Below are 234,264 nucleotides of genomic sequence, written 5' to 3'. Positions count from 1 at the left end.
TGTTACAGTTCTTGTTCATTTTCATCGTTTCAGAAAGGAAAATAGAAGAATCTATGAGGGGTAAAGATGAAACTGAGAAACAGAAATTAAAACTACAACAGGTGAAGATCGTTGAAAAACTAGTGCAATTACTGCCAGGTAAGATATAATATTTACCTTAACTTTCATTTTTATGTCTCTGTCATAGTTTTGTTTACAAATCTCAGGCAAGAGTTTTGAGAATGTAACGGTACACTAAATTTTACAGGAATAATGTTTTTGTTCCGATGAGGAAACAGAAAAAAGGAAATGGAAGGAGGAAAAAAAAAGAAATAATAGCCATTGCCGAGAGGGGACGTTGACAGTCAAGGTTATTTACAGATCAAGGTCGATCTTGAATCATTCAACATGTCAGTGTTTTCAGAAGTGTTCCCAATATTGATTCAATCTATAGTAAATAATAATAACTAAGTTATGACAGTATAAGCTAGATTCAATAACTTGGCCTTAATGGTCAAGGCCATTCAAAGGTCAAGGTCATAATTTTACAGTCATAATTTCCGATTTGTCATGAGAGTTCTTTTGTTACAGAATGAATCAAGTACATAATTATATAAAGTTATGGCCAATTGTAGCAAAATTCTATAATTTCACCTTTAGAGTCAAGGTCGAATGAAGTTCAATTTCAATGAAATCTTTGATGTCTAGCCCCAAGTATTTTATGAGACAGTCCATTTATTACTTATAAAGTTAAAGCCAATTATAGCAAAACAAACTGTGAATTACAATAATTTGACCTTTAAGTTCATGGTCATTTATGAGTTAAGGTCATATTTAGTTTGATCTTCTTTAAGACAATGTACTAAAAAAAGTTGTGTTTAAGTATGAAGACAGTTCAGAAATCACTTCCCTTTTATTATGTTCTTGCTAGAAAACTGATTTTATAACCAACAATTCAATCTTTGCTTGTAATACAAGTTGAAAATAAGACATTTGGGTTAACCCATAACCTTCTGTATAAATGTTACTTTGTGACCTTTTTTCAGGTTGAAAAGATTGCCCGAATCAGATAAAAATCAAATGTACGCATTCATTTTAATATTGGACTTCATCAGCGGAGTCTGGGAATGATATTATAAAGAAATTCTGTAAAGCTCGAACTCAGATCTCAGGTATTTGATTGGTCAGAAACTTGTATAGAATGTACACTGACCAATGAAAATCCTGAGATTTTAGTAAAATCTCAGAAAAAAATGTTTTAAAATTTCCAGGTCTGATGGTAAAAGTAAGGGGAAATTATATGCAAAGGACCTTATTTACAATAATCAATACCAAAGAGGTACTGTGGTGCTTTTATGGTGCATTTGGGTCAATTTGGATTCAGTTGAGGTGAAATTCGGAGGGAATGTTTAAACAAGGCTTCTTGTGGTGGGAGAAAGGGGGGAATTTTCCTTATTTTCCCTCTAAAATATCTTAATATTTTGTAATTACATTGCTGGTTTTTTGTTGCTTTTTTGTCTACAGATAATGCGGAGGTACAGATGAAGCTAGGTAGTCAATATGCTGACATTCGGGAGTATGAGAAGGCCAGACATCACACCAGACAAGCTATCAAACTAGATAAACATTTTGTTATTGCAGTTTTAAATCTAGCAGGCATGGAATTTAAGGTATTTAAGAACAAATTAACAAGTTTGCATGGCATTTATTGCATAATTCTTGCATATAGATAATACATGCTTTAAAAGATCTATTAATAAAGAAGAAACCATGGATTTACTGACATCTTAACTAAAGAAAGGTGCATTTTTGCTACATTGTAAATTAGAACTAATATTTTTAAGTTCTGTGTAATGAATGCTTGCTAAACCATTTTGATTCAAACAATTTTTAATTTAAATTTAAAAGTATTAGAATTTTGTAATAGAAATAAATAATATTGAACTGTGCTCAGAATGGAAGGAACTCCACTGAGGTTATAAAAGCTTGTAACAAATTTGAATATCATTTATAGAGCAACTTGGACATGCATATCTAAACGGATAACTACCAGTAATTACCAATTGCTCTGAAAGTGATCAGCTGCTATTTCTAAATATCAGCTACTATTTCCAAATATCAGCTACTATTTCCAAATATCAGCTACTATTTCCAAATATCAGCTACTATTTTCAAATATCAGCTGCTATTTCTAAATATCAGCTACTATTTCCAAATATCAGCTACTATTTCTAAATATCAGCTACTATTTCCAAATATCAGCTACTATTTCCAAATATCAGCTACTATTTTCAAATATCAGCAGCTATTTCTAAATATCAGCTACTATTTCCAAATATCAGCAGCTATTTCTAAATATCAGCTACTATTTCCAAATATCAGCTACTATTTTCAAATATCAGCTACTATTTCCAAATATCAGCTACTATTTCCAAATATCAGCTACTATTTCCAAATATCAGCTACTATTTCCAAATATCAGCTGCTATTTCCAAATTATTTCTGAATCAGTGATTATAGACAAAATTAATGACCATTTGACCAATGTTGGATATTAAATGTCATCAAGAAACTTTGCCCCCTGGCCCGAGGATCAAACCACTGACCCATGCTTTCCCTATTTGGCTAGGTGGACTGACTCAACCACACCAACAATTAAAAAAAAAAAAATGAAATAATGTAAAGAACAAAAGCAAGTTAATTTTTGTACCTCTGTCCATCTAAGAAATTTCATTTTTCTTCAAAATAAAGAGTTAACAATATTTAAAAAAATCTTCTGTTTACATATATAGATATTAATCATAATTATTAGATGCTGATGTAATTCTTAGTAATAAAGATTTTTTTAAATAACTGCACGCAAAGGAAACTGTTAATCAGGAGCTAATATTCTTGTTTTGATTGCATACTGTATGTTTTGTAAGTTGTGTAACACTGTTTTTGTCCTGTCGTTCTAGAAAAACCAGAAATTACTATTATATTAAGGCTCCCTTTTTCAATAGAAATACCAGCAAGGGGACACAAGCATTATGTTAATTGTTATAAAAATCTCTAATACAAAATTAATCTGTAATTGAGAAAAATAAGATTTTTTTGCAGAAACAAAACATAAAAAAGGGCTGCCTGGCAAGCATATGACTACTGACAGAACCAATCAGGTAGCTGTGGCTAGTTACTTTCGGGTGTGGCCACCGCTGTTGCCGTGATGGATCAGAGTGGGCCATTGGCAGCCCTTTTTTAAAAATTAATGTTTCAAACTTTGAATCATTGCCACTCTCTACAATTTTGAATAAAAAAATTAATTAAAACACCAAAAAAAAAGATTATTTTTATGCGCTTCATAATAAGAAAATTTGGGAGAGAGATGGAAACTTACTGAGTATCTATGTCACTAACAAATATTTATTTACTATGCATGGTTATTGGAATTTAGATAGGTAATTTGGAAGAAGCTGATCGGTTGTACAAGCATGCAAAAGAGATGAATCCGAACCTCTGGGATGTTTACGCTCAATATGGTGACTTCCTGGTCAATACAGGACGTGCACGAGATGCCGTACATATATACAGAAAGGTCTGTTTGCATGAATGTAATTTATTCTTGCCATCATTTTGTGTATAATGTTGTGCACTTGGTTGTCCATCTTTTATCAGTTTTCCTGTCTGAACCAGTGGAACTTGAAACTAGAACTTGAAAATACTTGGCAGAAATGTGAACCATTATGAGACAGATATATATTTGACATTTTTATCTCAATTTTATTATGTCGCAGTTATGCATGGTTTGTTTTTCTAACATTATGTAATTCTAATCTTGATAATGCTTGTTATATTTTTATCCCCTGCCAATGGAATCAGGAGGGGGATATAGTTTTGGCGTTGTCCGTCCGTCCTTCCGTCCATCCGTCCGTCCATCCGAATTTCGTAGTTCTCTGCAACTACTGGCTGGAATTCCATGAAACTTTATGGGAATCATCAATATCAAGAGGAGATGCGCATATCGTCGGCTAGTTCTGGTCCGACACTTTAACTCAGAGTTATGGCCCTTGATTAGTTATGCAGTATGCATATGGAGTAAAAATTGTTTCCGCGCTACTTCTCTGCAACTACTGGCTGGAATTCAACAAAACTTTATGGGAACTTTCAATATCAAGAGGGGATGCGCATATCTTTGGCTTGTTCCGGTCCAACTCTTTAACTCAGAGTTATGGCCCTTGATTAGTTATGCAGTTTGCATATAGAGTAAAAATCGTTTCTGCGCTACTTCTCTGCAACTACTGGCTGGAATTCAACGAAACTTTATGGGAACCTTCAATACCAAGAGGAGATGCGCATATCGTTGCCTTGTATGGGTCAGACACTTTAACTCAGAGTAATGGCCCTTGATTAGTTATGCAGTATGCATATAGAGCAAAAATCGTTTCCGCGCTACTTCTCTGCAACTACTGGTTGGAATTCAACAAACTTTATGGGAACCTTCAATACCAAGAGAAGATGCACATATCATTGCCTTGTTGGGGTCAGACATTTTATCTCAGAGTTATGGCCCTTGATTAGTTATGCAGTATGCATATAGAAAAATATTTGTTTCTGCGCTACTTCTCTGCAACTACTGGCTGGAATTCAATGAAACTTTATTGGAACCTTCAGTACCAAGAGGAGATGCGCATATCGTCGCCTTGTTCAGGTCAGACATTTTAACTTTGAGTTATGGCCCTTGATAACTTATGCAGTATACAACCAGAGCAATAATCGTTTCCGTGCTACTTCTCTGTAACTACTGGCTGAAATTCAATGATACTTTATGGGATACGAAGAGGAGATGTGCATATAGTCGCCTTTTTCCGGTCAGATTTTTATAACTCAGATTCATGGCCCTTGATTAGTTATGCAGTATGCATACATCTCATTGGCATTTCCAGATATTACTATTTAACACAGAGTTATGGCTCTGTTATTGCCCTAAATATTTATCAAGTTCAAAGAATATTACTGTTTATGCCATGATAAATGTATAAATAAAGCCTTATGTCTTCAGTTGTTGTGTTAGTAATAACCAGTACTCGGCAGGGGATATAAATTCAACGAATTCGCTTGTTGAAATTGAAATGTTATTTGTTACATTATTTCTTATCTTAAAATATATTGTTCATGATAATACTTATATCACTAATATTTGTGGTAGTATAGGCCTATTGATCTCAATAATTTATTATCTCACTAATATTTGTGGTATTATAGGCCTATTGATCTCAACAATTTTATTATCTCACTAATATTTGTGGTAGTAAAGGCCTATTGATCTCATCAATTTTATTATCTCACTATTATTTGTGGCAGTGCAGGCCTACTGATCTCAACAATTTTTTATATCACTAATATTTGTGGAAGTATAGGTCTACAAATCTCAATAATGTATTATCTCACTATTATTTGTGGTAAAACAGGTCTACTGATCTCAACAATTTTTTATATCACTAATATTTGTGGAAGTATAGGTCTACAAATCTCAACAATTTATTATCTCACTCTTATTTGTGGTAAAACAGGTCTACTGATCTCAACAATTTTTTATCTCACTAATATTTGTGGTAGTACAGGCCTACTTATCTCAACAATTTTTTATCTCACTAATATTTGTGGTAGTACAGGCCTACTGATCTCAAGAATTTTTTATCTCATTAATATTTGTGGTAGAACAGGTCTACTGATCTCAACAATTTATTATCTCATTAATATTTGTGGTATGCCTACTGATCTCAACAATTTTATTATTATGCCTATCTCTTTATGATGATCAATCTAATCAATTTATTATCTCACAAATATTTGTGGTATTATAGGCGTATTGATCTAAACAATCTATTATTATGCCCATCTCTTTATGATGTCTTGTGGTAGTATAGGGCTACTGATCTCAACAATTTTATTATCTCACTAATATTTGTGGTAGAATAGGCCTATTGATCTCATCAATTTTATTATCTCACTCTTATTTGTGGTAGTACAGAGCTACTGATCACAACAATTTATTATCTCACTAATATTTGTGGTAGTACAGGCCTACTGATCTGAACAATTTATTATCTCACTAATACTTGTGGTAGTACAGGCCTACTGATCTCAACAATTTTTTATCTCACTAATATTTGTGGTACTACAGGCCTACTGATCTCAAGAATTTTTTATCTCATTAATATTTCTGGTAGAACAGGTCTACTGATCTCAACAATTTATTATCTCATTAATATTTGTGGTATGCCTACTGATCTCAACAATTTTATTATTATGCCTATCTCTTTATGATGATCAATCTAATCAATTTATTATCTCACTAATATTTGTGGTATTATAGGCGTATTGATCTCAACAATCTATTATTATGCCCATCTCTTTATGATGTCTTGTGGTAGTATAGGGCTACTGATCTCAACAATTTTATTATCTCACTAATATTTGTGGTAGAATAGGCCTATTGATCTCATCAATTTTATTATCTCACTATTATTTGTGGTAGTACAGAGCTACTGATCACAACAATTTATTATCTCACTAATATTTGTGGTAGTACAGGCCTACTGATCTGAACAATTTATTATCTCACTAATACTTGTTGTAGTACAGGCCTACTGATCTCAACAATTTATTATCTCATTAATATTTGTGGTAGAACAGGTCTACTGATCTCAACAATTTATTGTCTCATTAATATTTGTGGTAGAACAGGTCTACTGATCTTAACAATTTATTGTCTCATTAATATTTGTGGTAGGCCTACTGATCTCAACAATTTATTATTATGCCTATCTCTTTATGATGATCAATATAATCAATTTATTAGTGGTAGTACAAGTCCACTGATCTCAACAATTTTATTATCTCACTAATACTTGTGGTAGTATAGGTCTACTGATCTCAACAGTTTATTATCTCATTAATATTTGTGGTAGGCCTACTGATCTCAACAATTTTATTATTATGCCTATCTCTTTATGATGATTTTTCAAACTTTATTCAAGTGAGATCCTGTATTCATTTTATGTCCATATTGTGTCAGCTTTTAGAAAAACATTGAGACTATGTAACAATTACTAAACTGATTTGTAATAGTGTGTTCAAAAGTATTTTAATATATTTCAGGGTACTGAATTAGAGCCAGACACTCTACCATTCTGGCAGCAGTTAAGGTATGCACAGCAGATGTCTGGTGATTCAGAGGGGGCCAAGGAAACTGGGAAAGTTATAGACAAAATGAGGAAAAAACCTAGATAGCTGAAGATACAAAAACATTAAACTACTTAGATTAAATGGTTATGACAGGTGCTTAAGTGTTCCAAGTTAGAAGACATTTATACATTGAAGCATTAAACAAATTTTAAACAAAAATAAAATGTTTTTTTTTTTGGACAGAGGTAGACAGATTGACAAGTTCAATGATATGTTAAATTTGGTGTAAAAGTATACAAACAGAAACCGAAAAATAAACAAACAGACAAATGTTTGATATGTGCTTAGGAAATTGACTGATTGTTGCAAAATGGTCTCATTGTAAATTGTCACAAAAGCATAATTGTGTATTCAAAGAAACAACTTTAGTAATGTTGATGTCATAAAGCGGTTCAGTCATTGCCTCAAATGATATAAATAAAATAGCTCCTGTCTATAAATATGCATTGAAATGTGATCTGCAAACTGAAATGTTAAAATTGAAAATTTTCATAAGATTTCCTAAAATAAGAAATCCAAATATAAATTTGTTATTCCGGTACAATATGTTAAAAATGTCTCATTTTTACTAGTAGCTCACCTGAGCACAAAGTTCTCAGAGGTGAACTTTTGTGATGACAGTGTGTCTGCAGTCCATCATTGGGCATATGTTTGTTATCCACAATTTCTTTAAACAACATCTTTACCTAAACAAGTAAACTACATGGTTGATTTTGACCAAACTTCATAGGAATGATCCTTAGGTGGCCTTCAGACACTATATAAATGGTTCCAGTTTGATGTATAAGTAGGTCAGAGGAGCTAAAAATAGACTTCTAAAACTTTGAAAATTGAAATCTTTAAAAAATCTTCTTCTCAGAAACTACAATGCCCAGAGCTTAAATGCTTAGATTGAAGAATCACCTGGTGGTCTTCTAAAAAAAAGGTTTCATAAATCATGTCTCAGGGGTCACAGTAAAACACATTGATCTCAGCTTGTGTTAGATTACATTACTGAGAGCATTTTATAGCTTACATCTACAAATATTGATATAAAAAATATGCAGATTATGTTAAAAAAAATGACATATCCTGTGGAACATCATTACTGAGAAATTACATTGTCAATATTTCTAGAAACTTGTCATGAAGAATTTCATAGCAGACATTAAATCTTACAAATATTTTAAGAATCATACAGACTGGATAAAAATTTGGCAATCCATAGATGTGACCTCATTTCTGTCTTTAACATTGAAAAATTTTCAAGCAATGTATCTCAGGTGAGCGATCAAGGGCCATCGTGGCACTCTTGTTATTTTTAGTTTCTAAATGTATGTACATGTAGTTGCAGGATTTTACATTCCAGTGTTTTATATTTGATGAATCTTTACATTCCTTTTTACTATTATCATTATTATTTCTTTCAATGTTTTAATATAGCTATGGTGCTTGTATCTTTATCATTGTCTCTGAAGTGTTGTTTGTCATGATTTTTCTATCTCAGAAACTATTCAAGGCACAAAATCTTTTTCAGACTTGACTAAGTCACTTATATGTATAATGATGTTTGGTATATTGTAAATTATCACAAAACAACAATGATTTATCTTGTAATTTTGCAGCTTCTGAACTAGCTCAAAAATGTCACGAGTTCTACATTGGTGTTTTGTTTTTTTTTTCAATATTTTTTGTCTTTAATTAGTTCAGACAGGTTCATGAGATTAAGGTTCACCAGTAGAGCTATAAAGCCCATATATGGATTCAGTTGTGCCCTCAAACTTGACTGTTTACAGAAAGATTTTTTTTAAACATTTTAAAACACATTGAAAATCAGATACCAAACTTTTGACAACAACAATGTTTTTTTAAATTGTTTGTTATTAAAAATTGTGTTTTGTAAACAGGTTTCTCGGAATGTGTTTTTGCATGTATCTTACTACCTCCCATACACAATAGTACTTAAATTAATAAGTACATTTTTCAAGTGACCCCATGCCATGTTATTTATTCTTTATGTGTGTATTCCTTTTGAATCACAGACTCATCCCTCTTTTATCTTTTCAAAAACATGTTTCCAGTCAGGATAATTGTAAAAAAAAAATGTTTTGGTCTTATTTAAGTTTATTGTAAAAAAGAAAATGTTTTGGTCTTATTTAAGTTTATTGTGAAAAAGAAAATGTTTTGGTCTTATTTAAGTTTATTGTGAAAAAGAAAATGTTTTGGTCTTATTTAAGTTTATTGTAAAAAAAATGTTTTGTTGTTGTTAAAGTTTATTGTAAAATGAAAAAAGTTCTGAATTTGTTTTTATGTTTTGAAATACTCAAGGTGAATATGAATGAAAAATTCTTGATTTTTCAACATGTTCTCTTTAATAGTTTGATGAGAATTTTAAGACAGGAATGATTATTACATGTACTATGTATTTGGTTTAATTTTGAGTTTATTATTGTAGATGAATGCACTGTTTGAGTTAAAATGTGTAGGATATATATTATGATGTAAAATGATGGTAAATTTGCAAAATGAAATTTTTAACCCATTACTTCATGAGCATTTTGTGAAAAATGGCTGTTTTCATTGAAAAGTCTCCCGTTACAAGTTCAAATTGCTATAAAACTATAAAAACTTCTTCAATACTAATCAAACTTGGCACAAATGTTAACTGGACCATTGCCTTAGTAACAACATGCCCAGGCTTATTTTTCCTGTTACCATGGCAACAAGGGGACATCTCAAAATTGCCAAAAATCACTATTTTGCCTTGATTTTTTCCATCAAAATTGATTTCAAAGTGCTGCAACTTCTAAATGGATTGAGATAGAGTCAAAGGCTTTTCAGCGTTGGTTACATGTTACCTTATGATCGACCTGGGGTCATTTTTAGCCTCTCACAAGTGAAAAATTTTCTTGGCAATGAGGGGGACTACCGCCCCCCTTCAAACCCCCCAAACAGAAGGGGGCACATCCCCTGATGTATCTTTTAGTTGGGGGGCCGCGCTGAAAAAGTGGTCACTTTTTTCAACAACATTTCTCGAACAAAAACAAGTGTTTGAGGCCTAAATAAGGCATTTTTTCACCATTTGAGACAACAAAAGCATCCGCGCAGTCTGATCAGGATCCATGCTGTTCGCTTACAAATCCTATAACAAGTAGAGAAACTGATGGCGAACAGCATGGATCCTGATCAGACTGAGCAGATGCGCAGGTTGGTCTGGATCCATGCTGGTTGCAAACACATTATGTTGGTTTTGTCGTGACATGGCTCATATATTGTGTAATAATGCACTTGATTGCCCTATCTGTTTGAGTGAAGAGTTGCATTGGCTGAGCAGTTAAAACAAGCAGTTAACAAATTCCATTTATCATTTCTTATGATTATTAATTAATTCTTGTATTTTTTTGGTGTCTTTAAAATATTTTTTAAGAATTTATATTTTGATCATTGCACACCTCTAGATTATGTTATCAATTGATCAGATATTTACATGTTAAAACAGCTTTTGCTTCAACCACCATGAACAGGGTTTGTTATAATTAATAAATAAAAAATTATTTTTGATTTTTTTTTTATGTCATCATGTTTATTTTGACATTTTTACAGTTTTATCAAATTCAATATAATTATATATATATATACATGTTTTTATATAATTGTTTGAAATGTCACTATTGAAATGATTGTTACCGTTGACACTTAACCTTTTAAGTTTGTATTACATATTTTCCCAGCATTGAATTTTACAGTGGCTTAAAACAGGACTTACAAAATCTTTTATTTTCTGCTTTATATGCCCACACTATAGCTATATTGTTGCCACACAATAGCCATTTTGTGTTTACGTGATTGGTGTTACATACACGTAATTTTATGTTACACGTGTGATAGCCATTTTATGTTACATGTGATTGCCATTTTATGTTTACCTGATAGGTTTTATGTACACAGTCATAAATCATATTGCAGCGCCCAATCTAGCTATCAAGTGTGAATGTGATGTGACCATGTAAAAGCCATCGATTGGACACACAGTAAAAAAAAAGATTTTCTATGGCGCTTTTATGCCCCCGTAGAATTTGGAATAGTACTGAGTTTATAGAATTTAAATATCAAAGTATAAAAGTTACATGTAAGCTACCATCAGTATTGGTCAGACTGCATGGAACCCTGGCTCTTTGTGTCCAGCTGACACGTCAATTTCAGTTTCAGCTAGTAAAGATTACAAACTTTATACCCATTTGTCTCATTTTGTTTCATAAAACTAGTATTTATGATAAATCTATGTTCTTTTATCACTATCCTTGTTATAATGGCATTGTTGCCATGACTACCATTTTGGTTTTATATGTTATTATTCCAACAGCATTTGTTTAGTCAGGATCTTAAAATAATAGATGGTTTTTAAGTGTTGTTAATACATACATTGCAGGAATTTATTTGCGTTTTATTTATTGATGGCTTATTATGAAATAAAAATCCATGAAATAACATAGTTATAGTTTTATTTTGGTTTGGTTTCTTTTTCTTTTATAAAATCTGGTACTTTATAATTATGTTTCTGAAACTAAAATTGAATAAGTGAAAATGTTTGCCTACCTGCTTGTTCTGAATCTGATAAAACAGTTTGTTTTTTTCAACAAGACAACATGGATTCATAGGGATCTATTGCCTTTGGCCTTCAAATCACCTGACTTTCAAAGTTAACAAGACCTACTGTTCTGTGAAAGAAATTCACACTAACGGTAAATGTATCAGAAATACAAGTTTTTCCTATATTAGTCCATGTCACATTGATGATCCCCAGGGAAGGGCAAATTTAACCTGTAAAATACAATTTGAACAACTTAGTAAAAGGTTTCTAAGTGATTCTACATTCCACATTTGGAAGGTGTGGGCCTGCGATTTGAACAGAAAGAGTTTATAAGTCTCCCCTATATAAATCTATGTTACAATGATAATGACAAAAAATGTCAAAATGATAATATTCCCCAAACCTTAAATGTGCATTAAGAATTAAGCAACAACAAGTTTAATTTTACAATAAAATCTTATTCCTTTTCTAGAAATGTTTGTTTATCAAGTTATATAATTTGAAAAATGGCATATCACTTGATGGTTATGTAAGCAGGAGTTAGGATTGGATTCCACAAACTTTTCATTATCACCTTCAATTCATCAGAAAAAAGAAAGAAAACCCAAAAAAATTTGGAAGCTCCTTGCAACACTTGTGACTAACAAATTATATATAGTTACCTACAGCCTACGTCAATAAGTTACATAAGCTATTGAAAGTTGAAGTAAACACAATGTAAAATTGATGACCCCCAGGGAAGGGCAAATTTTACATGAAAAATATAATTTAATCGACTTAGGTAAATGATCTCGAAGTGATGCTCTAGATCTCGGCCTGCGATTTAAAAAGACAAGTAGAGTTTATAAGTCTCCCCTATATCAGTCTATGTTAGAATAATGATGACAAAAAATTCAAAATGATACATACAATATTCCCCAAACCTTTAATGTGCATCAAGAATTAGCAATAATAAGTTTAATTCTAATAAAAATCTTATTCCTTATTCTAGTTAGTGACTGGAAACCAAGTTTCTATTTTCAGTAACTGACCTTGACCCTAGGATGCCCAAATTCAATCCCAATCAAGGTCTTCACATAAACTTGCTACACACAGTTTCTAGTCAGGTTTTAACATAAGCTTGTAACATTGAAATATCTCATTCCAAACCTTTAGTTATAATTGCTCAGAACCAAAGTTTTTTAACAGTGACCATGAACCTATATGGCCCTTAAGCAATCTCAAGCAAGGTCTTCATACACCAGGTTTCATTGAATTATCTCGTTCCAAACTTTTTTTACTGGAAACAAAATTTTCTATTTTTAGTTATAGCTACCATGACCTTCACAAGGCCCAAAAACAATCCAGTGGGGTTTTCTCATAAGCTTGCTATACATATAGTATATGCTTTCACTGAAATATCTCATCAAATACACTGTATAAGTTATTGACCAGAAACTGATTTTCTAGTTTAAGACACGGCCACCTAGAATAAAGGGAGCCAAAAAGCAATTCCAAGCAAGAATCGCTAGACACTACTGTATTATGGCAAAGTTCAGTTGTATAGAAACAAAATATGATATTCTATTGTTCCTACTATATAGTGTTGTATTAATGTGGTGGTGGTATAGCATTTTTTATAGCACTATCACTGTACTGTTCTTATGGTGACTTTTCAGCTTTAATGCTGAAGAACTTAGGTGCCCCTCCATGCATTATTTCACGCATGAGCGGGCATCTGAGTAGAACCAACAACATTCTGTTAGCTAGCTGGATAGCTTACTCATTATGAAATAATCCAAAGTCCCATGTGGGAATCGAACCTACACAGCCTGGTGGGTCAGGGGAGAGCGGTTTGAAGTCAACGACCATAACCACTCGGCCACAGACGCACCTGCAAGGAGGATAAAAAAGTAATAAAACAAACATATTGTAGAACATATGATTTTATTGAGATAGAAAAAGGATTGCAAAATCACACAAATACTAAGCTTTATGAAAATTTGTCAAACAACAAAAACAGTAAGGGAGAAGCTGTTATACAAAATAGTCATTTTATGTTGTTAGGGAGAAGCTGTTATACAAATAGTCATTTTTGTATATAACAGACCAATGTAATGGTGTGTATTAAAGAGGTGGGGTCTAGCAATTTATTGATGAATTTGGCACAATGAATGCATAAAATTTGGTCTGAGAGTGTATCTACAGAAATAATCAACAGTGGTATGTTTCTTTGATAGCCGATTTTTTTACACATTGGGATTTAAATGTACAATTATTCCGATTAACTTAATTGCCAAGGATTCAATTGCATTAAATTTTCTAATGGAGGATTCTTGGTAATTGTCAGAAAAACTTTTTTATATTTTAATAAAATTGGACATTTTAACACTAAGCCTGCTGGTGGCACATCTGTGCCGTCTTCTCAAGGTCTGCACTGCTCACTTTTCTGTCAAAACATATTTTGAATGAGACCTAGCCCCTGAGTTCTTAAAAATTTAAGGATCAAGATAAAAAATATTAAAAATAATTCATCATTGTTTATTCTAATAGAATTAATAATCAATATTGAATTAAAAGTGGAATTGGAATAGCAAGGTGTTAAGGGAAAAAAATCTTGTTTACTTGATAAGATTTGGGCATTTAAGAGGTCATCTCAATTCTGATTTTGATCTTATTCTGATCCAGATATAAGCCTAATTTGTATAGTTATTCCTTGATTTTATGCTGAAATAAGTTTATTTCTTTGCAAGTCACTTATTACATTTTGTATAATCACCATATTACCATATTGTTTCCAATTAACATCCCACACCACATTTTGTACAAAACAAATCTTACCTTAAAGATTAATAATACGTAATAAAAGAGCAATAAAAACAATAATTATTATTTTTATTTAAAAACTTACAATTGATGACACTCCAGTTATGTATAATCATTAAAAAAATTTATATATTAGATCATTATAATAAATAATGATTTTTATGATTGAATTGCATCCTCTAAAGCACATTTTTATAGTTCTAATTAGCGCCCCATTTTAAAAAAATGCATTCCCAAGAGCGTTAAATGGAGACAATATGGTATTTTAGCCCAGATAAGACCATCAATATAAGTTTCATAAAGCAATGAAAATGAAATAAGGATCTGACATTTAATTCTAATTGTTTCTTTGTGAACATGGGGTCAGGTTTTATTATGCTGGATCCATCATTTAAAACATTTTTGATACTGGAATACCTTTAACTATGAACTATGAAAGTTCAAAATTCACAACTGAGCATGTCATGTTCACAAAAATTCAGCAAAGTAAATAACATTCAAATCTTGTTTACCATCAGGTATTATCTAAATGTCAAGGAAAACAGTTTACATAAGAAAATGCGTTGTCTCTAGAAATATTTGTTTATCAACAGTTATATAATTTCAAATGGCATATTATCACTTGATGGTTTACGTAAGCAACAGTTAGGATTAGGTTCCACAAACTTTTCATTATTACCTACTTCAATTGATCGGAAAAAAAGAAAACCCCAAAAAATTTGGTAGCTCCTAGCAAAACTTGCGACAAACATTATATAAAGTTACCTACAGCCTACGTCAATCAGTTACGTAAGCTATTGAAAGTTGAAGTAAACACAAAAGAAGGATGGAATGTAACATCAAAAACTGACAAAAAACATGAAAACTATAATAACTCTTCAATTAATACATGACACACCTTATATACATGTAGAATATGTTGTTTTCTTGTGTTGTTTTAAAAAAAAAAAATCAGGTTCAAAATATATAATGTTTTCAAAATGAAACATCCGATTATAATAAATACAGTTTTTATCAAACAAATCAAATAAACATATTTTGTGATTTAATTCCTGTAACTCAAAGATCATTTATTCTCCTTACAAAACCCCCCCCCTAAAACAAAAGAACAATTAACACTCGGAACTCTGCCTTAAAGGCCCATTATGCCCCCTAATATACTTTTTATTACTCAATTTTTTTTTATTTTTGGTACCCTATCATAATTTCAAAAAACTTTCTCATTGCCCAGTTTCCTAGACAATCTTTTGCTTCTCTTGTTGATTTTTTTAGGCAACTTGCACAGTTACAGTGATTTTGTAAGGAAGTCAAAATACTACTTTGCTACTTTTATTGCAAATAATTTCACAATTAGCGCTACTTTTTTCATGTTATTAATAGCATCTTACATATCTAAAACCATAAATATATTATAAAGCTCATGTTTGCCTTTTCTTAAAAGAAATTTTAATAATTTCTGAGGCATAATGTGCCTTTAAAAATGCTGAAAATATATATGACTAATTTCAACAGGTTTACACTACAGCATTCTCTATTCTTGTTGTTAGACCAGGAAACTGGCACATAATCACATTGGTCATTATCCAAAAGAGGGAATCTAAAGTTATAAAAAAAAAATACCTTACAATATCAAACCAATCATTACTTCTATATTGAGGCTGTTTCATTTAAAAAGTATTCAAAGTAGTGTAGACCTATCCCTTTTCTTTAAAGGGACTCCACTGAGTTTGTTTTTTTGACAATGATAGGGCTGGAAATAATTTGTTGAGATTAGGTTTGCGTATCTTTTTTTTCAATTTGGACATACGCAAATGCATAGTAAAGAAAGTTTAGTGAAATGCAAATAAATACATAAGTTCTGCTTTCGCAAAAAGTTATGTTCAAACTTAAGTAACGATAAAGATGATTTGTTACTGAAACATTTCCCAGATCAGCATCATTCTCTTCAATAAAATATCTTGCCATAAATAACAGTATTTTTTTTCCATAACTTCAGAGATCAAATTTAAAAAAAGATGGAAGTTTTAAGAGATCTTTCACATTCAGTCCCCCCCCCCCCCTGTAACTATTCAGTTGTGCATAAACACCTTTGCAACTGTGTTTAATATTCAGTATTTATAACAGGTAGTCCATAGTTTATATTGGCAACATGTTCATGTATAAATTATGATTTACTTCAGAGTTTAGGGGATATTGTCAAATACAGCCAGTTATATTCTTGATTCTAGAAGTACGATACTCTTGTTCCCGCAGCTTTAATACAGAAAAAACCTTCAAACAAGACAAATACCCTTAAAAAAATCTGGCTTTAAAGAAAACAAAATTTTGTGCAAAGCATTGGTCACTCATACACAGAATTTTAGAACTGTAGGCTAAAGTCACATGTCGGACAAGAAGTGACATACAGAAAAACATTCCACCAAAATGGCACTTGTGTAGCTACCCCAATGGTTCTATAAGCCACATAAATCCTTTACTGAATGAATAGCATCAAAGAAAAATTACTTTTACCTATTGTTCTCATAGCTACCTAAGTACATATTTATAAGTATGAATATATGGAAAGACCCCATTACAGTATGCTCCCACTTTTTAAGTGGAGGCATAAAAAAACCCATCTAATAAATGCTACGTATTTTACATTTTTAGTAAAAAATAAAGAAACTTTCTAGATTTTTGGATAGTTTTTGAAAAATCATCCAACTTGAGTTTTAGCAAAAGTATTCTTAACTCTAAATGCATATTAATATGGTTATAACACAATACATGCATTGTTAAATACAAAATATATATACATACATCTTTTTTACCCAAAAACTCTTGCACATATATATTTACATATATATAAACACATCTATGTTATAACATTTCCAAACCTCATCAAATGTTAGGACATTTTATGCACTGTTCTACATAGTAACAAATTTCTTCAAAAATAGTACAAAATATGCAATACAAATTATATACAAATACAAAAATATATATAAATTCATAATTCTTCTGCAATGTCCACTATAATATATATGTCATACAAAATGAGCACTTGTTTATAGTTTATTATGTACATTTATTTATTTACATAAATCCTCTATATCACAGTGGTTATATAAACATGGATAGAAAAAAAATCTTTCAGAAGGCAAAGTTTATAAACAAAAGGCACGTAATTACATAAACAGCCAATTACATAAACAGCGTTATAAAACAAGTATAATATCATTTGTCATATTATTGTTTTGAAATAAAGAAATTGCCGTATTTTGATCTATACCTGGCACAATGCCCCTCTACCACACCCCAACCCCAAATACAAAGGGGCCTTGACCACTGCCAAATATAGATCTAAACAATTTTTTTTGTAATACTGTTCACTGGCAGTAATCAAACAAATTTTTTATTGTAAAAGAGGCATTTCTTGGCATTTATTTTTGCTATGAAACAGCCATTTTGAAATGGCAAGGGGCCTTTTTCAACTTGGGAAATTAAGGGCCCTTTATTAGTAAAATATTCTGTTTTGTTACACAGTGTATAGCGGCCATATATGAATGTTACCAAAATTATAACAAATTTAAAGTTATGAATTTAAGAACTGTACTTTTAACAAAGATCATCCTAAAAAATAATTTTACTTCCATTTACATAGTTCTCCAGTATAGTAAGGTGTTAACATTTTTGTTTTCTATGTTACTTAACATTTTTGTTTTTTATGTTAGTTAACATTTTTGTTTTCTATGTTAGTTAACATTTTTGCTTTATGTTACTTAACATTTTTGTTTTATGTTACTTAACATTTTTGTTTTCTATGATAGTTATATAAAGACAGACCTGCCTACATATCCAAGCAGTCTGTCCTGGTCCTATACTGATGGGTTTACTTTACTGTAGAACTATATAAATTAAAACCTGTTTAGATTATAAATTCAGAGTTCTGAGACCAAGGCAAAGCAGCAGAGAAATTCTTAATACAAACTTTCACAAAGTTTATATTAATTTCTTAATCAGAAAAAAAAACAAACAAGTAAATTTTTCTTGGATCACACCTTTTCACACTAGCATGAAAGTGAATGTTTATACCACAAGCTGTATAGACTACTGGTAAGGCATATTATTTTCACAGTTTAAAACATGAAGTCTATGTATATAATGTTTTTTACAAAAAGAATCTTGAATGCAATTTTCAAGATCAAGTTTATGAATCTTTCCCATTAAAATTTACAATTTTCATTTTACACATGAAATTTTCATGCACACACCTTTTGTTGTATTTGTGCAATAGAATTTCCTGCACAAGTTTTGTTCACCTTGACTCAGAATTTATATATCAGCAAAAGGATTTTTTCATCCTTTTGTTTGGTTCAATTTTTCACATATATTTATACAAGTATGATATTTTCATGCATATATCACTTTATTCATTTTCATACACAAGTTTTGGGCATGACAACGTGATTTGTTCATTTTCACACACATCGTTAGCATGACATTTTCATTCTTATATCATTTTATTCATTTTCACACACAAGTTTTTGTGTAAGATTTTCATGTATATAATATATTATATTTTTTTTGGTCATTTTCACACTTATTTCTGCATAAGATTTTCAGGTGCACACTTTGTTTCTTTTCATACACAAGTTCTGCATGATAATTCTGATGCACATACAATGTATATTTTATTCATCTTTATATACAAGATCTTGCATAAGATATTTATGCACATATACTTTGATCATTTTCACAAATATCCTAATGCACAATATTTTGATGCACATTTTTCTCGTTCGTTTTTGCATAAGATATTTATGCACACATAAGTTTGATTATTTTTTACAAATATCCCTGTGCACGAAATTTTCATGCTCACACATAGTATTTAGTGTTCATTTTGCAAAAAAATGTTTATGCACACGTAACTTTGTTCAGTTTTTCAAACAGTCTTGTGCACGAGATTTCTAGTCATCCTCCTCCATAATAGCGATCACTTGCTCCAGTTTCCGGTCAAGCTGCAGGTTACTGGCTTCTTTATTTGTTGCAAGATTGTCAATAATCTACAATATATAGATAACACAATAAGCATTTCAATTTTCTTTATATTATATATAGGATATTGAATAAGTGTAGATTAAATACTAAATTTATTGAAACCAGCCTCTGGTGAGCATAATATAATTTTATTCAACAAGTTCAACAAATTTCGTATTGAATCGACACTAATGTTATATTCTATTTATCACATATCCGAAATAAGAATGGCTTACAGTTTAAAAATGTAATTTTTCATTGAAGCATCTATAGTGTAAAGCTAACATAAGCACGCTTTTAAGCTATGTTTGTACGTATTATGCAAATGATGTCACATCAAAGTGTTATTACACTCATGAAATATCGTTTATAGTACATTACTAAATGGCTTTAAAGTTTATTACATTCCTGCCCCGCGGTGGATATGATATATATTTGTTCGGCTTTTAAGCTAATCTAAACATATTTCGGTCAAATCTTGGCAGACTTTATCCACCTTACCCGCTTTTCCGTAAAACTGACCGATAATTATCAATTTCTCTGCAAGTGACCCACTTATTATCCTATAGGATTTCTGAATCGATGAGAGACAATTAAGAGTTAGACAAAATGTCTGAGATAAATTGTCATGGAGAAATTTGCCTTGCCCAAGGATAAAGCAAGTGACACTTGGATTTCAAATCTGATTCTCTGAATGTTGAGATAGGCCTGCATTATAATTTTGATTATATAAAAAAAAACTTCATTATAAGTAGAAAGGTGCTCATAAAATCTACATTGTGTATGTTAAATTAAAGTGACTCCACTAAGGCTTTTTGAAATGATGGGACTGAAAATATATTTTCGAAAAAAAATGTTCCATTTGATGTAGGTCTAGACCATTAAATGTCTTTACAATTTCATATCACTCTTTTACTCAGTTTTTGTCAAAAAATTAATCAAAATGAATATTTTAATTCCAGAAAAAGACTCTTTCATAAAATTTGTCTGTTAAGGAGCTAATATTCTAGCCCCAATACCTAATCCAAATTTACTTGTATTTTTTAGGTTATCAGTCATTTGTTTTAGAAAACAACATATAATACTTACGTCTTCAAAATATGGTTTAAGTTGTTTATAAAATCTGTATAGTGCTGACACTTTGTTAAACTCTGTTGCTTGCTGCAGCTGTAAAAATAAATAAACAAACAGCATATAAATACTTGTAATACTCAAGAGATATAAGATGAAAATCAATGACACGACTCTGATGAATGCTGGCTACAATAAGGCCAACTTATGCCGCTTATATATATATTTTTTTTTCCGGTTGGGTTTATGTTGAACCAACATAATATAGTTCACATGCCTGTGACATGGCAACTTTTCAGCTTTACTGGTGGAGGAAGACCTCAGGTGCCCTTCCTTGCATTAATTCAGGCACCAAAGGGCACCTGAGAAGAACCACCGATTTTCTGTAAGCTAGCTTGACAGGCCAAAGCCACTTATACATAGATAGCTCACTCACCACATGGCCATAATAAGGCAGGTTATGGCACTTATACATTGGTATATCAACCACCAAATGGCCACATTAAGGCAAGCCTTTGCTATTCTTTCACAGTCAGATCTACTACCATGTGGCAACAATAAGGTAGGCCTATGCCACTAATACATAAACAGGTCAATTAGCACTTGGCCACAATGAGACAGGTCTAATTGCCACTTATTACAGGGTTAAACTGATCAGAACCATTCACATAAATGCAGGTATATGCCATTTTTAAAAGGTTAATTCTGACTGCAATAAGACTAAAAAGCCTATGTTTCTATTTCATATTTTAGACAATCTCAACAACCCAATATGCAGGCATCTGAGTACCTAATCATCAAATAAAATAAACCAAAGTTCATGCCAGGATTTAAAAGCACATCATACAGGTGCAACAAATGGTAAGCCAGAGACCTTAACCACTTAGCCACAAAGTCAGCACAGATATAATCAATAACTTACTCTGTTGACATCTGCCATGTATTGCCTGAATCCCTCTGCATCTTGCTGGTCAACTTTAACATTCTTGTAGAACTCCTTCACCCTATCCTTATAGTGATTCCTTTCGTGATGGAAAATTAACTTCTGAGGAGGGGTATCCTTAAATAAAATAAGTCAGTTTTTTTCAAAAATCTAATTTTTACAATTACAATGTATAATATAATACCATACAACTGAAAAAATGTTTTCTTGGTTTTTATATTAGCACTGTTAACTGTAAGCCTGCTGTTGGCTATATCTTGCATTCGACAGTGTAAGGGTTAACCAGTTTATTTGAAATATCATACATTTCACATTGTAAGGGTTGACTAGTCTATTTCAGATATCTGGCATTTAAAATTGTAAGGGTTAACCAGTCTATTTGAGATATCTTGCATTCGACATTGTAAGGGTTAACCAGTCTATTTGAGATATCTTGCATTCGACATTGTAAGGGTTAACCAGTTTATTTGAAATATCATACATTTCACATTGTAAGGGTTAACTAGTCTATCTGATATCTAATATCTAACATTGTAAGGGTTAACCAGTCTATTTGAGATATTTAACATTGTATGGGTTAACCAGTTTATTTGATATATCTAACATTTAACATTGTAATGTACGGGTTAACTAGTCATTCTTAGTCATTTAACATTTAATATTGTAGAGGTTAACCAGTCTATTTGAGAGATTTAACATTGTATGGGTTTACCAGTCTATCTGAGATATCTAACATTTAACATTGTAATGTAAGGGTTAACCAGTCTATCTGAGATATCTAACATTTAACATTGTAATGTAAGGGTTAACCAGTCTATCTGAGATATCTAACATTTAACATTGTAATGTAAGGGTTAACCAGTCTTTCTGAGATATCTAACATTTAATGTTGTAAGGGTTAACAAGTCTTTTTCTAATATCTAACATTGTAAGGGTTAACCAGTCTATTTCAGATATTTAACATTGTAAGGATTGAGCACAATTGAGGAATATTAAAACATTTATTTCTTGATATATCTTTTACTACTCATAGATTCATATTGCATAAGCAACCATGCAACAACATCTTGGCATTTTGTTTCTGAACAAACAAACAAAAATATGTTTCGTAATATTTCAATCACGCTCCAGGGAATGGCTTCTGCTATAACTGCCATATTTTTTCAACAGTTTTTACATTTCTCAAAAGCATATTAAACAATATGTCATAAACATTAATAATTTCAAAAGCATCGTGATTTCAAACTTTTCTCTTTAAATATAATGACTTCAATACAAACAAAGTGGGCACAGTTCCTGAGGAAGATGAAATAAATATTTTAGCAGTTTGTTATAACTTGGATCAGCACATTTTCAGATTGATGAGACAATATGTTATAAACATTTTAAAGTTATGAAGTAATGTTCATCAAACAGGTATGGCTCCTGTGAAAACATGCAGAAAAAAAATGTATCAGCAGTTTTTTCAAATTATGCTGAGCAAATATTTTGTAAGCACATATTCAATGTCACTTCTATGTCTAGTTTGGAGACATAAATATTCACAAACTTTCATTATCATGTAATGTGTATGGTTGCAGGAAAAAAAGAGAAAAAAAAGTTAAGTTTAAAAATATATTTAGTTTGAACAATTCTTTTGAGCACATAAAAGCTGAAACACGAGGTTCCCTAATTTTTTCGTCTTCTAGATTTCTGACATAATTATAAAACATAAAAGCATAAACATTAGTCGGATAATTAAGACTCTGAAAAATCTATTGTCTTGTTACTCAACAAAATGGCATTATTATTCAACAAACTGATGTTGTCTGTTACTCAACAAAGTGGTGCTGTTTTCTTAATAAACTTGTATTGTAACTCCACAAGCTGGTCTTGTTACTTAACAAACTGGTGTTGTAACTCAACAAAGTAGTGCTGTAACTCAACAAACTAGTGTTGTTACTTAACAAACTGGTGTTGTAACTCAACAAACTAGTGTTGTTCCTCAACAAACTGGAGTTGTTACTTAACAAACTGGTGCTGTCAGTAAATAGCTTATTAGCTTATGTTTCTTATAATTTGTAAACTGACTAAAAACAAAGCTTCTTGTATCTTGTGTTGATACTCAACAAAGTGGTCTTGTTATAGTCTTGTTACTCAACAAACTTGTGTTGTATAACTCTACCAAAACATAGGAAGTTTGATTTCGTCCTGAACTTGAAAAATTACGACAACATATCAACTGCTGTCAATAGTCCCTTCAAATAGAGAACTTTATATACCGTGGCACAGAGTAACACGTAGGCAGTGTATATGAATTTAATGATAACACAAAAATATGATACCTTTGTAAACTTCTGTGTACTGAGGGAGAAGCTTTCTATAAACACCTGGCTGATTATCTCCAGATTATCGTCCATGAACGAGGGTATCGACACATCAAACAGGAGATTGGGCATCTTCATAAGACTTGCCCATACTCTAATAGCATAACTGTAACACAAAATATGACATTTATAAGACTTGCCCACACTCAAATAGCATAACTGTAACATAAAATATGACATTCATAAGACTTGCCCACACTCAAATAGCATAAATGTAACATAAAATATGACATTCATAAGACTAGCCCACACTCGAATAGCATAAATGTAACATAAAATATGACATTCATAAGACTCGCCCACACTCAAATAGCATAACTGTAACACAAAATATGACATTTATAAGACTTGCCCACACTCGAATAGCATAACTGTAACATAAAATATGACATTCATAAAGACTCGCCCACACTCAAATAGCATAACTGTAACACAAAAATATGACATTTATAAGACTAGCCCACACTCGAATAGCATAACTGTAACACAAAATATGACATTCATAAAGCTTGCCCACACTCGAATAGCATAACTTTAACACAAAATACGACATTCATAAGACTCGCCCACAGTCGAATAGCATAACTGTAACACAAAATATGACATTCATAAAACTTGCCCACACTCGAATAGCATAACTGTAACATAAAATATGACATTTATAAGACTAGCCCACACTCAAATAGCATAACTGTAACACAAAATATGACATTTATAAGACTAGCCCACACTCGAATAGCATAACTGTAACACAAAATATGACATTCATAAAGCTTGCCCACACTCGAATAGCGTAACTTTAACACAAAATACGACATTCATAAGACTCGCCCACAGTCGAATAGCATAACTGTAACACAAAATATGACATTCATAAAACTTGCCCACACTCGAATAGCATAACTGTAACATAAAATATGACATTTATAAGACTAGCCCACACTCAAATAGCATAACTGTAACACAAAATATGACATTCATAAGACTAGCCCACACTCAAAATAGCATAACTGTAACACAAAATATGACATTCATAAGGCTCGCCCACACTCAAATAGCATAACTGTAACACAAAATATGACATTCATAAGACTAGCCCATACTTGAATAGCATAACTGTAACACAAAATATGACATTTATAAGACTAGCCCACACTCGAATAGCATAACTGTAACATAAAATATGACATTTATAAGACTAGCCCACACTCGAATAGCATAACTGTAACATAAAATATGACATTTATAAGACTTGCCCACACTCGAATAGCATAACTGTAACATAAAATATGACATTTATAAGACTAGCCCACACTCGAATAGCATAACTGTAACATAAACTTGAATAGCATAACTGTAACATAAACTTGAATAGCATAACTGTAACATAAAATATGACAAACAGTTCAAATGTCTCCTTCTTACACAAGATCCTGAAATAATCCCAGCAATTGTATGGTTTACTGATAATATAATCAGTTAATGATTTCAAATCTATTGAATTTTTATTCTTACAAATTTAACTTTAATTCTCCTTTGCAAATAAGAAAATGTCATTTTCTAATTTGGTAGTCAAATGTTCAGCTATAGAAAACACTTTTTGAATTTATCAAGATAAGGTAAAGTAGGAAGAAAATTACACGTCAACACCAGGGATGTTTATATTATTTAATTATCTACCGGTTTCGACCTACCGTGAGGTCTTCATCAGGATAAAAAATTAACAGAATTTTGGGTCTGAAGTATTGAAAATGAATAGGATGGTAAGTCACATGACTTACCAAAAATAGTATCAAAAATTTCTAAAAATAGAATGAGAGTTGGCTAAGTGCCAGAAAGTTGTTAATTGTGTATATATAGTATATAATAATCAAAATAATAAATATACCAAAGTTTTTCTGTGTTACATCTTTTCTTAATTTTGGAATGTTCCATAGATGGATGATACGGAAATAATTTGTTCATTAGTGTCACTAAACATTAATGTTTCATCCATGCATACTGTAGATGTTGAAGATGTACTGGCTACTGTGTCGGTGAACGTGTGTTTTACTGGTGTCGATGGTAGAGGTGAGATAGGCGCTGGAATGTTTGTAGTAATGTCATTAATGTTGATTGTTTCGCTGTCATTCGTATTTGTCTGTTTCTTAGATTTTTTTCGTAGTATGAGTTGTCCTGAGTTGTTTTGTACGAGGAAGTGTATGGTACGCGAATGTTTTTTCACTGAATTTTTAGTGGCGTACATCTTTTGACACCAGTCCCAAATGTACCTCGTAACTAAGTTGCTGTGTGTAGATTGCATATGGTATTTGTATCTCCTTTTGTTCTCAAACATCTTAGAGCACGGAACGCAAATTTCTGGTTTTTCAATGAAGTTATATTTAGTTAATTCTTCGGCTGTGTATTCGTTTAATTTTTTTGCTATGAAGAACTTGTTTAAATTAGATTCATTCCCTCTGGCATTTTTGTCCGTAATTTTCGAATCCATAATTCTTCCGTTCTGAGACGAGTATTTGTATTTCTTTCAGTTTGTGTAATGATAATAACGTTTAGGAAATAGATATCAATTCTGAGTGCATTGTTGTAAAATAATGCACGGTTTGAGTTCAAATGCGTAGTAATATAATCACGAAGGCCAATAGGCCTGAGTGATTAATTACAAAGCATTTGAACGAAAAACGTGCATTATTATACAATAATGCACAAAGAATTAATATCTATTTCCATTCTAACACGTCAAGAAAAAATATAATTATTATTATAAAGTTGGACTCTATGTTTGGTGGTCTAATTTGTTTTCGCCTCAGAGTTTCCCATAGAAATGTTCTTTAAAGGCTGTCCCAGTTGGTTGAAAAAAGCTGTCAATAAATCTACCGTGTGTAGAAACATTTTGAGAAAAACAAATTTTGAAAACGTTGGTAAAAACTTTGTTTGTTTATTTTATTTCACTCTATAATTTTTCAAGCGAAATACAAATTTTTAAAAGTGAAATAAATGTGAAACTTAACTTGTTTGCGACATTAAAATAGAGTACTTGATTTGATTGTTTTGCACGTGCTGTTTGGCGCTATATTGTGACATCACGTAAACGAAACTTTAAACGTCTGTACAGCGTTAACGACTGAATTAAAGATATTGGTGTTCGGATTCATTTTCTTAGTTAGACCATTTTCTTTCATTCTAGATAGCTTTCATAACAAAATTCGACAAAAAATGTTTTTATTTATCAGATTTTTTAAACAAAATGACGCCCTCAATGTGAAAATACATAGGGAGGTAATAAGAACGGAGAGTGCATTGTTGTAGAATAATGCACGCTTCGGGCCTTCTTTGTCTATATAGAAAAAAATCCGATAGTGTTAGAATTATATTTTTGACGTCATGATAGACGCCAAAGTGGCGGGAAATAGGCTTCACATCGTTTTTAGCGCGTATGTCTGCCATATGGCCATAGAAGCGTTCTCTAAAAGTATTGCTGGTTTGTCCGACGTATTGTAATTGGCAAAATTTGCAGGTGATAAGGTATATGACGCTAGGAGTAGTGCAAGTATAGTGGCCATTAATTTTGTAAGATTTCTTAGTATTAGTACTATTGAATTCACAAGAGTTCTGTATGTATTGGCACGTAATGCACTGTTGTCCACATTGATAACTACCAGCCAGTTTTGAAGTGTGATTAAGGTCCGATCGTACTAGCATATCTCTCATGTTTCTGCATCTTCTTGGGACTGCGAGAATTTTTGTAGTATTTATAAATTTATTAGAACAACTATTGACAAGTATTTTTAAATGACTATTTAAGATGTTTTGGACCTGTGGGATGTATGGGTTGTAAGTATAGACAAACGGTATTATTTGTTTCCTGTTGGTATCATTGATCGTTGATGTATGTGTTTTCATAAGACGGGCTTTTTGGATTGCTTCTCTTATTATGTTGACTGGGTAGGCTCTGTTGCGAAGGTTTCTAGCTAAAATTACAGCACATTCATCAAAAGACGAATCTGTGCTGCATATCCGGCGTATCCTTGTTGCCTGGCTAAAAGGAATGCTGTTTTTTTGGTGTTTAGGATGATATGACGTATTTATATATATTTTTGAATTTGATAGATAAATCTTACTTTTTATATATATAATTCATGGATAATCTAGATAATATTTATTTTTCACATAATTAAAACTTAAAAGGGACTCCACTGAGGTTTTTTGATGTGTCAGGACTGGAAATATTTTCCCAAGACTGGTAAACATATTGGTGAAGTGCTAGACTAATAACTTGTGTGCAAATTTTCAAGTCATTCCCTCATCCTGTTGTGCAATTTTTCAAGTCATTCCCTCATCCTGTTTTTCCAAAATGACCATAAAATGAGTCCGTACATGTATAATAATCACACAGAAAACCGATTTTCATTTCAATTCTGACCATATTTCTTTGTTTGTTATCCTTTGCAGAGTTTACCATTTCAAGTGTTTCTCTTAATATTTTTAAGATTTTCAAATTTTATATTTTTAGGCCTTTTGGACCTCAGTGGAGTTCCTTTAAGTCTTATGATTTTACCTGTGACTTTTCCATGCATGTACTGTCTCTACATCTACTTTGTACTTCTCTCCTAACTCGTCCAGATAATCATACAGGAATTTGGTGGGTGGGGGACATTTATCGTGGTCCAAAATGATATCAAATAGTGGTCTCATATATTCCATCAATGATTGCTGAAATTAAAGTGAAATTGTACATAACAGAAAGGTCTATAATAGCATAAATAATTATGTTGAAAGTTTTAAGTATTATACATGACAATAATTATGCATGAAAGAATTACACATGTATACTTAATTTTGTTCGATAGTATGTGTGAGATACATGATCCAACATTACATTTTATATCTGTATTTATTATATACTTATAAATGAAATACTGGGAAATATTGATAAAATATATTGAATATTTTCATTTTGTGTATATTCATATGTAAAAATTTATTTTTCACTGCAGTGAAACATATTTTTCATATTTTCACTGTGCCTTGTTCAAAATTCAGTAAATTAACAAAATAAAAGGTAAAGTCTTTTAAATTGCAAAAAGAAAGAGAGAAAAAATATATAATAAACAGAAAATTCATGTTTTTTTCTACTGGTTGGAGAGATAACTCCAACACTAAATCACATACTTTTTGTAATATCTTAATTATCTTCCTGTATATTTTAAATATTGAACCACCTAAATAAAGTTCAGTTCAAAGACTTTACATTACACTACAAAAATTATGTATGAAAATGAGAATTGGTACTTCTTTAAGGTCCTGAATGGTGTATACAAAACATGGTCATATTTCGCCTCAACAGTAGATAAAGTCGACACTTAAAAATGACAGGAAAATCAGCATCATTAATTTATTTTTACATCTTATATGTTTTATCTATTTTTTGTTGATGTAAAAAACAAGTTTTCAACAAGCAAATTCGTTGAATTTATATCCCCCGCCGAGTACTGGTTATTATTAACACAACAACTGAAGACATAAGGCTATGCAACAGACCGGAACCATTTGATCAACTTTGGCAGGGGACCACCCTAGGATCATTCCTGTAAAGTTTGGTTGCTGTGCAGTCATTTGTTTCTGAGGAGATGTTGTTTAAAGAAATTGCTGACGACGCATGACGACGGACGGTGGGGGATCACAATAGCTCACCTAGATGTAAAAACATCTTAATCTCCAGACTTCATTATTCGTAATTTAGTGATGTTGATCATTATTCCTGTAAAGTTGGTTGATTCTAACTCAAGCACTCAAGGATCAAATAACAACATAATGAAACAGTTTTTACTAAGTCAAGGGAAATAACTCTACAAAAACTGGATAAATCCACAAGCGAAACCCTAGGAACAAACTAAATATGCTGAGCAACTTTCCAATAAGGTTAATTGACTCTATGTCAAATCCTTTTTGAGTTACATGCGACACATGTTGAAAATTGCAAACATTTTCTAAGTCAAGGGCAATAACTCTAAAAATACTAAATAAATCCAGACGAAAATACCCAGGTGCACAACTACACATGCTGATCAACATTCCTGTAAAGTATCATGACTTTAGGTCAAATACTTTTTGAGTTACATGTGACACAAGTTGAAAATTGCAAAATTTTACTAAGTCAAGGGCAATAACTCTAAAAATAGTAAAAATATCCGGACGAAAATACCCAGGTGCACAACTACACATACTGATCAACATTCCTGTAAAGTTTCATGACTCTAGGTCAAACACTTTTTGAGTTACATGCGACACAAGTTGAAAATTACAAAATTTTACTAAGTCAAGGGCAATAACTCTAAAAATGCTAAAAATATCCAGAAGAAAATACCCAGGTGCACAACTTCACATGCTGATGAACATTCCCATAAAGTTTCGTTGAATTTCAGCCATTAGTTGCAGAGAACTACTCCGGAAACGAAATTCGGACGTTTTACTAAGTCAAGGGCAATAACTCTAAAAATACTAAAAATATCCAGACGAAAATACCCAGGTGCACAACTTCACATGCTGATCAACATTCCCATAAAGTTTCGTTGAATTCCAGCCATTAGTTGCAGAGAACTACTCCGGAAACGAAATTCGGACGGACGGATGGACGGACGGACGGACGGACGGAAGGACGGACGGACAACGCCAAAACTATATCCCCCTCCCGATTCCATCGGCGGGGGATAAAAATATTTCCCAAGTCAGTGGCCTGTGGTCAATACATTTCTAACTACCTCATTGTAATTAAGTAAAAAGAACGTTTTGAAGCAGTTTTGCCAACGAAAAGTTTCGGTTAATTGAAAAATATTAAAAAGTTTACCAACTTACAAAAAATCATCACATTCTGTCCTGCTCATATACTTCTAGGTGATCATATGCTTTTTTGTTGAAAAACAAAGTTATAAAAATTGTATTTATCAAGTGTCGGGGTTATCTATGCGTCAGAGTTATCTCTCCGAATGCATCGGAGTTATCTCTCCGACCAGTATAGATACAGGATTTATTTTCATCTTGTGATATGAAAATTATTATATTTCATACCACACAAAATAAATCCCATGTTCATAGAAAACTTTTCAACAAATATCCTCTACATAGCAGAAGGTAATAATTTGTTCTAGAACATTTTTCCAATTAAAATGTATATTAACATGTACATACCTTAGTTGTGAATAGTCTGTTGAGATACAGCTCTGGTAATAGCCCCCTTCCTTGCTTAGAACTCTCTTTCTCTTTTTTATCTGAAAAAAAATTTTTTTCCTGATAATAAATGTATTCAATGTACAAACAAAAAAACAAGAGGGCCATGATGGCCCTGAGGTCGCTCACCTGTATATAGGCCCCCCCAACCCCAACTTTGCAGGGCCAATTTAACCCAAGGGCTTTTATTTGCACAAACTTGGTAGACACCCATAAGAAGATGTTTCATGCTAAACATCTAAGCTCTAGCTCATTGGGCTTTTTAAAAGAAGATTTTTTTTAAGTTTTTACTATACACATATAGTTAAAAACAATGACACCCCTGGGGCCGGGCCAGTTTTGACACCAGGGCTTTTATTTGAACAAACTTAGTAGACACTTACTAGAAGATGTTTCATGCTTAATATCTTAACTCTAGCTATTTGGGTTTTTTCAAAGAAGATTTAAAGTTTTTGCTAAACACATATAAAGAAAATCAATGACCCCCGGGGCGGGGCCAATTTTGACCCCAGGTCTTTTATTTGAACAAACTTTGTAGACACTCACTAAAAGATGTTTCATGCTTAATATCTTAACTCTAGCTATTTGGGTTTTTTCAAAGAAGATTTTTTAAGTTTTTGCTATACACATATAAGGAAAATCAATGACCCCCCCCCCCCCCCCCCCCGGGCAGTGCCAATTTTGACCCCAGGGCTTTTATTTGAACAAACTTGGTAGACACCTATTAGAACATGTTTGATGCTCAATATCTTAGCCATAGCTCTTTGAGTTCTTTAAAAGAAGATTTTTTAAGTTTTTACTATATGCATATAGGAAAAATCAATGACCCCCCGGGGCGGGGCCAATTTTGACCCCAGGGCTTTTATTTGAACAAACTTAGTAGACACCCATTAGAACATGTTTCATGCTAAATATCTTAGCCATAGCTCTTTGGGTTCTTTAAAAGAAGATTTTTTAAGTTTTTACTATATGCATATAGGGAAAATCAATGACCCCCCCGGGGCGGGGCCAATTTCGACCCCAGGGCTTTTATTTGAACAAACTTGGTAGACACTCACTAGAAGATGTTTCATGCCAACTATCTAAGCACTAGCTCTTTGAGTTCTTTAAAAGAAGATTTTTTAAGTTTTTACTATATGCATATAGGGAAAATCAATGACCCCCCGGGGCGGGGCCAATTTTGACCCCAGGGCTTTTATTTGAACAAACTTGGTAGACACCCATTAGAACATGTTTCATGCTAAATATCTTAGCTCTAGCTCTTTGGGTTCTTTAAAAGAAGATTTTTTAAGTTTTTACTATATGCATATAGGGAAAATCAATGACCCCCCCGGGCGGGGCCAATTTTGACCCAAGGGCTTTTATTTGAAAGAACTTGGTAGACACTCACTAGAAGATGTTTCATGCCAAATATCTAAGCTCTAGCTCTTTGAGTTCTTTAAAAGAAGATTTTTTAAGTTTTACTTTATGCATATAGGGAAAATCAATGACCCCCCGGGGCGGGGCCAATTTTGACCCCAGGGCTTTTATTTGAACAAACTTGGTAGACACCCATTAGAACATGTTTCATGCTAAATATCTTAGCTCTAGCTCTTTGGGTTCTTTTAAAGAAGATTTTTTAAGTTTTTACTATATGCATATTGGGAAAATCAATGACCCCCCCGGGGCGGGGCCAATTTTGACCCCAGGGCTTTTATTTGAACAAACTTGGTAGACACTCACTAGAAGATGTTTCATGCCAAATATCTTAGCTCTAGCTCTTATGGTTTTTTAAAAGAAGATATTTAAAGTTTTTTCTTTTGGTTGCCATGGCAACCAGAGTTCTGCATGGAATTAAATTCTTTGAACAATTTTCAAAGGTGACCACCAAAGGAACATTCCTGTGAAGTTTGGATGAAATTGGCTTAGTGGTTTATGAGGAGATGTCATTTAAAGTAAAAGTTTACGGACGGACGGACGCCGGACGGACGGACGGACGCCGGACGAAAAGCGATCACAAAAGCTCACCCTGTCACTCTGTGACAGGTGAGCTAACAAGAGCCCCAACCTGAAAATAATAATTAATCCTTACCCACATCAACTTCCAAAAGGGACTTGTTTATCTTCCATTTCTGGAACAAGTTATAGGGGATAACAACATGAAAATTTAAAGTTTTGGTTGGGTTTTACATCACACCAAAACAATACAGGTCATATGGCAACTTTCCAGCTTTACTGGTAGAGGAAGACCTCAGGTGACCTTCTGTGCATTATTGCAAGCACAAACTGGCACTTGAGTAGAACCACTGACGTTCTGTAAGTTAGCTTCCTCACATGAAAGAATCTAAAGTCCCTGCCGGTATTTGAACTCACAGCCGTGAGAGGCAAGTGGTTTGAAGTAAAAGACCATAACCACCAAATATTTAAAGTAAGTCAGTAAACAGTTCAAATCCTGGTCAGAATGCACAAATGTGGAGGTTTGCCTTGCTCTACACTAGTGGCAAATACCAATCTTTTTTCAATTCCAGCAAGTTCATAACAAAGTTCAAGTGTTCCCTCAGCACAGTTCATAACAAAGTTCAAGTGTTTCTTAAGCATAATGCCCAGTCAAAACATATTTAAGTGCAATGTCTTAAATTTTGAAAATTTGACCTTGAAGGTCAACAACATATAGGGGTCAAATCTAGTCATATGAATAATGTTAAAACTTATCTCTGATCCAAAGGTACATTGCGTACATATGTGTAAAAACTATGACAGTAGGCTGATCTGAACATTTTGTGAAGTTTATAATTTACATTGTTATTTATTTTCATTAAATTAGGATATTATGTTTCATTGAACAGCCCAGATCTGGTCAGCTAGAAAGAAATGACTTACCAAGTGCCACTGTTCACATTCATGTGGATTTTCTGGATCATGTAAAGTGAGGGGCTGTGAAGAATCAATGCTCCCGTCACACACCCCATCCATATTGATATTGGCTAAATTCACTACAATTGACAAAGAAAATTGATCGTTTAAATAAATAATGTATAGATATACATAAAAGCAAAAGTTTCACAAGTTTTAGTATGATAGTAACTGCATCAAATTAAATTAACTTTTCCAATGCTTGCCTAAAAATTCATAATATACACAAATTTATAACTCCAATTATGAATTTTCTTGTTGTGTTATACTTGTCCCAACACTGTTAAAGTGATCAGACGGTAACTTTCTAGATTAACTGTTGGAGGAAGACCTCAGGAGCCCCTCCTTGTGTTCTTTTAGACATTATCATTAACAGGCACCCGTGTAGAACCAACAATATTATGTAAGGTACATGGATAGCTTTCTCGCAATTTAGAATTCAAAGTCCCTGGCATGATTCATACCCATAACAGTGAGGGTCAAATGGTTTGATTGTTTGTTTGTTTCATTTTCTCAACTGTATTTCAGTCATATAGGCGGGTAGTTTCCTAACCATCATTCCTGGAGAGTTACACCAGTACTAGACTACCTTCCTCCGTGCTAAACTACCAAAGCATCTCCAGGGGATCGAACCCACGCCAGAGAGGTAACTGGATTAAAAGTCAGCAACTCTAACCCCTCGACCACGGAGGTGGTTTCAAATGGTTTGAAGTCAATGGCCTTAACCATTAGGTCACAGACATACCAATGTATGATTTTAAACAATTTACCGTAGTCCTCTAGGTTGTTGTCAGCACTATGGGGATCTATCAGTGCCATGTTGCTCTCATCCTTCACGTTGTAATGTGCTAACGTGTTAAATCGTACCCATTTACCTTCACGTTTTGATGTGTTGTCTTCATCACGTAACTTTAATGTCCCTCCAAATCCCTCATGCCATTCTAAAAATACGCAAAAGGTCAAGGTCATTAAGAATAATTATTAAATATCTATGTACCATTTTCAAAATATTACTTCATTTCACTGTTAAAATATCTGAAATAAAGCTATGACAAAAGCTGTTTGAAATTTCTAATGTGTCCATAAGATACATATGATGTTGTCTTTGTAAAAAAACTTTCCCTATATAATCACTTTCAAAAACGCTATTGCATGCTTTTAAAAATTTTAACCATATAGATTGTAAGACTTATGTACAGGTAAGAAAAATGGCTTATGAAATTAGTTCAAAGAAAAGAAATTTATAAAAATCCTATGTGTGTATTTACTTTAATTACTATGATATTGCAGAAATGAAGAAAACTTACCCAATTCCAGATCATTGGCTCCAACAGGAAGTTTAGAGGCAGGAAAGTTCACATATATTTGATTCAGGCATTTGTTTTTCACCTGAGAAATTGTGTCACAGTCTAGAACTTTGCATTTGAAAATTTCATCACCATTGTCAACTACCACGTTCAGTGTCTGAAATAAACAGCCATACAGTATTTCTTTTTATTATGATTACCTATAATAAATGTGAAACTGGCATGTAAACAGTGAAATGTATTGCTCTTATCATTGCCAGATTATTGCAGCATATTGCCTTTATCATTTTACAAGAGTATTGCAGCATATTGCCATAATCATTTGACAGAGTATTGCAGCATATTATCTCAATCATTTGACAAGAGTATTGCAGCATATTGCCATAATCATTTGACAAAAGTATTGCAGCATATTGCCCTTATCATTTAACAAGAGTATTGCAACATATTGCCCTTCTCATTTAACAATAGAATTGCAGTCCTTATCACTTGACTGAGTATTTTTTGTATGGTATTGCCAAGTACTTAACCAAGTAATGCAAAAAACCTGAGGGTCATGGCAATAGCTCCACTTTCTTTCCAAACAAGAGCTGTCGGTAGGAGAGCAACGCTAGACTATTCTTAGTGCTTGATAGTAAAAGAGCCTTGATAATGTAAAATTTTCTGAGTTAACAAAAAGGGCAGAATTTTTCTTTAAATCCATGTTACAGTTATAGGTCTTGGAGATAGTCCTATTATGCTCTCATAGGAGAGTATAAAATTTCAACTTGTTTCAAATACAAATGTCAATAGAATATGAAAATATCTGAGTTGGTATGCAAACCTAAATGTAAATTTTAAGTTGAAATGGGGCATTATTCTGTCAAAATGTTTCATAGAGTTACCTCCTCCTGTCTACAGGTTGAGGTCATGATGGTATACAACTATGCAAAGTTTCAAAGCCATATGTCAATGGACTTTGAAAATATTATAGGTATTACAAAAACTTTAACATAAGTAGTTACCCCGACACAGACGCTCGGGTGACTACAATAGCTCTACTTATTCTTATTGAATATTCGAGCTAAAAATGAAGCTAAAAACATGCAGACTAAATTTTCTTAGAATGACTTGTAAATATTGAAGCTTACCAATGTTTTGGCCTCAAACTTAAGGTCTTGATCATTGTCCTCGTCCATGGAGGAGCTCCATTTCTTCAGCAGTTTTTCCTCAGACAATGTGTATTTGGCATCACCTGTCACAGCATCTATGGGGCCGGACTCCATTGTTTTCTGTGTAGCCATGTAGAGAAGGTACAGAGGGGAACCAGAATGGCTCTGAAAAAAGAGAATGAATGAAACTAAAATACATGGAACCATAAAAGCTGTGTAAAATTATTACAATTGGATCCAAATTGATTACTAGGAACCAAAATGTCTCTGAAAATTTAGGAACCAGAATGTCTCTGAAATACTTGGAACCAGAATGGCTCTGAAAACAGATAACAACGGGAACCAAAATAATGATATGGAACCAGAATCATACCATGGAACCACTTGGTTAAGACTCTGTAAATGGAAAACAATAGGACTTCTCTTATACCATATTTGCTTACTAATCTACATTTTTTCTTTACATTAAATAAGTATTTTTTTAGATGAGCTTATTCAATGTGATTTACTGTTAAATAATAGAAATCACATCTTTAATGGGGCAAGACAATTTAAATATCTATGTTGACAAGTCATGTAGTATTGATGCCAAAACAGTAACATGAAAGTTTAAAAGATTTACCTTGACATGTGGGTACAGGCACAGTGACAGCCAGTTACTTAACAGTTTTTCCGTTATACTCTCACACCTAAAAAATAAACATTATTGCATGTTACTACAAAACAGAAATAACAACAAAAATACTTGCAGCATAGAAAACAGGAATTACAATATGCTAGTGTGTATTTATATACATTTTTATGTCCCATTCATGACTATGTACAATTTTTTCTTTTATCGTCAAGGTTTTAAGTCACAGCAACAATTTTAAGGTCACATGGCATGTGTCTGCCTTTACATGTGGCTTATCTGCCTTTACTGGTGGCTCTACTGCCTTAACTGGTGGCTAACCTGCCTTTAATGGTGGCTTATCTGCTTCTACTGGTGGCTTATCTGCCTTAACTGGTGGCAAATCTGCTAACCTGCCTTTACTGGTGGCGAACCTGCCTTTACTGGTGGCTTTTCTGCCTTAACTGGTGGCGAACCTGCCTTTACTGGTGGCTAATCTGCTTTTACTGGTGGCGTATCTGCCTTAACTGGTGGCAAACCTCCTAACCTGCCTTTACTGGTGGCTAATCTGCCTTTACTGGTGGCTAATCTGTCTTTACTGGTGGCTAATCTGTCTTTACTGGTGGAAAATCTGTCTTTACTGGTGGCTTATCTGCCTTAACTGGTGGCTTAAATGCCTTTACTGGTGAGTTATCAGCCTTTACTGGCGGCTTATCTGCCTTTACTGATGGTTAATCTGCCTTTACTGGGGGCTAATCTGCCTTTACTTGTGGCAAATCTGCCTTCATTTGTGGCTTATCTGGCTTTACTGGTGGCTAATCTGCCTAAACTGGTGGCTAATCAGCGCAGCTACACCCTTGTGATATAATTCCTAGCATCTGAACTCCAAACAGTGATTTTTTTAGCAATAAAATCACTGTTCTGACTATATCATTTTGTAATTATCATTACAGTGGGTATAAACAAGTGCAGGTAGAGCCCATGTCTTGTGAAAAGACATCGCAAATTATCAATTAAACTGGTCATAGATTGGTCTTTGATAATGATATCACGACTTTCAGATTTGTTTTCGTAAAGTTGAAGGACACAGACATTTGAAATCGCACGTATGTAGTGAACGTTTCTTCACATTCAATAAGCCAGGTGCTAAAAACCATTTAGCAGTTTAGGTAAACAAAGGACTTAGAACTGCTTGTGCCTGGTTGATTGAGGTTGGACGTAAGTACTGTATTGATTTTAAAGCTGTTTTTGCCGTTTCATTCCAAGTCACGTCACCGCTGTTTACGTAAACAGGTTACACTCCTTTGGTAAGTCACAAAAACCGACCCTTAGCTGTGTCTTATTAATATTTTAGACACAAGTCTATGGAACGCCGTGACTGTCTTATGTAATCAATGTTTTTGTTATCTTGTGAAACGATGATATTATTTTGTCGTTCGAGCATGTTATCATGTGCAATTTACATCATGTCTTGTCAAATGAACATGCTGACTTGTACAAACAGCATGTTAACTTGTCAAACTATTATGATGACATGTGCAGACAACATGCTATCTTGTCAAGTATCGTGATGACTTGTGCAAACAAACATGTTAACTTGTCAAAGTAATAATGACTTGTGCAAATGACATGGTAACTTGTCAAAATGTAATGATGACTTGTGCAAACGTCAGTGTGAACTTGTCAAATTATTGTACTGACATGTGCAAACAGCATGTTAACTTGTCAAAATGTCATGATGACTTGTGCAAACGCCATGTTAACTTGTCAAAGTATAATGATGACTTGTGAATAGGACATGTTAACTTGTCAAACTATCGTGATGACATGTGCAAACAGCATGTTAACTTGTCAAAGTATAATGATGACTTGTGCAAACAGCATGTTAACATGTCAAGTAACCATGATGACTTGTGAAGACAACATGTGAACTTGTCAAAGAATCGTGATGACTTGTGCAAATGACATGTTATCTTGTATCATGCTGACATGTCAAAAAGCACTGTTAACTTGTCAAAGTATCATGCTGACTTGTGCAAATACCATGCTAACATGTCAAAATTCAATGATGACATGTGTAAACAGCATGTTAACTTGTCGAATTATCGTTATGACATGTGCATACAGCATGTTAACTTTGTCCAAGTTTCATGATGACTTGTGCAAACGACATGTTAACTTGTCCAAGTATAATGATGACTTGTGCAAATGCCATGCTAACTTGTCAAAATTTCATGATGACATGTGCAAACAGTATGTTAACTTGTCAGATCATCGTGATAACATTTGTGCAAACAACATGCTAACTTGTCCTAGTATCATGATGACTTGTGAAAGCAACATGTTAACTTGTCCAAATTTCATGATGACATGTGCAAACAGCATGTTAAACTTTGTCAAAGTATCGTGATGACTCGTGCAAACTACATTCTAACTTGTCAATGTATCATGATGACTTGTGCAAATGCCATGTTAACTTGTCAATGTATCATGATGACTTGTGCAGACAACATGTTAATTTGTTCAAAGAATCGTAATGACTTGTGCAAAACACATGTTAACTTGTTAAGTATTATGAGCATGTCATCACGATAATTCGACAAGTTAACATGCTGTTTGCCACATGTCATCATGAAATATTGACAAGTTAACATGTCGTTTTGCACAATCATTATGATATTTTGACAAGTTAACATGGTTGTTTCTGCACAAGTCATCATGATACTTTGACAGTTAACATGTTGTCTGCACATGTCATAATGATTATTTGACAGTTAACATGCTGTTTGAACAAGTTCAGCATTGTCTTTAGACAAGATATGATGTAAATTGCACATGTTTATATGCTTAAATGACAAAATAATATCATCATTTCAGAAGATAGCAAAAACATTGATAGCATAAGACAGTCACGGCGTTCCATACAAGTCAATATTTGAGTAGAACTATGCTGCCTTAGCTACAATATTCTTGAGACTGCATTCAAAAGGCAAAAAGAATCCCCATATTTTTTTGTTCAGTTACAAAGTTAAACTAATATAAAAACATATTTTTTATTAATTTTGAAAATATGTGGTTTCCTTAACCCTTGACCTGCTAAATTTTTGTAATGGATTTGCCTTTTTTTGAATTTGGAACAGTCCATTCAAAGTTTAAGGGATTTTGATATCAACGCTTTAAAATTAAGGTCCCAAACAGAAAAAGCCGTCAAGCCAAAAGGATTCGGGCGGCTTGGCCTATACTGGGAAAAGGCAAAAACACTTTCGGCCTTACGGGTTGAAAAACTTACATTTTGGGTTAATTTTAAAAAAATTGTACCTTTAGAATGTTTTTTAAAAAGGTTCGGGGTCATACACAAACTGTTATTAACAAAATAAATCATGTGCAAGGATTTTGTGCATGAAAAAATCTGCTTTTGGAAAAGATATAAAAATTTTCTTTTGTAAAAAATTGGGGAACAAATTCTTAATAAAAATTGAAAACCAGTTCGGGACGGGAACAGATTTACAAGAAAAAATGATTTTGTTTTTGGGTGTCCTTACATGTGATCATGTTTTCTTTTTTTTGAAAAAAAACTATTCATAAAAAAAACCGGTTTTGGAATATTTTCAGAACATAACAGATTACGGACAAGTCAAAAATTTTCCATGTAAGTTCACCAACAAATATTATAAAGTTATCAAACACACATTACGAAAATAGATTTACGTCTCTTTGGGGCACATAATACAGTGTTTTTGTTTTATTTTGGGATACCAATTGGAAAAGCAATTAATTAATATAGCTACTTTTAATCACCTTTTTTCACTATGAATACACTATGAATCATTGAATGAATCATTTATAAGCCCAGATTTTCTGCTCCAGAAAAATACGATGTTCAAGGTCCCTTTGATAAAGGACAAATTACTGACTGCCAACTGCGATTTAAATTCTCAAATCAATATAAACATTCATTAAAAGGTTACATATTTATATAATTAAGCATTGATAAAATGAAATTATAACTTTACTCATTGTGAAAAAAGATTAAAGTGTTCCATTATTGTGTCACTTAATTGACCTGTGACTGATTATAATGTACCCAAAGATTTTAAACAATAGCTAGTAAGCAGGCAGTAATTCCTTTTCTTTAAGCACAGTTTAGGTTCATAAAATCTGAAAACCTTACATAAAGCAACTTGGAGAATGCAAAACAGGAAAATTTGATAATAATGTATGAAGAAATAAATTCAAAAGCAATATTTAGTTTGACTCTTAGTCCAATCTGAGTTAAAAGAGTTTACCGGTAAATGCTTTTCAGGTTTTGGTCATTTTGCATGATTAAAATGATAATACTCTAAATACATAAGGAGCAAATGATCTGAAATTTTGCACATAAGTTATTGGTATAAAATGATCTTCCTTGAGTTGTGTAAAAAAATCTTGGGGAAAAAAATTTCCATTCCTATCTTGTCAAAAAACTTTGGTGGAGTCTATTTTATAATACTGAAAATATAATTGCTTGTCAAAATAGTCTGCATATATTTTGATATATTTACTATTCATCTTTAAAAAAAAATATGCCTTCACTACATACCTTCTGAAGAGTGCCTTGTGTTTTCTTGCTGGAGAATCTTGTACCAAATTATTCATCAACAATTTTAATATCCTGAAAATATATAAGAACCTTAAATTTACCAAACATCCAGGTTTTTTTTTTTACATTTGGGAAACATGTCTTGTCCCCCAAGAATTAGGAATTTCTGCGTCATTCATGAGTTTCATTATTAACAGATTGGAAATTCATAATTATTATCTGTTAAAATGTGGTTAAATTATGTGGGTTGTATTTTTCAGCTTGTAGATTTAAATATCCCCCTTGCCCGTGATCAAATCAGTTGCCTCAGAAAAATATAGGAACTCTGGTCATTTTAGACAGTATCAACAGTGTAGTTAGTTTTACCATGTATAACAAAATCTGAAAGATTTTCAAATATTTTTTTTTTTTTTTTTAGGGAGTGAACGGGGAGGGGGGGGGGGGGTGGTTGTTGGTAGGTTTGGTTGTTGTTGGATTTTTCGGCGCACTGATGTTCCGTCTAGCTTGATAGCTTCCGCACATGAAAGAACTCAAATAACAGAGGACTGAAGATATTGATAACTATGGATAAAAGACGTTTTGCTCAGGTGAGCTACAAAATATATAAACTTACTCATCAAGATAATCCATTCTACCCATTAACACTGCACACAGGTTTCCAGCCAAGTTTGATCTGAAAAGAATGATTAGATATGTAATTATGTTCATTTTTTTAGCTTTTCAGTGAAATTGGAACCTCTGCACAGTGTCCCTCTCTACAGCAATAACCTCTTTACAACAACATTGGGCCAACAAATTTTACCTCCCTAGAGCCACACCTCTCAGCAAGAACTAAAATCTCCTAAAGGGTGTTGCTCTATACAGGTTATACTGTATAGCAAAATAAGTTTGTTTGGTACAAACTTATCTGTAACTTTGCATCAGTACTTGTTACAGTGTCCATTGTTATCAGGGGAGTGGCATAATTTGTCCTTTTTTTAAAAAAACTATCATGAGTAGTAAATACAACCTCAATATGGCCATAAAATTGCTTAAAACAGTTAAAATCTTCATAAACTGTAGTGAAAAAGTTTTTTTGATTTTTTGTTTTTCCATGTGAAAAATGCAACTTGGGATACTTCAACTCTATGCCTACTTGCAACTACATAATCTAACAATTAATGTGGCCAGTACAGACAATCATAATTGTTCACTATACAGTCTTTATATAGTTTCCATAAAGATTATGATTTTGTTCACATTTATATAATGTGCCAAGAAATGATTAATAGTTATATGCTTTTTCTCACATATCCAAACACAATAGAAACACTGTATTAACTAACTGACTTCCTTTGATTATAGCTTTCCATACTTGAAATTTTTGGCATGTTAATATCAATAAGAAAAAAAAATTCGGAAGAAAATAACCAAACTGAACATAGAAACTTACTTCTCTCGTATGAAGAATCGTTTCTCGTTTTCCATCGTGGAAATTACGGAGACAAGGAAGAATTTGTTGTAGATTAACGATTCTAACGACTCCATTCCACGATTAGCTTTCAAACGCTCATCATCTGTCATCTAAAAACCACAAAATCAAATTTTCTTTAACAAAAGACGGGTCAATTAAACGACAATAAATGAATAATAAAAGAATATAACTTTAATTAATGACTGATATAAATGTACACAGATTTATAATTCATGCATAATGTAAAAACATGAACGCTGCGCGTGTTAATGTAATATACATAATCAAAATCTATAAATAAAATTCAACATTTATATATCGCATATTGATGATCATTTCTTTTTTATATACTAATACACATTCTATCTTCACAACTTACGAAATAACACTCCTAATTTTCATTTCTTTAACTTTATTTTCATACGCTATTTTTCCGATGCTGACTGTGCTTTGTATTTCACTGTGCTTTGTATTTCAATCAATTGGTTGTTTATACTTTCATTTAAAAAAAATAACTATCAACATTTTTTCAGCTAGATTCTATTATAAAATCTTAATTTACATACTTACTTTGACTTAATTAATCATATAATTTACACATGTGATTATATCAAGCAACATTGTAATCATTATTTAGAAACATTTAATTTGTAAGATCATATAATTATGTTAAGCACGATGCTTGCACCATACAGGAGAAAAGGATAGTCAAAGAAGAATTTTTAAATTACATCTTGTTCCCCTACTGTATTTGTAAAATGAACTTGTCCTGGTTTGAATTTGGAACAGTCCATTGTGAGTTTTAGGGGTTTCAATGTAAAAATAATAAAAATTAAGCAGATGACAGCTAGTATAGTCTGGTAGACTGAAATGAGGACCAGACTGGACGTAAAAACCAGTCTAGACTGTCTCTATACCAGTTGCATAGCCAAAATATTATTACTACATCCCAAGCACTAAAAAGGTTCAATTAATACAATGCATTTAAAGCAGAAAAATAAATAAATATAACAATATATGCCAAAATTCTTTCGGGCATATAATAAAAAGATTTTGAAAAATTATATGAAATTTTTACATCTACAAGTATATCATATTATACTATAATTATAATCCCTTACAGAACTTATATCTACATTTCACTTAATGCCACACTGACACACTGTTTCTATACACAGTAATATATTGCCATTAAAACATATTTGAATATGCTTAATAATTCACTGACTTAATACATTTGAACAAAAAATTATTTTGGACCGGACTTTTAAATTAACTGTAACATTATCTTCCCCTTTGTCTGGTTTTAATAAACATATGTGTCAAAGCTTACTGACTTTCTATCATACTATAGAATAAATTACCACTATATCACAAAAAATTCTAAATATATATGTGTGCAAGAAAATCTTATTAAGTAATTGATGTTATACATGTGCAAAAAATTCTTATCTAGGAATTGATTTTAACTCATGAAGAAGAAAACTTTTTCTCCCACTCTCCATTGCTGTTGGAAGGGAAGCAATACCTACTTAACTATAAAAGTAACATTTTGGAGTTACCTCCCCTAACATGATAAATTTCTTCTTTTAAAACAATGCTGCCAAATTCAACAGGTGTTTTCCATTTAAACATCTCTATAAAACAGCAATTAAAATGTTGAAAATTATTGATATGCTCAAGAATTTGAAATATCCTGATTATTTGTTTGCCTTGCAAGAGTCAAAATATATAGATATTATCATCTCTTGTTACCATAAATAGCACTGTCTAAAAATAGACTTATTCCGGAATAAAGAATATTTTAGTTTTTCCCAGCAAATAACATAGCTACAAACAAACTTTTACAGTAACAGCTTCGAAAATAAGAGAAACATGTTGACTAATCTATTGTGATGGGGGTAGTGCCCCATTAAGCTATCATAGTAAGAGTTAGTTTGTACCTACAGATTAGCTGGGAAAAACCCACTTTGCCGAATTCCGGGTAACGTCTATGGACTACAGATTGCACTAAACAATAAAATATCACATACATACTGCATTGAATTTATTTAAGTGTTTATAATCAAGCATTGTATTTATTTAGAATTTCATAATCAATTATGTCTTCTTAATTATTTGCTCTAATTTGAATTTATTTTCGTTGAATACTTTGTACGTATTTGACTTCATGACTGGTTCCACGAAACTCTGTTAAAGGTTTGTTCCAGATTGAACTTGTCACCCTTGTGTCAAATCAATCAACTATTTGCCAATAGCTTTAAAAGGTTTCTTTGATTATCAAAAGTGTTTGTTAAATGTGAAAAAACTACTGTGTTAACTTTGTGACAAAATTGTGAACAAAATTCATACAAAAAGTGAAAAGAACTTTTAAATAATCAATGACTGTTTTCATTAGATTTCTAGAATGCCAGATAAAAATGTTAATACAATTATAAAGGTAAACAAATTATAACTTTTAAAGAGAAAATAAAAACAATTTTTCAAAAACACTTAATGTGAATTGGTAAAAAAAACCCTCTTTTAATTCAGTGACTGTGGACTAACAAAAAACAACTTAATGAATGCCCTACATTTCTAATTCAACTGTGAAAAATAATGCCTTTGCATTAAAAATGCTTGATAACAGTAAGAAAGTGCAATTTTTGCAAACTATAATAATGATTTTATTTCAAAGCTACTAACAATGTTACATCTGAATAATATGTAAAAAGTACAAACTGTCTAATATTGTATGTTCAATGTTCAGTACATAAGCTTAAATAACTTGCCAATGCCACCATAATTTTACATAGTGTGTTAAAGAAACACCATAACCTCCTTTATTTCATTAGTAAAGTAAATATCTATAGTATATTGGAAAACATGTTGTCTCACAGCCAGCAAATGGTAGTTGCACGAACATAACTGTATACATGACATACAAAATAGTTTTGACATGCTCTTTCATAACTAACAAGAGCCATGTCAACATGGCCACCCCCCGCCGAATGTGTTTGCTCATTGGAAGAATGTATATGTAGTAGAACAGAATAATTCCATTTTAAGAGGTCTTTTGATAATGAAAACTGATGGCTATAGTGATTACATATTTGAAACCTATGTGAATACTGATGGCTGAAAATAACAAAGGGCAATAACTGAAAAATAATGCAGGGTAGGTTATCATTCTTGTGTGCTGCATCCTTCCTAAGTAAAATCTATCCACCTATGAAGTTTCAAGTTGATACCTCAAATACTTTTTGAGAAAAAAATTGAATTGAAAAATTAAGTATGAAAAATAACAAAGGGCAATAACTCAAAAATTATAAAAGGTAGAGTTATCATTCTTGTGCACTGCACACCTCCTGAATTAGATCTATGCACCTATGAAGTTTCATAATGATATCTCAAAGGCCTTTTGAGTTATGCTCTGGACAAAAATTAATTTTGAAAAATAAAAAAAGGGCAATAACTAAACAATTATGCAGGGTAGAGTTATCGTTCTTGTGCACTGCACTCCTCCTCAATGAGATCCATCCAGCTATGAAGTTTCAAGTTGATACCTCAAATACTTTTTGAGATAAACTCTGGACAAAATAGTATGAAAAAGAACAAAGGGCAATAACTCAAAAATTGTACAGGGAAGAGTTATCATTCTTGTGCATAGCATTCCTCCTCAATAAAATCTATCCACCTATGACATTTCATGTAGACATCTCAAACACTTTTGAGTTATGCTCCACTCGGGTTAAAAATTAGGTATGAAAAATAACAAAGGGCAATAACTCAAAAATTATGAAAGGTAGAGTTATCATTCTTGTGCACTGCACACCTCTTGAGTGAGATCTATGCATCTATGAAGTTTCATTTTGATATCTCAAAGGCTTTTTGAGTTATGCTCTGGACAAAAATTAATTTTGAAAAATAACAAAGGGCAATAACTCAAAAATTATGCAGGGTAGAGTTATCATTCTTGTGCACTGCACTCCTCCTCAATGAGATCCATCCACCTATGAAGTTTCAAGTTGATACCTCAAATACTTTTTGAGATAAGCTCTGGACAAAATAGCATGAAAAAGAACAAAGGGCAATAACTCAAAAATTGTATAGGGAAGAGTTATCATTCTTGCGCACAACATTCCTTCTCAATAAGATCTATCCACCTATGACATTTCATGTTGATATCTCAAACACTTTTTGAGTTATGCTTCACTTAGGTGAAAAATTAAGTAAGAAAAATAACAAAGGGCATAAACTCAAAAATTATGAAAGGTAGAGTTATCATTCTTGTGCACTGCACCCCTCCTGAGTGAGATCTATGCACCTATGAAGTTTCATGTTGATAACTCAAATACTTTTAGAGATATGCTCCGGACAAAAATGTCGGACGGAAGGACGGACGGAGACTATTTCTATATCCCCCGCCGCCTTTTCGGCGAGATAACAAAGGCATTAACTAACCAATTGAAAATCTACAGTAAAACCTCTTCAGAGTAGCCCTCTGTAGATCAATCTCCTCTTTACACCAACAGTAACAATTTTGCCCTGATTTCACACTTAATTTAACCTCTGTAGAGACCACCTCTCAGCAAAAACCAAGGATTCCCTAAGGGTGTTACTCTACAGGGGTTGTGCTGTATACCTCATTTATATGTTATTTTCGACTAAAAAGGTCTGTACATTTGCATTTACCCTTTAACTGCTAGGACCAACAGAGTTACCTTTGCCAGCAGTATAGCGCAAGGCCAGTCTGCACGTCCATGCCTGCATGTCCCAACATTGAAACAAGGCTTAGATTTATACTGCTGGTAACTTTAATGTATGTATTTTGTCATTGAAATCAATTGTAATTCAAAACGGACTTTCACAAAATCAAAACAGGGCAAAACCATCCACAAATTCTGCATGATATTCACAATTTCCCAGGATTTCCCCCCAAATTATTCCACAGGTTAAAAGTTGAAGCAATTTCTAAATTTCAGACATTAACTAATAAATGGTGGCAAACAATAGCATCCCATTTTTTTTTGTTGAAACCCAAAAAAGATATTTATGCATACATGTAAAAGCTATTAGCTTAAATAACTGCAGAAGAATATATTGATTTGTAGAGAAAAATCATTCTGCTAAGAGTGTCACAATTCACATTCATTTTTCAATCAGCCATTCATAATTACCAAAGAATCAGTGTTTAAAATTTAACATTTCTACAAAGACGCCCTGCGAAATGAAATAATTCAACTAGTTTTAGATAACAGAGTTTTCGTTTTTTGTTTTTGTATCCAAAAAATCTTTTACTTACAAAAGAAACCATTTGTTCTCTTTTTTTTCAATTTTAAGTTATTTTGTTCTAAAACCCAAACTGTTGTGGCCACTGACCGATCATTCATTGTTTTAAAATTACAGCAGAACCTTACAGTATGACTTAAAGGGACTCCACTGAGGTTTTTAGACATAACAAGACTTGAAATAATTTTACAAGATTTATATTTACATTTGATGTAGGTCAATGATTATAACTTGTGTGCAAAATTTCAGTTTATTCACTCTCTCTGCTTTTCTAGAATAATAACTTTTAATTGTGAAAAATGACCCAAAATTTGAAAACCGTTGCCATTTTTTTTTCCATTTAAATCTGACTAAGAATATCACAAAAAGTCTGGAATATTATTTATTTTCAAGTGAATTTCATAATTATCTTTTGAATAGATTTCTGTTTTTAGTCTCATTGGTGATCTTAAATAATGTAAGAAATTCAAATTTTATATTTTAGGCTTTTGGACCTCAGTGGAGTCCCTTTAATACTGTCTTAATAGCCAAGGAGGCCCCATGTGTATAAATGCTAATTTCAAACACTAAAGAATACATCCAGTTTTTTTAAAAGAACTGATCCATAATACAACATACATGTGACAAATATAATTATGTAACATAAACATTTAAACAACTAAAGGCATGCAGAAGAAAATGTTATATACTGATAAATATGGAAGAGCAACTGAAATTCTAAAACTGTATTTTAACATAACAATTGTTTTCCTCCTATTAAAAAACATAAAAGACAACAATTTAGTTATATATATCTATATACACTAGCATAATAAACTACATTTAAAAAGGTTTGCAGTTACTTAATTAATGATATGTCCATTAAACATATACAGTATTGATTGAAAAAATAATTTTGCTAGTTAAAGCTTATAATTTTTTATAGATTATATTTTCTTATGAATTTCATTGAATCAAAACATGACCAACTCAAATTCATTTTGAATCACATTAAAACTTAGATAACACTAACACCAAAAATGACCATCTCAAATTCAAAATCAGTCTCAGAATTTTTTTTTAATTAAAAACCTGTATAATATTTTTATAAATTTTAATTCTCTTCAGTATATTAGAATATGAGACTAGTGGATTATAGTTGTATATATTATCACCTTAGTGGATTGTAAATTGATATTTATTTTTACACATGACACGCAAATACTGACATATCAAATAATGACAATAACAATCTAATTGTCATGACAAAAAAAGAAATCCTTTCCTTTAAATGGCCTTGTTCTTAATCAAATATTGTTGATAAATATTACTTTTAATTGGAATGACAGCAAATAATTATCTCCCTTTATAACTTCTTTATGACAGTAGCTCTTCACAAAAAGAAGTGCAGAAATGTTAACAAGCATGCGTACCTTGCCGTTACTTACAACCGGTTCTGTCCAAAGATAATCTACAGAGAACATCACATTACACGCAAACTGTTGATAAGGGTGGTACGGGAAACCTTGCTCCACCAGGTTCTTGTTCACCGAAGACATGGTCGTGTGCATGTCCAAAAACTCTAGAAAAATAGAATAAAATAGCATTAACATTAGAAAACTCAACCATGTCCAAAAGAACCCTAATGAGCCCCTTAAACCAATTTTGGGGACATAATAAAGTAACTCCTTATTCAGACAATTATTCCTAACCTAAACTAGAACTATCGCTGAATGCGATTCATACCCCCACCAATGTCCTTGACAGAAGACAACTTGGAAAGGTGGTTAAGGGAATAACTTAAGTGACACAAATACATAAAAAGAAATTATCTCTGGTGAAAAAAAGACTAATTGTACAGGTAATAGTAAAAATATCTATTATCAAATCATGTTCGAAACAGTTACAAATAACCTTTCATTTTCCCAATATACTAAACTTTTTATAAGTCAATTTTTGACCTTCAAGTGTGGCCTTGACCTTCAGCTGGCACAAGGGTAAGATGGGTTCTGCACATCGCCCAATTGGAGTGAACATTTGAGTAAAGTTTGAAGAAAATCCTTCCATTAGTATAGAATTTATAGAGCGGACACAACATATTGTCTAGTATTGATTGTATGTAAATTTAAAGACTTAAAAAGGGGCATAACTTTGTCAAAATCCAATACAGAGTTATGAAACTTGACCTGCATATCGTAATTGTGACACCTCATATATCTTTTAAGTTTTAAGGAAATACCTATGCTAGTTTCCGAAATATTCAAGAACATGTTTTAATCTAAGAACATTTTCCAAGTCAATTTTTGACCTTCAAGTCTGACCTTGACCTTTAGCCTGCACAAAGGTGACATGGATTCTGCACATAACTTTGTTTAGGTGAACATTTGAGAAAAGTTTGAAGAAAATTCTTCCATTAGTATAGGATTTATAGAGCGGACACAACATATTGTCTAATATGTGATTGTATGTAAATTTGAAGATTAAAAAGGGGCATAACTTTGTTAAAATGCAATACAGAGTTATGAAACTTGACCAGCATATCTTAATTGTGACACTTCATTTATATTTTAAGTTTCAAGCAAATACCTTTCCTAGATTCAGAAATATTCAGATATATGTTAAAATTTAAGAACATTTTCTAAGTCAATTTTTGACCTTCAAGTGTGACCTTGACCTTAAGACATGGGTTCTGCACATAACCTTGTTGAGGTGAACATTTGAACCAAGTTTGAAGAAAATCTTTTAATAAGTGTAGGACTTACAGAGCGGACACGACATACTCTGTTATATTTGATTGTTCGATATTTGACCTTCAATTGTGACCTTGACCTTGAGCTGACACATGGGCAACATGGGTTCTGCACATCCCCTTGTTGAAATAAACATTTGAGCCAAGTTTGAAGAAAATCTTTCAATTAGTGTAGGACGTACAGAGCGGACACGACATATTGTGTAATATTTGATTGTTTGATATTTGACCTTCAATTGTGACCTTGACCTTAAAATGACACATGGGCAACATGAGTTCTGCACATTCCCTTGTTGAGGTGAACATTTTAGCCAAGTTTGAAGAAAATCTTTCAATTATTGTAGGACCTACAGAGCGGACACGACATACTGTCTAATATATGATTGTGTTTGATATTTGACCTTCAATTGTGACCTTGACCTTGAGCTGACACATGGGCAACATGGGTTCTGCACATCCCCTTGCTGAGGTGAACATTTGAGCCAAGTTTGAAGAAAATCCTTCAAGTGGTATAGGAGTTATAGAGCGGACACGAAAATGGAGACGGACGGACCGACCGACCGACCGACGCGACAAAGCGAATCCATTATAGCCCCCCCCACATTTTGTGGTGGGGGTATAATTAATGAGCTCAAACACTGACAGACATTCAGGTATGTGTAATAAACCTTAATATACGGAACCAATAGTTTAATAGTCATGTGACTTGCTGAGGTCACGAACCCTGAAAATTTTAATTATGTACAAACCCTGAAAATTTTAATTATGTGACATAACCTCCTATACAGATCATAAAATAATAAAACATTCATGCTGCAGTTACGTAATTTGCCAAAATCACTGTCTGTGTATTGGTAACTGTGTATAATATGAAACCATTTGCCAAAGTATAACTTCAAATGTACCCAACTTGCTAAAACACTGGGAAAAGTGGTTTCTACAGATATATAATTTGGCAGCATCATTGCTTTTGTATTGATAATTAAGATTATTTGTAAAGTGAAAATAAACGTGAATGAATGAATTGCCTTTGTAACAACATGCTCAGGCTTAAATTTCCTGTTACCGTGGCAATGAGGGGACGTCTCAAAATTGTAAAGAATCACTACAGTGAAATTTGAGAAAACCAACGTTGAGAAAATCAGAACTCTCTAAATACTGGACGAATTATTCAGTTCCAAATTTTCCCTTCTTTAAACTACTGCATCAAACATTGACAATACCTGAATCTGTAAAAACTGAATATCGGACAGTTGATAGGGGACTACAAAGTCAATTTTATAGACTTCTTCATATGACACCAGTACAGGTTGGTTCCAGGAAGCGGACTCGAAAGTGATTAATATAAGTTGCAAGAACTTGTTTCGCAATCCAGCTTAAATAAATATGTTTAAACCAATTATATAAACAATTACCCTAACAATAACTGACGACGAAGGTGTGAATAACCTTGTGTACTATTCAATTGATTGTGTCTTAAACGCTACCTAAGCGGTAAAGGAGCACTGATGGTCTAATTTGTTTATTATGCCTCTTTTCACAAAGGCATAGATTTTACTGTTTTATATAAATGCCAAAATGAACCATGAATTGGTTAGTTAAAATCAGTATGAATAAAGAATACAGTACTTTTATATTGCATTGCTTTTTGTATATTCATTTCCCAAAATGACAACGCAATGGAAACGAAATTTATCGGCGCAAAATTCTATTTCATGGCTGAAAAGATTTTGACGAGAATTGTCTATAAGTGATAAAGTTAAATAAATTAAAGACAGTGCAACTTTGCCGAAACCTACTTTAAAAATCTTTATCTGACAATATTTACAATGTGAGCATTATTATAAACAAATAAAGTAAACTATGTTTGTTAAGTCATTATCCATTACCCAAATGCATATACAAATGTCGTTATGAGATAACTGCTGTTGGTTTAAATCCAAAAATTTATTGTATTTATATGCAATAATAGGATGAAAATGCAAATATACAGTATCCTATGTAAGTCATTGCTCGGTACATAGGATCCTGAACAGCTAATGGGGACATTGAGAATACCAGACCACTGAGAAAACTGGACAAAACCCTCAGTCCGAAAGCCGTCTGGTTTCTCAACTTTAACTGTATTTTGTGTGGAATTTTTCCATCAAAATTGATTTCAAAGTGCTGCAACTTCTCAATGGATTGAGATAGAGTCAAATGCTTTTTAGCGTTGGTTACACGTTACCTTATGATCGATCTGGGGTCATTTTAAGCCTCTCACAAGTCCAAAATTTTCCTTGCGATGAGGGGGACTGCTGCCCCCCTTCAAACCCCCCAAACAGAAGGGGGCACATCCCCCTTCTGTCAACCTCCAGATGTATCTTTCGGTTCGGGGGCTGGTCACTTTTCTTAACAACATTTCTCAAACGAAAGCATGTGTTTGGGGCCCAAACAGGAATTTTTTTCACTATTTGAGGCCACAAAAAGGGGGAGGGGGTGGGTCGAAAGTGCGTTGTTTCCCGTATATATGAGGTAAAGGGTTAAGGTAGCTGACTACAAACCACATGCCCCTCACCATTGAAGGTTGGAATCTCACAAGCCAATCTGGTTTCTTTAATGTGAGGAAGCTATCAAACCAGTTAACATAAAGATTAGTGGTTCTACTCTGGTGCCTATTTGTGCTTGAAATAATGCACAGAGGAGCACCTGAGGACTACCTTCACTAGTCCCAATATATATATTGTCACTTAAGTGCAGTAACGTGTTAACTCCTCATATAATTTAATAGAATTTAACCCATTACTTCACTAAGGTGATGATATGACCTGCCACTTCAAATTCAACCCAACAAGCAATGAAATTACAGAAGTATGGATTGATGATTAAATAACCAAATGCAGGGGACATAAACAAGGGGGCCATGTTGGCCCTGAAATCGCTCACCTGTATATAGGCCCCTGGGCCAAGGCCAATTCTTAACCTGGGGCTTTTCTTTGAAAAAACTTGGTAGACACCCATTACAAGATGTTTCATGATAAATATCTAAGCACTACCTCTTTGGGGTTTTTATAAGAAGATTTCTTTAAGTTTTTACCATATGCATATAGGGAAAAATAATGGGGGGCAATACACCAGGCTTTTATTTGAATAAACTTGGCAGACACTCACTAGGAGATATTTCATGCTTAATATCTAAACTCTAGCTCTTTGGATTTTTTTATAAGAAGATTTTTTAAATTTTTACTATACACACATTAGGAAAATCAATGATCCCCGGGGCAGGGCCAATTTTAACCCAAGGGCCCTTATTTAAACAAACTTAGTAGACACCCACTAGAAGATGTTTCATGCTTAATATCTAAGCTCTAGCTATTTTGGTTTTTTAAAAGAGGATTTTTTAAGTTTTAACTATATACACATAAAGAAAATTAATGACCCCCTGGGGCGGGGCCAATTTTTACCCTAGGGCTTTTATTTGAACAAAGAAACATTCCTGTGAAGTTTGGATGAAATCGGCTCAGCGGTTTATGAGATGTCGCTTAAAGTAAATGTTTACGGACGGACAATGGACAGAAGGATGCCAGATGAAAAGCGATCACAAAAGTTCACCATGTCACTTTGTGACATTAGGTGAGCTAAAACAGCAATATGAAAACATTATTACCTTCCCTTGCTACTCGTTTAATCTCCATCTCCATGTCAGACAAGTTCTTTTCAATTGCCCTTGCCCTTTTCCCAACTTTCCTGTATTTGTAGCATCCAACAATAATGCCTAAAATTCATTCATATTTACATTATTTTGCATTCAAGCATTCATATTTACATTATTTTGCATTCAAGTGTGATGATAATTTATATTCATTTAATCACATATTAAGTCAATAAAATTATTCTGTTTCATCTTAATATTCTGTAACATAATACTTTGGCTTAATCTGACTAAAGTTCAGATCTACTTACTTCTTTTATGTAGATCTGATGAGGACGGTATCTTTATAATTGGGATTCCCGAGAAAGCGATGCAAACAAAACAGTTTTTATATAGGCATTAGAAGAAGTAACAAAATACCGTTATACATGTATACATGTGGAAGTTAAAAAAAAAATGCTGATTTTTGTTAGGAAAAAAAAATGTTGTAAGTAATTTTTAACAATTCCTTGAAAAAATGGAGTCAATTTTTAATGGGCAAGATTGTTTTGCCAGTTTACCTGTCGGCTATATGGACAACGCCATGTTTGTTCTCGAAATTGTGAATATTACCTACACTGAGTATTGGTTTTCCCAGGGTTAAAATTAGAAACCACATTGCTTTCAAAATTATGAAAACTCGCCGATGATTGGCTGTATGAATAGTCACCAGAAATAGTTTCATATATGGTCACGCTTAGATCTAAAAGCGAGTGTGATTTAGAGCTGATTTTAATCAAATTGCAAATTCACTGAAAACTAAATTTAGAGTAACAATAGCAATATAAACAAACAGAAAAGAACTAAGAACTCTTACCTATAATAGCTAAAGCAAAAACTCCACCAACTACAGCACCAAGTATTATAAATAGCATTTCTGTCTCCCTCACATACTCTAAGTAACCAACATTCTCAAAGTAATTTCCAATCGTCACCTAGGAAAACAATAAATAGTTTTAAGATCAGCATCTAAATGGAGCTCATATAGAGAAAAACCAACCTCAAAAAAAACAACAAGAGGGCCATGATGACCCTGAAATCGCTCACCTATATGTGGGCCCCCAGGGTGGGGCCAATTTTAACCCAAGGGCTTTTATTTGAACAAACTCTGTAGACACCCATAAGAAGATGTTTCCTGATAAATATCTAAGCTCTATCTCTTTGGGGTTTTTTTAAGTAGATTTCTTAAGTTTTTACTATTCACATATAGGGAAAAACAATGACCACCCCCCATGGGCGGGGCAAATTTTGACCCCAGGGCTTTTATTTGTTCAAACTTAGTAGACTCTCATTAGAAGAAATTTCATACTTAGTATCTGAACTCTAGCTCTTTGGGTTTTTTGAAAGAAGATTTTTTAAGTTTTTACAATACACATATAAGGAAAATCAATGAACCCCAGGGGCGGGGCCAATTTTAACCCAAGGGCCCTTATTTGAACAAACTTGGTAGACACCCATTAGAAGATATTTCATGCAATATATCTTAGCTCTAGCTCTTTGGGTTTTTAAAAGAAGATTTTTTAAGTTTTTACTAAATACATAAAGGGAAAAACAGTAACCCCTTGGGCGTGGCCAATTTTTACCCCAGGGCTTTTATTTGAACAAACTTTGTAGACACCCACTAGAAGACCTTTCATGCTATATATCTAAGCTCTAACTTTTTCAGTTTTTTTAAAAGAAGATTTTTTAAGTTTTTACTACACACAAATAAGGAAAATCAATGACCCCTGAGACGGAGCCAATTTTGACCCCAGGGCATTTATTTGAACAAACTTGGTAAACACTGACTAGACGATGTTTCATGCTAAATATTTAAGCTCTAGCTCTTTCTTTTTTCTACAAGAAGATTTTTTAAGTTTTACCAAAGGAACATTCCTGTGAAGTTTGGATGAAATTGGCTTAGCAGTTTATAAGGAGATGTCATTTAAAGTAAAAGTTTAGGGACAGACGCCGGATGAAAAGCGATCAAAATAGCTCACCATGTTACTTTGTGACATGTGAGCTAATAAGAAAGAATATCCTTTTATGCTCCTCTATGTTTTTTTTAGTTACCCAACAGCATGGACTAATTATGACAAAAAGAAGTAAAATCTATTTTTAGCATCAGTGGCCTTGACTAAACCACCCTTAAACTTTATCTTAGGTTAAAGGTCAATGACAGATACCAGTCCTCACTAAATAACAAAGAAACAAGTCAATAAATGAAGATATTAGGTATGTGTTCCTCTATGTTAGGCCTTGACTACTATCTGATTAATTCTCACATATTCAATTGCATCATACGTCTGAAGTGAAACATATAATATGAAGTAAGTAAATCATGAAAATACAAGTCATGTTTTATCAATCTTTATGATAACTATGGTAATCAGGGTATAGTGATCACCTATCTATAACAGCAATATTATCAGTCCCCAAGCCTACCACTATAGCAAGGTTAGACTGTTGATAATACTGCTTAACTAGATAGCATGAAATTAACATAATGTCATTTTAATATGTTACATAAGCTCAACTATTACTTACATTGACTTCGGGATGAGGGACGTTTTTTCTGCCTGAGGCAGGTTGATCTTTAGGTGCTAAACATGTGATAGAATCTGCCCGCAGTTCAAACACAGAGCAGCTTTCCAGTCCAATAGTAATATTAACATCTGACTCTTTTGCAACAAGATTTATATATGCTCCCTGCAAATAAAATATAAGAAACAAAATGTCTACATATCACATTGTAAACCTAGGAAGAGCCACCATAAGGCTCTTGACATTTTATAGTTTTTATAAAAGCAAACAAATAAAAGGTTAAAAAAAATCTTTAAAAAGAAAATTGAAGGAAAATTTTTTAATCGGTCTATCTAGTCACACTTCTTGTTTTGTCAAAGTATGAATCATTTCCATATATAAATGAAGTTAAGAAAATATAATCAAAATTCAAAAATCAGACCCTGAACGTCAAAGTCACTTAAATGTCAAGATCATATCTAAATTTTTCAATTTGTCTGTTTGGTCACAAATATTGTTTTGTGCACATATGAAGCAAATCTGTACATAACAAAATTATGACAAACCAAAATTCAATAATTTGACCTTGAAAGTCAAGCTTAAAAATCAATGTCAAGGTCAGATCAATCTTTTAGATGGTCTTGTTTAAAAGGTTGTTTTGTCCAATTATGAAGATAATCCATACAATAATTACAAAGTTACAGTCAATTATAGCAATGACCAGTGAAAATTCAATAATTTGACCTTCAAGGTCAATGTCATACATGAGTCAATGTAAATTTGATATACATAATGATTCTGACCTAAAAGATGTGTCTAACCATTCATTAATTACAAAGTTATAGCTAGTTTTCCAAAAAAAAAAAAAAAAACAAGAAAATTTCATTAATTTGACCTTGACGGTCTATAAAAACTTGTTACCTTTATAGTGAGCTTTTGTTGATCATTGTCAAAGAGATGCACATTATTTTTGTCCTCAAATTTATACAAGGATGGATCTCGATAATACGTAATATCAAAAGCTTTGCTATAGCCATCAAGGTAAACCTTCACGATGACCTTTATGCAAGCGCTACAATCCGATCTTTTCCGTCGTCTCGAGTTGATCATGTTAGTGATTGCCGATTTCACAGATTTTGGAGCTTCTGGAGCTTTACATAACATTTCTGTAGATGATGATATATTGCAGTATTCTACCTGAAAGGACAATTCATTACACTGTTTAAAAGAATTATTCTTCAATAGTATCAAAGTAAATATATACAATGGCTTAGAATGTTTATATGGCTATAACCAATATTGAAATTTTTTTCACCTTCATCTCTATGGTAATGTCTGAGTTATCCATTTACACATTACCTATCTAACAATTGCTTGATCAACTATAAGAAAATCATAACTATTTGTTATATTTTGAGAAGTGCAGGTAGAAATCATAAAACAATGTTTGGATTTACCTTAAATAACAACTAGAGAACAGTGAGTTTTTTTGTTTTGTTTTTTTTATTTTCAAAACAATGTGTGGCTTTAGGGGAAAATAAAGCACAATAAATCAGAAAAGGGGGAAAACCTGAAATCAAATTCCAACAACGGAGAAAGGAGTTTACCCACACACTGTAAATTTTTTTCAATTTCAATAAAATTAAGCATGCATGGTACATATCAGAGGCTATCTATAGAGAAAGCTTTCTGTCTTTTGATCAAATATTAGTCAGCTGCCTTTAATTTATGGTTCTAGTGAAAAATGTGCACAGGGGAAAATATAGTATTTATAGGGGAAAATATAATATTTTTAGGGGAAAATATAGCTATTTTGGGCTAGAGGACACAACCTTTATTCGGCTGTAAAATAAAGAATAAAAAATCACCGGTTTAGAACTGAGATTAATGATATACCTACTAATTACAGGTACTTAAAAAAATTTTGCTAGCATTTCCTTACCTTAGATTCACCCTTATACGTTGTTTCAATTCTACCAACATTTGCATTTGTCAAATTCTTTCCTCTAATGGTTATTCCTGTGCCACCACTAGAATAAAAACAAGAGGGTAATGATGGTCTTAGATCACTCACCTGAGACAAATGCTTAAAAAGCTCATTATTATAAAATTTATAAGAAGGTCATTGTGGCACATTTAGATGGGGTCAATATGAGAGACTAGTAACTTAAGAATTGCTGACAGTGTGGGATCTATAAGGATCAACATGTTGTATGAGCAAAAAACTTTACACTCATTGCTTAGTACAGTGGAACCTGTCTAATCCGAACTCGTCCGGACCAGAAGAAAAGTTCGGATTAGAAAGGTTTCCGGATTAGAAAGGTTTCGGAATTAGAAGGTTTTTTTACATGTTTTTTTTTCATGTTATTTGCAAAATAGTTTAAGGAAAGAAAACGAGAATGTATTTGAAATTGCAATTTAGATATTTTATTTTATTTTTCTTATCGTTCATTTTAATACATCTGAATTCAAAAATAAAGAAATAAAAATAAATAAATAAATAAGCAAAAATATTATGTCCTCTAGGATAAGTTAACCTACGATGTTAAACAGGAGGCAGACATGATTAGATATTCGTACCTGCATTTGTCAGTTGTTGTTTACTCTTATCCGATTCAGCGACTATCCGAATTTACTGACAGTTTACATTAATTTTCATTACTTAATCACGTATCATTGAATCCAATACAAAGGATTAAAAAATATTTCTATTGCATTATATCAAAATATTTATAGAAGCTGACGAAAAACAATCAATTAAGCAATTATAGAAGATATCAAGGCAAGCTAAGTGTAATTTTCACACCTTCGCAGATCATATGTTTCACCCATTAATCAAGACCATGATTTTGGTGTATGTTTACACCTGCAAGATGTGCGATTATTTGTTATTTTGAATGAAGGTGTGACATTTGGCAAAATCTGTTCGGATCCAAGAGGTAAATTTTAGAGTAAAATAAGAACAAAAATTGAAAAAATCGTCCGGAATTCGGAGTAGACAGGTTCCGGATCCGAAAGGTTTTTTACTATTAAAAATAAAACGGATAAAATCGGGACCGGACACTTCGTTCGGATTACAAAGGATTCCGGATTAGAAGGGTTCGGATTAGTAAGGCTCTACTGTACTAGTTGAGTAGATTCTAGAGTGGTTCAATATGGTTATAGCTTCTAACACAATCAAACGAAAATAAACAAGAATTTGTGTACCAACATCCCTCGCCTAAAGGAAGTTTCACATGAAGCAAAGAATTGTGCTATTCAAAAGATTGAGGCATGGATCTGGACTTTCAGTGCAATATCTTGATCAATGCTAGATTTGTATAACAATAAATTCATTGAATGGAATTACTCCTGTGTATGTGTAAATGGAAACACATTTGTATAGTTGACATCACTATTTCCAGATGTTGCACATGACACATTGTCCCATTATTGTAACATTTGAGACAAGAAATTTCAAAATTCTTTGAACAGAAAAAAATATATTAGACCATGTTAATCTTTTATCTTCAAGTGTGACCTTGACAGTAATGGTACTGGTGTTGCTCATAAAACTTCCTCCCATCGTTGTGAACATAATTATGTTCAAAGTAATTTCAAAATCCCTTCATGATTGGGAAAGTTATGGATCAAACACAAAATATACACGAAAAGCAGATAAAATGTCTTAACCTTAAAGCAGCATGCCTCTAGATTCATGCTAATTTACATGAAAATTTTGAAAATATATTTGAATGTATAGTATTGTGAAATAACCAAAAGGCAGCAATTTACACATTATCAATGGCACTTACAAGCCATGTAAATGACCAACAAGAGCCACTGACGGGCGGGGGCAATGCTCGACTTTACTTTTTCTAAACGCAAACATAGAAAGGTTTGAACATATCTTAACGTTTCCTTTTTATAAATTTAGTTGTTCTCTCTTGTCAAATTAGTTTTGTTTATATATTTTGTATATATATATGAATAGAAACATTACACAATTTCTAAAAAAAGCAACATTACGCAATTTCTAAAAATAGCAACAAGACGCAATTTCTAAAAATAGCAACAATGACGCATTTTCTATAAATAGAAACAATGACGCAATTTCTATAAATAGCAACAATGACGCAATTTCTATAAATAGAAACAATGACACAATTTCTATAAATAGCAACAATGACGCAATTTCTAAAAATAGAAACAATGACGCAATTTCTAAAAATAGAAACAATGACGCAATTTCTATAAATAGAAACAATGACGCAATTTCTATAAATAGCAACAATGACGCAATTTCTATAAATAGAAACAATGACGCAATTTCTAACAAGAGCTGTCACAGGAGACAGCGAAGCTCGACTAATAAAATACTGGACGCAGTAAGGAGGACAAAACTATGAAAGAAAAATCCATAATGTATAATTATGTATTAAGTTATAGAAAAAAAATAACATTTGTTAACATTAATTCCAAGATCAAGGGGAATAATTCTAGAAATAGACATGCTAGAGTTATGGACCTTGTCACACAACATTTGTGTAATGATAAGAAATATATATTTGAAGTTTGAAGTAGGTGACCTTAAAAAGTAAAGAAGTTATTATATTTCTTAAAGAAAATCCTAAGTTCAAAGACAGATAAATCTGTAAATATTGCTTCAAGAGTTATGAACATTGTCACATAAAATGTAATTGATGATAAGGAATAGGTATTTGAAGTTTGAGGTAGATACCTTTAAAAATAAAAAAGTTATAATAAAAAATAACATTTTTCTAGTAAAAAAATCTAAGTTTATGGAGAGATAATTCTTGCAATATTGGTGCTAGAGTTATGAACCTTGTCACATAAGATGTGGATGATGATAACGTAAATATATTTGAAGTATGAAGTTGATCCCTTTAGAAATAAATAAGTAACAGTAAAAAATAATATTTTTTATGGAAAATTCTAAGTTCAAAGGGAGATAAATCTAAAAATATTGGTGCTAGAGTTATGAACCTTGTCACATAAGATGGGGATGATGATAACGTAAATATATTTGAAGTATGAGGTTGATCCCTTAAGAAATAAAGAAGAAACAGAAAGAAATAGTATTTTTTTAGAAAAATTCTAAGTTCAAGGGGAGATAAATCTGAAAATATTGGTGCTAGAGTTATGAACCTTGTCACATAAAATGTGGTTGATGATAAGGAACATATATTTGAAGTTTGAAGTTGATACCTTAAGAAATGACAAAGTTATAGAGAAAAATATTTTACTGCACCAAAACTTTAATCTAAAATCTGGACGCGGACGCCGACGCCGGGGCGAGTAGGACAGCTCTCCATATACTTCGTATAGTCGAGCTAAAAATAGAAACAATGACGCAATGTCTATAAATAGAAACAATGACGCAATTTCTAAAAATAGAAACAATGACGCAATTTCTATAAATAGAAACAATGACGCAATTTCTAAAAATAGAAACAATGACGCAATTTCTAAAAATAGAAACAATGACGCAATTTCTAAAAATAGAAACAATGACGCAATTTCTAAAAATAACAACAATGACGCAATTTCTATAAATAGAAACAATGACGCAATTTCTAAAAATAGAAACAATGACGCAATTTCTAAAAATAGCAACAATGACGCAATTTCTACAAATAGAAACAATGATGCAATTTCTACAAATAGAAACAATGACGCAATTTCTAAAAATAGCAACAATGACACAATTTCTATAAATAGAAACAATGACGCAATTCTATAAAAAGAAACAATGACGCAATTCTATAAATAGAAACATTACGCAATTCTTGTTGTTGTTGTTGTAAATATATATATATACACACACACACACACGCACACACACACACACACTAATAAATATATAATTATGGTCATTTAATGCACAAATCTGAGAAAATTCAGTAATTTAACCTTCAAGATCAAGGTCATTAAAGAGCCCAAGCAAATTTGGGTTTGATAAACAACAAGGTCTGGTCCTTAAGAATGTTCTGTTATAATATGAAGTTGATCCATTCAATAATAGCAAAGTTACAGTCAGTTAAGTTCAAGTTTCAAGACAATCCATTCAAAAATAACAAAGTTACAGCCAATAATAGCCAAAAAAATGAATTTTTCACTAATTTGACCTTCAAAGTCAAGGTCATTTATGAGTGAAGGTCAAGGTCTGTCTAGTTATTTTTAAGGGATATCCCTGAAGATAATTATGTTCAAGTTTGAAGACAATCCATTCAAAAATAACAAAGTTACAGCCAATAATAGCCAAAAAAATGAAAATTTCAATAATTTGACCTTCAAAGTCAAGGTCATTTATGAGTGAAGGTCAAGGTCTGGCTGGTTATTTTTAAGGGATATCCTTGAAGATTATTATGTTCAAGTTTGAAGACAATCCATTCAAAAATAACAAAATTACAGCCAATAACAGCATGAACAAGCAAAAATTGGACTTTTAACCTTGAAGGTCAAGGTCATTTATGGATGAAGGTCAAGGTTAGTGTGGTCTACTGAAAGGTCTTGTCCCAAGGGTTGTTGTGGCCAAGTATGAAGACAATACACCAAGAAATAAAAAAGTTATGATCCAGGTACAAGTTTGCAGACGGGAACGGCAACGGCAACCTGACTATAACAATACCTCTACTTTTTTTTTTCAAAAAAAAAAAAGTCGAGCTAAAAAGTGGTCAAAATATGCATAATAAAATAGCCCTTACTGCGTTAGTAACGCAGTAGAAATATAGTTGTAAAAACAAAAAAATCAGTCATTAACCACACATTATAATATTATGTAAAATATTACTTGAATCTGGAATCATTTTACTTTTCCTAAAATCGTAGTACATATTTCTATTGAAATATATTGACTCATCTGGAGGCATGCAAATTTAAACAATCATCTGAACAATTATATAATTATACTGTCATAATTATGAAATATTGCAAATGTAAACAAGGGTATTTTTTTTTCATTTATGAGCATTGGGTTTTTCTATATTTGAACTGTTAAACATAGTTTTTAGGCACCCCCCCCCCCTCCCATGACCCATATTCAAACTTAAGCTAGAGATTATTTTAACAACCTTTCTTACCAATTACAAGGATATTTGGTCTGAAATAAGTCTCTAAAGAAATTTCTCTTTTTAGGCAATGTGACCTTGTTTTTCATCCAGGATTACCAATATTTGAACTTGTCTAAGTACCAAAACAAGCTATTATACCAAAAAGCAAACAAATTGGGAGCTTATTTCTGCAAAAGTGATTAGTAGTCTTACCAGCCTTTAAAAGTAAAGAAGTATATTCAAGTTTGTATTAAATGTTTAAAGTTTTCACAGATTTGAGAAATGACTTACCTCACAGTTCCTTTACGTGGTGAAAAATCTTCAATTGTTGGATTTGGCAGGAACGTAAAAGTTTTCTCCAAATAGAATACTTCCTTGTCTATTTTAATATCCATACGATTCAAATTAGTGTCTTTTACTTCCAGTTCAGTGGGTATTTCACACTGAATTGTGAAGTCCATACTGAAAAAACAAAAACAACAACAAATGATGCATTAGAAAAGCTATATAAAAGCTTAGCTAAGGTATGTTAAAAAATCTATATCTTTTTTATGAATTCTCTAGCACACTTACTCATCAGTTACATGCTCATAATTTATTATATTTACATGTATATGTCTTGGTAACAAAATACTTCAGACTCTTGTAAAATACTTATCAATCTAATAAATAAAGGCTGTATAGGCAAAAGTGTAAAAGTCTATTTTAAGCACTGGTGAACTTGACCCACTGATCCCTACCTCAATGAAAAGGAAGAATACCATGCAAATTATCTTCCTACCAAATATGAAATACATCTGTTAATAAACTAGAACTGCCACTGTCATGGTGTGAATACCCCCACATACCACTTTGTCAGAATTAACAGTGGCCATTTAAAGCTCAGGGAGGTTGTTGGGCATACAAATTTTTCAAGTCAAAGTCCCTGTGACCTTGACCTTTGATTCAGTGACCTCAAAATCAATAGGGGTCATCTACTAATCATGACTAACCTCCATGCCAAATATGAAGACTGTGGGTCTAAGGAATCTTTAGATATTGGACGGACAAGCTGTTTTTTAGTCAAGGCCTTTCTGCCATGGACCTTTGACCCAGTGACCTCAAAATCAATATGGGTCATCTACTAATCATGAAAAACCTCCATTCCAAATATGAACACTGTGGGTCAAAGGAATCTTAAGTTATTGGGCGGACAAGCTTTTTTAAGTCAAGGCTCCTGTGACCTTGACCTTTGACCTGGTGAACTCAAAATCAATAGAGATCATCTACCGATCATGACCAATCTCAATACCAAATATGAAGACTGTGGGTAAAAGGAATATTAAGTTATTGGGCGGACAAGCTTTTTTTTAGTCAAGACGCCTGTGACCTTGACCTTTTACCTCAAAATCAATAGGGTTTATCTACTAATCAAGACCAATCAATCTCAATACAAAGTATGAAGACTGTGGGTCAAAGGAATCTTAAGTTATTGAGCAAACAAGCTTTCTTAAGTCAAGTGACCTTGACCTTTAACCCTGTGACCTCAAAATCAAAAGAGGTCATCTACTAATCATGACTAACCTCCATGCCAACTGACCCCAAACTCCATCCAAAGGAGAAGACCTCAATTTTATGTTTCTACCAAATTACATGGGCAACATTGTCACAAAATACACCCGTCCCAAAACATTTTGAGACTTAAGCATTGTAGATATGCAGGAGATATGCTCTGGGCAATGTCCAGACAATATCTGGAAATTTTATTGACTCTAGAGACCTTGATCTTGCAATTATAACTCTGATCCCTATGTGTAACCTTGACCTTGGTCACAGGGACCTGATATAGCATATGACACTCTGTCTCACAATGGTGAATATTTGTGCCAAGTTATATTGAAATCCCTCTATGCATGTAGAAGTTTTGCTCCAAACAAGCATTTTTCAATGATCTCTTAGTGTGACTTTGACCTTTTACCTACAGACATAGTTCATGTGCATGACGATGCTTCTGAAAGCAGTTAACATTTCTATGAAGTTAAATTAGAATCCCTCCGTATGTGTAGGAGATATGCTCTTGACAAAATCTCTATATTTCATCATCTTTTGTGACCTTGACCTTGTATATATTAACTTAAATTTAATGTGTCATTTGTGTTACAATCAATCGATAAATGGTGACTAAATGGTCCCTGTACACAAACTTTGACCTCTCTGTGTGACCTTGACTTTGGTAGCAGAGACTTGGATTATGTGTGCAATACTTAGCTTCACAATGGTAGTCATGATAATGACCATTTGTGTTTCAATCTCTCAATAAATGACGACTAAATGGTCTGAATACACATTTTCACATTTATATCTGAACTCTAAGCCCTATGTGTGACCTTAACCTTGGTCACAGGGAATTAAATTTAGCACACGATACTCTGCTTTACAATAGTCATTGTGCCAAGTTATTTTGAAATCCATCTATGCATGTAGATGTTTTGCTCAAAACAAGCATTTTGCAATAACCTCCAAGTGTGACCTTGACCTTTGAACTACAGACCTGGTTTATGCACATGACACTGCTTCTCAAAGTGGTGAACATTTCTAAAGAGTTTCATTACAATTCCTCCATATGTGTAGGAGATATGTTCTGGACAAAATTTCTATGACACAATCTCTATATTTTATCACCTTTAGTGACCTTGACCTTGTATATATTAACCAAAACTAGAACTATCACTAAATGTGATTAATACCCCCACAAGTCTGCTTCGGAAATGAGGATGTTACTAGTAACAGAATACCTTGTAAAAGAATTGAAACATAGAGTTATGGTTATGGGCAATTAAAGATAATTGTGGTTCATGTATGTTGCATTTCCTTTCAATGTGGTTAGCCATTGATGAAGTTTAATTGAATTACTCTGTAACAAGTCCAGAAAGACAAAGAAAAAGAACAAAGGGCAATAACTCTATAAATACTGAAGAGAGAGTTATAGTTCTTGTGCACTGCACTTCCTCTTATTGTGCTTGACCATTGTATGAAGTTGTTTTGAATTCCAACCAGTACGTTTTAAGTTATGCTCTGGACAAGGAAAAGTATCAAAGGGCAGTAACTCTGTATTCTGTCAAAATGGAGTTATGGCTCTTGTGCACTGCACTTCCTTTGAATGTCCTTGACAACTGTATGAAGTTGTACTGAATTCCAAACAGTAGTTTTCAAGTTATGCTCTGGACAAGGAAAAGTAACAAAGAGCAAAAACTCTGTAATTAGTCAAGATGGAGTTATGGTTCTTGTGCACTGCACTTCCCCTTATTGTGCTTAACCATTGTATGAAGTTGTTTTGAATTCCAACCAGTAGTTTTCAAGTCATGCTCTGGACAAAGAAAAGTAACAAAGGGCAGTAACTCTGTAATTAGTCAAGATGGAGTTATGGTTTTTATGCACTGCACTTCCTCTCAATGTGCTTGACCATTGTATGAAGTTATAATGAATTCCAACAATAAGTCTTCAAGTTATGGTCCGGACAAAAGAAAGCAATGGAAAAGTAATAAAGGGCAATAACTCTGTAATTACTTTAGATAGAGTTATGGTTCTTATGCACTGCACTTCCTCTCAATGTGCTTGACCATTGTATGTAATTATATTGAATTCCAACCATTAGTTTTCAAGTTATGCTCCGGACAAAAAAAAGAAGGCAATTGAAAAGCAACAAAGGGCAATAACTCTGTAATTACTTTAGATAGAGTTATGGTTCTTGTGCACTGCACTTCCCCTTATTGTGTTTGACAATTGTATGAAGTTGTTTTGAATTCCAACCAGTAGTTTTCAAGTTATGCCACGGACAAGGAAAAGTAACAAAGGGCAATAACTCTGTAATTAGTCAAGATAGAGTTATGTTTCTTACGCACTGCACTTCCTCTCAATGTGCTTGACCATTGTATGTAGTTATTATTGAATTCCAACCATTAGTCTTCAAGTTATGCTCCGGACAAGGAAAATGCAACAGACAAAAAAAAAAAAAGCAATGGAAAAGCAACAAAAGGGCAATAAACTCTGTAATTACTTTAGATAGAGTTATGGTTCTTGTGCACTGCACTTCCCCTTATTGTGTTTGACAATTGTATGAAGTTGTTTTGAATTCCAACCAGTAGTTTTCAAGTTATGCCACGGACAAGGAAAAGTAACAAAGGGCAATAACTCTGTAATTAGTCAAGATAGAGCTATGGTTCTTGTGCACTGCACTTCCTCTCAATGTGCTTGACCATTGTATGTAGTTATATTGAATTCCAACCATTAGTCTTCAAGTTATGCTCCAGACAAGGAAAATGCAACAGACAAAAAAAAAGCAATGGAAAAGCAACAAAGGGCAATAACTCTGTAATTACTTTAGATAGAGTTATGGTTCTTGTGCACTGCACTTCCCCTTATTGTGTTTGACAATTGTATGAAGTTGTTTTGAATTCCAACCAGTAGTTTTCAAGTTATGCCACGGACAAGGAAAAGTAACAAAGGGCAATAACTCTGTAATTAGTCAAGATAGAGTTATGTTTCTTACGCACTGCACTTCCTCTCAATGTGCTTGACCATTGTATGTAGTTATATTGAATTCCAACCATTAGTCTTCAAGTTATGCTCCGGACAAGGAAAATGCAACAGACAAAAAAAAAAGCAATGGAAAAGCAACAAAGGGCAATAACTCTGTAATTACTTTAGATAGAGTTATGGTTCTTGTGCACTGCACTTCCCCTTATTGTGTTTGACAATTGTATGAAGTTGTTTTGAATTCCAACCAGTAGTTTTCAAGTTATGCCACGGACAAGGAAAAGTAACAAAGGGCAATAACTCTGTAATTAGTCAAGATAGAGTTATGGTTCTTGTGCACTGCACTTCCTCTCAATGTGCTTGACCATTGTATGTAGTTATATTGAATTCCAACCATTAGTCTTCAAGTTATGCTCCGGACAAGGAAAATGCAACAGACAAAAAAAAAAGCAATGGAAAAGCAACAAAGGGCAATAACTCTGTAATTACTTTAGATAGAGTTATGGTTCTTGTGCACTGCACTTCCCCTTATTGTGTTTGACAATTGTATGAAGTTGTTTTGAATTCCAACCAGTAGTTTTCAAGTTATGCCCCGGACAAGGAAAAGTAACAAAGGGCAATAACTCTGTAATTAGTCAAGATAGAGTTATGGTTCTTGTGCACTGCACTTCCTCTCAATGTGCTTGACCATTGTATGTAGTTATATTGAATTCCAACCATTAGTTTTCAAGTTATGCTCCGGACAAGGAAAATGCAACGGACGTCTGGACCGACCGACCGCCCAACCAACCGACCACTGGGTGACTCCTATATACTCCCCCAAACTTCGTTTTTGGGGGTATAATTACATGTTTTACACCCATAGTCATAATAATGACCATTTGTGTTTCAATCCCTCAATAAATGATGACTAAATGGTCCAAATACACATTTTCATATTTTTATCTATATCTGAACTCTGATTCCTATGTGTGACCTTGACCTTGGCTACAGTGACCTAAATTTTGCATACAACACTCTGTCTCACAATGGTGAACATTTGTGCTAAGTTATATTGAAATTCCTCTATGCATGTAGAAGTTTTGCTCCAAAATAAGCATATTTCAATTACCTCTAAGTGTGACCTTGACCTTTGACCTAGAGACCTGGTTCATGCACATGTCACTGCTTCTTAAAGTGGTGAACATTTCTATGAAGGTTCATCAGAATCCCTCCATATGTGTAGGAGATAATTATGCTCTGGACAAAATCTCTATACAATTGGCCACCATTATAAAAGCGCCACCTGCCTTAGTGCGCCATCTCTGGACATCCCCAATGTAAATTACTAAATATTTGTCTCTTATAAGACGGCCACCTGCTCAACGCCGCAAACGGACACCCATTTTCATCCCCAAATTGCCAAATTACTAGATGGAACAGCCAGTGCAAGAACGTTTGTCGCCATATTGGATCCAATATTTTTTCTGTACCATACAGTTTTCGTACCCTTTACATTAATTTTTTACCAGTAGTCGGTAAATTTGTTTGTAAGTTTGAAAAATAACTTGTTTAAAATGTGTTTCGTTTGAGTAAAATGTTTTTGATATACATGTATTTTCGAAAGTAAACGAAAGTAAAGTGAAATTGTTATTGTGCATAGAAATTTCTTTTAAATTAACCACATTAATGAAATCTAACTGCAAAGCAAAATTTAAGCTGTCCAATTTATTAAGTTGAATCTATACCTTTCAATGTCTAATAATCGCTAACTCGATTGTTTTGAAGACGTGTCAACATACATGTGTAATATGTACACGGTATCAATCTAATACATGCCGCGGTGCATGACCTTTCTTTGTTTGCATAATCATCGTCACATAAATCGTATAGTGGTAGCTATTTATTGTCGCAAATCAAAGCGTTACTCGGCAAATTTCTTCATTTGTATTGAGAACAACTTGTTTTTAATTTCCTTTTGTATGAATAAAACGTAATTGATATCTTTTCCTAAAGTTTACGGAGTTGAAAGAAATTAAATTGAATCAATAAACGAGAATTATAGTTAACTTTGTATGTCCAACGTTTTCAAACTTCAATTCTAGACTTTTTTAAACAAAAAAATTGTGCCAAATTACTGACTACCTGACTTTAATTTTAAAATGCACATTTTAACACTTTTTATCAATTACATGTATATGTTCTTCTTAACATTAGATTTTTAACATTACATATAAAATTCTATGTTTTAAATGTTTTATCTAAAAATAAAAACTGAAATCATTGCAAATCATTGTGTTTTACATCATATCTAAACAAGAGCTCGACTAATAAAATACTGGACGCAGTAAGGAGGACAAAACTATGAAAGAAAAATCAATTATGTGTAATTATGTATTAAGTTATAGTAAAAAAAAATCATTTGTTAACATAAATTCAAAGATCAAGGGGAATAATTCTAGAAATAGTCATGCTAGAGTTATGAACCTTGTAACAGAACATGTGTGTAATGATAAGAAATATATATTTGAAGTTTGAAGTAGATACCTTAAAAAGTAAAGAAGTTATAATATTTCTTAAAGAAAATCTTAAGTTCAAAGAGAGATAAATCTGTAAATATTGCTTCAAGAGTTATGAACATTGTCACATAAAATGAAATTGATGATAAGGAATAAGTACCTGTATTTGAAGTTTGAGTTAGATACCTTTAAAACTAAAGAAGTTATAGTAAAAAATAATATTTTTCTAGTATAAAAATCTAAGTTTATGGGGAGATAATTCTTGCCATATTGGTGCTAGAGTTATGAACCTTGTCACATAACATGTGGATGATGATAAGGTACATATATTTGAAGTATGAGGTTGATCCCTTTAAGAAATAAATAAGTAACAGTAAAAAATAATATTTTTAAGGAAAATTTTAAGTTGAAGGGGCGATAAATCTGAAAATATTGATGCTAGAGTTATGAACCTTGTCACATAAGATGGGGATGATGATAAGGTACATATATTTGAAGTATGAAGTTGATCCCTTAAGAAATAAAGAAGTTACAGTAAAAAATAGTATTTTTAAGGAAAATTCTATTTTCAAGGGGAGATAAATCTGAAAATATTGGTGCTAGAGTTATGAACCTTGTCACATAAGATGGGGATGATGATAAGGCATATATATTTGAAGTATGAGGTTGATCCCTTAAGAAGTAATAATAATAATAATAATAAAAATAATAATAACAAGAGCCGGTTGAACCGAGTGATGCTCCCTGAATAGGTTTTGAACACAGGAAGGTATACCTCTTGTAGTGTCAGAGTTATGTCACAGACAAAGTTCAAAGTGTAAAAATAACCCAAATGTTGTGCACGACACATTGTCTCAATATGGTGATCATTTTTGTGAAATAGTTGTAAACTCCAACTTCAAGGGCCGGACATGATTTTGCTGCAAGGACATGCTGTGACCTTGACCTTCAAGGTAGCAACCCAAATGTTGCATGCGACACGTGGATTTAATATGGTGATCATCTCTGTGAAATAGTTGTTAAATCCGACTTCAAGTAATGAAGTTATGGGCCAGACACGATTTTGCTGCACGGTCATGCCTTGACCTTGACCTTCAAGGTGGCAACCCAAATGTTGCGCGTGACACATTGTCTCATTTAATGGTGATCATTTCTGTGAAATAGTTGTAAAATCCGACTTCAAATAATGAAGTTATGTGCCGGACACGATTTTGCTGCAAGGCCATGCTGTGACCTAGAAGGTAGCAACCCAAATGTTGCGCACGACATGTCATCTCAATATGGTGATCATTTCTGTGAAATAGTTTTAAAATCTGACTTCAAATAACAAAGTTATGGACCGGATACGAATTTGCTGCAAGGGCATGCTGTGACCTTGACCATCAAGGTAGCGAGCCAAATGTTGCGCGCGACACGTCATCTCAATATGATGATCATTTCTGTGAAATATTTTTAAAATCGGACTTCAAATAACAAAGTTATGGGCCCGACACGTTTTTGCTGCAAGGTCATGCTGTGACCTTGACCTTCAAGGTAGCGACCCAAATGTTGCGCGCAACACGTCGTCTCAATATGGTGATCATTTCTGTGAAATATTTTTAAAATCCGACTTCAAATAACGAAGTTATGGACCGGACAAGATTTTGCTGCAAGGTCATGCTGTGACCTTGACCTTCAAGGTAGCGAGCCAAATGTTGCGCATGAACACGTCGTCTCAATATGGTGATCATTTCTGTGAAATATTTTTAAAATCCGACTTCAAATAACAAAGTTACAGACCGGACACAATTTTGCTGCAAGGTCATGCTGTGACCTTGACCTTTAAGGTAGCGAGCCAAATGTTGCGCGCGACACGTCGTCTCAATATGGTGATCATTTCTGTGAAAAAGTTTTAAAATCCGACTTCAAATAACAAAGTTATGGGCCGGACACGATTTTGCTGCAAGGTCATGCTGTGACCTTGACCTTCAAGGTAGCGACCCAAATGTTGCGCGCGACACGTCGTCTTAATATGGTGATCATTTCTGTGAAATATTTTTAAAATCCGACTTCAAATAACAAAGTTATGGGCCGGACACGAATTCGGGACGTACGGACTGACGAACGGACAGACTGACGGACGGACGGACAACCCGACGACTATATGCTCCCCCGAAATTTTTCGGGGAGCATTACAAGCAATTATCATAGTATTGCAAGCAATCCATAAGTCCCCTAATGGTTGGAACCACAGCAACATTCTGATGTGCCATTGGCCATTCAATTTTACCAGTGAATGAATGACATGAATGAACTTATATCTTTTGAGTTCTAAGTTTGTCTATATCACAGTAATGTGTTAAGTTTCCCTGCCTAGTAAGGAAATTATGTTTATACAACCTTGTCATATTATTACGATGTGGGATTTTAAAGTAAATCCTATAAGGAATGAAGACTTTGGAGTGAAAAATACCAATTTCTCAAAAAAAATCTAAGTTCAAGGGGGACATAATTCTGGAAATAGTCTTGCTAGAGTATTTAACCTTCTTAAAAATGTTGAGTGATAATAAGAAACATATATATGAAGTTTGAAGTAGATACATTAGGAAATAAAGAAGTTATTTAAAAAAGACATTTTTTTTTTTCATAAAAATTTTAAGTTCAAGGGAGGTAATACTGATAATTTCTGTGCTAGAGTTGTAAACCTTGTCACATATAATGTGGTTGATGACCAGAAACTTATATTTAAAGTTTGAAGTAAACACCTTAAGAAATAAAGAACTTATAGTGAAAAAGCTGAAAATTTAAATCAGAAATCTTGAAATTCAGGCTATTTGTTGCCATAGCAACCAGAATTTTCAACATAAGAAGAAAAGAAAAAGATGTGCATAATCTCCAGACTGCCATCTACCCATATTTTAAGTTTCATAAAAATATTTTCAGTACTTTTTGAGTTATCACTGGATCCAGTCTATGTGTTAAATTTGCCATATTTTCAGACTATTTGTTGCCATAGCAACCAGAAGTTTCAACCTAGGAAGAAAAGAAAAAGACGTGCATAATCTCCATACTGCCATCTATCCATATATCAAGTTTCATAAAAATATTTTCAGTACTTTTTGCGTTATCGCGGGAACCAGTTTTGTGGACGGACGGACTGACCGACTGACAGAACAGACGGACGGACAGACAGCCGGACGGAGGGTTAACCTAAAGTCCCCTCCAGTTAAACCGGTAGGGGACTAATAAAGACTTATTTAAAGAGGCAACATAGTTATGAAGTAAAGAAGTTACAGTAAAAAAATAGTATTTTTTAAGGAAAATTCTAAGTTCAAGGGGAGATAAATCTTAAAATATTGGTGCTAGAGTTATGAACCTAGTCACATAAGATGTGGTTGATGATAAGGAACATATATTTGAAGTTTGAAATTAATACCTTAAGAAATGACAAAGTTATAGTGAAAAATATTTTACTGCACCAAAACTTTAATCTGAAATCTGGACGCGGACGCCGGGGCAAGTAGGACAGCTCTCCATATACTTCGTATAGTTAGGCTAAAAATAGTTAATAATAGTCACTTTTGCTAGCCAGAGTTCAGCCCAGGATAAGAGAGCCACCTGTATAAGAGAGACACTTTTACAAATTCCCAATACTGTCTCTCTTATACAGGTTTGACAGTATTTTATCACCTTTAGTGACCTTGCATATATCAACCTAAATTACATGTTTCACACCCAAAGTCATAATAATGACCATTTGCGATTCAATCCCTCAATAGATGATGACTAAATTGTCAAAATACACATTTTCATATCTATATCTGAACTCTGATGTCAATGTTTGACCTTGACCTTGGCTGCAGGGACCTAATATTGCACATGACACTCCGCCTCACAATGGAGAACATTTGTGCCAAGTTATATTGAAATCCCTCTATGCATGTAGAAGTTTTGCTCCAAACGTGTTTTTCAATGACCGTTAAGTGTGACTTTGACCTTTGATCTAACAACCAAGTTCATGTGCTCGAAAAAGCTTCTCATATGTAGTTTCATTAAAAATTTTCTATGTGTGTAGGAGATATGCTCCGGACAAAATTGGATGCAGCAAAATCAATAGGGGTTGCCTAATGGTTATGATCAACCTCCATGCCAAATATGGAGACTGTGGATCAAAGGATTCTTAAGTTATTGGGCGGAATAATTTTTGAAGTCAAGGCCCCCTGTGACCTTGACCTTTGATCCAGTGACCTGAAAATCAATAGAGGTCATCTAAAGGTTATGACTAACCTCCATGCCACAAATAAAGACAGTGGGTCAAAGGATTCTTAAGTTATTGGGTTGACAAGCTTTTTTTAGTCAAGGCCCTATTGACCTTGACCTTTGGCCTAGTAACTTCAAAAATCAATAGGGGTCATCTACTTGTAATAACCAACCTCAATACCAAATATGAAGACTGTTGACCAAAGCATTCTTAAGCAATTGAGCGGACAAGCTTTTTGAACTTAAGACCCCTGTGACCTTTGGCCTCAAAATCAATAGGGGTCGTCTAACAATCATGACTAACCTCCATGCAAAACTTAAAGACTATGGGTCAAATAAAAGATTCATAAGTTATTGGGCTGACAAGCCTTTTTTATTCAAGGTCCTATGAGCTTTGACCTCAAAATCATCACCAATCTCAATACCAAATAACAAGACTGTGGGTCAAAGAAATCTTAAGTTATTGGGCGGACAAGCTTTTTAGTTAAGGCCCATGTGACCTTGACTTTTAACCCAGTGACCTCATAATCAATAGGGGTCATCTACTAATCATGACAAACCTCCATGCCAAATATGCAGACTGTGGGTCAAAGGATTTTCCAGTTATTGGGCAGACAAGCTTTTTTGAGTCAAGGCTATTCTGACCTTGACCTTTGACCCAGTGTCCTAAAACCAATAGGGGTCATCTACTAACCATGATCAATCTCAATAACAAATATTAAGACTGTGGGTCAAAGGAATCTAAAGTTATTGGGCGGACAAGCTTTTTTGAGTCAAGGTCCCTGTGACCTTGACCTTTGACCTCATGATCGGTCATTAAATAATCATGACTAACCTTAATGCCAAATATGAAGACTGGGTCAAAAGTTTCTTAAGTTATTGGGCGGACAATATTTTTTTAGTCAAGGCCCTTCTGCCATGGACCTTTGACCCAGTGACCTCAAAATCAATAGGGGTCATCTACTTATCATGACAAACCTCCATGCCAAATAAGCAGACTGTGGGTTAAAGGATTCTTAAGTTATTGGGTGGACAAGATTTTTTTAGTAAAGGCCCCTGTGACCTGACCCTTGACCCCATAATCAAAAGGGGTCATCTACTAATCATGACTAACTTTCATGCTAGGTATGAAGACTTTGGGTCAAAGGAATCTTAAGTTATTGGGCTGACAAGGAAAAACCACCGGATGGCCGGACAAGCTGTTTACAGTATACCCCACTTACAACTTATGCACAACAAACTTACAGTCTGGAAATGATTGTTACGTAAGTAGAGACGCATTGACAGACATGTAGCTTTAGCATTTGTGCCAAGTTATTTCAAAATCCTTCAATGCATGACAGTTACAGTATGGACATCTTCAAACTCTTCTTGAGAAAATGAGTACATTTAAAATGTAAGTGAGACCTTGACCTTGTAGGGAGGGACATGGGTCTTAAATGCTACATGTCGTCTTCGAATGTCAGACATAATACCCTTCGGACAAAATCTCCTTCCCATACCCGGACAAAATCCCCTTTATGGGTGGACATAACCCCCTTCGTGTTTTTGCAAGGCTGGACAAAATCCCCTTCACTACCCGGACAAAATCCCCTTGTATAATGTATTATTATGCTCCATAAAAATTGATTAATAATGTATTATTATGCTCCATAAAAATTGATGAATAATGAACTTTTGTTTTTTTATTTATAATTATGTATCAATAGTAAACCTTTATTTAGTTTAGAAGTTCAAATTATCAACTGCATAACACATATTTGATTAGGCAATTTATTTAATTGTTTTAAATTGATTAGTATGATAAACATTTTTATTAGCCAATAATTGTTTCATTGATTGTATAAGATGATACTTCTAATTGATACATATTATCCATTGTTAAAATTTCTATTGATGAAAGAGTGATAATATAATCAAACCAAGATCTGACACTGCACTGATTGATTGCTATGAATGCTTTAACAAAGCAATTTTAATGTGATCAAAATGTGCTAATTGAATGTGCTTTTCTGCTGAAATATTTTCTTTTTATTTATACATTAAGATATTTACCACACAGCATAATGCAGTATGGCGCTCTCATACCCACTTTATAAACCGAAAAAATTTCTCTGAGGGGGATTTTGTCCTAGGTAGCAATTTTATTGAGGGGATTTTGTCCACTTCAAAATTTCACACATGAAGGGGATTATGTCCAACCATGGAGGGGATTATGTCCAGATATACAAAAATACATGAAGGGGATTTAATGTCCGAAGGGGATTATGTCCGTACACCGTCGTCTTCATGTGGTAGACATTTATGCCAAGTTATTTTCAAATCCTTCAAATCATGCTGCTTAAAACTCAATTCATGGACATTTCTCACAACACTTACTTTATGGAAATTACTCACTGCACATCATACCCTTTGTTGAAATTTCTCAATGAAATACACCTACTTTGTGATCATTTAATTTTTATCACTAAAGATCACTCACTAATTAGTTCAAGCTTGACTGAGAATTTCTTCAAATGCAAGAATATCCCAAACAAGAAAGAAACAAGCAAGTCAAAAGTTTAAAATATGAGTACAGTAAAAACCCTCTTTACGACCACCCCGTTTTCAAGACCAACCCTCTAAAAGACAATTTTTAAAGACCCGATATTTTCATTCTTTATTTTAATGGTCGCTAACCCCGATTTTGAGACCACCCCGTTATTCCCTAATACGACCAGTAAATTAAGTCCCATTTCGTAAATTCTGTACATTTGGAAACCCATAAATAAGACAACTGGCACTTTCTCACCTTGATATTGACATGCATGTATATTACTGAAATCTTTTTGACATGTAGTGTAAACAACAGTTGTCCTAGTTTTACGACATTTAACGACATCCAATTTACGGCAGAGGTCAAGGTTACTTTGTATCAAACCCGGAAATGATCAATAATCTTGTCAAAAATTTCATAATTTCACACCTTTAATGTCATAACTGGAGGATTAAAACAACAAAATATTGAACAGAAAACTTTCAATAAGTTTTTTTTGGAGGTGTTGCTGCTATCATTATCATTTTAAACAAACATAAACATAGTACAATTAGGTTTTTGAAGTTGTTATTGGCGATGAACACTGTGAAAATAATTAAAGGTTAATTGTTCTGTGTGCTTTGTAGTAAAATGGTGATGTAATTGAGCAAGTCATGTCATTCTTTTAACAAGAATGTAATAATAATTTGTGTTTAAAGACATTCATAATACATTTTTTACCTCTAAATAAGTTTAAATATTTTATAATGTTTAAAAGTAAAAGAAAATAAATGAAAATAAAAAAATAATAGTGTATGCTTTATATCTTCTCATTTGAAATAGGTTAGCCCAGAATTAAACATGTGTACAGTACATGGTATCCCTAAATAAATTGCCTAGTTTTCTGTTTGACCAAACTCATTAATGAGACCAACCCGCTTTTAAGACCAGATTTGTAAAGTCCCTTTATTGGTCTCATTAGCGAGTTTTTACTGTATAAACTACTCAGGAACAGAGGACCTTACCTTTCTTACTATAAAACAAACCTTTTAAGTAACTGTAAAACATGAAAAGATGTTCAAAAACTTACTTGATAATCACATCAAAGCCTACATTTGGCAGCACCTTTATATTCATACAATTAACTGACTCTAAAGCTACAACATCTATATGTCTATTTCCAATTCCAAGATTTCTTCCATAAAATGTTACTTTTGTTCCACCAGCAATGGGTCCAGATAAAGGACTCATACCTGTCAACTTTGGAGTCTGTAAAAAAGAAATAATGCTGTTTCTTACACATTTAATTATTTCATTATTTGTTTTAAACCAGTATAGTAATGGCAAATAATCTTAAAAAACTTAAAAAGTTATGATCAAATTTAAAGTTTGCTTGGACGGCAACAGCAATGGGAACAATGACATGACTCGTTACAAAACCTTTTTTTTTCTTTCTTTTTTGCAAAGAAAAAAAAAGTTTCATTAGAACTGGTATTTTTTCAATAAAGAAAAATAAATATTTGAAATATAATCACTAAACAGCTTCTAATTATTCAAAATATTAAACTTATTTCAAAGAGAAACCTGAAATCAAAGTCCATTACTGATGATTCCATCAAGAATTCATTGCAGATTTAATTTCAATACAAAAGTAGCTTATATTTGATCTTCTTCTTGTTCATGGTATCAAGAATTTGCATTGTAAATGTAATTGATGATAAGGAAAAAGTATTTGAAGTTTGAAGTAGATATTTACTTTAAAACTTAAGTTATAGTAAAAAAATAACATTTTTAAGTAAAAAGATCTAAGTTTATGGGGAGATAATTTTTGCAATATTGGTGCTAGAGTTATGAACCTTAACACATAACATGTGGTTAATGATAAGGTACATATATTTGAAGTATGAAGTTGATCCCTTAAGAAACAAGAATTTGTAACAGAGTTACCAACGTCCCCTGCCTCAGGGAAGTTTTATATGAAGGATAACATTATGCTATATCAAAAGAATATGGTATAGATCTTAGGACTTTCAGTGCAGAATTATGATCAATGCTAGATCTGCAAATGCTACAATAAATTTATAAAAGAAATAAAATGAAACACAGAATTTAAAAATCTATCATATTTGACTTTGACCTCTAAGTGTGACCTTGACCTTGGAGGTAAGGGTGCAAGTGTTGTGCATGACATATTGTCTTGTTATTGTTACTATTTGTGCAAAGTATTTTCTAAATCCCTTAAACTATGAAGAAGTTATAGATCAGACACAAAATATACCCTATAACAGACTATGTTAATTTTTGACTTCTAAGAGAGACCTTGACCTTGGAGGTAGGGATGCAGGTGTTGTGCATGACACATTGTCTTATTATAGTGACTATTTGTGCCAAGTATTTTCAAAATCCTTTCATCTATGAAAAAGTTATGGACCGGACACAAAATATACCTTATAACAGACTATGTTACTCTTTGACCTCCAAGTGTGACCTTGACCTTGGAGGTAGGTGACCAGTTGTTGCGCATGACACATAGTTTGATTATTTTGAACAATTGTAGTAAGTACTTACAAAATGCCTTCAAAGATAAGAAAGTTATGGACCAGACATGACACATACCCTCAAATAGTCAATGTTGACATTGAATGAGCAAGTGTGACCTTGACCCTGGAGGTAGGGGTCTGGTTGTTGTGCATGACACATCTTCTTATTTTAACAAACATTAGTTCCAAGTTATTTCAAATTCCTTTGATAAATGACAAAGTTATGGACCAGACACGAAAGTGTGACGGACAGAGACAGACAGACGGACATACTCACAAAATGGTACTTATGTGACTTATCCTTTGATCTATTTGGCCAATTTTAGTCACACAAGGCTTAAAAAAAAAAACACAAGGAAAAACGATTGTTCTCCAATTCACACAAGTACCTCTGGGTTCGTACGAACATACGGACAGAGCCTATTTCTATCAATCCCCCTTTTTTCTTCGAAAAGGCCGGGACAATGAATAAGTAACAGTAAAAAAAATATTCAAGGGGAGATTAATCTGAAAATATTGGTGCTAGAGTTACGAACTTTGTCATATAAGATCTGGATGATGATAAGGTACATATATTTATAGAATGAAGTTGATTTCATAAGGAAATAGAGTAGAAACAGTAAAAAATAGTATTTTTCAAGTTCAAGGGGCAATGAATCTGAAAATATTGGTGCTAGAGTTATGAACCTTGTCACATAAGATGTGGTTGATGATAAGGAACACATATTTGAAGTATGAAGTTTATCCCTTATGAAATAAAGAAGTTACAGTAAAAAAAGTATTTTTTAAGGAAAATTCTAAGTTCAAGGGGTGATAAATCTGATAATATTGGTGCTAAAGTTATGAATCTTGTCTCATAAGATGTGTTTGATGATAAGGAACATATATTTGAAGTTTGAAGTCGATACCTTAAGAAATGACAAAGTTATAGTGAAAAATATTTTACTGCACCTAAACTTTCCTTAATTTGTATCCATTTGAGTTGAATTTGACAGTTGTTGGGGAAGGTATTGAATGGAAACTGAAAATTTCTTATTTTTTTCAAAGTTAAGGGGCATATCTTGAATCATGACCAAAATAGAACTTCACCTGCATATCCATATCTTAAATTTCAGTTGAATGTGCATAACTGTTTATGAACAGAAACAGAAAATTTCTAAATTTTTTTTTCAAAGTGAAAGGAGCGTTACTCTGCCAAAAATCATTGAACCATGACAAAATTCGAACTTGACCTTTGACTTTTCCATATGTCAGATTTGAGTTGAATGTGTACTACTGTTTGAGTGATATATGAATGGAAACTAAAATATTTCTCAATTTTCTCAAAGTGAAAGGGGCATAACTATGCCAAAAACCATCAGACCATGACCAAATTCAAACTTGTCCTGCACATTCCTTTGACGTATCCATATGTCAAATTTGAGTTAAATGTGTTATACTGTTTGGGAGATAATGAATGGAAATTGAAAATTTCATTAAGGGACATAACTCCATGCATAATGACCATGACCAAATTTGAACTTCACTTGCATATATCCATATGTCCTATTTAAGTTGAAAGTGTGAAACAGTTACCACGATAATGATCAGAAACTGATGATAATGGAAGGATGGAATGACTAAATGACTGAACAGGGTTACACTTCATGCCCAAGCCATATTATGGCGGGACATAATAAAAAAAGCTGTTTTTTCAACAACATAATAAAGATTACTGAAAAGAAATTAAATTCCATATTTACCAGGTTTAACAATGCTTCAATGCATGTTTTATATGTTTTATATGAAAAGAACCAAACCTGATTATGTACTTAAATATGTCAAACAAATGTATATAATAAAACAAACAAACTTATCAGACTATTCATTTATCAAGTTTGAAGAGAATCCCTCAAGTACTTTTGGAGCTACATATATGCTCTAGACAAATTTTTCTTTAAAGTAAATCTGGAAAGGGAAAGTGACTCTAAAATAGGCAATGTAGATTTAGTTTTCTAACTGCACTTCTTACCAATATACTATGACGTCAGTGTATTATTTTTGACGAAAATCCCTCAAACACTTTAGTAGTAGCTATGCTTCGAACAAGTTTTACAAGTAAATCTGATAAAGGGGAATAACTCTATAAGTAGGCAAGGTGGAGGTACTTGCACGATGCACATCTTACCAATGTGCTATGTTAGTGTACTAGTATTGTTTGAAGAAAATCGATCAGGTACTTTTTGGGTAATGCTTCTGACAAAATTGAGATGATCACACAGACTCCCCAAACAAACTTGCTGTTGAACAGACAAATTTGAGTAAGAAACAAGATATGTTTGTAAAACATGTATGCCCCCTATCAGCAGCCAATTAGTCATGTGATAAGGTTATTATACATGACTTCTGACCCAGTGATCAAACAATTAATAAGGGAAATAAAGTATCTACTGGTCATGACCTTGACCTTTGACCCCTTGACCCAAAACTCAATAGGGGTCATCTGCTGGTCACGACCAATCATCACACAAAGTTTGAAGTTCCTAGGCCTAGGCGTTTTTAGTAAATTGATCAGAAACCGTTTTTACCTACAATGTCAATGTGACCTTGACCTTTGACCCATTGACCCCAAAATCAATAGGGGTCATCTGCTGGTCGTCATGACCAATCACCATCCCAAAGTTGAAGTTCCTAGGCCTAAGGGTTCTCTTATTATTGATCGGAAACCGTTTTAACATACAAGGTCAATGTGACCTTGACCTTTGACCCCAAAATCAATAGGGGTCATCTGCTGGTCATGACCAATCACCATGGCAAGTTTGAAGTTCCTAGGCCGAAGCGTTCTTTAGTTATTGATCAGAAACCATTTTTACTTACAAGGTCAATGTGACCTTGACCTTTGACCCCTTGATCCCAAAATCAATAGGAGTAATCTGCTGGTCATGACAAATCACCATACCAAGTTGGAAGTTCCTAGGCCTAAGCAATCTTGAGTTTTTGATCAGAAACCGTTTTTACTTACAAGGTCAATGTGACCTTGACCTTTGACCCCTTCACCTAAAACTCAATAGGGGTCATCTGCTGGTCATGACCAACCATCACACAAAGTTTGAAGTTCCTAGGCCTAAGCGTTTTAAGTTAATTGATCGGAAACCGTTTTTACCTACAAGGTCAATGTGACCTTGACCTTTGACCCCAAAATCAATAGGTCATCTACTGATCATGACCAATCACCATCTCAAGTTTGAAGTCCCTAGGCCTAAGGGTTCTTTCATTATTGATCGGAAACCATTTTTACCTACAAGGTCAATGTGACCTTGACCTTTGACCCCTTAACGCCAAAATTAATAGGGGTCATCTGATTGGTCATAACCAATCACCATACCAAGTTTGAAGTTCCTAGGCCTTAGGGTTCTTTTGTTATTGATCAGAAACCGTTTTTACCTACAAGGTTAATGTGACCTTGACCTTTGACCCCTTGACCCCAAAATCAATAGGGTCATCTACTGATCATGACCAATCACCATACCAAGTTTTGAAGTTCCTAGGCCTTAAGGTTCTTTAGTTATTGATCGGAAACCGTTTTTACCTACAATGTCAATGTGACCTTGACCTTTGACCCCTTGACCCCAAAATCAATAGGGGTCATCAACTGGTCATGACCAATCACCATACCAAGTTTGAAGTTCCTAGGCCTTAAGGTTCTTTAGTTATTGATCGGAAACCGTTTTTGCTTTCAAGGTCAATGTGACCTTGATCTTTGAGCCCTTGACCCCAAAATCAATAGGGGTCATCTACTGGTCATGACAAATCGCCATACCAAGTTTGAAGTTCCTAGGCCTTAAGGTTCTTTAGTTATTGATCGGAAACCGTTTTTGCTTTCAAAGTCAATGTGACCTTGACCTTTGACCCCTTGACCCCAAAATCAATAGGGGTCATCTACTGATCATGACCAATCACCATACCAAGTTTGAAGTTCCTAGGCCTTAAGGTTCTTTAGTTATTGATCGGAAACGGTTTTTGCTTACAAGGTCAATGTGACCTTGACCTTTGACCCCTTGACCCCAAAATCAATAGGGGTCATCTACTGATCATGACCAATCACCATACCAAGTTTGAAGTTCCTAGGCCTTAAGGTTCTTTAGTTATTGATCGGAAACGGTTTTTGCTTACAAGGTCAATGTGACCTTGACCTTTGACCCCTTGACCCCAAAATCAATAGGGGTCATCAACTGGTCATGACCAATCACCATACCAAGTTTGAAGTTCCTAGGCCTTAAGGTTCTTTAGTTATTGATCGGAAACCGTTTTTGCTTTCAAGGTCAATGTGACCTTGACCTTTGACCCCAAAATCAATAGGGGTCATCTACTGGTCATGACCAATCACCATACCAAGTTTGAAGTTCCTAGGCCTTAAGGTTCTTTAGTTATTGATCGGAAACCGTTTTTGCTTTCAAGGTCAATGTGACCTTGACTTTGACCCCTTGACCCCAAAATCAATAGGGTCATCTACTGATCATGACCAATCACCATACCAAGTTTGAAGTTCCTAGGCCTTAAGGTTCTTTAGTTATTGATTGAAACGGTTTTTTGCTTACAAGGTCAATGTGACCTTGACCTTTGACCCCTTGACCCCAAAATCAATAGGGGTCATCTACTGATCATGACCAATCACCATACCAAGTTTGAAGTTCCTAGGCCTTAAGGTTCTTTAGTTATTGATCGGAAACGGTTTTTGCTTACAAGGTCAATGTGACCTTGACCTTTGACCCTTGACCCCAAAATCAATAGGGGTCATCTACTGATCATGACCAATCACCATAAACCAAGTTTGAAGTTCCTAGGCCTTAAGGTTCTTTAGTTATTGATCGGAAACGGTTTTTGCTTACAAGGTCAATGTGACCTTGACCTTTGACCCCTTGACCCCAAAATCAATAGGGGTCATCTACTGATCATGACCAATCACCATACCAAGTTTGAAGTTCCTAGGCCTTAAGGTTCTTTAGTTATTGATCGGAAACGGTTTTTGCTTACAAGGTCAATGTGACCTTGACCTTTGACCCCTTGACCCCAAAATTAATAGGGGTCATCTACTGGTCATGACCAATCACCATACCAAGTTTGAAGTTCCTAGGCCTTAAGGTTCTTTAGTTATTGATCGGAAACCGTTTTTGCTTTCAAGGTCAATGTGACCTTGACCTTTGACCCCTTGACCCCAAAATCAATAGGGGTCATCTACTGGTCATGACCAATCACCATACCAAGTTTGAAGTTCCTAGGCCTTAAGGTTCTTTAGTTATTGATCGGAAACCGTTTTTGCTTTCAAGGTCAATGTGACCTTGACCTTTGACCCCTTGACCCCAAAATCAATAGGGGTCATCTACTGGTCATGACCAATCACCATACCAAGTTTGAAGTTCCTAGGCCTAAGGGTTCTTTAGTTATCACTCGGAAACCATTTGGTCTACGGACCGACGGACCGACAAGTGCAAAGCAACATACCCCCTTTTCTTTGAAATGGGGGCATAATAAAAGAGATCAATTTTTTTTGTTGAAATTAAGGGCCATAACATTTGTTTTACTGCTAAGAAACTTATGAAGTTTATAATCTTTGGTTAGAAACCAAACATTTATGGTTAAATGACTTTACTTTCTTACTTTATAGCTGAATGAAACTGTTTCCGTTGAACTTTGACCATTCACAGTGACAATGACACTTCCATTTTTGTCTCCACCACTATTACCAGTAATGCAAACAATGCTATAAATAAAAATGAAATATCTTAACCAATATTGTTTTATCAATGTTTAGACTAAAATTATAATTTTTTATGCTTTTTATTTGACTTTTACACTCAACCGAAGCTGTATTATCTTATTTTTTTCTTGAACATACAAGCGACTGAATTAAATTAATAACATTTAAGAGACATTATACTTGTTTTTTCTTTGTCAAATTTAGCTGAATTGTATATATATATATATCAAAAGATTGACTGTTACAGCAGTGATTGTCATAACTTGAAATCTGAAAATGTTAAGAAAATTCTACCTATAATACAAAACACCATGCAATATATGTAGACTGTAAACCAGCATTTTTGGTGCAGGTCACTGTGACCTTTTCAGTTGCACTGACCTTCACCTCTGAATTAATAGAAATTAATTGTGGGTGTTTGGTCATTCCTCGAAAAACCTCCCAATAAATTTGAAGATTGAAGGCCTAGGAATCTAGTAACTGATCTATCATCTAACCAACAGACTAGATATTTGTTTTACATTCAATGAAATGTAACATTTACCTGCTGGGAACCTCATTTTTAAAGTATTGCCTGGTTTCATCATCAACAGTAATATTTATTTCTCCACATGTAACTCCAGCTATTTTAATGCCAGATATATCACTTAACTTTGTTCCTAATTCAAAACCTTCAATTATCAATGCTGTGCCACCTGCTTTGGGACCATCTCTAGGCTTAATCTGCAGGAAATAAAATACAATACAAAATATTTGCTTAACACCCTTTATTTTCAAATGTAAATAAACATCTTTTGAAACACAGAAAATATATGCAATGTTTTAAAAGCTACAAACTATTGGAAACAATCTATGAATATAAATTATGAATATGAAGTGTCCTTTAAAAAACCAGCAGATCTATTCAAGAAAAGATCAAATTAACATCACTAGTAATAGGGAATGCAGCTTCCCAAACATAACTTGTGTATTCTCATATTCAAATTAGACAAATTCAGTAAGAATTTCCTAGATGTCAATAAATTTCTGCAATAGTAACAAGAGGGCCATGATGGCCCTGAAGTCGTTCACCTGTATATAGGCCCCCGTAGCGGGGCCAGTTTAAACCCCAGGGCTTTTATTTGAACAAACTTGGTAGACACCCATTAGAAGATGTTTCATGCTTAACATCTAAGGTCCAGCTGGTCAAGTTTTTTCTTTAAACATATAGTTAAAAACAATGACACACCTGGGGCAGGGCCAGTTTGGACCCAAGGGCCTTTATTTGAACAATCTTTGTAGACACTTACTAGAAAGTGTTTCATGCTTAATATCTGAACTCTAGCTATTCAGATTTTTCGAAGAAAATTTGAAGTTTTTGCTATACACATATAAGGAAAATCAATGACCCCCGGGGTGGGGCCAATTTTGACCCCAGGGCTTTTATTTGAACAAACTTGGTAGACACTCACTAGAAGATGTTTCATGCTTAGTATCTAAACTCTAGCTATTTGGTTTTTTTCAAAGAAGATTTTTTAAGTTTTTGCTATACACATATAAGGAAAATCAATGACCCCCAAGCGGGGCCAATTTTGACCCCAGGGCTCTTATTTGAACAAACTTGGTAGACATCCATTAAAACATGTTTCATGCTAAATATCTTAGCTCTAGCTCTTTGGGTTCTTTAAAAGAAGATTTTTAAGTTTTTACTATATGCATATAGGGAAAATCAATGACCCCCTGGGGCGGGGCCAATTTTGACCCCAGGGCATTTATTTGAACAAACTTGGTAGACACTCACTAGAAGATGTTTCATGCCAAATATCTAAGCTCTAGCTCTCTGGGTTTTTCTAGAAGAAGATATTTAAAGTTTTTTTATTTGGTTGCCATGGCAACCAGAGTTCTGCATGGAATTAAATTCTTTGAACAATTTTCAAAGGTGACCACCAAAGGAACATTCCTGTGAAGTTTGGATGAAATTGGCTCAGTGGTTAATGAGGAGATGTCATTTAAAGTAAAAGTTTACGGACGACGGACGGACGACGGACGAAAAGTGATCACAAAAGTTCACCCTGTCACTATGTGACAGGTGAGCTAAAAAATTAGCATAGTATATCTTTAAATCACAACATAAAAAGAGAACTAGACAATTACTTTTTTTTTAATTTTTTGTTTTTTTGTTTTGTTTTTGTTTTGCTGGATTTAGGTAACACTGATACACAAGGTGACTTTCCAGCTTAAGTGATGAAGGAAGACTTCAAGTGCACCTCCATGCAGTATTTCAGAAATGAGCGTAAGAAGACTTCCACAAACTGTATAATCATTTAAAGGGACTCCACCGAGTTCTAAAACCATATAATCTGAATTTCTTACAATGATCTCCTGGGGCGTTTAAAACAGAAAAATTTGCAAAAGATGTTCAAGATATATACCCAGAAATATATTGAAAATAGTATTTTTGTGTTATTCTTATCCCTATTTGAGTGAAAAGCATTGCAGCACTTTTTAATTATGGGTAATTTTCACAAATACAACTATTATACTGGAAAAACAGAGTGAGTGAATGATCTGTATTTTGCACACAAGTTAATGATCTCGACCTACATCAAACTAAACATTAATCTGAAAAATTTATTTCCAGTCCTATCATGTCAAAAAACCTTAGTGGAGTCCCTTTAATGTCTTTTACCTGTAAAACGATACTATAGTACCCTTAAACATCCACAAATATAGAGAACAAAATAAAATCTTTTAATGAATGCTTCAAGAAGATAAAAACTGTCAAAGCTACAACCTTCTCAATTTTAGGTGCTGGACATGTCTCACCACTTCCGAACCCAAAGTCACAATTCGCATTGGACCATTTACACTTGTAGTGATCTTTGAGAGCTTTGCAATGACTGCAATCCTTGCCAAGTTTCTCACAGCTATAAACTGTAACTGTAAATAACATAATTCATGTTTGATTTAAATAAAAGGCTAAATAATCGGAACATTATTGACAAATAAAACATATCAGACTGGCATTTCCGTTAGTTTTATTCTCATGACAGAAATTTCATCTGGCATTGGGTTTGCCAGATGAGACGTGTGCTATACAATGGCATGCTTATGAATGAAGTTGCTTTTAACATAGTTACAGGTGTGCTGACATAAATTCCCATGGAAAATTGTAAAGGTAAAGAATTTGAAATATAATGGAATATGGTATTATAAGCAAGAAAAAACATCTGACATAATGATATGTTTGCCATTCAGAGTATCTGAAAAATATTCCGATCCAAACAACAGCATATGAGATATTATTATTCTTCCTGATCAGTAGAACTTTCTTTAGACAGTTTGAATTGGAATTTGATTCTTTGTATGGTCTAGAATTCTTCTCACAATATGACCTTTGATTTGAATTTTTGTAAAGTTGATTTCAAGTGGCAAATGTCCATTTGAGCCATGTCATGACAAAACCAACATAGTGCGTTTGCGACCAGCATGGATCCAGACCAGCCCGCGCATCCGGGCAGTCTGATCAGGATCCATGCTGTTCGCTATTAGTTTCTCTACTTGTAATAGAGTTGGTAAGCTAACAGCATGGATAATGATCAGACTGCGTGGATGCGCAGGACGGTCTGGATCCATGCTGGTCGCATACACACTATGTTGGTTTTGTCGTGACGCGGCTCATTTAACTATTAATGGGTAAGTGTACAGTTAAAAGCTTGTATAACTTGACACTTTTTCCATAATTGTTTTAAATTTTATCATCTCCTCCTTTTATGTGAATAATTTGACAACCCACAGTGACTCACAGAAATTTCAACACACTGTGGAAGTGGTTAATTTTGTGACGGGGAAATACCTGTGATTTTTGCGAAATGAAATTATTCACAAATATTTGATCATGCAAAAATCATTTCTTCTTAGGTAAACTTTCTTTTATCATTTGAAACACGTTTTCATACAGTATGTTACATAAATAAGTTTGATTTGTTCAGGTACTGAGAATAACTTTTCTCATTGCTTGTTTGTTTAAAGTTGTTCTTAACAAATTACAAATGTTTTAATGAAACAATATTAATGTTAATAACACAATAGGTTATTCACAAAACAAAAGAATGTTTCAAAATATGACAAAGAAATGTGTGGTCAGGTCCTTGATCAAAGTAACAATGTATATTTCAAACAATTATATATCATGTACAGTGTAACTTCCGAAAACCGAACACCCATGGGACTTGTCAAAAAGTTCGGATTTCAGAGGTTTCCGGAATTCAGAGGTTTATGAAAATGTGGACAAGACTAAGCCACTTAATATCACTAAATGTCAAGGAAGATGTGGCCATTACTGTAATATCATATATAATAGTCTTTTAATCAAGATAAAGATGTGAATGAAAAGAATACATTTTTATCTTACACCTGCAAATGCTTCTGAATTTCTATCAGTTTGTAGAAATGTTGTTAATTGCATAAACTTACATATCGTCCGATGCTAGTTCATTAATTATTACATCAAATGCAATAAAATCCCTAAAGACGTTTGATACATACATTGTCCCAACTAATTGTGATTTAATCCGCTAATAAACACTTCAAATTAACTGACCGCAGTAAATTACTTTGATTAACCGCATCACTTCAAACATACCATTTAACAGTTTGTGATTTTAACGCGTGTCAAATTACACGATCACCGCTAATTAGTAAACAATTGATAGGGAGATTAAATCTTCCTGCAGGGTAAACATTCTCGATTTACAATGTATTTCACACCTTTGGACATTTCCGGTTTTCGGAGGTAAAATTGCATTGATTTGACTCTAATTTTACAAAAATATCGTCCGGAATTCAGAATTTAGAAGTTCCGGAATTCAGAAGTAATATATTAATAGAAAATAGAAGAGAAAAAATCGGGACTAAAAAAATTGTTCGGTTTTTAGAAGTTTCCGGATTTCAGAAGTTCCGGAATTCGGAAGTTACACTGTACCTGCTTAATAAATAATATCACAAAAACAGTACTGTAAGTCCACTTTTTGATATTCGCATAATTTTTGTGACACACTTCAAATGCCTGTCAAATTCTTTCTTCCTTTTTTTTTTCCATGAAAAGTTTGTCAATTTTTTGCATGATGCAGTAAGTCATTGCTTTTATAAGGGTATCTTTATCAATCTATGTGAATCACATAAAATTCTGCATGCACACTCTGATCTAAAACATTAAGCAGCTGCTGATTAAGATACAATTGTATCTAATTGAGGAAATTATCAAATGGAATAGGCAATTCAAAATAGAATGAGCAAATTAATTTCCAAACAAGAGATTTAACCATATGTGGCTTCTCCAGCCCTCTCCTAAGAGAGGTGACAAAAGAAAACAATTGTAAAATTATTTAAACAAACCTTTGTTATCATAAACATCTTCAAATTCTGTAAGATCTGTTGAAAACTGTTCAGTATTTCCATATTTGATAAAGATTGGTACATCTAATCCTTTTGAAGCTTCTATTAAAGTTATCTGAAAAAAATATTTATATTGATTAATGCTTTCAACTCAAATTGGACCCAATATCACGCAAAAAAAATTAAATTAAATTCTGAGCATATTTTCTTCTAATTCTTTTGCATATCTTTTGCTCTAAGTGCCCCCCATTGATATAAGAAATAAATAAGTTTTTTTCTATGATTTTTGTATTTTCTGATCCTAAGATCAGTAAATACATAGCTAACATCCACGGTCTAACACAAAATTTCCTAACAGTCCTAACAACGCAAAGTAGTTCTCACTCAAAACTGCTTAAAAACCAGCAATTTAAAAGAAAGAATAATTTTTAATGTAGGCATTTAACGAATGACAGTGCATTAAAAGTTTAGATTAGTCAATAGAACTATGAGGTTACAATCACAAATTTCGCGGATGAATATCTTTTTTACCCAATGAACAAGAACCGGTTGAACCGGGTGATGCTCCCCGAGAAGGTTCTGGACACAGGAAAGTATAAAAAAATGAACAAAGGGCAATAACTCCAAAATTAGACCAGGCTTTGTTTAGGCTCTTGAAGCGTTGCAGTTCTATCCAATTATATCTAGCTACCTACAAAGTTTCATGTTGATATCTCTAATAGTTTTAAAGTAATGTCCAGGACAAAAGTCAAAAAGTAAAAATAAACAAAGGGCAATTACTTCAAAATAAGGCAAGGCAGAGTAATGATTCTTAAGCACTGCACTTCCACCCAATGAGACCTATCTATCTACAAAGTTTCATGTTGATATCTCTTATAATTTTAGAGTAATGTCCCAGACAAAGTTCAAAGTGTCAAAATGAACAAAGGGCAATAACTACAAAAGTAGGCAAGACAGTGTTACAGTTCTTGTGCACTGCAAACTTACTCAATGAGATCTATCTACCTACAAAGTTTCATGTTGATATCTCTTATACATTAAGAAATATGTCCCGGACAAAGTTCAAAATGTAAAAATAAACAAAGGGGGATAATTCAAAAATTAGGCAAGGCAGAGTTAAGGTTCTTGTTCACTGCACACCTACTCAATGAGATCTATCTACCTACAAAGTTTCATGTTGATACCTCTTATACTTTTAGAGTTATGTCCCGGACAAAGTTCAAAGTGTAAAATAAACAAAGGGGGATAATTCAAAATTTAGACAAGGCAGAGTTACGGTTCTTGTGCACTGCACACCTACTCAATGAGATCTATCTACCTACAAAGTTTCATGTTGATATCTCTTATACTTTTAGAGTTATCACCTGGACAAAGTTCAAAGTGTAAAATAAACAAAGGGGGATAATTCAAAATTAGGCAAGGCAGAGTTACGGTTCTTGTGCACTGCACTTCTACTCAATGAGATCTATCTACCTACAAAGTTTCATGTTGATACCTCTTATACTTTTAGAGTTATGTCCCGGACAAATTTCAAAGTGTAAAATAAACAAAGGGGGTATTTCAAAAAATTAGGCAAGGCAGAGTTACGGTTCTTGTGCACTGCACACCTACTCAATGAGATCTATCTACCTACAAAGTTTCATGTTGATACCTCTTATACTTTTAGAGTTATGTCCCGGACAAAGTTCAAAGTGTAAAATAAACAAAGGGGGATAATTCAAAAATTAGGCAAGGCAGAGTTAAGGTTCTTGTGCACTGCACTTCTACTCAATGAGATCTATCTACCTACAAAGTTTCATGTTGATACCTCTTATACTTTTAGAGTTATGTCCCGGACAAAGTTCAAAGTGTAAAATAAACAAAGGGGATAATTCAAAAATTAGGCAAGGCAGAGTTTTATGGTTCTTGTGCACTGCACTTCTACTCAATGAGATCTATCTACCTACAAAGTTTCATGTTGATACCTCTTATACTTTTAGAGTTATGTCCCGGACAAAGTTCAAAGTGTAAAAATAAACAAAGGGGAATAATTCAAAAATTAGGCAAGGCAGAGTTACGGTTCTTGTGCACTGCACTTCTACTCAATGAGATCTATCTACCTACAAAGTTTCATGTTGATACCTCTTGTTTTTTCAAAGTTTTGTCCCGGACAAGAAAAGGGGACGGACGGACGGACGGAAAGACGGACGGACGGATGGACGGACGGACGGACAAGGCGGCGACTATATGCTCCCCCGAAATTTTTTCGGGGAGCATAAAAATGTTCGGCTATTTCCGTAAAGCTTCGGTTTATCATGAATATCATTTTAATCAATGAAAATGCTATTTTTAGCTATGCCGATTACCGAATACTCCAGAGCGTAGTACACAAATAAATCTGACTGTCGATTAGTGTCCGACTTTATTTGTCATCCAATGAAAACGCTGTATTTCTGTGCGTTAATTTTCATAGAAGAACAAAAGTCGATACTATATCGAATTCCGTCCATAGTCGACTTCTATTTTTCATAGTACTTCACAGAACCGCATAGTGACGTAATAAAGCGAATGATAATGAGGCCAAATAAAGTTTGACACTAAATATATTAGTATTCATCCGTGCTATTCTACAGAAATTAGAAACATTTCCCTGTCGCTATCGCTCCCGTCGAAATTTCTAATTTCTGTAGAACAGCACGGATGAACACTAACATATACGTACTGGAATATATACATGTCGGACTATTTTGGCGAGAAGATTTTCGATAAATTATTTTCATCAGTGTTAAACAACACGTTTATCGTGAACAAAATACCTCGAAATTAATAAGGATTACAAACACGAAATGGAAATTCTCAATTTAGAACAAGATATGTTTGTAAAACATGTATGCCCCCTATCTGCAGCCTATTAGTCATGTGATAAGGTTATTATGCATGACTTCTGACCCAGTGATCAAACAATTAATAAGGGTTATCAAGTATCTACTGGTCATGACCTTAACCTTTGACCCCTTGACCCAAAACTCAATAGGGGTCATCTGCTGGTCACGACCAATCATCATACAAAGTTTGAAGTTCCTAGGCCTAAGCGTTTTTAGTTAATTGATCGGAAACCGTTTTTACCTACAAGGTCAATGTGACCTTGACCTTTGACCCCTTGACCCAAAATAAATAGGTCATCTGCTGGTCATGACCAATCACCATACCAAGTTTGAAGTTCCTAGGCCTAAGGGTTCTTTAGTTATTGATCGGAAACCGTTTTAACATACAAGGTCAATGTGACCTTGACCTTTGACAACAAAATCAATAGGGGTCATCTGCTGGTCATGACCAATCACCATGCCAAGTTTGAAGTTCCTAGGCCGAAGCGTTCTTTAGTTATTGATCAGAAACCGTTTTTTACTTACAATGTCAATGTGACCTTGACCTTTGACCCCTTGATCACAAAATCAATAGGGGTAATCTGCTGGTCATGACAAATCACCATACCAAGTTTTGAAGTTCCTAGGCCTAAGCATTCTTTAAGTTTTTGATCAGAAACCGTTTTTACTTACAAGGTCAATGTGACCTTGACCTTTTGACCCCTTGACCCAAAACTCAATAGGGGTCATCTGCTGGTCACAACCAATCATCATTACAAAGTTTTGAAGTTCCTAGGCCTAAGCGTTTTTAGTTAATTGATCGGAAACCATTTTTAACTACAAGGTCAATGTGACCTTGACCTTTGACCCCTTGACCCCAAAAATCAATAGGTCATCTGCTGGTCATGACCAATCACCATACCAAGTTTGAAGTTCCTAAGCCTAAGGGTTCTTAAGTTATTGATTGTAAAGCATTTTTACCTACAAGGTCAATGTAACCTTGCCCTTTGACCCCTTAACCCCAATATCAATAGGGGTCATCTGCTGGTCATGACCAATCACCATACCAAGTTTGAAGTTCCTAGGCCTAAGGGTTCTTTAGTTATTGATCGGAAACCGTTTTAACCTAAGAGGTCAATGTGACCTTGACCTTTGACCCCCTTGACCCCAAAATCAATAGGGGTCATCTACTGATCATGACCAATCACCATATCAAGTTTGAAGTTCCTAGGCCTAAGGGTTCTTTCGTTATTGATCGGAAACCGTTTTTACCTACAAGGTCAATGTGACCTTGACCTTTGACCCCTTAACCCAAAATCAATAGGGGTCATCTGCTGGTCATAACCAATCACCATACCAAGTTTGAAGTTCCTAGGCCTAAGGGTTCTTTTGTTATTGGTCAGAAACCGTTTTTACCCAAGAGGTCAATGTGACCTTGACCTTTGACCCCTTGACCCCAAAATCAATAGGGGTCATCTACTGATCATGACCAATCACCATACCAAGTTTGAAGTTCCTAGGCCTTAAGGTTCTTTAGTTATTGATCGGAAACGGTTTTTGCTTACAAGGTCAATGTGACCTTGACCTTTGACCCCTTGACCCCAAAATCAATAGGGGTCATCTACTGATCATAACCAATCACCATACCAAGTTTGAAGTTCCTAGGCCTTAAGGTTCTTTAGTTATTGATCGGAAACCCTTTTTGCTTACAAGGTCAATGTGACCTTGACCTTTGACCCCTTGACCCCAAAATCAATAGGGGTCATCTACTGGTCATGACCAATCACCATACCAAGTTTGAAGTTCCTAGGCCTAAGGGTTCTTTAGTTATCACTCGGAAACCATTTGGTCTACGGACCGACGGACCGACAGACAGACGGACCGACGGACCGACAAGTGCAAAGCAATATACCCCCTTTTCTTCGAAATGGGGGCATAATTACATAATGTATTCATTTTTATTCAAGGTTCATAATGTATAACTTCGCCGTGGTGCAGAGGTAAGCGGTCTTGTTGAGGGTGTGAGAGGCCTATCGTTCAAATCCTAGTCGAGGCAATTCTATTTTTTTTCATGCAAAATTCCATATGTAAATCTCAGACTGTTATAGAAGAAAATCAAAACGCTGTCGCTGCGTAAGATGAATTATAGTATATAAAAATAAACTTATACAGGAAAGTACATACAGATAGTCAGTATGATTTAGATTGCAAAGATCAGAAAATACCATAGAGCTGCAGCCCTTTGATTGGTTTTGGACCTCAGTGGTGCTCCTCTAACCATGAAATCAAACACAACACTAGAAATGTGTCCATAGGACATGGGTGCCCCCACACTCAAACTGTTTTGTCAATCTTATGACTCTAGGACAAATATTTTTTGGGCTACATGTGCCACAAGTTGAAAACTAAAAATCTTTTACTAAGTAAAGGGCAAATACTGAATAAATCAACAAGCGAACCACAAGGTGCATAAGTACACATGCTGACCAACATTTTTGTAAACTTTCAGGCCTACACTACAGGTCAAATACTTTTTGAGCAACGCATGAACAAGTTGAAAACTGCAAATTTATACTAAGTCAAGGGCAATAACTCTATAAAAACTGAAACAAGACTGCAATTGCTATGCCACTGGATGGTTCAAATTTCATTTTTTTTTTAAGTCAAAGGCAATATCTCTGAAAACAAGAATTTGTAAAAGAGTTACCAATGTCCCCTGCCTCAGGGAAGTTTTATATGAAGCATAAAATCAATGCTAGATCTGCAAATGCACCAATAAATTTATTAAAGAAATAAAATGAAACACTGAATTTAAAAATCTATCATGTTAATCTTTGACCTCTAAGTGTGATCTTGACATTGGAGGTAGGGACACTGGTGTTACGCAAGACATATCATCTTATCATTGTGACTATTTGTGCCAAGTATTTTTAAAATCCCTTGATCTATGAAGAAGTTATGGACGGGACACAAAATATACCATATAACAGACTCTGTTATTTTGACCTCTAAGTGTCACCTTGACCTTGGAGGTAGGGGTGCAGGTGTTGTACTTGACATATCGTCTTATTATTGTGACTATTTGTGCCAAGTTATTTCAAAATCTCTTGAAATATGAATCAGTTCTACATTGGACACAATATATACCCTTTAAAAGACTATGTTAACTTTTGACCTCAAAATGTGACCTTGACCTTGGAGGTAGGGATGCTGGTGTTGCGCATGACACATCGTCTTATTATAGTGACTATTTGTGCCAAATATTTTCAAAATCCTTTGATATAAGAAAAAGTTACGGACCAGACACAAAATATACCCTATACCAGACTATGTTAATCTTTGAACTCCAAGTGTGACCTTGACCTTTGAGGTTGGTGACCGATTGTTGCGCATAACACATCATCTCATTATTGTGAACAATTGTGGCAAATATTAACAAAATCCCTTCAAAGATAAAAAAGTTATAGACCGGACACGAGATATACCCTCAAATAGACAGTGTTGACCTTGATTGAGCAAGTGCGACCTTGACCCTAGAAGTAGGGGTCTGGTTGTTGCACATGACACATCGTCTTATTATAACAAACATTTGTGCCAAGTTATTTCAGATTCCTTAAATAAACAAGAATTTGTAACAGAGTTACCAACGTCCCACGCCCCGCGAGTTTTATATGAAGCATAAAATTGTGCTATATCAAAAGATTGAGGTATGGATCTCAGGACATTCAGTCCAAAATTATGATCAATGCTAGATCTGCAAATGTAAAAATAAATTTGTTAAAAAAATAAAATGAAATACGGAATTTAAAAATCTATCATGTTAAGCTTTGAGCTCTAAGTGTGACCTTGACCTTGGAGGTAGGAAAGCATGTGTTGTGCATGACATAACGTCTTATTATTGAGACTATTTTTGCCAAGTATTTTCAAAATCCCTTGAACTATGAAGAAGTTATAGATTTGACACAAAATATACCCTATAACAGACTATGTTAATTTTTGACCTCTAAGTGTGACCTTGAACTTGGAGGTAGGGATGCTGGTGTTGCGCATGACAAATCCTCTTATTAAAGTGACTATTTGTGCAAAGTATTTTCAAAATCCTTTGATCTATGAAAAAGTTATAGACCCGACACAAAATATAACCTGTAACAGACTATGTAAGTATTTGACCTCCAAGTGTGACCTTGACCTTGGAGGTAAGTGACCGGTTTTTGCGCATGACACATCATCTGATTATTGTGAACAATTATGTTAAGTATTTACAGAAGTCCTTCATAGATAAGAAAGTTATGGACCAGACACGACATATACCCTCAAATAGACAATGTTGACATTGAATGAGCAAGTACGACCTTGACCCTGAAGTTACGGGTCTGGTTGTTGCGCATGACACATCGTCTTATTATAACAAACATTTGTGCCAAGTTATCTCAAATTCCCTTGATAAATGACAAAGTTATGGACCGTACACGAAATATACCGTGTAACAGATTATGTTATTATTTGACCTCAAAGTGTGACCTTGAAGGTAGGTGACGGGTTTTTGCGCATGACACATCGTCTGATTATTGTGAACAATTATGGCAAGTATTTACAAAATCCCTTCATAGATAAGAAAGTTATGGACCGGACACGACATAAACCCTCAAATAGACAATGTTAACCTTGAATGAGCAAGTACGACCTTGACCCTGAAGGTAAGGGTCTGGTTGTTGCGCATGACACATCGTCTTATTATAACAAACATTTGTGCCAAATAATTTCAAATTCCTTTGATAAATGACAAAGTTATGGACCGGACACAAAATATACCGTGTAACAGACTATGTTAATATTTGACCTCCAAGTGTGACCTTGACCTTGAAGGTAGGTGACTGGTTTTTGCGCATGACACATCGTCTGATTATTGTGAACAATTATGGCAAGTATTTACAAAATCCCTTCATAGATAAGAAAGTTATGGACCGGACACGACATATACCCTCAAATAGGCAATGTTGACCTTGAATGAGCAAGTGTGACCTTGACCCTGGAGGTAGGGGTCTGGTTGTTGCGCATGACACATCGTCTTATTATAATTAACAATTGTGCCAAGTTATTTCAAATTCCTTTCATAAATGACAAAGTTATGGACCGGACACGAAAGTGTGACGGACGGACGGACGGACGTTCTAACAGGAGAGTAATTATGTGGCTACTCCATTGTTCTATCTATTGTTCTTTTTAGCCACACAAAAGAAAATAGCCACTTAAAAGCATTACGGGATGAATGACATCAAAGAGAAAGAACAGTTACCTATTGTCCCTCTAGCCACATAATTACTGTCCTGTGAGTGCGGACGGACAGACCTTTTTCTATATCCCCCTGTGACATTTGGCGCCCAACGTGGGGCCGTGACTGATATAGCTCAGAGTTTAATTTACATTGCTCTGTAACTCTGTGAAATTCGAGGACGAATTTCAATTTAGCAGGGGAGTATGTCACGGTTCAGAACTGTTCACTATTTAGGGGAGAAGATGTGTAAGCGGCCGGATAGCTCAGTCGGTAGAGTCCCGGTCAGGCTGCACATTTTTCTCACCCTGTGACATTTGAAAAAGGGGGGGGGGGGACAAAAACAAAATTAATCCACAAGCCAAACCCCAGGTGCACAACTTAACAAGCTGATCAACATTCTGTAAACTTCATGACTCTAGGTCAAATAATTTTTGTGCTACGTGCAACACAAAATGAGAACGGACAGATGGACTGACAAGGGTGAATCTAAATGCCTCCACGGGGGCACAATTATTACAAAAATGCCATTGATAGAATTTATTCAAAGAATTTTTAGCACCTATTTTAACTATCAAGTCAATTAAATACTTACATTCATTTTACATGTCAAAGTACTCAAGTTTGTATCAACAGTTGCAGGTTTGAAATCTTCCTTCTGAATACTATTATTTTTTGGAACATAACACCAAAATTTCTGAAGAACAAAACAGACCATGAAAAAGTATCTGAAAATGTGCCCAAGGTCATTGTTTCATAGTTGCAAAATCAAATGAAAATTGCATTTGTGAAAAAATATACCATGACACTGCATTTATACAACAGCAAATAGTAGGAAAAAAGTAGATCACTTTTATTCCTCTTTCTATACAAGTGAAATTTGCCATAGTGCAGTGGTGTCTAGTGATTTTGGGAGGTCAAGGTTAGATGCTTACAAAGGCCATAGTGTAATAATTGATTCAAAACAGGAGTATTCTTACTTGATAAAAATTTAGACATTTAAATAGCTGTATTAAACTTTAAAATTCAGTTACAGTTATTTTTCATACATTTTATCTTTCAATTAAGCATTACCTATTTCTGGAAACATGTTAAAAAAAACATTTACAATTTAGAACCATGACTAGACAATGTAAAATACTTAAACAAATCTATTATTCGAAACAGTGTATAATACTTTAACTAATCTATACTACCTTTCTCACAAGAGAAAAGGTTATACATTGTGTGAATTATAATGCTCAAATCATTTCATAAATATCTCTGAAAAACAAACATCTCTCTTGCTAGAGGTCATAACCTTTAAACTCCCAGCTGTTGAATCATTTTTTCATTTTAGAACAAGAGCGATCAGTGATCACATGTGTCGCCTCATGATGGCCAATTTCATGTTGGGACAAGTTTTGTGACAGACGGACAGACAGACAGACAGTGCACAACTAGACTTGGTACTGATCATTCCTGTAAAGTTTGGATGAAATTGCACCAGTAGTTTATGAGGAGTAGTCCGGACAAGTTTTGTGACGGACGGACAGACGGATGTTCCAACATCTTGGGTTTAGGGGCTATTTTCTTTGTTATTTTCTTTGTTTTCTTAAGGGCTACTACCCCATAAACCCTTTGATCACCGAATGAACCTATTGTTCTCTTTTGTTCTCTTTACTGTTATATAGCCCTTAAACCCAAAATGTTTGCTCGGACAGACAGATGGACAGACAGACAACGTAGAAGTGATCCCTATATGTCGCCACTACTCCATAGAGGTGACACAAAAATCAATGACCCCTGTGGCCCGGCCAATTTTGACCTAGGGCTTTTATTTGAACAACCTTAAATAGTAGACATCCAATAGAAGATGTTTCATGCCAAATAGCTAAGCTCTAGCTCTTCGGTTTCTTACAAGAACATTTTTTAAGTTTTTACTATATACATATAGGGAAAATCAATGACCCCCTTGGGCGGGGCTAATTTTGACCCTAGGGCTTTTTTTTAAACAAACTTGGTAAACATCCATTAGGAGATGTTTCTTGCCTAACAGCTTAGCTCTAGCTTTTTCGTTTTTTTTTACAAGAAAATTTTTTAAGATTTTTGTAAAAAAAACTTTTGGTTGCCATGGCAACCAGAGTTCTTTATGGAATTTAATATTATAGAGCTTCATGCAAGGAACATCCTTGCTTTAGAAGGAGAAGTTGTTTAAAGAAATTGTTGACACACGCACGGATGATTGACGACATGCAATTGGCCATCACAAAAGCTCACCTTGAAGACATTGTCCTCAGGTGAGCTAAAAAGTTTTATAAAACAAGCAATTATCATAGTATTGCAAACAATCTATAAGTCCCTTACTGGTACAAACCCCAGCAATATTTCGAAGGGCCATTGGCCATTCAATTATGCCATTGAATGAATGCATGAATGACATGATTGAACTTAAATCTTTTGATTTCTTAGTTTGTCTGTATCATAGTAATGTGTTAAGTTTCCCTGCCTGGTAAGGAAATTATGTTTATACAACAGATATACAAAAGGTCCAGTTTTCTCAGGATGAATATGTATAACTAATGTTTCAACTTTTCTCTGTTTTAAGTAAATTTGTTGGAAAAGTCCTTTAACAGTGATCTCAGGTAACAGTTTTTATGAACAGGCAGACAGAAGGACTGAAGGACCCCTGTAACCAAAATACATGGATAACATTTTTAAAAGCAAAATTCTTAAAGAGGAGATAGCTCTAGAAATAGAGATGCTAGACTTATGAACATTGTCATACATGATGTGAGTGTAACAAAGTACAATTATTTTTAGTTTAAAGAAACCATTTATAGTCACAAAGAAGAAAAGTGAAAAAAAATAACAATTTTCAAAAATACCATTAACATGTATATAGTAACAAAGATGAAAAAAATAAAATATATATATATGTATCATGTAGGTGTTGATAATGAATGTTTATTTGAATTTGAAGTCAATCCATGAAGAAATAAGAAAGTTAAAGAATGAATGAGAAAAATTCAAAGTTTAAGGAGGAGATAATGCTGGAAATATGGATTATAGATTTAAAAACCTTGTCATATTATTATGATGTGGGAGTTTGAAGTAAATTCTATAAGGAATGAATAAGTTGGAGTAAAAAATACCAATTTGACGAAAAAATCTTAAGTTCAAGGGGGACATCATTCTAGAAATAGTCTTGCTAGAGTATTGAACCTTCTCACAAATGATTTGAGTGATAATAAGAAACATTTATATGAAGTTTGAAGTAGATACATTAAGAAATAAAGAAGTCATTAAAAAAACATTTTTTTCATGAAAATTCTAAGTTCAAGGGAGGTAATTCTGATAATTTGTAAGCTAGAGTTGTAAACCTTGTCACATGATGTGGTTGATGACCAGAAACTTATATTTGAAGTTTAAAGTGAATACGTTAAGAAATAAAGAACAAATAGTGAAAAAGCGTAAAAAGTAGAATCAGAAATCTTGACGAGGTTCAGCCAACGTTTGGTAATTATGACAGCTCTCAATATACTCCCTATAGTCAAGATTAAAATGATGTATATAATTTCCATACTGCCATCTATCCATATTTTAAGTTTTATAAAAAAAATTCAGTTCTTTATGCCTTATCACAAAGCCATGATTTAAGTCTATTTATTGCCCTAGCAACCAATTTATTCAACACAGGAAGAAAAGAAAGACATGCATAATTTCCAGACTGCCATATCTACCCATATTTCTAGTTTCATAAAAATATTTTTAGTACTTTTTGCAGTTTCACTGGATCCAGTTTGTGTGTTAAAATTCCCATATTTTCAGTCTATTTGTTGCCAAAGCAACCAGAATTTTCAACATAGGAAGAAAAGAAAAAGACGTGCATAATCTCCATACTGCCATCTATCCATATATCAAATTTAATAAAAGTATTTTCAGTACTTTTGTAATATTGAGGGATCCAGTTTTGTACACGGACTGAGGGACCGACAGACAGACCGACAGAGGGTACACCTTAAGTCCCCCCTAGTTAAACTGGTAGGGGACTAAAAAACTATCAATCAACTAGAAATGTGTCCATAGGACACGGAAGCCCCCACACGCCACTGTTCTGTCAATCTTATGACTCTAGGTCAAATATTTTTTGGACTACATGTGCTACAAGTTGAAAACTAAAAATCAACAAAGGGCCATAATTCTGTTAAATTTGGTCGCAGCAAAAATTCCTTCCTTTACTACCATCTACACATCAAGGTTGTTAATCCCTGTAAGATTAAGCAAAATCTGCCATTCGGTTTAAGAGAAGTTGCATTCACAAAATTTCTACATAGTATATAGTGAAAAAATCAACAAAGGACCATAATTCTGTTAAATTTGGTTGCAGCAAAAATTCCTTCCTTTACTACCATCTACACATTAAGGTTGTTCATCCCAGGAAGTTTAAGCAAAATCTGCCATCCGGTTTAAGAGGAGTTGCGTTCACAAAATTTCTACATAGTATATAGTGAAAAAATCAACAAAGGGCCATTATTCTGTTAAATTTGGTCGCAGCAAAAATTCCTTCCTTTACTACCTTCTACACATTCAGGTTGTTCATCCCTGGAAGTTTAAGCAAAATCTGCCATCCGGTTTAAGAGAGTTGCGTTCACAAAATTTCTACATAGTATATAGTGTAAAAATCAACAAAGAGCCATAATTCTGTTAAAATCAGTCACAGCAAAAATTCCTTCCTTTACTACCATCTACACATTCAGGTTATTCATCTCTGGAAGTTTAAGCAAAATCTGCCATCCGGTTTAAGAGGAGTTGCCTTCACAAAATTTCTACATAGTATATAGTAAAAAAATCAACAAAGGGCCATAATTCTGTTAAATTTGGTCGCAGCGAAAATTCCTTCCTTTACTGCCATCTACACATTAAGGTTATTCATCCCTGTAAGTTTAAGCAAAATCTGCAATCCGGTTTAAGAGGAGTTGGGTTCACAAGATTTCGGGAAGTACGTACGGACTTACCAAAATTTGATGTTTATGAGGCAAATGAGCTCATAAACACCACCGGGACCAACGTCCAAGCAAAATAAGCTCATAAAAACAAAAAAATAGCTCTTAATTTGAATTTTATGAGTTTATGTTCTTTATTTAACTACGGAATGAAGCTCATAATAATCAAATGTTGGCTCGGACGGACGGACGGACAAGTGCAACGCTATATGCTCCCACATTGTGGGGGCATAAAAAGTATGGAGGAGGAAAAATGCATCAATAATGTTATATTAAACTAAAGATAAATATAGATGTTCTTACCAGAGACGACGGAATATTTGATGCCTCCAGTACAACTTCAATTTCTTTTGATGATGCTAAATATTTTTTTTTGTTTTCATTTAAACTAGGACATTTATCTACCTGAATAAAGAAATAAATGTTTTGAAATATGCTACAAAGGAAAATATAAACATTAAAATTATGTACTTCAATAATTGGTCATTAAAAAATTTGAAAATTTTTTAATTGCTCAGCAAAATGTTCATTGCGGGTAAAATCCAATCCAGTTTGTCAGTATAGACAATTTAAGTCAAACAAGCTAGACATATTATATATAAATTATCAGGCCCAACATATTCTTTAGGCACAACATATATATGTAGACCTAACATATTGTATGCATGCCAACATGTATGTTCACCCATCATATATTTGCAGACTGAATATCTATTTGGACACCCATTGCATGTTTGCAGGCCCAAATATATGTTAGCAGGGCCAATGTATGTTTGTAGTTATAGGCCCAACATATATCTAGAGGCATATATATGTAGGCCTGACATATGTAAACATTACTGACATAAAATTATGTATGTAGGCCTGACATATGTATATAGCCCTGACATAATATTATGTATGTAGGCCAGACATATGTATGAAGGAAGTCTGACATGATTAAACAAGTTATGTTCAATAAACCAAACAACTCAAAAACACCTTACGAGGGGTTATCCAAAAATTCGTGGACTTTCTTTGTTGGGTAAAATATATTTGAGATATTAATTTGAAATTCTTACACTGCTTAGAAGAATTAATAACAGATAAACACAGAAAAATTCATGTGAGTAGCTTTTTACATTTCATCAATATTTAATTTTACATAAACACATGTCGGCGACAGCGGCGCACTCCAAAAAATTATTGACGTCAACGTCATAATATTAACGTACAACTTGTGCTTCAACGTTACGCAGTCAATGACGGTTACTGCTTCTCAAAGGAATGTCCATCACTAAATTTCTTATGCGACTTTAACACTAATGATCTTTAATTTTCTTTTCTCTGTTTGTCTGCTGATTTTTATCAAATAGTTTTTTAGGTGTCATCCCCAAATTACAACAAAAATTCATTATCGTTATATGATCGCGCGATTTTCTAATTACCGCGTGTCCGTCATTTTCCCGTTGTAAACAATAAAGGCGTCTGGCGTTTCTAGCAATATCAACAAAAATAAACGGAAATGACGACCATTATTTTAAAGAATTACTTAAATGACATCATAGAAGAAACATTCGATGTTCAGCGGGTTTTCTACGATATATTTTAGTTTTTTTAGCAAGAAATATACGATGTTTTACTGCGTTTTCCTACCGTGCGCCGGGTGCCGTGTATGTGCTTATTTAAAAGCCATATAAAATCATTATTTATGGACACAATTGACTGTTCCTTTCAAAATGTGTTGATAATATTCTACAATGTATGCTGATAAAAGTTCATTACAATACACGTTGACGTTCAAGAGATATTTAAAAAGTCCACGAATTTTTGGATAACCCCTCGTATACAATGAATGATCTTATACTATTGAATGTGACATCTCTGAACTGGTAAACAACTTATTCTACAACTTATTCTAACATTATCGCAACAGTAAATTAATGTATGCAACACTTACTTCATTAACAATATTGCTTCCATCTGCTGTTGGAGCTTGGCAATTTGTATTTCCTAAGTCCCATGTGCAATTAGAATTGGCTGTATTGACACATTTACCACAACTACAAATATGCAAAATTGAGAAAATAATCATGAAGTCATGTCAGGACTCACATGTCATTTGAATATTACAGAGGTTCATAAGCCTAAAAACATAAAAATTGGACTTTCTTACGCGGAACAGCTTGGGCACTTAAAACAGAATATATGTAGAAGATAATTAAGAAATATACTTAGAAATAAATTGAAAAATGTATTTTTGAGCTATTCTTATCTTGATCTGAAAAAAAAGCATTTTCAGCACTTTTTTAGATCACTTTTCATGATTAAAATAATGATTCATTTATGAGAGAACAGAAATCAAAATGCCAAGTATTATACCAAATATATTGTTAAAAGCTTGTCTGTTTTAGTGATATTAGGGTTTTTCTCAAAAGTTTGAATATTTCGATGTTAAATGTATATAAATGTCTAAGAAAATTACAGAATTACTGTGTAAATGCAAATGTATATGTAGTATCTAGTATGAAATTTGCTTTATCTATCATAACATATTAAATTTTTAAATGCTGATACTCAACTATGTATATAAAGATTTATACTGTGTATTGTGAATTCATTTTGTAACTCTGAAAGAAGGTGGTTATAAGCATGTGAAATTGTATACACAATATTTGTAAAGGTTCTTCTGTACAGAAAATTATGTTTTGACATTCCTATGCATACAGACTTACCTTTTAAAATTCTCACACTTGTAGAAAAGGAATGGAGTTGATGCTAGTACAAAATCATTAACCATTAACTCAATGGTAGCATCTGTGTGCTCTAAAAAAATAAGAACAATTTTAAAAAGCTGACAATGCAAACTTTCAAGGAAAACTAACTTTCTGGGATGCTATCTAGAAATAAATCAAACATTTGAGTTCTAAGGACAGTCATCCCTTTTCGAGTAAAAACAATAAAAATTTCTTTCTGTAATGCTTATTTTCAGTAACAATAATGTTATTGACATTTTGCATGAGAAATAAGGATTCTGGAACTCAACTCACATATGCTAATTTGAAACAAACAAAAAACCTGCATACACTATAATTATGACAAATAATTTAAGAATACAATACCTTTAACCTCTGGTATGGCACATATAAATGTGTTGCCAGTTATCGTTATTTCCATTGGATTTCCCAAAGGAGTTTGACCTTCAGAAAACCTACATTTATACATGTATTTGTCTGCCCTCAAGACAAAATGTTTTGCTGTAACTGTTACCTTAAATAAAAATAAACTGATAAGAATTACAAACCATAAGCTAGCTATAGCTTAAACGATTTTTTTAAGCATTTGGGTTACAATGGTCGGTCCTCATTTGGTTGATACCTTTTAGAAATATTTGAATAATGGGCTACATTAAAGTGAATTGGTCTGTAATGAATGAAATAATTAAGGTCATTGAGAACAGACATAAGCCTCTGTACAAAAGCTTATTTTATTCTTTAAATTCTTAAAGTTAATTGTGACCTTCACCTTAAAGCTACAAGACTTGTATTTGCAGGAGACACATGTGACCTTGTCTTTTAAGCTTCAAGACTTGGATTTACAAGAGAAACATGTGACATTGCCTTTTAAGCTTCAAGACCTGTATTTACAGGAGACACATGTGATCTTGTCTTTTAAGCTACATGTGACCTTGTCTTAAGCTTTGCAGGAGACACATGTGACCTTGTCTTAAGCTTTGCAGGAGACACATGTGACCTTGTCTTTTAAGCTTCAAGACTTGGATTTGCAGAGACACATGTGACCTTGTATTTTAAGCTTCAAGACTTGGATTTGCAGAGACACATGTGACCTTGTATTTTAAGCTTCAAGACTTGGATTTGCAGAGACACATGTGACCTTGTCTTTAAGCTTCAAGACTTGTATTTGCAGGAGACACATGTGACCTTGTCTTTTAAGCTACAAGACTTGGATTTGCAGGAGACACATGTGACATTGACCTTTTAGCTTCAAGACTTGTATTTGCAGGAGACACACGTGACCTTGTCTTTTAAGCTTCAAGACTTGGATTTACAAGAGAAACATGTGACATTGTCTTTTAAGCTTCAAGACCTGTATTTACAGGAGACACATGTGATCTTGTCTTTTAAGCTACATGTGACCTTGTCTTAAGCTTTGCAGGAGACACATGTGACCTTGTCTTTTAAGCTTCAAGACTTGGATTTACAAGAGAAACATGTGACATTGCCTTTTAAGCTTCAAGACCTGTATTTACAGGAGACACATGTGGCCTTGTCTTTTAAGCTACAAGACTTGTATTTGCAGGAGACACATGTGACCTTGTCTTTTAAGCTTCAAGACTTGTATTTGCAGGAGATACATGTGACCTTGTCTTTTAAGCTACAAGACTTGGATTTACAAGAGAAACATGTGACATTGCCTTTTAAGCTTCAAGACTTGTATTTGCAGGAGACACATGTGACCTTGTCTTTTAAGCTTCAAGACTTGTATTTGCAGGAGACACATGTGACCTTGTCTTTTAAGCTACAAGACTTGTATTTGCAGGAGACACATGTGACCTTGTCTTTTAAGCTTCAAGACTTGTATTTACAGGAGATACATGTGACCTTCTCTTTTAAGCTTCAAGACTTGTATTTGCAGGAGACACATGTGACCTTGTCTTTAAAGCTTCAAGACTTAGATATGCAGGAGACAGATCAGCAAAATGAGACTACACTTAAGTAAGATTATCTTAATATCCATCAATGAATACCAAATGTATCACAGTTTTGCATATTCATATTATGACTTTGGAGATACAAAGGTTACCTTTACTCATTAGCTGGAGATATGACACAACATTATCATAATTTTTCCAACACATTAATGCCCAGTTATTTGACTGAATTGTTGACTGGACACAACTATAAAAGCACTTATATTAAATTATATCACAACTTTTGACAAACTGAGACCCTAACCTATAAGGTTATTGTCTGCAACAGGACGTCATTATGTCCAACACATTTACATTACATTATTTTAAATCTATCCATGAATGACAGATCTATTGACCAGAGAGGACCATCAATGCACTTGGTAAAAATCATTTCTCCAATTTTACTTTGGAGATAAAAGTGACTTTCTTATTCTTTGGTGCCATAAGTCATGAACAAATAAGTCCAACCAAATTATGCCAATCTATTAACACTACCATTAATATAAAAAAAATTGTGACCGTGACATTTGACCTTCCAACTTGAATCTTGCATGCAACATAATGCATCAATGTCCTGTAGATTTACACAAAATTATTACAAAATACATCCATGAATAATGAAGTGGTGGCCTGAACAAAAAGCAGCCAGATGGCCAGGCACATGACATTTACAAAAATTTATGCCCTCCATAAGGGGAATATAAATTAGAGATTCTTTTTATGATTCAAACTGTAGTGAGCCATATTCGTCTGATTCGAGCTCCCATGGCATCACACTCATGCCTAATAATACAACTAGTTCTTGTTAAAGTCAGGAAGCTGACTCAAGAAAGGTTCTAATCAGCTCTAAGTTGTCATCATGATCTGGCTAAAATATATAATGTTTAACCCTTACCTACTTAATATCTTAAATGGATTTGTCTGTCCTTAATTCTGGACAAAACCATTCATCATTATTATGGAAATTATAAAAAGTATGTACTGACTAATTAGGGAAAAATGCAGACCATGACTAGATGGCACGGATGTATACCAGCTGATCTTGGCCTGCACAGGTCACATGGGTAATATAAGTTGCCACCAGCAGGCCAAGGGTTAAACTACACTAAGTGAATTTTAATGCCAATAACAATATCTACCCTTAGCCTCTGGTTCTATTGAGTTAAAATATAGACAAACATACATTTTTGCCTGTAGTGCCAACTGCAATGCCACTGATGTCTGTCTCTAATTCAATGCAATCTTCATATGAATGTATCCACTCTTCAGGAGGACACGATTTTTCTGTTTGAGATCTGTAAAAATAGGAAATTGTTGAAAATATTACAAACATGACCTTGATTGCATATATGAAAAAATGCTATGCCACCACATAAATACAATACTAAATAGTAGGAATTGAAGTAAATTTCTTATTTGGTTTCTATACCATTGAACTTTGCCACAATGCAGTTGTGTGTAGTGAATTTTTGAGTCAAGGTCATATTTCAGAATTTCAGATGAAAAACAATGTACAGATATTTCTAATGATAAGATCAAAAGTCATAGCATAATAATTGATTAAAAATAGAAGTATTCTTACTTATTTACTGCATCACATGGCAGTATACAGTAACAGTTACTTTTCTTAAAGTTGCACTTTATAGATATATCAGAATATTTTAAAATTGGCCTAAAAACCAAGCATTCTGCAGTTTCATTAACCTTTATATAAATTTTTGTAAATCTCTTAAAATTATGTTCATAAATTATGATTTTAAAAGGAAAACCACACAGTAATAATAAAGTTCATATTGGAATTTTAACATGCAAAAGATTACTATACTGTATTCCTAGAAATTATTTTGCTCTTAAGTTAGCTCTTTTCGCAGAGTATGCATTTCCACAAATCTTTGTTTTTGCGAAAAAGTTGCAAGTTACAAATCATTTGTAGCTTAAACCACTTAAATTATCATTATGTCATTGTGAAGTACTATGATGTAGTATGCATAACTTTTACATATGCTTAACTTGATGTCCATTTCAAGGTAAATTTTCCCCTTTGCAAACACTCTTTCTGTTTGAAAATATCCATCATTTACATGTTAAATAAAATCATATAATACATCTTATTTACAGTTTGCATACTTTGAATAGAGGTAATTGTACTCGCTGAACAAGTGCAACATTGTCCCAAAATACGCCTGTCACAAAAGCTTTTGACAGAGATGTGGGCATTATAGATATGCATACAGGAGATAATATTAATTATACTCTAGGCATTATCTGGATAAAATATGGATATTTTATCATCTCTAGTGACCTTGACCTTACAAATATTAACCTAAATTACATGTGTCACACTTCTAGTCATCATTTGTGTTATAATACATTAGTAAATGATGACTAAATGGTCCACGTAAACAAACTTTGACTCTCTATGTGACCTTGACTTTGGTTGCAAGGACCTGGATTATGAGCGCAATACTTTAAGCTTCACACCCGTAGTCATGATAATGACCATTTGTGTTTCAATTCCTCAATAAATGATGACTAAATGGTCCGAATACACATTTGCATATTTTTATCTAAACTTTGACCCCTGTGTAAAACCTTGACCTTGGCGTCAGGGCCTAAATTTTGCACGCGGCACTCCACTTCAAGCAAAATCTGCCATTCGGTTTAAGAGGAGTTGCGTTCACAAAATTTCTACATAGTATATAGTGAAAAAATCAACAAAGGGCCATAATTCTGTTAAATTTGGTCGCAGCGAAAATTCTTTCCTTTACTACCATCTACACATTAAGGTTGTTCATCCCTGTAAGTTTAAAGAAAATCTGCCATCCGGTTTAAGAGGAGTTGCGTTCACAAGATTTCGGGACATACAGACGGACGGACTGACTGACGGACGGACAAGTGCAACACTATATGCTCCCACATTGTGGGGGCATAAAAACATATAAATTTCATTAATATGACATTGACAATCAAGGTCAATTTAAGGTCAAGGTCACATCTAAAATATTCAATATGTTTGTTTGGAAGCATTGAGTCTTGTTTTATCCAAGTTTAAATTAAATCTGTAATTAATAACAAAATTATGACGATTTAACACAAAATTCAATAATTTGACATTGACCGTCAAGGTCATTTAAAGGTCAAGGTCAGTTCAACCTTTCAGAAGGTCTTGTCCAAAATGTTGTTTGTCCAAGTATGGAGATAATCCATTTATTAATAACCAAGTTACAGTCAATTGAAGCAAAAATCAGTGAAAATTCAATAATTTTACCTTCAAGGTCAAGGTCATAAAAGGCCAAGGTCAATTTGAGAATGTTCTGTTAAAATATATAGTTTATCCATTTAATAATAACAAAGTTACAGCAAGTTACAGTAAAATAAATGAAAATTTAAATAATTTGACCTTCAATGCCAAGGTCATATATGAGTCAAGGCCTAGGTCTGTCTGGTTCACTTAAAAGGCTATCCTAAAAGATTTTTATGCTCAAGTTTGAAGACAATCCAATCAAAACTAACAAAGTTATAGCCACTAATAGCAAGAAACAAGCAAACTTTGGACGTTTGACCTTGAAGGTCAAGGTCATTTATGTATGAAGGTCAAGATTTGTCTAGTCTACTAAAAAATCTTGTCCCAAGGGTTGTTGTGGCCAAGTATGAAGACAATACACAAAGAACTTAAAAAGTTATGATCAAGGTACAAGTTTGTGGAAGGTAACAGCAACGGCAATGGCAAAGCCGCCAAGACTATAACAATACCTGTACCTTTTTTTTTCAAAAAGAAGAAAAAAACAAGAGGGCCATGATGGCCCTGAGGTCGCTCACCTGTATATAGGCCCCCACAGCGGGGCCAGTTTAAACCCCAGGGCTTTTATTTGAACAAACTTGGAACACCCATTAGAAGATGTTTCATGATGTTAAGTTTTTACTACACATATATAATGAAATACAATGACCTCCTTTTTCCACCCCCCGACAGAGCCAATTTTAACCCAAGGCTTTTTATTTGAACAAACTTGGTAGACACTCATAAGAAGATGTTTCATGCTAAACATCTAAGCTCTAGCTCATTGGGTTTTTTAAAAGAAGATTTTTTAAGTTTTTACTATACACATATAGTAAACAAGAGGGCCATGATGGCCCTGAGGTCCCTCACCTGTATATAGCCCCCCCGGGCCAATTTTTACCCAAGGGCTTTTATTTGAACAGACTTGGTAGACACCCATAAGATGTTTCATGCTAAACATCTAAGTTCTAGCTCATTGGGTTTTTTAAAAGAAGATTTTTTAAGTTTTTACTATACACATATAGTTAAAAAAACAATGACACCCCTGGGGCAGGGCCAGTTTTGAACCCCGGGCTTTTATTTGAACAAACTTTGTAGATATTTACTTAAAGATGTTTCATGTATAATATCTAAACTCAAGCTATTTGGAATTTTTCAAAGAAGATTTTTAAGTTTTTGCTATACACATATAAGGAAAATCAATGACCCCCCGGTGCGGGGCCAGTTTTGACCCCAGGGCTTTTATTTGAACATACTTGGTAGACACCCATTAGAACATGTTTCATGCTAAATATCTTAGCTCTAGCTCTTTGAGTTCTTTAAAAGAAGATTTTTTAAGTTTTTACTATATGCATATAGGGAAAATAAATAACCCCCTGGGGCGGGGCCAATTTTGACCCCAGGGCTTTTATTTGAACAAACTTGGTAGACACTCATTAGAAGATTGTTTCATGCTAAATATCTTAGCTTTAGCTCTTTGGGTTCTTTAAAAGGAAGGGATTTTTTTAAGTTTTTACTATATGCATATAGGGAAAATCTTGACCCCCTGGGACGGGCCAATTTTGACCCCAGGGCTTTTATTGAACATAACTTGGTAGACATTTCACTAGAAGATGTTCATGCCAAATATCTAAGCTCTAGCTCTTACGGTTCTTTAAAAGAAGATTTTTTTAAAGTTTTTACTATATGCATATAGGGAAAATCAATGACCCCCCGGGCGGGGCCAATTTTGACCCCAGGGCTTTAATTTGAACAAACTTGGTAGACACTCACTAGAAGATTTTCATGTCAAATATCTTAGGTCTAGCTCTTTGGTTCTTTAAAAGAAGATTTTTTTAAGTTTTTACTATATGCATATAGGAAAATCTATGACCCCCTGGGCAGGGCCAATTTTTGACCTCAGGGCTTTTTATTTGAACAAACTTGGTAGACACTCATTAAAAGGTTGTTTCATGCTAAATATCTTAGCTCTAGCTCTTTGGGTTCTTTAAAATGAAGATTTTTTAAGTTTTTACTATATGCATATAGGGAAAATCAATGACCCCCTGGGCGGGACCAATTTTGACCCCAGGGCTTTTATTTGAACAAACTTGGTAGACATTCACTAGAAGATATTTCATTTGCCAAATATCAAGCTCTAGCTTTTACAGTTCTTTAAAGGAAGATTTTTTAAGTTTTACTATATGCATATAGGGAAAATCAATGACCCCCCGGGGCGGGCCAATTTTGACCCAGGGCTTTTATTTGAACAAACTTGGTAGACACTCACTAGAAGATTTTTCATGCCAACTATCTTAGCTCTAGCTCTTTGGGTTCTTTAAAAGAAAGAATTTTTAATTTTTTACTATTATGCATATAGGAAAATCAAATGACCCCCCTGGGCGCGGGGCCAATTTTTGACCCCAGGGCTTTTATTTGAACAAACTTGGGGTAGACATCATTAGAAAGATGTTTCATGCCAAAATATCTAAGCTCTAGCTCTTACGGTTCTTTAAAAAAAGATATTTAAAATTTTTCTTTCGGTTGCCGATGGCAACCAGAGTTCTGATTGAAATGGAATTCTTTGAACAATCTTGATAGAGCTTCATACAAAGAGTATTCCTGCAAGTTTCATTAACATTTGCCTTGCGTATTCATAGAAAGATGTCCTTAGAATATTTAAAATGTGGGGACGACAGACGACTACGCCATTTGATTGGCCATATCCTAAAAGCTCACCTATTTGTGCAAGTGAGCCTAAAAACAAGAGGCCATGAGGGCCCTGAAGTCCTCACCTATATAGGCCCCAGCTTCTATTTTTAACCCAAGGCTTTATGTTGGACCCTCAACCTGCCTTTAATCTCCCCCCCCACCCCCCCCCCCGGCAGGTCTCCAATTCAATCCAAGCTTTATTTGAACAAACCTCGTATTACACCACATAAGAAGACGTATTCATTATCTACCTAAGCTTCTAGCCATTTTGTTTTTTGTTAAAAGAAGATGGTTTAGAGTCTTACTTATTAAACATAATGTTAAAACGGGCCCCCCCGGGGGGCCCTTTTTTTTAAACCCCGGGTTTTTTTTCTTTGTTTAAAATGTTTCTCTTTTCTTTGCTTTTGGTTTTTTTTTTAAGTTTTCCCTTTTTTTGGGGGGGGCTTTTCCCCCCCCCTTTTAGGTTTTTTTTAAAAATTTTAAAAAAATATTTGGTGTTTCATGCTAAATTTTTATTTTTTTTTTTAAAAAAATTTTTTTTAATTTTACTAAAAAGGGAAAAATTGGGCTTTTTTTTACCCCCTTTTTTTTAACTTTTTTAAATCATTGAATTTAAAATTTTGCCTTTTTTCTTTAAAAAAATTTTTTAAGTTTTTATATAGGGATTAAGGGGAAAACAAGACCCCCCCCGGGGGGAATTTTAAGGTTTATGAAAATTTTTAAAACCCCTTGAAACCCAAAACAAGCTCTCTTATGGGTTTTTTTAAAAAAAATATTTAAATTTTTAAAAAAAATTTTTAACCAATTCTTTAAATTTTTAAAATTTAAAGCCCAAAAAAAAAATTTTTTTTATAAAATTTTTTTGGTTTTTTAAATTCTTTAAAAAAATTTCTTAAACACGAAAAATTCACCTCCCCTGTCCCTTTTTCATAGTAAAAAAAAGTCACAAAAAAATAAATTTAAAAATTTAAAAAAAATTGGGTTTTTCAGGAGGGCTAAAAATTGAAAAAAAATTTTTTTAAAGTGAAAAGGGATGAAAATTAAATTTTTAGAACCAAATTTAAAAAAAAAATTTAAAACATTTTAAAAACTTTTTGGGAAAATTAAAATTTTTTTAAAATTTTACAATTTAATATTTAAAAAGCTTTAAATGGGGATTTATCACTTTTTTCACCTAAAGTAGCATCTGAATTTAAAACTCGTTCATAACCGGCAAAATGATGTCATTCTAAGAACACAATTCATTCATAAAAGGTACGCAGGAATGGCATCATTTAAATGGATTTCTACCATCCCTGTAAACAATATACAATATATCAGTAACATTACCAGAAATAGCTTATCAAACTTTGGATATACTGTAAACAGATATACATGTACCTGTTTTGATAAACACACCACCCACAATGTGGATTCTTCTTCTCCATGGTTTCCTGACAAGTTTTAAACTCAGAGCAATTGGTGCGGCTATATTTGATAATCTGAAAAATATACAGTTATGTAACACTATTTCACTTTCATGACAAAAAAATCTTAGAAACCTCAATGTGCATTAAATGTATTACTGTTCAGTGACCATGTCAAAAAAAATATTTGCAGCACTTCCTCAAAACTTAAAACAAATGACAAAAGGATTTCCATTGAACAATAAATCTTGCATCAAGGTCATATTTACCTTTGAGGTACTCATCACATACAAAGTTAAGTTTCCATCTTCTTGAATTCCCTTGATTTCTGACCCATCATCCACTATATGTTTATCAAACATTGTCATCACCAAATTACGCATCAAATTAAACTGTAAAATAACAATAATTTACAGGCAAAAATATAACAAGAGCACCGCTAGGCGGAGCATTATATGACCGAAAGTGATTTTTTTAGTAAAGATGAAGCAATAGTAACAATGGATTTGGTAAAATGTATGAGCATTTACGTAAAAGCATGCACATTTATACATAATATACAAATTTCTTCAGGCTATTATAATTAATTTCTAAAATCATAAGTGATTCATCCAATAAAGTTTGCAGTTGTAAAACTTCGTTAACAATATTAACGTCATTTCTATTGACCTTTGCCTTTGTGACCCCAATATAGATATGGATTTTTTACTTCACAATAGGCAATCAATCCTATGAAGTTGAACACTATAAGCCAAATGAACTTTGTTATAGCTCCAGAAACACAATTTTCAGTTTTAGTCATTATGACCTGACCTTTATCTTATGTCCTAAAATCAAAAGGGGTCATGTATTTGGCTTGGTCATCCTAAATTTTACAGCTGCTAGGTTGATTAATACTTAAATTCTTGAGCGAAAATGTTTTGCAGTTTAAAGTCAATAGTAAACCTTTGACCTTTGACCTTGCTGAATCAAAAATCAATTAGGAGTCTTTCAAACAAATGATCAATACTATCCTATGAGATTGAATATTTGGGCAAATGAAACCGTTAGCGTCTGGAAACCAAATTGCTAACAGACAGACGCCAGGGGGTATAGCATAACATGCACAAAATTCTTTTGGGCATATAAAAATGCAAACTGAAATAAGCACATTCATTGCCTTTCCTTTATTATGTGAGCATTAGAACTTGAAGACTGTCATGGTCCAAATTAGCATTTGTAACAAACTTTTGGTAGTAAAATGGCTGCTTTCTTAAAGGAACTCCACTGAGGTCTAAAATCATAAAATTGAAATTCTGACAGAAATCTATATTGGGGATTTTTAATAAAAGATAAGAAGATTTCACTTAAAATGAAAAGTAAAATCAATATGTTGTGCAATTCACATTTCATGGGTCACTTTGGAGAATAAAAATGATTGTTCTTAAAATAATGGAGTGAACAAATGACCTAAAATTTTGCACATAAGTTATTTATATAGGCCAACATCCAATGGTATACAAATCTCAAAGTAATATTTCAACTGCTGCTAATTGTCAAAAAACATAAATGGAGTCCATTTAAATTTTGAGTAAAATAACATCAAAGTTTGTTGAGAATTAATCAAACCAAAACTTGTGTCTTCAGTCACTAATAAACAAGCCTTAAAATTGCAAACAATCATATGAAGTTTTTAAGAAAAATATTTGACAATTTCGAGGTATTTTGACACAAACAGTTCAAAACAAGAGCTGTCACGCAAGTTACAAATGCCACCGAAAAGGTTTCTTAAGCATGCAGGTATTATGAAAAGAAAAGAGATCAAGAGTCCGTTGAACCGAGTGATGCTCCCCTACTAGGTTTTGAACATTTGTTTGTTTCATTTTACGCCTTTTCCCAACAGTATTTCAGTCATATAGGCGGGTAGTTTCCTAACCATTTTCCTGAGAGTTACACCAGTACTAGACTACCTTTTCCTTCATGCAAAACAACAGCATCTCCGGGATCGAACCACGCAAGAGGTAACCTGATTAAGAAGTCATCGACTCTAACCTCAAACCACGGAGGCGTGTAGAAAAGTATATCTTTTTGTAGTTTCATTGTTATTTCTAGTCAAAGTTCATAGTTGATAATTCCAAAGCTGTAGGCAAGCAGAGTTCCTGTTCTTTGCACTGCACTTCTACTCAATGAGATCTATCTACTGACTTTTGCGCGACATGTCGTCTCAATATGGTGTTCATTTCTGTTATTTAGTTGTTAAATCCGACTTCAAATAACAAAGTTATGGGATGGACACGATATTGCTCCAAGGTCATTCTGTGACCTTGACTTTCAAGGTAGCGACCTAAATGTTGCACACCACATGCGTCTCAATATGGTGATCATTTCTGTGAAATAGTTTAAGAATCTGACTTCAAATAATGAAGTTATGGGCCGGACATGATTTTGCTGCAAGGTCATGCTGTGACATTGACCGTCAAGGTAGCGACCCATATGTTGAGCGTGACAAGTTATCTCAATATGGTGATCATTTCTGTGAAATAGTTGTAAAATCCGACTTCAAATAACAAAGTTTTGGGCCTGACAAGAATTTGGGACATACGTACTGTAATATCCCAGGGTCACATCTTTTATACTTACCTTGATTTGAACTGTTGTAATGTAAATCCACACTTTGTTTACTTTTGCATTCAATGTTTATACACAGTAATATTTTTTCTATGAGGATGATGAGAGTTTCTCATCATACATAATTCAACATACAGAGGCTGTCATAAATGCATAATGAATGTTTGTCTATTTAGATATCTGCTGTCTGCTTCTTTTCATACTGTAACCGATTTCTTGGACTGGAACTTTAAATGTCAGCCTCGAATGTATACAGTTTTCGCGAAATATGTAAACATCTCTGTTTATCTTTCTCAGACAAGCTAGTGTTAAATTGTTGATTGTATTTGATAAAGAAATCCTAAAAATGTCTTACCACAGAGCAAAACCACTTTATTAATCATATAATCCCTTTATTTTGTCATTGTTTTTAACAGCATTGCGAGTACACCCGTCCTCTTGCAGGCGGCCATTTTGTTACTATTTTTATATACTGTAAACACGACGAGCACTCGCATAGCAACCCTTGGATGCTGTACTTTATATGATAAAGTTTAATCTCAACTTTTTACGATGTATCAACTTATTCCTAGCAGAAAACGTAAATTTGAGGTGTGTTATATTGTTCTATGTATTCTTAACTTATTTTTTCTTTCTTCCACAAGGAAATCTGTGGAAAACCCACAAAAGAGACTGTGGGTCATGACTTTCCCACGAAAAATACTGTGGAGCGTTCCTTTCACAAGAAATTCTGTGGGCCCCACAAGAAAGTCTGTGGAGCGTTCTTTCCACAAGCTTGTGGAATTTTGGGGACTGCTGGCATATAAATAGCCCGTCTGCCTTCAGTCGGGTCTTCCAACTTCGAAATTTTCATGTACACCGTATTTTGATTGTTTACTGAAATTTGATAGCTTAAAATACTTGACTGAATTTTAAAAAGGTGTGCTTTATTTTTTTAACGTAAAATAAGTAACTTTTTCTTCTTTGAATTAAAGGAAATATAAATTTTTTCTCTTTTTACATCTGCATATACTTAATATTTTTTAGCATTTTTATCTTGGGAATTGACAGATACGCGTCATTTTAGTGGTTACGCCGCGGCTGTCCACCGTGTTTTACGACCTATTTCTATTTTTAGAAATATTTTTATTTAACGAATTTTTTCTTTCTTCTTGTTTTTCGTACATGTTCATAAAATTGGTGAAATAATATTTATCTTGCAATAAATTTGTTGATTCTATGAAATATTGTTTTCCTTTTTGCTTAGTTAAGGTGTTTCCCAAGATTGTTTTTAAAATAAATAATTTAAATTAGTTGGAAGTCCAAACGTCAAGAAGCGACCAACCGAGCAAGCATTCAAGTCGGCCCTAGTACTTTACAGTCACGGTGAGCAGCTGAAACTGTGAACATCAGCCTACGTTAGAAAAAGTCAACTCACAGCTCACATTGATAGGTTGCTAAAAAGTCTGCAAAGTCATATTGAAACAGATCCTGACAGCTCATTTAAAGAGAGATCCTACTTGATCACGGCTTAGGCTCATACCACCAAGCGCGGGGCGTAACAGTACGGATGGACTGATGGAATGACTGACTGACGGATAGATGGACGGACAACCTGGCGACTATAGGGTTCCCCCCCAATTTTTTCAGGGGCATAACAAAGCCCTGTTAAAATGCCATCCCCCCCAAAATTTTTTGCCCCATTAGAACATGTTAATGTAAGGCAAAATATTCATTTTTAAGAGGGCTTTTGGTAATGAAACTGTGGCTGAAGTAATTACAGATTTAAAACCTTTTTGATCTGAGGTGAAAATAAAAAAAGGGGAAAAACTGAAAAAATTGCAGGGTACTTTATTTTCTTTGTGCTGCACTCCTCCCCAATGAGACTATCCCCTATGAACTTTAAGTTTAACCCCTTAAACTTTTTGAGATAAAATCCGGTAAAAAAATGAAAAATAACAAAGGCCAATAACTTAAAAATTATAAAGGGTAGGGACGTAGAGTTATCATTCTTGCACACAGCATTCCTTCTCAATAAGATAAATCCACCTATGAAGTTTCATGTTGACATCTCAAAGACTTTCTGAGTTATGTTCCACTCAGGTGTGAAAAATTAAGTATGAACAAGAGCCATGTTCACATGGCCATGAACCCCGCCGAATGTGTTTGCTCATTGGAAGGATGTATATGTAGTAGAGCAGAATAATTCAATTCTAAGAGGTCTTTTGGTAATGAAAACTGATGGCTGAAGTGATTACAGATTTGAAACCTATGTGAATACTGATGGCTGAATATAACAAAGGGTAACAAGCAAATTCGTTGAATTTATATCCACCGCCGAGTACTGGTTATTATTAACACAACAACTGAAGACATAAGGCTTTATTTATATATTTATCATGGCATAAACAGTAATATTCTTTGAACTTGATAAATATTCAGGGCAATAACAGAGCCATAATTTTGTGTTAAATAGTAAAATCTGGAAATGCCAATGAGATGTATGCATACTACATAACCTAATTCAAGGGCCATAAATCTGAGTTATAAGTATCTGACCGGGAACAAGGCGACTATATGCACATCTCCTATTAGTATCCCATAAAGTTTCATTGAATTCCAGCCAGTTTAGAAGAGAGAAGTAGCGAGGAAACAAATATTTTTCTATATGGATAACTGCATAACTAATCAAGGGCCATAACTCTAAGTTAAAAGTGTCTGACCCGAACAAGCCGACGATATGCGCATCTCCTCTTGGTATTGAAGGTTCCCATAAAGTTTCGTTGAATTCCAGCCAGTAGTTGCAGAGAAGTAGCGCGGAAACGATTTTTACTCCATATGCATACTGCATAACTAATCAAGGGCCATAACTCTGAGTTAAAGTGTCTGACCGGAACAAGCCGACGATAATGCGCATCTCCTCTTGGTATTGAAGGTTCCCATAAAGTTTCGTTGAATTCCAGCCAGTAGTTGCAGAGAAGTAGTGCGGAAACGATTTTTACTCTATATGCATACTACATAACTAATCAAGGGCCATAACTCTGAGTTAAAGGGTCTGACCGGAACAAGCCGACGATATTGCGCATCTCCTCTTGATATTGATGATTCCCATAAAGTTTTGTTGAATTCCAGCCAGTAGTTGCAGAGAACTACCCTCCGGAAACGATTTTTACTCCATATGCATATTGCAAACTAATCCAAGGGCCATAACTCTGAGTTAAAGTGTCTGACCGGAACAAGCCGACGATATGCGGCATCTCCTCTTGTATTTGAAGGTTCCCATAAAGTTTCGTTGATTCCAGCCAGTGGTTGCAGAGAAGTAGCGCAGAAACAATTTTTACTCCATATGCATACTGCATACTAATCAAGGGCATAACTCTGAGTTAAAGTGTCTGAACCAGAAACAAGCCGACGATATGCGCATCTCCTCTTGGTATTGAAGGTTCCCATAAAGTTTCGTTGAATTCCAGCCAGTAGTTGCAGAGAACTTCTCCGGAAACGATTTTTTTACCTATATACATACTACATAACTAATCAAGGGCCATAACTCTGAGTTAACGGGTCGGACCGCGGAACAAGCCGACGATATGCGCATCTCCTCTTGATATTGATGATTCCCATAAAGTTTCGTTGAATTCCAGCCAGTAGTTGCAGAGAACTTCTCCGGAAACGAAATTCGGACGGACGGACGGACGGACAACGCCAAAACTATATCCCCCTCCCGATTCCATCGGCGGGGGATAATAACTGAAAAATAATGCAGGGTAGTTTATCGTTCTTGTGTGCTGCACTCCTTCTCAATGAGATCTATCCACCTATGAAGTTTTAAGTTGATACCTCTAACACTTTTTGAGATAAGCTCCGGACAAAAAGTATGAAAAATAACAAAGGGCAATAACTCAAAAATTAAAAAGGGTATAGTTATCATTCTTGCGCACAGCATTCCTCCTCAATAAGATAAATCCACCTATGAAGTTTCATGTTGACATCTCAAAGATTTTTTGGGTTATGCTCCACTCAGGTGAAAAATTAAGTATGAAAAATAACAAAGGGCCATCACTCAAAAATTATGACGGGTAGAGTTATCACTCTTGTGCACTGCACACCTCCTGAGTGAGATCTATCCACCTTGAAGTTTCATGTTGATATCTCAAAGGCTTTTTGAGTTATAATGTTTTGGACATAAATTAAGTTTGAAAAATAACAAAGGGCAATAACTAAAAAATTATGCAGGGTAGAGTTATCATTCTTATGCGCTGCACTCCTTCTCAATGAGATCTATCCACCTATGAAGTTTCAAGTTGATACTTCAAATACTTTTTGAGATATGCTCCGGACAAAAATGGCTGACTAAAAGGACGGACGAAGACTATTTCTATATCCCCCGCCGCCTTTCGATAAAAATAACAAAGGGCAATAACTAAAAAATTATGAAGGGTAGAGTTATCATTATTGTGCTCTGCACACCTCCTGAGTGAGATATATCCACCTATGAAGTTTCATGTTGATATCTCAAAGGCTTTTTGAGTTATGCTCTGGACAAAAATTAAGTATCAAAATAACAAAGGGCAATAACTGAAAAATTATGCGGGTAGAGTTATTATTCTTGTGCAAGGCACTCCTCCTCTATATGATCTATCTACCTATGAAGTTTCAAATTGATACCTCAAATACTTTTTGAGATATGCTCCGGACAAAAATGTGGGTCGGAAGGACGGACAGCGGGGATAATGAAAGTAACTTAATGTTCTTGTGAAATGAAGTGCTATTAATAACAAGCTTAAGACCTTGGGACAAGGGTCTTGGTCCTCTTGGATGCGATCATCTTGATGTGGTAGACATTTATGCCAAGTTATTTTAAAATCCTTCAATGCAAGACAATGTTACAGTTTGGAAACTAATGTGTATCTACAAACTCTTCTTATGAGCATAAAGTACTTTCAAACTATTAGAGTGAACTTGACCTTAGAGGTAGGAACATGGGTCTTACAAACAACATGTCATCTTGATGTGGTAGACATTTGTGCCAAGTTATTTTAAAACTCTTCAATGCATGACAAAGTTATAGTCCAGACAAAAAGTGTGTACATATAATCTCTAATTGTGATATTGGAACCGTCAAAATGTGTGACCTTGGCCTTTGAAGAAGGGACAATTTTCTTGGAAGCCATACAGCGCTGACATGTGATAGATATTTGTGCCAAGTTATTTCAAAATCCCTCAATGCATGACAAAGTTACAGACTGGACATGATTGTTGTGTAAGTGTGAATGCACAGACGAACAGACAGACAGGTTTTACATTTCCTACAGAAATTAATGTCTGAATTGTTTAGTAGTTGTTTTTTTTCAAATGATGCCTTTACATTGGGTCTGCTTTGATAGTTAAAAACTGACAAAATATGGCCTAGATTGCAGGAAATCAAGCGCTTAATTTCAAAATTTTCCTGCAATAATAATTTGGCCTGCTGAGCTGAAAGTTATTGAGAACCCTGATATAGAGGTCTAAAAGGAACCTTTGATAGAAAATAATACACAATTGAGTTTTACTTTGTACTTATACCTGATACAGACTACCCTTTGAAGTTCCAGCTAATACAACATCATAACCATCTAGAATCGCTGGATGTAACGAGGTAACATGACCATTGTCTTCATCAATTTCATAAGCTGCCTGAAGATTATAATTGTCCCTTCCAATTGCATAATAAACAACGTCCAGTAAGGCATTACAAGAAGAATATCCGGTTGCATTAACCTGAAACAAAAGTCTACAGGTTAGGGCTGAATTATTCTTTCAATAATCTTAATTTTAAATAATCTGTGAGATGTATTTCGTTTACAAAACAAGGTGTGAGATACACAGAAGTTACTTAAATTGGTCATTGTAAATTGAAACTAGCAAATTAGTTTAATTCATATCCCACTCAAATGATTAAAACAACTTAACCCATTACTTCATGAGCATTTTGTGAAAAATGGCTGTTTTCATTGAAAAGTCTCCCGTTACAAGTTCAAATTGCTATAAAACTATAAAAACTGCTTCAATACTAATCAAACTTGGCACATAAGTGTTGACTGGACCATTGCCTTTGCAATGCTCAGGCTTAAATTTCCTGTTACCATGGCAACGAGGGGATATCTCAAAATTGTCAAAAATCACTATTTTGTGTTGATTTTTTTCATCAAAATTGATTTCAAAGTGTTGCAACTTCTCAATGGATTGAGATAGAGTTAAATGCTTTTCAGCGTTGGTTACATGTTACTTGATGATCGATCTGGAGTCATTTTTACCTTCTCACAAGTCAAAAATTTTCTTGGCGATGAGGGGGACTGCCGCCCCCCCTTCAAACCCCCTAAACAGAAGGGGGCACTTCTGGAAGACGGACAAAACTCCACCAGTTAAAACCCCACCACCTTTAATTTTATAGAGTGGACAAAACCCCACCACTTAATTTTATAGAGTGGACATAACCCCATCACTAAATTTTACATACATATTTATTTTTGTTACGGGAGGGCTTTTGTCCGCCTTGTTAATTTCACAGGAGGGGTTTTGTCCGCCCAGTCATTTTCATGGGAGGGCTTTTGTCCGCCCTGTTATTTTCATGGGAGGGCTTTTGTCCGCCCTGTCATTTTCACGGGAGGGCTTTTGTCCGCCTTGTCATTTTTTGACGGGAGGGCTTTTGTCTGTTCCCCCCCCCCCCAAAAAAAAAATGGGGGGGGTAAAAAGGCGTTAAAAGGCATGTATATTGCATAATGGGTTAATAGAAGCTTCTTAGTAGCATAAATAATATAGAAACCACTCTTGAAACAATTAATAAATAACTATCTATTTCACAAGGTTATCATCGGGGTTTAAAACCCCTCTATTACAGTTTGCTGTTTATTTTCTAAATCACATATTTACAGTTTCTTAGTACACTATGTTACGTACAAGCCCAACATTTTTTTATTAAATGTTTTACAGGACATTTTTTTTAAAAATTGGGTCCGGGGGGATAAATAAAAATAAAAATAAAATTCAATTTTTTTATCAGTCGACCACTTAATAAAATAATATGATAATAAGGTTGAATTTTTTAATTTCAAACATTTTTTTTAACACTCCAAAAACAGATTTTTTGTCCATACAATCAATGATTTTATAGTTTTGAAGTATTTTTGACATGATTTTAAACAAAATAATTGGAAAAAAAATGTTTTAAGTCATTTTTGTTTTTGTTTTTATAGCTATTTTAAAGCTGATCAGTTTTTTTTTAGTTTTTCTTTTTCCCCCAATTTTCCCCAAAAAACTCCAAATTCATTGTTTATGCCTTCAATTCAAGAGTATCCAAACAATGTGTATGCCAACAAACTTGCAACCGTAGAACCACTAAAAACCTTTATACCTTACTGATATTCCTCACGGGAATCCAAATTAAATTCCTGACAGGGGTTTAACCACAAAAACCCCACGGGGGATATTTTAAAGGAGAAACCCAAACCTTAACATACAGCCTAACGTCCCCATTCCGGGGCAGTCCCGGGAAAAAAAAAGGGGTCTGTCCCCGGAGATTGATTTATGTCCAAGTAAAAAAAAAAATCTAAAATAATCTACTTTGAAGCAAGAAATTTTACATTTTTATATAATTCTATTGTCAAGTTTTTATAAACTATTCTAGAACGCTAATTACCAATGATTATCCACATTGCAATGGTGACACTAATCCTTTGATTGGTATTTCCAACAAACAATTATCGGCAATAAATTTGATCAATTAAAAGATTAATTGTTTACGCCCTGTGGCTTCCTGAGTGAAGGTGTCATACACTGTAATTAACAACTGGCCAGTATAAATTTAATCCGCCTGGAGGCAGTTACTAGTGGTCAAACACAGTGTAAATTACCACTACCCGGTAAATATGAGGTGATGTAATCTATAAAATTCAGCGAATGTCATGATTGTCATTACTTAACAAGCTTTATTCTATTCTGTGACTGATTGAATTAACGATGCCTAAATACTTAAAAAAAGATAGAAAAAACTGTTAATAATTATTGACATTCTGTCTTTTGTTATGGTGTCATTAAATTTGCAAGTTGTAATTACCGGTTATATAGGTTGTATGCCACTATGTAAATTAAAAAAAAATACGTTTGCTGATCAATGCCCCACCTCCAAATGAAAAGTGTCCCGGAAATGAGTCTAAAAATTATGGCATGTATGCCATTTAAAGAGGTACAAACATAATAATGTACAATGTTAGTTTCACAAGGTAAATTGAATCAACAACTTCAAATTATCTTTAAGAGAGTAAGTTCTGTATGTGCAAAAAAAATTCAATTTCTGAAAATTATTCATACTTCAAATGATTAGTAAAATGAAAGCCATTGACAGTAAATAGAAAATCAAATGGCATACATTGTTACAAAATCAGGGTTTTCTGCAGGCAATTTTTTACAGAAATGTCAAAAAGGACTTTAAATATGCTCATAAAAAAGACCAATTATTTCAATATTGATCTAGTAAAAAATTTCTAAAAATACACATTTCTACCTGTCATGATACTAATATTAACTTAATAAATGTTATAGATGACTGTGTTCAATTATAAAGAAGCCTTGTATTTCAACAAGACAACAACAAAAACAACTTTCAGGAATTTATCATTTTCGTATAATAAATTAATCAATTGTTTTCAAAGATTCATAATAAATAGTTTTCACTATCAATTTACTAACAATAAATCTGCAATGTAAGTAGAACTCATATGAGTCGAATTTTGATTACTTATTTTCTCTCAATATGTCAAAGTAGAGTGTAGGACAAAAGCCCCCCCGGACGAAAGCCCCCCCCCATCTAAAAATGACAAGGTGGACAAAAAGCCCCCCCCCCCCATGAATTTTCCACATAAGACAAAAGCCCCCCTCTAAAAAAGTAAAGGTAGGACAAAAGCCCCCCCATGGTCCATCACATTTACATTTTAGTGTTCAATGAATTAATATCTGCCTTTTTTCAATTAATTTGGTTATTTTGTTATATATATTTAATTAACAAATAGAAAACATATATTTGTATATGCATGTTTTTTTCAATAAAATTGTTTATTTTGTTAATTTGTTCAAAATGATACATTGTGACATGGCATACAGAAATTGTGCCATAGTCTTCTCACCCTTGTCAAACTGCTGACAAAGAGCCTTCACTCTGTTCTGGTGGATGATGAAATAACCAAATTAATTGAAAAAAGGCAGATATTAATTCATTGACACTAAATGTAAATGTGATGGACCATGGGGGGGGGGGGGGGGCTTTTGTCCTACCTTTACTTTTTTATGGGGGGGCTTTTGTCCTATGTGGAAAATTCATGGGGGGGCTTTTGTCCACCTTGTCATTTTTAGATGGGGGGGCTTTCGTCCGGGGGGGCTTTTGTCCGTATCCCCGTCAAAGTAAATTTAAGTCCAGATTTTCCCCTTATATTTCTTTTAAAAAACCTATACATGAGTCTAAATTTTAATGTGTCGAAGTATTCTCATGGTCCGTGGTAAATCGAGTAATATTTCATTTTGACACCTAAGTCGATCAACCTCTTTGATCCCGTGCCCATTTAATTTTTAACAACTGTTCTGACAGTGAAGATAATTCAAATCAACTTGTGCAATGGATGTTAATTACCAGTCGTGCTTTCTAACAGCTTTACAGGCTATCATATTTTGTTTGATAAAATATTTATTACTCATATTGCCATAGTTGTATAGAAAACAAGTTTCGAAAAAGCAGCGAACTTCCAAGACCCGGTGTCGCATGATATTCACACGGGTTAATCTATTACAAGCTTGTAAAGTTATTGCCCTTCTTTTAACCCTCTTCTGGTGATTGGCTGCTGATTTTGCTAACTCTTTTTTACTCTGGTTGACCTTTATCGTACCTAAGGATGGCAGCCTCGGACATTGCTGCATCTTTCTGTAGACACCCTAGTATCGTCCATAAAGATGGATTGTTATGACCAACTTAATGTTTTAAGGAATTGTTCCAAGACTCGCACATATTGTTGGTTCTTTCATATTTACGATATAAATTTACGTGACTTCAAATTTTTCTCTTACAGACTTTAGCATTTCATGTCCGAATGATCCGATACGGCATAAGACCAACAACAACAACAAAAATATTGTATATAATTGCAATATAAAGAAGAAAAAACACACAAACAAGTATTTAACATACATAATTATATTTTTATGTTACGGGAGGGCTTTTGTCCACCCTGTTATTTTTACGGGAGGGCTTTTGTCCACCCTGTCATTTTCACGGGAGGGCTTTTGTCAGCCTTGTCATTTTTACGTGAGGGCTTTTGTCCGCCTTGTCATTTTCACGGGAGGGCTTTTGTCCGTCCTGTCATTTTCACAGGAGGGCTTTTGTCAGCCTTGTCATTTTTGGACGGGAGGGCTTTTGTCCGGGAGGGCTTCTGTCCGTCTCCCGGCAAAAGCCCTCCCGCAGCAAATACATATATGTACGTTGAATAGTGTATATTTTCTTTTCAATGCACTCAACATATTAAAATTGTGATTATGAATATTTTTGTTTTCCATTGGCATATTAGCGTGTTTTTGTTCATGAGAGGCATCTGAAAAATTAGTGCTAAAATCTGTAAGTGCACATTTATTCACGTAGATATGATGGATTTCTCCTATGTTAAGTTAAGAGTAACAGAGTAATAAATGATGAAAAGAAGTTAAAATTATCTAACTTAAAAGTTAAAGACATTTATAATGTGCCTTGTTATGTCGAGTCAATTACTTTTAAAAGTGACTTTGTTTGTGTAAAAAGTTACCTCGTTAAACATTTCAGGAATGTATATTGAGAATAAAAGGTACTTAGGCCAATTGAAAACAACAAGAAATATATGTAACAATTTTAATATGTTGAGTGCATTGAAAAAAAAGGTATTCAACATACATATTTATTTTTTTACGGGAGGGCTTTTGTCCGCCTTGTTAATTTAATTCACGGGAGGGCTTTTGTCCGCCCAGTCATTTTCATGGGAGGACTTTTGTCCGCCCTGTTATTTTCATGGGAGGGCTTTTGTCCGCCATGTCATTTTCACGGGAGGGCTTTTGTCCGCCTTCTCATTTTTTGATGGGAGGGCTTTTCTCCGGGAGGGCTTTTAATGTCCGTTTCCCATTATATTAATGTCACAGTTTAATAATATTATATTCTATACAAAATTCTAAAAGTTCACTTTTATTAAAATATATTAAGTCCACAATGTTTCATATCAAAATGTTTCCAACATACTTTAACATTAATTCTGATTCTGATTACTATTCTATTCCTAACAATTCTTAAAAATTCCAATTCTTTCTAATCATTCTTAATTCTTAAAAGTTCTAATTCTTAATTCTTAAAAGTTCTTATTCTCAATTCTGTCTTATCTTTTGTGTGTTTGTGTTTGTTTACCCTCGCCACCGGAAAGAGACCATATGGGCGAGCATATACTTCATTTATAATCATTAAAAAAAAAATGGGGATCTGTTGTTTATTATACTTGTTATTATATCCGTACATGTGTTTATGTGCATACCATATCCCCCATGACAGGGTTGTCTCTACGTACAACCTTTGCCATGGGAGGAAGATGGGGCAATCCCATACTAAGTTTGAGAAATCTAAAATTTATTAATTAAAAGCACTTAATTTAAAATCGGCCAAGACGTTTATATAGAGTACCGTCTTTTATAACAGGACTAATATTTATTTAATATAACTAAAAAGTTTTTAGAAATTTACCTATAATTGTAGAGTTCGCATACTAATGTGCGAGAAGGCATGTCAGGAACGTATTCTGACCAATTCAATGTGGGCTGACTGTTGTTTATGTTGGTTTCTATTTACATGTTATAAACCGTATACATTGGGATGCATATAATTAATTACATGTTTGTAATTACCAGAGTTTGTTTTAAATTTTGTAAATTTTGTAAGTTCTACCGAACACCCGCTTTATAAAGTTAATTTTGATTGGTTTAGAGAGGATTGCCTCCTTTGTTCTCATTGGTCTAAAATTTCTTCTATCTGAATAAGGAGGTCAATCCGATTTTCTTGAAAATTCTGCAAGTTTTTGTGTTGACCTATTTCGACAAGTTTGTCGCGCGGACTGGATAGAAATTTTGCGGGTGCCCGTTGCATTCCAATGTATACGAGTTTTTACCAACTTTATTTCAAAATTAAAACAGATATGATAATTAAAATGTGGTGGAAACGGCCTTATCTATTTATCACTGTCTCATGGTCTATAAATTATTATGCATCTAGATATCACACATAATAATTGATCTTCTATTACTTAAACAATTCATAGAAGGATAAGAAAAAAAATCTAAGTCCCAAATATGGCTAATAATAATAACTTGGTTACCCATAATGTGATGAGATAGTCTTTGTGTAACATATTTAAGAAAATCTCATGCTTGAGTGAACCCGTGATAAACGTATTGCTCCATATGGGGGCACGGGTTCACGTTTACTAGTATTAAGGATACTAGTTTATATATACAGGAATAAAAAAGATAGATAATAAATAACACGGGGCGGGGGGCAAAGGGATATATACAATATGGAGTCTTTTTTGACATTATGGGTAATCTGTAGCCAGCCTCCCAATTTTGATAATAACCATGAGACTGTATGGTAAAAATAGTCTAGTGCACAGCCTATTTAAGAAATTATTCAATTAAAATTACATGCCAATAAAATTACAAATTAAATAAATAAATAAACTTCTCAATAGCACCGTTTCACGGCCACTTATTAGGGCCACTTTTAAAAAAAACACTTAAAATAGGTTATGTACACTTTATACAATGGCTGTGCACTGACTCAAAAATTTAAAACGTAAAAATATATGGTCGAAACTTACATACAGTATCCTATACTGTATTATATAACTTAGGCAACTACCTCTCGCGTAATGTTAATATGTTCGCGTCTTAACCTAATACATCAAAAAGTTTTGTCTAGTTAGACTACCTTGTATTTATCTTATAAAGTTTCATTTTACGGCATTGATTATATTTTAATACATTCACCTTTTTGCTGGAGAAAATGTGAGCTCGCGGACCACGCACTAATAAATCACTCAAACCTTTATCAAAATCGGATAGATGGACCAACCACCACATATAATGATGTTAAACGTGACGAAAAGTATTTTAAATTTACGAAAATAGAAGAGAATAAACCTTTTACTGTACACGATAGTTGTGACCAATCATATTGTTGTATTTCTGTTATTTAGAGAATACTTCATTTTCATTGGTTGTTAGAAAATACCATAGAAGAAAATATGAAAAATTTTCTTCGAAAATACCTTATTTTATGAGCCCATAATTTTATTTATGGGGACATATTTACAAAAGAGACCATTGTTCTACAATGTCTAGTATTATTATTTAATGAAAAAGTATTTAGTTTTGTCAGATCTTATTCATGTTATAAGATCTGGTACCCCATTTTCTTCTTTTCGTGTTGGATAGAAAATGAGGTGAATTAACCTATTGGATACGTCAATTTGTACATTCGATAAATTTTTATTCTGATATTGAAATAGCGGGAAAATTGTTTTCTACCATGTGCGTTATATATATTAAGCGATAAATTATTCCAAGACATTATATCTTATCTATATATTCAGATCTAATATGTCATTTTATTCTTTCGGTGTCGAAAAGATAAAAAATCTAAATTTGAAAATGTGGTACAAAATGCTGTATATGTTGTAAAATATACATTTAAAGGCAAAATAGTCCATAGTTATAGATCTTGTATCACTATAAACTGAAATAACATCTGTTTTTAAATTAAATATTAATCATTTAGTCGAAAATCTACTTTATCGTTATTTCATGCCGAACATGGGATTTGATACGTGTTCTCTCATTGGTTGAGAGCACTTGTCTCCTATGCGGCCATTGGTCCATTTACTATCCGATTCTGACTTCAAGCTCAAGACTTTGACCTATGACCCCCTCAGGAATGTGGCATAAACAAAGACTTGTTTACAATTTGTGCTGTACACTATGTAGAGCATTTAGACCCTGTTTATATTAAAAATTTGATTTTTTAAGATATAAAAAGTAAAATACATTTAAAATAATTGCCACTAATCCTTATAGGTATATTGGTAACACAATTATATTCATTTTACCTTATTAATTTGTTTGATTTCATTCGGGTTGAGAGTTTTTAAAGGTATACTTTTAGATTTGAATCAAATAATTAATTGCTGTTGGAATTTGCCATGAATACAGCTGGTAACGGGTATTTTCCCGATGTAAGGCCAGTCCACACGCTCAGGTCAACCCGTACCAAAACTGTTATTTATAAAAATTTGTTATGAAAAGAAGAAAAGATGGAACTAATGTTTGATGAATAGATATATTTAAAAATTTATTGACAAGGGAACCTGGAGTCAACCAGAGTTCCCCCCCTGTAACGTAGGATACTAGTATCCCCCCTCCCTGTTGAGACAGGGCGCCACCGGGGTGCCCGAGACAGTCGTCTGCCGTCCTCCCCCTGATGGAATGGGCTGAAGGACAGCATAGGCTGTCTCTGAACCCCTGTCTTACCATAAACAGTCAGTTCTATTATTAATTAAGATATGAGGTAAAGGTTAAAAGTCTGTTTGTTGTTTATTGCAGGGGGAGAGTAGATAACTCCTGTTATTTAGTTAATTTTTATAAAATTGGCCGAAGATTTTTTTAAATAACGTATATTAACTAATTGTTTAACGGTTTTATTCCGAAACACCCTTAAAAGTTAATATATTAATAAATTTTGGAACATTTTAATGTGTTTAGGTTAAATTTGTCTATTGAAATGTCAATAAAGTAAAAATATAGTATCAGATTATTAATTAAAGTTCTCTCCCTTGGACTGTTATTAGCCAATATATAGGAATTATTGTAAATCATTATGGAATTATATATCATAGGAAAATGGCTATAAATATTTTATTTCTCAATGGATTTTGTTGGGGTTTTCTTCTTTTAGTCCATTATATGTATCTCTTAATTAAAAAATAGAGTTTATGATAGTTATCTTACTCTTTCTTAATTCTTGGGGAGTTATATTTGTGTAAAATTATCAAATTTTGGAATATTTGGGTTTGATTTTGGAAAAGTTACCCATCATAGGAAAATTACTATATCTTTTTTAGTTTTTAATAAATTCTTTTGGGGTTTTCTTATTTTATTCAATAAGATATGTTTATTAATAAAAACTGTGGTTTACTGTAAATTTTGTGGATGTATCTATTAATGATTAAAGATGATTTGGGATGGGTTATCTACTCTATTTCATTTTATTGTGGGTATATTTAAATCTGTTACTAAACATGTGTCAAGGGACTAAAGTATGCAAACTGGGTCCCTATTAACCTGTTATTGTGAAGTTATATTACCATATAATTATGGTTATATATAATTTGGTAATATATCTAAGATATTTGATTATGGTTATATATATTTTGATTGAATAACCGTGTTACCTGAGGGGGACACGGGCACATTTCAAGTTGATTTATTAAATTTTATCTGTTAATTTACACTCAAGGATAAATATCTCAAGAGCCCCATATACATGGTTATGATGTTGTTTTGGGGGATTTAAAATGTTTTTTGCAGTAAATCCAAGCCCCACTGATCCAATGCGACCCACCAATTCTTGCCGCTGGGCTGCAAATTGGGGACATTCGATCAGTAGGTGGTCAGAACCATATCTCACTCCACATTGTGGGCAGGTCGGGTCAATTTTTTTAATGTATTGACCCACACTACCAGGTAATAAGCTTGAGCCCAGTCTTAGCCGGCTAATGATTTTATCAATTTTGGAATTGTTTGAATATTTTATTGGTCGTTTAAGGCTGACTGTAGTATTTACATGTTTGATTTTAGGAAGATTATCATTTATTTCTTTTTGCCACTTAGATAAAATATGTTGGCGTATTATGGAATATACATGTATTTCAGTGGGGGAGAGTGGTATAGGTTCTGTTACACTGCTGAATTTTAGGCCTGCTTTGGCCGCCATGTCCGCCTGTTCGTTACCATAGATACCTATATGTGCTGGACACCAAACAATGGTTACCATTTTACCTACATTTAGGCATTTATTGTATAATATATAGATTTCTTGTAAAAGTTCTGGTCTTGACTGACTATTATTTGATTTCAGTGAGACCAATGATGATAGAGAATCAGAGAAAATGACAACTTTATTGTGATTGTTGTCATTTATCCAGCACAAAGCATTCCTAATTGCAAGCAGCTCAGCCGTATAGATGGATGTTTTATTTGTTAATCTGTCAATTTTTTCATATTGCTGGGAAGGGATTACTACGGCTGAAGCTACTTTGCCAGAGTCCGGGTCTTTAGATCCATCTGTGTATATATGTGTTTGACCTGAGTATTTTTCATAGTATATCTGTACTTCTGATCTTGCGAGGTGCGGAAGATCAGTTTTGTTCACTATAGATGTTAGGTGTGTATCAACTATGGGTGGCGAAAGGGTCCAGGGCGGAACCGCAGCAGGCCGCCGTTCAGCAATGTCAATACCTTTAAGGCCGCACCCCTCCGCCAGAAGGTCAGTACTGACCCCAAAGGGAAGGGCAGGGTCCTTAAACTTGGATTTACAAAAATAACCTTCCCCTAAAACACCATGCACGGGATTATTAGTCTTATTACTTTTAATCCGTGCATAGTATTTTAGGGTCTGTTCCTGTCTTCTTAAATGTAGTGGTGGTATACCGGCCTCAAGTTCCAGGTCTCGGGCTGGGGTGGATCCTAGGGCCCCCAGGGCCAACCTGAGAGCAGCATTTTGGATACGGTCCAATTTATTAAGGAAGCTGGGGCATGCACTAGAATAGATTTGTGCTCCATAATCTATTTTTGAACGTATTAAGGATTTATATAGTAGTAAAAGGCTATTTTTATCAGTGCCGAAATCTGTGCCTTTTAACATTTTCATGACATTTAAATCTTAAATGTCTTATCTTATTTTTGTCTCTCTATATATATTATTCTCAGGTATTATTAATTTAAATAATAAATTGATTAACCAATGAAAATTAAAAAATATTGACCAATGAAAAATAATTAAAAAAAACATTACCCAATGAAAAATAGAAAAGTATTACATGATGCTTAATCTGGATAAAAATTATCTTATGAAAAAAGGTATAAAACATATCCTGTATGTTACATAATTTCCTTATAGCATTAATTGCTGAAAGCTACAAGGTATATTATAAATAAATAGCACCTAAACCAAAAGGTGTTGATAAGAGTAAAAGATTTCTAGAAGTGAAATAATCTTCTTAAGTGTCAAAAAGACTGACATAATTATGTGATATTTAAGTATTAAGATAAACTTTACTAAAAATATGCCTTATAGCTTTTCACACATAAACAGTTAGGTAATTAACTTTCAAAACATTACATTAAATCTGAAAATAAAGCATTTATCATAAAACATTATAATAGATTACATACACACTCACATTCATACATGAAAATATTATTATTATTATTTGCATTTTCTTTTTGTCATTTTATAATTATTATTTTTTAATTATTTTATTTACATAAAAAACTGGGGTCAAATAGGCCCTTGGTGGCATATGACTACAAAGAATCCCAAACAAACATCAACTTTAACCAAGGTAAGTCTCGTTTATTTGGGGGGATTCTTTTACGTCATAACACTTCCGATCTCAAAGCTGAATTTTGTGTAAATGAATCAATTTTCAGACAGTTGTGAACCAACTTAAAAATATAACTCTATATAATAACATTGCCCTTTTTTATTCATAAACCCACAAAGCTCAAAATGCGCACAAACAATAGACATGAAAAAGTCAAGCAATATGCATATTCATATTGAGTATATAACAGTTGTAGAACCTACACCTTGAAAAATTCAATATTGTCTAAACACAGCATCACTATAACTGTCCTGAGAATTCACAATCACTTTGTCATAAAATTTTCCAAATGTCTTAGCATTTGACCATCCTGCAACCTTAAGAATTTCTTCAATAGGTACACTATTTAATTTTGCTTTTGATACTGAAGCCGATCTAACACTGTGCGGTTTATACAAGTTACAATCAATACCTGCATGAAACATTACTGTTTTAAACCACCTACTTATAGTATTTTTAGTCACTGGCTTATGTGGTTTAACATAACTTATAAATAAACATTTGTTTTCTCCTCTTAATGTGTCAGTCCTTTTCAAATATTCATAAAGAGTGTGCACAACACAAATTTTTTCATCTAATGAATAAGTTTTTAAGTTCTGCAAAAGGCATTTTTACGCCTGGTCTAGATTGTTTAAGTAAGTCACTATAAAATAAAGTAACTGAAGAGGATACCTTCCTCATATTTTCAATTGTCAATAAATGCAAAGACTGAGAACGACCTGCGATCGATAGTGCAATAAGCATTGCCAACTTTAAAATTAACTGTTTTAAAGTAATAGTAGTACCGGCCATGTTTTCAAATAATTAAGCACAATAGAAACATCCCAGGTTTGACAATAACGAGAAGTAGTTGGTCTTAAATTATATACACCCTTTAGAAATCTGATAACCAAAGGATGTGAACCTACAGTAAAACCTTCACAAATTATACCCATAGCAGAAAGAGAAGATCTGGCAGAATTAATTGCACTTTAACTTTGACCCTTATCAAACAAATAAGTCAAAAATCTAACTGTTTCAACAGATGTTTGAACGTAACTAATTTGTTTTTCATTACAGTACTGAATCCATTTTTGTATGTACATTGTGTACTGAGATTTAGTTCCAGGCCTCCACGAGGCCATAATGATATTGGTAGCGTTCAACGAAATTTTTCGTTTTTGCAACACATGCCCGATAAGCGACATGCCATGAGTGTTAACTTTTTGTACAAAGGATGTACTTTCGTTGTCCCTGGGATTTTCAACATTTCTGGACCCGAAGGAAGAAGATATGGTATTTCTATCAACATCTCCATTGCTGCTGGAAACCAATTCTGTGTTAACCAAACTGGGGCAATCAGTATGCAATCACTCTGGTCTGCTCTCAACTATGCCAGTAGCCTTGGTATTAAGCTGAAAGGAGGGAAAGCATAAAAATATATATTTGACCAGTTCATACTAAAGGCATCAATGAACTCTGCTTCAGGATCAGGTTTCCAAGAAACAAAATTTGTTAATTGTTCATTTATTCTAGAGGCAAACATATCGAAGGACGGACATTCCCATAATTCACAAATCTGGCCAAACAAATTTCTATCAAGCATCCATTCAATGTTATCATTATGATAACGAGATGCAAAATCAGCACAATTCTGAGCACCATGTATATAAGCTGCTGATACCCAGAAATGTTTTTCTATAGTCCAAAGCCAAATTTTCTTTGCAAGATCATCACAAATTTTAGATTTTATGCCACCCATATTATTAACATAGGACATGGCACAGGTATTATCAGTCATAACTTGAATATGTGAATCATTAGATACATCTTTACAAAAAGACTTTAGCATAGAATAAAACAAGATTGCATTTGAGAAAAATGCTATGCCACCGCATTAATACAACACTAAATAGTAGTGTAGGAACAAATTTTTTTTTGTTTCTATACAATTGAAGATTGTCATAATGCATAGATCCCTGACCTATCTAATTCTTATTATCAGATAAGTGATTAAATCTATTGTTAATCAAATAAAAGATCAGAGCAGGAATATATCAATGCACTTGAGTCTATAGTCTGTCCCATCAAATTTGAACATTCCATTTTTTATTTAATATAATAGTAAAATCATTTAAATTAATGTCATGTTAACCCTGACGTCTTGGCATGTTTTTCATTTCTTTCATAAAGTCAGTAATATGGTCAAAATGTTAAAAATATTTTTTCCCGTTGACTTACGTTGTAACCTGACGTGACGTCCATTTCAAAAAGGCGGCGCCCATATAGACGTCATTTAGGGTTCGTCTCACAATTAGCGTGAAATGTACTCGGTAATTATAAAAAAATATTATTCTTATTTACTTACTGATCAATAGCTAAATGTTATCATTAAAATGAAAAATGACAACAAAGTTGGTGTCAAAAAGGCAATTTTACTAGCAAACCATTATTTAAAATAATCAAAATCATTTGAAGAGAAATTATCAGGAAGCTTTATAAATTCAAACACACAAAGCTTTAATTAATTACCATGATATACTGTCGTATTTTATATTTTTTAAGTGAAAAAGAACAATGAAGTGATTTGATTAGATAGCTTTTTAATCAAGCGCGTATCTTGAATACCACAACGCGTCGTAGGGGAGCGAAAACACTAGCTATAGAAGACTATAAAAATGGTTCTTCGCTAATTAATGTTTAATTTACATAATTCTGTAGTTGTCTGAATTCTGTCCATAAGTGTGTATCACGTCTATTCAAAAATAAATAAATTGACCAGGTTCGATGTGATACAAAAATATGTTACCCTTCTTATTTCGGGAGCGATGTCACGAATGCGCTAAAACTTTTCGTAGGTTTCAACTTTCACAAGAAATCGCCAACAAATACTACATTATCATGCAAATCTTTCAAAAAATATAAAGAAAGGAAAACTGATTCACTATACGTTCAGCATTGGTTTGCTTGTTACCACAGTGTCTACTTTAACTAACTCCCTCGCTAACGAGAGAACACAGACTCGCGTTCGAGGAAAATGTAAATTATAAGAATATATAATATCATGCTTTCTAGTTTAAGCAATGATCATGCTTTCTAGTTTAAGCAATCAAACGTAGGCCTATACACTTTAAGCTCGTAAATACAGAATAAACTTTCCGTCTCACAATTCAACAAAATGTCAAGAAATACCGGCAGTGATTTGATATTATTAAGAGTAAAGTTCAATAAGACTAGTGACAATAAGTGTTTTTTGTAGACTCAAAGTGTTACATATAATTATTTTGTTAATATGAAGGGTAGTCAAAGAGAAACACCGAGTGACGTTCTCAATAATTTTAGCTTTCCTAAAATTTGAAAATATTCAGTGAAAAAACAATAGATCTAGCATACCTTTCGGGGGAGAAAAAATACCGCGTATTGTATATTTTGTAGCTAAAAGAGTAGGATTTACAGAAGTCTTGAATAACGAGATAATATGTAGGGAAATTATTCCTGAGAAATATATAAAATAGTTTAAAAACATAAAATCAAAACGAATGTTATATGTAATTATGAAGAAGTATTGTACTGTTGTAGATTCATGTCATTAAGACTAGTGTGTTTAAAATTTATTTTAGATCTAAATTGTTATTCAAAAGTTTTATATTATTAATAATTTATATGATTGAAGTATACGTTTTACAGTTTCAAAATCTGGGTATACAAGAATTATTTTTAAATGCCATCAAGATAAATTTATCTCAACGCTTAAAAAATTATCTTTTTGAGGTTACATATGCCTAACCGCCCTCTGTCAATGCCGCAACTGGAATCATCCATTAAAAGCGCGAGACATTTTTGTTACGTCATATATTTCGTAAATTGTTGTTGACGTAATAAAGTTGTTTTTTTTCGTCAGGAATCCATAAGCATTGTGATGTTGACAACTAAAAATTGATGGGCCGTTCTTGAATTATGGATTTGTGGAACAATCAACATGCTGAATTATGATGTGTTTCATTTACAATATTTCATTTGCTAACCCAGATAACTCCACAAATTGAACAATGTTTAATAATGAGACGGATTACCAGTTTAAAAAATCTGGATCATTCAAAAGTGTAGGAGTCATGTCATTCAGGATTTTTTGAAGTAAAAACTTGGGATCTACGGAACTGGATAGAAAATCGGGGCAATGAAGGAATCTTCAGAATGTGAATTTGTCGTGACGTTTATAAAGTTCATAGGGATTCTATTCAGCTTAAAAGGTAAGTGCAATTTCTAGATCTACTCCAAGTGACTCGGTGTGTTCTTGGTTGCTTATTTTAATTTTTTAAAGTTTTCCATCATGCATTGCAACTAAACTGTTACATCGTGTAATTCCAGCTTTGTAAAATAATCATGAAACGACCCCGAGAACCTCATGTATATTTTAGAAACATGACACGTGCTTTCTCCCTTCATCTTCAAATGAAGAGTACTTCGGCAATGGCTACGGAAAATAAACAACAGAGATTTACCATAGAGAAATCAAAATTTGCTTTCACAAGAAAAGTAGACACTTTAGAGTAAAATCATGAAAAATCTCGAGGGTGACTTTTTTTTAGTTTACAAAAAAGTTTTATTTTTTATTCAACGTCGTTTTTTTAATTCATACCAGGCAAAAGTTCATTTCCATTTTTAATGGGACAGACTATAGTGAATTTGGTGGTGAAGGTCATATTTCATGCAGACTAAATTTCATGACAACATCAAAGGACAACACAGTAAGACACTTTGTCAAAATCTAGGTAAGCTGATATCAAAGTCCACTTTACATTTTAATCTGTGCACATGGTTCAAATTTCATAGCTGTAGATCAAAGCACAAGAAAAGTAGGTCACATTATCAAAATCTAGGGTCACCTGATATCAAAGTTTCATTTTACAACTAAAACTGTGCCACATGGTCAAAATTTCATTGCTGTACATCAAAGGACAAGAAAGTAGGTCACTGTCCCATTGGTCAAGGCAAAATTTTGACCCAAGGGTTTAATCCAAAAAACAATCTTGATACAGGTCCACCAAAACAACTAGATATACATAGTGTAAATCAATGACCCCCCGGGGCAGAACCAATTTTGACCCCAGGGCTAAAAATTGAACAATCTTGGTAGAGGTTCACTTCACAAAGTCTCATGCCATATATTTAAACTCTAGCCTTTGTCAATTCAGAGAAAGAAGATTTTCAAGTTTTTACTTTAATACATATAAAAAATCTAGCGCCTCTGGGGCAGGGCAATTCAACACTAGGGGCATAATTAAAACAACTTTAGTAGAGGACCCAAAGATGATATTATATACCAAATATCAAAGCTTTAAGCCTTGTACCTTCAGATAAGAAGATTTTTTAATTTTTTACTCTATGTTCATAGTGAAAATCAATGACCCCTAGGGGGGCCAATTTTGACCCCAGGGCTATAATTTGAACAATCTTGCTAGAGCTTCACTACACAATGTTTCATGCCAAAATATCTTACCTCTAGCATTTGTCAATTACTAGAAGATTTTTTTAAAAAGTTTTTACTGTAAGTTTTTAACTATATACATATAAGGATAACCAATGACCCCCTGGGGCGGGGTCGATTTTGACCCCAGGGCTATAATTTGAACAATCTGGGTAGAGGGTCTACCAGACAATGCCTTATGCAAAATATCTTAGCTCTAGCCTTTTGGGGGGTCTTATAAGAAGGTATTTTAAGTTTTAACTATATGTACATATAGTGAAAATCAATGACCCCTGGGGCGGGCCGATTTTGACCCCAGGGCTATAATTTGAACAATCTTGGTAAGGGTCTACCAGACAATGCCTTATGCAAAATATCTAAAGCTCTAGCCCTTTTGGGTCTTTACAAGAAGTATTTAAGTTTTTACTATATGTACATACAGTGAAAATCAATGACCCCCGGGGCGGGGCCCATTTTTGACCCCAGGGCTATAATTTGAACAATCTGGGTTGAGGTCTACCAGACAATGCCTTATGCAAAATATCTAAGCTCTACGCCTTTTGGGTCTTTACAAGAAGGTATTTTTAGTTTTTACTATATGTACATATAGTTAAAATTAATGACCCCTGGGGCGGGGCCGATTTTGACCCCAGGGCTATAATTTGAACAATCTTGGTAGAGGTCTACCAGACAAAGCCTTATGCAAAATATCTAAGCTCTAGGCCTTTTGGGTCTTTACAAGAATATTTTTTAAATTTATTCTTATAATTCCTTTCGGTTGCCATGGCAACCAGATTTCTGCATGGAATGAAATTCTTTGAACAACTTTGGAAGCCCTTCACCCAAGGATCAATCCTGCCAAGTTTGGTTTAAATTGGACTAGTGGTTTTTCACAAGAAGATTTTTTAAGTTCACTATATAATCTATATAACACACACACACACACACGCACACAAACAAACACACAGATGAATCGCTATATGCCACCGCATCGCAGATGCTGCGGTGGCATAAAAAAATCAAACAAGACTTACCTTGGTTAAGTCGATGTTTGATTGTAATTCTATGAGGTTATAGAATTACGAGGGGTTAAATGAGATGTGTCCTGCGCATGCACCAATCAGTCTTTAACGGTTTTGGGGATTATTTTTAACAATATGATTTGAATATCTGTAAATTCTATAGAATATGTTCATAACCTGGTATTTCTCAAAGCTGGGAGGGAGGGAGGCATTTAATCCCTCGTAATTCTATAGAATTACAATCAAGCATTGACTTAACCAAGGTAAGTCTCGTTTATTTTTTTAATTCTATTTCGCTCTAGAATAATTAAGGTATTAAATGAGATTTTAAAGCAAAATAATGCCCAAAACACATACCATAACACTTCAGAACTTTATTCTCAAATTCTCCCTGTTGTAATACCTTCTTGTTGTAAAACTTTGTAAACGTGCTCTAATTAGACCATCCAGCCTTTTTCATGATCTCTTGTATAGGAACTCTAACTGCAGCAGATCTGGCACTATGTGCACCAAACATTTCACAAATTCCTGCACGTATCATAACAGTTTTTACCCATCTAGAAATGGTGTTACTGGAAACAGGTTTAAATGGTTTGATATAACTAATCAAAAGAGCATCTTCATTATTTTGTCTCAATGTCTTTGTTCTTAACAAATATTCTTTTAAAACAGTAAAAACACAAAGTCTCCTATCTGGAGGATATGCTTTCAAATGTAACTCGGAACAATCAAAGCCAGGCCGGCTTTGTTTTAACAAACCTTTGAACTGCAAAATAAATTCTGAACGCAACTTCTGTAACTTATTTACACTAAGCAAATGTACTGTCTGTACTCTGGCTGCATTGGTAAGTACAATTAGCATGGTCAGCTTTAAAGTAAGTTCCTTTAATGATAAATGTTTTACAGGTGACAACTGTTTCAGAAACAAAAGTACTTTATCCACATTCCATATGGTATTGTATTTTGGCATTGAGGGCTGTCTATTGAAAACTCCTCTCATAAATCTAATGACCATCGGATGTGTACCTACTGTAAATGAACCCAAAATAATTCCTAACGAAGACAAGGCAGCCCTTGCAGTATTTATAGAGCTATAACTTAGTCCTTTGTTAAATTCAGCTGTTAGAAACTCTATTACATCTTGGACATCAACCGAAACTGAATTAATTTTCTGTCTATTACAGAAGTGTATCCATCGCGATTTATAAGCTTGATACTTGCGTTTTGTGGCACTTCTTCATGACATGATAATACTTGTCGCTTGCTCAGAAAAACCGCATTCTCTGTATGTTCTCCTGACACTAGACATGCAATTAAAACCAGTTTCTGTGACATAGGGTGTTCTGTTTCCTGCAGAGGAGCAATCAGTGACTGCTTTGTCCTTGGAAGAATTATTGGAGAATCCACTAGAACTCGCATCAGTTGAGCAAACCATGTCTGTGTTGGCCATAATGGTGCTATAAGTATGGCTCTGGCCCTGTCTATTTGTACTTTCCGAATGCAGCGACTCAAAATACTGAAAGGAGGAAACATATACGAACATGAGAACTTTCCCAATTTATAGTCAAAGCATCAATGTAAGAAGCACATGGATCTGGCTTCCAAGAACAATATACAGATAATTTATTATTTAACCTTGATGCAAACAAATCTACAACAGGCTTTTGCCAAATACAACAAAGTTTTTCAAATATATTTGTCTGTAATGCCCATTCAATGTTATCTTTAAACTGCCGAGAGGGAAGATCTGCCTCATTTTGTAAACCAGGAATATGGGCGCATGTCAATCCATATATTCCTTGACATACAATACAATGTCTCGACTGACCTTATTGCAGCTATCTGACCTGATTCCACCCATATTATTGATGTAGGACACTGCTGTTGAACTGTCAGATAAAATTTTTACATGCTGATTTTCTAATTTTTCTACCAGTGCTTGCAAAGCAAAGAGTATTGCAATTAACTCCAACACATTTATGTGAAATTTTTTCTCTTCACTAGTCCATCTACCACCAAAGTTTTCACCTTGATAACAAGAGCCATGTCAACATGGCCATCCCCCGCCGAATGTGTTTGGTCATTGGAAGAATGTATATGTAGTAGAACAGAATAATTTTATTTTAAGAGGTCTTTTGGTAATGAAAACTGATGGCTATAGTGATTACAGATTTGAAACCTATGTGAATACTGATGAATGAAAATAACAAAGGGCAATAACTGAAAAATAATGCAGGGTAGGTTATCATTCTTGTGTGCTGCATCCCTCCTCAGTAAAATCTATCCACCTATGAAGTTTCAAGTTGATACCTCAAATACTTTTTCAGAAAAAAATTGAATTGAAAAATTAAGTATGAAAAAAAAAACAAAGGGCAATAACTCAAAAATTATAAAAGGTAGAGTTATCATTCTTGTGCAGTGCACACCTCCTGAGTGAGATCTATGCACCTATGAAGTTTCATTTTGATATCTTGAAGGCTTTTTGAGTTATGCTCTGGACAAAAATTAATTTTGAAAAATAACAAAGGGCAATAACTCAAAAATAATGCAGGGTAGAGTTATCATTCTTAAGCACTGCACTTCTCCTCAATGAGATCCATCCACCTTTGAAGTTTCAAGTTAATACCTCAAATACTTTGTGAGATAAGCTTTGGACAAAATAGCATAAAAAAACAAAGGGCAATAACTCAAAAATTGTATAGGGAAGAGTTATCATTCTTGCGCACAACATTTCTCCTCAATAAGATCTATCCACCTATGACATTTCATGTTGATATCTCAAACACTTTTTGAGTTATGCTCCACTCAGGTGAAAAATTAGGTATGAAAAATAACAAAGGGCAATAACTCAAAAATTATGAAAGGTAAAGTTATCATTCATGTGCACTGCACACCTCCTGAGTGAGATCTATGCACCTATGAAGTTTCATGTTAATATCTCATAGGCTTTTGGAGATATGCTCTGGACAAAAATCAATTTTGAAAAATAACAAAGGGCAATAACTCAAAAATCATGCAAGGTAGAGTTATCATTCTTGTGCACTGCACTCCTCCTCAATGAGGTCTATCCACCTATGAAGTTTCAAGTTGATAACTCAAATACTTTTAGAGATATGCTCCGGACAAAAATGTCGGACGGAAGGACGGACGGACGGAAGGTCGGACGGACGGACGGACGGAGACTATTTCTATATCCTCCGCCGAAAATTTTCGGCGGGGGATAATAAACATCCCAACCACTTAGACTACTGTCTGTCTGAATTTCTACCGACAGGTTTCCCCGATCAATCACTCTACTTTGAGAATCTATGTTATCGATCCACCATTGCAAATCATGTTTCATTTCTAAAGTGATTATCATTTCAGCCTCAAAATTAGCATAATTAGACTTTAAGGCCTGAATGTTCTGCTTTTCCATAGCTCTGTAATATAAGTCCCCATAGTCAACAGCTGGAAATGAAGATACTAAAACCCCAATAACTCGGGCTACTTCCCTAATTTTGACTTTATAATTGTTTTTGACATATTTCTTTACATTGAGTTCTACATATTTTTTTAATATGATCTTGTTTTTCTTGTGGTAACGTGACCAACATAAGATCGGAGTCAACAACAAACCCGAGATAAATTACCTTTTTGGATGGAATAAAGTCTGCTTTTTCTTCATTTAGAAAAAACCCAGTTTTTTTTTCAACAAATTATTGATACATGAAATGTTTGTAAACAAGCATTGTAAGATTCACCACACAACAAACTATCATCAATGAAACCTGTATAAATATGACCTTCTGCCCTTAGCTTAGCATGCACTGGCTTCAGAAGCTTAGTAAATAATCAAAGACCATCCCTATAGCCATTAGTACATAGTGTACATGTGTATTGATAAATTTGTCTTTTCCATTGAAATCTTCAGAATACCTGACTTTCCTCTGCCACTGGGACAGAACAATATGCGTGCCTTATATCGGAAGTACACATAAACATATCTTTCCTAATTAAAGTAAAAGCTGTTTCAAAAGTATCCATTTTGGAACATATTCGTTTAATTTTTTCAAATTGAGTATCATTTTATATTCATTATTTTTCTTTGGTCGTAAAAATAAAGGTGGTATAAACTGATTTTCAACCCATTCAACTGGTACTACAACCTTTAATTTACATAATTTTTCAATTTCTTTATCAATTATCTGAGATTCTTTAGTATTGAAACATTGCCTATAAATCTGCTCTTGTCTAGGTGGACAGTCATGTATAAACTTGATATGACAGTTCTGCACAATATCTAAAATAACTGGGTCATTAGTAAGTTTTTTCCATTCTAACACAAAACGTTTAAGTCGACCAGCAACAAAAAGTTCACTCACCTTTAAATTAAAAATTTTCTGACTCCCCCTCAGCGCTGGAGGTATTTTGATGCCTGTTGATACTCAGAGGATGAATAATCACCTCTACCACGAACAGCAGTACGACTGAAAGTTCCTCGTAGTCTTGGTCGGAAACCAGGTCTACCCCTAAAACTGCCTCTAACAGGTCCATACTGAAGCTTGTGCCCAATTCTTGAACACTCCTCTATCTCTTTAGCGGTTTTCGACACATCGTCACCAAAAAGCTGACTTGTATATGGTAGAGAATGTGTACACAGATGATTGTACTCATTTCTCATTTCGGGCTTCTAAAGGTCCCTACGTATCATGTTAATCTGACGATTAGCATGTCCTAAAAAGGCCAGCGCATCATTACATCCATCTATCACCACCTGCCTGTTTGACCTCAGTTTCCAACTTGGCTGCCTTGTCCACTGTTTAAATAACAGTTGTTTCCATATTTTGCATCTTCTTGTCCCTAGAACGTGCAGATTAACTGATTTAATTTTACAGTAACAAGACTGTCACAATTTCCTGGACGAGGATTTTCTTCATCCTTGATCATAGCAGAATACTGATCTTCCTCCATTCCCTGTCTGAACAGATGATTTACATTGTCTGCTAAAAATGGATCTATGTCTGACCCACACACCTCGGTTGTTTTAAACCTTTTTGACAATCTCACAAAACGACTAGACCCTTCAGAACTTTCACTTTTACCTGCAGGGTTGTTATTATCGTCAATTTTTCTCTTTCCAGTGACTGGGGGACATATTTCAGAGGCACTAGCCAATGAAGCCTCTTCGTCAACATACATGTCAGGCTCATATTGATATGCATCATAATCATAACTATAATCTACATTTTCTAATTGTTCGAGCCTGTTTTCACAAGCTTCTAACTTACTGTTTGTTTTTATTTGCTCAGCTCGAAGAGATTTCAAGATATTCAAAATCTCGTCATTTTTGTCGACAATTTTAGCACTCAACTTTTCACTAGTTGAGGGTTAATCCTCTGCCAAATTATGAGCTGTCTGCTTTCCCCTTGAACTTGAGGTTGAACTAGATTTTCCTTTACCACTAGTGACATTGTCAATGTCTTTTTGATTTTTAATTTGGACATCCGCCATTATGTAATTTTATTACTCCACCACATGTGGCAATTTTCAAGTTCCAATATCCTTCGATATAACACCGAAAACAATAAATAATGTTCGTACCACGTACGATAACAATTACGGCTACTGTTTAGTAAAGTTTAAATTAATGAACTTCGTTCGCTCAAGCCGTTTAATATAAAAAAGATAAATTATTTCTCAACTTGTAAAACCACGTTTTACTACTTGCACACTGATTGGCGCATGCGCAGGACACATCTCATTTTATACCGTAGTTATTCTAAAGCGAAATAGAATATAGCTAACAATTCCAAATAATTTATATGTTGCTTAGTTTCTTCTGAAGTCCAGCGACCACCTATATGACTCGTCGAGTATTACTACAAACTGACCCCCAGCCTGTTGAACTCCCATCGGTAGTAATAAAAATACCAGGGGCAGTTTGAGAAATTTTTCTGAATGACGAAGGAAGATTTTCTATCCACCAGACCAAATCAGATTTCATGCTGCAACTTATTTGCATTTTTGCAGAGTAATCTCCTTTTTTAATGCGTTCAAACAAAATTGTTTCTCTTCGACTTTCTGTTAATTTAAAAAGACTAATATTGTTTGTTTTCGTGAATAATAAAACCAACACTTTCTATAAAAGAAACTGTATCACTAACATTGTTCTGACATTCAATTTTCGAATTGCCCATTAATAACGAGTCATCAATATAACCAGAATTTGTGTAGCCCATTTTGAGTAACTTGGCATAAATTGGTTACATTAACTTTGTAAAGAGTCTAGGAGTACAGCCAATACCATTAGATAAACAAGTATACTGATAAATTTCATTATCCCATTCAAATCTTAAAAATTTTCTATGTTAATTGCAGATAGGTACCGAGTAGTATGCATGACACAAATCATCCGAGGAAAACCACATATTTGGCTTAATTAATTTCAATGTGGATTCAAAAGTATCCATTTTAAAATGATTATATTCTACATGCTTATTTAACTCTTTTAAATTAAGAATCATTCTATGTTCACCATCTTTTTTCGGTTTTGTGAAAATTGGAGAAATAAACTGACCTTCAGTTTCTTGGACTTGTTCCAAAACATTCATACTTAATAACTTGACCAGTTCTTTTTCAATTATATTTTCATCATGTTCATTGTGAAATTGATACGGCTTTTTAATTTGAACAGGAATATAAGATTTAAAATCTATGTGACAATTTAATGCAATGTCTAAAACAGACTCATCAGAGGTCAAATTTCTCCAATTTTGCTTTGAAATTCTTGTTTTGGTATGTGGCCACTCTTAGGCTTTTCAGAAAAGGAAAACCTATATGCTCCCCCATGTCTAAATGGCCTTCTACCTCTACTAAAAGAGTTGAAACGTCCAAAACCTCTACCAACAGGGCGACCTCTAAACATGACCTGTCTGCTTATCTTATTTAACTTTTGAATGTCTTTAATATCTTTTATCATTGAGTCACCATATAGCATATCTGTGTAGGGCAAGGAAGGAGAACACAAGTAATGGAGTTTTGGATCCATATTGTTTTGGATCCATATTTTTTCTGTGAAGTTCCCTTCTACAAATGTTGATCCATTTATTAGACTGACCAAGAAGCCCTAAAGCTGATGTACCCCATTCTAACATATGTTTATCAAAGTCAGAGGCACCTTTGTCTAACATCTTGGCAACATTACAAGATGCTTTAATTACCAAATTTTTAATTCCTCTCAATTTAGAATCTTCAGTTTGGGTAACCAGTTTTAACACTGACCATACCCGAGGGTTGACACGCTATTCTTTTAACGCCTCACAATTTGATGGTATAAAAATAGACTGGGAAATATCAGATAAATTCTCCTCTTGCATACCTTCTCTAAAAGTAGTGTTAATTAAATCTGCCAACTTTTGATCTACTTCATTGTCAACAGTATCAATACGTTTGAACCTTTTCACAAAAGAACTACAAGAGCGATCAGTGATCACATGTGTCGCCTCATGATGGCCAATTTCATATTGGGACAAATTTTGTGACAGACGGACAGACAGACGGACAATGCACAACTAGACTTGGTACTGATAATTCCTGTAAAGTTTGGATAAAATTGCACCAGTAGTTTATGAGGAGTAGTCCGGACAAGCTTTTGCGTATCTGGCAACACACAGAAAAAAACACCTTTTTATCAAAGAGCCATAACTCGGCCAAAAATCATTCAACCGAAAAACCCGTGCAATATGCGCAAGGACTTGAGCTACAGATCAATCCTGTAAAGTTTCATTGAAATTGCATTAGTGGTATAAGAGAAGTAGTCCGGACAAACTTTAAAATTAAAAATTATTAAAGGGCCATAACTCTGACAAAAATCATTGAACCGGAAAATGCTGACAATATGCACAACTAGACTTGGTACTGATCATTCCTGTAAAGTTTGGATGAAATTGCACCAGTAGTTTATGAGGAGTAGTCCGGACAAGTTTTGTGACGGACGGACGGACAGACGGACAGACAGACGACGGAGAAGTGATCCCTATATGTCGCCACTACTCCGTAGAGGCGACACAAATATGGTTATCATCATCTTCATCCTGCTCAACCTCACTCAAAGGTCGCTTACTACCATGCTGTTCTTCCAATAACCTTAAGAATTTATTCCATTATCCTAATTATCATCATAATTTGAACCATCATAATCAAAATAACCATGGCTGTAATCATCAGACTAATATTCATTAAGGTGGTCAACCCTACTGGTCAAAGACTCAACTTTCTCATTTGTTTTGTTTATGTTATTGTTCATGTCACGTAAAATCATCAAGGTTTCACGATTGAAACCAGAATTATCGTTACTTACAGTGGATGAAGACAATTTCACTGTTGTCTTTTTAGTAAAAGCAAACTTTTTTCCTTTATCTGTGTTTTCTTTCTGATTTTCCGTACTTTGTATTGTTTTCTGTGAAGAACTTGACCCAGAAGTGCTTTTTCCCAGCATGGCGTCCGCCATTTTGAATGCATACTATGTCACCACAAAACGTGTAGAACGTAGGCAGTTTATGTATAAAAATAAAAATAAATGTATACTACGTCTCCAAACCGGGAAAAACATGTGTAATGCACAAAATTTCTACAATGCACAAATTCCTTACAATAAAATAAATGAAATAACTTATTCTAAACAAATTTAAGTCCGTAAAAGGACGAAAGAAATAAGTCAAAATTTGTCCAACACATGTTGGGCTAATGAAATTTGGCCCACGTCCAATACACAATCATATTCAGTCTGTAAAGAAAACCAAATAGCTAGACAAAGACTAGCAAAATAAGGTTCTCATCGTAACAAAAAGTGAAACGATAAAATAAAAAGAACCTACTTCAACAAATTATCCACCCACATGGAAATATCGGCTAGTAGAGTAAAAACGAACCGCGTCCGTTCACTCTGAAAATTGTAAACGCACTGTGAGGTTATCGGCTGATCGTCGCGCACATCTCATCTGAGATGGGAAGTGTTATGATAGAAAAGAATTATGATATTAGTAATACATATGCTCTTTCATCCTAGCGACTTAATATTAGGGAAATTTGCGGTCACTATGTTTGCAGTAAAGTTTGTCTCCGCAAAAACACCATCCTTATGACAAACGTGCGAAAGTTTCTAGGAATACAGTAGTTTTGCCTTTAAATATGGGACTTATATTGTTAATCATTCTATATCAATGGCAATTTGCATATATACCTTTTACTGATGCTAAACAGGAATTGAAAACAAAGCATTTAAAAGTATACTTACTTGCCCTGTTCTTCGGTCTGGTAAGTATCTTGTGAAATTGTCTGCATTAGTACGATTAAGAATTGCAAATTTCTCATAAGATTCTCTCAGCTTTTCATCTAAAACACTTAGTTTTACTACACATATCACACTTTCACCTTCTGGCATTTCTGGGTTATTACCACGAGTAAAAGCACCAACAAAAACTTTTTCTGATTCTTTATCAGCAAGAACTGCTGTTTGAAGCATGTTGTAAGTATTCCCTTTATACATGCAGTTAATTGGTATGTCTACAAAACTTATAAACTTTTTGTCATTTTGACAGAGTCTTAAAAGTTTTGAAGTGTACATAGTTTTTCCTGACGATTCCTTTTGAATTGTAGTAAAGTAGCTGTAGTCACCAAATTGAAAACTACTTTTATAATAGATAACAAAACTATTGTTGATATTCAAATTGATAAATTCTTTAAAGTCCAAATTGGAAGTGTCAACAGAAAGTTTTTCGAGAAGCACTGTACTAATAGCATATCTATATGAGTTATAAGAAAGTTTTGGAAGGGTTACACGTGTTGTTGGTATAACATCACCAAATGTCACTGCCAGCATCACTTTTCCATCTGTATCAGAAACTATTCCTTGTACTGGCCTATCAATATCTGATGAAACCATGTGAGTTTTATTTATAATAACAGTTTGAATCTCAGTTAAATTTCTAGTTTCACAAATACCAGAGTATCCAGTTCCACAAGTTATCAAATATTTTCCAGCACTATTATCACTGACCAATAGAAGACTATTCTCATTGTTACATCTTTTCTTTGTACTATTGCATGTATCTGCCTTCTGATATAGCCTCAAATCCTTGTCAAGTACATATATGTTATCTTGACCACCAATATAGAACTTGTTGTCATGAAACTGGAGATTGGTTAACGGTGTACTCAGGTTGTTAATTTCAACATCAACATTCAATGAAGATGCAGGACCAATCACAGTGAGGACAATAAGTAAAAGTAAAACTGACTGGAACATTGTGATCATTGTTTCTCGGTGACTCTGTAAAAAATATAAATACTTTTAATTGTAACATTAGATGGTTAAGAGAAATATTTTGAAAATGATTAGATGTATAATGACTATAACAAGGACTTGGTGCAAAATAGGTGTTACTGATATGCCATAAAGAAAATATCACAATGTATTTAGCACCAAGCAACAATAATCAATTTATAACCTGACAACAATATCACTTTCCAAATATTGAGTCTCATTTGCTGCTGCTTACGGTATATTACACTTTTGGTTAGAAATGACAGTAGCTCATACATACAAGAGATCCCAGTTGGCTTATATTCTCATCTGAGAAATCGAAAATTTGATCAAAAGTTTTACAGGGTAAGAACATGTTCAAACAACAAAAAAAGTCATAACATGGCATTTATTAAGAGAAGGGAAATTCACGATGTCACACAACATAAAAATTTCTGATGTTTTTTTTTTTAATTCCCAGATATCAGGGGAGATTTTAGATTTTCTTTCCCAATGATATAAACATAAACATAATTCACCATGGGGACAGGGTACCAGTATTGTTTTCTTGAGAAGAAAGTCTTTACTAATCTCGTCAATAGTCATATTGTTCTCTTTTTAACAAACTTACAACAGACATCAGAAAATAAACATACTACTTACACCTTATATAAAATATTTAGACACAAATATTATAAGATATATGGAATACTTCTTTTCTCTGTCCAGTTTTAGCTGCTTAATAGCCTGAAAAAAAACAGAGGAAATTTTTTAATTAATCTATTCTTTATGAGAGTGACCTTTCTAATGAAAATAAAAATGAAAAAAAAATGAAACGCTAATAGCATGTTCATGGCATTGTACAGTGATTAATCAACTGAAAAAAGAATATCATTTTGGGGAAACAAGACTATATATATATGAATATATATATATATATTACTCCCATTGTAAATAGTTTATCATTTTTGGTAAATGGAATCTATGAATTTTCCTAAAATTTTGAAAAATAACCTAATTTCTTACCTGACTGTATTGATCATTTAAGTAATTGAAATACCCTGCTTTAATGCTAAAGATGTCCAATTTTCCTCAACATTTCAAAATCCAACTGTAGTCAGACTCATGCCAGCAGTATTGATACACATTTAAAATGTCTTAATATAATTCAAATATTTCAAAATAACAATATTTACCTGTACTTTAATAACATTAAAATAAAGTATGTAACAATTTTTCAAATTATTTAATTATCCTTCCATTACAAAAAAAAATCTTTAACAATTACAGCTTACTTTTAGTGCATTTCTAAGTCCGACTATTTCCTGGGATTCCCCTTCCTTTCTTATGTGGGTTATATCCGCTTTAACTGGTCACAACTTATCTCAATAACAGGCGTTGTCTATTATGCTAATCTGCGTTCATGATCACCCAGACTGTAATTAACTTCCTTGTTTTAACATATCTGTCGAAAAAATATACAAATATAAGATACAGTAAAGTAATAAATCAGTAACCAAATAAGCTGAAAAGGATTAGGATATGTGACAGGAGATTTATCATTTGCATGATATCAAATTACATTAGAGATTTATGAAAGGTTTTTCCTTATGATAATAACCTCCATTTTCTACACAGTTTATATTAAGTTTCTTTCTGGGAATTGCTTTCTTATGTCAGTGCCCCTGTTTAGCAATCAAAACCCAGGTGCAAAACAAACACAGTTTGGTGACATATAAGTAATAACTAATTCAGAAAATAAGAACAAAGTAATCCTTTTTTTTATAAAAACCTTTTTTTCTCTGGCATTCATATAATATTAATATTTGAACATTATTTTCGCCTTTTCATAAAAAATACTTCTATAAATGTTACATTAAGCTTGAAAACATCCACAAATCCATTGACAAGTCTGATAAGTTGTGGGGTACATATAATTATGTAGCTTGAAAAATTGTTCATTGTGAAGGGTGGGATAGACATAGTTTTGCTTTTCAGACTACAAGTGGACCCGTTTTTTACCCCAAGGACATAAAATGACTAAGAGAACTAAAAGGTATTAATATGTGTTATTAATAAATAATCAGGACACAAAATGGACTTCTACCAGCACTTTGATTAAATAAGCAAGAAAAACTTAAGAGTAAACTACACTTATATTCAGGGGACCACCAAATTTATATCATTATGTCCGAGGGGCAACCAATTTACAAACAAGCGGCATTTCGTTATTTGGATATTCACTGTACTTATTCTTATGAATTTATTACTCATTCCATTGTTAAGGGTCATAAGTTAAGTACATAACAGTCAATAGGTATTTTAGTAGAAGTTATAACTACATTAACGGATGTACGGTAAAAAACATCCACTGTTCAATTGTGTGTCAATTTTATTTGAGACAATACATTCAAAAACCACTTGCTTCCTGATAATATTGTGTGTCAATTTTATTTGAGACAATACATTTAAAAATCACTTTCTTCCTGATAAAGTCACATCCTTTATCCTTATTTTGTCATAGGAGGTAGGAGTGTGTGTGTGTGTGTGTAGGGTGGGGGGGGGGGGGGGGGTTGAGTGGAGGCACATTCACTTTAGAGCATGACTTTTAAGATTCTATACTGCTCAGTGCTAAGTATTTATTATAAATAAGTCCTATAGTATATACACTACTTCAGCAAAGAACAGGGTATGAAACAATATCCTCTCTAAAATTGATTATATATATAGTATTATAAACTGTATTAGTGGTTAATTTTGCGACGTGGAAATATTTGCTATTTTAAACTAATTGCAATTATTCGCAAATATTTGATCGCGCAGAAATTATTTCTTTTTAGGCAAATCACCAATGTTTTAATGAAACTATATATGTGTTAATAACACTATAGGTTATTTGTGTAACAAAAGAATGTTTTAAAATATGACAAGGTGTGATCAGGTCCTTTAACAAACCTAACACTGTATAATACAAACAATTATATTAATAATAAAGGTATTAAACAACTGAATAGAACGATTACAATAAGGCATATTCTTAACATATACATGCTAAATTAATAATTTCACAAAACAGTATTAAATTCAAGAACTCATATTTTCGCAAATATTTCCGCACGCAAAAAGTGCACTTTTTGACATTCTAAAAATTTTTGTGACGCATAAATATCCACTTATACAGTATATTTATATACTCACAGGTTAACTCTTTATATAATTTAATACCAGTTAACAGATTACTGCACTAAGGTGACAAGTTATCGTTTAAAAGGGTGCATAGAGAAAATACTCCCCTTGACCTTTAAATGCCAAGCTAAATATTGAATTTTACATTCTGCAGAACAAAACTATGTATTGACTGAATAGCAAACAGACATGACGGCTGATCTTGACTTGTACTGGTTGCATTGGGTGGATTCAGTCTTTGCTAGTAGGGTATGAGTTACCACTTGTCTTCTAGAGAAAGATATTAAACTATACAGTACACGTGCAATATTGAACAGACTCGTGCAAAGGAGAGGTAATTGTCCTTTAGTTTACTCCATTTAAGTTCATTCCACTTATTACATTACATTACATAAGTAATTACCAGGGCTCACGCTGTCGGTCGCCATAGTCGCCATTTGCGATTATTTTATAAGATTGGCGATTATTTTTGCATTTTGGCTACAAAATCTGGCGATTATTTTTTACTTCCAACAGTGTTTACATAAGGTGTAAAAATCGATAATGAATGCAGTAGACCCAATTAACACCAGCGGGGTAGATTTAATTGAGTGTCAACTTTTTATCGGTCACGCGTTGCTTACTATTGCCCGAGGTGATAAAAATACATGCAGGTGATAAAAATACATGAGAGATGTAAAATTGTTTAAGTACTTTAAAGATATTGTCCAGCATTATAATAGCCATCAAATATCCGTCAATTAGCCACAAAATAATCTTCTTAAAATTGATAAACGTGATATTGACCAACCCAAAATTTACCGTAAATTGCAGTAATGGCAAATTTTGATTTTTTTTGTTTTAAGCTGCTTGACTAAATCGCCAGTGGAAAACAATGATAAAATATTTAAAAAGTATTTACTTCCAACCAACTATTTGCACAATAACCAAAATTGTGAATATTTCTTCAGAAAACAGAAAAAATCCGATTGTCACATATTTTCGCGACACCGATAATTTTGATATTTATTTAAAGGTGAAAATAAGCTATGTTCTGTTTAAAAATCTTTACTATTATGGCAGAAAATTTGTATTACATTGGTGATGATGACATTTTTCAGTAAGTTATTCAGAAAAAAGGCTGCATTCTGTGAATGAGTTTGCAAGTGTTATTTCTATAGGCTAATATGACCTAGATCTACTCCAGTTCTGTGTGAAATGTGGAAATTGACAGTGGTTATAGCTGACAAAATTTGATTAGAACAAACAAAAGAAATTGTCTGATAACAGCATTATGTAAAGTTATAATGAATCTTTAATTTTATTCTTATACAGTTATTATACTATATAACATTTTTATTTTGTTCTATAATAACAATTAAAGTTGTGGTTCTATGTAAAAAAAGGTAGTTATCAATATTCACAAATGTATCGGTTTATTTGAGAATCTTTATAAAACTGAAAATGTTTTATATGTAATGTTTATTTTATCAACTGCTTATGTTGCTAATCTCTAAATCGTGAATAGTCCGCTGAACTTTTGGCTATTATTTTTTTAAGTAAAAAATATTGGCTATTATTTTATTTGAGCCAGTGTGAGCCCTGAATTACTAACTATTAAGTCATTTGTGATTGTTTGTGTGGTAGACACATCTTTGTTTATGGCTGAGTCAACTTGTCTATCATAAATATTAACTACTTGTATTCAATTATGGACCATGAACCACTACAAAATGGATGGACTGAACACTCATAAACAGTGTATCAGTATGACTGTGACAGTTATGGCGGCTACAAGCATTTAGAATGATTGATAACCAATTAGTATTTTGTTTTTGCTTCACTTAGTATTTTTTCTTCAAAAGATCACCATGGAACCTAAGGTTAATTACAGCCATAACTGACCATAGCCATTTTTCATAATTATCAACGCTAAAGAATCCATCACATATCTTGACCATCCTAAAAAGAAAGTCTCTCTTGCCTTCTTTCAACAGTTCCAATTACACTATTTTTAGTACTTTCTTTGTAATGCAATTGCAAATCAGGGTTTTCCACTGTGATGTTGTTATTTGAGAAGAATATGGAAACCCAAACACATACTATTTAGGGTCTATTATCCTTAATGAGTGTATTTATGACACTATAAAATAAGAAAATTAATCAAAATATAATATAGTTTTCTGGTGACCTTTAAAGTAAAGGTCACATGCATAATTATGCGAAAGCATTTTTATTTGATATTTGATTTTAAAATTTGAGCCTTATTATACAATTATTGACTAGTGAGCCATTGAATATCACATCATATTCAATGGCTCACTAGTCAATAATTGTTTTATTATATGAATAGTCTAAGAATTAAAAAAAAATCACGAAAAAGTTCATCCTTATATACATGTACAAATTTTGCCTCGTTGAAGCGCGGGAAAAAATACGCACGTGTTAGGCGTGCAACGACTACGCGAACGCTGCGCATACAAAAGTAATTCAAGTTTATACTCATCAATACGGTTTAGCCTTTAAGTATATCAATAAAGTAATGGTATTTCAATCGAGAAATATGCCATAAAGAACAAAACGCAACAATTATTTTTTAATTAACACACGTAATTAACAGTCTACGGTGTATGGTCATTGAATATGAGTCTCAATCTATTTTTAGACTTGGAAAATCCAATTCAGCCAGTTAATATGATACTACACCAAGTGAATATGATTTTATAAAAAGTTCTGTTGACTACAGTTTGGACCAATGAGATTGCAGCTATTTTTAATTTATATAATAAATGTGTATAATTATGCTTTAATAAAAATTACGCATTTGTCTGCCATTTAAAAGTAACAAGACACGCAATTTGACAAACTCACGTATTATCTATAGCACATGTATATACATGACATACTTTTTACAGTATCTTTCGTGCTTTATCTACACAAGGAAGTAACCACATATCTCCATGAACAAACTGATTTTATCTTGATGATTCTAAACAACATATATCTGGTCACAAAGATAAATAAAACATGCTAATACAAATAAATTGCACACAAAGTAAAAAAACCAAGTCATTTGTAGTAACGCAATATTAAATATCCCCTACCATTTCCACTTTCTCAGTAAAATTTCCCGATTTTTTGGAACAACGTCACCACTCAGTAAAACATCCCTATTTTTTGGGACAACGTCACCACTCAGTACAAGAAATGTTGAACAACACATATGCCCCCCTTTCTAGCCCTTGACTCACATTATTGGTTATTTTGTTATAGAAACTTGCCATAAATGGGTACATGGATGTGTTCAGTTATGGAAAAAAGAAAAATAATGAAGACTTTGTGATAAATAGCTTTCAAGCTATAAATGAGCAAAAATCATACTAACATTCAAGGACCCTGTGACCTTGACCTTTGACCTAGTGACCCCAAAATCAATAGGGATCACTTACTAGTTATGACCAATCAGTATGTGAAATATGAAGACTTTGTGATAAATAGCTTTCAAGATAATAAGAAGAAACCATTCTGACATTAAAGGCCCCTGTGACCTTGACCTTTGAACTAGTGACCCCAAAAGCAATTCGGGTCATCTACTAGTAATGACCAATCACAATGTCAAATATGAGGACTTTAATTATGATAATAAGCTTTCAAGATAATGAGCTGAAATTCTACTACAATTCAAGGACCCTGTGACCTTGACCTTTGACCTGGTGACACAAAATCAATAGCGGTTTTCTACTACTTAAGACCAATCAATATGTGAAATTTGGAGACTTTGTGATAAATAGTAACAAAGATAGTGAGCGGAAAGTATTCTCTAATTTATGGCCCCGGTAACCTTGACCTTTTAACTAGTGACCCAAAAAGCAATACGGGTCATCTATTCGTTATGACCAATCAATATGTGAAATATGAAGACTTTTGAATAGTGATCAAGATTATACGTTGAATTCATACTAAAATTCAAGGCCCTTGTGACCTTTGACCTAGTGACCCCAAAATCGTTATCTACTAGTTATTACCAATCAATATGTGAAATATGAAGACTTTGTGATGCATAGTAACCAAGATAATGAGCACAAACCATTCTGACATTGAAGGCACCTATGACCTTGACCTTTGACCTGGTGACCCCAAAATCATTAGGGGTCATCTACTAGTTATGACCAATCACTAGGTTAAATATAAAGACTTTGTGATACATAGTTTTCAAGATAATCAGCGGAAACCATTCTGATATATAAAGCCCCTGTGACCTTGACCTTTGACCTAGTGACCCCAAAATCAATTGGGGTCATCTACTAGTAATGACCAATCCCTATGTGATTTATGAAGACTGTGATAAATATATTTTGAGATAATCAGCAGAAACCATTCTGACATTTAAGGCTTCTGTGACCTTGACCTTTGACCTAGTGACCTCAAAATCGATACGTTCATCTACTAGTTATGACCAATCACTATGTGAAATATGAAGACTTTGTGATAAATAGTTTTCAAGATAATCAACAGAAACCATGTGGTCTACCTACGGACCGACAGACCGACGGACCAACAGACCCACATTAGCAAAACAATATACCCCCGCTTCTCTGAGGGGGAGGGGGGGGGCATAAAAATATCCCTATTTTTTTTAACAATGTCACCACTCAGTAAAATATCCCTATTTTTTGGGACAACGTCACTAATTAGTAAAATATTCCTATTTTTTTTGGGACTTCATTACCACTGCATTATCTTCACAAAACAAAATTAATGACATGCATTTACTGTCAAAATATTGTAATAATTATATATTATATATATAAGGTACACAAAAGTTCATAAACCTAAACTGTTTTAAATTTTGAATTAGCAAGCATGTCTAAGTAACCTTTGAATGCTTTTCATTTTATAGCATTACACTAATCTCTGAGTCTGATGAGAGGAAAAACACAAAAGCTGTCAGCTTAACTATTCTCAGTTTTAGAACCTAGATACGTATGTAGAAGCTTCAAAAAGGCCCATTATTATGTTAAAATCCAAGTCAGAGTTATCAGCCTTGGATAGTGGCCTTCTATTATTCTCTCAAATAAGTGTATGAAGTTTCAACTAATGCCCTTCAGTAGTTTTGGAGATGCCACCTTTTAGACAAAAAATTTAACCTTAGTATGATGGGTTTTTTTAATGTGTTTTGGGGTTTTTTGGGTGTTTTTTTTTGTTCTATATAAAACATTGCATTAACATTATTAGATTCTTTATTCAACTTGTACAAATACCTATATTTAGACACCCTGTTTAGTAACAGATGAAAACATTATCAGATAGTCTAAATATTACAAAAAATACTAAAAACATAAATACACTTCAGCCTCATTAAAACGCTCATGTTGGGGTCCAATGTCTCACCAACGCGTTCTAACGAGGCTCTCATTAGAACGCTCATTGCGAAATTACCGCATTACCCCACCCACCACATATTATATATAACGCTGATTTTTTTTACTTACTGTTCAATGAATATCGACATTATCTTTTTCTAAAGCCATTCAATGATGTAAACATGTATTATATTCACAATAATACTAATTATATTTAAAAGAAATGAAAAACTTTCGAAAGAAAATTATAAATCATGAATGTAGTGTAAACACTAACAGTTAGCCATTACTGTAATGACGTGTGATTAACTAGGGGACACAACTAAAGCTGGACTGTAAATAACACTGTAATTTACAGTCCAGCTTTAGTTGTGTCCCCTAGTAAATCGACGCCAATTACTTCCTGTCATGGCCGCTCTATTTACAGTGCAGGATTTAAATTGATTTTGGGCTTGTGGGTTATTTAATTCAGCGAGGTTTACATGTCAAAGATATGTGTGTGAATTTTAGTTTATTTATACTCACCACCGGTTGCCAATGTCACAGTTATGATATGAATTTGAGATTTTGGAAACAATATGAAGACAGGTAAAACAACAAAAGAGCAAATAAACCCTTACAGGCATGTTTTTCACACCTTTGGCGCTCATAAATGTCCTAATAACAATTGTTTATTGTACTTGAAAGTCAAATTGAGCAAGCGTTATAGCCGCTATAAATCTAAGTCTACTTAAAAAAAAAATTATTTTTTTTTTTGAAGATTTTTTTTTTTTTTTTTTTTTTTTTTTTTGGGAGCCAAGGTCTATGAGCGCTCTACTGAGATTAGCGTTATAGTGAAGAGCGAGTTATCGAGGCTACAGTGTAAATTCCTTAAGATTGTTCGTGATCAAAAATTTACATTTACCTGGAAATCTTAAGCTTATTTCCAAAACAGGAAGAAAACACCTTTAATTGTGAATAATAAAAAGTGTTAATTTACACAGATTTTAGATAACAAATTAAGATACAAAATCATTTTGCATCAAAATAAACCATTCAAGTATATGTTTGTTTTTTTCCCCTTCACTTTGAGGTAAGCTGAGATAGGAGGTAAATTTTAACCAGGATATAATGTATAACAGATTTTAAGAGCTGCACTTGACAATGTAACTTTTTTCCCCTATAAAAATTTGCATAATGGGACTTTAGACCTGAGTCCGTTGTTTAAGAGATTTATAAAATTAAGATTGTATAACAGTTACAATTGCTGGCAAAAAACAGGCAAACAGAATCATGATTCTCTCCTTAAACTAGGTGTGTCCATAGGTCTGACACTCCCACTTCATTTGCTTATCACAATGTCAGAGTAGCATATTAACAAACTTGTTAAATAAAGGAAACTATTACCAGGATTTTAGATCTTAAGTGTCACTTTGACCTTTAACCTTATGCCCCCCCAAATATCAATACCAAAATAACCCTTCCAAAGTTACTTATTTTTTCTGAAGATATTGACTGGATAAGGCTTTTATGTCTACAAGAAAATTAGACACTACTATGTTACATAAACAATCCTATTATTCCTTCTCAAGTTATTGATTTCACACTGATTTTAAGCAAATTGTCACTGTGACCTTGACCTCAATCAATAGGGGTAATTTACTTGCCATGGGCAATTTCCCTATAACAGTCACATAAGCTGTGGCTCATTCCTTCTAAAGTTATCTAAGTATTTCCATAAATACAGACAAACTGACAAACCAACCTTATCACAGTACAGTAAAAACTCTGAAAACCGGACCCTGTCCGGACTTGACCAAAAGTCCGGTTTTCAGAGGATTCCGGTTTTCAGAGGTTTTATACATTCATTGATAAGTATGATGTGCTTGAACAATGACTTTGTTCAATCATTTTGTATTTACTTTTCAAACCTTTTCATATTTTAATTTCTTTTTGCAATAAATATCTTGAGTAATATAATTATGCAAATCCAAAAACATAATTTAGAAAATCAGAAATTAAAACAACATTTTGTCTGAAATATATCATATCTTTTTCATTGGCTTTGAAATATGTAATTAATGAAATTAAGTACATGTATTATTATTTTTGCAAATGATTAATTTCCAAACAAAGATAACTTCAGTGTAAAAATTTCAAGAAAAACAGGAATCATTTAACTAAAGTTTCCTAATTCTTTTAGACATGTCTAATTAAAAAAAAAATAAAAACATTTTGAAAATCATACCTACACAGGGAAAAACTTATGATGAAAGAGCTATAATTTAATTGGTAATAAGAAATTAACACACACACTGGAAGTGTTTTAACACCTGCACAGATAAGAGAGGTGGAAATTGAACATGTCACCTGTTGAGATTATGTTTTTATGTACATTAAAATACACAAAAAGTTGACACTTAAAATTGCTGTCCGGTTTTCAGAGGATTTTTTATGCATGATTAGCATTAGTAGCCATAGAAAATAGTCCGGTTTTCGGAATTCAGAGGTTCCGGTATTTAGAGGATTTTTTTTCAATGAACTTAAAAGGATAAAATATGGGACTTTTAAAATTGTCCGGTTTTCAGAGGATTCCGGTTTTCAGAGGGTCCGGTTTTCAGAGTTTTTACTGTATATTCCAACTTTTAAGTTTGGGATTGGTTGCTTTTTTTCTAGCATTATTTGTTTTCATTTTCAGGAATAGTCTTGTCTTAAGAATATCTCAGAAACATATGCAAAGACTATAACATAACATCTATATGAGAAATTCAAATTATTTACCGGGCATTATACCAGATATAAATGCTACCATTGCTGATAATTTGGCTGCATTTATAATATAAGGTAGGGTAAATCAAAACTAAAGACCTTGTGAAATTTAATAATTACAAATAAAATGAATTATGAGTTTTTAAATTGTTTGCATTTTATTGTCAAACCCATTTTAAGTTATGCTCTTGAATATGCTACTTTATTGAAACATTTAAGTTTAATGTGGCAAAAAGTAAAGAATCGGTCTAAAATGTGGCCTTAAGCTGAGTCTCAAATATGACAAAAAGCTAAGAGTCTCAAATGTGGCCTTAAGCTGAGAGTCTCAAATGTGACCTGAAGCTGTTATCTCAAATGTGGCCTTAAGCTGAGTCTCAAATGTGGCCTAAGCCGAGAGTCTCAAATGTGATCTTAAGCTGAGAGTCTCAAATGTGGCCTTAAGCTGAGTCTCAAATGTGGCCAAAAGCTAAGAGTCTCAAATTTGACCTAAAGCTGAGAGTCTCAAATTATTATGTGGCCTAAAGCTAAGAGTTTCGAATGCGGCCTTAAGCTGAGAGTCTCAAATGTGGCCTTAAGCTGAGAGTCTCAAATGTGGCCTTAAGCTGAGAGTCTCAAATGTGGCCAAAAGCTAAGAGTCTCAAATGTGACCTAAAGCTGAGAGTCTCAAATGTGGCCTAAAGTTAAGTCTTTAATGTGGCCAAAAGCTGAGAGTCTCAAATGTGGCAAAACACTGAGTCTCAAATGTGGCTAAAAGCTAAGAGTCTCAATTGTGGCAAAACACTGAGAGTCATAAATGTGGCCAAAAGCTAATAGTCTCAAATGTGGCCAAAAGCTATAAGTCTTAAATGTGGCCTTAAGCTGAAACTGTCTAAAATGTGGCCAAAAGTTAAGAGTCTTAAATGTGGCCTTAAGCTGAAACTGTCTAAAATGTAGCCAAAAGTTAAGAGTCTTAAATGTGGCCAAAAGCGGAGTCTCAAATGTGTAAAAAAGCTGAGAGTCTTATATGTGGCAAAAAGCGGAGTCTCAAATGTGTAAAAAAAAAGCTGAGAGTCTTAAATGTGGCCAAAAGCTGAGTCTCAAATGTGGCCAAAAGCTGAAAGTCTCAAATGTGGCCAAAAGTTAATTCTTATTTGTATAATATAACTCTTAATTAACCTCCAGAGTAGGAGTCTGTTGCTCTTATATAATTGCTAGTCAGGATAGGTACTCCCCTTCCTACATACAAAAATCAAGGGAAATCACCTGTGGTATAAAGAATTCAACTAATTGCTAGCAAGAGAAAACATAAATTCTGAAGGAGTTTTTTCACTTCTATGTAAGTCAGATTATCCACTGTAAATATCACTTAATATAGTTCAGGAAGTATAGTTCAGGAAGTTAGTAAAAGCTTATATCAAACTTCGCAAAAGTTATACACCATGTCATATACATGTACATGACCTAATTGTTTAAGAAAATCAAGGATCTTCTTTCTTGACTATAATTTAATGTAACTTAATAATTTTACATTCATATCCTGTAACCCGTCCTTTTAGATCAAAGTCTCTAAATAAAAATATTATTGTACATATCCTGTCAACCCGTCCTTTTAGATCTTGGTCTCTAAATAAAAATATTATTGTACAGTCATAAATAACAACCGATAAATAAATGACCACTGGTCAATTTTATACTTACAATGACTAATCTATCTGAATCAAACACAATCGTATTACCGTATCCTAATATATCCCCATATGTTTTGAACGTCACATGTATAAATATATAAAATGAATGAAATTTTATTTAGTACATCAGGAAAGCTGATTCACTTTTACTGAGGATGATAATTGTTATAATATTGTTATAGTCAGTTACCCTTCGATGTATACTGAAATCAAGTGGTCACTGTACGCAGGAAATTGACAATTATACACGGAATGTAGAAATTATCACCATATACCGTAAAGTCATTTCATTTTGTTGTGATAAGATTAAGTGTTCCCCGAAAAATAATGACTAATTTGTGGGTTGCTAAATAAAGAACCAGAGACTTGACTTTTGATCATTTTTCTTGATTTTTTAATAAAAAAATATAAAACAACTTCAGAGTTTAATTAATATAAATTAAAATAATTATAACTGTGAATTAGTTTAAACTATCTTGGTCAGGTTTAACATTTTCAGTTAAACATGCATTCTGTATAGATACATATGGGGGTATGAATAATAATTTCAAATTTTTGAAGGTGGAAGAAAATACCTAAGTGCAGTAAAAGGTTAACTCCTATTATTACATGCTTTTTGGTGGTTTATAGTGAAATAAAAACTGATAATTTCACTGTTTTAAACTGTGAAATTATCAATTTGATAATTTCACTGTCCGGTACATTGTTTCAGTGAAATACAAGCGTTCACAGTACTTGGAAACCAACTTAATGATGTGACGTTGTAAATGCAACACATTGTTTTATTATTTGGCACCCTTTTCATTTAGTACTAGGTTAAAATGTCTTTTAAACATTTCTTTGCATATAATAAAAAGAAAATTTATTTAGTTTAAAGTAAGATTGAAATATATTTCACCTCATGAACACCAAAAGTTCATATTTCACTTGTGGTGTCGCCACTCGTGAAATATACCTTTTGGTGCTCACTCGGTGAAATATATTCCGATCTAAAACACTGAACTAAACAAATATCCTCTATCTAAATCATTTGAGCCGCGTCATGACAAAACCAACATAATGGTTTTGCAACCACCATGGATCCAGACCAGCCTGTGCATCCGCGCAGTCTGATCAGGATCCATGCTGTTCGCTATCAGTTTCTCTACTTCTTATTGGGTTTGTAAGCGAAGAGCATGGATCCTGATCAGACTGCTCGGATGCGCAGGCTGGTCTGGATCCATGCTGGTCGCAAACGCATTACGTTGGTTTTGTCATGACGCGGCTCAAATTTTAAGAAGTCAACCTGTTACTGCACTAAGGTGACAAAATAATGTGTTATTTACAGCACAATCAAATATTTGCATAAAGCTAGTAATTCTATATACCAAAAGTCCAACAAGTACAATTAGTAATAAACTGGTTTAGTATTTTCTATGGAAGTCAAAATTAATACTACTTTGTTTACATTTTGCTACTTTTATGTCAAATAATTTGATTTCGTGTGCTACTTTGCTCAAGTGATATACATTAAACATTCTCTAAACCTATTATTTAAAATGTTATAAAAAATCATTTTTTCCGTTTCTAAAGAAGGAAACATTTAATATTTGTTTCTGAGGCATAACATGGCTTTAAATAGCTTTTTGTTGTTTTTTTTTAAATTGTTATTTATTACTATATAAAATGTATATTTAACTACTGACAAAAAGTGGTAGGCGAGTTGTGTAACAAGTAATTTGAGGTAAAGTAAACAAAGTTGCGTGCTACATTTTATATTTTGAATTGAAAATGCTTGAAAGCATATCAAAAATCTTGTAATACTATATTGTAATTCAATTTTCAATAGGCATTGCCATACCATTTCTGTTGTTATGGAGCTATAATCTTCTAATAAAAAAATACCCAAATTTTTTGCCCTGTCACCAATGATTTACTCACCACCCCCACCCAAACCAGAGATGTTCGTTTAAAGTGACATGTGGATGAACAGACATTCCACCTGAATGGTGGCCATTTTTTTTTTTTTTTTTTTTTTTTTTGCCATTGCCCATTTAGTAATGCCATTGTTACAGACAGACCGTAAGTGATCAATATACATTATTTGTATTGTCCTCTGGTGAGATAAAAATAGCTCAAATCTGATAAAATTATGAGGTTTAAAATCAGACGTAAAAGGCCAGTTAGTGAATTTTAAGGGCAAATTGGGAAGTCCTTTAATTCAAACCCATCTTCATGCAAAAAGTATACATTTTCTTATATTTCTGAAAAAAAATTTCTCCAGTTAAAATTTGTGTTTATCCATTTTATCTTTAGAGGATCCATACATTGTAGTCTGAAATGACAAATTAATGGTGTTGTATCACAACTTAACATAAACAGGCTGCTGTTTCTAATTTTAAACTTGCCCCTTATAAGTTTCCCTCCCAATTTCCCCTATGAGTGGACCTTTCTAGGAAACAACAACTAGATTTATTATTCATATTACAATGTTCAAGTTGTACGTGATCTCTCCCACACTTCAAGCAGCAACTTATAAATAGTTCTATCTTATACAATCTTGTTACTATGTCACATAATCTAGCCATCTTAATGTCAGTCATTCTTAAAGGCGAAAATTACTTATTTCAAATGTCTTGCGTCCATATCTTAAAATTTTCCCACTTGCCTTTTACAGCTCATAAAAACAAGTTGCATGACTTCCTATTTCAGACCTATGTATTGACTGCATGTTACTCCACCCTTTCCAGGTATTTTTTTGGCTTATTTTATTGCCGATATTTGTATTCCCAATTGAAAATAGTATATTATTTTCCCAATCTACAGGAAAAAGTTCCCAATTGAAAGTTACAAAAAAAAATTATTGAATTACAAATTCTAAAATCTTTGAAAATAAGTGCTTATTCACTTTTAATGGTGAAAACAAAGTTTTAAAGATTTCCATCCTAAAAATCATTTTAATTTTAAAACACTGCAAAATTTAAAATTTAAAGCATTTTTTGTCAATTTTTTAAAAAAGGGATCACTGAAAATTCCCAATTCCCCTTGGGAAGGGTTTAAAGTTTTCCCCAAAAAAACTGGGGAAAAAAAACCCTTCCCCCCTTACCCTACTTTATTTCTGTTAAATTTAAAATTTTTCCAACTTTGAAATTTGGGAAAAGTCCTTTTAAAATTTTTAAAGGGTTTTAAATATTTGGGGCCCCCAACAGTACTTTACTTTTCTTTCCAAACCCCCCAAATTTCCCTAAACCGCTGAAATTTCTGTAAAAGGGTTCCCCAGCTTTGAAATTTTAAACAGTCCATTCAAGTTTCAGGGGTTTCAAATGTCTACTATAAGAACTTGGCCACCACCAGTATAGAACCTGGTCAGACTCCACTGAGCCAGGCTGGCCTAGCTCTATATTTGTGGCAAATTTTTCCACATTTGGCTAAAACAGGGCAAAGATAAATTAAACCTCCTCTGTTAGTTATGAATCAACTAGTTTCTAAACAAGATACCCTTATTCATGATATATCTTATTTAGAAACCCTGTCATACATCCCAAATACGTTTGTAATCCTAGTTAATACATGTATGTAAATAATTGTATGCCAGATAAAAATATATATTTATAAGAATTTTAAGATTTTCATTGAACTTAATAAACCTGCACTCACATCCTGTTAGGACCTAAAAATCAAGATTTCATACATGGGAATGAACCAATTTAAAACAAAACAATATTAGTAAATTCTAAAACAATACATCACACTTTAAACCTCTTTATTAATGAACAATTTATCTCCACACAGGAAGGATATTTTCATTATATACTAATCAAAGTTAAAACTCCAAAGAACTTAATCACTAGTATCTATATTGTACTTAAAAAATTGAAGTCAGTCTTAAAATTAGACATGCAAACAGATATTAGGTCACGTAAAAAAGCATTTTGAGTTTATGACTAATACCCTGTATAAATCCTTTATTGATAAGAGTGTAAAATCTATACAAACTTGTCAATAATATTTGTTTAAAATTGTACAATTGTACTTTTTTACACTGAATGCTCGACAGAAATTATAACAGGTCCAGGCGTATACATCAAGTAACCAGACCCTATGCTGTTTGTTGCTCAGATGCTCAGTTTATAGTATTCCGATATTATAGATTTTTGTTTGTTAAGGTTTAGCGTAGCACCAACACAGTATAGGTCGAAAGTTAGGACTTTCCAACATTTACCGGAGAAAGACCTCAGGTGCCCCTCTGTACATTATTTCAGGCACAAACGGGCGCCCGAGTAGAACCACCGACATTCCGTCAGCTTGCTGGAAAACTTTCTTACCTGCAGAATCTGACTAACAAGGCACAGCACAAACCTACAGCAGGGGCAGAAAGATTAATATCAATATATCAAAGATATCCTTAGAATGTAATAGACAATGGGTAGTCCCAAATTTTATACAAAGCAGACTATTCTAACTACTCCATGTACTAATAAATTGGGGGCGTCCATGGCCGAATGGTTAAGTCATTGACTTCAAACCACTTACCCCTCATCGCTGTGGGTTTGAATCCCGACAGGGACTTTGGATTCTTTCATGTGAGGAAGCTATCCAGCTAGCTTACGGAACGTCAGTGGTTCTACTCAGGTGCCTGTTCGTGCCTGAAATAATGCACGGAAGGGCACCTGAGGTCTTCCTCCACCAGTAAAGTTGGAATGTCGCCAAATGACCTATACTGTGTTGGTGTGACATAAAACCAAATCAATCAAACAAACAAACAAAACAAACAAACAAACTAATAAATAGCACGGCATGGCAAGGTTAAAATGATAATCAGTGTTTAGTTAAAATTAAAAAACAACAAAAAACGTAAATTTTAAGCCTTTAACAATCTTAATTAATACTTCAGTAAAACCACTGATTATCTGTTAGCTGGTTTAAAATAACTCCCTAGCATGAAAGAATGCAAGATTCAAACCCACAACAGTGAGAAACAAGTGGTTTAATTGCTCCACCAAGAACACCCCTACTTATTTTGGTACTCGGGAACTAAGATAAAAACATACAACTTCTGATCAAAATGAAATATTCAATCCCCTCACTACCCTACTACATGTATATCAAAAACAGATATTATATCTTGTCCGAGATAGATTAATGACAATTTTAATAGATAATTTAAATAGATAAATTTCCTGTTTTAAATATTGATATATACCAGCCAACAATAGTCAGCCCAATTAAGGAAATATTTGCAATATCAGATACAAAACTAGAAATGTGGTCATAATAAGGTCACATAATTAAGCCACCACTTTATATTCTCTTCTAAACAATGGCTTAGCTATAACTTCCAGAACATTTTCTTGCTGGCCCCGACATTTTTCAGCCTTATTTTACAATGCTGTCCTTAAAATATTTTAAGACATGACAGTAGGAGGGATAATGCATCTTTCCAAAACAGAGGAGGAAATTAACATAATTTAAAAGGAGGTAAATGTTCTCCATTTATGGGGGTAGAGGCAGTGGATGGGGTGGGCAGTTGGTAATTTTCTTTTTCCATATTTATTAACTGAAGTGTTACATACATTTTTGTATTAATAGAACTGCCACTGTCCTGTCTAAGATGCCCCTGCTCGATACATTGTCAGCAGGGTATTATGAAGTTTCATGTTCATATAAACCCCCCCCCCCATCACATTATGCTCTCCTTTGTAAGTGGGAGCACTCAGGGTTTTCATTTTTATCTGAGCCAGTGAAAACAACGATTTGACAAAGGGTCATGGGGGCTATTTTAATCTACAAGCTAAAAATACAACCAAAATTAAGAGCATTTCAACCAATGATGTGGATCGCCAATCTGTTAATAATGAAAACCCCCGAGCACTGATAACACTTACTTAACTATTAAAATATCCAGTTTTTGGAAATATCTCTCTCAACCATGTATTCATGGCTTTGCTGACTTGAATTAATAAATTAAACATATTGATACAAATACCATAATTATGCTAGGCAAAATAAATATATATACTTCAGGTTTCATAATTATTAAATAACAAGCAATTATCATAGTATTGCAAGCAATCCATAAGTCCCCTACCGGTTAGAACCCCAGCAACTTTCTGATGGGCCATTGGCCATTCAATTTTACCAGTGAATAAATGACATGAATGAACTTAAATCTTTTGAGTTCTAAGTTTGTCTATATCACAGTAATGTGTTAAGTTTCCCTGCCTAGTAAGGAAATTATGTTAATAAAACCTTGTCAAATTATTACGATGTGGGTTTTTAAAGTAAATCCTATAATGAATGAAGAAGTTGGAGTAAAAAATACCAATTTCTCGCAAAAAATCTAAGTTCAAGGGGGACATAATTCTGGAAATAGTCTTGCTAGAGTATTTAACCTTCTCAAAAATGTTGAGTGATAATAAGAAACATATATATGAAGTTTGAAGTAGATACATTAGGAAATAAAGAAGTTATTTAAAAAAGACAACATTTTTTTCATAAAAAAAGTTCACGGGAGGTAATTCTGATAATTTTTGTGCTAGAGTTGTAAACCTTGTCACATATGATGTGGTTGATGACCAGAAACTTATATTTAAAGTTTGAAGTAAACACCTTAAGAAATAAAGAACTTATAGTAAACAAGAGGGCCATGATGGCCCTGGGGTCGCTCACCTGAACATAGGCCCCCAGGGCCGGGCCAGTTTAAACCAAAGGGCTTTTATTTGAACAAACTTGGAAGACACCCATTAAAAGATATTTCATGATGTTAAGTTTTTACTATACACAAATAATGAATAACAATGACTTTTGCCCCCTCCCCCCTCTCCCTGGCAGGGCCAATTTTGACCCAAGGGCTTTTATTTGAACAAACTTGGTAAACATCCATTAGAACATGTTTCATGCTTAATATCTTAGCTCTAGCTCTTTTGGTTCTTTAATAGAAGATTTTTAACTTTTTACTCTATGTATATAGGGAAAATCAATAACCCCTGGGACAGGGCCAATTTTGACCCCAGGGCTTTTATTTGAACAAATTTGGTAGACACCCATTAGAATATGTTTCATGCTAAATATCTTAGCTCTAGCTCTTTGGGTTCTTTAAAAGAATTTTTTTTTAAGTTTTTACTATATGCATATAGGGAAAATCAATGACCCCCTGGGGCGGGGCCAATTTTGACCCCAAGGCTTTTATTTGAACAAACTTGGTAGACACTGATAAGAAGATGTTTCATGCTTAATATCTTAGGTCTAGCTCTTTGGGTTCTTTAAGAGAAGATTTTTTTGAGTTTTTAATATATGCACATAGGGAAAATCAATGACCCCCTGGGGCTGGGCCAATTTTGACCCCAGGGCTTTTATTTGAACAAACTTGGTAGACATCCATTAGAACATGTTTTACGCCAAATATCTAAGCTCTAGCTCTTTGGGTTTTTTAGAAGAAGACTTTTTTAAGTTTTTACTATATGCATATAGGGAAAATCAATGACCTCCTGGGGCGGGGCTAATTTTGACCCCAGGGCTTTTATTTGAACAATCTTGGTAGACACTTATTAGAAGATGTTTCATGCCAAATATCTAAGCTCTAGCTCTTTGGGTTTTTTTAGAAGAAGATTTTTTTAAGTTTTTACTATATGCATATAAGGAAAATCAATGACCCCCTGGGGCGGGGCTAATTTTGACCCCAGGGCTTTTATTTGAACAATCTTGGTAGACACTTATTAGAAGATGTTTCATGCCAAATATCTAAGCTCTAGCTCTTTGGGTTTTTTAGAAGAAGATTTTTTTAAGTTTTTACTATATGCATATAGGGAAAATCAATGACCCCCTGGGGCGGGGCCAATTTTGACCCCAGGGCTTTTATTTGAACAATCTTGGTAGACACTCATTAGAAGATGTTTCATGCTTAATATCTTAGGTCTAGCTCTTTGGGTTCTTTAAAAGAAGATTTTTTTAAGTTTTTACTATATGCATATAGGGAAAATCAATGACCCCCTGGGGCGGGCCAATTTTGACCCCAGGGCTTTTATTTGAACAATCTTGGTAGACACCGATTAGAAGATGTTTCATGCTAAATATCTTAGTTCTAGCTCTTTGGGTTCTTTAAAAGAAATTTTTTTAAGTTTTTAGTATATGCATATAGGGAAAATCAATGACCCCCTGGGGCGGGGCCAATTTTGACCCCAGGGATTTTATTTGAACAATCTTGGTAGACACTCACTAGAAAATGTTTCATGCCAAATATCTAAGCTCTAGCTCTTTGGGTTTTCTAGAAGAAGATGTTTAAAGTTTTTTCTTTTGGTTGCCATGGCAACCAGAGTTCTGCATGGAATGGAATTCTTTGAACAACTTTGTTAAGGCTTCACACAAGGAACATCCCTGTGAAGTTTCATTATGATCTGCCTTATGGTTTCAGAGGAGATGTCGTTTGAAAAGTGTGAACGGACGACGGACGACGGACGACGGACGAAGAGTGAGCCTAATAGCTCACCCTGAGCATATGCTCAGGTGAGCTAAAAAGCTGAAAAATTTAAATCAGAAATCTTGAAATTCAGGCTATTTGTTGCCATAGCAACCAGAATTTTCCACATAGGAAGAAAAACAAGAGGGCCATGATGGCCCTGAGGTCGCTCACCTGTATATAGCCCCCCCCCCCACCCCGCGGCCCAATTTTTACCCAAGGGCTTTTATTTGTTTATTTGAACAGACTTGGTAGACACCCATAAGAAGATGTTTCATGCAAAACATCTAAGTTCTAGCTCATTGGGTTTTTTAAAAGAAGATTTTTTAAGTTTTTACTATACACATATAGTTAAAAAACAATGACACCCCTCGGGCAGGGCCAGTTTTGACCCCTGGGCTTTTATTTGAACAAACTTTGTAGATATTTACTTAAAGATGTTTCATGCTTAATATCTAAACTCTAGTTTATTTGGGTTTTTTCAAAGAAGATTTTTAAGTTTTTGCTATGTATATAAGGAAAATCAATGACCCCCGGGGCGGGGCCAGTTTTGACCCCAGGGCTTTTATTTGAACATACTTGGTAGACACCCATTAGAACATGTCTCATGCTAAATATCTTAGCTCTAGCTCTTTGGGTTCTTTAAAAGAAGATTTTATAAGTTTTTTCCTATATGCATATAAGGAAAATCAATGACCCCCTGGGGCGGGGCCAATTTTGACCCCAGGGCTTTTATTTGAACAAACTTGGTAGACATTCACTAGAAGATGTTCCATGCCAAATATCTAAGCTCTAGCTCTTATGATTCTTTAAAAGAAGATTTTTTAAGTTTTTACTATATGCATATAGGAAAAATCAATGACCCCCGGGGCGGGGCCAATTTTGACCCCAGGGCTTTTATTTGAACAAACTTGGTAGACATTCACTAGAAGATGTTTCATGCCAAATATCTTAGCTCTAGCTCTTTGGGTTCTTTAAAAGAAGATTTTTAAGTTTTTACTTTATGCATATAGGGAAAATCCATGACCCCCTGGGGCGGGGCCAATTTGGACCCCAGGGCTTTTATTTGAACAAACTTGGTAGACACTCATTAGAAGATGTTTCATGCCAAATATCTAAGCTCTAGCTCTTAGGGTTGTTTAAAAGAAGATATTTAAAGATTTTTCTTTCGGTTGCCATGGCAACCAGAGTTCTGCATGGAATTAAATTCTTTGAACAATTTTTAAAGGTGACCACCAAAGGAACATTCCTGTGAAGTTTGGATGAAATTGGCTCAGTGGTTTATGAGGAGATGTCATTTAAAGCAAAAGTTTACGGACGGACGACGGACGGACGCCGGACGGACGGACGGACGCCGGACGAAAAGCGATCACAAAAGCTCACCCTGTCACTTTGTGACAGGTGAGCTAAAAAAAGACGTGCATAATCTCCATACTGCCATCTATCCATATATCAAGTTTCATAAAAATATTTTCAGTACTTTTTGCCTTATTGCGGGATCCAGTTTATGTGTTCAATTTGCCATATTTTCAGGCTATTTGTTGCCATAGCAACCAGAATTTTCAACATAGGAAGAAAAAAAAAAGACGTGCATAATCTCCATACTGCCATCTATCCATATATCAAGTTTCATTAAAATATTTTCAGTACATTTTGCGTTATCGCGGGATCCAGTTTTGTGGACGGACGGACTGACGGACTGACAGACAGACAGATGGACAGACAGACAGACAGACAGACGGACGGAGGGTAAACCTAAAGTCCCCTCTGGTTAAACCGGTAGGGGACTAATAAAAAAACACATTCTCAACCTATTTCTCAGATGTGTGTCTGGTTATGGGACAAAGATTCCATATTTCGCATTTCGAATGGGTCGAAAAATCTGACCTCAAAACAGACCATTATTTTACAAGTAAATAAATGTGTAAAAATGTGTATCAAGCACCTTAAAACATCTATGGAGACATGACATTTTAGTAAAATATCAACAAATAAATTGAAGTACTAAATCACAGCAGAAGGTTATACATAAAAACAATGTCTTGTAAAGTTTCCAAAATTACTGGATAAAAGAGAACAATATTTCACACTAGTCTTAAAAAAAACAATTAACAAAACTGTTCTAGTTTAAGCCACATGTAGTAATTCCAAATGTCAACAGGAAAGTTTAATGTATATAGTTTGGGTTTCAAAAAGTGATTAGTATTTGTAATATACAAACATATAACAAATATAATCAGTTCTTTAATTAATACCTAAACTTTCAGACGGACTCTGCGACCAGCCTTTGAAGCTATGGGTTTAAATCTTGCCACAGACAATGTGTACTTATATATAAGTGTACTTGTAAAAATAAGAGTGCAACTGGCATTTTATGGTTCCATAAGTTCTCTCAACTCAGCATCAACGGGTAATTTAACATATTTTACATTCAAAACACAAAATTATATTTCTCTTAACAGCTAAATATATTATGGATAAAACCACAGGTGCCCACTTAAGCATCATGGGATAAGTGGTCACATGACAATGTTTACTTAGAAAGGAAGAGTTTCATAACAAAACAACATTAAAAGAGGATGTGATTAATTAATTAGTACATTTATTAGATACTGATTCACAGTGACCATAGGCTGTAATATAATCCCTCTTCAAAACACAAAAATAATAATCACAGTAAATTCTTATCATATTTTTACATAGATATATATATAGTGAAGCACTTTAAATTGAAAACCCTGCATATGATAGTAAAGAAATGCACTCAGAATTAAATTAAATTCAATAGATTTTTTCAAACTTTGGGGTCATTTTATACTATGTTAAATTATTCAATTATTCTGGAAAAACGGCATGCGGCAATGACCTGTAAATGTACACTTAAGTTATTGGTTCAGATCTCTATCAAAATGGAACACAAATCTTGAAAAAGTATATTTTCAATCCAGTTATGTCAAGAAAAACATCAGTGGAGTCTCTTTAATAAGTAAAATTCAGAAATATGTAGATGTAAGGATTAAAAAATTAAATGTTATCCTTGAGACAGGACTGCAAAAGTTTGTTTGTTTGGCCGGATTTGCTGGGAAAACCCAGATATTGTTAATACCGGAGTAACTCTATTTCAACCAGTTTTTACCACTGACACATATTATCACAAACTGGCACTAAACAAAACAGATTTCAACAAAACAAAACAAATACAACAGATTCAAATTCAAATTCAACAAAATAAACAATAGATCATCATCAATTCAACAGAACTGAACAAAACAAATTTTTACAAACCTTAAAGACTTTATTCCAAACGTTGCGCAAATTATAACATTTTTATTTCTCTATTTATTTTCAGTTTTCAACAGGTTCTTTATCAATCACTGTAAAGTATTTCATAATATAGTGTAACAAACATCTACTGTTAGTTCCTCATTTTCCGTAACAATAATTATTGCTTTTCCTACAGTTCTAAGTACCAAGACATTAAAATGTACTTCCTTCCTTAATCCTGAACAAGCTGCATTTTAAGTATTAGATTTGCATTGCTTAGAATTTGGAACAGCTCGTTTAAAGATTTAGTTTATACAAAATTAACTCAAGTTTGATTGTGTTGGAAGCTATAAGCTTACTGAAACACTCTCAAATCCATTCCTGGAACGAACCAGTACAAAGCGATTAATGAAGTTTCTTGCTCAAGCAAAACGGCTTGCCCCTGGCTGGGTCTGAACCCAAAGCGGCCAGTAATCCTTAGATTACTTGTCCAACTCTTTAACCACTCAGCCACACCACCACATCAAAGATTTCATTATCAAAATATAGAAATTGAGCTACCATTAGAATAAGAGCCTGGTCAATCTTCATGGATGATCATGCTGGCCTGGCTATATACTGTTGACAAAGACTAATCACTTTCAGTTCCAGCAGGTTAAGCATTAAAATACCAGTCGTTCTTCTATAGACAGTTACAATTACCATCTCAAAACTGTATTTCCAATTCAATTAAACTTCTGCTATTTTATCAAAAGTTTTATACTTAAAATTTTTCACTTTCATTTTTGTTTCATAATTACTGATGCAAGGAACTTTCTATGAACATACTAAAGATAACACGATTTCATAAACAAACGCAAACTATATTACATAAAATTATACAAAATATTGATGAAAATAAACTAAAAACAAACTTTTCTGTTATCAGTCATTTTTCAAAGGTATGGAATAAATATCCATAACAAAAACACAAACGGAAATCCAATACTAAAGGGAAAAAAAAACATGAAAAAAAGACCTGATCACTTCCCCTCTAAGTGCCTCAAAAACTTATAAAAAAAATTCCAAACTTACAAAATAAAGAAGCATAGTCATACATGTACACCAAAAATCTTCTGCTACAGAAAATCTGAATCGAACAGTATAACAATATTACGCCTTCCATATTTCTTTACCTGCAGCTGTATGAATGCAGCCATTTTATTGGAATATTGAGCACTTGAAACATAAAAACGTTTCTTTAATTATCACTAAACCTTAAAGATGCTAATCATAGCACAAAACCTGCTGTTAAACAGCTACTAAAAACCAATGCATGTCTTCACAGTTCCGAATCAGCAGCTAATCTTAAAGATATATTATGAGGTACAGAAAAATTTCTTGAGACTGATACAATAGCTAATACCTTAGAGTTAACAAGAACAAGCTAATACCTAAGAGTGAACAATAACTATTTCTTTAGAGTGAACAATAATTATTGCTTTAGAGTGAACAATAACTAATACCTTAGAGTGAACAATAACTATTTATTTAGAGTGAACAATAACTAATACTTAAGAGTGAACAATAACTAAAACTTAAGAGTGGACAATAACTATTTCTTTAGAATTAGAGTGAACAATAACTAAAATCTTTGAGTGAACAATAACTATTTCTTTAGAATGAACAATAAGAAATACCTTAAAATGAACAATTATTATTTCTTTAGAGTGAACAATAACTAATACCTAAGAGTGAACAATAACTATTTCTTTAGAGTGAACAATAACTAATACCTAAGAGTGAACAATAACTATTTCTTTAGAGTGTTCAATAACTAATACCTTAGAGTGAAAAATAAGTGATACTTTAGAGTGAACAATAACTGATACTTTAGAGTGAACAATAACTAGTATATTAGAGTGAACAATAACTAATACCTTAGAGTAAACAAAAAGTATTATATGTCTAACTTGCACATTTATCTATGAAGGAAAGACACAACTTATGAAAAACCAATTTTTATAAGTTAAGTCCCATTATCCTTCAGAAAATCATACTTCCTTATTCTTTAGAAATGTCAAACATGTGTTTAATTATGTTCAAATAATGGATTAAGAGCATGTTAGATGTTTAATAACCGTAGAAAAAAAGCACTGAATGTGCAATAATGTGTCGTAAAGTTAGCAAAATGAAATCAAATTAGTATTTTAACTTCCATACAAAATCCAAATTTATTCATTATAATTTATTTATAATTGCCAACAGAGCATAAGATATTTCATGTCTATTGAAAATGATAATTTTTTTGAAAACTGTAACATTTAAGATACCAAAAATAAAAAGTTTTTGAGATATAAAAATAATAGCAATCATTAGGCATAATGGGCCTCTAATGCACAGACACTTTGAATTTAAAACTGCTGTCTCCTATATCTTGATTAATAAAAATGCTTTTATTTTTTTCTGCATGTTAGACAAACCATGTTAAATATTTAAATATACATGTGCTTGTTGAACTTTAATCTGGACAAAACTATTGATGAAACTTTCAGTTTGGACAAAACTTTTGCTCAAACTTTTAATTTGGACAAAACATTGCTTGAACTTTCAATCTTGACAAAACTTTTGCTTGAACTTTCAATCTGGAAAAAACTATTGCTTGAACTTTCAATCTAGAAAATACTGTTATTCCATTTTAGGTAAAAATTCAAAATATGACTGACGAGCAAACAATGCAGACTAGGATCAGACAGTACAGATGTGTCAGCTGATCGTAGTCTGCACTGGTCACTTAGTAGAATAGCCGACTAAGTGCTAATTATTATTAATACATTTTTCTTTTAATCAATGTTATCAAAATCTAAATATACATGTAGCTGACCATCAAAACCAAAGGATTAAAATAGTTGGAAAAACCACAACTGTGTTCCTAGAAACCTGTGCAGATATAATTTTGTCATTTTTGCATTTTAAATAGGATTTTAGACCTTTAACAATTCTTAAGAAAGTATCTACTACTACAGCAGACGCGTGCCAGAATTGGGATAAAGGGCCATTTCTATTGTTATTTTCTTTTGTTTAATAGAGGGCTATTGGCCTTTATTGTTATGTAAAGAACTCTATCGCTCTCTTTTGCTCTGTTTACAGCTTGATGCCAGATCCCCTATCACTATTCAGTAGTGTGGACAGACAAACGGATGGACAGACAGACAACAGAGAAGTGATCCCTATATGTTGCCGCTACTCTATAGTATAAAAGCCTATTTATATAAGATTTATCAACCAACCTGTAAACTATGAGCCTATTACTTTGCGAAAACATATAATTAATTTCCTTTATACTATTGTAGAAATGAAATAGAATTATAATTCATCATAAATTATGAAATTTAAAAAAAAATCTTATTTCTATCACAAACAAATTTGTGGAATTCGACCATCAAAACCGGACAAAAATTAAACAGATTATTATTTTTTATGTAGCTAGCAAACATAATACGAAAGAAACATGGAAGTTTTACACTATAAAGTTTGGTTTTCACTTTTTTTCTTACCAAAATACCAGTAACCTGATCTGAATATAAATGGGGCAATGAGCAATTTATTTTATACTGGTCAGGAAACCATCTATAGGACAAAAGCATTTCTAATAAATTTCAATGATGATTCAAATTGATCAAATAATATGTTGTTTCGTTTTAGAAACATACTTTTGCATTAATTGAACCAATATGTTTCTACGTCATGTATTTCCTTTGCTTCTAAAAATAGAACAGTACTTGAAATGAGGCCCTTCATTGAGAAAACCAATCTTGTAAAAGAAACAACAGACAGGTGATAAATATTTTATTCAACCTTATCTTAAAAATAAATACTTCTGATTATTTCTTTTTTTTTCAGGTTTTTTTATTTGTTTTTTTTTTGGTTGGGATTTATGTCACACCAACACAATTTAGGTCATAAGGCAACTTTTCCTGGGCACCTGAGTAGAACCAGTATTTTTAAGAGTAGAACCAGTATTTTTAAGCCTAACCATCATGTACTTATTGTGAAAAAAGTGTTTCCTACATGAAAATGTATATACATTTCAATGTTTATTTCACTATTCTTACAAATTCCTAACTGATGGTGTGATAAAGGGACATAATTTTTTTTTAAATTTGGTTTGAAAAATATTAATATTTAGAATATATTTTTCAAGATGTCTTTATCCTCATATAATTACTACAATTAAACAGAGGCATTCCCGGATTTCAAAACATATGGGTTATTTTCCCAATTAACAAGCATAAAATTCCCAATTCTCAGTCTTTATTTCTGGTGTTGTTACTTTTCTTGGAAAAGTTTTTTGAAAAGGCCTGAAAAAGACGTCTATTTGAAGTAATGGGTTGGAAGGAATTAATTTATTTCAATATGTTAATATAGGACAAAATTCTGATAATTCAACAAGTTTTCATTGTATTGTCCACTTATCTGTACACAGTAGGTATTGTGGAAAAACTCTTTAAGCATTATTTCAAATTCTGAGCATGTGTGCAAAGACAGAACCCACTTTAATAACAATCTCCCATTTTCACAACACACAGACAGGCCTGGACAAATCCACTTGTTGCTAGCATTTGCGGGTGAATTAGTTCGGGTCAGGGGAGAAAAAAATTGATCAAACTAGACTGGTTCATAGTAAATTTGAGTCTAACACATGATTCTTACAAATTTTGTCTGTCAAAATGCAGGGCAAGTACATTTTATGAAGGGCAAGTAAATTTGAAGGGTCACTGGTCCTGCAGGGGAGATACTCTTGAAAAATTCATTGAGGCCCGACAAGTGAAAGTGACTGAAAATGAAAAATACAGTACTGTTTTCTACTCAATATACAGCGAATAATGGTATTGCAAGTTTGATTAATAGTATTTAAAGTATATGTATCTAAAGGTCAATAGATCGAACAATAAAAAATAATTTATATGGACGCAATTTTAGGTAAATATCATGTTAATAATTGTTATGCACACCTTCAAGGCAGGAAATAGATCTACTAAATTTTCGTATCCGGAATACTAATACACAAAAAGAAAGTCTGAAAATTTTTCTGTATTCAAACGATAGTCTTTATTTATGATGTTGTTACTTTCTTTGAAAAGTTTTTTTGGAAAAGATGTCTATTTGACGTAATGGGTTAGAACTTATGTTCATATCTTCTTGTGTTTTTCACCCAGCTAAATGCATACATATATGATATAGCATTAACTATCAGCTGATTTTTTAATTAGAGTTTAAATTAGATTGCTTCATGGTTATAGTGTATACAAAATAATACCAAAAAAAATACACGTTTTTATTTAATTTACATTGATTCCATAGGTAATATAAAAAATATCAAATTATATATGATTATGAATATGGTTCAATTTGTTTCTATGAGAATATTGTATCAATACAATATAATTGATCATTAGACATTACAACTGATAACAGAGGCGCTGCCTGGTTTTTTAAGCCAAAACAAAAATGTCTCTTGTGAAGATATGCAAAGTCTCCGGGAAATCCAAAAGTTCTTAAAATACAAATACATACCAAAATGTAGCATTTATCAGATTGAATAATGATGCTCCGCCCGTTATGCTAAATTTTGTCGCTTTTTATCCGAAATTTAAAATTGTCCGAAATCGGCGCCAGAAAAATAAACTTCCTTGTTTCGCTTTTAACACAATTTACAACATAGATAATTCATATGTTTTTACGGTGAAATATGTATTTCCCTGATAAATGTCTTCAATTTAAATGTCATTTTCATAGCAATACAATAAACAGTGAAACTTACCAACTTCTGAAACTTCCTGGTGAGTAGCGCCCTCTATTTTTAGCGGGTTTAAGGGAGATAATTTGAAAGGATTTTATAACGATTCGCCCCATTTAATATTCGTAACATAATGATTCGCTCAATATTATTATCGATTTGCCGCACATTCGAACAAGCAAATAAAATAAAATACTATCAGCTTTCTTTGACTTATTTTTTATTTACAATTTTTTTATTTATTTTGGTTTGATTATCCCCAAATATTGGAATTAAAATTATTGTATAATATATAGTAAATGTAAAAGGTAGTCTTTCACTGAAAGAATCACATTTTCCTTTTTTTACAGTTTGACGTTTATTGGAAAATGCGAATTAAAGCGGATTTGACAAATGTAAAAAATAGCTTCATATCTGCGGTTTACGTCAAAATATTTGGACTAATGAAAAAGATTACTTTTGTGTGAAGTGCAATTGCTACCTATTTCGTTAAAAATGTACTCAAAAAACTTTTTGGTGAACCATAGGAAAGCTTGTAGTCTATGAACCATGTGTGCATCTTAAGGCTTTCCTACTGTCTCATGGGCACTTATATATTTACATTCTACAAATGGTAATGCTGCATTTTAGAAGGCCTTTTTCCATATTATACTCAAACTTCATATTGACCAGTTATCTTGTGAAAAACAGGGATTATATCAGTTCTTTCTTCTTTTTTTATTGAGTTATCGGAAAGAGCCTGTCTATTCATTCATGTTATATATTATATTATTACATCAATGCAGGCACAAATTACAAATTACACAAGTTCCAATGATCTTTTTGTAGCCCAGTCTCATTTTAACCAATATTAGTCCTATTTCAACGTCCCACCAGAAAAATATAACTTATTATAATTATGCACTCAGGAACTAAAGCAGCATCTAAACATAATTTTAAGTTATATTATGTGTACAAGGTAAGCCCCCATTTGTATCGTGACATAAAATAATTTCTTCCGAGTATTGTAACACCAAATGAGCAGTCAACAAGTTGTGTGTGGCTAAAAATGTCTCAAAATAGTTTTACAACATCTATTTATCTATGAGTTTAGTTTATAAGGGCCTTTCTGAGTATTTTCCAGTACCAACAAATAGTTTTTCATGGACAGGTACTATACTAATACTAATTTCAGGCATCTAAGGGGCTTACAAGTGGTACCCACCAAGACAACAACCCAATCAGCTATATTTATGCATGCTTAATTGTTGAAAAAAGTCCTTCCAAAAGTTAAAATAATAATGTTTAAATTTGATTTCTGGAATTTGTTAACAATTAGTACAGGTGCATTTAAACAAAGTGATATGGTTTTGACTCTACATAGTTCATAGTGAGAGGCATATGCCTCGCCCACTTGGTCTATGCTCTTAAAATGATGATAATTATATCAAATGATAAGAACTTTTTCTGAGAAAATTGACATACAAAGCTTTATTTTCAGAATCAGTAAAGTAATCTTGATTAAAATGCATGAAAAGTGCATGTGATTAGAATGCATGAACAAAATTGGACAAGAGGGGCAATGCTGTCCTTATTTTGCTCATATATGAAACATTGTTAAATAGTTTCGAGTTTTTGAAGGTCTGTAACATAAAGATTCAAAAGTAGGTCACTCAGTAGCTAATTCCATGTCAAGAAGCATCATGTTGGTTTGTTTGTTTGATTGGGTTTTACGTCACACCAACACAGTATAGGTCATAAGGCAACTTTCCAGCTTTACTGGTAGAGGAAGACCTCAGATGCCCTTCCGTGCATTATTTCAGGCACAAACGGGCACCTGAGTAGAACCACTGATGTTCCATAAGCTGTCTGGATAGCTTCCTCCTATGAAAAAATCCAAAGTCCCTGTCGGGATTCGAACCCACAGCGGTGAAGGGCAAGAAGCATCATGTAAATGTGAATCTAACTTTTATCAGTTTATGCTTAATGTCAATGCCAAGGTGAATATGGAAGCAGGGTCTTTCTATTTGAAAAACCCTAATCAATGGGCAATTATACTCTTAACATTTAACATCACTATCATAGTATTATCACACATGCTTTTTGTCAACATACCACTCAGTTCTACAGTCAAATAGAATCATGGTCTTTCTATTTGAAAGGCCCTGATCAATGGATGATAAAAGTCATAATATTTGACATCAGAATTCAGTTTCATAAAACAATAGTACAACAAATTGATAATACATTTTAAGTATGGTAAAGACAATTTTGTCTGCATTAATTTCCCAGGGAATTTTTGGTTGTCTAACAGCTATTATAAATTAACAGTCTGAATTAGAAAAGCTCATGTGTAAGCCATTTATATTCTATGTTAAAATTTGGAGTTCACTTCTTCAAAAGTTAAGTTTCATAAGATTTCTCGACAAATAAATTCCTTTAATGAAAAACAAAACAAAACAAAAGAAAACAGAAGTTATCATTAAAATATATTTAATCATATATAAAAACATAAGAAAACATTGCACATTATTCCACTAATTCAAGATAGATAATTTACCTTTATTGTCAATATCTCTCTGGTGCTCACTTTGCAAATAAATCATACCTATATGTTTCTATGACAACCAGAGGCTTTATCATTTGAATTTAGAATAGTTACATAGGCTTTTTGTTGTTTTATGGTTAAAATTTATACAATTTATAAGCAAACAGAAAATTTGGATAGAAAAATCTAAATAAACATGATAATTATTACACTTTTTTTAGAACAATCCTAAAATTCAGTATAATTGTTCCCAAATTTCTAGATCATATTAGGATATAAATACATTTTCTAACATCAGAAATCCCTGTGAATAAGAATTTTATATCTTTTATAATACAGCGGTGGTATAATTTTTACAGTCTCTAACATTCTGATAACATTCTCCAGCTACACTAACTAAGATATTCTAAACTTGCTTTGGCCTTTTCCATCTCATGAAGGAATGAGTAGAACTGTGGTAAAGTCAATTCTGAAAATACAATATTATGATTTTTAAAAGTTAACATGCAAAACATTCATTAAATCTCAATAGAATATAAAGTATAAAAACATGTTCATGATTTTTTTGGTTAGGTTTTATATTGTACCAACACTGTATAGGTAATATGGCAACTTTCAAGATTTTCTGGTGGAAGAAGACCTAAGTTGCCCCTCTGTGCATTATTTCAGGTACAAACAGCAGTTAAATTGAATCACCGACATAGCTTTCTCACATGAAAGAATCTGAAGTCCCTGACAGGATTCAACATGTTCTCAACTAAATAATTCCACATCTCATAAAAGAACATGTTCTCATGTCAAAATCTGAATACATTTTGTATGTATCTTTCAACAAAAATTGTCATATGACAATTATTTTCTTCCTTAAATGAGCAACATAAATCTCAGGTTCCGCTCTTTGGAATTATCATGATGAAATATCAACATCAATATGAAATATCATGTTTTATTACATGTTTTGCAGTAGATTACTGAATTATAACGGTTAATTATATTCTGATAATTTCACAGTAATGATTACCAAATATAATTTCACAGTAGCCGAACTATATTTGGCCTAAAAATAAGATATTTATCATTAATGAATGTTTTTTTCAGCGGAATGTGTCATCATAATAACAAATGTACGTGATAACTGTAGTTCGTAAATATTTACGAACGTTGTGTTGAAAAACTCTAAAATCTAAAAATAATCATGGAATTATATTTTGCTTCAACATTGTGAACGTCATTATTTGATGACGTCATGAAGATAAGGGCATGAGTTACGCGGCAAAAATCAGTAAAATGGTGTAAAAATCGTTAAAAATCATGAAATAAACAGAAAATTTGTTTGTTTACATGTAAGATCAAATAATATTTCACTCGTGAACCCCAGCTACTATATTTTCACTCGTGGGCTACGCCACTGTGGAAAATATTGCATCTGGTGTTCACTCGGTGAAATATTTTTCGATCTTACACTGAAACAAACAAATATCCTCTATATATTGCCAATATAGAATTTTAGATGGAATAAGTAGTTGTTTGCTTCCCCTCTAAAATAGGGTATCAAAGCATGTGATATGCTCTTACAGCATATTAGCTCACTTGTCACAGCTTCAGAATAATTTTTCAAGGGTCCTGGCCAAGCTGCACCAAATGACAATAAAGACATAATTCCAAAATTCCCTGTAGAACTACAGACCTTTTAATATCTAACTGAATATAATAGCTTGTTGTGATTAACAAAACACATACAATACATTTGTTAAATCTACATAAATAAACTATCATATCTTACCCATATATGAATTAGTGACCCCATTTCCTGTATTAATGACCAGTTTTAACTGTAGGAATGTATTACCAACTTTATCAAGCTCACTACTGGCAGCCGTCACTGTTCAAACAAAAACAAGAAAAACAGTAAAGTTTAATACATGTATATGTATAGTGTTATAAATTTAATCAACCATGTAATGAAAATACAACACCTGCACTGGAATCTCCACGCTTTACTTGCTGAATTTCTTACATAGACTTGTCCAGCCTTCATATTTGGAAACGTCCATTACAAATTTAAGGGATATCAAAATGAAAATACCATGTTAGTCAGCCTACAGTACATTGCCTGGACAGACTGTAATACTATGGATGTACAGGCTGGCCTGGCTCTATACTGGTTGGCAAAGGCTTATCACATGAGGTTCAAGCAGGTTAAGTGTAAAAACATGATAATCATTTCCATTTAATATTCATTCAAATTTAATACTCATATACATTACATTTAATTTACATTGCATATTCATTAACATTACATATTCATGAACATTATATATTAATTACCATTATATATTCATGAATATTTTTTATTCATCACCATTATATATTCATTTACATTGCATATTCATATTCATGAACATTATATATTCATTTACATTACATATTCATGAACATTATATATTCATTTTCATATTCATTAATGTTATATATTCATTAACATTATATATTCATTTACATTACATATTCATGAACATTATATTTTCATAAACATTATACATGTATATTCATTTACATATTCAGCAACAATATATATTTATTAACATTAAATATTCATTTACAATACATATTTATTTACTTTACATATTTCATATAATTTTTTCTTAAGATTACCCCCAAATTTCCACTCCATATCAACTAGCTGATTCACCATAAGTGTCTGTCCCAGAGCACTTCTTGATAAGCCCACAAGGTTTGCCTTCCACTGCTCAGCAAAATATTCCCCCTTGGTCTCTGATAAACCTGTAAAAATAGCAATAAAATACAAGAATATCATACAATAAATAAAGATATTACTTAGTAACCTCAACAAAATTGGTGTAAAATATCATGCTAAAATTGATTTTCAAAGAAACAAATTGTAGTAGCTCATTTAAGGTAGTCTTACTGCAATGCTTTCCCGCCAAAAAATTCTAATATGGGCCAATATGGGTAATTTCCAGAATGTTAATTTTCAAAATCTTCAGTATTAAATAATTTATAGCCATTTATAGTCGAAATTCAGTACATAGTGATAAAGGAGGAGTGATTGTAAATAATCTAATACCCAAGATTTTTTCAAAAAATAATGTTCTGGAATTAACTGATTTGCTATAATATTGGCTGATTTTAGATTTTTTTGGGGATTGGAAAGCATTACAGTAAGACTAACAGGCTTTCAAATGCCTTAATGTTCTCCTGAGGCCATGTCAACTGTAACATGTCCAATTTTAAAGTGTATGAAAACCAATCTATCCCTGAATTGCAATAAGAAAGTAGATGACTTGACAGATAAGCAATTTTTAACATTTTTATACAATGTATATCTATTTTTAAATTTCCTAATTTTTTACTAACAACACGATTGACAAGAAATACTCAAAGAAGAATTCTTACCTAAATTAACTAAATCTTCTTTAACTTGTGATGGGCTTAAACTTTTCTTTAATGCACCTGAAAAAGTAAAGGATATGGATAAATCTTTCTATATTATACATCAAAAATTTTATTTTGAAATAGTATGCATAAGATTCCAATGCTTTTAAGAAGGGATGAATCTTTTTAAGTGGTTTTTACCTTCTTCTTTAAACCTTTTAACTTTGCTTGAAATTCATAAATGGGACTTTTATGGATTTGGTCCATTTATCAAATTTTAGGGATATCCAACATGAAAAATTACACATAAGTTTCAGTTTTATATGAATTTCTTTACGTTTCCAGTTGTATTGGAAGCTATAAGCTTACTGAAACACTCTTGAAACTGTAACCGGAACTAAACAGTACTAAACAATGTGTGTAATGTTTCTTGCTAATGGAAACAATAGCTTGTCCCTGACAGGGTTTCAACCCACACTGCCAGCGATCCTTAGATTATTAGTCCAATGCGTTTACCACTCCGCCATGCCACCACCCTTTTAGGAAGTCAGCCAATAGTAGATGGCCTGGTCACACTGAAAAGAAATGTGGGCTGTCCTGCCTATGTACAGGTGGCAAAGGCTAACCAATTTCAGTTCAAATGATTAAGGGTTGGCCAAAAATGGGTGAGACAACCTAGAGAATAGAGTCTTTTCTGTCTACACACATGGATGCAATCTCGGCTGGCTCTATACTGGGGACATTGACAAGTCACCAGTGTTAAAAATCAAAAATAGGATTTAACAATTAGGCAATAAGTATCTACAGAGATTAACCATCTAACGCAACAATAAAGTAAATAAAATAACAAGAGCCATGTCAACATGGCCATCCCCCGCCGAATGTGTTTGCTCATTGGAAGAATGTATATGTAGTAGAGCGGAATAATTCTATTTTAAGAGGTCTTTTGGTAATGAAAACTGATGGCTATAGTGATTACAGATTTGAAACCTATGCGAATACTGATGGCTGAAAATAACAAAGGGCAATTACTGAAAAATAATGCAGGGTAGGTTATCATTATTGTGTGCTGCATCCCTCCTCAGTAAAATCTATCCACCTATGAAGTTTCAAGTTGATACCTCAAATACTTTTTGAGAAAAAATTAAAGTATGAAAAAGAACAAAGGGCAATAACTCAAAAATTATAAAAGGTAGAGTTAACATTCTTGTGCAGTGCACACCTCCTGAGTCAGAGATCTATGCACCTATGAAGTCTCATTTTGATATCTCAAAGGCTTTTTGAGTTATGCTCTGGACAAAAATTAATTTTTGAAAAAATAACAAAGGGCAATAACTCAAAAATAATGCAGGGTAGAGTTATCATTCTTAAGCACTGCACCTCTCCCTCAATGAGATCCATCCACCTTTGAAGTTTAAAGTTGATACCTCAAATACTTTTTGAGATAAGCTCTGGACAAAATAGCATGAAAAAAAAAAGGGCAATAACTCAAAAATTGTATAGGGAAGAGTTATCATTCTTGCGCACAACATTCCTCCTAAATAAGATCTATCCACCTATGACATTTCATGTTGATATCTCAAACACTTTTTGAGTTATGCTCCACTCAGGTGAAAAATTAGGTATGAAAAATAACAAAGGGCAATAACTCAAAAATTATGAAAGGTAGAGTTATCATTCTTGTGCACTGCACACCTCCTGAGTGAGATCTATGCACCTATGAAGTTTCATGTTAATATCTCATAGGCTTTTGGAGTTATGCTCTGGACAAAAATCAATTTTGAAAAATAACAAAGGGCAATAACTCAAAAATCATGCAAGGTAGAGTTATCATTCTTGTGCACTGCACTCCTCCTCAATGAGGTCTATCCACCTATGAAGTTTCAAGTTGATAACTCAAATACTTTTAGAGATATGCTCCAGACAAAAATGTCGGACGGAAGGACGGAAGTTCTCACAGGACAGTAATTATGTGGCTACTCTATTGTTCTCTCTATTGTTCTTTTAGCCACGCAAAAGAAAATAGCCACATAAAAGCATTACGGAATGAATGACATCAAAGAGAACCTATTGTCCCTCTAGCCACATAATTACTCTCCTGTGAGTGCGGACGGACGGACGGAAGGTCGGACGGACGGAGACTATTTCTATATCCTCCGCCGAAATTTTTCGGCGGGGGAAAATAAAGATATACATATATCAATATGTTTTAAAATTAAAACAAAGAAGGAGATAAACTTACTGTTAGGTACTGAAAGAATACTTTTGAAGACATTTTTAAGGGCACCTGCTCCGACATTGTTCTCTGCCGCAAAATCATCCAACTGTGACATCAAACGTGAAGACTGAAATAAATTGCAACATTACAGTCAGTAATTCTTTCTATTATTATCATACTGGCTTGTCAGGGTTATTCTCCCTACTTTTATACTACAGCAGGGGCTTTTTAAGGGCAGCAGTCTGAGACAATACTATGACCCGCTGTATATGTTATACATGAAACAGGGCCCTTCTTACATCCAAGCTATAAATGTTCAGAAAAGTGGCCATAACTCCATTTCCGTACTGTAGAGTTTGTTTAAATTTTGCATACCGGTGTCCTTTAGGGTATATATCTGACCTATGTTGTCACTTTTTCAGTTCCATATAGTGCCTGTGAGGGTGGTCATACCTTAACCCATTACTTCATATACACGCCTTTTAACGCCTTTTTCACCCCCCCCCCTTTTTGTTGTCTCAAATGATGAAAAATGCCTTATTTAAGCCCCAAACACTTGTTTTTGTTTGAGAAATGTTGTTAAAAAAAGTGACCTCTTTTTCGGCGCAGCCCCCCAACCAAAAGCTACATCAGGGGGTTGCCAGAAGGGGGGCGGAGTCCCCCTCATCGCCAAGAAAATTTTGGACTTGTGAGATGCTGTAAATGACCCCAGATTGATCATAAGGTAACGTGTAACCGAGGCTGAAAAGCATTTGACTCTATCTCAATCCATTGTGAAGTTGCAGCACTTTGAAATCAATTTTGATGGAAAAAATCAACGCAAAATAGTGATTTTTGGCAATTTTGAGATGTCCCCTCGTTGCCATGGTAACAGAAAATTTAAGCCTGAGCATGTTGTTGCAAGGGCAATGGTCCAGTGAACATTTGTGCCAAGTTTGATTAGTGTTGAAGCAGTTTTTATAGTATTATAGCAATTTGAACTTGTAACGGGAGACTTTTCAATGAAAACAGCCATTTTTCACAAAATGCTCATGAAGTAATGGGTTAAATCATTTAAATAATGATGATGAACATAATTATAGTAAAACCTCTGCAGTGCAATACCCTTTGGGAGACAGACATTTCAGTTGTTGCTGAAAGCTATTGCTCTAGAGAGGTTAAATTCAGTGATAAAGTTTAGTTTGGGAAGATCTGATTCTGCTGTTATGAAAGGTAATTGCACTACAGAGGGCCTCCCTGTGAAGGTTGCACTGTAGTTTTAAAATCAAAATATAGCAAGTCAATCACACACAGTCAATATAGTAATAAATGAAGACTCAATCAATGCCATTTTTTTTAATTTTCACACTTTTACTATCCTAAACTCTTAAGGAAACAGAGAGCTACCAGTAATTTTCAATTTTATGACATGAAACAGTATCCAAATATGACAAGTACATGTATCTACAGTTATATTCCTGTCATAGGTTGCAACAAATATGTGGTATAGCTTTAAAACAGAATTTTATCTGTACTGAAATGAATGAAATATAATACTTTAAATATATTAAAATAATGTGTAAACAACTATCAAAACAAACAGCCTTACCTTTGTTGGGTCTGTCAAGAATTCAAATACGAACTGGGTTAGCTGCCTGAATTGCTGTAAGAAAAAAAAAACTCATGTCAGATAGAGTTTCTAAAACATTTTGTTAACAATGTTTAATTGTTAATAATGTAAAATTGTAATGCTTTTTTAGACATTATTTAGATAATATCACTATGTTATTGTTTGTCTTATTATGTTGTGATGTTTTTTACCACTGAGGAAATTAGTTTTTAATCATGTGTAACATGTAAATTATTAGTAATTACTAGAATCTTTGAACTTTTCTCAAAATGTTAGTACATTTTTCTCAAGTTTGATTATCTTGAAATATTTGGACTCATCTGGAGCTTCAAATCAAATCAAACTCAATTTCACTAAATATTGATTTTCGTATTCAATTTTAGGTTTACATCTTACACATCTTTTTAAAAAAATTCCATTTTAAATGCCCCTGCTGTATTTAAGAGCGCCTGTTGTATTTAAGTATCCCTGCTGTATAATGGGTGCCTGCTGTATTTAAGTGCCCATGCTGCATTTAAGTACCCCTGCTGCATTTAAGGGCCCCTGCTGTACTTAAGTGGCCCTTTTGTATTTAAGTGTGCCTGCTGTATTCAAGTGCCCTTGCTGTATTTAAATGCCCCTGCAGTACTTAAGTTCACCTGCTGTATTTAAGTATCCCTGCTGTATTTAAGGGTGCCTGCTGTATTTAAGTGCATCTGCTGTATTTAAGTGCCCTTGCTGTGTTTAAATGCCTCTGCAGTACTTAAGTTCACCTGCTGTATTTAAGTGCCCCTGCTGTTTTTAAGTACCCCTGCTGTATTTAAGGGTGCCTGCTGTATTTAATTGCCCCTGCTGTTTTTAAGTGCTTCTGCTGTATTGTCTGCTGTATATCTGTTGCTATATCAAGTGCCCCTGCTGTATTTAAGTGTGTCTGCTGTATTTAAGTGCACCTGCTGTATTTAAGGGTGTCCTGCTGTATTTAAGTGCCCCTGCTGTATAAAAGTGACCCTGTTCTATATAAGTGCCCCTGCTGTATTTCAGTGTGCCTATTGTTTTAAGAGCACCTGCTTTATTTAAGTATCTCTGCTGTTTTTAAGTGCCCCTGCTGTATATAAGTGCCCCTGCTGTATATAAGTGCCCCTGCTGTATTAAAGTGCCCCTGCTGTATATAAGTGCCCCTGCTGTATTTAAGTGCCCCTGCTGTATTTAAGTGTGTCTACTGTATTTAAGAGCGCCTGCTGTATTTAAGTGCCCATGCTGCATTTAAGTACCCCTGCTGCATTTAAGGGCCCCTGCTGTATTTAAGTGGCCCTTTTGTATTTAAGTGTGCCTGCTGTATTCAAGTGCCCTTGCTGTATTTAAGTGCCCCTGCTGTATATAAGTGCCCCTGCTGTATTTAAGTGTGCCTGCTGTATTTAAGGTTGCCTGCTGTATTTAAGTGTGCCTGCTATTTACAAATGCGTGTGCTGTATTTAATTGTCCCTGGTGTATTTAGGTGCCCCTGCTGTATTTAATTTAATTTCTACTTAGCATTCAAAACTCTACAATGTGTAGTCATATACATGTATAATTTAACTAATTAATTCCATCATCCTTTTTAATGACCAACTTAAAAAAATTCTTGCTTTATTGGTGTTGAAAACAAAATGGATCTTAACCCCTTGATGACTATACCCTGAAAAATATTTTCCTCTTCTTAATTTGAATTTATCTATAAAGGATAATATAATAGATAATCATGTTGAAAGTACTTAGTATCAGACAAAAAACAAACCATGAAAGCATTGTATTCTATATGGATATCGTTGGGAATTGTGATATACATGATCCGATATGACATATATAAATTTATATTTATATAGCAGATAATAAACTGTTTTAAAAAAAATATTATTATTCATATAAATGTTCATACTAAATCACTTTTAATCTTAGCAACATTTTTTTCAAGCAATTTTCAAATGATACATTTGTATTGTTGTTTTTTTAATATTTGAAACACTTGTGGAAACGAATTACGGACAGGGCGGACCGTGAGACAGGGCGGACCGTACCAGGGCGGACCGTGACTCGAGACTAGGCGGACCGTATTTTTGGACAGGGCGGACCGTCACTCGAGACGAGGCGGACTGTGATTTAAAAAGTATTTATATGTTGACTAATGTAATTATTGATGTTTTTGTTCTTCGTATTGATATTTCAATTCAAATATTCAATTAAAAATATAAAATACAGTTAGTTTTAAAAGTTCTTTGATGTGTCTTATTGTTTAATAAATTCTATTTCAGTGTTCATTTTAATTCATATGTCTGTGCTTATTATGTAAATTTTAATAAGATAGTTTTGTTTTTCAAATATGTCACTTCATTTTTTTGTTATTGTGTTGAATTGCAAATAATTTTAATGTGATGTTATTCGTTATCATTGTTATTTCGTGTATTGCACAACAAAATATGTTTTTTTTATGTGTCTAATTGTTTAATAAAGTTTATCAATTTGAGCAGCGTTAGCGCCTTATACAAACAATAACATATATCCCGATAATTGGTCAATTATCACTTGCGTAAGTCGACGCAGTTACAAATAATTTCTTGAGAACTTTTTTTTAAACTACTCTAATATACTGAAACAAAAAAAAAACTTTCTCCAAGTTTGAATGTAGATATGTTAGTACAGTTTTTCAATCCTTTTGAAACTCGATTTTTACGTTGAATAAACATTTCGGGCTTTTATACGGGGATTAGCTGACCGATTTTGCAAACAAAACGAGTTTTACGAGCTACTACATATATACAAGTGTGTACATCTATGTGGTACCCTTGACAACTGGCCATGATACTTTGCGAAAGTTTCCTTTTTTGGTTCAGTATATATATGTTTCATATGTTACATAGAAAGGTTTAGATTGAAATATTATAAAGAATACCAAAATCATCCACAATTAAATACTTACGTCTCGAGTGACATCGTCCATTCAGCAAATTAATATTCAATTACACATGAACTTTTAAAATTTATTTTATATTTTTACTTTTATATATGCATTGAAATATTAAAACGAAGAACAAAAACATCAATAATTTAATACTTTTATTACATTAGTCCACATATAAATACTTTTTTAAATTACGGTCCGCCTCGTCTCGAGTGACTGTCCGCCCTGTCCCAATATATGGTCCGCCTAGTCTCACGGTCCGCCCTGTCCTGCAGGCGTGGAAACTAAGTCCATTACAAACCAACCCACTTTATGAGACATGCCACAATTTCCACAAGACAAAATTCAAAGGGTAGATACTTTTGAAGCACAGAATTGAATTTCTGAAAATAATTAAAAGCCTATTAACATGATTAAAACACACTAAATACAGTGAAACCTGTTTATAAAAGCTGGATATCTAAACCTCAATTTAAGGTGTTTTTTATAAGTATAAGGGACGGCATTTAGCACAGGTTTGACTGTAAAGTTTTGGATCTAAACCAGTAAAAGATGGTATATATTAATATATTACCTCATCCTGAAACTTATTCAGGGTCTGAATGTCACTGAACATGGAATCGGGAGGCGTTTCCTTACTGAAATGAAACGTTTGTCCTGACATCTTGAGATATAATGAATATAATGTTAATATATATAAATGCAAATAAAGTTCCTTATTTATCTACATTAATATTCGGGGAATAAAGACTTGTCCATCCATAAATTTTGTCAAAAAATGCGTTTAGGTTAGATTTGTTTTCCTCAGTCTTCAGTCCATCAAGTGACTTTTTAATGTTCACGATGCAAAATTATTATGAGCACCGTTTAAATGTAAACAGGAAGTGTTTTTACCTTTTTCGTGACTGACAATAAGTGATAAATTTACATGTTTAAAAGTGCTTACAAAGATTTAACTGCTTATTTGCCATGTTAATGGTTTAAAATGGGGCCCGTGAAAGAATCAGATTTGCTGAAAACCGTGAAAGATAATAACAGAACTAAATTTTTGGTGAGTCATTTAATTTCGTGAGCTGTCAAATTAATTATGCTTTTTTACAGGTGGGGCCTGGCCCGTCATGTTTTATTTTCGTATATGTTTTTACATTTAAAAGTAATAGATATCATTCATAAAACTTTTTTCATCGTTAGTTTTGCTTCTTATTCATTGTAAACTGTACTGAACACATCAAAACTTTACAGGTGTGGACTACAGGTAAAAACTTGAAGTTTTGAATTTTAAGCTTAGCTGAAAAGACTTCATGAAACAGTTTTAATAGTATTGCTACTGGAGACAAATATCGGTGATATATCGAAACATCGACTTTGGCAGTAGATGTACAATGAAAAACATATAAATATGTGTTAATATGAAATTAGGTAAAGCCTATGAACGGGGCAGTTGTTAAAAAAGTTTCTTTCATTTTTCTGTTCTAAAGGTGTCATTCATCATTTCATGCACCACTTCCGTTTTCACTTGGAACACTCGACGATTATTATGAATCAATAAGTTGAGATTTGTTCCGTTATCGGAATACCCCACCTATTATCATTGAGTTACATTGTAAATGGCGGCAGCCAACTAGAACTGACACTGAAAATTTCATTGATAGGTATAGAATTCTATATATTTTTTAATTGTTTTTTTTTTTCATTTTCTTTTAAATAAACACATGAAGTTTAAAGCCGGGTAAGTCAAAGGCCAGGCCCGCTTTGCGGGCCCGGGTTTTTACTTCCCTGTATTAATTGGGATCATGGTGTTATGCATGCTGGTATTAGACATTACAAATATGTACTTCAAACTTGCAGAAAGTTTGTTTTTTCTGTTATTTTTGTCGTTCAAGTTAGCCAAGAAAACTGGAAAAAGCATTTTCTCTTATTAGGCAAATAGAGAGGTATATTCAGTAACAGAAATAAATAAATTTTAACTTGTATTGCTATGATATATCAATATGGCAATATTCAATGACAGCCCTAATTGCTAGACCTATTTGTACAATGTTGAAAATCATAAAAGTGGCAATTTAAGTTATGGAAGCCAGAACCAGTTTGAGCTTGGACCCAAGTAGCCTAATCAATACAGCATGAAAGGTTTGACCCATTTTACAGACTATTTTTCATACTATCGAACTGTTGGAAAAAGACATCACCAGCCCAAAATTATATCTATGTCTCTTTGAAGGTAAAGCATAATTTAGTTACCTACATAACGTAATATATCTAAACAATGAACAAAAAATAGTTTTTCCCTACATCAAGTACATGTATGAAATGCACAATTGTTCTTTATAAATAGCTGTTCCACATGCTGACTGTCAAAGCCCTTTATATTTATTGTCAAGGTATCAGTTTACATTAGAATAAAAGTAAAAGAGAAATCTTATTTAACTTTTAAGAAATCTGTTACAGGTTTAATTTTAAGCATAATTTGACTGTTTCAGAAATATCTATCTCCTGAGAAAGGTCGTAATTCATCAAAGAAGCTAGGCATTGTAGAAGATCAATCAACACCTGGAGGAAGAATACGCCTCAAACTAGCTCATGTAAACATAGACTGTCACGAGGAGAGTACTGGCTATACACCTCTAATTATAGCTGTTCTTAATGGTATGCTTTTACCTTACCATTCTCAATATCTTAAAAGGGGGCATCCATGGTCAAGTGGTTAAAGTCTTTGACTTCAAATCACTTGCTTCTCACAAATGTGGGTAAGAATCCCACAAGGGACTTTGGAATCTTTCATTGTGAGGAAGCTATCAAACTAGCTTATAGAACATTGATGGTTCAATTCAGGTGTCTGTTCGTGCCTGAAATAATGCATGGTAGGGCATCTGAGGTCTTCCTCCACCAGTAAAGCTGAAAAGTTTTGTTGGTTAGATGTAAAACCCAATCAAAGAAAATAATATCTTATAGATGTAATGTGCTCAGATTGATTATTTGAAATTCCTTTTTACTTATCGAGCATTGATATAATGATGTAAGTCTCGGTAAAGAAGCCTTGGATTTTAGCCCTTATAATTATGTTCATATTAAAGACATTGTTAGTAGTGATTTGTCCAAAATGTATATCTGATTATAAAAAGTTAGATCTTTATTTAATATTAGTGTGAAACTTGTGACAATACTTCTCAGTATTATATTGCAAACATAGAATCGGGACATGTTATAAATTTTCAAAGAAAGATATTTGACAGACTAATTTAGGTGCATAATGTCATTACTTTTCTAAAAATCCATGCCTTATCTTGAAAATGAATTGCTTCTGACGCAGATTGTGGCTTAATATTTGTTTGCTTTTTTTTGCATGCTATCAAAAAGTATCCCTAGAGAAAAAAGTCAGTTGTTTAGAAAATAAAATAAAAGTACTACATGAATGGATTAGAATATGACTCAGTGAATGAAAGCTTTCACATTAAATCCGAGTTTATAGTTTCCTTAATATAAGTTGCTCTATTAATCACACTGGAATTTCTGTCAGTGATTGTATTTGTTTTCTTGAATAAGGAAGTTTTCAATAGTTAAAGATTTTCTTTTAGTCACTTTGAACATGTCATTTAATGAAGTGTTATCAGATTATAGTGGGAATAAATTAAACTTTTACCTGCTGAATTGATTGAATTGACCTGCTGAATTTTTTACATAGACCTGCTGAATTTATGAGACTGACCTGCTGAATTTATTAGATTGATATGCTGAATTAATTGAAATTAATTAAAATGACCTGCTGTTGTATTACTAAAAGAATTACCTGCTGAATTTATTAAATTGACCTGCTGAATTTATTCAATTTACCAGCTGAATTTACTATATGTAGATTGACCTGCTGACTTAATTAGATTGACCTGCTGAATTTATTAAATTGACCTGCAGAATTATTAAATTTACCTGCTGAATTTATTGAATTGACCTGCTGAATTTAGTCAATTTATCAGCTGAATTTAGTCAATTTACCAGCTGAATTTAGTCAATTTACCAGCTGAATTTAGTCAATTTACCAGCTGAATTTAGTCAATTTACCAGCTGAATTTAGTCAATTTACCCGCTGAATTTAGTCAATTTACCAGCTGAATTTAGTCAATTTACTACATGAAGATTTACCTGCTATATTAATTAGATTGACATGCTGAATTAATTAAAATTGATCAAAATGACCTGCTGAATTTATGAGGTTGACCTGAATTTATTAAATTGATCTGCTGAATTAATTAAAATAACCTGCTGAATTATTATATTTACCTGCTAAATTTATAAAATTGACTTGCTGAATTAATTTAAATTGCTTCAAATGACCTGCTGAATTATTAGATTTACCTGCTGACTTTATTAAATTGACCTGCTGAATTTATTGAATTAAATACCAGCTTAATTTTCTACATGTAGAGATTGACATGTTGAATTTATTAGATTGAGCTGCTGAATTTATTAAAATTAATGAAAAGGACATGCTGAATTTATGAGATTTACCTGCTGAATTTATTACACTGACCCGCTGAATTCATTAAATTGACCAGCTGAATTTATTTGATTGTCCTACTGAAATTAATTAGACTGACCTGCTGAATTCATTAAAATGACCTTTCCAGCATATATTTTTGAAGTGTCCATTATATCAAGGTGAAAATCTAAAGTTGGTCAGTCAACAGTATAAAGTCTTGTTACACTGCATATACAGGCTGGCCTGGCTATATACTGGTGACAAAGGGTAATTACTGTTAATTTAAACAGGTTAACGGTTAAAAGAGTCAGCAATTTTTTGTTGTGGGGGAATTTCAGTTGTGTTTGAAAGGTCATCTGGGGTCACCAGAATAACTAGAGTTTCCATATTTTCCTACTTTCTCCACACCCTCCACAAGGAAGCAAACAGAACTAGAAGAAATTCTTTTCTCACTTTCAATGAATCCCACAGAAGTCATTTTATAGGCCTAGCACTTTGTTTATTATGGGATTTAATCAGTTTGAATATGTTTGCCCTTCTGTCAAATGTTTTGGTTTATATTTATTCTTTTTATCTTTTTGATAATTTGAATTTCCTTTTTTTTTACTAATTGCCAATTAAGGTATTTTGTGAAACAGTTTCTCTATTTCAAGTGTATCCTAGAGAATAGGCCTGGTTATCTTATTAGATGGTCAGGTTGTTAAATATATATAATCATGCAAAAATTGAATATCTCCAAAGAATTATTACTTTATTGTTGTTTTTAGCTCGACTATTCGAAGAATATGAGAGCTATTGTAGTCGCCCCGGCGTCGGCGTCAGCGTCCGCGTCGGCGTCTGCGTTGGTTAAAGTTTTTTGTAAAGTCAAATATCTCAATTATTGCTTGAGATATTCAATTGAAACTTACAATACTTATTTATAGTAACAAGGTACATCAGATTGACAAGTTGGATAACTCTATCTACAATATTGCCAGAATTATGCCCCTTTTTAACTTAGAAATTTTGGTTAAAGTTTTTTATAAAGACAAATATCTCAATTATTGTTTGAGATATTCAATTGAAACTTAAAATACTTATTAATAGTAATAAGGTACATGTACATCAGATTGACAAGTTGGATAACTCTGCCTACAATATTGACAGAATTATGCCCCTTTTTAACTTAGAAATTTTGGTTAAAGTTTTTGTAAAGACAAATATCTCAATTATTGCTTGAGATATTCAATTGAAACTTACAATACTTATTTATAGGAACAAGGTACATCAGATTGACAAGTTGGATAACTCTGCCTACAATATTGACAGAATTATGCCCCTTTGAAACTTAGAAATTTTGGTTAAAGTTTTTTTGTAAAGTCAAATATCTCAATTATTGCTTGAGATATTCATTTGAAATTTACAATTCTTTTTTATAGTAACAATGTACATCATTTTGCTAAATTGCATATCTCTGTCTGCAATATTTGCAGAATTAATTATTATTTGCCCCTTTGAAACTTAGAGATTTTGGTTAAAGGTCTTCAAAGATATTTACTTGAAACTTTACACATGTACTTAGGGTTATAATTTGAGGGTCATAATTGTATGTCACTGACCAAGTTCCATAACTCTATCTTGCATTAAGGCTGATTCATATCCCCTTTTCTACTTAGTCTTAATGTTTACATGCAAGTTTTACATATCTCAATAACTATTAAAGATACTTATTTAAAACTTCACATATGCATTTAGGGTCAGAATTGTAGGTCACTGACAAAGATCCATAATTCTATCTTGCATTTAGGCTGATTTTTCTTCCTTTTTTCAACTTAAAAAATTCATGGTAAAGTTTTGCTTGTAAGCTGTTATCTCCATAACTACTGAAGGGTTTGTGCCTTTTTTGGGACAATTTTATGCATTCGTAATAATAAAGCAGTGATTTACTTGATAAAACATCTTAATAACAAGCCTTTGTACCTTTTCTGTCAATTTTATGTATTCATAGGTAATTAGTATCATTATACTCAATAAAGCACCCTTGTGACATTACCTTCCAAATAGTCAAGCCAATACTGTATAATTAGACTCTCTCTAAGACCTATAACATGAATTTATAAAAAAAAATTAGCCCTTTTGTGAACTTAAAAAATTTAACATTATCAAGGCTCTTTTACTATCAAGCAATTAGAATAGTCTAGCGTGCTGTCCTACCGACAGCTCTTGTTAGCTCACCTGTCACAAAGTGACAGGGTGAGCTTTTGTGATCGCTTTTCGTCCGGCGTCCGTCCGTCGTCCGGCGTCCGTCCGTCGTCCGTCGGTAAACTTTTACTTTAAATGACATCTCCTCATAAACCACTCAGCCAATTTCATCCAATCTTCACAGGAATGTTCCTTTGGTGGTCACCTTTAAAAATTGTTCAAAGAATTTAATTCCATGCAGAACTCTGGTTGCCATGGCAACCAAAAGGAAAAACTTTAAATATCTTCTTTTAAAAAACCGAAAGAGCTAGAGCTTAGATATTTGGCATGAAACAACTTCTAGTGAGTGTCTACCAAGATTGTTCAAATAAAAGCCCTGGGGTCAAAATTGGCCCCGCCCCAGGGGGTCATTGATTTTCCCTATATGCATATAGTAAAAACTTAAAAAATCTTCTTTTGAAGAACCCAAAGAGCTAGAGCTAAGATATTTAGCATGAAACATCTTCTAATGAGTGTCTACCAAGTTTGTTCAAATAAAAGCCCTGGGGTCAAAATTGGCCCCGCCCCAGGGGGTCATTGATTTTCCCTATATGCATATAGTAAAAACTTAAAAAATCTCCTTTTAAAGAACTCTAAGAGCTAGAGCTTAGATATTTGGCATGAAACATCTTCTAGTGAGTGTCTACCAAGATTGTTCAAATAAAAGCCCTGGGGTCAAAATTGGCCCCGCCCCAGGGTGTCATTGATTTTCCCTATATGCATATAGTAAAAACTTAAAAAATCTTTTTTTAAAGAACCCAAAGAGCTAGAGCTAAGATATTTAGCATGAAACATCTTCTAATGAGTGTCTACCAAGTTTGTTCAAATAAAAGCCCTGGGGTCAAAATTGGCCTCGCCCCAGGGGGTCATTGATTTTCCCTGTATGCATATAGTAAAAATTTAAAAATCTTCTTTGAAAGAACTCATGGAGCTAGAGCTAAGATATTTAGCATGAAACATATTCTAATGGTTGTCTACCAAGTTTGTTCAAATAAAAGCCCTGGGGTCAAAATTGCCCCGCCCCAGGGGGTCATTGATTTTCCCTATATGTATATAGTAAAAACTTAAAAAATCTTCTTTTAAAGAACCAAAAGAGCTAGAGCTAAGATATTTAGCATGAAACATGTTCTAATGGTTGTCTACCAAGTTTGTTCAAATAAAAGCCCTGGGGTCAAAATTGCCCCGCCCCAGGGGGTCATTGATTTTCCCTATATGTATATAGTAAAAACTTAAAAAATCTTCTTTTAAAGAACCAAAAGAGCTAGAGCTAAGATATTTAGCATGAAACATGTTCTAATGGGTGTCTACCAAGTTTGTTCAAATAAAAGCCCTGGGGTCAAAATTGGCCCCGCCCCAGGGGGTCATTGATTTTCCCTATATGTATATAGTAAAAACTTAAAAAATCTTCTTTTAAAGAACTCAAAGAGCTAGAGCTAAGATATTTAGCATGAAACATGTTCTAATGGGTGTCTACCAAGTTTGTTCAAATAAAAGCCTTGGGGTCAAAATTGGCCCCGCCCCAGGGGGTCATTGATTTTCCCTATATGTATATAGTAAAAACTTAAAAAATCTTCTTTTAAAGAACTCAAAGAGCTAGAGCTAAGATATTTAGCATGAAACATGTTCTAATGGGTGTCTACCAAGTTTGTTCAAATAAAAGCCTTGGGGTCAAAATTGGCCCCGCCCCAGGGGGTCATTGATTTTCCCTATATGTACATGTATATAGTAAAAACTTAAAAAATCTTCTTTTAAAGAACTCAAAGAGCTAGAGCTAAGATATTTAGCATGAAACATGTTCTAATGGGTGTCTACCAAGTTTGTTCAAATAAGAGCCCTGGGGTCAAAATTGGTCCCGCCCCGGGGGTCATTGATTTTCCTTATATATGTGTATATCAAAAACTTAAAAAGTATTCTTTGAAAAAACCTAAATAGCTAGAGTTTAGATATTAAGCATGAAACATGTTCTAGTAAGTGTCTACAAAGTTTGTTCAAATAAAAGCCCTGGGGTCAAAACTGGCCCCGCCCCAGGGGTGTCATTGTTTTTAACTATATGTGTATAGTAAAAACTTTAAAAAATCTTCTTTAAAAAAACACAATGAGCTACAGCTTAGATGTTTAGCATGAAACATCTTCTTATGGGTGTCTACCAAGTTTGTTCAAATAAAAGCCCTTGGTTAAAATTGGCCCTGCCGGGGGTAGGGGAGGGCAGATCATTGTTTTTCATTATAAGTGTGTACATCATGAAACGTCTTCTTATAGTTGTCTTCCAAGTTTGTTCAAATAAAAGCTCTGGGGTTTAAACTGGCCCCGCTCCGGGGGCCTACATACAGGTGAGCGACCTTAAGGCCATCATGGCCCTCTTGTTGTTTTTTAGGAAACAAAGATATTGTAGAAGATTTATTGTTTCATTCTGCCGATGTCAATTGCCAGGATGTTAAAGGGTAAGTAACTGTCATAAAAATCATGCTACATTATCATGCATGTTTTTATCTTAACCTTTAATTAGATTGCTAATTAATGATTATAGCATGCCAGTGTCATTAGTACATGTATTTAACTAGATCGTCTGCACGTCTGTAGTTTTGTCAAGCACCTATACTGTTGGCTCCTTAAGCTGCTGAATTTCTTAAATGGACATGTGTAGCTTCCAATTTTGGAACTGTCCATTATCATTTTTTGGGTATATCAAGATGAAAATTAGAAATGTGTCAGACAACAGTATAAAGCCTGGTCAGACTGCATGGAGAGCTAGTCTGGCTCAATACTGATGGCAAGGGCTTATCACTTTCAGTTTTAGTTCTAACAGGGTTAATTTATTATTCTGATGCTAAAACCCCTTAGAATTAAAATGGACTGTTCCAGTTTTAAATGTGGGTATTTCAGTAGTTTAAATTTAGCAGGAAAAAGGTTTAAGAGGTGTCAACAGATTTAATCATGAATATCATGTTTCTTGCTAGAATAATTAGTAAGATAAGTTGTCATTTAAGGAAGTTGAAATTAAAATGTTTAAGTGTTTATGAAAAATACTTATATGATATATATGATATACATGTATCAGATGATGACATTAAGATGCTTATGCTGTAAAAAATCGTAACAGATGACACTAAAGGAGCTCTACCGAGGTCAAAAAACTTGAGAAGTCAGAAATTTTTACATAGATCATAATTTAGATCAGGTAGTTTAAGTGAAAAACTTAAAAATGAAACATCTGCAAAGAATGATAAAGAAATATACATGTACTTAGTCAGAATTTAATTGAAAAGCGAAATTGCAACTCTGAGCTCAATTTGAGTATATTCTGGTCATTTTATACAATAAAAATTATTATTTTGGAAAAATGTGGTTAGGGAACAATCTGAAAATTTGCACACAAGTAATGGTATAGATCTACATTAAGTAGTACTCACATTGCGAGAAAAATATTTCCAGTCCTGTCATGTCAAGAAACCTTGGTGGAGTCCCTTTAAAGGAAAAATGATACATTTTTATCATACATTTAGTAAAGTATCAGTAAGAATATAATTCCTCATTCTAAATCTTCTAAAGGATACAAAAAAATATGGAAATTTGAAATTTCCTTCTTTGAAATATTGACCTTGAACTTGACCTTGGAGTTCAAAGTCATTAAGGGGTCAAACTTATGTTTCAATATGTTAAAAAGATCAAACACAGAAGTTTGTTGTGATCAAGAAAGAAGGGTACAAAACAGATATATTAGGACATATGACAAAAAACTTTTATGATAAGTGATGCATTAAAACAAAATTTGCGTATTGTGAACATCACCTATTTTCAAGCAACCTAAGCTGTTCATAACACACCTTTTTACATAAAAAAGTATAAATTGTATAGATATCTAGCTATACCAAGTTCAAATGAGTTTAAAATAATAAGTTGTACCCTGTATGAATGAAAAATAAATACAGGTTTGTTTTAGGTTATCTTCAAAATTAGATACTTTTGAAGATAAATAAAGCTGTTTTTGAAATAACAAAATTTATATTTCCACATGGGCAGCATTTGGAGTGATTTCCTGATAGAATGTTCTGGAATGAAGCCAGTTTCTATGTTTTCATTTTCTGTGTCAAGGACTTAGTTTTGCCACACTTGATAGGTGAAATTTATCCTCAATTATGCACACAGATTTTGATTATTTTGAAAATGAATATTTAACATTAAACTAAACTTTCATTGTAAAGTATTTTATAATCCCAAGTTTTAAGTACTGAAGGTCATGCTCATTTCTCAGTGAGATATAATTCATATCAACTCAAAACAGACATTTATCATAGATATACATGCAGGGCTGGCAAAATCTGATTTTGACTTACTTGTCCATTATCTGAAGCTATTCTTTGTCCGCATGATATTTATATAGTAAATTCTTGAAAATTTACACTTGTCCATACAGGCTGTGGGATAACCTGGGCAATACTTACTATCTCTGGTTATAAATGATTTATATAAATACAAGTTATACTGAAATATGTGTATATTTTATTGCAGAAATACTGCCCTTCATATGGCTGTGTTTGCGGGTAAAGTTGACTTGGTAGACATTCTCCTAAACAACAAAGCAAGGGTAAATGTAAAATAAGATGAAACTTTTATCATAAGCAAAATATTTTTTGGTTGGGTTTTACGTCACAACAATACAGAACAGGTCATATGGCAACATACCAGCTTTACTGATGGAGGAAGGCCTCCAGGTGTCCCTGCCTGTATCAGGCATAAGTGGGCACTTGAGTAAAACCACTGGTGTTCTATAAGCTAGCTGGATAGCTTCCTCACATAAAAGAATCAAAAGTCCCTGGTGGGATTCAAACTTACAGGGGTCAGGGACACAAGTGGTTTGAAGTCAACAATATTTATCACTCAGCCATTGACATCTTATCAAAACATACAAATAACATACATGTATTTTACCTACAAAACTGCATGAATCCAGATAGGGGGAAAATTTACATTTGAAATATGAAGAAAGAAGTGTATTTTTATTCCCAATCCATATGATTCTACCTAGATACAAAGTTGCAGGCAATTTTATACAATGTACATATTTGGCATTTAATATAATTTAATGTAATGTTATACATATATGCTACTTAATTACCTCATTTATTCACTTGACATTGTTTTACAATTTTAAATATTTTCTGAATAAACCTAAAGGGAAACTTCTTTATCGTGTTGTGTATTGTGTTATTCAGGTAAACATACAGAATAGTGATGAGAACACGGCATTACATATAGCCTGCCAGGCAACCTATGAGAGTAGAGTACACATTATGCTCAAACTTTTACAGGTAAGTTGAATACATACTGTATAAAGATTAAACTTTTACAGGTGAGTAGAGTGTACATAAAGATCACACTTTTCCAGGTGAGTAGAGTACACATAAAGATCAACTTTTACAGGTGAGAAAACTACACATAAAGATCAAACTTTTACAGTTGAGTGGAGAAAACATAAAGATCAAACTTTTACAGTTGAGCGGAGAAAGCATAAATATTAAACTTTTACAGGTAAGTAGAGTACACATAAAGAGCAAACTTTTACAGGTGAGTAGAGTACACCTAAAGATCAAACTTTTACAGGTGAGTAGACTACACATAAAGATCAAACTTTTACAGGTGAATAGAGTACACATAAAGATCAAACTTTTACAGGTGAATAAAGTACACATAAAGATAAAACTTTTACAGGTGAGTAGACTACACATAAAGATCAAACTTTTACAGGTGAATAGAGTACATATAAAGATCAAATTTTTACAGGTGAATAAAGTACACATAAAGATAAAACTTTTACAGGTGAGTAGACTACACATAAAGATCAAACTTTTACAGGTGAATAGAGTACACATAAAGATAAAACTTTTACAGGTGAGTAAAGTACACATAAAGATCAAATTTTTATAGGTGAGTAGAGTACACATAAAGATCAAACTTTCACAAGTAAGTAGAATACACATAATGCTCAAGCTTTTACAAGTAAGTAGAGCACACATAAAGATCAAACTTTACAGGTGAGTAGAGTACACATATTGCTCAAACTTTTACAGGTGAGTATAGTGTACATAATAATGCTCAATCTTTTACAAGTTTGTAGAGTACACATAATGCTCAAATTTTTACAGGAAAGTAGAGAACACATAATGCTCAAACTTGTTTAGGAAAGGAGAGTACACGTACTGCTCAAACTTTAACAGGTGAGTATAGTACATATTATGCTCAAACATTCACATATAATACATAATCTAGAATCTAGACCATTGCCACTTGAAAGATAAATAACAAGAGTTATATTACAAATTGGGTTAGTCACAACCACGCAAATTCTACATTGAATTTATGATAGTAAATTTCCTTATATTTCTTTTATTCATTATTATTTCAAATAAATACTTTATAAGGAAGTCAGTTGAACTTAATATAATATCAGATAAAACTTCCTTTATATTCAAGAATATTTCAACCCTTACTCTGATGAATTTCAATAATGGACTTGCCCTGCTCTAAATTTGGAACTCGCCATTTGCTGTTTAGGGGGTTTAAATATTAAAATTTAACATTCAATAATGTTGGATCTTGGGAGCATTGATGTGTATGCTGGTATGACTGACTATCTACTTGAAGGGTCGGTCTGTATGTTGCTTAATTGACCTTGGACAGTCAAAGGGTGTTGTGTATAGTTATAAAAGATACAGTTTGTCTTGTTTTTATTATCTCTTTCTATATTTTTCTCAATAATAACAAGCAAAAACGGTATTGACTTTGATATATAATGGTTGATATCATATTTACTCCAGGCTTCAGGATGTCAATGGTGTACCTTCCTTACCAAATTGTACATTTTTTCAAACCAAGGGTTTTAAAGTCACAGAAATTATTGTCAGTATGACAATGATATATTGATCATTGTTTATATTTTTGAACAAACCTGATGCATTGTCATAGATTTAATTTGTATCATCATCTTACATATATTACAGAAAGATGCAGATCATATGTTGTTTAACAAAGATGGGAAGACACCATTAGATATAGCAGCCATGTTTAATAAAACAGGTGATTCAATATACTTACTTTATCCAGTATATAGCCCTTTCTTTATTCAGAAAATTCTTCTAAAAAACAGTACCTCAGTAGAGTATAATGATCTTACACTGGCTGCAGGTACAGACCAGGATATCTAGCTTGAGGGTAACTGTTAATGGTTGAAACAAGGCTCTGCCAAGTTTCCGCTAAACAGTTACCCTAATGTACTGCTATAAAAAATTGGTTCAGTGCAGTTTGCTTATTATGCTTACCATTATTTGTCCTCTATTGCTTTATCAACTGATTTTTAGGGAGAATTAGAAAGCTGTAGTTATTTAAAGATAAAGTAAGTTCAGATCAGTATTGGTACAAAATCATTTTACAACCATGCTGTCTGTATTTGTTTTGATATCAGATTTGTTGTACTGTCTAAATTATAAAAAAAACAAATAATCACTTATTATGTTATGTGGTTGTTTAGGTACTTCATAAAGATCTTAGACCAACTTCATAAGCGTGCATTTTATCAGTTCTGATTTCAGAAGGCTACAAAATAAGTTATCAACATTTCAGAAAACTGTAGGAGATTCTAATCATAATTCAGAGGCTTCAAGAGAATTCTACATATTTTATAAATTGTTGGTCAGTCACCTCCTTTTTTTACATGTTGGTTTTTCTCAATTCTGTAGATTTCATTTTATGGCTTTCAACCAATGACTGCTTGAAGCTACAATGTTATTAAGTCTTAGTCTGAAGTGGCAACAAATTCTATCCATGTGTCTAGTGCAGACCAAGATCAGCTGGAACATTCATGCTGTCTGATCAAGGTCTGCACTTTTAGTTTTTGGGCCAGCATATATTTCAAATTTTCCCTAAAAATGATCAATGGTTTGGTCCAGATCAAAAGATGGACAAGTCTGTATAATGATATTTAGTGTGATAAAGGTTAATATAAATTAGTTTAGCAATATGACAATTTATGAAAGATCCTGTATATATTATCCATATATACCTACAACAGATGCAGTATCAGTTTTATTGGATCATGATCAGAATCTGGAGGAGTGCAAAAGAAAATCTACACGTTCAAACACATTAGCCATGATTGAGGCCTCGATAAGGGGCTACAAAGATGTGGTAGAAATGATGTTGGATTATGGGTACGACCCTAATGCACTTGACCAAGACAGGGACACAACTGCATTAATGGAAGCTGTTAGATTTGTGAGGTATTATTGTTTGTTTTTGTACATTAAATGTCATCCCATGTTGTGTATTATTGAGAGATTAACATGTTTATTTTCTGAACATTGTTTAGACACCCGTAACCATGAGAAATGTTACCTTTAATTCCTAGGAAAGAAAAGTCTGTGGTGACTTCCGTTAAGATATCTCAGTTGTTTTACATACCCCTCAGAAAACTTTTACCATAGTAAGTCTACCTGTTATATACCTTTTCGTGTAATTTTTCTATGTATAATATGGTCATTTTTACGGGAACCTTGATCTGCAGCTTGAATTTTTTCAACCTGTGGATTTTTATCAAATTGGATCCTTTTCTGCAATGCACAGCTTTGTACAACCCTTGCTTTGAAAAATCATTATCACCAGTTCCTGATTAAGGTATGCTTTTGATTGCCCTATATCATCATGCATCATGTAAGTATGACATATAGGCAAAAGGCGATGATATGCTGTGAGTTAACTATCAAGGATAAGAGGTTTTTGTTATCAGGTTGCTGAAATAATCTTCCTTTTTTTCCTACACTTCCAGGATTCCTGTTGTGGAAACATTGTTAAAGTATGGTGCTAAAACAGATGTTAAAAATAGTAAATCAGAGGTATGTGTTCATAATAATAATGTATATGAGGCACGTCACCACAAAACCAACATAATGGGTTTGCGACCAGCATGGATCCAGACCAGCCTGCGCATCCGCGCAGTCTGATCAGGATCCATGCTGTTCGCTATTAGTTTCTTTACTTGTTATAGGGTCTGTAAGCAAACAGCATGGATCCTGATCAGACTGCGCGGATGCGCAGGCTGGTCTGGATCCATGCTGGTCGCAAACCCATTATGTTGGTTTTGTCATGGCACGGCACATATATATACTGTATTTCATAAACTCTACCAATGCTAACAACATGAATCTTTAATAATAAAGTAAGGCCTGCCAGATTCAATACTGTTAGTTGCTCAATTTTAGCATTTTGATATTGAAATCTAATATTTTAAAGGCACAATATGCCTCAGAAACTGATAAATGTTTTCCTTCTTTAGAAAGAGTACACATGAGATTTATAATGTTTAAATAATGGTTTTAGAAAATGTTAGATGCTTAACACTTGAAAAATGTAGGCCTAGTGCTGAATGTGTTATTTTTCATACTTAAGAAGCAAAATGTAAACAAAGTAAAGCAAAATGTAAGCAAAGTACTACACTTTGTATTTTGTTCTTTAATTAATGCAAATATGGTCATTTGGAATCTTTTTTTACCAATTCCACCAATGCTCTGTTTTGATTTTTGGAAGAAAATCCACATGATTTGTGTTTTTAATGGTTGTCTTGTTTTCTTTGCCAGTCACCTGAAAGTCTGCTCAAATCTCAGAAACTGCCACAGTCTATGGTTGAAACATTTGAAGAAATGTTTGAAGGTAAGTTTGTTATCTTGTATCTGTTAATGTACATATTTTATTAATTATGCCCCCACTTCAAAGAAGAGGGGGGGATATTGCTTTGCATTTGTCTGTCTGTCCGTAGACCAATTGGTTTCTGAGTGATAACTAAAGAATGCTTAGGCCTAGGAACTTCAAACTTGGTATGATGATTGGTAATGACCAGTAAATGACCTCAATTGATTTTGGGGTCAAGGGGTCAAAGGTGAAGGTCACATTGACCTTGTAAGTAAAAACGGTTTCCGATCAATAACTAAAGAACGCTTAGGCCTAGGAACTTCAAACTTGGTATGATGATTGGTCATGACCAGCAGATGACCCCTTTTGATTTTGTGGTCAAGGGGTCAAAGGTCAAGGTCACATTGACCTTGAAGGTAAATCTGTTTCCGATCAATAACTAAAGAACGCTTAGGCCTAGAAACTTCAAACTTGGTATGATGATTGGTCATGACCAGCAGATGACTCCTATTGATTTTGGGGTCAAGGGGTTAAAGGTCAAGGTCACATTGACCTTGTAGGTAAAAAACGGTTTCTGATCAATAACTAAAGAACGCTTAGGCCTAGGAACTTCAAACTTGGTATGATGATTGGTCATGACCAGCAGATGACCCCTATTGATTTTGGGGTCAAAGGTCAAGGTCACATTGACCTTGTAGGTAAAAACGTTTTCCAATCAATAACTAAAGAACGCTTAGGTCTAGGAACTTCAAACTTGGTATGATGATTGGTCATGACCAGCAGATGACCCCTATTGATTTTGGGGTCAAGGCTCAAAGGTCAAGGTCACATTGACCTTGAAGGTATAAATGGTTTCTGATCAATACATAAAGAACGCTTAGGCCTAGGAACTTCAAACCTGGTATGATGATTGGTCATGTCAAGGGGTCAAAGGTCAAGGTCACATTGACCTTGTAGGTAAAAACAGTTTCCGATCAATAACTAAAGAACACTTAGGCCTAGGAACTTCAAACTTAGTATGATGATTGGTCATGACCAGCAGATGACCCCTATTGATTTTGGGGTCAAGGGGTCAAAGGTCAAGGTCACATTGACCTGTATGTAAAAACGGTTTCGGATCAATAACTTAAGAACGCTTAGGGCTAGGACCTTTAAACTTGGTATGATGATTGTTCATGACCAGCAGATGACCCCTATTGATTTTGGGGTCAAGGGCTCAAAGGTCAAGGTCATATTTATCTTGTTGGTAAAAACGGTTGACAATCATTAACTTGACAACCCATGAGCTTTTGGCCCCCAAACTTCGTAGATGCATTAGACTTGACAATAAGATGACCCTTATTGATTTTGGGATCAAGGAGTCAAAGGTCAAGGTCATATTAACCTTGTAGGTGAAAACGGTTTCCGATCAATAACTTTACAAGCCCATAGCTGCTGGCCCTCAAACTTTGTAGGTGCATTGGTCTTGGCCAGTAGATGACCCCTATTGATTTTGGGATCAAGGGGTAGTCAGTGTCATATTGACTTTGTACTTAATGATGGTTTCTGCCAATAACTCAACAACTCAAGTTGCCTTGGTTGATATTTTTATATTAAACTAAAAATGCTTTTTGTATACACATTTGAAGGTCTTATGTAATATAACAAATTGGCTGTCATTAATGAGGCCTACATGATTAGTAAAATTTATGCATATATTATTTGGTAAAATTTGTTACTCAAATTGCTGCTATGCGATCATAATAATTATTACCTTGTGACTAGTCATGACCAGTAGATAACTCTTATTGATTTTTTGTTCACTAGGTCAGAAGTCATGCATAATAACCTGATCACATGACTAATTGGCTGCCGATAGGGGGCATACATGGTTTACAAACATATCTTGTTTTATTTTAGTATGAATTTGGCTGAAGTCCATGAATAATGTCCAGTGTATTCAAAAAAATTTCCATTAATTTAAATACTTTTTATTTATAATGCTTGATTTTGGTACAAGCAAGATAATAATTTTAATATTTATATCTAAATTTAGCATTTTGTGTTTGTTTTAATATAATTTTGTACTGCACATTCAATTGTATTTTATATTTTATATAAATTTTCATTGGAGAATAAAGATGTTAAAACATATATTATGAACGTACATGTACATTGCTGTTGCAAACTTATTGATAGTCCTTTTTTTTAACTAAATAAAACAGTTAAGCGGTATAATAAAACTATTATTATGTCTCCCCCACCTCGGGGGGAGACATATTGTTTTTGCCCTGTCCGTCCGTCCGTCCGTCAGTCCGTCCGTCCATTCTTCGTTTCCGGACGATAACTAGAGTTCCTTTTGACCTACAGCTCTCAAACTTCATAGGATGAATGGTCTTATTGAGCAGATGATCCCTATTGTTTTTGGGGTCAGTAGTTCAAAGGACAAGGTCACAGTGACCGTTGGTCAATTTCTCGTTTCCGGATGATAACTAGAGTTCCTTTTGACCTACAGCCCTCAAACTTCATAGGATGATTGGTCTTATAGAGCTGATGATCCCTATTGTTTTTGGGGTCAGTAGGTCAAAGGTCAAGGCCACACTGACCGTTGGTCAATTTCTCGTTTCCGGATGATAACTAGAGTTCCTTTAGACCTACAGACCTCAAACTTCATAGGATGATTGGTCTTATTGAGCAGATGATCCCTATTGTTTTTGGGGTCAGTAGTTCAAAGGTCAAGGTCACAGTGACCGTTGGTCAATTTTCTCGTTTCCGGATGATAACTAGAGTTCCTTTTGACCTACAGCCTCAAACTTCATAGGATGATTGGTCTTATAGAGCAGATGATCCTATTGTTTTTGGGGTCAGTAGGTCAAAGGTCAAGGTCACAGTGACCGTTGGTCAATTTCTCATTTCCGGATGATAACTAGAGTTCCTTTTGACCTACAACCCTCAAACTTCATAGGATGATTGGTCTTATTAATCAAATGATCCCTATTGTTTTAATGGTCAGTAGGTCAAAGGTCAAGGTCACAGCGACCGTTGGTTAATTTCTCCTTTCCGGATGATAACTAGAGTTCCTTTAGACCTACAACCCTCAAACTTCATAGGATGATTGGTCTTATTGAGCAGATGATCCCTCTTGTTTACGTTTGTTTCAAGTATCATCAAAATCCTTTAAAGGTTTGAAGAATTATGGAGCAGACACAATTTCATTTAATTTCATTTGTGAAACTATATATGATATGACCATCAAGTGCAATTTCGTTTGACGCCCGCCTGCCATACGCTGATTGAATAACCAGGATTTTCAAAATTGAATACCTGGTTAAAAACAAACAGTTTAGGAAGCATCTTCTCATACAACCCTAACAATAGAAACCATCCATAGACAGCCTTCATTGAAGTGACTACCGGGTATTTACATTATCTTATCTCCATTTCCATTCCTGTTTCCATTCACAGTTATTCTCAGCAGTGGGGGAGACATGCGCTTTTTTACAAAAGCATCCTCTAGTTAAATTTGAGATTTGACCGGTTATTTGGCCATATTTCATTGATTGTTCACTATATTTCCCTAACTTTATAACCATAACCTTAAGAAAACTTTACATGCATCTTTTCTCTGCCAAATCAAATTTCTTTATATTTAATATTATGTACTTGAATTTGAAATGAAGAAATTTTAAGTGTATGATCTTGAACAAGATAAGCTTTTTATATCACCATAGATTATATTGTTGTTGTTGATTTTTTTCTAGAATACAAAAAGTCAGGCGCCACAGAAAGTCCTAGATTTCTGAAGATTCTATCAAGAGGCATTTCAATACAAGGAATTAAAGGTACAGAATATAAAATATACCATAGCAAATTCCACTTTGACCATAAAATCTTTATTCTGCAAGATAGGAGTTTTTATACTTGGACACAAAATACATGAACCTCTGGAATACTTTAATGCAGCATACGACAGGATGAGTACTGTATTGGACATATTAAAATTGTGACCTTTTATGTTTTAATGATATGATAGTTTCACGTCAGATTTTCAAAATTTACTACATTTCACCACAGATTTGTTGCTCATTCACAAATTTTTGTCCAAGGCTAAAAGAAATTTTCCAAGCTCAAATTGAAATCTCAGGTATTTGATTGGTCAGAGACTTGCATAGAATGGGTACTTACAAGATGTGAGACAAATCTCGAAAAAAATATTTATAACCTCGAGGCTAGGCTTGAAAAACTGTTCATTTCACATCCAAATTATCATCATAGATTAATACATGATAAAATATGATTGTTGAGTTATAAATGTACTACATGTATTATGTACATGAAGTCACTGAACCATTTATCAATCATCACTTATTACCTTCTTCCCATATAGATAGATATACCTGTATATATACTTATACATCATTTTTACGCTCCACTTAACTACAGACTATATTAAACTTGATTTATTTTTGACAAAAGTTCACTGTTAATAAGTCAAATATTTTGAAATATGTCTTGTTTAGATTTTCCTTTGTTGCCAAATGATACATCCTGGACACGGAACACCCTGGAATATTGTAATAGCTGTACCCCAAATGCTCCAAACACGAACATTCTTAACGGTAAGCTTGGTTATATATCATGCATGTTCCTTGTTTGTATTTTGATCTGATTTAAAGTGACATTTTGCTCTTTTTTCAGTGTCAGTTTGGGCTGAATTGATTGTATGTTTAAAAAAATGTCTGTTATAATAGTTATTGACCAACAGTTGATATTGGAAAATGTTTAGGATAAAAAAATTAAATCTGCCTAAAATGTAAAAATTCTGCCCCACTCTTCTTTAAAATCTAATGTTGCAGGTAAATTCCAATGGGTTTTTACAGAAATTTTCTTTGGCCATGCGAGTTATTTATTATTTATGCGAAATAAATTATAAAATTGAAAGGAACTGTGGTAAAATATAAACCTATTTTGACTTTCACCTGTTCTTTCACTATATACCTTTAGATGGGCATAATCTCACTTTAATGTATCAACTTTACTTAACATTATTGTTGTAGTTGTTTTTTGTCTTCATTTTCTGGCATGAAATTTATCTACAAATTGTATGTAAGATTGTGGGTACATTTATTCTGCTGAATTAAAATAAACAGATGTCTAATAATTTTGCATTGATTGTATTAATGGCTTATAGTTATTAATAACTGTGAAGCTGCTGCTATAACAGACTTCTGTCAATAAGTTTGTTTAAATAATACAGATGAGATATTTCACACATTTAAGTTTATTCTTAGTTTTAAAATCAAAACTGTAGGCTTTTTTAGCCTTGATTCCAGTCTGTGGATTTTTTTTATGATATTGTTCGACAACCACTATCAAAAACTGTGATGTGCACATAAACAAGTAAGAAATACATGTAGTGCGTATGTTATGAATAAGCAAAAAAAATATCAACCCCTGAATCCCAGGTTAAGGATTTTTGAAAATTAAAGTAACTGTAACTTACATTAAATTTTGATATGGGAATGATACAGAAATTTCAAAACAATTATCTTTTACTTAGAATAGTTGAGTAAATATTACAACAATTACATTGCAATAGAATATACAATTTTGTAATGAAATTAACTAGTCTCATATAGATAAAGTATATAAAAGTTGCATTTTGTTCTTGTAGTAAATCTCTCTTAGTGTTGATAATATCTGTTTGTTAGTATTAAAGTATTTATTGCAAACTCATTATATTTTCATGAGGCACTTATTTTCATGGTTTTTGTGGATAGGTCAATTCATAAATTTTAGATCCAACAAACTTCATTTCATCAGCTGAATAAGCATTACATTATTTCTATTTCTTAGAAAAAATAGACATTCCACAAATTTAAGAAGCCACAAAAATGTCTTTTGTGGCAAAACCACGACACTTCATGCCCAAGAAATCAAATGAATTTGCAGTAGTATTGAAAACTTTTTTGTTTTGTTAGCTATAATTATTTCTTTGTTTAAATTGTTCTTCATGTTAACCAAACAGTCACATGTTTGACAGCTTCATTATATTTGATTTCCTGATTCTCAGTTACTGACCGTAGAAATTTTTTTAACATATTTTTCTGGAAATTTAGATGGTTGTTGCTATTGTTGCTCTACTCATTACATTATTAGTTACAAAGATTTTTGACAGGTTATATGGCCTAATGTAATTGGCTGTTAGTATAACGGCTTGAGTTATATTGCAAACAAGTGTTTATGTATGGCCATATAACCAGTCAAGAATCTTGAGAACAAATTTATAATTTAGCAAACTTCATTTTTAAGAGGAAAACTAGAAATGAGTTCATAATTTCGCAGCAACTGTAAATATAGTTTATATGAATGAAAAGGGATTTTATAAATGTGCAGTATTATAAATACTACAATACAGTATATCAATACAAAAACATTCTGACTTCACTGATCAGATTATAAAAAATTAGACCTGACTATGCTTAAAATATCAAAATGGCTAGACTTGTCTATTTTTCAATCTGGACAAAATTGTTTATTATTTAAAGGGGAAAATTTCAAAATATATACTGACTGAATAGCAAAGAGTGCAGATCATGGTCAGATGGCACTGATTGGCTTGCATAGGTGTAGAATCAGTTGACCCCAGCAGGCTGAAGGTTAAGCAGTGCTTGTGCTGGGCATCACAAAAACATCATAACAAAAACTAGGGGAAAAAATCACATTTGAAGCTGTCATGCATTATATACAGTCAAACTTGTATTAAGCGACCGCGCAAGGGAAACACCCAAAACGGTCGCTTAATGAAACGGTCTCTTAAGACAAAACATGATATTAAAGTCAAAATTTATACATGACATCTTTCTAATGCGGTGGGAATGTTTTTCAACTTCATTTTTGAATAAATTTTGAATAATTAGTACGCTCCGATAATCTAAATGGATGCTTATGTAAAAATAACTCTGATATTTATTGACAAAACAGTTTTGATCCATTACGTACATGTTTGACATTTTTTCCAGAATTTTTTAACTTATCCGTTGTTTTTCCTTGTCTCCAACACGGAAACCCTATTAGTGAAGATACTTTCTGTTGTGCATTTTTTCGTTTGAAATAAACAAACTACATCTAATTGTTACGATTAATTTAATTGCTGATCAAGTTCAAGGTCAATTAAATGCAGTCTAAATGTCAACAAGCGAAGCGTATACACCATCTCAGTAGGGGCGGAGCGTTGCGTTGTTTATTCGATATAATTGGATAATACACGTCACGCATATACTTAACTTCATTTGCATACGCTAAAACGGTTTGGGAAATAGAGTTTTTCACACGTTTATTTGTTGCGTTTGATTTTTGACACTTGTTACTTTACGAGGCAGCGTTCTCTAAAAACGAAATTACTTGACAGGTAAAAGTGGTCGTTTAATGAAAAGATTGATCTCATTTAGGTGACTAATTAGCGGTCGCTGGTCGCGTTGAGCAAAAGTCGCTTAATACATTAAAGATATAGAGAGAAAATAATCGGGGGGAATTTAAAGTGGTCGTTTAAGACAAAAGTCGCTTAATACACGTGGTCGCATGGGCAAGTTAGACTGTATGTAAATATATATGTTCTAGTATTTTTGTTTATATTTTCTGTTATCTAATACCCAGTTATATGGCATGTTGTGTAGTTATATAACCCTTGATGTTTTTCCCCTCTCCTTGCTAGATGACTTGACTAGTTGTTGGATAGCTGCAGAAGTTCACCATGCATGGACAGTACTTGATCTCAAATACCAGCATACCATCACTGGAATCACTATTTATGGATGGTCTGTCTAGTCTTTTTTAGCTCACCTGTCACAAAGTGACAGGGTGAGCTTTTGTGATCGCTTTTCGTCCGGCGTCCGTCTGGCGTCCGTAAACTTTTGCTTCAAATGACATCTCCTCATAAACCACTAAGCCAATTTCATCCAAACTTCACAGGAATGTTCCTTTGGTGGTCACCTTTAAAAATTGTTCAAAGAATTTAATTCCATGCAGAACTCTGGTTGCCATGGCAACCGAAAGAAAAAACTTTAAATATCTTCTTTTAAAAAACCCAAAGAGCTAGAGCTTAGATATTTGGCATGAAACATCTTCTAGTAAGTGTCTACCAAGTTTGTTCAAATAAAAGCCCTGGGGTCAAAATTGGCCCCGCCCCAGGGGGTCATTGATTTTCCCTATATACATATAGTAAAAACTTAAAAATTCTTCTTTTAAAGAACCCATGGAGCTAGAGCTAAGATATTTAGCATGAAACATCTTCTAGTAAGTGTCTACCAAGTTTGTTCAAATAAAAGCCCTGGGGTCAAAATTGGCCCCGCCCCAGGGGGTCATTGATTTTCCCTATATGCATATAGTAAAAACTTAAAAAATCTTCTTTTAAAGAACCCATAGAGCTAGAGCTAAGATATTTAGCATGAAACATCTTCTAATAAGTGTCTACCAAGTTTGTTCAAATAAAAGCCCTGGGGTCAAAATTGGCCCCGCCCCAGGGGGTCATTGATTTTCCCTATATGCATATAGTAAAAACTTAAAAAATCTTCTTTTAAAGAACCCAAAGAGCTAGAGCTAAGATATTTAGCATGAAACATGTTCTAATGGGTGTCTACAAAGTTTGTTCAAATAAAAGCCCTGGGGTCAAAATTGGCCCCGCCCCGGGGGTCATTGATTTTCCCTATATGCATATAGTAAAAACTTAAAAAATCTTCTTTTAAAGAACCCATAGAGCTAGAGCTAAGATATTTAGCATGAAACATCTTCTAATAAGTGTCTACCAAGTTTGTTCAAATAAAAGCCCTGGGGTCAAAATTGGCCCCGCCCCAGGGGGTCATTGATTTTCCCTATATGCATATAGTAAAAACTTAAAAAATCTTCTTTTAAAGAACCCAAAGAGCTAGAGCTAAGATATTTAGCATTAAACATGTGCTAATGGGTGTCTACAAAGTTTGTTCAAGTAAAAGCCCTGGGGTCAAAATTGGCCCGGCCCCGGGGGTCATTGATTTTCCTTATATGTGTATAGCAAAAACTTAAAAAATCTTCTTTGAAAAAACCCAAATAGCTAGAGTTTAGATATTAAGCATGAAACATCTTCTAGTGAGTGTCTACAAAGTTTGTTCAAATAAAAGCCCTGGGGTCAAAATTGGCCCCGCCCTGGGGGTCATTGATTTTCCTTATATGTGTATGGCAAAAACTTAAAAATCTTCTTTGAAAAAACCCAAATAGCTAGAGTTTAGATATTAAGCATGAAACATCTTCTAGTAAGTGTCTACAAAGTTTGTTCAAATAGTAGCCCTAGGGCTACAGAGGTGTCATTGTTTTTAACTATATGTGTATGGTAAAAACTTAAAAAATCTTCTTTTAAAAATCCCAGTGAGCTAGAGGTTAGATTGCAGAAAACATCTTTTTGTGGGTGTCTACCAAGTTTGTTCAAATAAAAGCCCTTGGGTTAAAATTGGCCCTGCCAAAGGGGGGGGGGGGAGGTCATTGTTTTTCATTATATGTGTGTAGTAAAAACATAACATCATGAAACATCTTCTAATGAGTGTCTTCCAAGTTTGTTCAAATAAAAGCCCTGGGGTTTAAACTAGCCCCGCTCCGGGGGCTTAAATACAGGTGAGCGACCTCAGGGCCATCATGTCCCTCTTGTTTCACTCTGTACAATGATATTGTTTGTTTTTTGTTGTTGTTTTTTTTTTTTCTTAAAATATTTTCAGCTAAAAAAAAATTTGTTTTGTGTACGTCTTTGCAAAATTATTGGTGGGTTGTATGTGCCATTACATCACTTCAAATACCATCACTAAAATTTAATATGGATGGTCTGTTGAGCCTTTTTTTCACTCTATAATATGATTTTGTTTGTTTGTTGTTTTTTTTTTTCTTAAAATATTTTCAGCCAAAAAAATTTATGATTTTGTGTCTGCAAAAAGTATGGTGGGTTGGTATCGCCATTACTTCAAATACCATCACTGGAATAACTATTTATCTATGATCTGTTTCTGTCTTTCTTACTCTGTATAATGATTATTTTGTCTTGTAAAAGAAAGCAGTTTTAGCGCACAAAAAATATGGTTTTTTGTCTTTGCAAAAAGTATGGTGGATTGTTAGTGCCATGATCTTAAGTACCAATATAACTGTCATCTCTTTTAATGGATTGCCTGTCCTCTATATTTTGCTCTGTATAGTGTTCTTTTTATTTCTTTATTACTTTGGACAAATGCCTCAAAAACTGTTAGTTATTGCATCTGAGCTAAAAGTATGGTGTGTTGGTAGTGCCATGATCTCAAATTTCAAAACCTTATTACTGAAATTAATACATTTATCTTAAATATCCATGGATTATCTGCTGTCTTTTGTGCTTTTCAAACTTTACTTTTTATCCACCTCATTTATTTTTTTTGAGTAGCATGAAGTAGTCAAAAATTTCCATCCTGCTGTACTTATTATTTCTTATAGTACCTTCATTTATTGAGTGAGGTCTTAGATATTTTATGTGTTGGTGCATATCCATAGACATCTATCCTTGGATGGGGTTTCAAAGTGGTTGGGTCAAGGTCATTTACACTAAATATAGATTTCCCTCATTTCTTTCATTGTAAGGTAATTATTAAAGCCTAGTCAAAGCAATATTTTGGAGCACCTATTTTCAGTACCTATATTTTTGTGTATGTGTATTTTATATTTAATGCCTTTGCTTAAACATTTGTGTCTGCAATTATAACCAATCTATATAATGGCTCAATAGTTTGATAAATGTGTGTAGCTACACTTATATAAACAACTGATTATTTTCTAGTATTTTGTATAATTTAGATCCATCCAGGGATTTTAAACCTTAACCTGCTGAATTATTGTAATGGATTTTCCAAGTTTTGAATTTGGTCAAACACAACAGCCCATTCAAATTTAAGGGATTTTTCTAACTGGGTTTTACATATCAGGCATAATGCTGGAAGGGAACTTTAATTTGATTGTTTGAAAAGTTCATCTTATTCTTATTTCTCTAACATGTATTTATTTCTGCCTTTTATTTCCTTATCTGCCAGTTGAACATTTAGACTTTCTTTAAGAGGGTGTTTTATATTGTCTATGTTTTTTTTTTTCAAAAGCAGCATGTCTCCAGTTTAGTTAGATAATCCTTATAATAATTGAGAAAGGGTTTTGAATATTAAAATATTGTTATGTGAACAAATTAAGTCAAATAAAGGTATAGGTACATGTTGTATTAGGTAAAAAGGTAATATAATTAACATAAACTAATAAAATGTGTCAAAATATTCAAAACACGGCCTTGACTTTGATATAATTTGCTAAAGAGAGAATAAACATTGAAAATCAGTTATAGTTGGCATAAACTTGGAGGCATGCAGTTTTTATAAAATGTTGAATTTTTCTTTATACAAAATTAGGTTTTTTCTATTGTTTTTTATTTCAAATTTAAAAATTAGCTTCAAAATGAATTTTAATCAGAAGTAATAGTTAATATTTTCTGGAGCATTAAGTTGGCATTCCTGTTTTAATCTATTGTTAAAAAAATGAACAAAAATTACAAAATACTTAACAATTTGTTACAAGTCACGATGTGTCTCTTTTACAGGGATAGCCCACAAATGGTTAGAGCTTTTGAGCTTCAGAAAGGTAGAACACTAGAGTAAGTGAATTGTAATTTTTATGTCCTTACTTCTTAGATTTGCCCTTGTCCATCCATGCAACTGTCACAGTGTCTATCCATATGCTGACAAAACAGTGGATTATGGGGGCATCCGTGTCCTATGGACACATTGCTAGTTTAAACAATACATTATAAATTTCTTATGCTGTATATAAAACAAGTTTATTCTAGATCAAATTATTTCTTGGCAAAATATCTTTTGAGATCAGTAGCTCATTACATGATTATTAAAGGATGGAATATAGGTCAACTGGTTAAGACAGTTTCAATTTTTTATAATATATCTCTAAAATTTGACCATTTAAAACTAATCAGAAGCTTTTATGGGGACAGCAGGTCTAAGATTTAGTTTGTTCTTGAAATTATGATCTAAATTTTTTGAAAAGAAAAAAAAAAAAAAAAAAAGCAATTTCAGTATAAATATCATTTACTGTAAACATTGTGTTTTCTCATTTCAGAGGGCCTTGGTCTACTGTGGTTCCATGTGCCTGTATAAAAATAGGCAGCACATCCTTGTCAAAACCAGGTTTGTCTTCTGTATTATATGAATATGACCATAGGTTGTAATGCATGAGATATTATTTTAAAAATTGTGTTATAGAGTGAACTTATTATTTATGTTTAATGCAAGAAATTGCAGTATTTTTGAAGAGAGAAACTATAAATAGCTGGATTACACCTCATATTATGCTTACGAATTATCCTGCTGGTCAGCAACTGAATCTACCCATTTGACCAGTGCAGACTAAGGTCAGCCAGCACAATCTGATCATGTTAGCTATTCACTGTTAGCTATTCATTCAGTATTTATTTTGAAATTTTCCCTAAAACAGATCAATGGGTTTATTCCTATTTAAATATGGATAAGTCTATTTAAGTTTTTTTTAGTGGTAAGTGAGGATAATAAATACCAATGCTACTAGTAGAAAGCCAGGCCTGCCTGCACATCATGGCCATATGCCTGGACTTTATACTATTACCAACTCAGTTTATGTTTATTGATTTTGAAATTCCATTCACTACTAAATGATTTATCCAATTCAAAGGAAGACAAGCATATGGCATAAATTCAGCAGGGAAAGGGTTAAGATAGAAGCATAGATATCATTGTGTCTGTTGAAAAAAAGAAAAAGCAGATAGGGCTGTAATACATTGAGAATTGAAACTTTTACAGGATAATTGTTAATTGTTTTTATTTGTTGACCATACTTTACATGATATTGATTTTTTTGATTTTTTTTTCATATTTTGGTTTCTGAAATTAAGGGAACAATTTATTTTTTTGAAATATGCTTAAATGTTAAGAGGTCACATGTTTGTTGTAAAATTAATTTGCATTTTTGTTTATTTGTTGAATTCTTTACGTACACTATTGTCAATGCAGGAGTTCCTCAGACATTCACAGACTTCACGGCTCGTTCACGTTACTGGCGTTTACTGTTGGTAGACAACCACGGAGGGAAATGTATATGTTTTCACGGTATACGTTTCTATGGAGCAGACGACAGAATCAGACAACTGTTGAAGGAGAACGATATGGATCATTATGCAGACGACATTGTGTCGCTGGTGAATATAGACAATATTAGCTAATTCAACAAGAAAACATTTTTTGAAAGCAAAAACATCATACTTTTGTCTTATGATAAAGTGCGATGAAGTAGCTTATAAAAAAGTGAAAAATTAAGTCACACTAAAAAGACGTCCACATAAAAATTACTGGAAATTTGCGCAACTTTTTTGTGACCACTCTCTTAATTAGCTCATAAAACAAAGAAAAAATGTTTTTGCATTGTCAGTATTTTAATTTCTTGATGTCAAATTCAGCTAAATGTAATGTTGTTGTTGTTTGTTTTTTTTAGGATTTCAATACTTATAAGAATATAACTCACTGTTTAGTGCACAAAACAAAATATATTGTATATGATTACATATCAGTATTTAAATTTTTTTATGTCAGACACACTGAAAAGATTTTAGCTGGATTTTTGGCTAAATTAATCATTGTTGTTGTTGTTTATTTTAGGGTTTCAACACATACAAGAAGTTTTTACTGATAGATGATGACTCATTAAAAGAGGCGGTTAGTGACAAAGATGATAGAAACATTATTCTTAAATCTCTAGAGAGAGACAGACCTAAAGGTAACTACATGTATATTATCATTTTTTATGCCTTTGTCCATCCAAAATTATGTCACACTTTTCATACATTTTCTCCAAGAAATTTCATTCATTGACCGATAACTTCCATATTTGGTAGGTAGATACCTTGGTTGGTTTTACAGTTTGGGGGTCATTGAGGTCAAAGTCAAGGTTACTAATGCTAAAAATAGATTTTTACAGCTTTGAATTCATTTGAATAAAGGCTAATGACTGTGAACATTTTTTCCTCATCATTGCAAATTCAAATCCCACTCTGCTTGTTGCATACATGCACTTCCTTGAATAAGCTATCATGCCAGCGTAATAGTAACAAAATAACCAAAAGAAAATATCCAATGTAAATAACATGCATCTAATTATTAAATCTTTTATTTTTCAGAATTTCATCCTGCCTCTCTGTCATGGTTAGTGCCACCTGTCACTTTTGTTAAAGAAGGGGAGGTAATTCCAGATTTCAGCATCAAGTCTTCACCAGGAGTCAAAACAAGAGTGAAGTTGGTTTCTAGTCAAGGTAATTATAAAACTTTTGTTGTTTAAACATAAAAGTACAGTCAAACCTCATGATATTTTTTAATATTTTCTAAGTTAGCAAACTGATATGGGGCTTCTTATTTTAAAGATATAAACCTCTTAATGAGGTACACGTCCTAATGAGGGAAATAATTTAAAATAATTTCTATTTGTTTAAGAAATGTAAAACTGTTTATCATCAATGTGATGCTTTCTGTGAACTTGGAAATGTACAGCTTTAAGTTCATTGCTTTAAAAAACAATGATTTAACCCTTACTATGCCAAAGATCTTATATGAACTTGTCCATCTTTTAATCTGGACAAAACCATTCACCATTTTAAGGTAAAATTTCAAAACAAGTACTGAATGAACAGCAAAAAGTGCAGTCCATGACCAGACAGCATGGATTTGCGGGCTCATCATGGTGTGCACTAGTCGCATGGGTATAATCTGTTGCTGCCAGCACGTTAAGGGTTTAACTTACTTTGTTTCTCTATTTTTGTTGTTGTTTTATTGTAAATCTATACAACTACTTTATGGTTGCAGGTGTACAGATCAGGGGTGTTACAGAAGTTATGTTACAGTCAGACTCATTAACCGACCCTTCTGTTGCTAAATTCTCAGGCATTATAATAGATACAGGTACAGTAAAACCTCTGGTTATAGGGATACATTCTTATTGCCAACTCCAAATTTAAGCTTGTATATTTTTTATTTAGCTCAGCTATTCAAATAATAGTGTGAATCTTCAACTCATCAGGCATCCTTTCCCTTGTGGCTAAGGGGCTGCCTTTAAGGGTTGAGGCATGAGAATTGAAGTCCCTACGTGATCGTAAGAGGCAACTAAATGGGTTCAAATTATTGGAGTCTATGCATTTCTAATGTCCAGCAGGTGAATTGGTTTTGACCCCTGGTGTTGCTTTAAAGTTTGTAACCCCCAAGGTTAGCCAAAATCATCTTTTCTGTTTTGGCACCAGTTTCCAAAGCATATAACTCACATGGATTTTGACTGAATTATGATCCTATGTGAACTCATAAGATTCCTGGTTTTCTATCCAAGACTCATAACTATGATACATTAATATATTTTGGATGCAATCCTCACCTTAATTTAATATCAAGTGGATTTTTTTTTATTCCAATTGGTAAACTATTTATTTTTGTTTCCAGTTAGTAAACTATTTTTGTTTCCAGTTTGTAAACTATCTATGTTTTTGTTTCCAGTAGGTAAACATGTATTGACGATACAGTGTGTTGATTTTGAGAGAGTACAAATATGTACACCTCAACCTATAGAGATAAGTAAGTACAACAGATGAACTATTAATCTATTAAAAGATTAAACTGCTGGAAAGGTGATTAGACTTTGCCACCAGTATAGAACCATTATTTCCATGTAGTGTGACATGTGTCTATACTGATAGTAACTCAATTTTTCCATTTTGATATTTAAATCCTTAAAGTGTATTGGTCTACAATGGACATATTTTTCACAAGTTTTTCAAATATTGATAAAAACAAAAGAAATGTAACATTTGGGGAATTTTAAAAGAAATATTACTTGAAAAAAAAATCTAAAGGTTTTAGCATGAACATTTATATGATATGTGATAATATTATAACATTTTTTCATCTGCTATAAAAATATAATTTATGTAATGTAATATATGTAATGAGATCAAGTATCTTACACTTGCCAACATATATAATTGTTTTTGTGGTTTGTGTTTAGGTCTTATACTAAATATTATCAAATTATATTTATTGTATTACAGACCTTCTACTATAGATTTATTCCCTTTAAAACTTTAAAGTGACTGCTGAGCAAATCCGTATACCCATACACTCATGCAACAATTTCAGGAATATACATACTCTGAACTAAAACATATTATCTTCTGTCAGAAATACATGTCCTTCAGTAGTTTTGCACCATTGTGTTTGCATTAAAATCATTCAAGCAGAAAACAGATTTAGCCAATTTTGATTTAGCATAAATAAATTTAATTGATGATAGCATGATGAAATGCTTTTATCATGTAGCAAGTACAATTTATAGAATGAAACTGAAAACTCATATTTAAAAATTCTTCAAAAGAAAAATTAAAACATGTAATTCTAATGTCTGTTTCTTGCGCAATTATCATATGAGCCGCGTCATGACAAAACCAACATAGTACATTTGCGACCAGCACGGATCCAGACCAGCCTGCACATCCGCGCAGTCTGATCAGGATCCATGCTGTTAGCTATCAGTTTCTCTACTTGTTAGAGATTTTGGTAAGCAAACAGCATGGATCCTGATCAAACTGTGCGGATGCCCAGGCTGGTCTGGATCCATGCTAGTCGCAAACGCATTACGTTGGTTTTGTCATGACGCGGCTCATATATATATATATATCAGTATTTCCTGTAACTAGACAGGTCTTGCATCTGTTAAATGTCAAGCATTTTCATACCTATCTTGCATTAATATTAATTTATTGAATATTTCAAAGAAGTTATATTTTTGTAATAACACTGTTTTTTTTTTCTCCCCTTTTTTTACAGGGAACCCAAAAACCCGCTTTTTACGTCAAAATGTTTTCCCTGGGCCAAATTTTATTTTACATGGAAGCCATGTTAAATGAAATTTGAAATGCCCTCTAGGGCCTGTTTTAAAAGGGAAAGACCTCTCAGGAATTTTATATTTGGTTTTATTTGTTTAACCAGTCAAAAAAAATTTCTTGTGCCCTTTTGGAAATGACCTTTTTCATTTAAAAGGGAAAAGGGGCTTTGGGGATTAAACTGTTAAATTTTTAAAATGTAATTGGGGGGGGTGTTTGTACAAAAAAAAAATTGTTTAATCACTTGAGACTAGTCTAAACATTATTGTATCCTCAGATATAGGTTTAGTTTATGATATTTTATGGAGGTTAGGCCAAGACAAATGATTTTGAGGTTCTTGATAAGATTTTGGTTTCAGCCTTTCAGTATTTTGCAGTTTAATAATTGTATAGTGCATGCTAGTAAAACATTGAATTGAATTTGAATATTGTTTTTTTAAATAAAAAGAAATAAAAAATAAATAAAAATGAAAAAAAAAGTTTTTTACTTACCAATTTCATCTTTTAGTAAAACCTCACTTCATTTCACTTTGGCCTTATAATGTGTTCATTTGAATTTGTTTTTCAACCATACTTTTACTTTTTTACCCACCTAAGTATTCATTGCTCCCTAGGATTGATAGATCCATGCCTTTCATAAGCTAAAATTGTTGCTTCAATCAACATATCTTTTGAAACCTACCAATTATGATAAAACTTGCCAAAGATGTACTTTGCATAAATTTAATGATATGCTATACAAAGCTTTTTAACTTGTATTTGAACTATGAATGGGTCCATTTGAGGTGGATTTCACTAGTTTTACATTTTAAGCTTTAAATGCAAATGAAAAAAAAATCAAATATTCTGTGCCAACAACTATATGAGTACATTGTATATCATCCTATCATTTGAAAATAATGATGTTTTTTTTTATTTTGTGTTGTGTATATTCGGTGTTGTAATGCCAAATACATTTATCAGGGTTTCATATTAGAAACAGGGAAGTAACATAAGTCTTTAGTGATAAACATTAATAAATCTAAACAAGGGTTGACTTCTTGGAAAGTGTAAAAAAATTATATTTGACTGTCAGCAATTGTTATAATATTTGTTATGTTTCTTTTTTGTTATTTTGTTTTTGTAAAAACCACACCAAAAAACCACACCAAAGTACATGCATTGAAAGAGTAATGTTTGTAAATTTCTGATAAAGCTGGTGGAACATGTGCCAATTTATTGCAAAACCTATTAAAAAATAGCTCTAGTTTATTTTGTTAATGAATATTTTATTCTGTATTTTCTTAATTTCTATGTATTAAATAACTGACACACTTTGTTAAAACTAAAATGATATGGTTTTATAAAATAGTATATTTCATGATCTGTAACTTTACACTGATCTGTTAATTTACACTAATCTGTAACTTTTAGCTGATCTGTAACTTTACACTGAATGGTAACTTTACACTGATCTGTAATTTTACTCTGATATGTAACTTTACACTGATCTGTAACTTTACACACTGATCTAGACCTTTACACTGATCTAGAACTTTACACTGATTTGTAACTTTACACTGATTTGTAACTTTACACCAATCTGTCACTTTACATTGATCAGTTACTTTACACCAATCTGTAACTTTACTCTGATCTTTAACTTAACACCATATAATTACTTATTTATCCTTATTCTGTCTGACCTGAAAGTGATTAGCCTTTGCCATCAAAATAGAGACAGGCCAGCCTGTACATCTATCAGGCTTAATACTGATGACTGACCAACTTCAAATTTTCAAATTGATATTGGACATTCCCCCCCCCAACCCCCCCCCCCCCCCCATAAAAAAAATGGAACCTAGACAAGTCCATTTAAGAAATTGAGCAGGTTAAGAAATTTATAAGCCCTGTAGACCAATTTTGTGTTTATAATTAGCATAAGTGCTAATGTTGTTGTTGTTGTTGTTGTTGTTGTTGCCATTGGTTGTTGATTTTGCTATCATTTTATGATTACTAAGTTGATTTTAGAAATTTTAAATTTTTTAATGATTTTTAATCACCAAATATTGTTAAGTTTTACTTTTCATTACCAAAATGAATTAGGTTTTATTGTTTTGTATTTCTTAGACATAATGATTTCATCATTCCAAAGATATTCATAACATTTTTTATTGTAAAGGGTATTTATCATGAAAACTACATTGTATTTTATTGTATTTTTGATAGTATAATGGATATATAAATATCTATTTAACAAAGTTTATCAGCCTCCAAAGTTTCAATGTATCAAGGAGTTTGCTGTTTATTTTCTAAATCACATATTAACCTTTTTTTTTCTTACACTATGTTATCTTCAAATCAATACAAGTTTCTTTAACATTATAAGTGTAAGAAAAAAAGAAGATTAATATGTGATTTAGAAAATAAACAGCAAACTCCTTGATAAAGAGGGGTTTAACCATTCTAAACATTGGAGGTTGATAAACTTTGTGAAATAGATAGTTATTTGAGCCTGGTCATGACAAAACCAACGTAATGCGTTTGCGACCAGCATGGATCCAGACCAGCCTTTGTTAAATGTTGCTGATAATTGCTGAAAATGGTTAAGTTCTGGAGTATTCCACTGACTACATGTTAATTAACTGCTGTATTTAATTAACTGCTGTATTTATTAAACTGAAACATTACATGTGGATTGAATAATATTGGACTTGTATGTTCCCCTGAACAAAACGACTTCTCATGCATTTATAATCTACTTTGATAAAAAAAAATTATACATGTACAATTTTATATATATGATTTTTGCACCTTGTATGCCTTTATTTTTATGTGTTTGTAAAGTAAAATGTTCATGTTAAAATAAAGAAAAAAAATCTACATAATTTTATTTTATCTTTAACAAAATTTTCAATTTTGATAAACTATTGATATTGGGCATGATAGTATGAATATTATTATAAGGCAGCTATATTATTTCAAATTCTACCACCAGATTGTCCATACCATGGGGTCAAGGACACAGGTATTAAAGAACTAAACTAAGGTCCAAAAGCCTAAAATCATTAAATTTGAAATTATTTCATAAATCAAATGGTGAACTGATAATTAAAAAAACATGTTCAAAAGCTGATAGAAATATACAAAAATATTAATAGAAAATGATTTTTGTTCAAAATAAAGGCCAATACGAGTGACAAGCTTGGCAATGTTTTTCATTTTTGGATCATTTTGCTCAATAAAAATTATTAATCTAGGAAACGCAGAATGAGCAAAATGATCTAATATGCACACGGGGCGTCCGTGACCGAGTGGTTAAGGTCCTTGACTTCAAACCATTTGCCTCTCACCACTGTGGGTTCGAATCCCGACAGGGACTTTGGATTCTTTCATGTGAGGAAGCTATCCAGCTAGCTTACGGAACGTCGGTGGTTCTACTCAGGTGCTCGTTCGTGCCTGAAATAATGCACGGAAGGGCACCTGAGGTCTTCCTCCACCAGTAAAGCTGGAATGTCGCCATATGACTAATACTGTGTCGATGTGACGTAAACCCCCCCCCCCCCCAAAAAAAAAAAAAAAACAAAGAAACTTGGAAATATGTATCAAATGTTAGCTATGAAATCCAACATGGCGAAAGTGTATAGTTATCATTACATTAAACATCAGGTCTGTGAATCACATGATTTATACATGTCCGAAAATGTCTGTAGGACTTACTACCGTAGGGTGTTGTTATTTATCCATCCTTATGTCCAAAGACATCAATAGTTT

At 33.4% G+C, this 234,264-nt stretch overlaps 6 protein-coding genes and 1 long non-coding RNA gene across 10 annotated transcripts; 2 read left to right on the top strand and 5 right to left on the bottom strand.

Moving 5' to 3' along the window:
• Positions 1 to 28: 28 nt before the first annotated feature.
• Positions 29 to 8,448, top strand: LOC132721611 (UDP-N-acetylglucosamine--peptide N-acetylglucosaminyltransferase-like). Its single transcript, XM_060705931.1, has 4 exons — positions 29 to 138; positions 1,504 to 1,649; positions 3,413 to 3,553; positions 7,120 to 8,448. The coding sequence occupies exons 1-4, from the start codon at positions 54 to 56 to the stop codon at positions 7,249 to 7,251; spliced, it is 504 nt and encodes a 167-aa protein (XP_060561914.1). The 5' UTR covers positions 29 to 53; the 3' UTR covers positions 7,252 to 8,448.
• A 10,581-nt stretch (positions 8,449 to 19,029) lies between these two features.
• LOC132721610 (plexin-B2-like) lies at positions 19,030 to 31,247 on the bottom strand. The gene is made up of 6 exons (XM_060705930.1): positions 31,169 to 31,247; positions 28,539 to 28,693; positions 23,942 to 24,089; positions 21,597 to 21,734; positions 20,693 to 20,770; positions 19,030 to 19,629 (listed from the first exon to the last, which is right to left on the bottom strand). The coding sequence occupies exons 2-6, from the start codon at positions 28,682 to 28,684 to the stop codon at positions 19,534 to 19,536; spliced, it is 606 nt and encodes a 201-aa protein (XP_060561913.1). The 5' UTR covers positions 28,685 to 28,693; positions 31,169 to 31,247; the 3' UTR covers positions 19,030 to 19,533.
• A 2,747-nt stretch (positions 31,248 to 33,994) lies between these two features.
• Positions 33,995 to 64,898, bottom strand: LOC132721609 (plexin-B1-like). Of its 2 annotated transcripts, none has more exons than XM_060705928.1 (15): positions 64,714 to 64,898; positions 59,313 to 59,400; positions 58,292 to 58,567; positions 57,395 to 57,556; positions 55,686 to 55,803; positions 54,845 to 54,952; positions 49,883 to 50,031; positions 43,179 to 43,309; positions 42,360 to 42,419; positions 41,747 to 41,818; positions 37,180 to 37,246; positions 36,537 to 36,722; positions 35,407 to 35,563; positions 34,870 to 35,040; positions 33,995 to 34,179 (listed from the first exon to the last, which is right to left on the bottom strand). In XM_060705928.1, exons 1-15 carry the CDS (start codon positions 64,881 to 64,883, stop codon positions 34,022 to 34,024), a joined length of 2,073 nt encoding a protein of 690 aa, XP_060561911.1. In that variant the 5' UTR covers positions 64,884 to 64,898; the 3' UTR covers positions 33,995 to 34,021. The 2 variants fall into 2 exon arrangements, with proteins under 2 accessions (XP_060561911.1, XP_060561912.1); XM_060705929.1 differs by having other exon boundaries at positions 49,898 to 50,031.
• Positions 64,899 to 78,903: 14,005 nt separating this feature from the next.
• On the bottom strand, positions 78,904 to 153,508 carry LOC132721607 (plexin-B1-like). Its single transcript, XM_060705927.1, has 15 exons — positions 153,088 to 153,508; positions 125,161 to 125,355; positions 117,282 to 117,404; positions 116,987 to 117,087; positions 110,819 to 110,930; positions 108,044 to 108,191; positions 107,657 to 107,747; positions 106,882 to 106,984; positions 105,246 to 105,347; positions 100,553 to 100,654; positions 91,843 to 91,957; positions 89,240 to 89,385; positions 87,011 to 87,189; positions 86,367 to 86,469; positions 78,904 to 79,458 (listed from the first exon to the last, which is right to left on the bottom strand). The coding sequence occupies exons 1-15, from the start codon at positions 153,415 to 153,417 to the stop codon at positions 79,276 to 79,278; spliced, it is 2,133 nt and encodes a 710-aa protein (XP_060561910.1). The 5' UTR covers positions 153,418 to 153,508; the 3' UTR covers positions 78,904 to 79,275.
• Positions 153,509 to 153,638: 130 nt separating this feature from the next.
• Positions 153,639 to 184,623, bottom strand: LOC132721606 (uncharacterized). Of its 2 annotated transcripts, none has more exons than XR_009624486.1 (4): positions 184,540 to 184,623; positions 155,391 to 155,560; positions 154,761 to 154,842; positions 153,639 to 154,122 (listed from the first exon to the last, which is right to left on the bottom strand). It is a non-coding gene; the product is annotated as an uncharacterized LOC132721606 (long non-coding RNA). The 2 variants fall into 2 exon arrangements; XR_009624485.1 differs by lacking the exon at positions 184,540 to 184,623 and adding an exon at positions 167,049 to 167,274.
• A 2,347-nt stretch (positions 184,624 to 186,970) lies between these two features.
• Positions 186,971 to 197,999, bottom strand: LOC132721605 (COMM domain-containing protein 7-like). The gene is made up of 7 exons (XM_060705926.1): positions 197,754 to 197,999; positions 194,245 to 194,298; positions 192,681 to 192,783; positions 190,460 to 190,516; positions 189,698 to 189,826; positions 188,826 to 188,924; positions 186,971 to 187,511 (listed from the first exon to the last, which is right to left on the bottom strand). Exons 1-7 carry the CDS (start codon positions 197,841 to 197,843, stop codon positions 187,435 to 187,437), a joined length of 609 nt encoding a protein of 202 aa, XP_060561909.1. The 5' UTR covers positions 197,844 to 197,999; the 3' UTR covers positions 186,971 to 187,434.
• A 35-nt stretch (positions 198,000 to 198,034) lies between these two features.
• Positions 198,035 to 229,275, top strand: LOC132721604 (uncharacterized). 2 transcript variants are annotated; one of them, XM_060705924.1, is made up of 19 exons: positions 198,035 to 198,230; positions 199,660 to 199,825; positions 206,248 to 206,314; positions 208,383 to 208,458; positions 209,087 to 209,182; positions 210,872 to 210,947; positions 211,939 to 212,146; positions 212,692 to 212,758; positions 213,500 to 213,572; positions 217,292 to 217,372; positions 218,051 to 218,149; positions 221,245 to 221,347; positions 225,154 to 225,207; positions 225,687 to 225,754; positions 226,613 to 226,797; positions 227,255 to 227,372; positions 227,773 to 227,904; positions 228,452 to 228,547; positions 229,130 to 229,275. In XM_060705924.1, the coding sequence occupies exons 1-19, from the start codon at positions 198,165 to 198,167 to the stop codon at positions 229,222 to 229,224; spliced, it is 1,926 nt and encodes a 641-aa protein (XP_060561907.1). In that variant the 5' UTR covers positions 198,035 to 198,164; the 3' UTR covers positions 229,225 to 229,275. The 2 variants fall into 2 exon arrangements, with proteins under 2 accessions (XP_060561907.1, XP_060561908.1); XM_060705925.1 differs by lacking the exon at positions 198,035 to 198,230 and adding an exon at positions 198,307 to 198,434.
• Positions 229,276 to 234,264: the final 4,989 nt, after the last annotated feature.

Source organism: Ruditapes philippinarum, unplaced genomic scaffold (assembly GCF_026571515.1).
Source record: "Ruditapes philippinarum isolate M1 unplaced genomic scaffold, ASM2657151v2 ctg1656_1_1_1_1, whole genome shotgun sequence".
NCBI lineage: Eukaryota > Metazoa > Mollusca > Bivalvia > Venerida > Veneridae > Ruditapes > Ruditapes philippinarum.
The sequence above is the reverse complement of the archived record's forward strand: the minus strand, read 5'-3'. Positions and strand labels throughout refer to the sequence as shown.

What these genes read in the sequence shown, in the direction of transcription:
- LOC132721607 (XM_060705927.1), bottom strand. Translation starts at nt 153,417, where the DNA reads ATGTACACTTCAAAACTTTTAAGACTCTGTCAAAATGACAAAAAGTTT. An exon ending in TGCCATACCAGAGGTTAAAG is followed by an intron (nt 107,748 to 108,043) that starts GTATTGTATTCT and finishes TTATTTTTTTAG; the next exon opens with AGCACACAGATGCTACCATT. An exon ending in AAAAATGAGGTTCCCAGCAG is followed by an intron (nt 86,470 to 87,010) that starts GTAAATGTTACA and finishes TTTTATTTATAG; the next exon opens with CATTGTTTGCATTACTGGTA.
- LOC132721609 (XM_060705928.1), bottom strand. Translation starts at nt 64,883, where the DNA reads ATGGACTTCACAATTCAGTGTGAAATACCCACTGAACTGGAAGTAAAA. An exon ending in CGTATAAGGGTGAATCTAAG is followed by an intron (nt 58,568 to 59,312) that starts GTAAGGAAATGC and finishes TTGTCCTTTCAG; the next exon opens with GTAGAATACTGCAATATATC. An exon ending in CGGTTGTAAGTAACGGCAAG is followed by an intron (nt 43,310 to 49,882) that starts GTACGCATGCTT and finishes TGTGGTTTTTAG; the next exon opens with ATGACAGATGATGAGCGTTT.
- LOC132721605 (XM_060705926.1), bottom strand. Translation starts at nt 197,843, where the DNA reads ATGTCAGGACAAACGTTTCATTTCAGTAAGGAAACGCCTCCCGATTCC. An exon ending in TATGGAGTGGAAATTTGGGG is followed by an intron (nt 188,925 to 189,697) that starts GTAATCTTAAGA and finishes TTGTTTGAACAG; the next exon opens with TGACGGCTGCCAGTAGTGAG. An exon ending in GGTCACTAATTCATATATGG is followed by an intron (nt 187,512 to 188,825) that starts GTAAGATATGAT and finishes TTGTATTTTCAG; the next exon opens with AATTGACTTTACCACAGTTC.
- LOC132721610 (XM_060705930.1), bottom strand. Translation starts at nt 28,684, where the DNA reads ATGGAATATATGAGACCACTATTTGATATCATTTTGGACCACGATAAA. An exon ending in GTACACAGAAGTTTACAAAG is followed by an intron (nt 21,735 to 23,941) that starts GTATCATATTTT and finishes ATTTTATTTAAG; the next exon opens with GATACCCCTCCTCAGAAGTT. An exon ending in ACATGGCAGATGTCAACAGA is followed by an intron (nt 20,771 to 21,596) that starts GTAAGTTATTGA and finishes TTATTTTTACAG; the next exon opens with CTGCAGCAAGCAACAGAGTT.
- LOC132721611 (XM_060705931.1), top strand. Translation starts at nt 54, where the DNA reads ATGAGGGGTAAAGATGAAACTGAGAAACAGAAATTAAAACTACAACAG. An exon ending in TAGCAGGCATGGAATTTAAG is followed by an intron (nt 1,650 to 3,412) that starts GTATTTAAGAAC and finishes ATTGGAATTTAG; the next exon opens with ATAGGTAATTTGGAAGAAGC. An exon ending in CCGTACATATATACAGAAAG is followed by an intron (nt 3,554 to 7,119) that starts GTCTGTTTGCAT and finishes AATATATTTCAG; the next exon opens with GGTACTGAATTAGAGCCAGA.
- LOC132721604 (XM_060705924.1), top strand. Translation starts at nt 198,165, where the DNA reads ATGGGGCCCGTGAAAGAATCAGATTTGCTGAAAACCGTGAAAGATAAT. An exon ending in TTATGCTCAAACTTTTACAG is followed by an intron (nt 209,183 to 210,871) that starts GTAAGTTGAATA and finishes CATATATTACAG; the next exon opens with AAAGATGCAGATCATATGTT. An exon ending in AGGCATTATAATAGATACAG is followed by an intron (nt 228,548 to 229,129) that starts GTACAGTAAAAC and finishes TTTTGTTTCCAG; the next exon opens with TAGGTAAACATGTATTGACG.